The 288,358-nt window shown below is 39.0% G+C and overlaps 1 protein-coding gene and 1 pseudogene across 1 annotated transcript; both read left to right on the top strand.

Moving 5' to 3' along the window:
• Window positions 1-52,225: 52,225 nt before the first annotated feature.
• On the top strand, window positions 52,226-286,184 carry LOC149179837 (uncharacterized). The gene is made up of 9 exons (XM_089415813.1): window positions 52,226-53,343; window positions 87,804-87,941; window positions 123,941-124,360; window positions 131,322-131,426; window positions 170,233-170,373; window positions 241,942-242,145; window positions 242,318-242,413; window positions 242,727-242,838; window positions 285,674-286,184. Exons 1-9 carry the CDS (start codon window positions 52,798-52,800, stop codon window positions 285,739-285,741), a joined length of 1,830 nt encoding a protein of 609 aa, XP_089271939.1. The 5' UTR covers window positions 52,226-52,797; the 3' UTR covers window positions 285,742-286,184.
• LOC149179838 (uncharacterized) lies at window positions 174,147-193,846 on the top strand (annotated as a pseudogene).
• Window positions 286,185-288,358: the final 2,174 nt, after the last annotated feature.

Here is a 288,358-nt window from a genome sequence, read left to right as displayed (position 1 = left end):
CCTTTTATAGGGGATGTCCAGTTCCAAGCTTTTATATCATTCTCTAGAAATCAAATAAAGTGGGCTAAAGCCTATAATGTATTTCAAAGAAGAGAGCTTGGCCTCGACCTTTGGATTAGAGGAGAGCCCCAGAACCCTTTGCAAACACTTATCTATCATAAGAGGTTTATGGAATAATCAAGTGTTGTTAATGCTTTGGCACCGATTCATAATGAAGTTTTGTAATCAGGATTGGAATACTTGGAAGACATCAAGGTTGAAGCTCTCAGAGGAGCCAAGAAGAGATGGCAGGCATCATTCGGTGAAGTTAAAAACAGAGAATGTTTTAGCCTCCATAATTTTCAGGTTGCAATGAGCAGGGTACGAGATTATGCTCATCCGATGTTGGAAGAAGGTCCTAGCTAGATAGGGTGCAAATATAGGTGCCCCATGATCTGGTGCCCTCAAGAGGATTACAAATTTGAATATGAATTGAACGAGGCAAGTAAGTATGTTGCTTTTCAAGAAATCCGAAGTAGAAACAAATTTTGACATTATGGAGAAAACTCCTTGCCCAACCTATTCCTAACGGCTCTTCATGTCAATCACTTGTTTGCATGAGGTCATGCAAATAGGTAATTTGGGGGGTGATGTTGGGATTCAGAATTGATACATTTTATCACCTTATTTTCTTATTTTTATATTAATTTTCTAAGCCTTTTGTGTGTAGAATACGATAATTCCTATGATATAGATTCTAGATAGGAGTTAATGGCTTTTTATTACTTTATATCCTTAATGAATAGATTTAAATCATGAAAGACGTTGTTTATTGATGATTTGAACCGTTAATTGAATAGGGATATTTGATATCGGATGTTGTTCCCTGGAATAGTCATGGAAGAATGATTTTTGAAGAGTTGTTTGGGTAACCAATTGAACGAAATCAACTTCTATCATGCATTGATCAATTGAAGAAGAGATCTTGCACCTGCTATTCCGGGGAAACGTTGGAGTTTTTGTAATTTGAATAAAGCATCCTGAGAATATGAAGATTCTCAGGATTGCTTTTCTATTTGAAAATAAACTCGTTTGTTATATATATATATATATATATATATATATATATATATATATATATGAGGAATTGAACCTCAATAATAAGGTTAAGAACGTTGGATTTATAGTCATTTTTTATCCATGTTATACGTTTTTACAGACAATCCTTGTAATTCTCTCATTATAATTTGATGTAGACTTTTTCGGTTCGATCTTGACTTATTGTGCTAAATTATCCACAAGGCAGTTGAATTCCAATGATCTTGGTCCCAATCATGGAACTACTATTGTCCTTTCTTGTATTCTTAAATTCATATTTTGCTTTTTGTCTTTGTTTACAACTCTTCAATTGAGTTCTAGGTCTAATTATTGGTCATTGAATTTAATATTACAGTATGAGCTTTTGTAGTAGTTGCAGCAGAATATCACAGAGTTAGATTTATTACAATCGATTCCTCAAGCGTTATCGTTCATTGTTGTTTCTTGTGATTAATGTTGAATTTTTAATTCTAAAGGTTTGATATATTTTCAACAGATTCATTTCTAGTCATAGTGTTGTTCCTTTCTTACAGATGTCATTTCCTAGGAAACAACTTTGCATGCAGTTAAATTACTTCAATGTTTTTGATAGAAGATTTAATGTTTTGATTCCTTTGGTAATCTTGATTTTTTAAGCTTGAAGTCTAGAAATCGAGAATGAGTTGTTTCTTTCGATAAGTGTGAGTTGAATCCTTTACTTTTTATTAGGACCATTCAGGTTAGGAAATTAGCGTTATCTCTTGCACAAACTGCGTGGACAACCTTGAAATAAACAGACGAAACTCCGGGTTGATGATTTAATGTTTAGAGGTAAGTTGATCCTTTAGGAACAACTAAGCACCCCAACAAGGGTGAATGACGAAAACATTTGATTTCTAAGTCTTGGTTATTTCTTTTCTAGTTGGTTTATTTCCATAATGGATTTAAGTACCTTAGCTTTTATCTAAATATGCAAGACTAAGGCAAGAGAGATTGGGAATAGCTAGTGGAAAAGGTTGTGAAATAGCTAAAATTATGGTGTAATAAATGGATTTCTAGAGAGAGCAAATTTATATTGGCTAAGACAATAGTAAAGGCTATTATTATATATTAGATGTCAATAGCTTTCATTCTTAAAGGAGTCCTTAAGGGGACTAGGAAGATACTTCTAATTTTCTATGACTGGGGGACAAGGAAAAGCATCGTCTGCCATGGGTGAAGTGGAAGAAAATTGCAATTCCTACGAAATATGGTGGTCAGGGACTAAAAAAAAATCATTAGTTTGTCATGTTCTATGGTATTAAGTGGTTTAACAAACTATGTGGTTCTTGATAACTTAGAGGATTAGATTAAGGAGCTATATTTATCATTTGGAAGGTGGTGATTCTTACAATTCTAATGATGGGAAGTTAGCTCATCTAATGACGGGATAAAATAAATAAGGTAAAGTGCATCGATCCATGGGTTTGATGTGGACATACTTACAAACTCAATGGAAATTTGGTCCTCATTCTACATAGGAAAGGCCCTTTTACATCAAGTCAAATGATTAATCAAGTTGACACCACCATATGGAGTCAAGAATGGAAATCAATAGAAGCTATATGTTTAATTTGTGAAGATGTGAGAGAGTGGGGGGGATATATTACTACTCTTAAAGTTAGACATGTAAGGCTCAAAGACTTGAAAGATGATTTTTTATGGTTAAATAACCCAATAGTTGGACTCTACACTCCCTAGCTAACTTATAAAATTTGTAGAGAAGGAGTTGTTATTTCCCACAGTGCTATGTGAAATATGTCGACATTTTGAGACTTCAACATATTTCACATGCACTGTGGGAAATCTAAACTCTTTCTCTACAAAGGAGCACCACAAAAGTTTAAAATCTAATTTATAAAATGCTATGTGAAGTGTGGGAGTTGAGAAATCACTTATGGTGGTTTAAACCTATTTGGAGATTCAAATTCCCTCTTGGGTCTCAAACTTTTTATGTGTCTAGTGATTAGCGGTAAGGCTCTCACTTAGGATAATTTATAAAAGAGATTTAGGTTCAATCCTAGGATGATCCCTTTATTCAAGGAAAATGAGGAGAATATTTATCATTGCTTACTTCATGCCCCTGCTTTGCGCAAGTCTTGATGGAGGCGAAGGACTTATCTAGTTTAAAACATCTATGGGGTGGTATATTAGTGGATGAATTTATGAAGTGATGGTGTGAGAACGGTAATCTAAAGTCTTTCAAATTATTACCTCTGATTATTGCATGGTGCATTTCATTAGTGAAGAGTGTTATTCTTTTTTAAGACATGCATATCCTAGCCATTCAATGTGATTATCAAGGCATGGAGTTCTTCTCTTGCTTTAAGAAAATGAAAAACCTAGATCTATCTAGGAAAGTTAATTAATGTGGAAGGAGTGGATAATTTTTTTGCATGGGCTTTCTTTGATGGGGTTTCTTAGGGTGAAACTCAAGTTTGTGGAGCAAGTGGTGTTATTTTCTTAAGGGGCACCCATTTCCTAAAGATTAAGGTCGAGCAGGGAAGAGGAATTAATAATTTTATTGAGTTAATGGCCTTAACGTTGGCCCTAATGTTAGCAAAAAAAAAAAAGGTGTTCAAAAATTGTAAAATGTCAGTGATCTATGATAGTTATCAATAGGATGAGGGGGTTAAACACTCTAGAATTTTTTTTATGTTAATACCTATATTTGAGAAGATCAAAGCCACAACAACTTTTTCTAACCACATTTCTTTTCAACATGCATGCAAGAAAAAATGTGTTAGATTATGGACAACAAAAAGCTAACATTTTATTGTGTTTAGTTCACTGACATATTTGAGAGGTTGAGTATGGTTGATGCTTAAATTATGATCATCAACATTTTCTTTTATTTGTCACATTAGGTAATAGCCATTGTGAGTATGAAATGATTCATAGAGATGGGGGGTGGAGGAGCATGAAGTAGGGTAAGGTTTCCGCGACTTGTTTTCAATGAAGGTTTTGATCATGCACAAATTGCAACTACGATATGTCATGGAGGAAAAGGGAACAACAACAATGAAATTGGATACCAACAAGGACGAAGAGAAGGCAAGTCAGATGGGTGAGAACAATGATAGGCCAACGAAGGAAACAACACCCATGTCATTTAAGGACATGGTGGTAGGGGCTTCACATGATATTTCAACATATACAAAGCTAGAGGGCGCAAGAAAGCTCCAGGCTAACAAGGAAGGAAAAGGAGTAGAGGACTAATTAACTCAACCAACCCCGAGACGTCTAGCAAATGGATGCCTTGCCAAGGCACCCCAAAACCCCAAGTATGAGGTAACTATGATTCTAGTTGGGGAAAATATCTAATATATGAAGGATCATGCCCTTATAAGTAATTTTTTGGGTCTCTGGCCATCTAAGAAGGCTCTTGTCCACTAGATATAATCCAAGTGGGAGACCAAAGGCCAAATAAAAATGAAATTAGGTTCCAAGGGTTTCTTTACAAATATTGTTCATTGTATCTTTACAATCAATTTTCACCATATAGAGGAAATATAAAAGGATTTGAGGAAGGCCCACCATTCTTCAAATATAAAGGCCAACATTTGAGATATTAGATAGGAATATTATCTCCCAAGAAGCAAATTTTTACCTCATATCTAATTTAGATTCAACTATATTCGTTCCCTCAAAAATTCTAGGAGGTAGAGATGCTAAAGGGAATTGGCAACACTCTAGTTCGGTTCATTAAAATCCCAAACATTACCAAATTTGCAAGGTGTGCATCCTATGCTAGACTTTGTGCACACATGTATGTCACTAGGGCTCTTCTGGAATCCATTATTATCTTTTATCAAGATGTGGACTGTGTTCAAACCATCGGTTATGAGCATATTCTATTTTGTTGTAGAAAATGCCATGAACATGGCCATCCTTTTCCTCTAAATGCCTCAAAACATACAAAAATAAATAAAGAAACTTCGAATGAGGAAGGATTTAAGAAATTTGCAACCAAACGTAATACTAACCATAAGACCAACACGCAACGAATCTAAGAAGTGCAGACATCTAATAATAACTTTGCAACCCTTTCAGAGTTAGGAGGGCATATGACATCAGGTGAATATTATATAGGTAACCCATCAAATATTACCCAACAAAGCCACAAGGAAGCTAAAAATTAAAAGAAGTGAATGATTGATCTGAAAGAAGGTGGACCTATTTTACATGAGGTAGGAGAAAGAGGAGTGGAAGAAGACGTAGATCCAATTAATCTTACATCATAAAGAGAAGAAGAAATGATAACCCTAGATAACTTAGATATAGAGATACAAGCTTTATGTAGGAGCAAGGGGATCTCCAAGTCCAATATCTCTTAGAAAAACACTTTATTAAGTCATAACAAGAGATAGTTAAAGGCAAATCCAAAATCCTTATAGAAATGGCCTCACAATCACCCACAAGGAGCCTTGGTATCAAAACCAATTCCCTCAAACCTATAAAGAAGGGTGAGGGGATGAAAATAAAAGAGGGTGTTGCATAGCCAAATAGAAGGTGGAAGAAGTTGGAGCTCTCCTCATTCACTAAATACATATCCCAACCTTTACTCACATGCACTTTTCCACCCTAGCGAAAATTGATCCATGAAGATCATCACATGGAATATTAAAGGTCTTATTCTCCCCTTGAAATAGAGGGTATTAAGAATCATATAGCTCAACAACAATTAAGGATGGTTCTTCTTCAAGAAGAAAAATGTGACTCCTCCTCTATGACTAGCATAACAACTAAAATCTGGAAAGGGACAAAGGTAATAGCAAGTGGTCGAACTAGAGGTGCAGGAAGACTTGCCATTTTTTGGAATCTCAATGAGATTTGAGTTAATTTCTCAACCTTATTCCAATACATGTTAACCATCAAGTATGAAGGTATGGATTCTAACAAGAAAGCCTTTATGAGAAATGCGTATGCCCCACTGGTATCATCAGAACAATGGGGTTTCTTGGATCAATTCACGACATTAGGTCTCACTCATTAGGATCACCCATGGACAACAACAAGGGATTTTAACTTGTTCTCCTCCCTTCAAGAAAAATAAGGAGGAAGTCACAAATTAGATATGGATAGCTAAATATTCAAGGATTACATCAATCAACTCCGTATGATAGAAATCCCCACTATAAACTGTCTATTCAATTGGAAAAACTAGAGGGGAGGAACTCATTAGATTGCCATAAGGTTAGATCCCTTCCTAGTCTCTGAGCCCTGGTTTCAATTGTGCCAATGACGATGGTTGATATCCCTCCCTTTGCAGGTTCAAATCATGTGCTTGTTTCGTAGACATGGGAATACAAAGTCCAACAAATACCCCACCCTTTCAAATTTAAGAAGTTTTTCTTGGAGCACCTTGACTTCATGCCAAGCATAGCCCATTGGTGAAATAAAAAAACATTATTTGGAACCAAAACGTACCATATTCAGAAATGGATAAAATATGTCAAGGGGAGCATGAGAAAATTGAATAGAGAATAATGCTTCAGAAACATATCTAAAGAAAATAGAAAGTTGGAGCAAGGGATGCCAAATATTCAACATACACTAATCCAAAAAATACCAATGAGGCTCTTTTACATGGCTAAGAACATCTGAGGCAAGAATTACATAAGTGGGACCTCCAGGAAGAAGTCATATGGAGACATAAGTCAATATTTAGATGGTTGAAGGAAAGGGGGTGGAATACAAGCTTCTTCCATAACTCTCTCCTCCAATGCAAAAGTACCAAACCACAATTTAGCTCTAAAGATAGAGCGGGTACTTAAAGTTGAGAAGTGTGAGGGTCTACTCAAACACTTTTGACTCTCTAATTCAGGAACCAGATGTGGACTGCTTCAGTGCCGCTCAAAGGATCTTGAAGGCCATTCCATAAATAGTCACAAAATAATAGAATTGTAATATAATGCAACCAATATCTTTTGAAGAGGTTGAGAAGGTAATAAAAGATACGGCTACAGACAAATATGTTGGTTGTGGAGCCTGATTATCCTCCTAATTTAGATGTATTTTTTCTAGTTGCATTTGGACTCTAGTTCTAGGTGAGGGATGTAGGTGAGCTTGCTCATTTACTATTATCACCAAGGGGTCGAGGGGAGGCAATGCCCCCAAAGAGAACTTTTTGGAGAAATTTCCTTGTAAAATATTGTAATTTCATAGTCAATCTATAACATTCATCATTAGGTCATATATTTGATGGTAGAAGTTATGTTAGGGTCTTTTTCCCTATAAGGTGACCCTCCTTTTACAATGAAATCACATTTCAATTACGTATTATTGAGAGAGATTTGTAATTTAAATAGAGGAAATTGTGAGAGAGAGAAGACAAAGTTGCAACATATGTGTTACAGGTTGTAACCACTTCATTTTGTTGGACGTGTTAGTGTCAGTCTTTCCAGCCTTCCTCCAGTGATCAAATATGCTCTTTCAAAGTGATTTTAAAGTGTCAAGGTCAAATTTTGTCATTTCAAAGAGTTTTCAAGCAAAATTTGGTCACTAGGCATTAGGTCTAGGGTTTGCCCAAATGTCAGTCCATGTCATCATTCAGCTGAGCCTATCATCATTCAGAGGGTTGTCATTATCATGTCAGTGTCTAATGAGTCATTTCACACCTTTTTCATGCTTCAGTTGCACCTAGGCAAGGTCATTTCCCTCTCCTAGGGTTTTGAAGGCAATTTCACTTGGATGGTCAAATCACCGGCAAAACTTGTTTCCTGATGTTCATACACCTTTCCCTATCCTTAAAGTACCTTATCAAACACTTCCCATCCCTTAGATCCGCCAAATTCCTCATTTTTGCACAAACCCTAGTTTCTAGCTACAACATGGCAATTTTCTAGGTTTGGCCTGTGTTTTGTCCTTTTCGACCCCTTCCCCTCACTCAATCTCTGAGATTCCACTTTCCCCTGCTTCCTAACATCCCTCCCCACTCCCAAAAATTTCCCCAAGAATTTAGAAGCCCTCTATCCCCTTCATTTCGCTCCATTTCGACAAAATCCCTTGTTTCACACATCGGGACAAGTTTCACTCAAAAGCTGTTTCTGAGCAATCAAAGATGAATTTTGCAAAACTGAGAGAGGTTTTTGTCCACAACATGCCAAGGAAGAAAAACCTCTTTCACTTTTTACACAGGTGTCATGGTTTGAGAGAAATGTCAAAAATACCGGCGAGAACGAAGGTGCTCCAAGGACGGTTGGCCAAAGCACAAAAACGAAGGAAAACGCCCGATCCACCCCAAATTTTGGCCAAAGCCTCTTTGACTGAGCATGGTACTTGATTGGGGACTCCCAGCCCAAATTTCAAGAAATTTGGAGAAAATTTTGTCATTTGTGAATTTTTTGTGCCAATTACAGGTTTTTCCCAAGAACTGGTCTCACCCCGGGTGAGACCAGTTTGAAGGGCTGCTCGGAATTTTGCAAACTTGGCATTTTTGGAAAGGGCATTCAAAAAGAAAAATTACCAATACTTGGGAGAAGCCTGATTTTGAGTTTTGAGCCTCCAAAAGCTCAAAATACACCTAAAAAATGACTTTCTGCCCACTTTTTGAGTTGCAGAAAGTGACCTTGGAAGAAATGGTTTTTTAGGGGTCAAATCAACACCAAATTCAGAAATTCCACTTGGGATGGAAATTAGATAGGCCAAGATTTCCAATGAGCCATCTTGCACCTGATTTGGACCAGTGGAACCCACTCAAAAACAGCTGTGAAGGGGCGCGACCAGAACTTCCAGATTTGCCAGAATTCACATTTTTGGTCAAAAAACACTGTTTTGACTATGGTTGACTATTTTTACTTGTAGATGATGGATAAATGTAATATTTTCATGGCACTTTGGTAGATTTTATCTTTCTTTACCCTTCTAGAAGCTTCCATGATGTAAAAAGTGAAAAATTAATGCATGGATGAGTTAGCTAAGTAATAGAGGCAAGTTGTTTGGCTGCCTATTTTCTAGTTCTTAGTTTAGAATTTGTTCAAACTGCTCCTAGAAAGCTGAGCTCGACCCCTAGAGGTGGGGAAAGGAGTTAGATGGTCTAGATGGTCTATATTATGCTCTCTCCTTCTCATTTTGATGGTTGGACTCTTGTGTAAGGAAGCTTCATTGTATATTGTGCATCTATTTCTGCAATTGAAGGCAAGGAAAGCCAGGGTTTTACAGACATCTTTGAGGATTCTTGTGGATCTGATTGTTGATGGTGTGTTCTCTACATGTTCTTGTAAGTTTGTTTATGTGTTTCACATCTCTCTTATGCTTCTAAATTGGACAGATGAAGTGGTAAAGTTTGAACTCATGTTTTGACATGCTCAGCTTTTTAGTTTGTTCAATTTTAATGTTTTCTACTGTCTAGAGAGGATTCGAATTGTGTGTTTGCCCTCTTTAGCTTCTCCTCTATCATCTCTGATCATCCATCTCAGATTAAGACATCAGCACTCATTCCTACCTTGCCCCTTAGATCCCCCTGTGAAAACTGTGCTCAATCCCCGCACCTTGAATTGCACTTCCACCAATTGCCACCAAAACCCCCACAAATCATCAAATCAAACCCCCTATCAATTTACTAGCCTAAAATCTTTATTCTTAATTGGTCAGCCTAATCATATTGAAAGATCTACCGAATCTGACCCGAGAGAGCCTTCTCATACCTCGTAGGGCTAGCTACGAGGTGAAATGGTTTGATGTAGCCTTGAAGATTTACTTTTCTCAGCCTAGGGTGAAATCTCAAGCGCTAACATAGTGGCGACCATACAGGGGAGAACAAACTTGTTTGTGTGTTGATGTGTTTGTTTCATAAGTCTTAGACGGAGCCTGAAGTTACGCCAGAAGCCTTCGAAAACGCTCTTGTTTTACATCAGCGTTAGTAGATAAACGCTGCTTCAGTCAATCTCCGTGAGCTTGTGAATACAACACTTCATTTGCATTTTACCCCAGTACATATATCAAGTTCAGATCTGATTGTTGATAGTGGACAACGATCAGACACTTGAAAGGCTGAAATCATTCACTGGCGACTCCTTTCACTGAAGAATCCAGCAACCTGTGCTTCATGGTGACTTCACTGCAGAGAGATCAGTAGCTTTGAGATTTCTCAAGATGGATCAGATTGCAAGAAGATATGCTCCCTTGAGCCGAGATCACATTCCAGGTTTTCCGAATAAGATGCCCAAGGTAGATTGGTCAAGGAATCTGCCCACATTTAACGCTGATGGTAAGAAGGATGCTGCTTTACATTTGATTAGATTTCATATGCATGTTCGCAAGTTAAAGATCAATTTTCCTGAGGACTGTTTGATGAAAATGTTTATGGCTACTCTGGAAGATGAAGCCCGATTCTGGTATGAAAGTTTGCCATCTGCTTCAATTTATTGTTTAAGGGATTTTCATACCGTGTTCTTTGAAAAGTATAAAGAATCATATCCATCTTTGATTTTCGTTCAGAACTGTTGTAGCCATGTACATAATTTTATTGAAAGCCTTGAGAAGTATTATGAAGATGATAATTTTATGGATGTTGAGATCATGGAGGCTTTGTATGAGAATCCATTTCAGCAACATGAAGAGAACCTAGAGGATTCCCATAGAGACGATCATGAAAATTTGCAACAGGACCAAGATCTTAGTATGGTGGAAAATGAAAAAATTTCGCCTCTTGACAATCAACAGAAATTGCATGAAATGGATCAGCAGTATGAGGAAAATCTGTATACTCCTTCACTTGAAATCAATGAAGACAATCACTGTTTGAGCAGAAGAAAACAAAAGGCATTATCTCCTTTGTCCGAAGAGGAGATAGATCAGCTCTTGAGAGGTCTTGCTCCAGCTCAAGTTAATGCAGATTTGCAGTGCACACATGGTCAAGAAGATGATGGTGGACCTTCTTCCTCTTCTGAAAAGGATGACAGTCTTGTAAGCAGCTTTATAGATCAGCAGGTTGAAATTTGTTATATGGCTGAAGATGGTGAAAGAGAAGAGCTCATTTCAGATCTGCCCACAGAAGAAGACAGCATGCAAAGCCTGCATGAGGACGTAATTCAGCCAGTTCATGAAAAGCAAGATGAGATCTTCATTCAAGTAAGTGAAACAGTTCCTTTGGATGAATTTGTGGTAGATGATAGAAATGTCATTTGTGCACTTCAAGAATCAGCTGAAGTTTCTTTCCTTATGATTGAAGGATGTAATAAGGAACTAGATAATTTGGTTGTGATATCATATGAAGATGACCTACAACACATTCACACCATAGAAGATCATAGCATTCAGGATTTCCATTCAGATTCTTCATATGTCTCATGTGTTGAAATGTTATTCCAAGAAGAGATCTGCTCATCCATTTGTTCGGAGTTTTTTGAAGCCCATGAGCATACTTTCACCGTAGCACATGAGGAAAGCAGATCAGAATTTGAAACAAAAGACACCTTGTTCTTTCAGCAGGAGGTGGTAATGTCAAGTCTTCATGTTTTTCACGATCCTCTAGCAAGTTTGTTGCAGCCAGCAGTGATAGTGTTTATTGCAGTGTTCAGTGATGAAGGAGATCATGGTCAGCTATGTCTTTGGATGCCCAGTGATAGGTTTGTATTGTTGATCATGAGATCTCATAGAAAGAATCAGTCAAGAAGCCATCTTCTTGATTGGTTGCATTGGCATTATGATATAGTTTGATGTATATTGTCTTGTAAGAAACACAGGTGGTTGTCATCATGATTTCAAATCTTGATGGACTGCTGCCCTTCTCTTGTTTTAGTTAAGTCGGTCATGAGTCATTTGTGTTTGGTCTGTTGAGTGAGTTTTTTCAAGTTATTTCAGTTTGCCATCGAGTCGGTTTGAGTCAAGCTTCAGTTAAGTTTCAGTCAGTTTTCAGTCAAGTTCTCATTCAATAAATGTGTCAAAGGTGTGAATAAGTTGACTCCATTGCCCAATGAAAAAAGCACTGGTCTGCTCTCCCAAGAGGTCTGAGGTTCTTGGCACCTCCAAGGAGCTGCCATCCCCATTGGAGCCAATGTTAGTGTCAGTCTTTCCAGCCTTCCTCCAGTGATCAAATATGCTCTTTCAAAGTGATTTTAAAGTGTCAAGGTCAAATTTTGTCATTTCAAAGAGTTTTCAAGCAAAATTTGGTCACTAGGCATTAGGTCTAGGGTTTGCCCAAATGTCAGTCCATGTCATCATTCAGCTGAGCCTATCATCATTCAGAGGGTTGTCATTATCATGTCAGTGTCTAATGAGTCATTTCACACCTTTTTCATGCTTCAGTTGCACCTAGGCAAGGTCATTTCCCTCTCCTAGGGTTTTGAAGGCAATTTCACTTGGATGGTCAAATCACCAGCAAAACTTGTTTCCTGATGTTCATACACCTTTCCCTATCCTTAAAGTACCTTATCAAACACTTCCCATCCCTTAGATCCGCCAAATTCCTCATTTTTGCACAAACCCTAGTTTCTAGCTACAACATGGCAATTTTCTAGGTTTGGCCTGTGTTTTGTCCTTTTCGACCCCTTCCCCTCACTCAATCTCTGAGATTCCACTTTCCCCTGCTTCCTAACATCCCTCCCCACTCCCAAAAATTTCCCCAAGAATTTAGAAGCCCTCTATCCCCTTCATTTCGCTCCATTTCGACAAAATCCCTTGTTTCACACATCGGGACAAGTTTCACTCAAAAGCTGTTTCTGAGCAATCAAAGATGAATTTTGCAAAACTGAGAGAGGTTTTTGTCCACAACATGCCAAGGAAGAAAAACCTCTTTCACTTTTTACACAGGTGTCATGGTTTGAGAGAAATGTCAAAAATACCGGCGAGAACGAAGGTGCTCCAAGGACGGTTGGCCAAAGCACAAAAACGAAGGAAAACGCCCGATCCACCCCAAATTTTGGCCAAAGCCTCTTTGACTGAGCATGGTACTTGATTGGGGACTCCCAGCCCAAATTTCAAGAAATTTGGAGAAAATTTTGTCATTTGTGAATTTTTTGTGCCAATTACAGGTTTTTCCCAAGAACTGGTCTCACCCCGGGTGAGACCAGTTTGAAGGGCTGCTCGGAATTTTGCAAACTTGGCATTTTTGGAAAGGGCATTCAAAAAGAAAAATTACCAATACTTGGGAGAAGCCTGATTTTGAGTTTTGAGCCTCCAAAAGCTCAAAATACACCTAAAAAATGACTTTCTGCCCACTTTTTGAGTTGCAGAAAGTGACCTTGGGAGAAATGGTTTTTTAGGGGTCAAATCAACACCAAATTCAGAAATTCCACTTGGGATGGAAAGTAGACAGGCCAAGCTTTCCAATGAGCCATCTTGCACCTGATTTGGACCAGTGGAACCCACTCAAAAATAGCTGTGAAGGGGCGCGACCAGAACTTCCAGATTTGCCAGAATTCACATTTTTGGTCAAAAAACACTGTTTTGACTATGGTTGACTATTTTTACTTGTAGATGATGGATAAATGTAATATTTTCATGGCACTTTGGTAGATTTTATCTTTCTTTACCCTTCTAGAAGCTTCCATGATGTAAAAAGTGAAAAATTAATGCATGGATGAGTTAGCTAAGTAATAGAGGCAAGTTGTTTGGCTGCCTATTTTCTAGTTCTTAGTTTAGAATTTGTTCAAACTGCTCCTAGAAAGCTGAGCTCGGCCCCTAGAGGTGGGGAAAGGAGTTAGATGGTCTAGATGGTCTATATTATGCTCTCTCCTTCTCATTTTGATGGTTGGACTCTTGTGTAAGGAAGCTTCATTGTATATTGTGCATCTATTTCTGCAATTGAAGGCAAGGAAAGCCAGGGTTTTACAGACATCTTTGAGGATTCTTGTGGATCTGATTGTTGATGGTGTGTTCTCTACATGTTCTTGTAAGTTTGTTTATGTGTTTCACATCTCTCTTATGCTTCTAAATTGGACAGATGAAGTGGTAAAGTTTGAACTCATGTTTTGACATGCTCAGCTTTTTAGTTTGTTCAATTTTAATGTTTTCACTGTCTAGAGAGGATTCGAATTGTGTGTTTGCCCTCTTTAGCTTCTCCTCTATCATCTCTGATCATCCATCTCAGATTAAGACATCAGCACTCATTCCTACCTTGCCCCTTAGATCCCCCTGTGAAAACTGTGCTCAATCCCCGCACCTTGAATTGCACTTCCACCAATTGCCACCAAAACCCCCACAAATCATCAAATCAAACCCCCTATCAATTTACTAGCCTAAAATCTTTATTCTTAATTGGTCAGCCTAATCATATTAAAAGATCTACCGAATCTGACCCGAGAGAGCCTTCTCATACCTCGTAGGGCTAGCTACGAGGTGAAATGGTTTGATGTAGCCTTGAAGATTTACTTTTCTCAGCCTAGGGTGAAATCTCAAGCGCTAACAGACGAAATAAATAGAAGGACTGGCTATTTCTCTATGGATGTAGGCCAATGTACTTGAACCATATATCTTGGTGTCTCCTTCATATTGTTTCATTTTATGTTTTATTTTCACATTCATTCTGATTTTATTAATCCAATATTCTATTCATAACAAAATCTCATAGCCCTAATGGTTTCCCTACATATTTGTCAGCACATCATTGGAAAGGATATATGGGAAGCAGTTGAAGAGTCTAGAAAGTTAGGAACAATGCTCCAAACCTTTGAATTAACATTCCTATATCTCATCCTGAAGGATCAATAGGCTAACACTGCAGATAAGTTTTGTCATATATACATGTGCAATCTATTATATAAGATCATTACCAATATTATAGCTAATTGACTCAAACCTCTTCTCAGTTCCATCATCTCTTTCAAATAGGGAGGCTTTGTGGAATCTCATCAAATCCTAGATGGCACTATCTTTTCCCATGATTCCATCCACTCCTGAAAAGGGATAAGCACCTAGGGATGCTCATCAAATTATATATTTTTATTTCCTATGACCATTCATGTTGGAATTTTCTATTCCAAAATCTACAAGCTTTTGGATTTTGTAAGGAATGGATCTCATGCATTCTTAATTTGACCTCTTTTTCCTTTTTATCTATTTTGGTCAAAGGCTTTTCGTCCAAACCCTTTAATCCCTCTTAAGGTATTCGTCAAGGGGGCCCTATTTCTTCCTTCCTCTATATTATAATTATTGAAGGTTCAAGTAGCTATATCAAACAAGAAATATTTGATAATTGCATTCATGATATTTCTCTCACCCCTAGCATGAATCGTTTCTCCTTCCTTCAATTTGTGGATGATAACATCCTTTTCGGGAATACTACGTTAAAGGAATCCAAAGCTTTGCAAGTAACCTTGGACATTTTTTTAAATTCTTTAGGAGTAGTTATTAGTGAAGCTAAATCCCATATTTCCTTTTTCAATAGTCATGTGCCCATTCAGAGAAATATTGCTTCTCCTAGGTTTCCAATGAGATTCTCTCCCCCCAAAGTACCTAGGTACTCCTCTCTTGGACTAATCCTTAAGAAATGCATCAGGGGAAGATCTTATCCTCAAACTAGAAGATGAAATCTCTAGTTGGGCCTTCCACTTTTTCTCCCTTTCTAGAAGGATTTTACTTATTAAAACAATGTTTCATTATGCCTTCATATTTGTTCTTTATTTGGAAACTTTTAAGAATGCGATCAAAAGAGTTAGGAATTTGCAATGGGTGTTTCTATGAGGAGGCCCCAAAAAGAACAAAAATGGGTACGTTTGTCCTGGGATAAGGCGTGCTCCAAAGGGAGAAGGTGGCCTTCATATAAGATGCCCTATTCCAATGGGCATATATTTTGTGACTAAACTATAGTGCTGGTGGCTAAAGAGTGCAAGGGAGCTATGGGAAAATATGCAGTAACCAATTTATGCTCCTAACATACTAGAAAATTATTTGATTCACTTCGATGGGTATTACCTTGGATCAATCACATGGAACAATGCATCACAAAACAAATATGGTTTAGAATCATTATTTTTGGGAGGTCTATAATGGTCATTCAATATTTTTTGGGGAAAGATGCTTATCAACATGAGTTATCCAGGCCCTAAAAGAAGACTTAGTCCCTATCAGAGATGCAATCACGAACATGAGTTTGAAAAAAATTAACCAATATTGGGATCAGATAAGGGATGTAGAACAAACTGGAATGCATAAATGTCTCTCTAGTAAGCAATGGTTGATTCTGTGGGGGAATGGGGAACAAGAAAAAATTGATGGGATTCTTCGAGATTTCCTAATTGGAATAAGGGAGGATGATGATGTCCTAATATGGGGATGGAGGATATGGTTAATTCATGGTCGAAGAAGTCTATCTTTTTTGGCCCCTCACAAATCAATCTCGACAGTGTGACAAATTTTGGAATCCAGAGCTATGGTTGAAAATCGCATTCTTTCTATGGATGCTCAAGCTAAAGAAAACTTCAACATGGGGTAAGTTTTTTCGTCAGGGGTTTTCTAGTCCATCGAGGTGTTCCTTGTGTTTGGTAATGGAGGAAACCTAAAACATTTTCTTTATATTTTGTAAAGAAGCGATTCATCTATGGGACATAGGCATGATGCTCCTCTGTTAATTAGAATAACCTCATGCAGAGGTCCTTGTTACCATAGATCAGTGGAAGAAAGAGAACTTTAAGAATAACCTTCTCAGCCTAGCTTGGAATCCTTTCCTAGGCTTCTTTATTCGAAATGTGAGAGGAAAGGAATAGGTGAATTTTTAAATCCAAGGCCCTTATAGAGGCACGAGTTTGGGAGTTTATTCATAGAAACATTAAAGAAACAATTGGAGCTAGAACATGAGATCTCAAAGCCAAACAAACATCTAGATTATAAACACTAATTATGCGAGAGAATATTATTATAACCTCCCTTCACTGATCTACTCATCAACCATGGCCCAAAAATATCCCCTCTATAGATAAATGGAACACCCTCCCCCAAATTAGTCAAATGAAGTTGAATTTTGATACGGTCTCTAAAGGGAATCCAGAGCCTACCTATGTGGGAGGAATATTATGAAATTGTCAAGTTGAGGTTTTGTGTATATATTCTAAATGGTTGGGCTCCATATCTAATATGGGGCAGAGGTAGTAGGCTTCATCATGGGCTTGCACTTGACTATTGGTTGGGATTTTACCTATCTCATTGTTGAACGAGACTTGCAATTGGTAATCGAAGCAAATTGTAGGCTTCGAGAAGGACCCAACTAAGATCTCAAACAATTGGGGACTCATATAAGGATACACCAAAGTGGCTCAATTATTAAACACACCCCCTGTTGTTGTTCCCTAACACGTCAAATGATCAAGGAATGTATGGATAGACATGATGACAAATGAAGGGGTCTCTCGGACTACCACTTTACAAATATGGAGCTCATTAACAAGAAGTCTGCCCCACTCAAATTAGGTTATCTCTCCATTCTGAATAAAGATGTATATTTCTCCAATCGGGTGTCAAACCATGGGATAAACATGAGGCAGGTGAAGGATGGTGAGGTGGCATATGAGTGTTGATGGGTGGCAGTGGAGGTTAACGTGGATGAGGATTTTCATATGCCCAAGGGGCTCGCCTAGTACATGTTCCCTTTTCCATTAACTTCACAATACCTAAAATACAATTCCACCCTACAACATGGGAGTGAGGTTGATGACCATTAACATCTTGAACAAGGGAAGTCAACAAACTAGTTGGCATCATGGTCATGTGCATGATGAAATGATCTCCCACTAGATTTTAGTATGGATTTGGTTTGATGAGAGGACAATTTCCACTAATGAGTTATCATGTTCATAGGTAATAGAAGGGACCAATGGAGGGTGGGAACTCTATCTAATTCAAAGTGTGATTTGGTATTTTAGCCTATGCTGGGATTTATTGAATTCATTTTTTATAGGGTTGTTATGGCTTTGGTCTCTCTAGCTCTGGTATAAAATCTCTAGGGAATGAGACTTAGGCAATGTGAGCTTGATGACAAAGGAATTATAGTAATTGTACTATGCCATTGAAGGGAACTCCAGATTAATGTTGTCGATTCATTGTATAAAAAAAAAAGGTAAAATATTGGTCTTGGGATTTAAAGGCTCAACTAAAATTTGAGAGTCTAGGCAACGATATGTCACGTGAGTGGAATAAGACATGCAACATGTTGATAACTAGTTTCTATATGGGTGTCTAATGGAGGGTAAGGAAATAGTAGATGAGGTCAACATAGAAGCATTGCGGTTGTGGGAGAGTATGGATGTGGAATGGCTTATGTCGAAGACACAAGGCTCGGTCTATGATCTATGTAACTCCCAAACTAGGGAAAAACCATATTTTAGACTAGTTGAGATGTATTGGACAATGAAAGCCATGGTGGCCCAAACCATTACTCTGGAGAAGTCCAATATTATGAAGGTTAAGCAACAACTCATATTATTTGAAAAAAAATCCAAGGGCTTTGTTAAAGGGGTATTCAAGCCAAGCATTCTAGTTGAAGACACAATAGGAGGGGCTAATCATGTAGAGGATGTAAATGGATCAAGTGGTTCAAAGGGTTCCTAGGAAAGCCCATTTTGGTTCTATAGGATCCACTCTTTCCTTCGTTTAGCTTGGATAATACTTTCAGTTATAGGAAATCAGTTCATTGCGAGGAGGAGTTAACTCTAGGACCTCCTTAGTGTACGACCCCTCCTGTGATAAATTTTAGTTATTTTCTTGTTTATATATAATACATATGAGTTGTAGTGCTATAAGTAGTTATTGTGTTAGTTATATCTCATATCTATATTGGAGTTGTGTTCCGCATTCACATTGGTGTACATGGTGTGTACTTTTAGTATTTTCATTATTTGTTTCATAACAATAGGTGTTAGATCTATGATCCTATGGTTTTTCTCCTTCAATCAAGACTTTGTGGCATTATCGCTATAATTTTTTTCTAGGAAGATTAAAACAATAAAATTTTGAGGAGACTGAGGAGAAATATCAAAGTAGACATGGTCAAAATTTCAAGTTTTGATTCAATATAGCTTCAAATATATATCTTGTGGAAGTTAGGGTTTGTGATTGTTCTTGAATTTAGTTCCAAATGAGTCATCTTGGAATTTTTTCTATAACTTTGTTTTTAGGAAGTATGGTGAAATTTTGAAGATACTGAGGATAAGTATCTAGGTATAGGTGATCAAAATTTAGAAATTGGATGCTTTTGGAGATATACTTTGTGGAAGTTTGGGATTGTGACTAGTCTTAAAATTAGTTTTTAAACTAGTCATATTGGGAGGTTCATTGTAACTTTGTGGCGTAGGAATTTTCAATTATGAAATTTATAGGCATATAGGGGGAGATATTGAAGTATCTTGGATAAAAAAATTCATAATCAAATTAAAAAAATTAAACATGTATACAAGTTTAGTCTTGGGATGAGGACAAAAATCAACAAGTTTTGGTAAAGTCACCATAACTTTTACATAACATCTCAAATTGTGTTCATATCCATGGGATTGTAGATAATACATATTAGAGGACTGCAAACTACAATTTCATACTTATAAGGGTTGAAATTTCATAGATTTACCAACCAAAGTGTTGGTTAAAACGATCAAGAAAAGGGTTTTAAAAGGTATGTTAAATTCAAACAATCATAACTTTGATTGGGATGTCTAGTCAAAGTGATTCAAAAGCTACTGGAAAGATAAAATAGAGTATATTATATTAGAAAAATGGTAATATCTATAATAAATTATTATTGTTAATATATGGAGTTTTATGTTGAGTGTTTAGGTTTTTCCTCACTAAAGAGTCGATAACTGTACTTATATTTACAAGAAGGAAAGACAAAATGCTCTCAATATTTTGGAATGGTTGAGGGTGGCTAAAGAACATTGTTTGACTCCTTTTGAGTTAAGTTATTATTTTTTTGTTAAAGCTAGGAAGTGTAGTTGAGTATTGATAATATAAAAGATGTCACTTGGGAAGTAATTGAAAAACTCTCCTCACATCAATGTATCAAGGATACAAAAATGGAGGCAATGTACAAAATTCAACATGAGTTAAAAGAAGCTAAAGAATGTTGTTTTTTCAAAGGATCTTCTAAAATTGGTAATTACTTATTGTGATTTCATTAGTTACTCTTTACTTTCATTCATACTCATCATAAATCAATTACGCAAAAGATCTCAACAACAGAAACCAAATTCCAGTAGGATCATAAAAAGACAAATAAACAAGAACACAAACATTTACCTTGCAAAAACCCACATGGGAGAAAAACCCAACAAAGTTTTCCTTAAAGAAATTCTTCAATTCAATAAGGGACACACCTAGATCTTCTAGTCAATCAAAAGGTCAAAATGAGTATCAAAGTAGACTTGATCAAACCTTGTCCAACTGCCTTCTAGTCAAGTCAAACAACTATGCAAGAACCTCGGCCTCATCTAGTCGGTTAGGGCATAAATTATGTCTGCTTTTGTACCCAAGAATTTTGGTCCTACTTCCTTGGTATGCCTTAGAAAATTTTGCCCTTCTGTTACACGTGAAAGGTCGCCACAAAGAGATAGATCCACATGTGGAAGGTCAAATTTGAGAGAGAGAGAGAGAGAGAGAGAGATCTTCATACTTCTTCATCCTTCTTGCCTCCTTCTTCTTCTTTTTTTTGATACCCAAAATATATTTTTCCTTATGTTATCTAAATTGTGCTAAAGAGAGGAGGTCAACTACCTTATAAATACATTTTTGGCTACCCTAATGGCTTCCTCTTTGACTAGGGCTGAATTGGCTAGGAGGAGGGACGACTTGGCTTGTTTAGAGCCAAAAGTTCAAATATAAAAATTCAAATTTTTTTCTTTTGAAAGAGGACATGAAGAACATGCCTTATATTTTCTCTGTTGACAAGGACATGAAGAACATGCCTTATATTTAGCATTTACATATGCATCAAGGGCTAAAAATATTAATTATGAAGACCAACCATAGCTACAAAATTCAACACTTCCTGTTAGTAGGAAGGCATTCATAGTGACTATCTAGAGGTTATCATGTTGACAAATTTCTCTAATAAAATATTATAGCAATTCAACATCAACATCTATATCATTTAATTGCCATAGTCCTAGTCAACAAATTTGACCTATGGTAAAATCTACATCATCAACTAGGTACCATAATTCTGGTCAGTACCTCTAACTTATGGTGTATCCTGACCATAATCCTATTTCGTACTCCTGATACATGGTACATCATTAGCATCAACTAGTCACCATAATTTTGGTCCATCTGACACATGGTATACAAACTAGTCTTATTTCACCATCGTTTCGGTCAATATCTTTGACATATGGTGAATCTCCGAAGATGACACTCTACCCGAGTAATTTAGGGGTTGATGCTAAATGAGCTCACTCAACTTATCTGGAGATTTCTAACCTGATGTTGAAAGGCACCCACTCAACTGAGTGATCCTAGGCCTTTAGGACCATTCTTCCTAATTTTGGTCAACATACTTGACATAAGAAGAATGATTGTCCTTTGCTAGACCATTCTCCCTTATTTTGATCAACATACTTGACATAGGGAAAATGTTCGTCCCTTATGCTATCTCATCAATACTTTGGACCATTTTACTTGATCCTGGTCAACCTGAACTAAGGAGAATGATTGTCCTTGATGCTACAATTTCATCACTCTCTCTTGTCGAGAGAGACATGCTTAATCACTCTAAGCTTGTACTTGAAGTATACAGACTTCATCCTCGAACATAATTTTTTCTCAACAATTTGCTTGACTAAAGAATAGTACAGAAGTCACACTGCTTCCTTTTGTACCATGTCTCTATACTAGATCTCACTGTGCTTTGACCTGTCATCATGGTCGTTGCCTACACCTGATAAAACAATCCTACAAGTAGTTTCTGAAGCCATATTTCTTCCTAACTTGCTGACCAAGCTACAACATATTCAACCTCTACAATACTAAGAGTGACAAATGTCTGCTTCCTACTCATCCAAGAAATCACAATGAAGCCCAAACTGAAGTAATATCTTGATGAACTCTTTATGCCTTTTGCACTCTTTGCCCCATCTAAATATTTGAATCCCTACAGTTGTACTTTGTTGTTTGTGACATATCTCAAACAATTAATGTTTTTCCATAACCAATTGTACCATGCGGGTACTTCAACACATATTGAGATCTATGCCTTGGCTCACCATAATTGATCAGTTATTTTACAGTTACCCTAACTAGGTGCTCTTTCTAAAACAACTTCTTCTATGGTAATCCTGGATACTCCCTATGCCACCGCTACTTTCTAGCATATTAGCTATATAGTTGGTAAATGACAGTCCACCATATCAAACTCAAAGGTTAACTTCCTTTAAAGCTAAAGCAAGGTTTCTTGAGGAAGCCCTGACTGCTTCCTCTATTACATAAGCAAATATTTTTGCAAATGTTGCTCCTTCTGACACATGATTCCTTCTGCATTCATACGAAACAAATTATAACTTGATCCATCAATCCAAGTTTGAGGTACAATCTTTTATTTATAAGCAAGAGACTCTGTCATGACCCTTAAATCCTTGAGGTGGTACCATGTACACGTCTCCCTCAATTTATTCATTAAGGAAAATGGCCTTTACATCCATATGATGTAATCATGTAATAGAAGCAAAAATAATTCTAATATGAGTGTACTTGTCAACATGAGCAGGTGTCTTTTCGTGATCCTCTCCCTCTTTCTAGGAGAACCCTCTAGTTTCAAATATCGCTTTGTATGTGTCTATGCTGCCATTTTTTGCACACTAGATCTTCTAGATCCATTTAGAAGTCACCATTGACTTCCCTCAGGAACATTGAAGGTATACTTAAAACTTGTTAATCTACCTGCTCCCTTTGAGCTCAAATCTGATATAGTATAATATTTCTCAACACAAATCACTAATTCTGGGAGAGTCCTCATGTCACAAGATTTGCTTCATTCTTCCATTACCTCCACCTGCTACCAAATCCTTTGTAACATTTACTATGTACTTAAAATCCTCACTAGGAATCCATGGAAGAACAATTATAACCAAGCAAAACAAACAAAGACAAGAGGCTAACTAATAGTAAAACAATAACAATAATAATTAAAGAAGAGATATATATGTTAGATCTAAGACTTTTGTGATCCTGAGGATGAACCAAATTAGTTGGTTCGAAACGTCGACAAAATCCTAACAATATGATTATTCCGAAAGACTTTCTTCTATAAGAGATATATAAGTAACTTATGTTTTGAGAATTATAGCAAAATGTCAACTCCCTCTTGATCTCAGTCTCCTTACATCCATATTGTCCTTGTCATCAGCATGATGGCATTCCTTCCTTGCATAAGCTAGGTTTTTCTTCTTTCAGCGAAAATATGGATCTAGGTCTAGCTCTAGGGTTTTATCCACAACCTTAGGGATTTCTTATCAATTCTTCTAGATTACTAGGGTTCACAAACCCTAAACTCCCGTTATTATCTAAATATATGTCATATGCAAGTTTTATTTCCAAAATCCAAATGCCAAAAATCATAAAATCCCTTTATATATGTGATGAAGTCCATTATAAGTTTTGTAAGGTAGCATATCTCGACTAGCGGCATATGTAGGGAATCTTTCAAGGTTCATGGCATCAATACAACATCCTGCTTCTAAAAACATTTTGAAATGTGATGCAATGTTTTCAAGGGAAACATAGGTCCCCAAAACTTCAATTCAATACATATCACCAAATATTCTTCCTAAAGGTATAAGAATTTGATCACTCATATTAGAGACATCCTTGAATGTCTTCCTCTATAGTTACACATAATATATTTTTAGGGAGGCTTCCTTCAAGCCTTATCGAGCTATAGATTATCGATACTTCCAGAGACTTTAAATAATCATCTATCATCATATCTCATTCAATACAACCATACTCACAATAGTGCAATGCAAAACATATCACTGTAGTATAGGGTATATGGCGTTACATACTTTGCAGCTTTAGGGCATCATTTCATATCAAAGAAAATTTCCTACTCATGTTACCCATTATTTAGTAAACTGAATGTGCTTGATCCATGTCATTGCTAATACCAAGATGGCTTACATGTCATATATTAGTAGATGTATCTAACATTGCACAAGCATTGTTGAAGATCATATATCACTTGAGGATTTCATCACAATAATTGTTGTGTATAAGTAGGTGAAGGGACTCTTTATACATAACTGTCCTTAATGGTTTCTTCAATGAACCCTTCATAACTTCATATAATGCATATATTTCTAGAACATTGTCACAGTGCCTTGATGTTACATTTTTACACAAATGAATTTTTTTCATCCCTTAAGGAATATTGAGATAAACCTTAACAGCTTCAAAATAAATCTACTACAAGTCTTAATATAGACTTTTTCAACTAGGTCTATGCTTGGTCCTCATTTACGCTACAAGAGTATTGCCAAAAGAACTTTGATTTCAAACAAATTCTTTCGAGAGCAATAATACATACCTTTCAATATAATGCAAGCAACCTTCAGTATAATTTTCGAACTGAAGATACCTTTGCTGACTTTGTCACTGGTTGAGGCAATTCATACTACTTTGGATCATCTTCTGAGATTCTTCAGTTTTTGTATCTTTATTCTGAGTTATTTTGGCTTTCTTTCATAGTTTCGGACTAGAGCTTCTAGAGCAATGGTGTAACCACCCTCCTCCCATATCTACCCAAGTAACGGCCAATTGGGGTAAACATGCGACGAGAGGATACTATGATATGATTCAACCTCCTTGGTGACCTTAAGGAAATGGAATCGATGAAAACACATCAACCATACCTTATACATCAGCAACAACACCCCTAGGAGACATCCTAGCCACTTAGGCATCCTGCCCCTGGGTCCCTACCTTTCAATATAATGCATGCAACCTTCAGTAGAATTTTCGAACTGAAGATACGTTTGTTGACTTTGTCACTGATTGAGGCAATTCAAACTACTTTGGATCATATTTTGAGATTCTTCAGTTTTTATATCTTTATTCTGAGGTATTTTGGCCTTCTTTGATAGTTTCAGACTAGAACTTCTAGAGGAATGGTGTAACCACCCTCCTCCCACATCTACCCAAGTAACCAGTCAACAAGGGTAAACATGCAACGAGAGGCTACTATGATATGATTCAACCTCCTTGGTGACCTTAAGGAAATGGAATCGATGAAAACACATCAACCATACCTTCTACATCAGCAACAACACCCTTAGGAGACATCCTAGCCACTCAAGCATCCTGCCCCTGGGTCCCACTAACATTTTAGACTTCTTGACCTCTGGATGCTCTCATGCTATGGGCATGCCAGTGTCCAGGGATCTCTGGATGCTCTCACAGGCCTACATGCCTGCGTCCAGGGACTTTTCCTAGTAGACCTGTGCTAGCATCCACGAAATTAAACACTTTCCTAGCCAAGAATTCCAGCCACTACCCAAAACTTGTTGTAACTTTCAGAATCCATCAAACACGTGATGACAATACTAGTAAGCCAAAAGTAAACCTCAAGACTAGGCCTGACCATCCCCAACCGGGACTGACATTCTATCAAACGCTTGACATCAATGCAACTTACAAGTCTAGGATACAAGACAGAGCATGAAGGACTGAAAACTCTTTTGAAACATGACAAGAAGGATCACCACCTTCTCCCTTGAACTGTTATGACATTAATTAGGTCTTGCATCCATCATTTTAACCATTACAAGTAAATACATGAAGTAACCATGACATGAACCAGTCAATTAACCTTGCTTATAACCAACATAAAACCTTGGAAATAACAAAGATATAACAACCATTAAATTCACATATAAACAAGTACAAAAGAAAGATAACTTAGCTTTCATTAATCGTAGGCAAATCTGACTAGGTTCTGGACTTCCACGTACCACACGATCGTAGACATGGATGAACCAAATCTTTCTTTAAACCAGTCACCCTCATGCCATATTCCAAGCATGAATGTGGGATTTCATGGATAAACTAATCCAAAAACAACCAAGAGAATACTAAGGTTAAACCACCTCCACCCTCACCAAACCGTGATCACACCAAAACCGATGCTTTGATCATAAAACCGAACCGAACTTGGAATGCTTTTTGGAATCCATCACTATCCTTGATGAATTTTCCATCTCCTTATCTCTCAGTCTTTACTGCAATCCAATCCCAGATCACTATGCCCTAAACCGAGACTAGTCTCTCAGGCTTTACTACAATCTAAACTCGGATCACTAGGCCCTAAACTGAGACTCCTCCTTTAGGATTTACTGTGTATCCCACCAAATTGGTCAAGGGATTCTTAGGCCTTTCAAAATGAACCTTGAGACCACCTCTGCCCCGGATTCTGAAACCCATCTGGCAAATCCAAAGCTCAAAATCAAGATAAACATCCCAACATACCATGGAATTCAAAAAAGGCAAGGCTAGGCTGAAAACCACTGTCATTACCCGACAAAACCATGTTGCCGACAACAAGAGAACCATACACCAACATGCATGTCAAAACCAGCTAGGAAATCACACATGCAATATGTTACCTATAAGTATTCCTACTAAAGTTCCTTGATCCTACTCTTCCTTACTTGATCTTTGCTTTCCTTCCTTTCCCTTTGCTTTCTTTTCCTTCCTTGCTCCAAAACTAGAGTGCTCCAAAAAAACTCTAAGTCACCAAGAGTGAGAGAGAGACAGGATAAAGGGAGAGCTCCAAAACTGAACTGACAAAAGGTTACCAACTAATCCTCAGAAGCATTTTTATTAATGAGGCCTCTATTTTCTTCATTTTCCATTATTTTCCTTCATTTCCTACTCACATGCAACCTGTGACCTTTCACTTTACTTTTCTCATTTTCTTTATTTTCATAATTAAATGTGCCACAAATTCCTCTTTTCCTTTTAATGCCTTTGCCAATTTCCTTAGCCATAAACACATCTAGTGATGCCCACAAGGATATATTTTCCCAACATTTAGCTTGGAATACGTGTCCCTTAACCGTGGTCTTATCTTTGCCTTTATTAACTTTATTACATGGAATTTTCACCATGGTTGTTACATAACCCTCCCCTCAGGGAACATCATCCTCGGTATTAAACCACGCCAAGACCTCAGCAAAACCACTAAAAAGAAAACATACTTCCCATGGAGCTTTATAACTTAGCTCGTTGCATTATTTACAATGAAAGACTTGCTCAAAAGCAAAACATCATGACAACATGACGAGATAACAACCATACTGCTTATTGGAGCTTTATAACTTAGCTCGTGGCAGTATTTACATCCATATACATATAACAAAACATATACCAAACATCAAACCAAAATTGCTTTGCCTCAACTGGCAAACAATGAAGGATACATGGCCCGCATCTGCTCTGCGATCTCCCATGTAGCTTCTTCAGGCCCCAAGTGCTTCCATTTCACTTTAACTTTCTCTATGGCTTTGTTCCTAAGCATGAGATGCTTTTGCTGCAATATGCACTGAGACTTTGACTGGAACTCTCCTTCTTGCTCCACCTGCAATACAGACCAATCAATAACATGATTAACATCCTTTATATACCTCTGAAGCAATGAAATATGGAAAACATCATGGAATTTCAGTGTTGGAGGCAGTGCAAGTCAATAGGCCACTAGTCTAATCCTCTCAAGGATCTCGTAAGGCCCACAATACCGTGGTGCCAACTTGGCACATGATCCAGTCCTCAAAGATCTCTTATTGGGCTTGATGCGCAGATACACTTGCTCCCCAAACTGAAACTCCTTGAATACTCTGTGTTGGTCCACATAACTCTTATGTTTATCCTGTGTTGCCTTTAGATTCTTCTTTATACCCTACATTTCATGTTCCATGTCTACCAACACATCTAATCCAATAAGTCACATCTTCACTAGATCACTCCAGCTGATGGGAGTATTACAACTCCACCCATACAATGCCTCGAAAGGACTCATCCTCAATGACTCCTAATAACCATTGTTGTATGTGAACTCAACCAATGGAAGATACTCCTCCCATTTCCTCTGCTGGTGCATCACGTACATCCTCAACATATCCTCCAAGATCCTGTTGACCCTCTCTGTTTGTCCATCTATCTGTGGATGATAAGTTGTACTGAAGGCCAACTTTGTACCCAAACCTGCAAATAACTCCTTCCAGAACTTGGAAGTGAACTTTGCATCCCTGTCTGACACAATCTTCTTCAGAACACCATGTAATCTCACTATCTCTCTAATGAAAATTTGTGCCACCTCACTGGTTGAATATGTAGTCTTCATTGGAATGAAGTGAGCTACCTTGCTCAACCTGTCGACCACGACCATAATAGAATCATGTTGTCTCACTGTCCTTGGAAGACTTGTAATGAAATCCATGGAAATGACCTCCCATTTCCATTCTAGAATCGCAATAGGCTGTAGTAGACCACCTGGATGCTTACATTTTTCCTTTACCTGTTGACAATCTAAACATCTAGCCACGAACTCTGCCACTTCCTTCTTTAGATTCGGTCAATATTATAACTTATTCACCACCATCAACATCTTCTGATATCTTGGGTGACCTGAGTATGGCTTCACGTGAAACTCCCTCAAGATAAGCTTCTTGAGCTCACTACAATTCGACACATAGATCCTATCCCTAAATCTCACCAAACCATATGTCGTGAGACGATAGTATGCATCCTGATCACTTGTACCTGTACCTATACATGTACATGTACATGTACCTATGCCTGTACCTGTACTTTGTTGTAAGCTATGCATAATCTCCATGTACTTTTCATCCTGCTGCCTTGCCTATAGCAGGTTATTCTATAACTCTGTCCCATAAGAGCTCACAGTTGCTATATGATTTACTTGTACCTTCCTGCTAAGATCATTTGCAAATCGATTCTCCTTTCCTTTGATGTATTTGATCTCGAAGTCGAACTCACTAAGGGTGGCCAACCATCTAGCTTGCTTGGCATTTAGATTCGGTTGGTCAAACAAATACCTCAACCCACTGTGATCGTTCATCAATACAAACCTCCTACCAAGAAGATAGTGCCTCCACATCTTCAATGCATGTATGATCATGCGTCAGATAGTTTTGCTCGTGCTCATTCAGTTTTTGTGACTCATATCACACTACTTGTCCTTCTTGCATGAGAACTCCACCAAGTCCTCTCTTACAAGCATCTGTACACACTACAAACTCCTTGTCCGGATTTGCAATCTTTAGCACTAGTGCATGTGTCAACAATTGCTTGAGCTGCTCAAAACTAGCTGCACATTCTTCCATCCATTCGAACTTCTTACCTTTCCTTTGCAATGATGTGATAGGATATGTGATGTGTGAGAAGTTCTTAATGAACCTCCTATAGTAACTTGCCAATCCCATGAATGATCTCACCTCATCCACATTTAGGTGTTTCCCATTCCACGATGGCCGTTATCTTTTATGGTTCTACTATTATGCCTTCCTTGGAAATGACGCGTCCCAAGTAATGCACCTCTGTCTGAAAGAAGTTGTACTTGCTAAGCTTAGCATACAATTGATGCTCTCTTAGCAATCTCAACATTGATGCTATATTCTCAGCATGTTCTTCCTCATTTTTAGAATATACCAGTATGTCATCAATGAATATAATAACAAACTTGTCCAGATAAGGACGCAACACACTATTCATCAAATACATAAATGTAACTGGAGCATTAGTAAAACCAAATGGAACTACAACAAACTCATAATGCCCATACCTGGTCCTGAATGCAGTCTTGAAGATATCCTCTTCCTTGATTCGTACCTGATGGTATCTTGATATTAAGGCGATCTTAGAGAACATTGTTGCTCCCTTCAACTGATCAAACAAATCATCGATCCTCGGTAATGGGTACCTGTTCTTGACCGTTACCTTGTTCATTTTCCTATAACCAATGCATAATCTGAGAGTACCATCTTTATTCTTTACAAACAACATGGATTCACCCCAAGGCGATACACTTGGCCTAATGTATCCCTTGTCATGAATCTCCTTTAACTGCAATTTCAACTCTACTAGCTCCGGAGTGCTCATCTTGTAAGGTGCCTTCAATGTTGGTGTTGCCCCTGGCACTAACCCAATAGAGAAATCCACTTCCCTGTGAGGAGGTAACTCTGGAATCTCTGCTGGAAACACATCCTGATACTACCGTAATACAAGGTACCTCTTAAAGATTTATGCATCCTTAATATATTTTCCCTTGTCACTAGATATATGTACTGCAAACATCACACAACCTTTTCTGCAACTACGCTTAGCATGCATAGCGGTAACCATCCTCACTAATGTAGGCTTATTCTTCCCTTGCAAAGTTATCTTTTCCCCACTATCATCCACACACTCAATGACCTTGTCGAAGCAATCCACTTTGGTCCTATGAAGGTACAACCAATCCATACCCAAAAGCATATTATACGATCCCAATGGCAATACATTCAAATGCGCTTTTGTAGGCATACCATTTAACTCAAATGCACAAACTCTTACCCAATGGTGAACTCTCTTCTTTGTACTTGTACTAAACTATACCAACCAATATTCTACATGCACTTATTTTCTCAAACCACACTTATCCACTAGGTCATGATTAATATAACTATAGTTAGATCCAAGATCAATCAAAATAGAAACAACTTGATCACAAAGCTTACTGTCCATCTCAATGATAGATGCCTGATGATCCGCCTGCCTATTGTCCACAACTGCATAGATCCGAGGAATGTTATGACCAACATCACCAACTGTATGTGCCTCCTGAGCACTATAGATCTGGGGTCTACCACCACTCTGATACTACAGACAATCCCTCTTACAATGATCCTTACCACATATCCAACACTGCAATGGTTCTCTACCATCGCCTCTAACCTGTTGCTCTCCATATCCCTTCTTAGTTGTATTAAACTTCTTGTAAGGGACTACATTTTCTTTCTCACTTTCATCTTGAGGTCTTCCTTGCTTTGGTGTCCATTTTCCTTTAGCTTTCTCATTTCCTTTCAAGTCACGCTTAGGCTCAACTTTGTGCTTCGACTGCTCATAACAATGTTTCAACTTTCAGATGGCCTCCTCCAACGATCTAGGCTCATCGAACTCAATTCGGTCTCTATATGCTACTGACAATCCACTGATGAATCTTTGAACCTTAGCCTTCTCCTCCTTGAGGTAAGGAACATATCTCAACAGCTCCAAGAACCTGCTAGTATACTCATCATCTGTCATGGAACCCATCTGCAACTCATAAAACTCCTTAGCTCTGTCATCAAAGTATCTCTCTGACAAATACTTCTTCTTGAAGAGCCTCTCAAACTCATGCCAAGTCAAATCATCCTCATGTATACCTTTAACATTCTTCACATCTTCCCACCAAATATCTGCTTTACCTTTGAGACTGAAAGTGGTTATCTTTGCTTTCATGTTTTCTGAATACTCATGCAATATGAAGAACTTCCTCATACCAAGCAACCATGCCTCTGCATCCTGTGATTTCTTCATCTCTCCATCAAAGGTAGGTGGCTTTGCTTTCTTAAACTCATCTGACAAGTATCCTCCATCACTACTCCTGTAAGGATGATAATCATGATGCCTGTCCGAACTAGAACTAGAGTATTACCTGTGTCCATCGCCTCTCCTATCTAGAGTGTCCAACGACCTGCCATCTCTAATCGTGTTGTCTCTGTTCGACCTGTGACCACCATAAGACCTACTACCATATGCCCCATTAGTTTTTTCCTCCTACTCATGGTTGATCTGAAGTGGTCCCTGTCATTGCAATTCTGACAAACTCTAAAGTAGTATTGCATTAACCTCTGCTTGTTTCTCTTGTGCCTGCATGATTTTGTCATTGTCTGCCTTACAACTCCTTATTTCTTCCTTCAAGCTTCTCAATGTGTCTATCAAATCAGAAGAGTGCCCAACACCACGTTGCTCATCTGATTCATAGGGAGAGTCTTTGTAGTCTACCATCTTGCTAGCCATTTTGATCTCTTTCCTGCAAGGCATACTATGTCAGCTAAACCAAATCACAATAATTCAACGTACCTTAGTATACTTTAGGGAGGATACCTTGTCTGCAAGATCAACAAATCAGCGTGATACATGTACAATATAATCATGACAACATATAAAATATAACACATAGGCATGTAACCATATGTCCATTATTCTAGCTAGAGTCTAGTCATCAATGCATGAACATATCAACTACACATACCATGACCTCATGCATGAAAACATAACCATATCACTGTATTTTGATCGTATGCAAACATAAACAACATGTACCCAATCATACACCCATGAAAATGCATTTCACATAACGACATCCTTATTCCCATGGCGACATCACTATGACCATGACCAACACCATGCATATACAACAAGCATTCAAGGATGACTGACACATGTGCAACTGACATGAATGCATGTTGGCTTGATGGGGCCTGACCCGGGTTCAGCGTTATCTGCTCCAGCCAACAAAACCCTAAACTTCTAGCCCTTTCAGAAACAACCCATCTAACACAGGTTGCAGTCTCACCCATAGCAGTATTGGGGATGCTAGAACCAGGTTTCTACATCCAGAGGCTTGTGTGATGGTTTCTTGAAGTTCTTATGGCTTATATCTACCTTCGCGCAACTTTATCCCTTCCTAATATACAATTACTACAAATCTAACTAAATGGTGTCTAGGCCTTTGTGAAGGTACTTAGTTGAACTTATTATGCATAAAGATTATAGATCTACAAGGTTCGCACAATAATTAAGCATTCATTCATATAAAACACATTACAGAGCAAACATATATAAACTTAGCAAAAGTAAATAAAATAACACAGATGCATCATTTTCGGCCCAAAACGGTCTTTATTAAATATAAGCGTTCAGATACAGACTCTTTATCCTCGCGCACTCAGCTGCAGGGACCCGCGCACTCAGCTTGCAAACTTAACAAGGTCTCCGCACACTCAGCTGTAGGAGCCTTCCCCTTTCGCCTAAGTACATGAAACATACCTTTCTTGCCTTAGAACCTTGCTCTTACAATGACTCTTCCAATTCAGTTAGTTCTAAGACTTGCTATGACTCAACTTTATATAGCATTTGCTTTACAATATCATGCTCCGGGGACCATGGGCGGGTCTCAAAACAACTTTATCACCTACCCAACTAAGGGACTATAGTCCCTTTGACTTCTACTATCTTCGCGTCCCGCTTTCCACATTTCATGGAGACTTTACATTTGCTACAAAAGATAATACAAAATTGACTCAAAACTTAACAAATTTGACCCCAGGGACCCCACCCCAACAGGCCACCAAAACAAATTGGGTGACTCGCCCTCGAGTCACTCAGCTGGCACCTTTATCTTATTGCGGAGGTCTCTGAACTCCATCTTCAACACAATTATGTCAGTAGAACCCTGTACCATAGCCTGTTGCACTTCCTCTATCGACTTTTTTGTAGTCGGGCCTTCCATCGCTAGGTGCATTGTCTTTTGAGTCTGCTGGAGTGTCTTTAATTTTTCCTGGACTGACAGAGTAAGCTTACTTGCTTCCTCTGTCCAAGGTTGTATTATGGTCTTTAAGACAACCTCTTTCCTTTGCAGCTCCTCAATCTGCGTTTGAAGCTGTTTTCCTTCTGTTAAGCGAGCGAAGCTCTAGACTGGCTCCAAAGTGCATGCAGTCACCCTGAACTCTTCACACTGTTGCTGCAACTCCCTGATATATGTGCCAAGTTTCTGCAAGTTTAGGTTCTCCTGCAGATTCGTCCATAGTTCCATTACCTGCTCGAAGATCAGTGTGTAACTTGTGACGGTTGCATCCAAAGTGGCCATACTTTCTCTGATAGTTGCTCCATGTTGTTCCCTGACTTCTGGCAGAGTTGTTGGCTGCAATTTCAACTCAAGCTCTGAGATCTTCATTTGGAACTCAAAGGTTACTTGGCTGACCTCATCCTTTGATTCTCTGACTGCGACAACCAACTTCTGAATTTTCGTTGTTGTTGCCACATCGTCTGGAATGTGAAGTTATGACAGCGTCTGACATGACTACGTAATTGTTGCCTCCAAGCTCTGGCTTTGCATGGCCAATTCTTCCTTTTCCTTCAGTGCCTGAGCCTTTTTTGCAAAAATCTGCTCATTATTCATCTTGACTTCGTTGATAACTGACAGTGTGCACTGCTCCCTAATCCTGAGCTTGTCTGATGCCCTCGGATGATGCGCATGGAGGGTCTAAATAGGCAACGCGACTAACTTGACACCCACATCTTTTATCTATCCGAGTTGGGTGTTTGCTTCATCTGCTTCTGCGCGTAGTGAACCGTCTGGTAAAGGAATAACTCTGAGGTCCAAAGTTCTATTTGTGTCTAGCATCTACCTGCTCGCTTGAATCCCGCTCACCTGAATTTGAATTGTTTGAATCTACAACTCATGCAGATCCTTTTGCACGCTCCCCAATGTTTTCATGTACTATTGCTCAAACTGTGTCCACAGCTCCATCATTGTGTCATGGACCTTGTCTCCAATCTCGTCCAAGTCCTCCTCAGTGAGGACCATTGGATCCACAAGTGCATGCATGTCCGACTGTTGCTTCTTCCTAGGTCCAGAAGTCGTCTCCTTGGTCTGCTTCTGCAATTTAAAGGAGTGTTATGCTCCTTGCCATTACCTCCTTCCTCCTTGGACCCTTCCTTGTCCGCAGTATGTTGAGAAGCAGACTCCTCAACTTCCAGTGTGGCCTCCTTTCTGGCACGCTCCTTGTTAGTAGCAACTTCCTTCTTTTTCTGTGTTGCCTTTTCTCTAGTGATAGCCTGCTCAACTTCCTTTTTATTTTGCGTTGTTGTGGTCTGTGCGAAGGAACTTTCCTTGGTCATGCTGGTTCCTCCGCTAAGATATGATGGTTGTCGCCACTCACTTGGACATTTTCCCACGATTTCATGTACATCTGTGTCAATGACTAGGTATGGCAACTTGTACCATACTTTCTTAGGATCTCACCTCACGTGGATGGATACGTTGTGAAAATCTTCTTTAAACTCCGCGTAGGCCTCCAATTGCCCAAACAATGTTGGTGACAACCTTGGCCTCTGGTTGATCACGGTGTGAAGATCCATCTCGACCAATACCCAGAATACTTTTGTCTCCATGACCCTCTTTGGGTCCTTCGTTGCCCATAGCGAAGGGAACTTCACAGCCTTCGGTAAATCATTGTCTTATGGACGAAACTAATTGTCCTCTGGGAGCCTCCATGCGATAAGGGCAATCAACAATAGCAGCTAGGCATAGTGAAATGCCTTAGCATCGTCTTGTGCTTCGCAGCAGTTGATCAAGAATTCCTTGCAGAGGTATTGCGCCCAGTTGTACTGCACCCCCTTCGCGCACTGTGTAGCGAATGAAATAATGGGTGTCAGAACCTCGTTCGCAAGACACTTTCTCATGACCTTGCAGGCCAAAATCTGAGCGGCAAACTGCACTGCCTTGTCTATAATGGAGCAGATGGAGTATCCGCGTGACTTCTTTATCAAGCCAAACTCGTTCTTCATCCTATATGCGAGTTGCTTCTCCTTTCTTTTTCCTCCGAACTCCTCAGCTGGATCCACCCCTTGATAGGGAAACCTTGTAATGTGGTGGATCAGCATGTCTGTGATGGGGATGGGTTCTCCTAGCCAGAGACACCCATCATGAACTAATGTAAGTAGTTGGCGTACGCACACCGTGTTGATAGTGGTTCGGTTGAAGTGTGGTACCCATAGCATGTTCAATAACCCGACCTTTTCAATCCCCACGACCCACTTCATAGTCTCCAGTCACGTGACCCAGTCTCCTCATAGTAGATTTTTGTCATGTATTTGTCGAGATGGACCTTCGCACCATGATCAGCCAGAGGCCAAGGCTGTCACTGACATTGTTTAGGCAATTGGAGGCCTACGCAAAGTTTAAAGCAGATTTTTACAACATTTCCATCCGCGTGAGGCGAGGTCTTAAGAAAGTATGGTACAAGTTTCCATACATAGTCACTGACGCAGATGTACAGGATGTCATGGGAAAATGGCCAAGTGAGTGGTAGCAACCATTAGATCTCGACGCAGGAACCAGCACGGCTAGGGAAAGTTCCTCCACACAGGCCACAACAACACATAAGAAAAAGGAAGCTGAGCAGGCTACCGCTCGAGAAAAGGCAGCGGAGAAAAATAAGGAAGTTGCTGCTAAGGCAGCTGCTGACAAGGAGCGCACCGCATAAGAGGACACATTGGAATTTGAGGAGTCTGCTTCTCAATAATGCATGACAAACACATTCACCCAAGGAGAGTGCAACCATGCTCTGATACCAATATGTAACCACCCTCCTCCCACATCTACCCAAGTAACCGGCCAACTAGGGTAAACATGCGACGAGAGGCTACTATGATATGATTCAACCTCCTTGGTGACCTTAAGGAAATGGAATCGACAAAACACATCAATCATACCTTTTACATCAACAACAACACACCCAAGAGACATCCCAGCCACTCAGGCATCCTACCCCTGGGTCCCACTGACCTTTTAGACTTCTTAACCTTTGGACGTTCTTATGCTATGAGCATGCCAATGTCTAGGGACCTCTAGAAGCTCTCACAGGCCTGCATGCCCGCGTCCAGGGACTTTTCCCATAAGACTTTTGCCAACGTTCGCGAAATTTAAGACACTTTTCTAGCCTGGAATTTTGGCCACTGCTCAGAACTTGTTCTAACTTTCAGAATCCATTAAACACATGCTGAAAAGACTAATAAACCAACAATCAACTTCGGGACTAGGCCTTACCATCCCCAACCGAAACTGACATTATATCAAACACTTGGCATCAATGCAACCTACAGGTCTAGGATACAAGATAAAGCATGAATGACTGAAAACTCTTTTGAAACATGACAAGAAGGATCACCACCTTCTCCCTTGAACTGTTATGACATCAATTAGGTCTTGCATCCATCATTTTAACCATTACAAGTAAATACATGAAGTAACCATGACATGAACCAGTCAATTAACCATGCTTATAACTAGCATAAAACCATGGAAATAATAGAGATATAACAACCATTAAATCCACATATAAACAAGTACAAAAGCAAGAAAACTTAGCTTTCATTAATCATAGGCAAATCTGACCAGGTTCAGGACTTCCACGTACCACCCGACCGTAGACATGGCTGAACCAAATATTTCTTTCAGTCAGTCACCCCCGTGCCATATTCTAAGCATGAATGTGGGATCTCATGGATAAACCAATCCAAAAACAACCAAGGGAATCTAGAGGTTAAACCACCTCCACCCTCACCAAACCGTGATCACACCAAAATCGGTGCTTCAATCACAAAACCGAACCGAACTTGGAATGCCATCTGGAATCCATCACTATCCTTGAGGAATTTTCCATCTCCTTGTCTCTCAGGCTTTATTGCAATCCAATCCCGGATCACTAGGCCCTAAACCGAGACCAGTCTCTAGGGCTTTACCACAATCCAAAACTAGATCACTAGGCCCTAAACCAAGACTCCTCCCTTAGGATTTACCGTGTATCCCGCCAAAACCGATCAATGGATTCCTAGGCCTTTGGGAATGAACCTTGAGACTAGCTCTACCCTGGATTCAAAAATCCATCTCACAAATCCAAAGTTCAAAACCGAGATAAACTTTCCAACACACCATGGCATCTAGAAAAAGGAAATGATAGGCTGAAAACCACTATCATAACTCGACAAAACCATGCCACGGACAACAAGAGAACCATACACCAACATGCAAAGCCATGCATGTCAAAACCAGCTAGGAAATCACACATGCAATATGCTACCTGCAAGTATTCCTACTAAAGTTGTTTGATCCTGCTCTTCCTTGCTTGATCTTTGCTTTCCTTCCTTTCCCTTTTCTTTCTTTTCCTTCCTTGCTCCAAAACTAGTGTGCTCTAAGAAAACTCTAAGTGACCAAGAGTGAGAGAGAGAGAAAAAATAATGAGAGAGGTCCAAAACTGAACTGACAAAAGGTTACCAACTGATCCTCATAAGCCTTTTTATTAATGAGGCCTCTATTTTTTTCATTTTCCATTATTTTCCTTCATTTCCTCCTCACATGCAACATGTGACCTTCCACCTTTCTTTTCTCCTAATTTCCTTTAGTTTCCTTTAATTTCATAATTAAATGTGCCAAAAATGCATTTTCGCCTTTAAATGCCTTTGCCTTAGCCTTTGCCAATTTCCTTAGCCATAAACACATCCAGTGATGCCCACTAGGATATCTTTGCCCAACATTCAACTTGGAATACGTGTCCCTTAACCGTGGTCTTGTTTTTGCCTTTATTAACTTTTATTACATGTAATTTTCACCAAGGTTGTTACAAATGGACTGAGACATGTAACATAGAATTTGCTTACTAATAAACAATGAATCTTAATCTAAGAAGTAATATTTCTTTTGCAATGGACATTAGCAACTTCTATCTAGACTTTTGAGGCATCTTAGACTTGGTTTTAAAAAACAATAACAATAAGAACAATTCAGGCTTTCTAACTCTGAGATCCTCTTCAAAATAATTAATGTTTTGGTGTTCGATCTCCAAATCACAACAAAGTGAAAACACCAATTACCTCAAAGCCATAAAAATGCATCCAATTTTCATTTTTGTTGTAACACCCTCCTCCCACATTTACCCAAGTTAACCAGTCTGTTGGGGTAAACATGTGACGGGAGGCTACTATGACGTGATCCAACTCCCCATGTACAGTTAAGGAAGTGGAATCGACAAAACACAACCATTCTGACCTTCCACACATGATACAGAACCTTCAAGAGCTAACCAACCCTTCTAAGTGACCAACCCCTCAGAAAAATTGACATTTTACTAATCTGGACCCCAAGACACTCCCATGACAAGCCATGTATGTGAATGAGGCCTTCTAGTCGCTCCCACAACAAGGCATGCCAATGACTGTGGACTTTTTCAGCTAATTCTGAGTAAGCGACTCCAAATTTTGTGCCACTTTTTCAGTGCCAGGACTCAGGCCATTGCCCAAAACTTCATGAAACTTTCATAAATGATAAATAACAATGGAATAAGGCTACTAATGCAATCACAGGAACAAGTACGTGACCTTACCCCTACTAGCCATGACATGCATTTTGTCGAACATGTCACAAATATGTAATCTACAGGTCATAACAACATATCTAAGCATAAGGGTCTCATACTTATCTGAGATTCATAAAGAAGCATTTTTGCCCGATCACAATAGTTGCATTATCATCTATTAAGTCATATATTCATTGTACATTCATTTTCAAATCAAACATGACAAGAGCCATACATCAAGTATGTCATAAAACATACTCATAAAATCATTAACCAACATAAATAATAAGGATATAACAGCCATAAGAATCACATATGAACCAATATATTTACACATGAAATACCAAGGAAAAGAAGCTATTATTAGTGAATGCAAAAGCCAACTAGGTTTGGGACTTCCATGAACCAACTAACCATAGATTGGTTGAACCAAATCTTTCTTTTAGCCAATCACCCCCGTGCCATATTCCAAGCATGAATGTGGGACTAAAAACCAAACCAAACCAGGTTTCCTCAGACTTTACTACATTCCTCACCAAATCACTAGGCCCTAAACAAGCATGGATGCCACCATATTTCCCCACCTACACTGTGAGGAATTTCCTTACCTCCTAGTCTCTAGGCTTTACCATATATCCCGCCATTCACTGGTTGAGGATTCCTAGGTCTAATCGAGGCTTATTGTATATTCCGCCATTCACTGTTCCAGGATTCATAGGCCTGCTCAAGGGCACACACCTCTAGGCTTTACCATATCCCATCATTCACCGGTCAAGGAATCCTAGGCCCACCGAGGCACACAAAATCCAACTTTACCGCAATCCCACCGTCTAATGTCCAGGGATTGCTAGGCCTTGTGTTCTTTCCTTCAGAGACCATCTCACTCAATTTCGAAACCATCCGGCAATCCAGCTCATCTAAATAAAAGAGAACCCATCACACCATGGCTATCCAGAAATGGCAAGGCAAGGCTGAAGAACACTGTCACACATGGCAAAACCCATGCCAAAGACAACAAGAGAACTAAATACACACATGCATGTACCATGCATTCCAAATCTAGCAAGGAAATCACACATGCAAATTGGTACTTGCAAATAATCCCACTATAGTTGCTAGATGTTGCTCTTCCTTTCTTGATCTTTGCTTTCCTTTGCCTTTTTGGTCCTTCCTTTGCTTTCCTTGATCCAATTCTAGAGTGCTCCAAGAAAACTCTATGTGTCCAAGAGTGAGAGACAGAGAGAATAGAGAGAGCTCCAAAACTGAACTAACAAAAACGTACCAACTAATCCTCAAGAGCCTTTTTATTAATGAGGCCTCTAATTTCTTCATTTTCCCATTATTGTCCTTCAATTTCGTCCTCACATGTAAATTGTGACTTTTCACCTTCTCTCCTAATTTCCTATTTTCATAAATAAATGCCAATTATTGCCTCATGCCTTCCCAAAGCATCTGCCATTACCTTTTCCAATTTCCCTTAGCCATAATAAACCAAATGAACACCCACACTAAGATGTTTTTCCCAACACTAAGCTTGGAATACGTGTCTCATGACCTTGGTTATTATTTTGCCTTTATTAACTTTATTACATGAAATTTTGACTAAGGTTGTTACATTTGTTTTAGCAGGTGACTTAAATGATCTCCTTCAAAGTTAAACTGATATTATAGATAAGTTGAATGAATTAGGGTCTGATTTTCTAGGCCTCTCAACTTCCTCTTAATCACTCTCATACTTTCACTATCTGAAGCTCATTTTTCTAGTCTCCCATGGTTCGGACTGAGGCCTTTTAGCCCTCTAAGATTCAGACTGAGGCATTTCAACCCTCTGAAGTTCAGACTGAGACTTTACCATAGATATATTTGGCCTTGTCTAATCATGACTTGAGATCTCTTGGTTTTCTATCTTAGGACTTTCGGTCCTTCTTCAGGAAATAATGGAGGCTTGGATTTACTTTATCCAACAAACATGTAGCTCGATTACTTCTAGGGAAAACTTCCTTAGATGAATGTGGATTCTGATTAAGGATCTTGGTTTTTCTTCAAGACTTGACAAGGCCACTGTTTTTACCCAGTGCTCTGATAGCATATTGATTTTTTGTAGGAACTTCTAAAATTGATAATTACTTCTTATGATTCTTTCGTTACTCTTTTCTTGCACTCATATTCACCATAAAGCAATTATACAAAAGATCTCAACATTAGAAACTAAATGTCAGCAGGATCATAAAGATACAACCAAACAGAATATAAACATTTACCTTGGGAAAACCCACATGGGGGGGGGAATCCAACAACCTTTTCCTTAGATAAATTCTTCAATTCAACAAGAGACACACCTAGATCTTCTAGTCAATCACAAGGTCAAACTGACTAGCAAAGTAGACTTAATCAAACTTGGTCCATTTGCGTCCTAGCCAAGTGAAAAAATTGTCCAAGAAACTCGGCCTGATCTAGTTTACTAGGGCATAAATTATGCATGCTTCTGTACCTAAGAATTTTGGTCCTGTTGTCCTGGTATGCCTCAGAAATTTTAGCCCTTTTGTCACACATTGGAAGTCACAACAGAAGGATATATCCACACATGCGAGGTCAAATGTGAGAGAGAGAGAGAGATCTTCATACTTCTTCGCCCTTCTTGCCTCCTTTTCTTCTAATGCCGAAAATATATCTTTGCTTGTCTGATCCGAAGTGTGCCAAGGAGAGGAGGTTGAGTACCTTCTATATACATTTTTTTTTGGTTGAATGGGTGCCTCTTTGGCTGGGGCTAACTTGACTAGGAGGAGGGTCAACTTAGCTTGTTTGGAGCAAAAAATTCAAATATCAAAATTTAATATTTTTTCTTTTGAAAGAGGACATGAAGAACATGCCTTATATTTATCATTACATATGCATCAAAGGCTAAAAATATTAATTATGAAGATCGACCATAGTAACAAAACTCAACAAAGAAGAGATTAAGAAGAAGGGTGATGAGCTACCTAAGATGTGAGACCTTAATGAAGTATTCATTAAGGAGGTTCAAAAATTAAAATAGGGAAGTAATAGAGAAGGGGAGTGGGAAAAGGACGAGTAAAGGGAAGAACTGAAAATGAAAGTATGTAGATTACAAAACCATGATAAATAACTACTAGGTGAACTCAATAAATTGAAAGAAGAAAACAAGCATTGTCAAAGTCAAGAAAAAATCAAGGATATTAGATGAAGAGACTACAAAAAACCTCGAAGAGAAAATTCATAAGAAGATTGAACAAACCCTAGACACATACAAGGTAAAATTAGAAATGCATTCTGGAATTGAAGAAGGATGTTAGGATTTAATAGATGGGGTCATATTGTAGCTTTAAAAGGAGAAAGAAGACAATATTCAAGAAGGCCACTATAAGATACTAGAAGAAGTTTAACTTGATCTAGAGGATGTGCATGTCAAATATGATCATATGATCTCCAGACTATAGTAATCAAAGACCAAGCAAAGATGATAGAGGAAGCTATTGTCCCTTAAACTAATAACTGATATAGATGGAATGGGTATTAAGAGTGAAGGAAAACCATTAAATGTGCCAATTATATATATATATATATATATATATAGATATTTGTGATGGAATACAAGAAGATCAATATCAACATTATTGAGGAAGAAATTGGAATACTCATTAATATTCATTGAACATGGCATCACAAAATTGTTATTCGATGGGATTATTATCAAAGACCAATAACCACTACAAATTGGATAACACATAACAACACTACATAGAATCAAGAGAAAGAAAATAACGCAACAACCAACCATCAAGGTGATCCAGGAGGATACTGGTGGCCACCCCCTATTCCACTTGGACCCCCACTATTGTTTCTTTTCAATTTCCCTAATTGTAGCACAACTTACTATTTTTGGCAGTGTTTCGAGTCCTAAACCTTCGAAGTCGTTTTCAGGGACTATAAGACGTTTTTAGGGAAAATAGAGAGACTATAAAAGTTCTAAACCAAATTACTCATTTTTTTTTGGCCTCCTCTTTGAGATCTTCGAAACAAGGTATTATGATAGCCAAACAAAGATCGTATGCCAAATTTATGACCCCAGGAAGTTGATGTACCAATTTACCTAAACGGGGCCCATAGTTTTGGCGCTTCATCTCCTAGGGTTAGGTTTTTGGATGTTTAGGGTTTTCCATTATTTCTCAATAATAAATAGGCCTTTGAGCCTCATTGTAACACAGTTCAGAGGCATGTAGCTGCCACGTCGCTTCTCAAAGATAAACTACCATTGCCCGAGCTAGTTTACTTTTATTTCTGTATGTAAGCATATTTCAATTCTTTGATATTAATTAAATGAAGTTTTATTTTTGCTGCATCTTTGTGTATATGGGTATTTCTGTATTTTGTTGCATTCCTGCATAAGTCTGGATCAGTGGTACCAGAGCAGTATGCTCTTTCTCTGTTTTTCTTTGCATGTCCTCAACGAAGTCAGCGTATAAGGAGTTAGGGCTCGATCTGGTTGAATCTTTACAAGACCAGCCTCATAAAACCCGACGGCCTCCCATGGCGGAAGAAAAGAAAGACGAGGGGGCAGGAGATCCTTTCAAAATATTGCTCGAGGAAGCCCTCGAGCGACAGAGGAATGTGATAATGGATAACTTTGCCCAGATCCTTCGACGACTACCGACGAGCGACACATCTTCATCCAACAACCACTCTGGAGGCGCCACTCCTTTTTTTTTTTATCTATTAGACTAACCTAAGTACCCACGGGGGATTTGAACCGGTGACCTATCGCAAGGAGTGCCTTAACAACGCACCCATTCACCGTCAATCCAAATCCCCGTGGGCGAGGCGCCACTCCTTTTAAGGTACAAGTTAACTTTAATATTCCCATGTTTGAGAGCAAGATAGATGAATACACCATAAATAAATGGTTAAATCTGTTGGAAGGATATTTTTCAATTGATGACTTTTCCAATCGGGAAAAGATTATTTTTTCACTTCTCAAAGATGCCCTAAACGTCAAGGATTGGTGGGAAACCTACTGTGAATAAAAGGATGAGAGGGAATCCTCATCGTTTTCAGCTGCACCCACTTGGAATGACGAGAGGGAATCCTCATCGTTTTCAGTTGCACCCACTTGGAATTATTTCTGAGACGCCATCAAGGAACAATATTACCCTGTCGGGAGCTATGAAGATAAATACATAAAGTGGACCATGCTATGATAGGGAAGGGACTAAGATGTGTCAGAGTTTCCAAATGTTTTCCATACTCTTCACATGAAGCTGGGTATCAAGGAGTTTTAGCGACATTTTGTACTCAAGTACCGTGACTGTCTACACAAGTACATCTAAGACGAGATGGAGTTCCTAGACATCTCCTCGCTCGGCACAACGTACCGATACGCTATCAAGATTGAGCAGAAGTTTAAACAGAAGAAGTAAGGCTTTGGATTTGTGAATCTGAAGAAAGGAAAAGGCAACCCCAAACCACAGAGCAAAGGAAAAAGGTAAGGCGGGGTGACCCAGGACAACCCGCCAAAGCTGCAAGCAAAGAACAACACCATGAATACAAAGAAGGACACGAGAAAATGGTGTGAGTTCCATAAGAGCTCCACTCACAACACAAGTGAGTGTGATCTAAGCAGTCACTAGTGGCCGAGCTGAAGGCTTCTGAATCAGACACATGTTTCGATTCTAAGCCAGAGCTCGACAAGGGGAATGAAAAAGGGAAGCAGATCATTGGTGTAGATCCTAGTGCCACCGTGACTACCATTAAGATCCAAAAGAATGAGCCTAAAGATCCAGAGGAGGGGGAACGCCTCTTCCACTCACAAATGTGGGTGAAGGGTTCTCCGCTGCAATGTATTGTTGACAGCGGGAGCCAAAAGAACCTCATTTCAGTAGAGGTCATGAAGCGACTAGGCCTACCAACTACAACACATCTGCAGGTGTACATCATCGGGTGGCTTCACCAAGGACGAGATCTTCACGTCAGCTAATAGTGTCACCTTCCCTACATCATCAAGCCCTTCACAAATGAAGTACCATGTGATGTTGCTCCTCTTGAAGTTTGTGATGTATTATTAGGACAACCATACTTGTGGAAGTGACATGTTATATATGAGTTTAGACCTAGCTCTGTGATTATTACTTTGGGTGATAAATTGTACAGGATACCAGAGGTAGCCCTGCCGCCATTTATTTAATCGCTGCAAAGTAATGTAGTAAGATCATTTCCCAGACTAGGAAATTGTTTTCCTTATGATTCACCCTCAGGGAAAGAAGAAGGTTGTGGCCACAACTTCCAAACAAAGCTCCTCCGCACAGTAGCGGTAGATGGACAAGGTCATGGAGGAGTACAGGGACACTTGCGCCTCACCTACAGGGCTACATCTGCACTGTCAGGTCAAGCACTCCATCGATCTTACCCCAGGTGCGCCGCTACCTAATGGATTGATCTATCAACGCTCTATTATGGAGAACGATTAGATCAAGAGGCAGATTCAGGAGTTGTTGAAAAAAGGACACATTAGGCCAAGCTCATCACCTTGTGGGAGCTCGATTGTATTGGTACAAAAGAAGGATGGGACTTGGAGACTCTGTATTGACTATCGGGCGCTAAACAAGATCACTGTCTGGAATAGGTACCCAATCCCGTGGATTGATGACCTTCTGGACCAGTTTAAGGGGACCAAATATTTCAGCAAGATTTGACTTTAAGTCCGGTTATCACCAGGTGCCTATCGAACCCTTCTATGTGTGGAAGACTACATTCAAATCCAATGAGGGTCCTTTTGAATGGTTGGTCATGCCTTTCGGGTTGACGAATGCCGCCAAAACCTTCATGAGATTGATGGATGACATCTTGCGACCCTTCACCAGTGCATTCATGGTGGTGTATTTATATGACATCTTGATCTTCAACCAGAGTTGGGAAGAACACCTCCACCATATTCGACATGTCCTTCAAACCTTCGACAACACAAGTTGTGTGCCAATTTGGAGAAATGCACTTTTGGCATGACCCATGTTCAATGTCTAGGGCACATCATTGATGAGCGGGTGTGCATGTGGATCTAGCCAAGATATAAGTAATTTGGGATTGACCATCCCCAACCACTCTAATAGAGCTCCGCAACTTTCTGGGTCGTGCCAATTTTTATCGCAGGTTCGTGTTGGGGTTCTCTCATATCACTTGGCCTTTAAGTCAAGTCACCAAGGGCATAACAAAAGCAAAGTTCTTTTGGTCTTAATCCCAACAGAAGGCGTTTGTCAAGTTGAAGCATCGCCTCTGCTCTACACCAGTGCTCACATTACTTGACCTGCAACAACCATTTGATATCGAGATAGATGCCTTTGAGTATGCTATTGATGTAGTTCTTACTCAGCAGGGGTATCTAGTGGCATATCACAGTGAGACACTTTCATACACAATCCGAAAGTATCCCACCTATGAAAAAGAGATGTATTGCATTGTCCAGGTCTGTCAACAATGGAAGCATTACATTATGGGGAAGGAAACGGTCATCCACATAGACCACTGACCCTTGTAGTTCATATCGACACAAGGAAAGTTGCAGAATGATCGCCATCAGAAATGGTCCACATACCTGCAACAATTCCATTTGAACATTAAGTACAAGAAGGGCAACACCAACAATGTTGCAGACTGCCTTAGCCAACCCTCGGTCATGGCACTGCCCACTGTGCTCAAATCTTGTGGGAACGAGACTGTGGGGTGGCTGCATCTTTACAAGAGCGATCCAAAATTCGGCAGCACATACCAGACACTCCTAGAAGGTAAGCAAGTTCCAAAATTTCACCTCCAGGATGCACTTTTATGCCACCTGGGACACATATGTGTTCCTTCAAGCAAGCATGCTAAGATTATTTGGGAGGCGCACTACAGTCGGGTCGTTAAACATTTCGGGCTAGAGAAAACAGTGGCAGTGTTGCAGAAGTATTTTTTGGCCGAACCTTTGACAGGATGTTAGGAAGTACATAAGATCCTGCATTGCTTGCGTCATTGCCAAACCGACCATCAAGAAACAAGGCTTATATAATCCTCTACCTACTCCTAGTCGACCTTGGGAATCCATCTCCATGGATTACATGTCGAGCCTTCCTTCTACTAAGGCAACGACTGCGTTTTTGTGGTTGTTGACATATTCTCTAAGATGGCCATTCTGGCGGCCTGCAAGAAGAGTATCACAGTAGAAGTCACTGCTAAGCTCTTCTTTGAACAGGTGTGGGTACATTTTGGGATCCCACAGTCCATTATCTCAGATCGAGACAGCAGGTTCCTAAGTACATTTTGGTCAAGTCTCTGGTCGATGTTGGATACCAAGCTCACTAAGTCCACGATATTCCACCCCTAAAATGATGGTCAAACAGAGGTCATCAACAGGATGATCATATACATTCTGCATATGTACAACTCGAAGCATCCACACACATGGGATGAAAGCCTCCCCTATGTCTAACACAACTACAACAGAGCTCTCCATAGCTCAACTAGCCACAACCCCTTTTAGGTGGGGTTGAGATTCTAGCCACTATGTCCCATTGATGTGGCCATACCATTTGCAACTATTCAGGCAGATTCGACTCATGTCCAGTTCGAAACTGACAGGGCTAACGACTTCAGTGAGCGCATTCAACACATCTACCAACAGGTCCATGACATATTGGACAAAGCCAATGCTAAGTACAACAACATCATGATCATCATCGAGTGCCACACAAGTTCCAGGTGTGCGACAAAGTTTAGTTACATTTGTAGAAGGAGCGCCTCGCTAGGCCCCACCGCAAGCTTCGCCTACTCCGATATGGGCTTTACACCATCACTAAGCCTATAGGGGACAATGCTTTCGAGCTCAATATTCCACCATTCCTTGGCCTACACCTAATGTTCAATGTGGACCGCCTTCGACCATATTTTCCACCATCACTGGATACATCAGACATTGCAAAACAACTCACACCAACAGGGTTAACCCTAGACTACATGGAACATGCCACAACTAATCGGGTCATGGACACGCAGATCAAGAACACTCGCCAACAAAAGATCCAACTGTATCGGGTTATCAAAGCTGGCCAACTCCTGCACCAAGGCAAGTGGCTCACCAGGGACCAAGTTCAATAGAAGTTTCCCCATGTCGTGGAGGCACTCAACGTAATGGGGACCATTGCTTCCTAAGGGGGGAGGATTGATCTAGGAGGATATTGGTGGCCACCTACCTATTCCACTTGGACCCCCACCATTGTTTCTTTTCAGTTTCCTTAATTGTAGAACAACTTACTATTTTTTGCAGTTTTTTGAGTCCTAAACTTCTGGAGCTATTTTGAGGGAATAACAGACGTTTTTAGGGAAAACAGAGAGACTAGAAAAGTCCCAAAACCAATTTATTTGTATGTTTTTTGTTTCCTCTCCAAGATCTTCGAAACGAGGTATTATGATAGAAAAACGAAGATCGTATGCCAAAGTTACGACCCCGGGAAGTCGATGTACCAATTTACCCAAATGGGGCCCACAATTTTCATGCTTCATCTCCTAGGGTTAGGTTTTTGGATGTTTAGGGTTTTCCATTGTTTCTCAATAATAAATAGGTCTTTGAGCCTCATTGTAACACAATTCAGAAGGCATGTAAGCGCCACATCTCTTCTCAAAGATAAGCTACCATCGCCCGAGCTAGTTTACTTTTATTTCTGTATGTAAGCATATCTTAGTTCTTTGATATTAATGAAATGAATTTTTATTTTCGCTGCATCTCTGTGTATATGGGTATTTCTGTATTTTGTTGCATTCCTGCATAAGTCCGCATCATAAGGATCAATACCAAAATGAATTGAGTTTGGATGGATGGATCTCCATCAATGACAAATCCTAATATTTGGTTTCATCAAATGTAACACGCTTAACCACAAAGGTTTGAGGACAAAGCTTTTTAAAGGAGGGTACTATGTTATGACCCCGAGGGGGGCATATATTGGTTTAAATGTATATAGTATGATATCAGGGTGCAGGGGTGGGAGATGGGGGTGGGGTGCATATATAAGGGTAAATGTAAATGTCATTTGTAAATGTATATGTAATAGGGTTAACCTAGTAATGAAGGGGTCACATGTGCAATGTGCGAGTAGCTATATATAGAGATCATGTAGTCATTATCGAGGACATGTGATTTGGAGGTATGAATGTATTTGGGTATTTGGATGAGTTTATCCTATTCTTCAAGTAGTTATTGTGGAACTTATCTCTCTTTATCTCTCTTGGAGTTGTGCTCCACACTCACATTGGTGTACATGGTGTGCACTTCTAGATTTTTCAGTATTTGTTTCATAACAATCAATAACATGCACTTTGTAATTAACTTAGAGTTATATAGTGCTTTACATTAGTGCTCAAGTCCCAAAATCCTTAAGTGGTGTTGGAGTTGGTTTAAATTGGATGTGCTTATTAGACTGCATAGTACATTAGTAAACTTTTGCCCTTAAAATTTTAATGCACTAGTGTTGATTATTAGAGCGCCAAAATTTATGACTGTGTTTCATGCCAATTGCGACCTAGCTTAGTTAGTTAGCTAACCTAGGCAAACTTTTAGAGAGATGTGCATTCTCTTTATTATCTCTATATGTATTGAACCAATGCATTTTTTTTTAATTAAAGTGAAACTTTATAGATTAAGAGATTTGTCTTGTACTTTGACATGCTAACTCATTCATAAAATATTGACTCATATCATTTGTAAAGTAGGCTTGTACTCATGCTCTACTTGAACGCTCCAGTGCATTGCCAATGGTGTATATTGATCTAAAGAGCACTTAAGCTTTGATTAATGTCACCATCAATTGACAAGTGAGACTAACCAAGAAGATTAAGATTCAGGTGTCCAAAATCGTGAAGGTTGGATAACACTCACCTCAGGCTATGTGGCATGCCGCATATCATACAAAGATATAATTTCCATAACTATACTAAAACTCAATAACGGGATCTTACTTGACCATCTCAGGAGTAGGAGAAAAATCCTTCATACTCGCCATTGTATTTAGGAATGCATCTTATGTCCAATGTCAATGTATCTTGATCTAGGGCACCTCACTCTAACTTTGATCCATAACACCATTAATCGATGAGTGAAACATATTAGGAACACTGACAATGAAATGTTTAGAATCATGAAGACCATACAATGCTCACATTATGTTGAGCAACACAACACGTACTAGAAGAAAGTTGTGATGTCCTTGACTATAGCAAGAAGTAGGAATGAGACCATTATTCATAAAGAGGGGGTGGATTATTATTCCCTTTTACATTGGGATTTTGACCAAATCCAACTTGATTGATTCAACTTAGCTTGATATTACACATTTGACAAATCAACAAACAACATTTCATAACATGGGCAGTGACATATAGACACTAAACAATGCACCTAATTTGAATTTTGACATTTAACCAAGGGTAGATAGAACAATAATCATTACCACTAATTCTATGAGTGGCATCTAGAAGACAAAGGACATAATTAGTTGTAGTACTTAATTCGACGAATAATCAATCTCACCATGTACAATTTTTAGTCAACCTTACTAACTCTATTGCTTTATTTTACTTTGTCGCTCTAGGAGATTTGATTGGTTTAGAGATGCTTTATTGAGAAGATATATGATATTGTTATTGCATGATGACTTCATAGTTGACTACTTGTCTCTCCATGCATAATATCTTAACTTTTGCACTGACATCATAACTTACAATTGAGTATCTACTTCACTTTATTTTTTAATTGAATATTTTCAGTCAACTCTAGTAACCAATAATTACACTATTTTTTAATCTTCAATAGATAGAAATGTATTGCCATGCTATAAAAGTCAAATTTTCATTTAAAGGTCACAAGGGAGGCTATTTATTTTGCCAAAGTTGCGCAAAAATTGCCCCTAGCCCTACTTACTTTTTGTAAGCACATGCACACACAAGCATAAACATATCTTTGGAGAGACTTGAAACCTGGTAGGGATATTAACAATTCCATACTTTAACTAACCCAACAAGGCACCATTAATTGTACTTCATTATTTGGTTAACGTAGTAGTATAGTTCATGGTGAGACAAACATTGGTGTACTGTTGAATTATAGGTGATTGTTTGCCATTGTACTATATACATTTGCATTCACACTCCATAACTTGAAACATTTATTGATGTTTTCGTCTATCCATTTACCAAATTGAAACATTTATTGATGTTTTCATCTATCCATTTACCAAAGCATTTAGGGATAGACATGGATCAAAATTGTGGTAAAAAAGAAAAAAACCACTAATCCCCATCCTCTCAAGGTTGTACAATGTTGTGTGGCCAACTAAAAGAGGGGTGTTAATCAATTTTTTAATACAAGGTTAAGCAATAAGCTTACTTGTTATTATCACTGTGTTACTATAACAAGCAGATTGAACAAGAAAAAAGAAAAAAACCATCCTAAAAGTAAAATCATTAATCATCATTAACTCACCCATTTTTTAGAATATTGCAAACAATAACACAAAATAAAATCATATATAACTTAAAATCGAAAGAGTGTAAGCCAACCATTCTCTATAAATTTCACCAAATAACATAATGAAAAATATATTTAAAAAACATATATAATATTTAATATGAAGCCTAAAATTATCTATAATAAAACTTTTAATAAAGATAAAACTAGTGGAATCTTAAATATTAAGAGACTTTTACTTTATCATCCTTAACCAAAAAAACACAAAATTATCATGAAACAAAAGGCAAGAAATTGAATAAAATTTAAGCATATAAAATTTTGGAAATTATTTCTACAACCGTAAGTAATCATATTCCCTCCCGTTTAACCATAAGATAAGAATAACTCACGGGACAAAAAATCCTATTCCATCTAGTTAACCATAACAATAACCCAGGGAGAGAAAAAAAATCCTATTCCCTCTCGTTAACCATAACAATAACTCGGCAAAAAAACCCTTAGATGAACCCAACCCCTCAAGTTGTATGATGTAATAAATGTTAAAAAAACCTGAAGCCCAAAGAGGGCGAAAGAAACCATTTTGGGCCTCTTTTTCATTCATCTCTCATATCTGGGTGGTCTGTCTGTGCGCTTGTCACATTTTGTTCCATATTCAAAGCCATCCATTCGCCTTCTCCCTCCTTCACCTTCTACCTCCTTCGCTCCCTCCCTTCATACTCGCTATCGAAAGATTACAAATTTGTCCGACTTGCAATCTCATACATTTTCACTCAAATTCAAAGACGAGATGCTGGTAGATCCAAGGACAAGGCGGGCACAAGTTCAGCACGCATATGAAGTAAGGTCAGATTTAAGGTATTTTTCGTCCTAGGGTTTTAAATTTTTGGAGATCAGATCAGATGCATGGATCCGTTTGCAGAAGTCGAGCTTATGGTTATTCTTATAGATACTGCTATGATGGGGCATTTTATTTAACCTAAATCTCAATCATCGCTTCAATACGGGAGGGGGAATCTAAAAATTCCGTAAGGACCGAAGACAAAAAAAGAAGGGGAAAAAGAATTTGTGGGGTTTGAATGAAAAGAATTCATCCTTGAAAAGATGACGGAGAATGAGGTGCCATTATTTCTTCATCTGCGCAGAGAGCCATTCGAATATGGACTCCTACCCCTTCCCAACCTTATGTTCACAGACGGAACCTCCACATTGAAAGGCGTCAGAGAGAAACTTATCCAGAATTCTTTTACTTACACTGTAAATAATAATAATCATAGTAGCAATAATGATGATAATAATAATGATAATAATGGGGAGGTGTCCAGATCATTTAGCAGGCGCGTTAATGCCACTGGCATCGCAGAGAGCTTACAGCTTTCCGAAGACCATGCTCGTGTTGTCATAGATACGCTGGCTTCTGTGCTGCCCGAACATGGGCAAGGAGGAGGAGCAGCGGATCCCCTCATTCATGCTTCGTATGTTGATGTGGACTCCATCGGCGCCGACGTATATGATTTGATACTGTTCCTGTTCATCCAAACTTATAAGAAGCTCGTGCCCCGGACTCACAAGGATGCGGCGTCGGTTGCCGATGTTTGGCCTTCAACTTCTGCTTTCGATGGAATTTTTGCAACTCTTTCGCCACTCCAAGTAAGGCAAATTGTTGTTCACTGCCGTTCTCTATTTATATATCCATGTCCATTGCAAACATGTCTCTGGAATCACAACTGTATTTCCAGCACAGTCAACCATAATTCGACATTCTTTTGGAAATTGTGTATTTTTGTTAATTTGGTTACAAACATGTGTCTGCACATTGGTAATTGTAGCTGCAGTACACACATTCATAATTTTAAATTTCTCTTGAGATTTCTCGCGCTCTATTTAAATGCAATGTGTATGGAACTGAATAATTTTCATCACTTTGATATATATTGTTTCCATGTAGTCATTTATATGGTGCACTGTTTTAAAATTATTTGACAGTAATTTACATCCAGGTATAAAGATTATGTGACTGGTATACACGTGGCAAGTCTTTTTTCTTTTGAAATGTATTTCACATCTCGTCTATACTATTTATCAGTGTAACAAAACATAGGTGCAATTGTTCAACTCCTTAGCTATTTGCCATTTAGACATAATGTTTTTGGGAATTCTTATTCATGGACACGATGTTTAGAAAACAAAATGATTGTGGGGATATCTTCATCTGGTAATTGTGTTATTCATATCTGGAATATACCATTCCTTCCTTGTCATGCTAGGCATCAGATTTGTGGCCCTTATTAGTTTTGAACTGCTCTAGATAAATCAAGAAGCATCTTGAGTGATTTAATCTACATATAATTTTTTGTGAATGGTTCTTGACAACTGCTTGCTTTTGCAAACATTCTCAAGCCCTCGATGGACAAATCACAATGTTCAATATAGCCAGCCTACAATGGTGCAATCTCATATTCTCAAACAACACGAAACTCATGGGAAGTGTTTTAGAGCTAAACCATGTTTTTGTCCCCTGAAATACTCCAAAACTGACATAGGGCCATACTTCATATTAAATCCTCCATGTGAACCAGAGTTAGAGCTTTTGTTAGGTGTTCTACAAGGGTTGAAATGTTTGTGTCACTCATAATTAGTTTTTTTGATTTTCTTTCCTTTGAGGAGTTTGAAATAAGGGTTTATGGGTAACATGTGACTCATAATTAGAGTTTACCTCAGTGTTTTCGTTTAGGAGATTTAAATAAAGCTTGGAATTATGGTTGTCTTCATTTTTGTCTCGATTATTTTTGGTGTAATTTATGTACATGTGTAATTGCAATCTCAAATTTTGGTCCTAGTGGCCATTAAACTCGTTAATGATTCACCATAGGCAGATGACAATGGGCCATATTGGTAGTTAGTGGGTGGCTTAGTGGTTTCATGTTTTCAAGGGTCAAGGGTGGCTTGGTGGTTTCACATTTCAAGGGTTAAGTGTATCCAATCTATTACCATCTCCTACTTATATAAAGCTTTACCTCACTTGTAATGCAACATGTGAACTACTCTCTATACAATTCATTAACTATTTGGGCTGCATTGGTAGTTAGTGGGTGACTCAGTGGTTTCACATTTTAACGGTCAAGGGTGGCTTAGTGGTTTCACATTTCAAGGGTCAAGTGTAGCCAATTTATTACCATCTCCTACTTATATAAGGCTTTTTATCTCACTTGTAATGCATCATGTGAACTACTCTATATATAGTATATACAATTCATTAGCTATTTGGGCTACATTGGAAGTTAGTGGGTGGCTTAGTGGTTTCACGTTTTAACGGTTAAGAGTAGCTAATCTCTTACCATCTCCTACCTATACAAGGCTTTACCTGACTTGTAATATATTGTGTCATCTATTCTCTATAAAATTCATTAATTATTTGGGTAAACCTATGTAACTAGAAACACAAGACAGATACAATATGGGAAACAAAAATTCACATGAGTTATAATGTTTTTTACTTTTTAGATATACAGTATGGGAAACAAAAATTCGCATGAGTTATAATGTTTTTTACTTTTTAGATATATATTATTCTTTATAAAATTCATTAATTATTGGGGTAAACCTATGTAAGTAGAAACACAAGACAGATCCAATATGGGAAACAAAAATTCTCATGAGTTATAATGTTTTTTACTTTTTAGATATACAATATGGGAAACAAAAATTCTCATGAGTTATAATGTTTTTTACTTTTTAGATATATATGTGAAGATAATAACTCAATAGAAAGTCTTCCAACCTTGGTCCACAACTAATATCTCAACTGTTTTCATTCTCTTTATTGCTTAACCTGGCACCTCTTTTTGTTGCTCTATCATGGAAAGAAGAGTACCCTCCACAACTAATATCTCAACTGCTTTCATTCTCTTTATTGTTTAACATGGCACCTCTTTTTGTTGCTCTACCATGGAAAGAAGAGTACCCAAAAGGTTTTAAGCATTGTTACATTTATCAGGAATACATCACCAGTATCACAATATATTGCGAGTCATTCCTTGAGCCGTTAGCATTAGTGACAATTATTGCAATATTTTCATCTTTTGAAAGTATTGCAACGTATTCAAAACGTCATGATAATTTCTGTAAACACTGTGAGTTCATGGAATTTATCGCCTCGTTCATGTCAATCTCACGTTTAATTGGTTTTTTGGTCTTTTAACCCTCATTTTAAAAAAGGCAGTTGGGGGATTGAGCTTTGAGGATATTGTGACCATTTTCCATCAAATAAACAAGGGGAACTTGTTATTTTCATTGCTATTAGCTAAGCAAGTTATGGAGGGGAGAATTACTCCAATCTACCATGTCTATATTCCTAGGTATGTAAATTTTTTTATGCATGTAGTTTCTTTGTTTTTCAAGATTCATTGTAGGGTTTGTAATGTTCATTAAATATACCTCTTATTTCCATTTTTAATGGGAGATTTAACACTTACCTCATTGTGATATTTTAATTGTAGCATTCTTTTGTGGTGATTTCCCCATTTGTTTTGTGCCATGGGTTTAATAAGTGCCCTACAAAATGCTAAAGCCATTGGACCTAATGCGCGAGTATGGTGAACCATATGAGGGTCATAATTGATTGAGGTTGTATTGCAAGCTATGTAAAATGGAAATGTTTGGTGGTATCAATTGCTTGAAATGCTACCTTCCCAAAATCCTAGGGCAAGAAGTGGATATTTAATTTGCATCTACCCTGGAAGTTGTCCATATTGCAAATCAATCGATTCTTGATATTGCTAGGAAGAGAAATCAGAGGGAATAATTGAGGCTTGAGATTGCAAATAAAACAATGAGAAGCATGGGAACCATAAGCTTCTTAATGGTGGGGAAAGCCTAATCCTTGACCACACCTTCCCCAATGCCCTAGGCATCCTCACCTTTCTTTATGTTGATGTTAGTGCCTAGGGGACAACCTTCTATTCAATTGATAGTTAAAACAAGGGAGAAGGAGGTGGCTGACAAGTTTTTTGGTTTGATGTTTTCTATGGAGTGACATTCCTTTTTTTTATAAGCTCAAGATCTTATATTATACAACCAAATATGTGCAATGCATGCTATAGAATGACACCTTAAACAACTTTGGTTTCCCTGTGCGAAAATGAGACCAAGAACACTGATAAAGATTAAAGCCAAAGTGTTCCAAATAAACATACGAAGCTGGTTGTGGCCAAGCTCGTCATTGCAAAAGTTACAAAAATTGGCCGTGGAAGCCATGAATGCCATATAGACACAAAAAATAAAGGACACATATAATAGAAACCCTATAAACTAGTAAGCTTACTGCGGCGGCATCACGCCAAGGAAAGATCATGAGACTAAATAATCGGAGCAAGGCGTGTAGGTTGGCCAGGAGGTGGCGACTCTTTTTCATGAAGTAGGGCTTCTTCCTTTTTTTGCATTCTTTCATCCATGATCTAATAAAGCAAATGGAGCTCCTCCATGCGAAGGAGGATCTTGTCTCTGTTTTCATTGTGGTCAAATGATGCTTTACCCAACAGATTCTTAACATGATAGTATAAATCAACCATGTGTAGATATTGGTTGCTTTGTGCCCTTGGAGTGCCCAAGTTTGAAACCCAGTTCTCCACTTCCACCATAATCTCTGAATCAGATAGGTCATTTCTTTCCTCAACCAATTTCTGCTCAATGTTTGAAATCTCGTAAGAGACCACCAATGGAGTGTGTTCGATGTATCTGTTCGTGGGGCTTAGGCTCAAGCTCGACCTCGGGTGTTGCTGTTTGGGCCTCGACCTCCAGTGCCCCTTCTCGAGTGAGCCCTCTATCTAGGCATCGATATCGCTGAAGAGGGGGCATAACTGTATTTGAAGGAACAGGGGATGATCGCTGGTGCAAGGGAGAGAAGTAGAGGGAGGGCATTTGAAAGAGGTGACCACATGAAGAGTCTTGGGCGAGAGGGAGACGCTTTGGAAGAGAATAGATGACAAGAGATGGGCTAACGGTCCTACAATTGTTAGACACCAAGTGCCAAAAAGCCAACCATATACGAGAGAAGGAATAGAAATGCACAGAGTAGTATTGTACATGAATGTCTCTGTTGTTGAGTAGTGTAGGCTGGTTAAGGTTGTTTGGGAGCAGGTAAATGATGTATCCAGAGGAAAGGGACTAGGCTAGGACGGCCTGATCCTTCAACTTGCTCGAGAACGATTGTGCAACACCCAAACCTTTTTCTTTGTCTCACTTTGAAATTGATGAGCAATGCAACATAAATCCTCCTTGGCAAGTGAAACATTCCCGAATATGACTGGTAAATCTTGCGAGTTGTGTTGAAAACAACACTAAATTTATTAGTAGCCTCCTTTCCCTTTTGTGCTGTCATTGTAGAGTGAATGCACTGGGGTGGTTAATCGCTGGAGTGAGAGGTCACTTGAGGCCACTTCAATGCAATGGTTTGGCGCTCCTTGATCTCGCGAGTGTGATGACACAACTTGCAAGTTGATTTCTAGTTGTCCCTCTGTCCAAACCTCGTCGTTCATACCCGCCTTAATAACACATTGAGTGCATTTAGGTATCAGATGAGGTACCCCCATCAGGGGTGGAGTGACATTCCTTTTAACATTGCTTGGGACATATCATTCTACCATTCCATGCTTGAAGCAATGTTTTAAAACTTGGGCTTGGAATCGGTCAAGGGTCAACTTGGACTTGTGCTCGGACTCTACCATGACTTGGATTGATATGATTTTAATGACTTGTTTTTACTAAAAAACACAAACTATTTAAATTTTAATGAAAAATATATTTTAAAGATTTCAAACCATTGGAGACAAAATATGCAAATTTTGCCCATTTTTATACCTTGTAAGGGTGAATATATCAAAATGGCATTGATTGCAATACATATTAGCGACAAAATACATAAGCAATGAGGCTTTAAATGTCCTCCAAAGTCTAAAAAACAATTTACAAGCTATTAGCCTATTACATAGTACATTATACAATCATTGATCAATATGATCAATCATCAAACTAATCAACACTACTAGAAATGGGATCCTCAACTTGAGCTACAAAATCACCCTTTGGTTGAAAATCTTCGAACTCTTCAAACTCCTTGGACTTGTTAGGGACATCTACAACTACAACAGTAGTTTTAGCGTAAGCTTGAGCTTTACGACTAGTCCTCTTATGTGCCATGTCCGGTTAGATTTAGGTTGATAGGAATTAGTTTTAATTTTTTAGTTCTTTAATTTATTAAATTGATTTTTTCATGAACAATGCACTGCAGTCGGGTCCTTGACCAACTAGGCCAAGTAGGTGTTTTCTTGGTTGAGTTGGATTGGTTTGGTACCAAACCAGCTAGGCCATGCATTGACTTGGTCAATTTGGTACCAAACCATTCTCCCGAACTGAACATAGGGCCAAGTAGACTTCGTTGAGTTCAAGTTTGTACAGACTTATTTTTAAAACTATGGTTTGAAGCCGTTGCTACTGTTGGCCTGGGGTACCATGCCCCTTCCTATAGTGACTTGAGAGGACCTCTCTTCAAGGGGAAAAGGTTGATTGCACTCAAACATTAGCCGATCTTAGGGAATCACGGGAGATCATTATATGCACTGTTGCGTTAAATAGTTGCACAAATGGAAAGGATAGGTCCATTTTCAATTTCTTGGTTAATCGTTCTAGGGGGTTAATGTTTATCAAATGTGATGCATCTACATATGTTAACAATGCATAGTTACTATGCGAGATGTTTGATGGGTTCATTCATGAGACAAGTTCACAGTATGTTGCCCAAGTCTTTATAGACAATGCTACTAATTTTGTTGTTGTTGGTAGGTTGCTTATAGAGAGGTACTGAACCTTACATTGGACTCCTTGTGCTCTCTATTGCATTGATTTGATGCTAGAGGACATGGGAAAAATTTCTTGGATCAAGGACATAATGATACATATGTTCTTACACTCATGAGAGAGTTCATAGGGAACAAGGAGTTGGTTTGTCCCTATTGAGCATTGTAGCTTGGAAGATACTTCTAGTCTTGTGTCTTGACTAGAAGGACCTTGATTTGCCTCTTTAGGAGCTTGCATTTGACATGCATATCACTTGCACGCATTTTGATGTGATGTGCATGTAAGGCAAGCTAAATTTATGACTTGTACTTGAGTTAAAGTAGAGAAAGCTAAAGATAGGATAGTTAACTAAAGTAATGTCACTTATCTTTAGTTAACTTGATGAGCTAATTTTGGCCGTCAATCTTAGCTTAGGAAAGTTATAAATTGAGCCTAATGTGAGGTGCTAAGACACAATAACAACACAAGATTGAGAGAGGCTTCTAAGTGAGTGTGTGCTGGGTATGAGAGAGTACAATGAGGTTGGTGATCGATTTTGTAATCTGTATTTTCTCAGTTGGGCCGTTATCCCAAGACGGGAGCCCAAGTAGGTTCTATGATTAATTTATTAATGAAGAACTATCGATTGGGTAGAAATTTGTTTATGTGTGTGATTTCAATCGAGTAGTTGTTTTTGCTTTCGCTATATTTTTGTGTCGGGAATCTCGTTGTGTATTCATTTCATTAATAACTATTGGGAACCGAATACCGGGTGATCGGTTCAGAAAGAACATGCTATCAAAGCCGAAACTTTGAATCGATCTTGGAATGATAGGAAGTCAAGTTCGTATTGGATCGCCAAAGCCAGGTTGGCTCGGATCATACGGACGATTTTTTTTTAAAGCGGGGAGATTTTTTTTAAAGGGTCGAGAGTTTTTTTTTTTGACGTGCGATTTTTGAGTCGAACAAAATTTCGATTCAAAGAAAGGAAGAAGCAAAAAGAGCCCGCTTTATATATTAAAAAAATGTGTTGTCGACAGGCTGACCCAACCGCCAAACCAACTAGTAGCTGCTAGGGTGTACGGGCGACAAAACATGCCAACTGTAGAAGGTAGAGCGAGACAGGGAGACTGGGTTAGGGGCGACGGAGGTTGGAATGCCGCAAAGTCATGGAGTGTTGTTGGAGACGATTGGGCTTTGGAGGGTCGTGTGAGGAGTTGGCATTGACTGCCGAGAAGCAAAGTTGCGGAAGGTGTATCGGTTATCGAGGAAGTTGTTGGTGGAGAGCAATAATTGTCAACAACACAATACCGTTGAAACTAAGAAGGCGGACCTGTCAGCTTTAATAGTAAGGGACAAGGCTTAATAGGGTTGAGTGGCCAACATGCCAGTGGTTGGCCAGAGTGAATAGTCTAGAGATTAGATCAACCAGCGAGCAGTCACATGCGCGTCGAGCTGAGTAAGACTACAAAAGGGTCGAATGTGATCGAACATGGTGTCGAGACAACAAATTATACATGTGCAGAGACTTGATCGGGAGGTTGCAAGTTGGAGACTAGCAAAACAGTCGGGTACCAGAGGTGCTGCACGTAAGTTCATGACAGAAATAGTTGCACAAGGGACTGCTTTTTTTTAGGTTGAACGATCGATAGAGGGTGCAAGTGCAAACCAATGCCAACAAGGGCATCGTTAGGTGCCATCAACAAAGTAGCAAAGCCGCAAGCAGAGTGAACACAGTGGTGTGCTCGTTGGACTTGCTTGCTGGAAGACCATGTTGGAATAAAAAAAAATATAATTAAAATCGTTGCTAGATTGTACTTTTGAAGTGTCCGGGCGGAGGGCAACATGCCTGGGTAGCGTGTAGAAGGTGAAAAATTAATTGTTGGTCAGTTTGACAGAGATGGCTAATGGGCTACATTACGACGATAGGTTGGACGGGGTAAGAAATTTTAGCCTTTGGAAGGAGCAGATTTTCCTGTTATTTGAGGAGCAGGAGTTGTGGGACATCGTGGAGAAGGTTGTTCCAATTTTTGGAGATCCTACTTAGTTGGCTACATTCAATAAGATAAACGTGAAGGCCAAGAGGATAATCCTGGACTCCATTAGAGACGATGTTGTACCTCATGTGATGGGGAGGAAGTATGGTTATGAGATATATGAATCCTTAACCAAGTTGTACCAGAGCACAAACCAAAATAGGAAGATGATGTTGCAGGGGAAACTGAGAAACGCCAGGATGTCTGAAATTGACACAGTTGCATCATACCGAACTAGGATCACTCAGATTAGAGATTATTTGGCAACAGTGGGGGAAACTATTGATAATGAAGAGTTGTTTAGATCAATCTTTGGTGACTTTCCTCCGAAGTGGGATGCCCTTGTTGATGGGATTGTTGCACGAGAGAATATGTCCAGTTGGGATAGATTGTAGGATGACTTCGTACAGGAAGAGACAAGGAGACGTTCCAAAACTACAGGCCAACACAATGGTGAGGATGATGAGGAGAATTTTGCTCTTGCTGTAAAGGGCAAAGGTAAAGTAAAGGGAAGTGGGGGATCTGCTTTTGTGAAGGACATGAACAAAGTGAAGTGCTACTTATCTTCAATTAACTCGACGAGCAAATTTTGGACATTAATGTTAGCTTAGGAAAGTTATAAATTGAGCCTAATGTGAGGTGCTAAGACACAACAACAACACGAGATTGAGAGAGGCTTCTCAGGGAGCATGTGCTCGGTTTGAGAGAGTGCAGTGAGGCTAGTGATTAGTTTTCTTAGTTGGGCCATTATCCCAAGACGAGAGCCCAAGTAGGTTCTATGATTAAATTTATTATTGAATAACTATTGATTGGGCATAAATATGTTTATGTGTGTGATTTAGATCGAGTAATTATTTTTGCTTCTGCTATATCTTTGTGTTAGGAATTTCGCTGTGTATTCGTTTTGTTAATAACTACTGGGAACCAAATACTGGGTGCTGGGTTCGAAAAGTCTAATAGTCCCATAATCACACATTTCACCAGTTGCTTCATTTCTCTTCAGTCTTTCCACAATTCTATGTGATTTTGATCTAGTAATTATTTTTGCTTTCGCTATATCTTTGTGTTAGGAATCTGGTTGTGTATTCGTTCTGTTAATATCTACTAGGAACCGAATACGGGGTGCTGGGTTCGAAAAGTCTAACAATCCCATAATCACACGTTTCACTAGTTTCTTCATTTCTCTTTAGTCTATCCACAATTCTATGTGGAGTTGTGGAAGTTGTTTATTTTAGATGAGTAAAATGCTTGTGAATATAGTGCTAAAGTGAATGGAAATGATTGGGATTTGGAGGGTCGCGTGAGGAGTTGGCATTGATTGCCGATAAGCAAAGTTGCGGAAGGTGTATCGGTTATCAAGGAAGTTGTTGGTGGAGAGAAACAGCTGTCAACAACACAATACTGTTAAAACTAAGAAGGCGGACCTGCCAGATTTAGTAGTAAGGGACAAGGCCTAATAGGGTTGAGTGGCCAACAGGTCAGTGGTCGGCCAGAGTGAATAGTCTAGAGACTAGATCGACTAGATAACAGTCACATGCGCTTCGAGTTGAGTAAGACTACAAAAGGGTCGAATGTGATCAAATAGGGTGCCGAGACAACAAATTATACATGTGCAGAGACCTAAGTTGCACGAAACGGGGAAACGAGCACGGGTACGAAACGTGACCCCCCCCCCACCCCAAATTTTGGAAACGGGAAACGCAATATATATATATATATAGGACATTTAAGAAATATGTGCGATTATATTAGGACATTTAAGTAATATGTGCAATCATAAAGCATATATGATACATTTTAATTTATTACATTATGATTAAATTGTCAATTGTCAATGAATAAACTATAAGTCTCTAAATTTACATCACATTTACTCATGAATGATCACATAATGAAAATAGAAATATCCAAAATCAGCCACGAGAAATTTCTAATTTCTTGTCTCGTGCTTGATTGGGAGTCTCCTCCTACATAGTCGAACGACCTTAGTGCTCTTGATTAAATACAAGTTCCATACCCTAGTACCCTACATGCTCTTGATTCTTGGGAGTCTCCCCTGCGTAGAGGGCTTGGTTCTCTTGATTAAATACAAGTTCCATACCCTAGTACATGACAAAATCCAATGTAAACATTGCAATCCCCCCAATCCTGAAATTTTGAAAAACAAATAAGTCTGCTAGATTTTGAGTGAGATCTAAAATTCTACTTTCTCCATATGAAATCCAATGAGGGCGAAACCACTCTCAAACATCCTGAGTCATTTCATGGTAATGTTAAAAATTTAAGTAAAAGGATGAAAATGAAAATTAAAGGAGAATTTAACATTACCATGAACTGCATATCAACACTAGGGCCATAGGCTTGAACATTCGGCTGCCCCACTCAAAAAAATCCTTTTTTTTTTATAACTTGAGAGACATCTAGAACCATCTAGAGGGTATTTGAGTTGCCCAATAAAAAATTAGAAGCGAAAAAAATAAAAAAAATACAAGAGAAAGTCAAGTTACAAGAGGAAACTTCGATGTACGGCTCGGAAACTCATTTCCGGGCTGTATCGTACGGGTTTCCCCGTTTCAGTTTCGTTTCCGTACGGTAACGGACCTTGGACCCACGTTTCCTGCAACTTAGGCAGAGTCTTGATCAGGAGCCCGCAAGTTGGAGACTGACAAAACAGTTGGGTACCAGAGGTGTCGCATGTAAGTTCATGGTAGAAATAGTTGCACGAGGGACTGCTTTTTTTTAGGTTGAACGATTGATAGAGGGTGCAAGTGCAAACCAACGCGAACAAGGGCATCGTTAGGTGCCATCAACAAAGTAGCAAAGCCGCCAGCAGAGTGAACACAGTGGTGTGCTCGTTGGACTTGCTAGCTGGAAGACCATGTTGGAATAAAAAAATATAATTAAAATCATTGCTAGACTGTACTTTTGAAGTGTCTGGGTAGAGGGTAACAGCCTTGGGTAGTGTGCAGAAGGTGAAAAATTAATTGTTGGTCAGTTTGACAGAGATGGCTACTGGGCTACATTACGAGGACATGTTGGACGGGGTAAGAAAGTTTAGCCTTTGGAAGGAGCAGATTGTTTTGTTATTTGAGGAGCAGGAGTTGTGGGACATCGTGGAGAAGGCTGTTCCAATTTTTGGAGATCCTACTTAGTTGGCTACATTCAATAAGATAAACGTGAAGACCAAGAGGATAATCCTGGACTCCATTATCGACCATGTTGTACCTCATGTGATGGGGAGGAAGTATGCTTATGAGATGTGCGCATCCTTAACCAAGTTGTACCAGAGCACACACCAAAATAGGAAGATGGTGTTGCAGGAGAAACTGAGAAACGCCAAGATGTCTGAAACTGACACAGTTGCATCATACTGAACCAGGATCACTTAGATTAGAGATGATTTGGCAACAGTGGGGGAAAACTATTGATAATGAAGAGTTGTTTAGATCAACGTTGAGTGACTTTCCTCCGAAGTGGGATGCCCTTGTTGATGGGATTGTTGCACGGGAGAATCTATCCAGTTGGGATAGATTGTAGGATGACTTCGTACAGGAAGAGACAAGGAAACATTCCAAAACTATAGGCCAACACAATGGTAAGGATGATGAGGAGAATTTTGGTCTTGCTGCAAAGGGCAAAGGTAAGTAAAGGGAAGTGGGGGATTTGCTTTCGTGAAGGACATGAACAAAGTGAAGTGCTACTTATCTTCAATTAACTCGACGAGCTAATTTTGGACATTAATGTTAGCTTAAGAAAGTTATAAATTGAGCCTAATGTGAGGTGCTAAGACACAACAACAACACGAGATTGAGAGAGGCTTCTCAAGGAGGATGTGTTGGGTATGAGGGAGTGCAGTGAGGCTAGTGATTAATTTTCTCAGTTGGGCCATTATCCCAGGACGAGAGCCCAAGTAGGTTCTATGATTAATTTATTATTGAATAACTGTTGATTTGGCATAAATATGTTTATGTGTGCGATTTAGATCGAGTAATTATTTTTGCTTCCCCTATATCTTTGTGTTAGGAATCTGGTTGTGTATTCGTTCTGTTAATAACTACTGGGAACCAAATACCGAGTGCTGGGTTCGAAAAGTCTAATAGTCCTGTAATCACACGTTTCACCAGTTGCTTCATTTCTCTTTAGTCTCTCCACAATTCTATCTGATTTAGGTCTAGTAATTATTTTTGCCTTCGCTATATCTTTGTGTTAGGAATGTGGCTGTGTATTCGTTTTGTTAATATCTACTAGGAACCGAATACTGGGTGCTGGGTTCAAAATGTCTAACAGTCCCATAATCACATGTTTCACCGGTTTCTTCATTTCTCTTTAGTCTTTCCACAATTCTTTGTCGGAGTTGTGGAAGTTGTTTATTTTAGATGAGTGAAATGCTTGTGAATATAGTGCTAAAGTGAATGGAAAAACCATGGCCCAACTTGTGAGACATAATGAAAGTTTTTGGATGGGATTGTAGGAGTTGTGTGCCATTAGTGAACCTTTGGTAAAGGTTTTTTGCTTGGTTGATGGTGACAAACTTGTATTGGGCTACTTATATGAGGCTATGGGTGGAACTAAGGAAGCTATATATCAATACTATGAGGACAAGGGGAACGAGAGCTTCAATAGATGAGCACAAATATGGAGTGTGATTGACGAGCGATGGAACAATCCTCTTTCAATTAATGTAGCAGGGCTCTACGTCAACCTTGTGTACTTTTATGCTCATTGCTTTAGATTTGATGTTCCGGTTATGGATGAGTTTCTCCAATGTGTTCAGAGGATGGTGTTGACTCTTGTTGAACGCTTGGAGAATTTCAAACAATTGGAGATATACAGCTTGGCCATTGGGACATTTGGTTATGATATGGTTATCCAAGACAAGACCTCTTGGATGTTAGATAAGCTTCAAGTACAATTTGTTTCAAACTTTCAAATTTTAATGTATTTCCTTTCCATCCTATTTGTTACTTGATGGAAACATAATTCACTGTCTTCCCTTTTTGTTTATTTGCTGTAAATGTTTGGTGGACAAACTATGGTTAAAGGGTCCCAATGTTACAAAAACTTGCCATTCAGGGTCTTAATCATACTTGCAAATTCTTAGGGTGTGAGTGTAATTGGAATGTCTTCAAAAAATACATTCCAAGAAGCATAATAGCTTAGAAATGTTCAAATTAAATAATCTTTTAATGACTTAGTCATTTTGATTTATGCCCATGAGCCATCATTCTCTAATTACAAAATGGCCTTCATACATGTTAGATGCGCACTGCTTTAATGACATTGTCTATGTCTACCATAATCTTAGGCTTTGGGTGAAGTAGATTGACAAATCATTTGACGTGGATGCTCTATCAATAGGGATGTGATTGACACCACGAGTTACTGTAGGGTGGAGATCAAGGGGCTTGTCATGGAGGAGGCACTTGAGTAGTTGGAGCATGATGACAATGTATTGGAGGAAGAGGGGGGGTCATAGGAGGATGTTCCACTTCTACTAGAGACACATTTGGAGGAGGAGATTGAGAGCGTGTTGCAACCACCACTCCCATAGAGATAAGCAACTAGGGAAAGAGTTAGAAGACATCCCTCTTCAACTTCCACCTTTGCCCCAACACCTTCCACACATCCACCGATTGCTTCTAGAGGAAGAGCATTATTGCTTAGTGTATTATCCTTGATGATTCATCTCATGATATGCATTTACTTTTATTTCGATGAGATTTTGTTTCAAGTCGTCAAAACATAAGGACATATCATATCTCAGTACCATGTGTGATGTATCATTTGACATCTTATACATCTTATAAGTTTTCTTTTTCATATTTATGTAGCAATGTGTTTGCTTGATGTTGCTTTAGATGTTTAAAAAACTGAAAAAATGAATATGTTTGTATTTTTTTAAGTTTCCTGATATCTTTTGATATTTACCTTGACATTGGTGATAAGTAATATTGGGGACCCTTTGTGATATATTAATTGAAACAATAAATATAATTTTTCTTTTAAGACTTGTTTTCTTAATTCATAATCAAATCGAGAAGATTTATTGTAGAAGGTGACACTCATGGTGGTGGTAACAAAAGAAGAGAGAAAGGTTTCTATGTGCCTGTTTTGTGTAGACCAAATGTTGCTTGGATGAAATGCTACCCTTGTGATTATTCATGGAAGTTTGCAGTGAGGTGGATTATTGGAAACGGACTTTGGAGGCATGTGAACAAGCCAATTTCAGTTGTGGGTGACTATCCAACGAGGAGATAAGACAATTGCTATTAGTGAAGTTGTTGTTGGTAAAGCCATCAAGCAAAAATACTGCGTGAAAGGGATTTCGTTGGTGTAGTGAATGTTGTGTTGGAGTGATAGTGAAAAACCATTAGTTAGGGACTCTATGGAGAGAGAGAGAGAGAGAGGAATTCTTCTATGCCAACTCGTGGATGGATATGCTAGAGCAAATTGAAAAGCATGCATGAGTGCATAACTCGATGCTGAGGTTGTTGTTTATCCATGTTTTTGCTATAGACATATTGTTTTTGGAACTTTTTTCTCATTCCTTCACGTTGTGGATGTCTCCATTGGAAAATAAAATCTTGTATACCTAGCTATTGATTTGTGTGATTTATTTGAGAATAAAAACAATAGTGTTAGCACAATAATCCACATGCACCAAGGCTAAAGTTGCAATTTTAAAAGGCTTCATTTAATTTATTTACATTTTTGTCTTTTCAGAAATAAATTAAGGATCAAAGGTATTAAAGCACCAAGTTTTTGTTTAACTATGGTCAAAGCACTAGTGTTATTGACGTCTATGGATGACCCCAAACTTTTAGCATATTTGCAAGAGACATAGAACCACTGCAAGGTACTTTGGAAAGTCAAGAAGACTAAGCAAGCCTAACTTGGACACTACAAATGTTGAAAGGCCCATAAGGAGCAGGAATGGTAGTTTAGATCTCGCTTCATGGAAATCTCATTTTCAATTTTTTAGTTCAAAGGTTAGGGTTAAACCTTTACACATCAAATGCCATACACCATAAGATGGCTAAATAGGAATGATAAACTTTAGATCCACTAGAAGTGGAGATTTACGTTTGCGTTGCTTGAGGTTATGTTGATGAAGTAGAGTGCAATGTTGTTCCTCTAGACATTAGTGAAATTGTTTATGGAAGTCGATACTATTATGTTTAAGACATCACATTCTCGACGAGAGGAAACAAATACAAGTTGGTAAAGGATGAGAAGAAGTTCCTAGTAAAGTTGGAGGAAAGTAGAAGATCTATCTTGTGGTAGCATATAAGTGTAAGAGATTTTTCAATTCTTTTAAAAAGTTAGTATAATTTGTTGTAAAGTTGAAAGCAAATAATGGCTATGTTGAATTTTGTAGCTATGATCGGTCTTCATAATATTTTCATTTGTACTTGTAATATTGAAAAATGAATTATATTTGTAAAATACATTTTTGTGGCATGTTCTTCATGCTTGCAAGAAAAAGAGAAATATTTATTTTTGTATTCAAAAGAAAAATATTACAAGGCTCTTTAAGAACTGGAAAATGAAAATTTAAATTTGTATTTTGCCTCCACAAAGACCAAGTCAGCTTGCCCAAGAGACACATCTCTTCACTATAAATAGAGCCTATTCGCTCTTCTTTAAGGACATAATTCGGATGATCTGATTTGAGGCATATACAAAGAGTATGAGGTACACATCTTTTGAGGAATAAATGCGAGGTCTGAGGTATTATCTTCTAAGGAATGATGCGAAGATTTGAGGCTCATTTCCCGCAGTTTTGAGACACAATATTCTGTGAAATGGTCCAAACTTTAGGCTGTGACAATTTGCAAGTCTGAGGCACAAGGCCTTTGAAATGGTCCAAACTCTGAGGCTGTGACAGTGCAGAAGTTTGAGGCACAACGTCTATGGTATAGTACGAACTTTGAGGCTGTAACGGAGTTGAACTTCGACCCCCTTGAGACACTATTTTAATGTTATGTCTCTATGGTTGAGTGCGCATTTCTGAGGTAGAGTTATTGGATTTTTTGGATCTCTTGGAGAGACCTTGTTGCAAAGATACTTGTATATAGAATTGTGAGAGGGTTGACTTGGTCCTTGGTGGTTGGCATCTTCTTGGTTAGTTGACTTTGATGTATCTCTTGTTGCATTGATTCTCTTAAGGTAAAGGTTGGTTGGGTTTTTCTCCATGGATGGTTTTCTCAGGGTAAAACTTTGTGTTCTTTGTGTGGTTGTCCCTTTATGATTCTACTTGCCATATGGTTGATGTCTTCTATGTAATTATTGAATGATGTAACTAATAAATGAGAATGTGAAAAAGATCATAATTATCAGTTAAGAATACCGTGTAAAAATCAACATGGAATCAGAGCTATGGGTAAAAGAGCAGCCATGATCTTGAGGAAAAAAGAAACCCTAATCTGAGCAAGTTATGAAAGATGCCCTAGTTTCCTTACTGGAAAGTAAATCATGTTCTATTTGAAGATCGAAGTTCTCTTCTTGCAACAAAGACCTCAGGCTTTTGAATAGGCCAAGATGAATTCCATCTGGATTGTTTCAGACTTATATAATTCTATCCTAAAGAGTGTCTGAAAATATCAAGAAGCCGAGTTTCTGTGGAAAGTTTTGTGGTATAATCCCATGTCTTCTGTGGAAGCTCTTGAGAAAAAAGATCGAGGTTCCTGTGGCTCCTGAGGCACAAACTTGAGTGTATGATGTTCACAACCTGAGATGATGATTCGAGCTTGTGATCTGAGTTATGCTGATCTGAGCCTGTGGTGACAATCCGAGTCTAAGGTTTATAGCCTTGCTTTGATATAATGTCAATAAATATGACAAGGATGATTGTGAGCTTCCGTGGAAGGAGGAGGTCAAGACTTAGACCTAATTGCTGACCTTAACAAAGCTATTCAAGAAGGACTTGTTGTGAACAAAACGAAAGAGCAGGACTTGACATCTTTTTGGTTGGATTACAATCCTAAAACATATCTTGTTCAAGTCTTAGACATTTTGTGGTTGGAAGTATATTGACAAGAAGTTATAGAAAGCAAATCTTCTATGCCTTTGAAATTCATTCAGAAGTCAATATGATGTTAGATTTCTGGCCATAAATAAAAGAAGGCGACGAGACCTAGTCAAAATGCTATGTAGGAAGCCGGCCTGATGTCCTGAGAAATTTGAAGAGGATTGATCTGGTATGTATCCCTGTAGATTTGATATGCAATTATTGCCTTATCCAAATATCTTTGGAAGTATGATTAAGGACGAATATTAGATATAGTCTGAAGCTTGATGCTTGAGGTATGTATTATTTTTGTTCTTATATCTCAAAGAGATTTATCAGCAAAGACCTAGTGTTGGTCTAATCATAAGTTTGTTGTCTTTGCATCTAGTGACTTCTAGTCCCATGAAGCACGATGATTGTAGTATGATGTAAAGGTATGTGCAAAATATGGTGCTCTTTAATTAACAAGACCGAGTCAATTATTTGAAATCATTCCCTTGCAAAATACTTGGTACAAAGTCTGAAATATGTCTTTCGAAGGAATCTTATATCAGAATTGTCATTTTAACTAGATAACACCAGTACTGAAATAAAATGAAGTGTGAGTTAACAATCAGGGCATTGAAGTTACCATGGATCTTGTATTGTAAAAGGCCCTGAGAGGATGCATTGTATGTGATGGTGATAAGGCACACATTATCAATGACCAAGTCCTAGATAAGAAGAAGGGTCACTGTAAAAGAGGCCAAGCCCCTCTTTAAACTCTCCCTTGACAAGGTCAATTTATGTGCAGCAGGACAAAGACATAAACGATATAATAAAAGTTATTGAATAAATTGACAGATGCTACTTGCATGAGTACTTGGATCCATTCCTTGCACATTGAAAATATCATTATGAGAAAATAGAGTTTCTTGGATCATCGTTGGATTGATGGCAATGATGAGAGTATTCTAGGGTTTTGACAATTGATTTTATAAACCCTAGCAAGCACAAGAAGAAAACCGTAGGGTTTCTAGACAAACTATAGAATTGAATGTTTCCGCTAAAAGAAGAAACCCTAGCCTTTGCAAGGAAGAAATGGCATCAAGATGATGACGTGGATAAGGTGCAAGATGAATGCAAGGAGTGTAATGATCAAGAGGGAGATGATATCCTCTCAAAATATAAGTATCTTATATCTTTCTTTTGTGATTATTACTATCGTTGTTATTTGATTATATAGTCTCTTAAAATCTTTGCTTGCTTGTGATTGTTCTTCCTTGGCCTCCTAATGAGGATTACAAGTACATAATGAAGGTTACCAAGGCTCTGGCAGTAGATGGAAGAACAAAGAAAAGCGATGAGAAGGAGACTTGTGATGAGAGATATTGTACAAATGAGATTTGTACTCAGAGGAAGCATAATGCCTTGACAAAGTATGGCATGAAATTCAAAGTGAAAAGTTTACCTCAGTAAGAGGGAAGAAGGCTATGAAGGGATATCTTATTAGGTACACTTCCGTAGAGTTTGTATGTCTCAATAAAAGAAGTGTACAAAAGGGCTACCTCAAGATGGTGAGGTACGTGAAGTAGTTTTATACCTATGAGTAGAAGGAAGGCATTGTACAAAATCCTCTAGGATTGATGGATCAAGGTTGATTCTATATGATTTTTTTTTTTGTTATTTAATTTTTGGTTCTGTCGAATGCAGAAGAGCGCATGTGTTGGAAAGAAGTTGCATTAACAAGAAGATTTGCTCTAGAGGGAGTTGACCTCATATGAAGGATCTTGACTAGATATTTGACAACACCAATGATAAAGGAAGCAAATCAGAATTACTATGGCAGGATCTGTTTCAATATCCAAGTATGGCATGAAATTCAAAGTGAAAAGTTTACCTCAGTAAGAGGAAAAAGGCTATGAAGGGACATCTTGTCAGGTACACTTCCGTAGAGATCGTATATCTCAATAAAAGAAGGGTACATAAGGGCTACCTCAAGTTGGTGAGATACGTGAAGAAGTCTTATACCTATAAGCAGAAGGAAGGCATTGTACAGACTCCTATAAGATTGATGGATCAAGGTTGATCCTATATGGATTTTTCTCTCTCGAATGCAGAAGAGCGCATGTGCTGGAAAGAAGTTGCATTGACAAGAAGATTTGCTCTAGAGGGAGTTGATGTCATATGAAGGATCTTGACTAGATAGTTGACAACACCAATGATAAAGGAAGCAAATGAGAATTACTATGGCATGATCTGTTACAATATCCAATTAGGATGATGGTTCAAATGAAGCAAATCAAATTATGGTTGAGCCAAAGAATATAGCTCAACATGTGTTAAAGTACCAGGATGGTACGTTTGGTCATGGCACAATCAGTTATGGTTTGAGAAATGTACATCTGTAGGAATTAAAATTCGGCAAGGAGTGCGGAAAACACGAGGTTTGTATATCGCTTTTGATTGGGCTCCGATCTCATGGATGAGTAGGAAGCAAGACATCTGTTGTACTCAAAGGCCAAGTATGTTGCATGATTGGTTGACCAAGTGCAGGTGACAACATGATGACAAGTCAGGGTACCTTGAGATCTAGTACTACTACATTTGTGACATGGTAGAAAAGAGAGCGATAAGACTCAAGTACATCTTGACCGATGAGCATGCAACTAATGTTCTGATGAAGCTATTTCCTAGAGAGAAGTTTGTTCACTTCAAAGACAAGTTGGGGCTTGTGGAGACTACCCCTCTTGTTGAGAGGGAGTGCTGATTTCATACCAGCGTGGATAGACGTTATCTCAATGGGGAGAATGGTTTGAGAGGCCCAGAGTGCTCAACAGGTAGGGTTGAGTGAGTGCCTCTCAGAGGAGACCCGATTACTCACCTTGTGGGGATGAGTAAGGTCTTGAGCCAATCACACAACAGAGAAGGGTGTAGTGAGGCCTGTCAGTATTTGGAACCGATCACACACTGGAAGGGTATAGTGAGGTCCTGGACCCGATCACACACTAGGGAGGGTGTAGTGAGGTCCTTCAACATCTAGTCCTGATCACACACCAGAGTTGTAGTGATATCTTTCAGCTTCTAGACTCGATCTCCAACCAAGGAGGGATTGAGTGAGGTCTTGGCCCAAAGTGGTCACCAGGAAGGGTGAGTGAGTGCTTGCTAGTAGAGGGTCTCAACATTTTTCCCTAAGGAAAGGCCTTGGGATTTGAGGACTGATCACTCTAGAGGAATGAGTCTTGATATGCTGATGACAATGCCATGAGTTTGGTACCGCCTCAGATATGGCCACTAGCGAGTGTTGATGGTAGATGATGATGCTAATATGTAGAACCCCTTTATGAGTACGAGGGAGCATTGATGTGACAACAACAGGGGCATGGCTCAAACTGTTGGTGAGATAACATGAGGGATGGACATTCTAACGAGAATGGTCCCTGAGGCTTAGACACTCAATGGAGTGGGTGCCTCTTCAGTATCATGGCCTAGGATGAAGCTTAGACACTCAATGGAGTGGGTGCCTCTTCAGTATCATGGCCTAGGATGAGGCTCTGGATTTGAGACATGGGTTTCCCTAGGGTTTGACTGTTGGTGATGGCAACCCCGAACTAGTCGGAATACCATGAGGTGAGGCGCCCACTGGATCTAGTTGAGTGAGTACCATTGGTTAGGAGTGCTAATTTGAGTTGTGGTATCTATTGATGATGCTGATCTAGGTCAACGTGTTGACCTAGATGATGATCCTGTCAATGAGTTGAACCTTTCCTTAGAGAGATCATGTATACAAAGAACATCTAGATAGTCATTATGAATACCTCCCAAGCTAAGAGGGAGTGTTGAATTTGTAGCTATGGTTGGTCTTCATAATATTTCCATTTGTACTTGTAATATTGAAAAATGAATTATATTTGTAAAAGAAATTTTTGTGCCATGTTCTTCATGCTTGCAAGAAAAAAGAAAAATATTTGCTTTTGTATTCAAAAGAAAAATATTACAAGGCTCTTTAAGAGCAAGAAAATGAAAATTTAAATTTGTATTTTGCCTCCACAAAGACCAAGTCGGCTTGCCCAAGAGGCACGTCTCTTCACATGGAAGAATCACTATAAATAAAGCTTATTCGCTCTCTTTCAAGGGCATAATTGGGATGATCTGATCTGAGGCATATATGAAGTGTTTGAGGCACACATCTTTTGAAGAATAAACACGAGGTCTGAGGCATTATCATTTTGAGGAATGATGCTAAGATCTAAGGCTCATCTCTTGTAGTTTTGAGGCATAAAATTCTGTGAAATGGTCTGAATTTTGAGGTTGTGACAGTGTGCAAGTCTGAGGTACAAGGTCTGTGAAATGGTCTAAACTTTAAGGCTGTGACAATGCACAAGTTTGAGGCACAAACTCTGTGGTACAATCCGAACTCTGAGGTTGTAATAGAGTCTAACTTCGACCCTCTTGAGACATTGTTTTTATGTTATGTCTTTATAGTTGAGTGCGCATTTCTGAGGCAAAGTTGTTGGATTTTTTGGATCTTCTGCAGATCTTGTTGTAGAGATACTTGTAGACGAAATTGTGAGAGGGTTAACATGGTCCTTTGTGGTTGGCATCTTCCTGGTTAGTTGACTTTGATGTATCTTTTGTTATTTTGATTCTCTAAGGAAAAGGTTGGCTGGGTTTTTCCCTATGGAGGGTTTTCCTAGGGTAAAACTTTATGTTCTTTGTGTGGCTGTCTCTTTATGATTCTACTTGCTATATGGTTGATGTCTTCTGTATAATTATTGAATGATGTAATTAATAATGAGAATGTGAAAAATATCATAATCATCAAATATAATTATTAGTTAAGAAGACCATGTAAAAATCAACAGGCTAGACATATGAGAAGTCCGCAATTCTCCCTCAACAAAGTCTTGAAAGTTTTGAGGGAGTGAAAATTGCCAAAGGAGAAAGGTTTGACACGAAATCAAATCCAAAAGAAGTCAAATTAGAGAAGGTAGCACTAGTAGCGGCTACAACAAATGGAGAGAAATGACTTGCAATGTGGCTATTTCATCAATACCAAAGGTTGTCAGCGCTAAACGACACCTGTGTGAATGTTTGTAGAAGTTTGTGATGAGGTATTGAACCATTATAAATAGACTTTGGAGGCATGGGAACAAGCTAGTATTAGTTATAAGCCACCTTATGCATGGAGAAAAGCCAATCCATCTAGGAGAGAAAACAATTGTTGTACCTAATAAGTTGTTGGTAAAGCCAACAAAATATTGCTAGCAAACAAAAATACTATCAACAAATGAGTTTCAATGCTTTATTGAAGATTTTATTCGTAAGGCCAATATAAAACCACCAACAAGGGAGTTTGTAAATATATTGAGTAGAGAGAGAGAGCCTAAGAAAGGGAGGCTCCTATGCCATCTCATGGATGGATAGGCCAAAACAATTCGAAAACATGGATGAGTGAATAAATCATAGTTTAAAAATTGGTTTGTATGGACTCAAACTTGGTGGAGTTGATCAAATTGATCCCTGACTGAGTCAAACCGAGCCTCTGCTTGGTTTGGGGGATTTCTTTGGTATTGAATTGGTCCAACTCGGTTGGTGTGGTCAAGGACCATATCGTGGCACATTGTTCATGGAAAACTCAATTAAAAAAAATGCTAGCAACCTAAATCCTACAATGTTTGGCACATACAAGCACTAGTTGTGTAGTTCGTGCTTCTGCTAGTACTACTATTATAGTTGTAGATGTCCTCGAGGAGTTCAACGACTATGCTAGAGAATGATTTTGTAGCTCATGTTGAGGATCCCATTGCTGACAATGGTGAAGAGTTTGATGATTGTTCATGTTGATCAACGATTTGTACTAAGTACCATGTAGTAGGACAATACCTTGTAGCATGTTTTCCGGACTTTAGAGGCCATTTAGAGCCTCATTTGATTATGTATGTTGTTGCTAATATCTGATACACTCGATGACATTTTGATATTTTCCTCTTACATGGTATATACATGAGCAAAGTTTGCATATTTTGTCTCTAATGGTTTGTAATCTTTTACACACACATACATAATTTTATGTATTTTATAGTAAACCAAGTCATTAAAATCACACCAATTCGAGTTATGGAACCCATTTGTGCCTCCCCTCTGATCCCTGCATATACTCAACAGAGATACACCATGTATTGATAGTCAACCTGGTGCCTACTAAGTTGCCTTGCTCCTACCAGATCGCACAGATAAATATGCTAACGCACCCCAATACTTCTTGGTATCCAGACACCCTCTTGTAAGAGAGGTTTACCATTTGCTATATCTCATGCTCATAGACCGCTTGAGAATGTCTTGCCCAAAGTATGCCATGCACCTCCCTAAGTGTGAGCTCAAGGGCGAAACCTATGCTATTTCTATAGTACATCGAGCCATACCCAAGCCTGCCACTACCAACTCGCATCCCGACCATATGCCACAGCTGGGAAGTCTCTCTCCTAATGCACTGTGTCCCATCCAACTATCTCAAGTGAACCTCCCACGTCCTGCTACTTGTGACGAGAGCATCAAGGGACAACAACCAAATCCTCTGTGATTGTAAGCAATACGGAGGAGAGATAGGTGTGTGAGTCCCTAGGGGTATGATCAAGAGATGCTCATCCGTGCCCTCATCGATCCTGGGTAAGATAAACCAAACGGTATGCGCGACGTCCCTACTAGGAGATATCTCTGGAGGCCACGTTCCAAAATCCTGCTATGCAACATCATACACTACTGCATACAACCACGTATCACTGCACTCCTCTGCATAACACTGTACTATGCAGTATATCTCTTTGCAACATTGGATACCATTGCCTACTGCCGAACCACCCTATATCGTCAAGTATTTCGCATGTGCTAATGTATCTGCCACTCTGCTAGTGAACCCACCATGATGTGAGTCATATCTCCTCATCTGTCTTGGTAGACTTGAGTGGCATAACTCCTCACATGCTAATGGGAATGCCACTGTTGTGTCGATCCTCAGTAGCTCTTGCGCCTGATACATCAATGGAAGTGCGTCATCTCCATACAATGCCCTGCCTAGTGGCATACAAATGCCCTCCCATGCGTGTAACTCCTGCGCACAACCTCACACATAGATGATGTGCCAGGACGTATCACAAAGTCTTCTCTTAAATTGACTGGCCACTAGTGCTGACTAGAACTCCCCTAATGAATGTGTGCGCTCAGTCACTAGGTTAACCATCTCACCAACGTCGTAGTCATCCTGCACCTTTGGTATATGATGGAAAGCCTCGCCTGGATCCCAATGCTAACTTGGTCTTCCAGTATCCACTACACTCGTTTCAACTGAACCAAGATCCCAAATGGATGTATCCTTGTCTGAAATATATTTGTCTCCACATCCCAGGGGTGCATAATAAAAAACCCTTGGGACATACTTCTCCGCAAGTGCTAGTTCATCTGGGTGCTCCTCGTGCTTAACTATCATTGGAGGCACCTTTACCAAGTCATGAGTGCCCCTAACATCCTATTGTGTGATGGTTGCCATAGTTTGTGTTCATCTTCAATTGGTTTTCCAAGTTATAGGCATAAGTAGGCTTGTGAGCAACATCAACTCTATCAACTGATGGGTTTGGGTTTGCATTGTCGATTACTTGTGTTATCATCTTTGCACACCTCTTGGGAATCATCATCAACTGTCGTAGCCTCATGATTTTCTTTGTACTCATCATCTAACTCAATAATCTCACTAAGTGATGACAAGCATTATGTAGCAATTTCTGACCCTCCTTCATCCCAAACCCTTGTACCAACCATTTGGCATGGATCTGTTGTAGCTTCATCTTCAATGGTCATGGTCTTCACCTTCAACTATAGGCGCTTTCTTTTCTGTATGAGTTAAGACCTTTCTCTTAGCTTTATCTGAACTATTATTCTCATTTGGGCTCCCCTCAATCCTTACTTCCTGGTCTCTAGCTACCTTTTCATATTTGGATCTTCTATTCCTTTTTCTATTTGTTGCCTTTGATGACACCCATGCTTCCATGTGCTCTATCACCTTTGCAAAGGCTTTGTCATAATTTTCAATTTTTCTGGCAAACAATCCTTCTTGACTTGGAAGCATTTTTCCCTTGCTATAATATGCTCTTTAAACCCAACAACTGTCCAAGAACATGTTCTAATACCACTGTAAGATTCCTTTCTGGAAAATCCTCAAATTTTCAATAAATTTTTGAGTTTATATTGGAGTTTCGGTGATGCTTTTCGTCAAACAGTTCGTTGTCTGTTGCCTGTAGGTGCACTTTTCTTCAATATATTTCCAAATAAATTATCACAGAACTAGATGAATGAATTCAAGTAGCCATGTATCATTCACAAAATACACAACAAGAAATACGCCATGATATACACCGTATGACAAGATTGAATGTCTTTCATCAAAGGGAATAACCTAGAATTACAACAACCATAATTTCACTAACACACATGCATGTAAAAAATGCTATAAGGCACAAAACTCAGATTGGATTCCTACATTCTTGACCTGATCGATATGAGCTCTAGAGATCTCTCCTAATCTCCTCACTAGGCAATCCAAAAACTGGGGACATTACAACTGTTGATGAGAGAACAACATGGGCATGGCTTGGATTATTAGTGACAATAGGAGCATGGCCTACACTGTTGATGAGTTGACAACAGGGGTAGGAAAATTGTTTGGATTGTTGGTGTGATAGCATGAGGGATGAACGTTCTAGAGAGGAATGGTCCTTGAGGCCCAGATGTTGAGAAATGTAACTAGTATTGGTCTTCATAATTGTATTTGAGTCATTATATAATGAATTTGTCAAAAGGAAAGAAAAATAATTTTATTATAAAAATAAAATTATTTATTAGCATGGGTTTCACGCCTTATTATTATTTCTAGGTCATATCCTCCATTGGAGGCTTTTAGGGTTGAGTCACGAGTCTAGACTCTATATCATTGTCATTATGGTCTAGACCCTTGTTGGGCATTTTGTATCAAAAGGATAAAATCATTTTTATGTAATACTCCTCCACCATCAAGTCAGCCTACAAGTTGATCTGCCTACTGTTCTTGTCAGCCTCAAGAACAACTTGGAACTACTATATAAGCCAAGGATTCGACCCAGTTTGGAATGAAGACAAGCAGTTCGATCCGAAATTTTTCAGAGGATGCGAAGTAGCCTAAAAGGAAGAAGCCTATCCCATTGCAAGAAGAAATGGATGCCTAACGAAGCAAAGTTTATATTACTCTGTCACACATGCAAGGAAGTCTGTAATGGAACAACAAATTTACAGGGCCGAAGGTACAAAATCGCAGAGTAGACCAAGATTCTCGTTGACTTGATTTTGAAGAAGCAGACTTGTGTTGACTAAATAATGAATGGGCTAGTGTTTGACTAATCAACTTGAGAGGCTGATTTGATGGATGGAGGATAGTCTTGATCTTGGTCAAAGGGTGCTGGTTATCTCATTTGATTTGGTTCTAGAAGAAAAGGAGATTTTTGGGTTTTCCCCTCAAGGAGGGGTTTTGCACTGGCTGAGAGCCTACAGCTTGTGTCCTTCATCTTCATGCATTTATTGTATTGATAGTTGCTTGATGAATAGAAGTAAAAGAAGACCTAAAGAAGTAAATAAGAGTTAAAGAATATCACAAGTAATTATCAAAGATAGAAAATCTTTTTGCGTTTATGATTTTCCAACACCGGACACTCAATGGATTGGGTGCCTTTTCAGCATCATGGCCTAGAGTGAGGCCTTTTGGAGTTGGGACATGGGTGTCCCTAGGGTTTGACCATGGGTGATGGCAACCCTGAACTAGTTGGAGTACCATGAGGTGAGGTGCCCACTAGATCATGGTGACTAGTTGAGTGAGTACCATTGGTTAGGAGTGCTAACCTGGGTTGTGGTACCTATTGATGATGATGATGTTGATGTAGGTCAAGAGTGTTGACCTAGATGATGATGCTATCAATGAATTGTACCTTTCCTTAGAGAGATCATGTATACAGAGAACATCTGGATAGTCATTATGAATACCTCCCTAGCTAAGAGGGAGTGTTGAATTTTGTAGCTATGGTTGGTCTTCATAATGTATCATTTGTACTTGTAATGATGAAAATATAAATTATATTTGTAAAAGAAAATTTATATGAAGCATGTTCTTCATGCTTGCAAGAAAAAAAAATATTTATTTTTACATTCAAAAGAAAATTTAATAAGGCATGTTCTTCATGACTTTATTCAAAGTGAGAAAAATGAAAATTTGAAATTTGTATTTGCCTCCACAAGTGACCAAGTCGCCCTCCAAGAGACATGTCAGCCTGCCCATGAGAGACACCCATTTGCATGATTTGAAGGCTATAGATAGCCAATTCGACCTCCTCCCGAGTACACTTCAAATCAGCTCATCTATCTCTGTTCTAAGCGAAGAAAGACAAAGACTACAAGGCCAAAAAGAGAAGGAAAGATTTGTTTCTTTTGCCCTTGCTGTCACAATCAAAGGAGGCTGAGTTCTGAACAATTTTTCTGAAGCAAAATTTTCTGTGGCATAGTGCGAATTCTCCGTGACATAGTGCGAAGTTGTGAGGCACTAAACTCTGTGGCATCTTCCGAATTCTGAGGTTAAGTCAGAGAACTAAATTCGGCCCTCTTGGAGACCTTGTCTCTGTGGTATACTTCTGTGGCATAGTGCGAAGTCTGAGGCAGAGTTGTAGGACAAACTTCCTCCCTCTTGAAGACCTTGTTGCAGAGATTTTGTGGACAGAATTGTGAACGGTTGACTTGGTCCTTGGTGGATGGTCATCTTGCTGGTTAGTTCTCTTTGATGTATCTCTTGTTGCATTGATTCTCAAAGGAAAAGGTTGGCTGGGTTTTACCAGGGTAAAATCTTCTAGTCTCTTTGTGCATTTGTGATCTCTATTGTTCTATTGTCTATGGTGTTGAATTTCTTAAGTATAATTACTTAATGATCATACTGCTGTGGTAAATAATGTCAATATCATTGGAAGTAATTATCGTAGTTCAGAAATAAAGTACTTGCATCTATTGTACTGGAAAAATCAACAGTCCTAAGGCACCAATATAATATCGTCCATCACACATTTTTGTTTATAATCTTTAACACTGTTTTTCTAGGGTTTCCTCTGCAAAATCATCTAGTAATTCCTTGAATTTGTGTTCGGGGACCAATTTGGGACTCTATTGGTTGATATTAGCCTTTAGATTGACCCAGCTTTTGAGCCCTGATTTTGGAACTATTAGGCCATAGCAATCATATCCCAGGGGAGTTGGTTAAAAGTGAGAACAAGGTTGGCAAGGTGATAATATCTCCCTCTGAGGTGCTGTGGGTTTTGCACTTTATCTCAAGAAGTGCGAGATTATGCTGTAACTGTGTCCATTTCCATTAAAAATTACACTATTGTGATGATTCCAGATATAGGTAGCATTTTCATCCTTTGTAATTGCGAGATAGTAGGGAAGTTGATAGACCATGGCATGGTATATTCTAGAAGAGTTATCAACCGGTTTAACTTCATATAAAGAAGGGTTTTTTCAAGGGTAGAGACGTTTGACCAGGCACAGTTTGCTAGAGGTAGAACTACAAGAAGTGTAGGGTCATATCTTCATTTTACCATAGGGGATAATGAAACAATTTCAGTTTGCTTTTATAGTCTGTCCTTATTTGTGAGACCTTGAGATTTATGGATCAGGTAAAGAAGGTCTTTTTAGACTCTATAGGAGCATTCCATAAGGCTTTGAGTCAAGTGGACCACCTAGAAAGCAAAGCCCAACATTTCTGTGTATTGCTGAGCCTGTCAATGAGTCTAGATGGTGCATGTGTGTAACTTTAAATGCGAGTCATTGAGATGGATTTAATATGTTTGGATAATTTTGAAGTGTGGTATCAACCCCACGTCATAATTCCTTATTGTAACTTGGTTGAGAATGCTGGCTTTTTGTCTCAATTTCGGCATGAAGAGAAGTAAAGGATGCTTCTTTTACACAAGAAGAGAGATTTTGTTTTGTGTAAATAATTTCTGCTGTTTCAAGAGGTAAAGGGTGCTGGTTCTTGTAAGTTTCTTAGCACTGCCTTTGGTGCTAGTTTCAGCATGAATATAAGTGGAGATCAGTGCTGCTCGTTTGTGCTTAACCATGTAGGTAGGATCCAAATTTAGTCTAATTCCAGTGCTGTTCTTGCAGGCTTTTGGTACTTTCATCAGGGAAGAATTTGACAAAAGTCAATATTTAACTTCAGTCCTGCTTTTTGAGGAGTTATTCTAAGCAAGAAAGATCAAATTAGCACCACTTATCTTGGGAAAGGCATTCGGACCTCAAGTATAAGAAGAGGAGCAAGTGAAGGGAAAATGGAAAATGCCATCAATGTTCAAAGTCCTTCACCCTTCATCAAGCTTCTTCTCTTCTTTTTTCTTCATCTTCTGTCTGAGTGTATAAGCTGTAGTCAATTTCTGTCATAGCCTAAGTGTCTAGAAAGGCAATTAAGCTGTGATTTTATGTCAAGTCCCCTTAGGACCTTGGCAAGATTTGACCTGGATTTTTTTAGAATTTTGTCAATGTAACAACTTTGATTATTGTCAAAGTCCTGCTTTGGTTTATGAGAGTATCTGATGAATGAAAATTCCTTCTGTGTTGGTTGTTTTAGCTTATGATCCAGATCCTGAGATCCTTAATCAGAAAGATTAAATTTCAAATTGCCTTTTTGGTTTTCTTCTATTCCACCTTCTGTGTTGCCCATTGGACTTGGCACTAAACATACACACAATCTAAAGCCTATTTTATGAGTTTCAAATGCCAATCATAAAGATTAGTTAGTGGATTCAAGGTATTTGCTTGCTGATTGCAAACTTCTGTTGCATATCCACAACTTTATTTGCTGATTTGTGAAGATTATTAACATATTTCTACGGTTCAAACAATGAGAATTGTCCACACACCCCCACCACCGGATTAGCATGCACTAATCTGGAGGAAGTTAGAAGTTTGTTCTTGGTGATGGACATTGAACCTAAGATGGTCATTCAGAACCTTCCTGAGATTTCTCAAGGGACATGATAATAGTGTGCATCAATCTAACAAGATTGGAACAGTATCTATACATGTCTATGGTAATGATGGTGTAAACTATGTAACTTTTTATCACATGGGAGGTTAGTTGGTCATCATATTCTATTTTCTCAATCAATGTAGACAGTGACAGCTAATTCAGCGTGAGACTCTGAGTGGTTTTCATTTACATCGCATTCAATGGGAACAAATTATCTTTAGCACATACATGAAGTTATGTTTGTAGGTGGAAGGCAATTGGGCCTTAAGATTTGTAATAATCCTCCAGAAGATATATCTTCATCCCTTCACTCAAAAATTTGGGAATATTTTGTAAATAGCATTTTTTCTTTTCTTTTCCGGAGAAAAAAAAAAATACATTCTGTGAACACACCAAGTGTGAATGCAATATGATCACCAAAAGGCTGTCCAAGAACATATATCATCCAGAAGTCCAAAATAACAGTGCGAACTGATTGATCAGCACATAATGGTCAGAGAAAAAACTAGGAACAAAAACTGGAAACTGTAACAGGATTATATACATCAACGCTCACAACAAGGAGCCAGAAAAGAGAGCACTGAAATAAGCTCTTATGTCAACAGTACAGTAGTAAAAGAAAAGACAAAAATGAGGAGTTATGAAACTGCTTCCGCCTGTAAAGAAATAGGCACCGTCATTGGACCACTAACACAAGAGGAAGAGATACTGTCACGAACCTCCTGTACCTGCCGAAATCCCATATCCAGACCTGTAGCTGCTTTGGACAATCGATTTGCCTCCCTGTTCCGCTCCCTGAATATATGATGACACGAAAAGTAGTTAAAATAATTTTTTAGATTAAGAGCATGGTCCAAAATAGGAGACAGCAAAATATTTCTGCAAGCCTGAGTAAACCGCTGAATGACTGAAATCCCCTGTTCAATGGCAAAAGAGAGAAGATGGTAGCAAGATAATAATTCGGCATAATTGTTCGATCTTGTCCCAAAACCCATAGAAACATGAAAGTAATGAATTATGAGAGGCAGATATGAATAATTAAAAAACACCTCCGCAACGTTCCCCCGAGGCATTCTATGCCCCATTGAAATATGCCCAGGGAAGAGACACATTAATTTCAGTATCAATTACTCTGACTCGTATATTTTGTAAATAGCATTACATAAGTCAATGGTTCTTAAGTCTTTCAGTGCTTTTGTCGATTTCCTTTTGTCTACTTTGGAAAGAAAGGTTGAATTTTTTTTCCAAGGAAAAAGACCGTAACTTCATTTAATTATTTATCAAGAAAAACAAAATTACATTTTGTATATACACATCTAAGTGTGTATTCATGATCGATCTGCCCAGATCCATACAGTGGCTAAAAACGTGTCAATACATCCCAACAAAAATGTTTTCAGCCAGAACAAAAGTAATCCCAGCAGCAGGGGCAACAGAGAGTCCATCTGTACAAGATCACTGCCACCAAATACTGCCAACCAAAATAACAGAGTGGACAGCCAAAGCAGCTTATATCATAGCGTCCAGACTATATATCAAGTATACATACAAAAAACTGAAGATAAGTGAAAAGAAACATGTAATGCAGTCAGAGATATAAACCAGAACTGAGCCTCTGGAGTGTCCATAAAAGGACGGTGATAGTACTGATAATGAACATCATTTAGGCTTTCTTCAATTGACCATAGCCCTTCGGCCAGCTGAAGGCCTTCCTTAGAAAGCTGACCTGCCTCGTGGTTGCGTTCCCTATAAATATGAGAGCAAGAGAAAACAGCATATAAGCTTTTTATCCTCAATAATCTTCCAGAATGTGAATAAGATGTAAACAGCGGCACTGTTGGATCTCATTAACCTAATTGATGACCAACAATGAGTCACCAAAAACCTGTAATGGTTCACAGCCCTTTTCCCTTGCAAATGCCATAAGAGAGCGACAAGCAAGCAGCTCAGCCAAATTGTTTGAACCCCTCCCAATACCCATGGATACTTTGAAAAAGCTGTTGTGAATCATGATTGCAGTTAGACCAAAACCCGCAGGTGTTAATCAACGACCGCATTGCCAGAGATAGGGGTCCACGAGAGGTGGTTAGTCCATACCATGAAACACACGGGGAGCGTTGGTTTATCCAATGTCCAACAATCTCCCCCCCCCCCCCCCAACGCGAGCCGAGTTTGTATCAAACTCGTGACCTGCGCTCTGATACCACTTGTTGGGAATCACGATTGCTGTTAGACCAAAACCCGCAGTTGTTAGTCAACGATTGCATCACCAGAGATAAAGATCCAAGAGAGGAGGTTAGTCCATGTCGCGAAACACACGGGGAGCGTTGGTTTATCCAATGTCCAACAAAAGTGCTGATCAGATAAAAATAAGATAAAACCTCCACCACACGTGGAACCATCCCCTGTGCAGCCCCATCGAAATAGCCCCAGGGATGCAAAATATCAGGGCCTCCTCCGGAATAACAGATCTAAATCTGGGGATAGAGGTGGGCTGCGAAAAATGAGACAGAATGGCCATAACATCCGCTGCCACCGGAACTGGAGAAAAGACACATCTAAAAAGTGCCTTTGTTTCTTGCTAGCCACGTGCCCCAACAGATGAGCAGAGGCATGGCTCTGTACGATTTTGAGTTCCTGTTCTGAACCCAGCCCCTCCACCTCTCCTCAAAACATTGTGTAGTCCACGAGCAATCAGGATTCAAGACCAAAAAAAGCAATACAGATATTCCATATCTGGCAGATAAACTAACAGTCACCAAAAAGGTGTTCAATAGATTCTCCAGCAGCCTTACAAAGAATGCACCAACCCAGACCAATCTTATGATGCAGCTGCATCTTATCCCAGGTGGGAACATTTTTAGCAAGGATGCACCACATGAAGAGATGGGATTTAGCGGGACACTTCACATTCCAAACACCTTTCCACCACCATTCCTCTGCTGCATCAGCAGCAGCCATATCCAGATGATGGTACCGTGTAGATGCCAATCGGGGAGTGGGCCCAAACCAGCTCATCTTCAGAAAGTGACATTTTTATATGGGCTGCAATAAGAGCCTCCAAATACCTTTTCCAGACATTTTGAAATTCCAGACCATTCTGTAAAGCCCCTGCTGATAACCACCCTTGATGCCATATAGTAGTCCTAGCAGGATTGTTAATATGAGCAAGCTGAGAGTACCCTCTGTCTCTGAGGAAATCGATTAAGGCCTGAGGCAGTTGATGGGAGAGCCTGTTACCTGTCCAAGGATCTTGTCCCAAACGAGCCTCACTGCCATTACCAACCTTCCATGCAAGACCTGAAGCAATAATTTTGAAAGAGTTGAGTACAGCCTGCCAAATGATAGATATATTAACCCAAGGCTTATCCCTAAGCCCAATCCAATCTTCCAGAGAAAGGAAAGAAAGGTTGAATTGGTATTAATTTGGTTAACTTATTCTTTTTGAAATCTTTAGTATTTTCCATGTCTTCTATAACAAGTTATGATCTCTAGAGTTGAATGGGGAATTTCACTTTGTCAGGCATTTTTTAATTTCATTTCATATACAACTTTGTTTCTAATCTTAATTGTTTTGTAACAGTGTTGTTGCAGTTCATGGGAGTGATAGTTGGCTTATTATATCTTAGAAATTATCTTTCTGTTCGATCATGGTCAGCTTGACCTTATGTATAGGATCTTTATGTAATGGCTTGCATCTGTTATGTTTCCTTATTTGTCTGTTATGATATTCCGATACGCTGTTGGGATACATATAATTCTTTTTCTTTTCTTCCTTTTGTTTGACCATATTGAAGAAATATATAACGTTGGTATTTTTGTGTTTTAACTATTGAATCTTGGCTCATGCACTAAACTTGTCATCCCTAATCTATATATTTTTTTCTAGATGCATAATCCCTGTTCAATTTCCCGGAGGATCACAACATGGTTCGTGACTATCTTATTTATGCATTAAACCCAGTATTTTGCAAGATTGTGTAATTTGTATGCAACCTGAATGTTTTATCAATTTGTTTCATTTAATTTATGAATCAGTTATAACCGAGCTATGACTTATGCGACGTGATGATTATGTCAGAAATTGCAAAGGAAATATTACATTAGTCATGCTGTAGTAATCCTCTAACTAATGGTTCTTTTCATGTTTCATTGTGGATCTCAGCTCATGAGATCTGGTCGACGATTTATGCCATCCCAAGCAGATGAGGAGGCTCACCAGCTATCGTATGTGCAGAAACATTTGCCAAATATATTGGGTTTATTGGCAGAGTCATCAGACAATGAAAGTGCAGATATGCAGGTAGTATGAATGTCCTCGGTCTTTTATTTCCACATGCTCCATTTATCTAGGTGCCTAGAATTTTGTTTGGCATCTGGATTTGTTAAGAAATGATTTAGGTAATGGATGAACTTTGAAATCTGAACTTGCTGACAAGTGATTCTGCTGATGGTAGAAGATTCCTTTCAAAAATAGAAAAGTGTTGCTAAGAGTTCTCTGAGCTACGGTGTTCATTTGTTGGACATTAATATAATTATCTTATCTGCAAAGTTTTTCTCAAATTAATGTTTTTCTTTACTGTTCTGTCACAATGATATCTGTTTTAGTATTGATTCATGTAATAGTAAAACAGCTGATTATTAATCTGTTTTTAACTATTCCCATTATTGCTTCCTATTTTTATCATATTTAGAGTGTTTGCAGCAGGATAATGGAATTAAGCATCTTCCTTGCTGTTTGGAGCTGCTAGTTCACTGTTAGTGAGTTTTATGCTTCATCTTCATAATTTCTGTTCTTTATTGAGGTATTTTGAACATATTTTCCTTAAACAATCACCAAAGATGTGTTTCTTAGCTTTCTTGGAGATCAATTGTGCAATCCATTGTTACTCAATGGTGCTCCAAGCAACATATTCTAGCTTGTGAGGTTGTGGTAATGAGTAATATGGCTAAAATCAAATTTAGTAAATGGCAGCGCGCCGTGTTTCTTGTCAAATTGTAAATGTTCAAATACTTTCTTTCAATGCACATCTGATGAACAAAACGTGAAGATGAGGGTTACCACTGTTTCTTGTCAGATTGTAAATGTTCAAATCCTTTCTTTCAATGCACATCCGATGAACAAAACTGGTCAAGATGAAGATTACCCAGAAAAGGATATCTCAACTGGGATGAAGAGAAATTTGGTACAATAATCAAAATTTGTACACACAATAGCAGAAATCACAAAACAACAAATTGGACGAGAAGACCATTCAAATATATTGATTCATTTCTAAGTGTGTCTTTTAACTTTATAGTATTAGATTATTACATTATGATTTTATTACAACATTACATTATGATTTTATTACAACATAAAGTACTTGTAAATTAAAGCTTCCTAGGTACATGATATGACCATTATGACATCTATTTACACCAAGAGAAGTGAGGTGAACTACACGGCCCAATATGGGTGTGATGTGTACCATACATGTGTGTAACTCTCATAAATCAAAATCAAAGGAGAATTTGAGGTCTGTAATGCAGGAAAAAAATGATAGCATTAATTGCCATGAAATATATATACATTTTTTTCCATGGAAAACTTCCTTGGTGAAACTCTCAAGGTTCTTACCTCACATTCCATGAATGTCATCTAGGGTAAATGCCGCCATTGGACAATATGTACACTTTGTTGTGACTCAAACTCTCACCTAAAAGTAAAAGTCCTAATCCGAGTGGGGGAGCCAAGAAGCATCTATTGGCAAGCCACCCACTTTCACCATGGTGGCCTTGCCTCTTGCTTTAATGGTAAGGAAGGGGCTTCCTATTCTATGGAGGGTTTTCCTATAAGCCAAACTAGCTAGGTCGAGTAAGGGTGAGTTCATCTAGCTAAGTTTGACTAAGGTAACTTGGTATTTGATGCTAAAAGGAAGATTGCTGGTGTAAATACCAAATTGCCAGATTGATCACAGCTCACTTATTGCAATGCTTGGAAACTAAAAGTGTCTTTCTTATAGAATGACACTATCAAGAAATCACAAGTTGTTAACTTATTCCCCATCAGAAGATCATGCATAGGCTAGAATTGCTTTGTGAAACAAGAGTGAGTTACTTCATTCATCTGTATATACCATAATTATTCCAAATGTTGCCAATAGATCAGGAATGTGAACATTGTGTGTGGCAGCAATCATAGAGACATTAAGGTGGCTTGGTATTTGATGCTAAAAGGAAGATTGCTGGTGTAAATACTGAATTGCCAGATCGATCACAGCTCACTTATTGCACTGCTTCGAAACTAAAAGTGTGTCTTGCTTATAGAATGATACTATCAAGAAATCATAAGTTGTTAATTTACTCGCCGTCACAAGATCATGCAGAAGCTAGAAATGCTTTGTGAAACAAGAGTAAATGGATCTGTATATTCCATAATTATTCCAAATGTTGTCAATAGATCAGAAATTTGAACATTGTGTGTGTCAGCAATCACAGAGACGTTAAGAGTAGTATTTCATCAACATTAAGGTATATTTGATTCCATGCATCTTAGCACAATTATCATCAAAGATGCCTTAAAATATCAGACTTAATAGACACACCAGCAGTAAAGACGTACACAATGGTTCAGTCTATATCATTGCATAGTGTTAACATTTGGGTACTAGAGGACAAGTGGTTCCCTAAGGCTTTGATCTTTGACCTAGGGAAAAGTGTTCAAATTTATTTTTTACTTTTCTCCTAAAGTGACTTTATACGTGGTAAAGTCAATTTAATTTAAAAGTGACTTTATAAGTGGTAAAGTTACATTTTAATTTGAAGGTGACTTTATTAAAGTCAATGAAGAATTAGAAAGTGAAAAAGTGACTATGAAAATAAAAGGCTAAGTGGGTCTTTATTTAAGTGGGTGAGTTAAAAAATAGAAAGTGAGAATTAAATGCACATTAATTCTCATCCCTAGATCTAAATGAATTTCAGCCATTAGATCCCAGGGTAACCCAAAAGGTCATTTAGAGAATAAAAGAAGAGAAGAGGAAAACATTATTCATTCTTTCATGAGCATTTGAGAGAAAGAGAAGAGAGCAAGGAGAAAATTTCTGAGTAGTGAGGAAATGAAGGAGAGCAGCAAGAAGACATTTCAGCAAATCTGGGCAGCAACATTTATTGGCATGCATCCCAAGGCAAAACCATACAACAGGAAAAAGGCACATAAATCGAGGAAGAATGACAACACAAAAATCAAGGAAGACGGACAGCAGCAAGGGCATGAATTTTGAGGCAGTCGTATTGTTGAAATCTGTACGGTCCATACAATAAGTTTTAGGCACATTTTTCGAGGCAGGCCGTACAACATTTAATGCTGTAATTTTTTTTGTTTTGGCTGTTTGCTAATTGACACGATTTTTGAGGTGGAGTTCAAGCATGAAAATCGAGATAAGTTGTAATTTGTGGTTGCTGGAATTTTTACTGTGTATTTTAGTTTCTTTGTAAAAGCATTTTTATAAATAAAGAAGAGCTCTCAAACTGGTTTTCCCCAAGAGTTGTAAAGGGGTTTTTCCAGCGTCACATTGACCAAAAATCACTGTGTTATTTTCTGTGTGTGGCTGTCATAATTTCGCTGTGTTTTATTTATGCAATTTCAACAGTTGTGAAATCTCTGAATTTGTGTTTGTCAGGCCAGGAGGTAACTCCTCAAATGAGATTATTATTATTCATTTAGGCTGTTCATTATTATATACATGAGGGAGTGACTGTTGAGTTTCATCTCTCGATGAATCCATTTTCTCTTATGATTTATTTACACTATTTACAGTTGTTCACCCAATCCCTATGATTAAGTGTCAACATTCCCCCCCAATCTGAAGGGAAGTTGGTGAGTCTAAGCATCGTTCTGGATCTTTCAAGCTTTTCTCTTCCAAGCTCTTTGGTGAAGATGTCTGCAATCTGTTCATTAGTGGAACAATGGCGAAGATGGATTATTTTGGCTTCAACATGATGTCGAATCAGATGATATTTTGTATTGATGTGCTTTGTTTGATCATGGAACTTTGGGTTCTTGGCCGACTTTATTGCTGAGGTATTGTCAATCATGAGTGGAGTCGAATGTACTTGTTTTACCTGCAAATCTTCCAGAATTTTTCTGAGCCACACAATTTCTTTTGTTGTCTCAACTGCTGCCACATATTCTGCCTCTATTGTGGAATTTGCTGGAACTGATTGTTTGCATGATCTCCAGGAGACAACTCCTGATCCAAGACTCATAGCATAACCAGAAGTAGATACCCCAGTTTCTTTGTCTCCATCGAAGTCTAAATCAGAGTATCCAATCAAGCTGAAGTCGCCCACCTGTGTATACTTGAGTCCAAAGTCTTGAGTTCCCTTCAAGTACTTTAGAACTCTTTTTGCAGCAGACCAATGTCCCTCACAAGGCTTTTGCATAAACCTGGAGAGGATTCCAACAACAAATGAAATGCCTGGTCTAGTAGTAGTCATAGTTGAGACTTCCTACAAGCTGTCTATACTTTGTTGCATTCTCAAATTCTTTTCCTTCAATGGATGTGAGCTTTAAGTTTTGCTCCATTGGAGTAGTTAGAGGATTGCATTCAACCATGCCAAACCTGTTCGACAGATCTCCAATGTACTTCTTTTGAGAAAAAAAATATGGACTTCGGATGTTGAATTACTTCAATACCAAGATAGTAATGAACATAGCCCAAATTAGTCATTTCAAAACCTTTCCTCAATTGCTTCTTTATGGATGCAATGTAGCTCTCATTGTTCCCTGTCATCAAAAGATCATTTACATATACCACAAGATATACAACTGTTTTGCCAACTTTCTTTACAAACAAAGTTGCATCATCAAGATCATAATGTTTGAAATTGAGTTTTAGGATATGCTTAGTTAGTTTTTCATATTAGGCTCGCGCTGCTTGTTTGAGGCCATACAAGGATTTCACAAGTTTGCATACATTATTTTTATGTCCTTTCACAGCAAATCCTTCAGGCTGGGACATAAAAACATTCTCTTTAAGATATCCATTCAGGAAAGCAGTTTTTACATCCATTTGATGGACTTTCCAACTGTTCTGAGTTGCTAGGGCAAAGAGTGTCCAAATGGTAGCCCATTTTGCTGTGGGGGCAAAAGTCTCCTCATAATCGACCCCTTTCTTCTGTGCAAAACCTTTTGCCACAAGTCTGACTTTGTGCTTGTCAAGTGAGCCATCAACGTTATACTTGTTCTTGTAGACCCACTTGTAGCCAATTGGTTTGGTTCCCAATGGAGGATCAACCAGCTCCAAAGTGCCATTCTTTATCAAGGCATCATACTCCGTTTGCATCGCTTCTTTCCATTCATCATGAGAAGCAACTTCTTTGAAGGAAGTTGGTTCAAAATTTGTAGACAAATTCAATTCACAATCATAAGAAACATCCATATCAACAGGTGAATCCGAGTCATCTACATCACCTCCATTTTGTCGGGTTGAATTTCTAGTTCTTGTCTTTCCAACCTCATTAGGATGAACACTTTCAAGTGTCTTTGTCAGCCACTTTGGGGACCTTTCTGAGATGGTCCAGACTGCTCAGTTGATTGAGTTGGGGCTGAATCAAGATTGAGTCTCCCAATTCTGTCAATCACGTCACTCAAAGTATCATCCGTTGTTGGAGTTTCATGTGGGGGAGAGAGTGCTTCAGAAGAATATTCCACAGGTTGATCTAGTATAGGAATCCCCCCTTCAAGATGTGGAATTTGATTATCAAATTCTTGAAATGATTTTGCATTTGCGAATCTATCCAAGCGATCAAGTTGCCGCTCAACAACATTGTCAGCTTTGGATGATTCAAGAAAGATTACATCTCTAGATACAACAAACTTTTTATTGACTTCATCATATAGACGATATGCTTTGGAGGTGTTTGGATACCCCAGGAAGATACACTTACGACTCCTTGCACCAAGTTTGTTTCTATGTACCTTTGGTATCAAGGCATAACATGTGGAACCAAAGACCCTGAGATGCTTTACCGAAGGAATGTGCCCATACCACATTTCATAAGGAGTTTTGTTTCTAATAGCATTAGATGGACATCTATTCTTTACATATACAACACATAGAACTGCATCAACCCAAAACATCAATTTTACATTCTTGAAAAACATCATGGAGCGCACCATATTTAAGATTGTCCTATTCATTATTTCAGCTACTCCATTCTGTTGGTGATTATAAGGCACAGTTGTTTGATGTTTGATCCCATGTTGGCGAAGATAGTTTTTAAATTCATTTGAAGTGTATTCTTTTCCATTATCAATACGAATAGAGCCAATATGAGATTGTGCATCATTTTCAATCCATGTATGAAAGTTCTTGAATGTTTGAAAAGCATCAGCTTTGTTCTTCAGTAAATAAACCCAACACATTCTGGTGTAGTCATCATATATTTATTTCCATTTGCAGAAGGAATAGGCATTGGACCACATAAATTTGAATGAATGAGTTCAAGTTTCCTATGTGCTCTGGAATGTGAATCATGAAAAGACTGTTTGCTATGCTTTCCTAGAATGCAAGCATCAGATTGCTTAAGTTTCCTAGGAATTGTAGGCAAACTAGTAACACCATTTTATTTTCAACAAGTGGAGGATGTCATAGTTCAAGTGTCCAAATCTGGCATGCCATAATAAACTTGATGGAAATGTACCTTCATCATAATGAGAATTGTATGAGAAATTTTGTGCACGAGCAGAGGTACCCTGCAGCTTGAGAAGCCTTTCTTCTTATATCCCCGTCATGACAAGTGAGTGGTTTGATACTTTTCTCGCCTCAACCTTGCCATCAAACATGTGAATGGTGTCCTTGCTGGCGGATGTGGACCAAGGACAACAAGTTTCTCCTCAGTTGTGGGAGATATAAAACATGATGCAGAAGAAAGTTTGGAAGACCAGGCAATTTAACCCTGATTGTGCCAAGTCCTGATGGCTTGAGTTTTGATTTGTCTGCAAAGTATACTGCTCCATCAACATTGTTAGTAAATTCTTCAAAAAAATCTCTTCTAAAAGTCATGTGGCAAGTTGCTCATGAATCAAGCAACCAATCATTTTTCCAAGAAGCAAATGAAGCATTAAATAAGTCTTCATTTACTCCAATATTACAGTGTGCCAGATCATAGTGAGCAGATTCAGGGGCTTTACCTTTTTCTTTGTCATTAGTTTTACCTTTGGGTTGGTTTCTTTCCTGCTCAATTCTGTCCCAAGGCAACTTGCATGTGGATGCATCATGTGATCCGTCTCTTTTGCAATGTATGCAATGTAAATCTGACTTTTCTCCTCGAGAGTGTTTGCCCCCCTGCCTCTGAAATTTCTTCTCTCTTCCTCTTCCTCTTGGACGACCTCTTTCTTTGGAAGAATCTTGAGCAAGATTCTTCTCTCTATGTGCAAGACACACAATCTCTTCAGAAGATTGAGGAGCTGTCTTCTTCCCAAAAGCTTTTTCTCTTTCAACAAATTTTTTCACAAGGGAGTCGAAGGTAATTTCTTTGAGGTTTCCATTTGCTTGTAATGACTTGAGATAATTTGAGTAAGTGGGATAAAGTGCCTTGGCAAAAGCTATCAGAGGAATGTCCAGTTCAACATTAGTGACTTTGATATCATGCATAATAGATTTTACTTCTGATGCAAAAGCAAGAGGATCATCATTTTGTAATTCAAGGCTGAACAATTTAATCATGAGTTGAACAACTTCAAGTGTAGAGTGTGAGTCATAGAGTTCCTTCAGTTTTTGTAAGGCTTCGAAAGCATTTGAAAATGGCGAAATATGGCGATTCACCTCTTCATTTACTAATGCTGCAATCAAGGCATAAGCCTTGCTGTTCTTATTTTCCCAAATGGCGAATTCCTTGTCTGAGGTAGGCTGTTCTGGTTCTTTGTCTCCGTCTCCAACACACACTCCTTTCCACAACTCATTAAAAATGAGAGTGTGTTTGATTTTCCGTGACCATTTTGGATAGTTCTCCTTGCCGGTGAGAACCATTCCCACAATAGATATCAATGAATGCATTTTAAAAAGACTGAACTGTAAAAATATACTTCTGCTGCCAATATATAAAATATTTTCACTTCTGGTGTTAAAGAAAAATAACTGCACTGTAATAGCAATATTTTGAAGAAAAAAGTGCAATTTTGATCAAGAATGCAGTTCTGATAAAAAATGCATTGATAGTAAAAATCCAGTTTTGGTAAAAATGTAGTTATGGTAAAAAAAATTTTGGAAAAGAAATTTGATATGATAGCCCTTTAGCTTGTGGGGCACAACTTCCTAGTTTGCAAATGTTAATGCATCTGGAGACATTACATTAAACCACATAAGCCTGGTTAAAGACCTCAGGAGATGGAGGCGTGGGCACCGTCAAGCAGCTCAACTTCACCCGTGCTAACAAGGATTTCACCTTCGTAGGAGAAGTTCACGTACAAGTCTACTGCGATATTGGTTTGAAAACGCTGCGTATGGGAGGCAACCACAACTGGAACGTTGTGTGTGAGGCAACAGAGGCTGCGACAATTTGTGTAAGGTAAGATCGAATGAGAGCTGCGTAGGGTAAGATAGAATCCTTAGACTCAAAAGGGGGACGTCTGCGACTTATCAGAACAAACAATAACCAAGAAACGAGTCCAGTCTTGAACGCCCGAAGAATAGCGAAAGCAAGGAAAAAGGATGGCGCAGAGAGGGCTATTTTCGAAATAATTGGAGCAACATTAATATAAGTGCAGGCCAAGACCAATATCGTAGGTAACTGGAGACCATAGCACGCTATTCACCATCGATAATGAAAAAATTGAAAACAGTGTTGAAAACAGTGAGACTCAGAAACACACTAGCAGTGGAAGCGTTTTAAATGAATAGCATGTTATTACTCTGGAGATGTAGGGAGCCAACATTGCTGTTAACCTATGCAATATCACCAAATATGCACTCATCATACCACAGTACAGTCAGAGGTGTCAGTTCTGCAATATGGGCAGAACATAGGCAGAATAAGCAAATAGGCAGAAAGCGAGTTACAAGGGCAGGAATGCTAAAAATAGAGCTGGCTTTGATACCATGTCAGGCCAAGAGGTAACTCAAATGAGATTATTATTATTCATTTACGCTGTTCATTATTATATACATGAGGGAGTGACTGTTGAGTTTCATCTCCCGATGACTCTCCATTTTGTCAATTATTTATTTACACTATTTACAGTTGTTCACCCAATCCCTATGATTAGGTGTCAACAATGTTTTCAGAAAAATATTGTCATTTCCAGATTTTAGAATTTTTATCATGCTTGGATTTAAAACTAAATGCATGGAGTGATAAGGAAAACTGATAACCGGAGTGGGGGTTGAAATTTCTTCACATAGTATGCCATAATTGTATCTAAACTCTTGATAAGAATTATGCCATTGTTGAACATAAGTGTGAAAAGCATCTTAAAACACTTATGACAACAACCATTTCAAATTGTTATTCTAGTTGAAAGCCACTTGGAAATTAAACAAAATTACTTCTGAACGTGAAAATATATTGTATCTCTGTGCAAGAACAGTAATATGTCCTACATGAATACCTTGGTCCTTGATTGCATTTAGTAATCACAAGAGAAGTGGCAATGTAGAATCCTCAACGGTGATAGCAACAGATAACGATGAAATTCAGAAATTGTAACCAACAGGGACGAGATGGCATAACATTAGCTATGTATAAGTAGAACGTTTCAGAGTCTCAGCAATAATACACTCAACACTGTCATATGAATATGTGAATCTCTATATAAGCGCTAGGTTAACCCTAAACCACCTTATTAAGCCCTAGATATTGAGTGATCACAGAGGATACCTAGTCTTAGGATAATCAAATCTTGTCTTTTACAGTGTATCATTGTAAAAGGAGGCTTCCCCCTGGAAAAATACTGTAATTATTGGTTTCTTACACACACACATGCACACACACACTAAGGAGACCTAGTCTTAGGATAATCAAATCTTGTCTTGTACACTATATTCATTGTAAAAGGAGGCTTTCCCTTGGAAAAAGATTGTAATTATCAGTTTCTTATTATTTTTAAGGTGCAAATTCATAACATTTGGTATCAGAGCTCATGATCCTAGGGTTTTGCTGCTTCAATTTGGTCATCTTGGCATTTTCGCTGTAATTCTTTTTTTAATATTATCTGGGAGGTTTTTGATGATAAAACTTGGACCATATTGAGGGGAAATCATAGGGAACATCTGGTTCAAATTTCAAACCTTGGTTCACTATATTTTTGAAGATATGCTCTAAGGAAGTTAGGGTTCTTAAATGCTCTTGAAATTAGTTTCAAACATGTTAGTTTGAAACTTCCACTATAACCGTTTTTTGGGATGTCTCATATGGTGAAACTTTGACCATACTGAAGAGAAATTTTGGGGAACCTTTGGTTCAGATTTCGAATCTTGGCTCAGTATAATTTCAGATATATGCCCTAAGGAATTTAGGGTTTTCTAAATGTTCCTGAAATCAATTTCAAATAGGTTAGTCTGGCATTTTTGTTATAACTTTTTTCTAGGAGGTTTCAAATGGTGAAACTTAGATTATATTGAGGATAAATCTCGAGGAATGTCTGGGTCAAATGTTAGGGTTTGGTTCACTATACTTTCAAAGCTATACACTGTGGAAGTTAGGGTTTGTGAAGGATCCTGAAATCAATGTCAATTAGGTCAGCTTGGTATTTTTGTCAAAACAATTTTTTGTGACTTTTCAGACTGTAAAGTCTCCAAGAATCTCAAGATACATTTAGAAACACCTCAAATACAAATTTCAGAAGTATATATGAAGAATTGGACATGTGGCACATTATACAAGTTTGCTCGTGGGAAGAGGCCAAAATCAACAAGTTTGCCATAACTTCCACTTGGCACATCAAATTCTAGTCAAACTTGTGGAATTGCATAAAAGATATCAAAGTATTACAGATAGAAGTTTGAGATTCAAAAGGGCTCAAATCTTAAAGATATATCAAGAAAAAGCTCGACTATTCCGATATTTTCCAAATTACGGTTTTATAGGTACATAACTTACAAGTGACCTAACTTTTGATTAGAATATCCAAATTTTTTCTATGATTGAGAGTTGTTATTAAGGGGACTACTATTATTATTTTCCAACATGCCTCCAAATAAAGCTACTACAAAAATTAAACCTCCTCAAGGCTCATCTTGGACTCATGAAGAAAGTGAAGGTTTAGAATTTAGGTTATCCCAATCAGATAAGAAAGTTAATGAAATGGATGGTAATATGTTGGAAAGCATGGATTTATCAGGTTCTGAAGGAAAACTTACAAGAGGAATTGTGGATGAAATGGAAAATTAGATGAATTCCATGGAAAAGCCTCTCTTGGAAGGGCTTCCTAAAAGGGATATTGAGATCTAAGGAAATCATGAAAATGAGGAGAATCATTGTGTTGGAACTAACTCAATCACTTATGGGAAATATTTCATCACAATTAGAGATCATACATATTGAAACACAAAACCATAATCATGAATTTTTAAGCCAAAATTTGCGTCATTAAGGCTTCAAGTCAACACTAAGGAACTACTACATTCCAAATATCAATATGAGGAATTTTTATGCTAATGATCCAATAATATTGATATTTTAGATGGAGCAATACTTTGATATATACCAAGTGCCAACCTTACAAAGGGTAACCATGTTTTTAGAACAAGACCAACATGTATGGTATCAATGGCTTTGTGAAAGGAAAAATGATTATGTTATATGATGACCATTTTTATAGAGGAATTAATAGCACATTATGGAGATATTAAGATCAATACATTCTTTAGTAAATTGGTAAATCTTCGACATAAAGGTCCAGTTATAGAGCACATTCAACAATTCCAAAAGTTGAGTCTTAAGGTAAAGAATATTTGAGAGGATAATTTGTTAGACCTTTTTTATAGGAACTTTAGAGGAAAACATCCAACATGAAGTGCATATCTTTGTACCTAATCTTTATGGCTTGCTTTCAATCTAGCAAGGAAAGTTGAAAGTAAAAATATGGCCACTAAAAAGTTGGTCACTAATAACTATAGAGAAAATCATGCTTCCTCTGCTAAACTGTCAAGGATGACTCCTCAGCAAATGGTTGAAAGAAGTGCAAAGGGACTATGTTTCGATTGTGACAACAAGGACTATGTTTCAATTGTGACAAGTAGTATAGTAAGGGGCATAAATGCAGTGAGAAGAAATTATTCTACATAGACTGTGAAGATGAAGAAGATCAAGAACCGTCACAAGATCTAGAGCTAGAAGAGACTTCTCCAACAAATTACAATTTCTTGTCATGCATTGGTCAGCATCAATACTCCATGTTAGTGTTTATATCTTAGACAGGTATTTCCATGAGGGTGTCTACTTATGGAAATCGCTGTTAAAAGTATCCTATGCTTTTTAAGAAGTTCACTCTATTAATCAATTAATAAAGTGAACGTTTTTATTATTATTAAAGTGACTTTTAATTAATAGAGTGACTAAAGTGGGTTGCTTAATAATTTAATTAAAAGAGAGCCATTGATTTCACAGTTAGATCTCAACCATTGAAGATTAGGTTTTTGGCTCATGTAAAAGTTATAAAAGAAAGTGAGGGCAAAGGACAAAAACACACAAAGCATTCATTTTACAAGTCACTTGAGTGAAGGAGAAAATCAGAGATATGATTTTTAGCCATTGGTGATTAGTGAGGATTTCAACAGTAGTTCAGCAAAGGGAAGGCAACTGGTCTTTTGCAAAGACAAACAACCAGTTAGCAACAAAGAAAATAATAGCCATACATCCTAACAGAGTAGGCCGTACAACTGTTCGTTGGATTTTGTACCGCCGTACACATTCCGCATGGCCATGCAGATTAGAGGGAAAGCTATCTCGATTTCTGTGTAATCTGAAATTTTCAGGTTTGCTGTTTGTTTGATTAATTTCTTAGAGCCATTTTCTCTGTAAGGTAGCTCTTGTAAGCTTTGAAGATAATTTTAAATGATGAACTGATCTAGAAGAGCATAAATAATTGTGCACTGTATGATTTCTTTTCTCGTTTTCTGCTGCATGAACGAGTTAATAATTTGAACAAGTAACTAGATCTGATCTTTTTGCTTAGGTAGTTGGTTTTAGCATAATTTAAGTAGTCCACAAACTCTCAAGATAGAAGGATATATCAAAAATAAAAAGGTAATAGTTTTTATTGATTCAGGTAGTACCCATAACTTCATCAATTACAAATTGGCAAAACTTCAAAATTGCTTTGTATATCCAACACCAAAATTTTAAGTAATGGTTGTAGATGGAGGCACCATAAATTGTTCAGGGAAGTCCCAAAGTATTAAGATGAATATTTGGGAGTAGTTGTTGGATAATCTAATGATTGCAATCCAAATGGGTGGTGTTGATGTTGTATTAGTGTTAAAATTGGCAACTAGGGCCAAACTCCATGTGGATCACCTTATTTGTGACTACTGATATTTTTCTTAGATTCTTCTCATCGAGAGGTGTAGGATTGATCTAAAGATCATCCGATTTTGATAAGTATTTATGGAGATATGAATTTATTTTGATTATGGAAAAATTGTCAAAGTCGGCCAACAACTTATGTAGGCTCAGAAGCCCAACAGTCATGTCTATTCAACCTCAACGTGTTACATATAAATACAAGGAGCATTCTCCTCATTTGGACACTTCATCTTCACACACATCTCTCTCTCGCTCTCCTGTGTAGAAAGAGTCTCTCTCTCTTTCTCACACGTGTGGCTAAAAGGAAGACGTCCTAGGGCAAAGAGGACGCAGAAACATGACAGCAAGTCATCTTTGACCAGCGTTGACCAATGTTGACCTTCCAAGAAGTGCGGATTGGGTGTGGTTGCCTCTCCTAGGCAGGGCACAATTTTTGGCACAAAAATCGAGGTGATCTGACCTCAGGTTTGACCGGTATTGACTGCCCTAGTTTAGGGTTGCAGTCAACTTTAGAAATCTGCACTTTGACTGAATTTTTGGGGCTGTTCTAGGGCTGCTTCTTCAGGCTGTTCAAGGGCAAGTTGACTGGAAATTGACCAATCATATTGGAAGTCAATTTCCACTCATTTGACTAAGTTTGACTTTGCTGATCTAGGGTTTGTTGCTGCTGATATAAAATTTCAGAAATCAGATTTTGTACTATTTCTCTTTGCCGAACTATTGAAGATAAAAGAAGATTTGATCAAAGGGTTTCCCCATATTGGGGTTTGTCCCTGGCTAGCTGCCACATCTTGTGTCTCTTGTCTTGGCTTGTTTTCTGTTGATCGTTTAATGTTCTATCTGCACTTTACTTTATGCACATGTGATTGCTAATCTGTGGATAATATTAAAGAAAATAAGTAAACTGCTCTAAGCATAGAACATACCATAATTTAACATGGTATCAGAGTTGAGGTGAAGACAAAGCCCAAGCAAGAGCAAGAGCAATCACTGAAGAGAAGGTTGGCAAGGCTATCTAAAACAAACCATGGGGTCCTCAACACACTTCCCTGCTGAAGACAAACTCTGTGAGAAGTCTGACTACCATGGATGGAAGATGTCTCTCGATCTAACATTAGAAGAACAGGAAGTGTTGGACCATGTGAGAGGCAGAATTGTTGAGCCTCCATCAAATGCATCCGCTGCTGCTAGGAACAAATGGACCAAGGGAGAAGTCAAAGCAAGGAAGATCATCCGTGACTCTATCGACAAAGGTTTGGTGGCCTACGTTTTTGACCTAAACACCTCCAAGGAAATCTACGATAGACTGGTGAGTTTATTTAAAGTTAATGATGCAAATCAAATCTTGTTTCTTAGAAATACGCTGAAGGAAATTAGGAAGGGCAAAGATGAGAGTATGCAAGCATACTTCTTAAGGATCACCGAGATCAAGAACGATCTCCTATCTATTGGGGAAGTAATTCTTGACAGGGAAATGACACTCACAACTCTTGGAGGATTACCATCCGAATGGTATGTATTCAGGACTACTCTTCTCAACAATAACGTAATTCCTAGATTCGAGGAATTAATGGCCAGATGCATTCAAGAATAAACAAGGATGGAAGAACAAGAAATGCCCATACTTAAGGGTCATCCCTCTGCTTTTTCTTCTCATGCTAAAAGAAGAAACAATTCTGCGCTAAATTCAAAGGAACGACTGGACCAAAGGGTGGAAGAAAAGGACGATGTTATAATTGCAATAAAATAGGTCACTATTTAAGAGAGTGCCCTCATAAAAGGGACTCTCACTGGGACGATGATCAAAATCCCTCTCAAGGCAATCAAAGGAATGACAGGACAAAAGGAAGAGGTAAAAGAAGCGTCGAAAATCAAGGAAGAGGACAACCATTCAAGAAGGCAAGAAATTCCAGGTATGAATCTAACACCGTGAACAATAAGCAAGATGAATATTATCTACCAAAAACTCTATCTACTACTGCTCCCCGGACTCGCTGGGAAATTGGCTTATTGATAGTGGTGCCTCAAGGCACTTCACTGGTTACAAAGAAGCTCTCTATGATCTGATAGAGAAGGAAACCAACCTGGAAATTGTTCTTGGAGATAATACAAAATATCCCGTGAAAGGCGTTGGAAATGTCACTCTTCAATTGAATCAGGGAAATACAATTCATCTACAAGATGTGTTATATGTACCTGATCTCAAAAAGAACCTAGTGTCCATTTCAGCAATGGAAGACAAAGGTTACAAGGTGAGCTTCAGTAATGGTAAGGTACGTGTATGGAAAAAGAATATTAAAGATACTTTCACTCTTGGGTTTCGAGTTGATTCATTATATCAGGTCGGAGGAAGTCCGCTAGGTGTCATGTCTTGTGACACAACTCTTCAGTCCGAACTATGGCATCGGAGGTTTGCTCACCTTCATTATAAAGCTCTACCTGATGTAAGAAAGATGGTGACAGGGATGCCCGAATTCCGAGTAGAGCAAGAAGGTGTATGTCTGGGATGTGCCGAAGGAAAGCTCAAAAGGGGACCATTCCCCTCAAGCCAAAGCAAGACCTCCGATATATTGCAGTTGATTCACTCAGACATATCAGGTATGATGCCTGTGAACTCCTTGGGAGGATATTCATATTATCTCACTTTTATAGATGATTATTCTCGCAAGTCTTGGATATACTTCTTGAAAAAGAAGGATGAAGTGTTCTCCTGGTTTCGACACTTCAAAGCCTTGATCGAAAATCAAACCGAGAAGAAGATCAAGATCTTAAGAACTGATAATGGGACTGAATATGAATCCAATGAGTTTCATGACTTTTGTAAAGAGGCTGGCATTAAGAGGGAGACTACTACACCATATACTCTTGAGCAAAATGGTGTGGCGGAAAGGAAGAATCGCACAATTGTGGAAGCTATTCGTGCTATGCTCCATGATCAAAGACTTCCGAAGTTTCTATGGGTTGAAGCTGCAAACACCGCCGTATATGTACAAAACCGATATCCTCATCAAGCATTGGGTTCCAAGACTCCTGAAGAAATGTTCACTGGTAAGAAACCTGACGTATCTCATTTTAGAATTTTTGGAAGCCCTGTATATTTTCATGTACCGAAGGAGAAAAGAAATAAATTGGGTGCATCTGGAAAGAAAGGAATCTTCGTGGGCTATAGCGAAAATACTAAGGGCTACAGAATCTATGTGGCTGGTCAAAAGGAAGTCGAAATTAGCCATGATGTCACCTTTGATGAAGATATGGCTCTTAGCAAAGTAGACAATCTTCCTACTCAAGGAGGATCTAAAGAAGCTGACACCAGGGAACCAAAGGAAAAAGAAGAAGAAACGATGCCCGATGTGGAAGAACCTATGGATTCTATTGATCCCCCTCCACCTGAGCCTTCCTCTTCCAGGAAGAGGCCTTCATGGCTTAGGGGGACACTTGATGATGCTGAAGGACACATTGCACCCTGAGGAACCTTCCGTGAAAGTAAGAAGCTGAACAGGTATCAGGGATACCTGACCATCATGAGCACGATCATCCAAAATGAGCCTTCATCATTCACAAATGCCGTCAAGCATCAAGTATGGAAGGATGCTATGACTGAGGAATATGAGTCCATCATGAAAAACGATGTTTGGGATGTGGTTCCCTGACCTCTGGACAAAGTTGTTGTCACCTCAAAATGGCTTTACAAGATAAAGCATGTAGTTGATGGAAGTGCAGAAAAATATAAGGCTTGTTTTGTCGCTTGTGGCTTCTCTCAGAAGGAAGGTATAGACTATGACGAGATATTTGCACCTGTTGCCCGATACACCACCATCCGCTCGATCATAGCCCTTGCTGCTTCACAAGGATGGAACCTACATCAGATGGATGTCAAGATTGCGTTCTTACATGGTTCGATCCAAGAGGAGGTCTACGTGGAACAACTCGAAGGATTTGAGATTTATGATCGAAAATCTCATGTGTGCAGGTTAAAGAAGGCCCTCTATGGGCTGAAGCAAGCACCCCGAGCATGGTATGAAAGGATCGATAGCTACTTGATAAAGCTTGGATTCACTAGGAGTGAAGCCGACCCTAACCTTTACTTTAAGGTTGAAGACGACAAACCTCTCATACTAGTGCTGTATGTTGATGACCTCTTTCTAACAGGTGCAGACCCTCTCATTCACAAATGTAAGAGGGAGCTGGCTTTTGAGTTCGAGATGAAAGACCTAGGACTTATGCACTACTTCCTAGGACTGGAAGTCTGGCAGAAGCCAAGGGAGATTTTCCTATCTCAAGGAAAATATGTGGTGAAGATATTGGAAAGATTTGGTATGGTGGACTGCAAGCCCGTAACTACCCCGATGGAACTTGACTTCAAGAAGTTAAGCGGTAGTGCTGCTGGACCTGTGTTACGAAATGCTACCGAGTATCGTCAACTCGTCGGAGCATTGATGTTCTTGGTGAACTCCCGTCCAGATATATGCTTTGCAGTCAACACATTGAGTCAACATATGGTTGAACCTCACCACACACATTGGATTGGTGCCAAGAATCTGTTGAGATATCTTCATGGCACAATTACTCATGGGTTAAGATACACTGCCGGAGATGTGAGACTACTTGGATATACTGATGTTGATTGGGCAGGCAGTGTGGTGGACCGTAAGAGCACCTCCGGGTGCTGTTTCTCTTTGGGATCTACCTCGATATCCTAGATGAGCAGGAAGCAGAAGTCGGTAGCTTTGAGCACCGCCGAGGCAGAGTACATTGCTGCCAGTATGGCCTCCTACGAGGCAGTCTGGTTGCGAAAGCTCTTCAGTGAGCTGTTTGGATTTACATTGGATACCACTGTGATCCTATGTGAAAACCAGAGCGGGATTCGTTTATCAGATAATCCCGTATCCCATGATCGCTCCAAGCATATTGATATCGGGTACCACTATATTCGAGATATGGTGTAGCGGGGAGCTATAAGGCTCCAACATATTGGTACAGATGAATAGATCGCTGACATTTTAACAAAGCCCCTGGGAAAGGTCAAATTCTTGACTTTCTGAGAATGACTTGGTGTCGTTTAGAGACCCTCTTATGAGAGTCAAGTATGATGTATTGAGCTCTGGGAGATCCAGGGGGGCATGGTTTACTTCTTGGAGCGTCATGTGACCACAGGGCGACTCACCATCCCCTGATGGTACACTATGTACAGGGTAAAGAGGTTCAACCTTTTCTTTGCGATACCCCGTGGCGACTCTGGAACAGGATGATTCGTTCTCCTGTGGGTCAGGATGATTCGTTCTCCGTGGCGATTGTGGACAGGATGATTTGTTCTCCTGTGGGCCAGGATGATTCGTTCTCTGTGGCGACTGTGGACAGGATGATTCGTTCTCCTGTGGGCCAGGATGATTCGTTCTCTGTGGCGACTATGGAACAGGATGATTCGTTCTCCTGTGGGCCAGGATGATTCGTTCTCCATGGCATCCACTGACAGGATGATTCGTTTTCTTGTGGACAGGATGATTCGTTCTCATGTCGAGGCATCCTACCTATGCAGTCTGGGACTCATGGGAAGTACCTCTTCATTTGATCAATGAGCAGGGAAATGAGGATAGGGACCATAGTAGTACTATCGATGGACGCATCGCTGTATCTACTGTACTCCCTATGCTAGGATGACCTCCATTGATCTGGGATCAATGATACTGATTTGGGATCAGTGAGAGTGGTACACACTCTGAGACTGACTTTGGGTCAGTGGAGGATGGTATGATACATCCTCGGTCATTTCTTCTTCTTCATAGTTCGAGCAAGAGCCGAGCAGAGCAGAGCAAAGTAGAACAGAGCAGAGTAGGGGACAAGCTGTACAAGGCAGTGCATTTGATGGATGAATAGTAGCGACAATCAGATGGATTGCTAATGGAGTTCTCCCTAGTTGAGAGGGAATGCTAAAATTGGAAACTAAGGCCAAACTCCATGCGGATCACCTTATTTGTGACTATTGATATTTTTCCTAGATTCCTCTCATAAGGAGTGTAGGATTGATCTAAAGATCATCTGATTCCGATAAGTATTTATGGAGATATGAATTTATTTTGATTATGGAAAAATTGTCAAAGTTGGCCAGCGACTTATGTAGGCTCAGAAGCCCCACAGTCATGTCTATTCAACCTCAACGTTTTGCATATAAATACAAGAAGCATTATCGTCATTTGGACACTTCCTTCTTCACACACATCTCTTTCTCTCTCCTGCGCAGAAAGAGTCTCTCTCGCTTTCTCGCACGTGTGGCTGAAATGAAGATGTCCTAGGGCAAAGAGGACGCAGAAACAGGGCAGCAAGTCATCTTTGACCAACGTTGACCAGCGTTGGCCTTCCAAGAAGTGTGGATTGGGTGTTGTTGCCTCTCCTAGGCAGGTCGCAATTTTTGGCATAAAAATCGAGGTGATTTGACCTCAGGTTTGATTGATATTGACTGCCCTAGTTTAGGGCTGCAGTCAACTTCAGAAATCTGCACTTTGACTGAATTTTTGGGGCTGTTCTAGGGCTGCTTCTTCAGGCTGTTCAAGGGCAAGTTGACTGGAAATTGACCAAGCATATTGGAGGTCAATTTCCACTCATTTGACTAAGTTTGACTTTGCTGATCTAGGGTTTGCTGCTGCTGATATAAAATTTCAGAAATCAGATTTTGTACTATTTCTCTCTGCTGAACTATTGAAGATAAAAGAAGATTTGATCAAAGGGTTTCCCCATATTGGGGTTTGTCCCTGGCTAGCCGCCACATCTTGTGTCTCTTGTCTTGGCTTGTTTTCTGTTGATCGTTTAATGTTCTATCTGCACTTTACTTTATGCACATGTGATTGCTAATCTGTGGATAATATTAAAGAAAATAAGTAAACTGCTCTAAGCATAGAACATACCATAATTTAACAATTAGGGGTCCAATGGTTACAATCATTGGGAACAATGGCTCTTAATTTTCAAGATCTTTTTCATAATATTTTCCTCAAAAGGTAAGGGAATTGAGCTTAGATGTATCCAAGGAAAACTTAGCAAAGTGATAACCTCTAATAACATGACAAAATTGCTAAAAAGGCGACAAAAGATGAAATGAAGTAACAAACAGATGGATCTATTCCATTTAGTTTAAGTTCTATTTTGCATGGGGACCTGCCACGCCACCCCCACCCTCAAAATTCCACATTTTGTTGATCCTTAGAAAATGTCCCCAAATTGCTGGGGACTTGCTGACCATTCCCAAATGTTCAATTTAGATTCCAGGTTCTGACAAATTTCAAGGATGTTTGAGCCAAATTTCAGGGATATTGCAATCATATATCTTCAATTTGGACAATGATGGACATTGTGATCATTTTTCCTACCATATTTTTGTATTGCATTGAATCCAAACCCATTGTACAAGTTGTAGCGCAAAACATGGGTTTTTTGTGATGGGTTTCATTTGGATTTCTGGTGATTTAGATATTGTATTTTCAACAACAACATTATATAGATATAAGTCTTTTGGATTAATCACATTGTTAGGATTAGTCTTAATAATGGGATTAATCCTAAAGACTTGTAGACCAAATCCTAACAATGTGTTTAATTTGAAAGACTTATAGACCAAATCATAACAATGTGATTAATCTGAAAGACTTATAGACCAAATCCTAACAATGTGATTAATCTGAAAGACTTAGACCAAATCTTAACAATGTGATTAATCCAAAAGACATGCAAGGCCTCCATGTTAGGAAAACAAGAAATATAACATTTCAAAGGGATGATCTTCGTGGTTATTGCTATTTTTGTTTTCATTTTGCAAGTCATCTCAGGTTATACATATTGTACATGGGGTTCTTGGAGTTATTCAAGTCCAATGCTTCCACCTTCCCAACCTCAAGCATTTTGAAAACAATAAGTTAATAGTGACTTGGATTGGTTACCAAATATTTTGTTAAATTCCTGTTCAATCACCTTTTTAATTTGAAATATGAAGATAACCTCTTTACAGAATGAAAGTGTTTTATAGTGGTTTTCAACACAAGTATAAAAAGTGTGCAAGATGTATTGAGAAGGGAATACCTTTTATTTTTTAACATAATCATCATTAACAAGAAATATGTGGAATACAAACTGCTATAGAGACGATTATTTGCCTCATAGGCTCTTCCCATACCTTGTGGAAAATTGAAAATAGTTGCATTTTGAGTTTCTTCTAGCTAAACTGCATTTCACTCATGTCTAGTGCCCAATAATGGAATGCCACTTAGTCATTTTTTAAATTGTTCGAGCTTTTTTAGAATTGGTAAGTGTAAGGGTTGTGCATAATACAATATAGTATAGCTTGTTATGCTAAGAAGCTTGGATAAACTACAAATGTTTATGGCAACAATGAATTTTTAATATTCTTTACACACACACACATACACACACATACATTATTGCCATCCCCATATTTTTGTCTCGTGAAAAATTTCAGGGTGCACTCTAGTCGTCTCAAGGACATGTTTCCCTATCCTTGCCATTCCCTCATTTGGAAAACTAATGCAACATAGTTGAAGATCTAGAACTTAAACCCTAGATCGTGAAAACATAACAATAAAGGAAAACAATGAAGTAAAATTTTTGGTTTTTTGGTTGGAGAAAAGCGAGAGACCAATGCCTTAGGGGCTATGGAGTCTCTAAGCAAAGATATAAGTGAGATAGAGGGCTTTAAGGTGAGATAGTGTTGATGGTACTAAGAGGAATGCCCCTCAAGTGCTATCTTGACTAGGCCTTATACAAGGATGGATAGGGAATTGGTCCATGAAGAATCCTTTCCAAACATATCTAGATGATCTTAAAGGATGGTCAAGGAAAAAGGTGTGAGCTTTGAGATGTCGTACCTCAATGGCAAGGGTGAAAACCTTTAATGGGCAAAGGATAAGGGTAAGAGATATATATAATTGTAACTTCCTTCCAAGTGGAGCATGGTGCCCTTCTTTGGCCTAAGTGTAGCATTTGTCCTCAAGAAACATATAAAATATCCTAGTTAATCCCTCGAAAAATGTCCCTAAGAGCATTAATTTTTTACAGATGCTCAATAGCTCTTCGAGCTAGTTTTCTCATTGATTTCCAACAAATAAAAATGAGTGAGGACTTCTTCTTATATAGAGGAAATGTCTTCTTCCATACAAGTGTAATACAATGTGCTTTGCTCAAACTATGGGAAATACAAATGGCCCAAGTCAAAATAATAAGAAAAATAAGAGTTTTGCAAACATTGCGATTTTATTGCGAAAAAAATTGGAAATTGTGATTTGTTGGCTTGGTTGATTTTTTTTACTCTAAAAAAATTGATGTTTTTTTCAGAGGTGAAAAATTACGCTTTTATTGTAAAGTGTAGAAAAATCGGGAGTTGGTGGAAAAAATTGTAGGGTCGTGTATCGGGGGTGATTTAAGCAATGTTATAAGAACCAATTTGAACTAAACCCTTGGAATGTAATTCCTTTTTAAAAAGCAATAATTTTTGAGCAGGGCAGCATATTGTTCAACCACATGGCCATACAATAGCTATGTAATTAATGGTAATGTTAAATTTTTAAATTAAAAGGATGAAAATAAAAGATAAAGGAGAATGTCATTGGCATTCTCCTCTATCTTTCATTTCCATGCTTTTACCATTATTGTTTTAGGATGTTTGTGAGTGGTTCCAACCCCATTGGATTTCATATGGAGTAAGTAGAATTTTATATCCCACTTAAAATCTAGTAGGCTTGACAATTTTCAAGATTTTAGGATTGGGTAGGTTGTAACGTTTTAGTTGGAGTCTATCATGTATGAGGGCATGGTATTAGCATTTAATCAAGAGCACCAAGCTCTCTATGTACCTCAATGTTGGTGGCATTGATTGTTGTCCTCCTCTTCATGACCCTAGTAAAAATGTACCTAGCACTCAAACAAAATCTCGATTTGACATGTTAAGCTTTTTTTATATCTTATTTAATGCTCAGAAGGTGATATTGGTGCTGGGATCCCAATATAGGCAATGATTTTGATGATATGTAGGTATTTGTTGTAAAAGACCCTTTGTTGATGTCTTTTTGGTTTAGAGATGGATTGCACTCAGTGCTATTTGATTATATGCACCCTTGCTACATATAGGAGAAACTTTGCATATTTATCTATGGTTTGGAGTCATATGGATGCACTTGAATAAATATATTATTTTTTTTCAAAATTTGTTTATTTATGTATTTTTTTGGTTGATTGATTTTTTGGTCTGCTTTTTTTAAGGTTCTAGTATGATTCAAATTTTTGGGCTCTATTGATTCGTTGAATGGTATGGCTTTGATAACATTGGATTTAAGTGATTTTTTTGACTTGTTTATGGCATTTTGCAAACAATGAGAAGCGTTTGGAGAGCAAAGGAGGTCATCAGATCCCAATGCCATCCCCAGGGCTCTCTTCTTGTAGAGGAAAACAATGTCATAAAACTCGGACTCGGACTTGGGTTCGGCCGAGGGTCAACTCTAACTTAGAATCAACTTAGACTAGTTGATTCCAATGACTCTGTCTTTGTAAAAAGTACATTAAGTATTTAATTTTTAATGAAAAAAGTTAAAACATATATATATATATATATATTTTTTTTTTATGATTTTCATTCATGTTTCCAAATCAAAGCATTAGAGTAATAGAGAGAAGACAACATATGATCAAAGTATGCTCATGAATATATCTATTATATCAAAATGGCACCCAGTGCACTTTCCAATACAATGATACATGTAATATATGGAGATCAAAACAAAAACACATAACCAAGGAGGCTTTAAATGGCCTCTACAACAAAAAATACATATGCAGGACTGCAAGTCACTAATACAGAATACTATCTAGTGATCACTACTGCTAGACATCGCAACATCATCTGGCTTGGACACTGAATTAGAGTTAGACAGGGAAACCCATGGCTCCTTCTCTTCATTAAGATCTCCAACTGCAACTATAGAAGTAGTAGCACTAGCACTAGCTGCCTGTTGAGATAGACAAGCTATGCGCTTGCATCACAATGGAGTAGAGGAAGTGCCTGTAGCTGGAGGGCTTGGGGTTGGTACTAGTGGATGTGCATCTAAATGAACAATCCCTAATGTATCCAACTCCATATTGACATCAAGATCGATATCCTCGTTATGGTCAAACTCTACTGGTTGAGTATGCATTAACCAATCTGAGGTTGGATCAATATCTTCCAACACAATGAATATACATTAGGGCTATTGTTTAGCTATTGGTTGTGTCTTAGCCTAAGGTTATATTGGATGAAGACTGGATCATTTAACCATTTTTGTTCTAAACAGTTTCTCTTCTTCGTGTGAATCCTCTCAAAGACAAACCAATTGCGCTCACACCCAGAAGCATTGAAGTTTGACTCAAAATTCAGATTGCAAACTTTTGCAATTGAGGACACTGGCTACCAAATGCCTTCGACCAGTGTGTTGCAAAAAACATAGTTGTGTAATCAGTTAGTTCAACAAATTATATCCAATTTTCAAATTATAAACAATTTAATGAAATAAGAATTTGAAAATTGAAATTGTTGATCCAGGTGGATGCTGTGGCCACCCACCTATCCCACTTGGACCCCCACAACTGTCTCTTTCAGTTTTTCAGTTCCCCTAATTGTAGCACATGTTACTATTTTTGGTGGTTTTTTAGTCCCTGAACTTACAGAGCCGTTTTGAGTCCCTAAATGATGTTTTTTGGGAAAACTGGGAGCAACATGGGTCCATGGATTCATGTTGCTCACTCAAAAGTTGTAGTCCTCAGATAGATCTTTCCAACGAGGTATTGTGCGCGTCAAACGAAGATCGTATGCCAAAGTTACGACTCCGGGAAGTTGATGTACCAATTTACCCAAACGGGGCCCATAGTTTGGCGCTTCATCTCCTAGGGTTAGGTTTTTGGATATTTAGGGTTTTCCATTGTTTCTCAACAATAAATAAGCCTTCAAGCCTCATTGTAACACAGTTGAGAGGCATGTAACTGCCACATCTCTCCTCAGAGATAAGCTACCATCGCCCGAGCTAGTTTATTTCGATTTCTGTTTGTAAGCATATTTCAGTATTTTACATTAATGAAATGAAGTATTATTTCTGCTGCATCTTTGTATTTATAGTTATCTCTGTAATTTGTTGCGTACCGGTTTAAATCCGGATCAGTGGTATCAGAGCGTCTGCTCTTTCTCTGTTTTTCTTTGCATGTTCCCAACGAGGTCGGGATATAAGGAGTTAGGGTTTGAAATGGTCAAGCCTTTGCAAGACCAGCCTTGCAAATCCCGATGGCCTCCCATTGCGGATGGAAAGAAAGACGAGGGGGCAGGAGATCCTATCAAAATCTTGCTCGAAGAAGCCCTCGAGCGACAAAGGAACACGATGATGAAAAACTTTGTCGAGATCCTACAGTGGCTGCCCAGGGGCGACACATTTGCTTCTAACAGCTACTTTGGAAATGCCACACCCTTTAAGGTACAAGTTAAATCCTAACGACCTCCCATGGTAGATGAAAATAAAGACGAGGGGGCAGGAGATCCTATCAAAATCTTGCTCGAAGAAGTCCTCGAGCGACAAAGGAACGCAATGATGGAAAACTTTGTTTAGATCCTTCAGCGGTTACCCAGGGGCGACGCATCTGCTTCCAACAGCTACTCTGGAAACGCCACACCCTTTAAGGTACAAGTTAACTTTCAAATCCCCATATTTGAGGGTCAGATAGATGTAGATGCCGTAGATAAATGGTTAAATCTGCTAGAAGGATATTTTTCCATCCATTATTTTTCCAGTCGGGAAAAGATTACTTTCGCTCTTCTCAAAGCAGCCCCCCACGTCAAGGATTGGTGGGAAACCTACTGCGAGTAGAAGGATGAAAGTATGAACTCACTGTTTTCAGCCGCACCCACTTGGAATTCGTTCCAGGATGCCATTAAGGAGCAGTACTACCCTGTCAAAAGCTATGAGGATAAATACATAAAGTGGACCATGCTGTGGCAGGGAAGGGACCAAGATGTGCCGGAGTTCACAAATATTTTTCATACCCTTCGCACAAAGTTGGGTATCAAGGATTCTGAGCTGCATTTGGTACTCAAATACTGTGGCTACCTACACAGGTACATCTAGGATGAGATGGAGTTCTTGGACATCTCCTCGCTTGGCACGACATACCGATATGTTGTCAAGATCGAGAAAAAGTTTAAACAAAAGAAGCGAGACTTTGGATTTGCGAATTCGAAAAACAAAGGACAAAGCCAAGGTGGGGTGACCCAAGACAACCCGTCGAAGCTGCAAGAAAAGAACAACACCACGAAGTCAAAGAAGGACACGGGAAAGTGGCGTGAGTTCCATAAGAGCCCCACTCATAGCACAAGTGAGTGTCGGACCAAGCAGTTGCTGGTGGCCGAGTTGAAGGCTTCAGAATCAGATGCATGTTCTGACTCTCAGTCAGAGCCCGACAAGAGGAATGACAAAGGGAAGCAGATCATTGATGCGGAGCCTAGCGCCACTGTTGCCACTGCCAAGATTCGAAAGAATGAGTCCGAAGATCCAGAGGAGGGGGGGTGTCTTTTCCACTCACAGATGTGGGTGAAGGGTTCGCCGTTGCAATTCATTGTTGATAGTGGGAGCCAAAAGAACCTCATTTCAGCAGAGTTCGTGAAGTGGCTGGGCCTACCGACCACACCACACCCGTAGTCGTACAACATCGGGTGGCTTCATCAAGGGCGAGATCTTCGAGTCCGCCAGTAGTGCTGCCTTCCCTACAGCATCAAGCCCTTCACAGATGAGGTATTGTGTGATGTTGCACCTCTTGATGTTTGTGATGTATTATTAGGCCAACCATACTTGTGGAAGTGACATGTTGTGTATGAGTCAAGGCCTCGCGTTGTTATTATTTCTTTCGGTAATTCATTATACAGGATACCGGAGGTAGCCCCACTTACCGCCGCCTCTTTGATCTCTGCTAAGAAATGTAGCAAGATTATCTCCCAGACTAGGAAAGTCATTTTCTATTTGGTTCGCTCCCAAAATAACGGGAAGATTGTCGTCGCATCCATGACTCCTGCGAAGGGTTCCTCCACATAGCAGCAGCAGCAGATGGATATGGTCATGAAAGAATACAGGAACATCTTGTCCTCATCCACAGGGGTACCTTTGCATTATCAGGTCAAGCATTCATTCGATCTGACTCCTAGAGCACCTTTACCCAATGGGTCGATATATCGCCGCTCCATTTTGGAAAATGCCAAGTACAAGCAGCGACATGATCAGCATTAGGTACCACACAAGTTTCAAGTGGGCGACAAAGTTTGGTTGCATCTGCAGAAAGAACGCCTTACAAGAGCCCATTAGAAGCTTAGACCACTCCGATATGGTCCTTACACCATTACCAAGGCTGTGGGAAACAATGCTTTGGAGCATAACATTCCCCCATTCCTTCGCTTGCACCGAGTGTTCAATGTGGACTGCCCTCGACCATGCTTCCCACCATTACTGGACACATCAGAGGTTGCAGAACAACTCACCAACGACCAAGCTCAGTAGAAGTTTCCTCATCTCATGGAGGAACTCAACGCAATGGGGACCATTGCTTCCTTAAGGGGGGAGGAATGATCCAGGTGGATGTTGGTGGTCACCCACCTATCCCACTTAGACCCCCACAATTGTCTCTTTCAGTTTTTCATTTTCCTTAATTATAGCACAATTTACTATTTTTGGCAGTTATTCGGGTCCTGAACTTCCGGAGCCGTTTTGAGGCCCTAAACGACATTTTTTGGGAAAACTGGGAGCAACATGGGTCCATGGATCGATGTTGCTCACTCAAAAGTTGTAGTCCTTGGATAGATCTTTTTAATGAGGTATTGTACGCATCAAACGAAGATGGTATGCCAAAGTTATGACCCTGGGAAGTTGATGTACCAATTTACCTAAACGGGGCCCATAGTTTGGTGCTTCATCTCCTAGGGTTAGGTTTTTGGATGTTTAGGGTTTTCCATTGTTTCTCAACAATAAATAGGCCTTCGAGCCTCATTGTAACACAGTTGAGAGGCATGTAGCCGCCACATCTCTCCTTAGAGATAAGCTACCATCGCCCGAGCTAGTTTATTTCGATTTCTGTTTGTAAGCATATTTCAGTGTTTTACATTAATGAAATAAAGTATTATTTCTGCCGCATCTCTGTATTTATGGTTATCTCTGTAATTTGTTGCGTTCCTATTTAAATCTGGATCAATTGTTTACCTAGCTCATCTACTTGCCTTGCAATCATTTTTGCCAAAGGTACCTATGGCTCTACTGAGACAAGTGATCTGTTGGTGTATCTCTAGTTGCTCACTCTCATTAGGGTCCATGCGCTCAAGTCACTTATACAATCCATCTTTCACTTTCCAGTCAAATCTTCTCCCAGTTGAGCTTTATAAAGATACCTTGGGTTCAGGAAATACCAAGTTGCATTTATAGGGCGATGGAGTTGATTGTTCCATCTTTGATCATTGATCTCCCAAATAGGCCCATACTTAGCCACTCTATCCTTATATGCTGCCCTTATTTGCTCCTTTGTCTAATCCATAGCCTCATAAATGAAACCCATAGCCAATGTTTTACCATCCACCAACCGCAACACCTTAACTAGTTTCTCAACAATTTTCACAAGCTCTGTTGCTCTTTTCCAAAATGTGTCAGCATTTACTTTCTTTCTTACGTCTTTGCCATCCTGTTTGTGGGTCAATTGACATCCATTCCATTCATCACTGGAAAACATCTTTTGCAAGTTTTTATGTTGGGAAAGCATAGATTGCAATGTCAAAAAGTGAGTTGCAAATCTAGTGATGGCAAACCTAACAAGATCCTTACCCCCTATGTTTTTTCTCATTAGGTTCAAAACCCATGAGTGATTGTAGATATACTTTGTTATTCTTTTGGCATGCTCTACAGTGTTCTTTATCGAATCAATTTTACCAATATCCTCAATCATGAGGTCTATGCAATGTGCAACACATGGGGTCCACAAGATGGTTTTGTGTTTTTCCAACATTTTACCAGCAAGAACATAGATAGAAGCATTCTCTGTGATGATTTGAACAGCATTAGCCACTCCCCTGTTCAACAACCTCATCCAAAAGCCAAAACAACAAGTGTGCATCTTTAACCTTATCAGATGCATCAATTGATTTTAGAAACATGGTTCCCAGTAGGCAAAAGATAAGAAAATTTATGATGGTACGGTTCCTTTGATTAGTCCATCCATCTGTTTTCACCCATGAGCTTTTGAAATCTTTCAAATATTCATTAATGGACACATAACCTCCTTATGCAGAAGAGATCCGCTTAATTCATGCTTACTAGGGCCTTTGAAGCCCTTACCAACAACAATGATGGCATCAAACATAGGTTCATAATATAGTGAACATGCAACATTGAAGGGGATGTCAGCATCATACCACCATCTTGCTATGTTTTCACAGGTAGCTTCTCTCAATTCCTTTTTCCAATGGTCATCTAAAGTAGGCTGGGTTTGACTTCGATGAGCTTGAGGACCATGTGCACTATCAGAGGGAGAGGAGGGTGAGAAATAACATTTGATACCACCCTTCTTTTTAACCTTACCCTTATCTTGAATAGACTCCAGAGAGGGAGGAACAAAGTGAAAGGGGTTGGATGCATCGGTACAAGGGATAGATGAAGTGCCCTTATCACCAAAATTGGGGTTGGCTGCCATCATTTTTTAGACTCCTCTTCCTCCCTATTTCAACCTCTATTGCTTTTTTCCTAGCTTTGTCTTCCTCAAACTTCTCAATTTTTCTAGCAACTCCTTTCTAATTTCCCCACTTTGCTTTGATGGTGTTTCCCATGGGACAATTTGGCCTATAATACCGGCCAAGTGTTGTTTCATCCTGTGAATGCCCCCTCTGCCTACCTTAATTTTTTATGACAAAATTTGCAATACATTTGATTGTCGATCATCTTAGCATGTTCCCAAGCAATGTCTTTCGTTCTAGGAGCCATTTTCTGATAATTGGAATTGGAAATGAAAGGGAAAACGTTTGAAAATGAAAATAAAAGAAAACAACTCTTATTTTTTCTAGAAAATTTACTCATTTCAATTTACGTATTTGGAAAAGAAAAGAAAAACAAGGGCAGATTGGAGAAGTAAAAAATACATATATGTAGCCTCCTTAATGCTGCTCCAAAAACCAACTCCTCAATGGAAAATGCTGCTCCAAAAACCAACTCCTCAATGGAAAATGCTGCTCCAAAAACCAACTCCTCAATGCTGCTCCAGAAACAAACTCCTTAATGCTGCTCCAAAGATAGCCCAATAACGTCCTCAATGTTGCTCCAAAAACCAACTCCAATTGCTCACAAACTCCTCACAAGTGCTCACACAAATGCAATCAGATAGTTGTGAGGAAATATGATGGAGTTGGGTTACTTTTATAGGCTTGGGAGAGGGTTAAGAAAGGCTAGGATTTATAAAAAAAATTAAAATCTGAAGTTCGCAACTCGCTTTTTTTTTGCCCACCGCCAAGTTGGACCAGTTCATATCAGGCTCGGTTGGTCCGACCAGTTCATTATCGAACTGCACTTGGCCGGTTCGGTAACGGACTGGTCCCCGAACCAAATCAAGGGCTGAGTAGGACCAGTGGGGGGTTTCAACTGGTCGACCAGGCCGAGTTCGAGTAAGACCAACTTGTTTTAAAAACCATGGTTGAAAAGCCACTTGCAGAGGAAATCACTAGTTTATTGTATCTAGTTTCTTTGTAGATGACTCATGATACACATTATTTTTTATGTTAATATTGTGAGGTTGACTCAGGTCTCAGGATTTAAGACATGATTCACTATTAATGTCTAATGTAGCACTAGACATCTTATACATCTTATATATTTGTTTTCTTTTCATGTTTATGTGCCAACACATTTATTTAATGTTGTGGATTCTATAGATGCTATAAAAGGGGAAAAATGAATATTTTTGTATTTTTAAATTTTGCTGATTTTTACCGATATCTTTTCGATTTTTATGATTTTTTCATTTTCTAGACCCTTGCCAATTTTATCTTGATGTCGATTTCAGGAACATGAAAAGTACAATATGCGGGCACAAATGACCTTACACCATTTCCAATACAAGAATTCTCACATGTCTGCGTCTAGGGCAACTAGATCAAGTGCACCCTCCATGAAAGTGGTCAAAGACCCTCAAAATATGTGAATACTTGGTCAAAAGGGCCTAAGGCAGACTGCCCCTCCAATCAACTCCTAACAGTGAGGAAGTGGATACAACAAGAAACAAACACCTCTAGAAGTGTGACATCATCCTCACATGTGGGGTACATCATTTAGAGAATCCAATACTATGTTGGACATGTGGCCCCTCGCATAGGGCACTCCTCAGTGAAATGAAGGTGGTCAACTTCCATGTCATCCATACCTGCCACAACAACCTGGGACATTGTTTAACAACCTACTAGGAGTCCTTAGCTGCATCAACAAAGCCCCATGTGTGGATTATGGGGGGGTAGTCATGCAAACATGTGAGCACTTTGTTCAGCTGGGCAAGGACTCCCTCTCTAAGTGGTCCATGTGGCATCCTTGAGGGACCTAGGTAGATTTGACCTGGTGACCCTCCTTGGCCAATATAGTGTTAGCATGGCAAGCAGACCACTTGAGCTAGCCCTTGTAAGTCAGCATAAATCCATCTTATTCCTAATTCCTTTAGGCATTTTGACTTTTGCTACATAGTGTTTTTTGGCCTCTTTCATTGCTTGATAGATTTGGGGTTAAGATGGATGTGTGCTAGCTTAATACAATCTCTTAATGGACCAAAGAAGTTATAGGGGATGATTGCAGCATGCCTTTGGGTAGCACAACCAATCAACATAGAGTGACATTACAACTCCATATCACATTGTTTTATGAACGCACCATGCACTCACCCTGAGTGCAAGACCTGAATGTGTCATGGTTGATACCGTGTCATTGAGCATTTGATCAGCCATTGATTCACTAGCTGGATTGGAGTCAGTGATTGCTGAGAAGTTCAATGCATCTATAATTGATGTAAAATCGGGTTTCTCCTTCAATAAACAAACCTTTTCTACATCTTCGTAGCCTAACAAACTTATGCTGAAACACTAAGCCTTTCGAGATTGCAATGACTTGTGAAGAGTCCTATCTGTCTATTATGCCTCTTGTAGTTAGATTTTACCACTATTTATATTCATTGTACTACTCCACTAGCCAAATCTGAATTCCCTTGTAGTTCAGGATATTTATTTGCTTCATTGTCGAAGCAATTTGTCTTTCACCCTTCCTGAAGGCTTCCTTCCACAGCTAATCATGATGCTTTGAAGGATTTCCTGCAAAAAATAAATAAATTACAACAAACTTGCTAATTATCTCATGTTTTGGTCTTCCACTTGGCCATTCTTCTCTCAGCAAAGGAAGCATCTTTGCTTTCACCCTTCATGAGGGCGTTCTTCCCCTCATCCTTTTTGTCAATACAATGGTCCAAGGAGTTTACTATAACATGAAACAAGGCAGAATAAAATTGCTGGCTACCTCCCCTTTTTGGTCTTTCACTGGGCCATTCATCTCCTGATTGCAGAAGCTCTTCCAGGTTCCGACAACATGTCATTCAGAGTGCTGTAATACCACTCATGCCTTATGTTATGAGCTCAGTCCTCCAAAATCTGTGCTTCCTTTTGTCTTATTGTAACATTTTCAACCTTGTCATCTCAGTACTCTTCATGCACAGTAACTCTTAATGACTCTTCTTCAACTTCAACTTCTTACCTCACAACTTGACTGAATTTCCAGCTTCAAAACAAACCACCATCAGCAGATATCAGGTCTGACTTAGACTGAAAAATCCCTTCACATACATCCACAATGATGCCACAACTGATGGTTGTCATTAATAGCTGCATCTGACAATTGGTAAGCCTTATGTTGGTTACTATAAGTTATAACCAACAAACATCAGTTTTCTACACTTGGCAACCATATTTGCTCTTTTCTCTTCCAATACTAGAAAATGCAATAGGTCCAAATTTTTTAAGGTAACTAACCTTTATCTTTCTTATTGATCAGCAACTTTTGGGGTTACCTCTTGCACTGCTTTTGTGGGGCAACATTCACTAAATATACATATGTATAAACTCTGTCCATGCAATATTTATTTGGCACTACCCTTTACAAGTTATTTCCACCACTGTTTGGTTTTGACTCTCTACAGCCTCATTCTGTCGTTGCGTTTATGGTGAAGATAATTTCCTATGGATGCCTTGTTTATTACAAAAAATCATAGATCGAGTAGAGCATAATTCACCTACATCGTTAGTGTCAAGAATTCTAATATTCTTACTGGGTTATTTTTCTACAGTTGCTTTAAATTTTTTAAACTCAACAAATGCATCTGACTTCGGCTTAAGAAAAAAAGACCCTCACATTACTGGAAAAGTCATCAAGAAGCAGCAAAAAATACGTTGCACTTTAGATTAAAACTGTCATCATAGACCATGTGCAAAACTCCCTTGGCTCTCGAAGTTTTCTCCTCTTCAAAGGGCAATGTGTGGTATTTGCTTGACAAACATGCTCCATAGATTTCTTCCTTCTCATGAACCTCTGGCATTCCAATCAGTGTCTGCCCTTTGTTAGTAAACAAAGACACTGAAAATTTAATTCTCATACTTTTGATTCTGCCACTTCATCATCAAGTCTATGGAGACCTTTTTCCTGCACGCTTCATGTAATCTTCTTGTTACTCCTTTTCTTTATCACAGTAGATCTTTTATCCCTGAAAATCATGTCCAAATATTAGCCATTTCACTTATTGCAGCATTTTTTTTTCAAACCAAAAATGAAAAATGTATAATACATCCTTTAACATAATTCTCTTTCCTCTCATCTTGATTAAGCATATTTTCTCAGCCTTATACAATGTACTCTCTACTTCCAGCCATAATCATGATTTATGACTTGGTTTTTCCCTCCATGAACTCAACAAACCAGTCACTCCTATTACTTATATGCTTATATGCTAAAAAATTGAAAACCAATTCTCTGACTTACCTCCCATCTTGGAAGGTAAAAAAGCATAGAATTCTTCTTGATATCTGCAACACTAGCCTATTTGTTTTTAGACTATAAATGTTTGTGTTGTTCCTCCCACGATCTCTTCCTACCGCCATTCTTCATGTAACCATATTTTTCACAACAAATCCCTTTAATTCCTACCTGAACATACAGGTTTTTCACCATAGTTTTTGCTTTGTCCCTGTTTATGCCTTCGTCTGACTTTAATCTTTTTTGCAAAGGTGCTCTTGGATGCTCTGCTTCTACATTTGAACTGCTTGCCCCGTTTGTTAGATGCCCCTTTTTCCTAAGTGATTAAGTTTGATTTAGTCTTTTGAGGTATTGATATAAATATGATCTTTAGTCGTCTAAGGGATAAATGGTTAAACAGTTAAGTCATTCGTCGAGTGATTTATGGGCATTAGTTTTAAGGGTTGTGCCAGGTTTGTTGACTGGTGATTACGTTGGGTCTTATTTATAAGAGCCAGTTAGAGGAAGAAGGGGTTCCATGTGATGGTAGTGTTGTGTGTTGTCTTATTGAACTGTCTAAGAATGTCTTGTGGGAATTGTATGTACTACCATACTGAAATTAGGCTCATAACTAGAAGCAGAGCAGGTTTGGTTAAATACTTGGTTATCTTAATCTAGCCTTTGGAGGTCAAGAGTATAGCTTCTGAAGTACTCCCACAAGTACCCCTAGCATATGCCATAATAATAATAAGAATATATATGAAGATTGAAATTACTATGAAAACTCAACTCAACGGAAATCAAGACAGGAAAGAATATTTTCATAAATCAAGATTGAAAATAAATCAAGGTACTTGGTAAGTTGGCCTTCCTATGTTTTTTGAATTTTATTTTATTTCACATGCAACACCTCACTCCACCCTCCAGCCTGTAAGCAAGAGTGAGATTTTCCTCATGGCTGGTGAAGAGCCTCAATTAACAATTGTCCCATGAAGATTAAACATGTTATTAGTGGGATTTTAACCCTGGTTGGGAGGATACAAATAACTGTAATAGGTTAATGTGAATGGACAATTGCAAATAGTATAAAAGACAATGGACTTCACTAATATTTCTATATCTCTGTAGAAAACATTTGTACGAGAAACAAGAAATCAATTTGACAGATCACGAGCTTCCACATAAAATGCAAACTCTCAAGTATTTTCTTTCTGCTTTGTTCCACTTTATGATGCTTTTAGGTCATTTCTTTTGCATGTTTACGCATCGATTAATATATAAATATGGCATACTAGTTTTCTCAAGGGAAAATTATTTTAACTTGCAATTGCTATCTGAATATTCACATTCCTACTAAACTTGCTTATGGTTGTACATATGGTATCCCTTAATTATAACATAGCATCCTTTATTTGTGAATATAATGAGCCTAATTTGAGATTTTTGAAGAGAAATCAACTTCTCATACTTCAAATTGTTTCTGAATGTTGAGTTGCACTACGATCTTGTATTGTTGGATGATTGGTTATTGCATGCATTTTTAACTATGGGACATACTGGTAGGATTTCTGATTTGTTCTCTTGAAAGAAACTTCCGATGATGTTTTCATTTCCAACAATAAGGCATAGGATAATGATTTAAACATTTCTACATGTCAACAGTTTTATGCAGAACCCTGTTGCGAATTTTGCCTTGTTCAATTCTAATTAAAAGGATTTTGTTGTATAGGTTTTAAGCTCAGAGAGTTTTGAGCATCTTGGATTACTTTTTCATGTTAGGGAAAGAGGCACAGAAGACAGGTCTCTTAGCCAAGTAGCTCCTTTTTTCGCAAACTCAGATCCCGATATGCCTGCTGTTCCAGTACCTGTTCCACAGGCTCTTGATTGGATACTTGAACATATTTGTGCTGCATCAGATAATCCTCTGGAAAAAGTGCTTGGTGGAGAAAATGGGTCCTCCATTGTTGGTGATTTGGATATTACAAAGGATGATTCATGTGGTAGCAGTTCTGGATGTCAATCTGGTGCATTCCCTAATGGTTACAATCAGCAGCAGAAAGATGCTCATTTAAAGCTGACTTTTGTGGAGGGCGTTAATAAAGCATCAGTAATGAAGCAAGCTAGCGATATTGAAGGATCTTCAGTCAAGGTTAGTAGGAGTTTGTTGCAGACTAAATTAATGCAAATATATGCCTCTTTTTGCTGTCCTTTAAATGATGTGAGCAGTTCTGTATTATGTATTTTTGATGTTAATATAAGAAACACATTTCCAGGAAAAACTTCAAATATATTGTTTTCTTGTCCAACAAGGGTGCACAATTTCTGTAATATTTTTTTTGTGGAAGCATGCCTATGAAAAATTTGTGATACGGATTAAAGCATGTGGAAGCTGAATGCTTCTGATTTTACTGCCAAATTTTTGAAAAGTGAAGGAGAAATTAACCCTTGTCAATTCTCTAACTTAGCATTACTATGAAATATAGCCTAAGTTGCACTGAAACGGATACGGGAACAGATACAGATACAGGGTTTGAAACGGGTATGGCAAATTTTCAAAAAATTGGATATGAAATGGCAAGGAAATGACACACACACACACACACATATCTGTGTGTGTGTATGTGTGTGTGAAAGGAACTGCAGTACATATGGCTTCATCCATTCGGTGAAGCGAAACATTTTGGGCTCTAGGAAGGCTGAGAAGCTAGTGTATGTTCATTCAAACCTTCGCCTTCTGTCACACAAGAGTGACAAATACAAATTTGGGCCTACCAAACCATGGGATGTGGAACCGGAGTTGTCTGACTTGGATATGATGTGGAATGCCATGTCTCATATGGCTTTAGTTGATGAGGAGGCACCAATAGTTGGATCTTCAAGTGGACATGGCAGCAATGCTCCCACTCCTAGAGAGGATATGGATCTTAATTACATGGATGAAGACATAGTTGATGATATGCAAATGTAATTTATGATGATGTTTTAAACTTTTGAACAATGAAGAGAATTGACGATGATGATTTGTTTATGTTGACAATTGAATTCATGATGATGATTATCTATTTTTAGATATAGAATCTAGATGCTAAAAGATGAATGGGAATATGAAATTCTGATTTTGTTAGTTATATATACAGTTGAATTCATGATGATGATTATGTATTTTTAGATATAGAATCTAGATTCTAAAGGATGAATGGTAATATGAAATTCTGATTTTTGTTAGTTATATATTATATATGAAAGATGAATGATAATATGAAATTGTATTTTTAGATATAGAATCTAGATTCTAAAAGATGAATGGTAATAAGAAATTCTGATTTTGTTAGTTATATATTATATATACCATTCATATTACCATTCATCTTTTAGCATCTAGATTCTATGTCTAAAAATACATAATCATTATCACGAATTCAACTATCAACATAAACAAATCATCATCATCGATTCTGTTCATTGTTCAAAAGTTTAAAACATCATCATAAATTACATTTAAATATCATCAACTATGTCTTCATCCATGTAATTAAGATCCACATTCTCTCCAGGAGTGGAAGCATTGCTTCCATGTCCACTTGAAGATGTTACTATTGGTGCCTCCTCATCAAACAAAGTCATATGAGACATGGCATTCAACGTCATATCCAAGTCAGGTAACTATGGTTCCACGTCCCATAATTTGGTGGATCCAAATTTGTATTCGTCACGCTTGTGTGACAGAAGATGGAGGTTCGAATTAACATACACTAGTTTCTCAGCCTTCTTGGATCCCAATCTGTTTCGCTTCACCGAATGGATGAAGCCATATGTACTCCAGTTCCTTTCTATTGAAGAGGAACTAGTAACCTATGACAAGATCTTGATGGCCAATTTTTAAATATGTTGAAGCTTCCCACCATAGTAGCTAAACCAATCAATTGGACTTAATCTAGTCTTGTCCCGCATATAATCAATATCTGCACCCAAACCCTCTAATCCCACAAAATGAGCAAACTATGGACGAATCCGAATCCCAATTTTAGGATCTACAAATAGCTTTCTAAAAGCTTTCTTAAATCCTTGACTTTTGGGTATTCGTTTGGTGCGGTTCTTTCTGGATCACTTAACAACTCTGCAGAAAATATTTTGGATTCACGACATAGGCCAAAAGGCACAATGGGGTTTTCATCTTGTTCCACCTTTTGGTCAGTATATCTTTTAATTTTTTGTAAAAGATTTCATTTGGGTTCTTCTCCTTGGCATTTATAACCACCTTTATCGTCTCTATCATGGAGTCAATGCTCTCGTACACCTCTCCCAAATTAGGCAAATCTGTGTCAAACATGTGGAGCAAATCCACAATTGGCTTGGTAAATGCCAAGAGTTACTACACTCTATCCCACCATTCATTATCAATAACCAACCTTTTCATTGCTTGTGCTCTTTTAGATTAGGATTGCCTCTATTGATAACAAAGAAAATTGCATACCATTGATTGTAATGCTTCTTTCACTTGCGTAAGCCTTGTTAGGACTATGATGTGAGAAACAAAACGAGTCTCGACAACTTGCAAGTGCCAATCTTTCAATAAATTAGAAATCATAATTGATTGAATACTATTATGATTCACGAATCATGACATTTGAGAATTCAATTTACATATTTGAATTTAGAGTCATAGAAATTAGAATTTATGAAATAAACTTAAAAGTTTAGGTACTTTAAGGAGCTCCAACTTTACAAATTCCCTGTAGATGCCTTGGGACATGTGGTGGTTTGTGATGAAGACTTGAATTTCTTTTGCCTCTTCAAAAATAATTCGAATCCACTCAATTTGCTTCGCCATCTTCCTCAACATGAGGTTCAATGACTGTACACCATAAGGGGTCCAAAAGATGTGCTGATATTTGCCTTCAATAATTAGGCCTGCTGCTCTACACACCGTTGCATTGTCAGTGATTACCTGGACAACATTTTTGGCCCCACCAATTCAATTGCTTCAATCAAGATGACAACAATGAATTGGGAATCTTTCAGTTGCCCCTCACAAACCATTGCCTTCAGAAACGTTTCCCCCTTTGGGCTCTGAGCAATCACATTGATCAAAGGCCTATTCTTTTGATCTTTCCATCCACTAGAAATGATGGACACCCCTGAAATGTGCCATGAGTTATGAATGGGGCTTAATTTAACCTCCAAATCTAACTTCTCAGCACTCAAGAATGTAGTGCAGACCTTCTCATAACCAAGGCTCTTGTATCCTTTTGGGGCTTCATTCATTGCTTTGATCATCTTTGCGCAGTAAGGAGATCACACAAGGTTAAAGGGAAGGCCATTTGCATAAATGCATTGACCCATAGATGCATCTGCTTTCTCTCGAGCATCATTATTAAAACTCTTTCAAGCGGTCCCAAATTAGACTGCGTTGAACCAGGGTTTCCAATTCCATAAGGGGGAAGTGGAGGATTTGATGAAGATGCTCGCAACCTTGTTGGTTGTTTGAATTGAGAGGCAAGATTTGCCTCATTTACTTGCATCTGCCTCATCTTGTTCTTTTTGATATTTTGCAAGTTTTTCCTTGCTCAAACCTTTTCCTTCTATCCCATTCTCTTTAGGTGGGCCAGTGCATATTCAAATCCCATTGCCTCTTAACCCAAGTAAATGTGCTTTAACCTTGATGTATGATCCCTTAAACTCCTTTTGACACTCACTGTAAACCTAAGTTGCACGAAACGGGGAAACGGGAAGCGATACGAAACGCGACCTCCCCAAATTTTGGAAACGGGGAAACGTGATATATATATATATATATTGATATATATATATATATATATATATATATATATGTGCAATCATAAAGCATAAATGATACATTATAATTTATTACACTTAAACATTAAGATTTAATTTACATCACATTTACTCATGAATGATCACATAATGAAAATAAAAATATCGGAATATCCAAAAGCAACCTTTATTATATCCAAATCTCAAAATCAGCCTTTATTTATATTAATATATGAGGCTGCAAGTACAATAAAGACTATAAGGCTGCAAGAGAGAGATCCAAATCAGGATTTTCTGCATCCACATCCCATTCTTTAGAAGGACCACTGTTGTATTGGGAGTCTCCTCCTACATAGTCGAACGACCTTAGTGCTCTTGATTAAATACACGTTTCATACACTAGTACCCTACATGATCTTGATTATTGGGAGTTTCCCCTGCATAGAGGGCTTGGTTCTCTTGATTAAATATAAGTTCCATACCCTAGTACATGATAAAATCCAATGGAAACATTGCAATCCCTCCAATCCTGAAATCCTGAAAAACAAATAAGTCTGCTGGATTTTGAGTGAGATCTAAAATTCTACTTTCTCCATATGAAATCCAATGAGGGCGAAACCACTCTCAAACATCCTGAGTCATTTCATGGTAATGTTAAAAATTTAAGTAAAAGGATGAAAATGAAAAATAAAGGAGAATATCCCTTTTACTTTAAGAATTTAACATTACCATGAACTGCATATCCCTCAAACTTCCTGATGAACTGCATATCAACACTAGGGCAAAAATTCACTTTTATAACTTTAGACACGCATCTAGAAGCAACAAGAAGTCACTAACATACCCTAAAAGTAAATTAAAAAACAAATTAAAAAAATAAAAAATAAAACGCATCTAGAAGCAACAAGAAGTCACTAACATACCCTAAAAGTAAATTAAAAAAATAAAAAATAAAAAATAAAAAAAAACACAAGTTAATGAGGAAACGTGGGTCGTACGACCCTGAAAAGCGTTTCCGGCTGTACTGGCCACGTTTCCGTTTTGGGAAATGTGGCAGTACGGCCGGAAACGCGTTTCACGGCCGTACCAAATGCGTTTCCACGTTTCGTACCCATTTCCGTACGGAAACGGACCTCTATACCACATTTCCTGCAACATAGCTGTAAACCCATGCCAATGATCCCCCTCCTTGGATCTTCTCTACAACAGTTACATATTTCAAAAGTGGTGACTTTGGTTCAACTTTAGCGGTAGTTTCTTGTTCCTCTTTACGAATGGATGAACTTGAAGTTGCCATGATGATGATGTAAATGGAAACTGCAAAACAAAATTGACAAATTCAAACTCAACGAATTTTATAAATTGACAAATTCAAATTTAAAAAAGCGAATTAAACAAAATTGAACAGAAAAGCATTGAACACTTTAACAACTAATTAAACAAGTTTTTAACCAAGCATAAGAAATTGTTATAGTTGGTTGGTACTATGACATATCCTGTAATAAAAGCAAATGGAATTACAGAGAGCTGGTCAAATTAAAACTCGTGGTATTAGAAAGTTGAGTAAAGAGTTCATTGAAATGCTCATACATCTCTTCTCTCTGCAAAGCAAGCACTTGTTTTATGAGTTGCTAAATCTCATTATAAGCGTTCATGTTTTCTCTTTCAAATACCAGCCTAGCTCCAGGGTTTCAACTTTCAAGCAAATAGTTACTTAGAAGTAGAAGGCAAAGACAAGCTAAACAACTATCTTCGAACATGTTTGAACAGGTATAGGCTTGCTAAGTGTGTAGTTAGTGTTTAGCAAGGCTTAGAGGTTACAGTGTAATGAGTAAGCCATTATCAAAAACTACTCTGTTAGCAATGATCCATGTCACCCAAGTGAGGGAAGGGAACATCAGAGTGGGCTAAATTAATGGTGAAGCATGTAAAGAACCTAATGGCTGCGAATGCATGTCTAAACTAATGGCCGCTAAGTCATATGAGACATGGCTAAACTAATGGTTGCTAAAGAAATCGAGCTCTGTTATGCTGAAGCATGTAAATGCTAGCCTATATATGAAAACCAAATCCACAAACAACCAAGTAGAATCAAATTAAACAATAAAAATACCAATCACATGAAGATGTAAGCCAAGCCTTGATAACAAATAAACCCAATGCGTAAAAACTCCAAAGTATTGATTAGTGGCCTTTGGAAGTTGATCATCAAAATTTGCAAGTAGAAACCTTGAAGAGATGTGTACCAAGTTGATGGACTAGTAGTGGTCTCCAGCTTCCAACGACTCCAAGCAACCGCAGGCTAGCATTGACTCCTCCAATAGCGAATGCAGTCTCAAGCAGTGACTCATCGAAGGCTCAAGCTTGAAGCAGTGACTCCAATGACTGCAATAGCGACTCCTCCAAGCTCCAGTAGCGACCGCCGACTCCTCCTGGCTCCAAGCTCCAATAGTGAAATGAAATGATTCAATGAACTAATAGAAAGGGGGCAACATGAGCAAAAACCTAAAACGTGGTGATTTTTAACCAAGGGAAAACCATTAAAAGTTAAATCTGTTCCCGACAGGGATCTTCTTGCATGGATCTGTTTCCAGAAATCTGGATATGGATCACGATTTTCTCGGATCCGTATCCGGATTTTCGGAAACAGATCCAAAACCGTTTAATTTCCTTGATATGGCAACGAAAACTGATTCGTCATTTCTGGAAAACCTGAAACGGTTTGCTTATGTTTCAATGCCGTTTCAAATGCGTTTCGTACCTGGATCCATGTCTGATTCGGCGAACGATGTTTCTGGAGTTTTTTCTAGGTGTTTCGGTAACTTAGAATATAGCACTGGATTGGGAATTTAGAGATGGTTCGTTTTGGTCCACAATTTTGACTCACTTTAATACTTGTTCTGTATGTAAGTTGAAAATCATATTGCTATTTACATTGATAATTCTATAGTGGTATAAATTTTAAACATTTACTTTGTTGATGGTATCTATATACATGTTTGAATGTTTCTGACCACTCAAGATATGTAGATGGATATCAAGTAACTATCTTTTCAGCTAAATCTGACTTTTCAGTTATAAGATTCTAGAGTTGCATGTTTTAAGAATTTATCATTCATGTTTTAATGCTTTGTGGTTGATATGATATGCTTAATTACAATAGGATATACGTTTATATTTTTTTAATGGTGTGATAATTTAATAATCTTAATGAATAATATCCTGTAGAATCTTAAACATGTCATGCCAACAAGATTTCTGTTACTTCAGTGAAGATTTTGATTTTACATTTACATTGCACTACAATCTAATTTCATATAATGGATGCTTTTCAGGTCTTGAACTGCCATGATTCAGTGATATACATATTAGCACCCTTGAATTATGCAACCGTCAATGGGTGTTCAGATGCTACTATTCTTCTTGGACCTGTTGGGAAGGTGTGAGTTCTGCAGTTTACCGAGTAGTTGCTTCTTTATGGTTCCTTGTTAAAATGAGAAGTTAGTGTATTGTTTTGGTGAAAATCAGAGTCAGAAATTTAAGAATGCAAGATATGGAAACAGTTATAGTTATGTATGTGAGTCAGAAATATCACAAAAGAATGTGGACAAAGAATGCAAACAAAAATAAATGAAAGATGATAAGTATATGCTTGCTTCATGTACAATGTGGTATAGATGTCAATACATACAAGGGAGACAATATCCTGTACCAAAATCCCATACAGCCTTTTTATTAGTTAAGCTATAACGTAATCTAACTCAACTCTAGAGTCTATTTATGACATGATATAAATCACTTAACACTAACTGAAAGTACGCTAGAACTTTATTATTCGAGTATTAATGCATGCTAACTCTAACACTGTCCCTTAATAGTCATATGGGGAGCAGACATTTCTGCTAGAGTATGAACTTGTATATGTCAAACATGTCGGCAGTGGAACTCTGAAATTCACTCCAAAAAGCAGATTTCTGAGGTTGTCACCAAATGAACCAAAATGTTGACTGCATGATATATAGCTGGCATGGATGATGCGGCACGTGATTCCTCACCAACCACATGATTATTCACTAACTCTTCAGCTGGAGAATTGTCAATGTTGGCTGAAAATTACGCCCAATTTACCACAGATGTAGAAGCTCATTTCCACTTCAAGAAACCATAATCTTCCACACCTGGGCACCAGCGTGTTATAAAAGTAACAAACTATGCCTTTGATCCCTACCATAATTTTGAACAAGTGTCATCCACACCTACAACCATTGCCTCCTATAGTTGACCACAACCACCTTGCTTGCTCATGTTGCCTCTTCACATGCATCCCCAGTCATATTGTTTTGGCATGGCTGGGACTAATTTAAATAGATCTAGTGCATTTGAGCTTCCAACTTTCTTCATGTGTTGATTGGAGTGTGGGAGGACTGCTCTCTTTACATCTTCAAGCCATTCACCTTCTCCTACGTCATTGGACTAGGGGTGCTCTACTTTTGTTACATCTTCAAGTCTTCCACCTCCTTCATCACTAGATTGTGGGAGCTTTATTGCTAGTTCTACTACCTGATCAACATCACATCATCACTACCCAAGCTTCTGCACTTTACTTCATTGTAGGTTTGATGATTTGTCAGCCTAAAACTAGTCATCATCAATTTGACTGAGATCAGAATTTTCATTGATTCTAACATCCACAATTTCAACCTCATTTTTGCAAGGATCCACCAGTACATATGATTTCCTTTTGTTAACATATCTAACGAACAACAATTTTCTACATGTTTTGTCATCATAAACAAGTGAACTGAAGACTTTTAATTGGTTTACCTTTGGCTTCACACGTGTCCTAGCCTCGTTGGGTGTGGCTTCTATGATAGCTTTTTGGGACTCCTATTCAACAAATATATTGATGTATTCATTGCTTCAGCACAATATTCATCTTGAACTGTTTTACCTTGCAACTACTTCATCATGCCTATTACTTTATTACTCGACTATAAAATTGAAGGACAACTGATCTCCACCATAGAACGTAAGCACACTTATCTTCCTACCACATTGTTCCTCTACTTTTGTCTTAAACTTTGCAAAAGCATTTAAAGCATCTGTCTCTTGCTTAACGCTAATTTTTCTTATACCAAATCTGATTTATTTTACTTCAACAATTTATTAAAACTCCAGAAAATATTTATCTCAAATATTTTTGAATTTGATACAAAATAAATAGCTAATATTTTAATTTAAAAACGCAGCAGAAATAAAATGAAGAGATCAATCACCCCACACTAGCAAATTTACACCCAACACAATCTTCCTTGGTTAAATTTTTCGGGAAAATTCTGGGTCAGACCCACAAGGAATATATAGAAAAATACAATTGCTTGGCACCTGGAAACACAACTCCTCTAGGAAAATTGGCCTCTGGAAACCAAACTACCTGAAGCAAATTGGCCTTGTAGAATTAACCTGCCTCACCAGTAAATTGACCTCCCTCTTTGCTTGTCTCGTACAACCCCTGCGCACTAGAGAGATTTACCTCTTTGTATAATTCAATCTCCTCCACAATTCAACCCTCTTCTTCAGCAACTCGACCCCCTCTTTTTTGAACTCGTCCTCTTGAATTTCTCTCGAAATTCCCTGCTGCACTTCTCCTGAATTCTATTCAGTCTAGTTGAGCCTCTCACTCGAGAAAATCACTTCCTCCATAATTGAGCATGTCTTCACCTCTCTCTTAGTCTTATTTCATAATTTTATTAAACCAAAATCCTTAACCCTAATCTTCTAAGTGATCAATGGCTAGGATTAAATCCTAAGCCTCACTTGAGATCAATGGTTGAGATTATATTTAAGTCACTTAAATAATTATATTATTTATCCTTAGAACTTTGGCCTAATAGTCCACAATAATTAATTAAATTAATTGTTGTACTTTCCCTAAGATAACATTAAGAAAGAAATCATAATATCAATTACTCCACCAAGCAAGCACCTAAAGATGCAATCAAATATCTTCTACATGCTAAAACACCAAGTCAATGTAGAAGACCTTTCGAAGCTACAAAAACTTCAACACTCCCTCCTAGCGAGGAAGGGATTCTCCACCAACCCCATCTTGTCTTTGTAAAACACAAACTTCACCTTCATAGTTCATTAGAGGCTTGGTGAGAATATTTTCTACTTGCTCCTCTATGGAGATGTATTGCAATCTCACAACGCCCCTTTGGACCCTATCTTTGATGAAGTGCTTGGACCTAACATGAAACATCAGATTCTCAGAGAGCTTACTGCAACTCTGATTGTCATAGTGAATCACAACAAGCCCCACCTCAAGATCAAATAATCTTGCGAGCATCTTGCAAAGCCATATGGCCTCACAACTCACAAGACTTGCTGCCATGTACTCTCCCTCTGCTGAGCAAGTACCACTGAGTGCTGCTTCTGCTATACAATGAGGTCATTACAAATCCCAAGCTAAAACAACATCCGAAAGTAAATATCCTATGCACTACACTACTTTTCCAATCAAAATTTGTGTAGCCTTGCAACTGCACTCCACCAACTCTGACATACCTCATTCCAAAGTTCGTTTTACCTCAAATGTACTTAAACACATGCTGCATTGCCACCCAATGAGCCTTATTCGGCTCCACCATGAATTGGCCAAGTGTGTTCACTGCAAAGCAAATTTCTGGCCTAGTGATGACCAGATATATCAAGGACCTGATCAATTTTCTGTACAAGGTGGGATCCACCAACTCACCCTCAAAACCACTTACCTTCATCATGTTGGTGATCATAGGTGTAGACATTGAATTGCAATCCTCCATCTTGAATCTCCTCAGAATCTCAAGTACATACTTGCCCATATCTAAGAGAATCTCTCTTGGCTGCTGCCACACATCCAATCCCAAAAAGTAGTGCATCAATCCGATGTCCTTCATCTTGAACTCCGAAGCAAGGTCCCCTCCTTGCACATCCCAATGAGCATTTTTGATCTCGTCGAGAAGAGATCAACATAGAGGAACAAAACTACAAGTTTGAGTTTTCCACACTCATGGTGAAGCTCAATCCAAGTAGGTACCCATCAAACTTGGAGCACCATGCGTGAGGTGCTTGCTTAAGTCTGTATAGGGCCTTCTTCAATCTGCATACATGGGACTCCCTCCCATGCACCTCAAAGCCTTGAGGTTGCTCAATATACACCTCTTCCTTAATCGCCTTATTAAGGAAGGCAGTCTTCGCATCCATCTGATGTATCTTCCATCCCATCTCTGAAGCAATAGATATGACCACCCCGATAGATGCATATCTGGGGACATGTGCAAATGTCTCCTTGTAGTTCACTCCCTTCTTTTGGGAGAACCTTCCCGCCATGAACTTTGCTTTGTACTCCTTGACATTGCCATCTGTTGCATGCTTGATCATATAGATCCATGGAGAAGTGACCATTGACTTCCCTTCAAGCCTCAGTACTATCTCCCACACATTGTTGCTCATGATGGAACTATACTCTTTCACCGCGGTCTTTGTTTAGACCTGCTGAGCTACTTCCTCCTCAAAAGTAGAAGGACCAGACTCACCGATGTTGTTGATCAATGCCAAATAACTGGAAAATCTAGTTGGTGGTCTACTCTTCCTAAAGGTCCCCTCCACATACTCCTCTGCACCCATCAAGGTCTGCTTTTCCCCATCTTGGCTTTGTCCTGGTAGAGCTCAAAAGAACATCTCGCTCAACCTCTTGATTTGAAGACTGTGTCCTTGCTGTTGGTCCCTCCTCAGCCTTTGGAGCCTCTCACTCCCGATCCTTTGCCACTGTTGGATTTGCATCGTGTGACCTCCTAAAGGTCCTACCCTCCCCTCCTGACCACTATCTTCCTCTGTCCTAGAATGTAGATCTTGTAGGCCTTTGAAGTCTCATTGTATCCAACAAAAATGCCCCTCTCTGATGAGGGCTCTAGTTTAGTCCTCTTTTCTGAAGGAATGTGGACATATATTGGACTACCAAATATATGAAGGTGGTTCACCTCTCGTCTCACTCTTGTAAAAGCCTCTTCAGGAGTCATGTCCTCCACTGCCCTGTGAGGACTCCTATTCTATAGGTACACCATTGTGTGGCAAGCCTCTGCCCACAAGAACATCATGGATTATTGGCTTTGCTACTTTGACTATACTATTGTTCTTCCTCTTTGCCACTCCATTCTGATGCAGATTGTAGGGCACTGTCAACTCTTTCTTGATTCTCGCTTCCTTGTAGAAATCCCTAAAACTTGTTGGAGGTATACTTTACTCCATTGTCTGATTTGAGGACATTGATGTTCTTCCCATTGTGGGTCTCCACAGGAGCCTTGAACTGTTTAAACCGACTTAAGACTTCATCCTCTTCATGAAGTAAATCCATGTCCTCTTGAAATAGTCATCTATGAATGTCACAAAATAAATACTCCCCACAGATGCTGGAATGCACCAAGTCCAACACACCTTTGGACATGGTTTTGTTACCCACCACTTCGTGGTTGATATCCCTAGGGGAAATTTTTCTCCATGATGAGCCTCAGTTGGCAGCCAACAGCTCCTTGTAGCCACCTACTAGCTCCTTGTGTCATTTCTTTGCCACCTGAGCCAATCATGTGGTCACTCACCCACTTGTATTGATCGTATGTTTTAAGATGGGCCTCCTGAAACTAAAAGTATGTCTTGTCATTTGGTAATTGAGTATTGGGTTTACTTATCATGGATGCTTCTGGGTATGGATTGATGGGGGGGGGGTTGGCGGAAAGGGTGGGCTTAGTTTGTGCTCTTGTCCCCTTGATCTCTTTTGGGTGTTATCCTTGGATCTCCTTTATTGACCATTTGGTTCTAGGGTGGTACTACTTGGGAAACCCTGAATTTGGGTGTGTGGTCCCTCCCCTTTATCCGCATATATTACTCCCTTTCCACTCGCTATACCCCATTCATCATTTCTCCCACCTGGGTCCACATTCCCATGCCGGGTCCACATAGGGCTAGCCTCCCTATCCCCTTGCCCCCACCTTGGGTCAGGCCTAGAATGATGCCTCAGAAGTTGATGCAGTTAAAAGAAAGGAAAAAAGCATAATTAGCCACATTTAACAAGAAATTGTACCACAAAATGCAAAAGATGGTCGGGACAAAATAATTAGGACGTGTGCAAAAGCCAATACATGAGCTCTACCCCAATCTATGGTCATCACCCTGGGTCCATAGGCCCTAAATGAGCCTCCTATATCAATTGGGAACCCATGATTGTCCCAACCCCTAGAGGGCAATGAACTGCCCAACCTCAAAGGGGGTAATCACTGATATATCTTACACATCATGCAATAGCCCTTTGAGCCCCAAGCAGTTAATTAAAGAAAATTCATAAAAGGAAAAAGGCATATAAAGAAGGGTGGAAAAATCAAGACCACGGCACTTAATGTACCACGATTGCTCCCTCCTACACATTACATACCCAAGGGTGGGCTTCTCCTTGTCTAGCTACGCTTATGCCCCAATATGTGGCCCAACATTGCCTTCTCATTCCCTACTTCATTCCAATTTTTTATCACTTGCCATTGCCATTAGAGGGATATACCTTGGACATACTATCCCCTTTAAGGGTTGAAACTGCCTGATAGGGTACTTGGTTAACCCCCTTTAGAGCTTGGAGACACCAGCACATGCCAAAGCCCACCACGAAAGGGCATGCCATTATGAAGTGCCTACTTTGTTATCCATGATTTGTAAACTCTTTTACCCGATTTTTTTAATGACTAGTTGTACCGGAAGCCTAGGGGATGCATTGGATCTTATGTAGGATTACAGGTGGTTTCCATTTGGGTTTGGTCTCCATATACGGGATCCTAACCCCAGAGGTCTACATTGGCACATATAGGATGTGCATTGAGAGCCATTGGCCTCCACAACAACGGACAACACTCCACAGATCTTTATCGATGCTTAGAGACTACTTGCGATCCACTTTTGGGATGATGGTGATATGCTTGGTACATTAGGCCCAGCAGGCCCCCATAGGAGCCCCAAACTCTTGGCAGGTGTCCTAGGACTTGTTTGATGTCATGGCAACATTCATTCCACCACTTGGACCCTTGCGGAGGATCTACATGTATCTCCGATTCATATGGAGACCAATGTGGTCATTTATGTGCCCTCAGACCAACTGGGAGCACCACAAGTCTACTATTTGGAGAATAAGGGGCCGTCCCCTTGTCCATCATATTTCGAGGAATTTTTTCCTTAGTATGGCACTTCAGGGCATTATTAGGCCTTCTGAGGGCCCCACGACATGTACATATTATTGTTTGGCCCCTTGTGAGGCTTATTTCTCCACTTGTCAGCTAGTTTGGTGGGCTTGTCACTAATAGGGGTTCTATTTTCACATTATTTTATCATTAGGGGCTAATGTAGGCCAATAGGCTAATTCAAACTCCTTAGGAGGCTATATATTGATGTTAGATACATTCATTTGGATCATCACTTGATTTGGGATCTCTCTATTCATAGAGAACTATGCTTTTTTCCTTGGAGGATATTTTTGGAGATGGATGAATTTTGACGTGTGGATTTGGGCTATTTTTTGTCGTGGCGCTTTGTCTTGTAAATGAAATGCTGGTTGGAAATACTCTATAATGTTGTAAGTAAATTTTGATGTTATTATTCTTGTTGCTGCATACTGCTAAAATTAGGGGTTGTTGTTGCATGATTGAAATGTGGAATTGAGCTTGTTTTAGCTAATTTAAAGTATGGGCCAATGTTATATGAATGAAATGTCCTAGAGATTATTTGTCTCGATAAGTTTGCATCGTCTGCTTTGAAGTATAAATGCTTGAAGGTCACTTTTCTTTTCTCTGTCAATATTGGATGAAGCTGACTTTCTGGGCCTCCTTGATCAAGAAACCAAGTTCTCACTCATCATCATCCTTGAATCCATATTCCCAAGTGAATAAGGCACTGATCACTTAAAAAGGGTGGTCATCCCCTTCGACTTTTTCACCTTTTATCACTTTTTTCCAGGTCTAGCCCTCAAAGGTCACCTAGGGCATCAATTACTTGGGAATTTACCCAAGGAAAAACTTTGATCTCCTACAGGCTACTGCGCTAGTGGGTCCCCTCCCTCTCCTCCAAATTTGAGGCAATTCTGATGGTGGAATCTCCGGAAATTCCAAGCCCTAGCTCTAGGATCGAATTTTGCCTAGGCATCCCCAAGGTTAGACCTCAATAGGATCAATTCACAGTTTTGAAGTAAATATTCTTGTTTGGTCCTTTCCCTTCACCTTGTCCAGGATATGAACATCATTGGTTGTCACATTCCATCCCCGAACTTGGGCTAGGTCCACTTGGCCCCGTGTGGTCCCACTTCTCAATAAAGATTATTTGTCAAGGACCATTTGGGACTCCAAGTTTCTGAAGGATTATAGGGATTGAGAACCTCGTCTATAAGCCTATTCCTTCTCCCTCAACCCTCCAATCCTCACGCCTTACCCCTGGAGGACCAAGTCCCTTGCTTAAAGAGAAAGCAAGTTCCATTCTTCACTCCATCCTTGGGAAAGGGTTTCCAGGGTCACTTTCCACCTATCCATTGACATATACTTTACAAGTGATCCCTACACTACTGGGACTCCTCCCATCGGTGAAAGTTCGTAAAGAGCAGGGAGACTTAGCTGTGGTGACAGTGGGCTAAGCCTCCACCGTTGCCCTTAACCTAGTAGTTGCCCTCTTAGGAACCCCTTTTAGGTCCCTTGCTAGTTTGAGTGGTAACAAGTCTCATTGTTAGGAAATGCTACCTTGGCCTGCGTTCCAAGTGCACATCCCTTACACACATCGTTGTGCTTTGTACTGAAGTCCAAAAAATTAGTGACCATCTCATGTAACAGTGGTAGATCCCTATAGTGTAGATGTCCCATCCTCCTATGCCAAATCTCACTTTGGCTGTCACTGCTATGTACTAGGGATTTCACTGTTTGTCTTCTCAATAGATACAAATTATTTTTCTTGTTGTTTATGACTTGCTTCACGCTAGGACCAACCCCTTTCAGATTGAAAGCTACGTCTTCTCCAGTGAAACTGACCTCAAGTCTTCTGTTCTTCATGGCTGAAACTGAGACTAAATTTCTCTCTAGCCTAGATATGTACAATACCTCCTTTATCTCCATAATACTCCTTGAGTCTAGATGGAACTGTATGTTGTTAATGCCCTCCACTTCATACTTGGTGTTGTACTTGTCACCAAGCTCCACATGTGGATCTTTGTTCTCCTTTTCCATACTGGTGAAAATATCACAAGATACCGTCATGTGATGAAATGCTCCACTCTCCACATACCACACTCCTCTTGTAATGGTACCAAAAAGACAATATACTAGAGCAAATTCCTTCTAATTTGTTAACCAACTCATCCATTTGTGTAGATGCAACTATTGCTTTCTCCCCCTTGCCTTTCTTCTTGTTTGGAATTGTTTGGCATAATGACCGAACTTATGACATGCAAAGCACTTGACTTTACTCGTGTCTTTCTTCCCTTGTGAAGATGCTCCAACATTTGGGTTTTGTTTGAATTTACCCTTGCCCTTCTTTGCTTGCCCAACAAGAGCAAGGTTCTCGTCATCTCCACCCTTGCACTATCCACCAATTATAGATTCTTCCCAGATCTCCTTATCGGTGAAATCATCCCGTAATCTGGCCCAATCAAGAAGTTTATCTCTGGGTAGGATACTTGTCACAAATGTAGCTCGCTGCTTGGTACACCCTTTCATTGCTTCTTTTGACAAGATGCACCTCAACCATGCCTTCCCCAACTGTTGAAAGTTCATTATGAATCTATTGAATCCTTGTGAAGTATGAGGCCATAGTCTTATATTTGTTCATCTTGATGCTATTGAACTTCTCCTTTAGCACATCATTTTATTCTGGTTGTCACTTTGGTATAACTTAGTCAAGGCTGACCACATCTGATAGACAAAATCTTTCTTCGTCATGTGAGGGATTATGTGATCCTTCAAACCATCCTAAATGATGCTTCTGGATCTTATATATTTCAACTCATGTTTAGCTGCCCCGGTAACATCTTAAGGAGTCTGAATCACTTGGCTTGCAATTTCCCACAAACCATTTTTCATTAAAGCATTGTTGATTCACTCCTTCCATGGATAGAAGTTTACAACCCCCTCCAACCTGTCTTCATATCTTAGACTTGAAGATACCATATTAGCAAATCGGTTTTAACCACAAAATCCTTGTTGCATAATTAAATTTCTGCTGCCGTAAAATAATTCGCTGCCATAAAACCCTTGTGCTCTAATCTCCCCTATAGAGTCCCTATAATGCTGATTCCATGTTAATTTCTCTTATACCAGATTTGATTTATTTTACTTAAAGAAATTAAAACCCCACAAAATATTATCTCAAATATTTCTGAATTTGCTGAAAAAAGAAGTACACTAGTATTTTAACTTAAAATGTAGCATAAATAAAAGGAATATGTCAATCACACCACGACAACAAATTTACGCCCAACACAATCTTCTTTTCTTACATTTCTTTGGAAATTCTGGGTTAAACCCATAGGGAATGCATAGAAAAACACAATTGTTAGGCACTTGGAAACTCAACTCCACAAGGAAAATTTGTCTCTGGAACTCTATAACAAACATAATAATAGATACTAAAAATTAATAAAAATGTGTGTTATTAAAGAGACATGTCACTTGATATGAAAAGGCACACCACCTAGTATTTATAACAGGGGTGTTAGTTTTTGTAGCTCGGATAGGTGTTCTAGTCTTAAGAGGTGTCATTGAGGCTAGAAACACAGAGGACTTAATTGTCTCCAAGCCCATGTAATTTTTCCTAAGGGAAATATCTTAATTAAGTCAATTAGTAATTTTTTAATTATTTCCTAAGTCTAACTTAGAGAAAGTGAATAATTAATTGATATTAATTGGGATAAGATCGATTCTCCTCTAGGACATTGTAGAAAGTTTCTAAGACTATCTTAGCCACCGATTGGATCAAGTGAACTTCTAATCATGGCGATCCATTTGTGAATGAGATATTATAAAGGGAGATCAATAGGCAACTTTGTAGATACATCGAGTGGGTGATTTTTAGAGAGACATTGGGAGGGTTTCAACAATATTGACTGAGAAAATATTATACATAGATTTTTTCTATCAATATTTTCTGCAGGAGGCCGAGTTTTTCCTAGTGAGGTTGTGAGCTACAGAAGGAGGCTGAATTGTTCAGTAAATTCGCAGGAGGAGGTAGAGATTATTTTTTCTAGAAGGTAGTGCAAGTCTTCAAGAGGCTAGATCAAATTTCGCAGAGGAGGTGCGGGTTCAACAGAGACCAATGCGAGTTTCCTGAAGCTTGTTTTAATTTTCCATGAGGCAGATCGAGTTTCCAGAAGGCAATGCGAGTTTGCAAGGAGATAGTGCAAATTGCCAGAGGCCAGTGCATGTTGTGGGAGATCATTCCATAGGGATCGAACAGAGAATTGTGATATAAAAGTATAATCGCCAATGTTTAATTGTAATTCTGTTATGTCATATTGTTTTCTACCCAAGTAGTCTAATTTTTCAATTATATTTGACTCTGGAATCACCAATTTGTTAGCAAGGTTAGAGTTTATATAATTTTTCCCTTCAGTGGGAGAGATATAAATAATAACATCTTTTCCTGCAAGAGTCCCTTTAATTTTGAATAGCACTGGAGCACAACATGACGCTCCTAAAAATCTCCCTTCCTTCAACTCTAAATTAGATGTCATTTTTCTTTGTCAAGATAAACTTCAAATTACTCCAATAGCGAACTGCCTTCCTCAAATATCTCTCTTCAATATTCCAAAATATCCCTTTTAATAATTTTTTTCATATATATATATATTGATAGTAATAATATTATAATAAATGTGATTATCTCCAATAATTATATTTAGGTATATTTTCTTTCTGATATATATATATATATATTATTTTTTTTTTCTATTTTTTTTAATTGTAAGTTTGGCATGACTACATCTTCATCATGTCCAATATATTACTTCGATCGGGGTAGGGAATTGAACCGGTGACTTCATATCAAGGAGTATCTTAACAGAGCACTCGATCACCATCTATCCCAGATCTCGTGAACATTTTTTTCTTTATTTTTTTTAATTATTTTGACTTTTTATTTTTATTTTTCAATATATATCGACCTTTGACTCTTTTTTTAGTCTATTAATTTTTTTTTTTCAATTCTTTAAATATATATTGAAAAATATATAAATATAAGTGATCTATTTACTAATTTATATTGTCTAATCCCAACTTATTAATAACTGAGACCTTAGCAAATTCCACACAAACGTGACTTACCATAGAGACCAAATTAATTGGTTGTGTATGGTATGGAATCTACGAAACAGGATGGTGGTTTTCTTGATCTAGATAGGCTGACAAAGATGGTGATGGATACAGAGGGACGTGATATGTGAGGCAAGGAATGATGTGCTTAGGGAACGATTCGGTGGTTGTTGACGACGCAGGGTTAGTCGGTGGAAACTGTGGCTACAGGCGCCTAACAGCGGTAGGGTTGGTTACAATGGAGGTGGACAATTACTTTGTTAACAACAACGGTGTGCAAAATCAAACAATGGATGAATGACAATAAACAACAAATGGGCAACTGATTGAAGGCAATGACGCTGAGAATGGCATGATGATTGTAGTGTTTTGGTGGTGGCGTACGACAGTTGGGTAGATAGATGCAACAACTTGATGTTGCGGGCAGCGATAGCGGATCGAGTGGTCGGCCAAGTATGTCGAAGTCGCTTTGATTTTTTTTTATTCCTTTTGATTTTTTGTAAATGCCATTAGGTAGATCACATTAAGCATCATCTTCTAACTTCACAATAACTCATTAAGTTCATACAATTTGCCAAGGCTAGGTATGGTGGGGGCATCATTAACCCTATTACATGTGTCAACATCCTAGAAGAGAGAAGTAGTTCCCTAGAAAACCCATCAAGGAGTAGATGTAATGATAGATGGTATGGTTTGGGGTGTTACTTCATGAGTTGTATTGTATAGTCATGTGAGGTTGTTTAAGATGTTTGTCCATGCGAGTGTGTTGTTGAGAGCATGGTTTTAAAAGATGGAACCAATTATTGACCTAGTCCACCTATCAAACTGATTTTTGAATCGGAATTGGAAAAACCGGACTAGTTAGATCTCAATGAACCCATCTTCAAAAAATATATATGAAATAATTAATTCTCATTGAAAAAAATATTTTAAAGATTTAAAACCATGATACCAAACCATTATACACAAAAGAAGCAAAGTTTGCTCATCTGTATACCATGTAAGGGTGAATATATAAAAAAGGCATTGATGCAATACATATCAACAACAAAATACATAATCCATGAAGCTCTAAATGGCCTCTATAGTCTAAAAGCAATGCTACAAGCTATTGGGCCATTGGCCTACTACAAGTCTACATATCAATGATCATTATGATCATTCCTCATCAAACTCAACACTACTACTAGACATGGGATCATCAATAGGAGCTACATAAACATCATTCGGCTTGGAATCTGAGGACTCATACTCCTATGCAACCTCAGTAGTAGTAGTAGTAGTAATAGCGAAACTAGACACAATAGAAGCACGAGTTGTTTGAGCTCGACGACTAGTGTTTCCCATTGGTTGTTCGCGTTTGCTTGGTAAAACTATTGGTTCTAGTTCAACTTGCACTACTGAATCTACATTGGTATCAATCCTTTCGAACTCCAAGTGAAATGAGTGAGGCAAATGAGAGGGGAGGTGTGATTTTATAGGCATGGAGGGACCTTTCATGGAGGGAAACAACCCCTAGTTTCCTAGGAAATCACTCATAGCCACCCTAAAATGCTCTGTGTGGGTCTGCGATTTTGAACATGCTGTTAAATTTCCAATACTAGTCCAGATTTATTTATACCTCAACAATTTTTACTCCTAGAAAATTATTAAATAAACTATGAATTGTTGTGAAAATAAAAACACTAGTATTTAACTTCTAAAATAAAATATTTGTAGCGAAAAAATAATATCAGAGAGATCAATCACATCACAACAATAAGTATACACCCATAACAATTTTCCCTCATTAAAATCCCTGGGAAAATATGGGCCTAGGACCACAGAGAAAAAATCACAGAAAAATACATTGGTGGAACCTGTAACTCGACCTTTATTACAAAACATGGCCCAAGGAGTTTGGCCCACTGGAAAATCAACCTCCCGAAGAATTTGGCCCTGGAGAACCTTCACTACCAACAAATTGGCCCACTCCTTTTTTCTCGTACAACATCTACGCACTCATGAAAAATTGGCCCATTGGATAAATTGGTCTCTCCACAAGTTGGCCTCCTTTGCGTTTTAGCAACTCAGTCTTTTGATTTCCTGAACTCAACCTGTGGAAATACTCTCAAAATTTCCCTGCACTCTTCCCCTCTTCTCTTCATTCTAGTTGAGCCTCTCACTGTAGAGAAAATCACTTTCTCCACTTGTGTGTCCTCACCTCTCCCTTAGGCTTATTTTATAACTTCATTAAGCCAAATCCCTAACCCTAATCTCCTAAGTGATTGGCGATCAAGATTAGATTGCGCCTCACTTGAGATCAATGATTGAGATCATATCTAAGTCACTTAAATAATTTTATTATTTATCCATAGTACTTTGGCTTAATAGTCCACAATAACTAATTGACTTTAATTATTGTATTTTTCTTAAGTTAGACTTAGGAAATAAGTCATAAATCACTTACTCCACCAAGCAAGCACCTAAAAAGGCAATCAACCATCTCCTACATGCTAAGACACCAAACTCAGACATTTTGAAGCTACAAAGAACTTCAACACTCCCTCCTAGCAAGGAAGGGATTCTTCACCACCCTAACTTGTCCCTGTAAAACACAAACTTCCCTTTCATTAGAGGCATGGTGAGAATATTTGCTACTTGCTCCTCTTTGCAAATGTACTGCAATCTCATAAACACCTCTTTGAACCTTATTTTGATGAACTGATATCTGATCTCTATATGTTTGGATCTGTAATGACACATAGGATTTTGAGAGAGCTTAATGCAACTATGGTTATCACAGTGAATCACTGTGGGATCCAACTCAAGGCCAAATAACCTTGTGAGCATATTACAAAGCCATGTGGATTCACAACTCGCTAGACTCGCTACCATATACTTTGGCTCTGTTGAGCTAAGTGCCACTGTTTATTGCTTCCTGCTACACCACGAGATCATGGTTGATCCCAAGCTGAAACAACATCCAAACGTGGATTTTCTGTTCGAAGCACTCCTAGACCAATCAAAATCTATGTAACCGTACAACTCTACTTCACCATGTTCAACATATCTCAATCCAAAGTCCACTGTACCTCGTAGGTATCTCAGCACTTGCTTCGCTACCACCCAATGAACTTGTCTCAATTGATATCAAGGAGTTGATATCATGGAGTGTTGACTAGATACATCAAGGACTTGCTCAACTGCCTATACAATGTGGGATCCATCAACTCTCCCTCAGAAACACTTAACTTCTTCAAGTTGGTGGTCATAGCTGTAGACATCGACTTGCATTCCTCCATCCAAAATCTCTTTAAGATCTCAACTGCATATGTGCCCTCCCCTAGGAAAATCTTTCGTGGCTGTTGTCACACCTCGAATCCCAAAAAGTAATGCATCAAGCCAATGTCCTTCATCTCAAACTTTGAAGCAAGGTCCTCCTTGCACATTCGTATGAGCTTCTTTGATCCTTTCAAGAAGAGATAGCCCATATAGAGGACCAAGATAAGTAGTTCACCCACTACAAGTACATAATACAAGTTGGAGTTTGCTTCACTCTTGGTGAAACCTAAACCAAGAAGATATCCATCAATCTTGGGCCTTGGCGTACCATGTGCGTGGAGCTTGGTTCAACCCATAAAGGGCCTTATTCAACCTGCATACATGAGACTTTCTCCCATGCACCTCAAAGCCTTGAGGCTGCTCAATATATACCTCTTCCTCAATCACCCGATTAGGGAAGACAGTCTTCACACTCGTTTGATGTATCCTCCACTTCATCTGTGAAGCAATAGATATGACTGTCCTAAAAGATGCATATCTAGTGACATGAGTAAATGTCTCCTCATAGTACACTCTCTCCCTTTGGGAGAACCTTCTCACCATGAACCTTGCTTTGTACTTCTCGACATTGCCATCAACTAGATGCTTGATCTTGAAGATCCATAGAGAAGTGACCACTAACTTCCTCTATTGCCTCGACACGATATCCCACACATCATTTATCATAATGGAGCTATACTCCACCATGACATCCCTCCATACTTGATGATGCTCGACAAGGCCAAATAATAGGAAAATCTTTCTAGTGGTCTACTTTGACTGAAAGTGCTACTAGGTGCCTCCACATGCTCCTCAGCCTCTCTGAAGGTCTACTCAACCCATCTTGGCCTCCCCCTAGTTGAGTTCAAAGGAACATCTTGCTCCTCTTCTAGAACTATAGGCTATGTTCTTGTTGCTGGTGCTGTTGGTCCTTGCTCAACCTTAGGAGCCCCTTGCTCTTGATCCTTTATCCTTGTTGGCTCCGTATCATGAGACCTCTTAAAGGCCCTGCCCTCCTAAAATCAAACATCCCGACTGAAGATGACTCTCCTTTGTCTTGTAATGTGGACCTTGTAGGCTTTTGAGACCTCATTGTAGCCAACAAAAATGCCCTTCTCTGATGAGGGCTCCAACTTAGTCCTCTTCTCTGTAGGAATGTGCACTTAAACAAGACTGTCGAAGATGCACAAATGACTCACTTCCAGTCTCACTCCTGTAAACATCTACCTAGGAGTCTTGTCCTCCAATACTCTATGAGGGTTCCTATTTTGCAAATAAACAACTATATTGCTGACCTTCGCCCATAAGAACATGGGAAAGTCTTGATCATAGGTCATTTTCCTTCGCTGCTCCCACTGTGGTCTTGTTCTTCCTTTCGACAATCCCATTCTATTGAGGGTTGTAAGGTGCTGTGAGTTCCTTCTTAATACCCGCCTCCTTGCAAAATTCTTGAAACTCATTGGAGGTATACCCACCCCCATTATTAGATCTTAGTAACTTAATCTTCTTCCCGGTCTAGTTGTCCACAGGAGGTTTAAACTCTTGAAACTGATTGAAAACCTTGCCCTTGGTCTCTAGGAAGTAAATCCAAGTCTTCCTAGAATAGTCATCTATGAATGTTGCAAAGTAGCTAGGCCCCATGATTGATTCCATTGACCTAGGACCACATATATCTGAATGCACCAAGTCTAATATCCCCTTGGACCTAGTCTCACTGCGAGGAAACACTGCCTTGGCATGCTTGCCAAGGGCACATGCTTTGCGCACTCCCTCTTGCTCCACCCTAATCTTCAGAAAACTAAGTTGCATGAAACACCAAAATGTTTAGAAGTTTCTGAAATGGTTACGACTCGAAACACGACCCCCCAAAAATGGAAACTTCGGTCGAAACGTCAATATATATATATAATAAATGAGTTAATAACACACATCTTGCAAGAAAAGAAAGAATGAGACATATAAATGACACTTTTGAAGGAAAACCATACATGACGCAAAAATCCATAATTAGCCTTTATAGATGAGGCTTTAAAATTTAAATTGAAGACTCCAAACTCATCCTTTATACATGAGGATATATGTGTTAAAACTAAAATAAAACATGAGCTAAAGACAGTCATTGGCTACAACAACATATCATTAATCATAAAAATCTTTATCCTCATCGACAAAGATAGAACAAGACGCTTATTTGACAAAAGAGGCAACCCTACTAGTACTTGCACTTCCACTTTCATCATCACTGGTACTAATATAAAGAGCAAAAAGAGAGAGCTCTAAGTCAGGACATTCTGCTTCCACATCCTAATTATTATGAGTTCCACTTGTATATTCTTCACCCCTACATGACACAAGGTGTAGGTTTGAATGAACATATGCTAGATCCTTAGCCTTCTGCGATCCCAACCTATTGTGCTTCATAGAGTGAATGAAACTATAAGTGCTCCAATTACGTTCTGTTGATGAAGAGCTTGCCACTTGTGATAGAATACAAGTGGCAAGACTTTGCAAATAAACACCATTTGCTCCATGACAAGTCCACTACTTAACCGGGTTCATGGCCCTCCTCTCATCCAAAGCTGATATGTTTTCAAGGTCCTCTAATCCAGCAAGAAAACGAGCAAATTCCTCCATTACATCAGTTTGTAAAGAAGCTGGAAACAACCTCTGAAAGACATTCTTCACTCCATTGGCCACCTCCTTTCTTTACTAAGATATAGAAACCATCAATTGCCTTTTTCGTTAGTTACCGGGAGCCTTCTGTGTCGCTTGACAAAATCTATCTATCCGACATATTCACAATTTGGTAGTTGACCCTTTGCATCGGCCTTACCCATTGTTTGACAAAATCCGAGTTTGGAAGTTTGGAAATTTGAAACACCGTGAAAATGCATCTTTTGGAAAAACCCAGATCCAGATGCCAGCATAGTAGGCAATGTGGTGGCTAACGTCTCACATGATGTGGCACAATTACACAAAACAAGTTGTTGTGGCAATCAAGGTGGCATGTGCCATGGTGCCTAACATGGGGATTGGAAGTTCGGAAGTCCATAAATTTGGAGAAAATCCCTTTTTAGGTTTTTTTGTTTAATTTTTCCAGATATCAGTTTTTGTCTGAAAATCCAGATATAGACCTCCAGATATTCGAAAATCTAGATATGGACCCATGTTGATGAAGATTGTTGAAATTTGGTACCGGAAGACAGGTGGTTCCTTAAGGCTTTGATCTTTGGCCTAGGGAAAAGTGTCAAAAAGAATTTAATTTTTCTCCTAAAGTAACTTTATAATTTTTATAAAGTTAAATCTAATTTAAAAGTGACTTTAAGTGATAAAGTTACTAAGTCTAATTTTAAAGTGACTTTTATAAAGTCAATGAAAAATTAGAAAGGAAAAGTGACTTTGGAAATAAATAACTAAGTGGGTCTTTATTAAAGTGGGGTGAATTAAAAAATAGAAAGTGAGATTTAAATGAGCATTTAATCTCAGCCATTAATCTAAATCTATTTCAGCCATTGGATTTAGGGATCACCCAAAAGTCACTTAGGGTTGGATTAAGGGAGGAAAATGAGGAAAAGATCATTCATTCTTTCATGAGCAGATTGGGAGAAGGAGAGCAAGGGAGATTTCTGGACAGGAAGGAGAAGGACGCAGCAGCTTGGCACACATACCAAGGCAACACTTCAGCAAATCCGTAGAGCTGAAAGAACAAGCAGAAAAAAGGCAGATTTTTGTTGAGCAAACAGAGAAAAAATGATTTTTGGGCACAAATTTCGAGGAGGCGATTTTCTGCATGGAAACCGAGGTCTGTCCGTACAGTCTGTACGGCCGTACATCCGTATGGTCCATACAGCTCGTACAGAAGTTTCCAGATTGTCTGTTAGGCTGAAAAACATATAAGTTTGCTCGCTGGAAAAATTTGTTTTGCTGAAATTTTTGCTGAAAATTTTCTCACTATAAAAGGCATTTTCCAAAAATAAAGAAGAGCTCTCAAACTGGCTTTCCCCAAGAGTTGTAGGGGGGTTTTCCAGGGTCACATTGACCAAAAATCTCTGTGTTAAAATGTGATTTAATGGCTGTTGATTACTGCTGATTTTTATTTCTGCAATTTCCAGCATTCTGTAAAAATTTCCAGAATTTGTGTTTTCAGCAAATTTATTTTTTCTAGCTTGTTGAATGTATGGTTATGGGAAAGGGCATTTAACTACATGAGAGAAATAAGGTGAAACTGAAAACCGGGGTGGGAAAACAAAAATTTCTATATGGTATCAGAGCTTTGAGTGTTGAAGGGCAGTTTGGGACAGCAAAAGGGAAAATTACAGTTGCTGATTTTTCACTCAGAAAATTCCACCAAGCTGATTTTTTCATAAACAACAGTTTTACCTTTACTACAACAGTGCTATTTTTCAGTTTTAGGATAGCAGGATGTCATTGGGATTGAGGGTGGAGGATAGGTTGGATGGGCATACAAATTACAACGTTTGGAAGGAGAGAATGCAGAGTATCTTTGAGGAGGCAGAAGTCTGGGATATCATGGTGCATACCACACAGAACCCTGTTGTTGTGCCTACTGATGCTACTCAGTTGACAGCTTATAACAAAAAGAACAACAAGGGTAAGAGGCTGATTCTAGACGGAATCAAAGACCATTGCATTCCTCATGTGAGAGGAAAGAGCAATGCCCATGAGATGTGGACAGCATTGTCCAATCTCTACCAGAGTACCAATGAGAACCGGAAAATGGTTCTGAAGGAGAAACTGAAAAACATTAAGATGGGTAATGATAGTGCAGCTGGATATCTCACAAAGATTACTAATGTGAGAGATGAGTTGGCAACGATTGGAGAGGCCATTCCACCCACTGAGTTGGTGCGGATTGCAGTGAATGGCCTCCCTTGTTCATGGTTGAACTTTGTTGATGGGGGTGAGACCCTTCCCACATGGGGGAGGTTTTGGGATGATTGCATTCAGACAGAGGTCAGGAAAGGTCAGCTTGGGGCAGCCAAGTCAGTTGAGCAGGATGAGGATGTAGCACTGGTGGCAGGAGGCAAGAAAGGCAAAGGGAAGAAGCAGGCTTCCATAAGCAGTGGTGGGGGCAAAGGCAAAGGCAAAGGTAAACAGGGGAACACACAGAAGGACTATTCCAAGGTGAAGTGTTGGAATTGTCAAAAGATGGGACACTATGCAGTTGTGTGTCCGGAGAAGAAGAAGAAGAAGGGGAAGAACCAGGACGTGGCAGCTTCAGCAGAGATTGAGGACTTTGCAGGTCGTTTTGACCGGGAGTTTGCGTTCACTACGTGTGAGTCCTCTAGTGCAAGATCACCTGCCACACAGGTTCAGAGGGAGCATGCTTTTCCCTCGATTAGCGTAGCATCTTCAGGTATCTGGTATGTGGACAGTGGGGCTTCACGTCATATGACAGGAGTCCGTGAGTACTTCTCAGAGCTTTCAGAGAGTGGCACTGATATAGAGGTAGTACTCGGTGATGACAGAGTTGTTAGAGCAGTCGGGGTGGGGACACTGACATTTCAGAGGGAGTCCAAACCTCCCTTGAAAGTGTCAGATGTTCTTTATGTGCCAGGGATGAGGAAGAACCTCATATCCATCTCAGCGTTGGAGGACAGAGGATATGAGGTACTGTTCAGGGGAGGACAGGTGTTGATGTATCCCAGGGGCACTCCAGCTGATTCAGCTAGAGTGATAGGTGTACGCCATGCAAAGGTGTACAAGTTTGCATTCCAGCCCCTTTTGGCATTGAGCAGTAGTACCAACAGCAGAGCTAGCAGTTCTGAGCTATGTGAGATTTGGCACCGCAGGATGGGACATATGTATCATGGAGCCTTGAGGACATTGCGGGAGATCACTACAGGTGTGCCAGATTTCAGTACTGATCACTTTGATACTTGCAGAGGTTGTGCGATGGGCAAGTTTGCCAAATCCCCTTTTTCCAGCAGTGACAGCAGAGCGACTGGGATACTTGATTTGATTCATTCTGATGTGAGCGGTCGGATGTCTCATGTTTCCTTGAGTGGATATGAGTACTATGTTTTATTCATTGATGATCACTCCAAGAGGACCTGGATTTATTTCTTGAAGACCAAGAGTGAGGTCTTCAAGCGGTTTCAGGAGTTCAGAGCTCTTGTGGAGACACAGACAGGTCGGAAGATCAAGTCCCTGAGGTCGGACAATGGAGGAGAGTACACCCTTGGAGAGTTTGTTGACTATTGTGCGGAGGTAGGCATTAGGAGGGAGTTCACTGTTCCTTACAACCCCCAGCAGAACGGGGTTGCGGAGAGGAAGAACAGATTTATCATAGGGGCTGCCAAAGCCATGTTGCATGATCAGGGGTTGCCATTGTTCTTGTGGGTAGAGGCCTGCAACACAGCTGTTTACTTGCAGAACAGGAGTCCGCATCGTGCCTTGGGGCGCATGACTCAGGAGGAGGCTTTTTCTGGGAAGAAGCCTGATATTGGTCATCTTCATATCTTTGGATGCATTACATACTCCTATATACCCAAGGAGAAGATGACCAAACTAGAGTCCACCGCAGAGAAGGGTATCTTTGTGGGCTACAGTGAGACCTCAAAGGCCTTTCGGATTTACATTCCTGCACAGAGGAGAGTTGTTGTCAGACGGGATGTGAAGTTCGAGGAGGACAGGGCCTTTAGGAGGTCACGGGAGTTAGAGTATCTGGATCAGCCAGACCCTCAGCAGCAGTTGAGTCAGTCGTAGGGATCCAGTGGGCAGGGATCAGGAGGATCCGGAGGTACATCTATGAGGATGTCTGGTCCGTCAGTGAGCAGTGGCTCGCCGAGCCAGAGGGGTGGTGCTTCGGGAAGCATGCAGAGCAATTCACAGAGCAGTTCACTAGGGAGTCCACTGATGGAAAATTCACATGGTACCTCAGCTTCTACAGGTTCAGGTGCAGGCAGGAGGACAATAGACAGACAGTCAGGAGTTCAGGCTACTGATGGTGATGAGGAGGAGGAGTTTCATTCTCCTATGGGAGAAGCATGCTTAGGGAAGAGAAAGCCCAAGTGGCTTCAGGACACCTTGAGAGATGCCATATCTATTGCTGAGCCGAAGAGGCCGGTCAGAGAGAGTAGACCACCTGAGAGGTTTTGTAGCTATATGGCGATGGTTACCAGCATCCTTGACTCTGAACCTTCTAGCTATGAGGAGGCAGCTAGCCAGCAGGTCTGGAGAGAGGCCATGTAGGAGGAGTATTCTTCTATCATGAAGAATGATGTTTGGGAGGTGGTGCCGAGGCCTGAGGGCAAATATGTGGTTACTTCCAGATGGCTTTACAAGGTAAAGCATGCTGCAGATGGCAGCATTGAGAAATTCAAAGCGAGGTTTGTGGCTAGAGGGTTCTCCCAGGTAGAGGGAGTTGATTATGAGGAGACCTTCACTCCCGTGGCTCGATATACTTCGATCCGCTCCATTATATCGATAGTAGCAGAGATGGGTTGGAAGATCCACCAGATGGATGTGAAGACGACATTTCTCAATGGCTTCATACAGGAGGAGGTGTACATTGAACAACCACATGGCTTTGAGGTGCATGGGAAGGAGTCCCATGTGTGCAGACTGAAGAAGGCCCTTTATGGCCTGAAGCAAGCTCCCAGAGCTTGGTACTCCAGGATAGATACATACTTGTAGGGGATGGGTTTCACAAAGAGTGAGGCAGATCCGAACCTTTACTTTATTGTGATAGGTGAGGAGCCTCTCATTCTGGTGCTGTATGTGGATGACTTGGTCATTACAGGTGCAGAGAGACTCATAGAGCACTGCAAGAGAGATCTTGTGACGGAGTTTGAAATGAAGGACATCGGCTTGATGCATTACTTTTTGGGTTTGGAGGTGTGGCAGGAGGAGGGGCATTTCTTCCTGGGGCAGGGGAAGTATATTGTGGACATCCTTAGCAGATTCCACATGGAGGATTGTAGACCCATGTCGACACCGATGATCACCAACTGGAAGAAGCTTCATGCTTCCGATTCCGAGTTGGTGGATCCCACATTGTACAGGCAACTGATTGGTTCCTTGATGTATTTGGTCAACACTAGACCAGATCTCTGTTTTGCAGTCAACACGATGAGTCAGTTTATGTGTGAGCCTAGGAAGGTTCACTGGGTGGCTGCAAAACACATTTTGCGGTACTTGCAGGGGACAATGGATTATGGTCTGGACTACAGGCAGGGGGATGGAGTGAGATTGGCAGGATACACTGATTCTGATTGGGCAGGTTGTGCTTCTGATAGGAAGAGCACTTCAGGGTGCTGTTTTGGGTTGGGTTCAGCAGTAGTGTCATGGTTCAGCCAGAAGCAGCAGTCAGTAGCACTGAGTTCAGCGGAAGCAGAGTATATGGCAGCCAGTCTAGCTAGTTGTGAGGCCATCTGGCTTCGCAAGATGTTGTTTGGCTTATTTGGTCAACCGTTGAGACCTTCAGTGATTTACTGTGATAATCAGAGTTGCATTAAACTCACGGAGAATCCAGTATCGGGATCAGATATCATTTCATCAGAGACTATGTTCAGAAGGGAGCTGTGAAGCTTGAGTATATTTCCACTGATGAGCAGGTTGCAGATATTCTTACCAAAGCCTTACCACGGGGCAAGCATGTCTACTTCAGAGACAAGATGGGTGTGGTGAGGAACACCTTCCTCGGTAAGAGGGAGTGTTGAAATTTGGTACCGAAGGACAGGTGGTTCCTTAAGGCTTCGATCTTTGGCCTAGGGAAAAATGTCCAAAAGAATTTAATTTTTCTCCTAAAGTAACTTTATAATTTTGATAAAGTTAAATCTAATTTAAAAGTGACTTTAAGTGATAAAGTTACTAAGTCTAATTTTAAAGTGATTTTTATAAAGTCAATGAAAAATTAGAAAGGAAAAGTGACTTTGGAAATAAATGACTAAGTGGGTCTTTATTAAAGTGGGGTGAATTAAAAAATAGAAAGTGAGATTTAAATGAGCATTTAATGTCAGCTATTGATCTAAATCTATTTCAGCCATTGGATTTAGGGATCACCCAAAAGTCACTTAGGGTTGGATTAAGGGAGGAAGAGGAGGAAAAGATCATTCATTCTTTCATGAGCAGATTGGGAGAAGGAGAGCAAGAGAGCAAGGGCGATTTCTGGACAGGAAGGAGAAGGAGGCAGCAGCTTGGCCCACATACCAAGACAACACTTAAGCAAATCCGTACAGCTGAAAGAACAAGCAGAAAAAAGGCAGATTTTTGCTGAGCAAACAGAGAAAAACTGATTTTTGAAAGAGAGAGCTCTAAGTCAGGACATTCTGCTTCCACATCCTAATTGTTATGAGTTCCACTTGTATATTCTTCACCCCTACAAGACACAAGGTGTAGGTTTGGATGAACATATGCTAGATCCTTAGCCTTCTGCGATCCCAACCTATTGTGCTTCATTGAGTGAATGAAACTATAAGTGCTCCAATTACGTTCTGTTGATGAAGAGCTTGCCACTTGTGATAGAATACAAGTGGCAAGACTTTGCAAATAAACACCATTTGCTCCATGACAAGTCCACTACTTAACCGGGTTCATGGCCCTCCTCTCATCCAAAGCTGATATGTTTTCAAGGTCCTCTAATCCTGCAAGAAAACGAGCAAATTCCTCCATTACATCAGTTTGTAAAGAAGCTGGAAACAACCTTTGAAAGACATTCTTCACTCCATTGGCCACCTCCTTTCTTTACTAAGATATAGAAACCATCAATTGCCTTTTTCGTTAGTTACCGGGAGCCTTCTGTGTCGCTTGACAAAATCTATCTATACGACAGATTCACAATTTGGTAGTTGACCCTTTGCATCGGTCTTATCCATTGTTTGACAAAATCCGAGTTTGGAAGTTTGGAAATTTGAAACATCGTGAAAATGCATCTTTTGGAAAAACCCAGATCCAGATGCCAGCATAGTAGGCAATGTGGTGGCTAACGTCTCACATGATGTGGCACAATTATACAAAACAAGTTGTTGTGGCAATCAAGGTGGCATGTGCCATGGTGCCTAACATGGGGATTGGAAGTTCGGAAGTCCACAAATTTGGAGAAAATCCCTTTTTAGGTTTTTTTTGTTTAATTTTTCCAGATATCAGTTTTTTGTTTATCTGAAAATCCAGATATAGACCTCCAGATATTCGAAAATCTAGATATGGACCCATGTTGATGAAGATCATGACGTGGTATGAGATGAACATTTATGTGGTGGACTCAAACAAGTAATATGATAATTGAGTAGTTAGATCCACCCTTAATTTTAACCATGTCAAATAGTATGTGGACACTAGTCTCTCTAAGACAGCTTTTCCGATCTAAAATAGGATGTAGTGTGCTAAATACCCTCCAATAGAGATGGCGCACCACTAAAATAAGTCTTACCGATGTTAAAATGCTAAGTTGGACCACATACGATGCACACTCCTTGAAGAGCTCATCATGAAGAGCTCACGAAACGCACTGTCCAAGAATCAGAAGTGAGAAAACAATCAAATATAATTCTCCTTGAAGAATGATCCACAATCAACTCCATGGGATAAATTAAAGATCAATAAAATAATGAAGTGGTTATAGCCTCCAAAAATATAAGCTCAAGATGAGAGGGATGATTTAACCTCCGTATGTGTTCGATCCAAGAAAGAAATAAAATAGTCAAAGCGTTGCACTACTCGAAGATAAACCCGCCAAAAATAGTAAGAAGAAAGCTTCCACATGTGCACTGTTTAAGGAAATGTTCCAAATATAGAAGTAAGACCAAGTAAGTAAATGCAAAGAAATATGTGTGGCACTCCAAATGCAAGACACCCTTCAAGGAAACTCTTACATAACTTTCAAATAAAATAGTATAAATGCCATGTCAAAGAGGCAAGGGTTGTGTCGATTATAGCTGAAATAATGCTAAGTGAGTTGAAATAACCATGCAATAATGATGAAAAAATGTCCAAGAGACTGTGCAATGAAGCCACCTCAACCCTCCCTCAAGTAGATTTATCCTCCATGTGAAGTGTGCCTTAGGAGTTGTGTCGATGTAGTTATATTCCATTCATACATGTGCCAAAACCATGTGATGTTTCTCAAAACTATCAATTGATTTCCCAAACCATATGCACAAGAGGATGGCACCCTAGAGAAGTGTTCAAAGGTAGTTACACTACTCATCAATGAACAAATGAAATATTTCCCCGTAATGATGCTCAACCAACCCATGTATGTGTGCCGTAGGAAAGGGTGCCACCCTCTCCACAATAATAAAATAATGTATACATGTCTTGGAATCTACTACAAAGAGGTGTGCTCTCCCCATAAAAAGCATAAATCTCCTTCGAATAGACTCGTCCAAGTTTGAAAAATGCCAAATAATGTAGGGAATTTCATCAACAAACCTCCAAGTGTGAAAATTAGGGTCAACAAGGCACTTGAATGGTTAAATCATCCTTAACATGGTTGCATAAAGGTTAATAATCAAAGTCCACCTCTAATAATCCCTGAATGATTAAATCATTATGAATGTGTGCCAATGAAGGGGTGCGCTTGATCCAAGTGTTGTACCTTGTAAATAAAAGATGCCCTCCCTAGCAAAACTCAACTGTGATAACAACAAAATAAAGCTCCATCTAGACTTGAGCCTAGGGTGCACCACCATCAATGGACCTATATATCATATATATCATCCAACCTCAGGAAAAGGCTAGATCATTAATGAAACATATAATAGCCCCACTCCCCCCTTCTAACTCATTTGCAAGAAAAAATATACCAATAAGAATACTACACCATCAAACACATTCCGCCTAGGTGATGTCTAGTATCTCAATGTTATAACACCTAAGAAATTTACACCAATGCAACGTACATCAGCCACCTACATAAACATCATAACAGAAGGGGGCATAGGATTGCTAACCACATTCGATAATGAACTATGCCCCCAATCACACATCCAACACAAGAGGACCTTGTAGAACACCCCCTCACAGTGACATACCGATTTTATAACATGATTTATGCTAGACATTTTGTGGTCTAATAAATTTATATTTTTAATCTGTGTATTTTTTGGTGTTTTCATGTTTACCACCTCTATTTTGTCACACACCATGCCTTGTCACCCATTACCATCCCAAACTTGCAATGATTCTACCCATTCTTCCCCATGTCACTAGTACCTTATTCTCGGATTCAGTTGTTGTATGAATCCTCATACCAAAAACAAATGCTGATGGTCTGAAGGATCTAGTTTTTTGTCTGTGTTTGATCAGTTTAAGATCCAAATGATAAAATTTGACATTTTATTTACTTGCATAAAACTTAAAACTTGAAAATGTTGTGCCTAGGCACTTGTTTAGATACCTAAGAGATTTCATTATTTGCTTGAATTTTGGTAATTACTTTTGGTCGTTTACTATATTTTAGTTTTATATTGTCTCTTAAGGCTTTGAACACTTGAGTTTAAAAGTTTTAAAATTTAGTTGTATCTTGTCTATTGAAAGACTCTCGATTTGAATTTGTATTTTTATTTCTTTTTGCATTTAGGAATTGCCTTTGGCACTCTCACGTTGCTATGAGTTGGTGTTCTCTTTAGTCACATGCACCTATTTTGGTTGTTTGTGGGCATTAATAAAATTATCTCATCTTATCTATGTGATGGATTGGTTTGAGTATGGTAATAATATGAATCAAAGGAAATGCAGGAAATATTAAAACTGTGCATCTTTTTATGATATTATGTTTAACATTATGAAAAATTTGCAATATATGTATAAAGTTATAATATATGTAATGAACAAAGTTTGTTTACACTCTGATATCAATGGAACGAACAAAGTTTGTTTATGCTAAGATACCATTGCAACGAACAAATTTCGTACTTCACAATAATCTTCAAAATACTTGGAATACAAAGACATCCATTGAGGATATATATATATATATATATATTGAATAGTATATAAGAGAATTGATATGAGATTGATTACAAATGAGGGCCCGCTTATATACCTAGGCAAGTGCCCCTTCATGAATGGTCGTGTCCTTAGAGACATGCCTCTTCTGTATTAATCACTAATTAATCATTATTATGATTGATATTATTATTTATATATATATATATATACATATATAACATTGCCTTCTTCTTCAAAGAGCTTTGTCCTCAATGCTTATTGCTAATAAGACGTGTCATCTGTTTTTTTGTCTTGTAATCTATTCATATTTTTCGGATTTATTCGTGTTGTCAACTTCATTGACACAAGATGATAGGATCCTTTTAGTGATAAACAAAATTGTCGAACTGGGAAGGGATCTAACTATCCTTAATCGATCCTCTGTGGAACTTTGCAATTACTTGATGGCATGGATAATTTGTTATCATAAGACTAGATTGTGCTGACATCAATATTCTTTGGAACATAACTCTGTTGATTCGGTTTTGAGTGATACAGATATGCAAACTAATTGAGATGTCTCCTCTTGTGGTTTAAATGTTGATAAGGAGTTCATGTGATTTGATTTTCCCTTATTATGCGTGTGACAATTTCCTAGTTTACTTCAGGTATTGATGTTGTTGAATTGGTTAGATAATCTTCACTTGAATTTTCATCGCCTAAACTGCAACATCTGAATATGTTTATATTTCAACTCGCTTGTCATCTTTTTGAGTTGTGATATTGACTGGATATCTTCTTCTTGGATTGTTATGTCTGAAGATTTTGATACTTATTTTGTGATAAGCTTTTCTAATTTGTTATTCAATAATTACTTAACACTTTTAAGTTTCTTAATTTGAGTGAGTGGACTTTGATTATGATTTTTGAGACGTAAGAGTTCTTTAGTTTCTAATTCATCAACCTTATTTTCAGTTTTTTGATGTTGAAACTTTTCATCTTTTAAATCTTTGATTTGTTCTAATAACTTTTGATTAAGGTTTTTCAAGTGCAAATTTTCCTCTTCTTAAGTTTCTTCTTGGAACTCTCCTTTTCTTGGTTCAACTTTTGCTTCTTAGCCTTGTACTTCTTGATCTGTGCAGGTAACTTTTCATTGTTGTCCTTAAGTCGAGAAATTTCTTCATTTTTTTTTCAGCAATAATTTTGTCAACTTCCTTTTTCATATTTTGCACCGATTTCTGACTTTCTTGAAGGATTAATTTTGAGCTATCTATTATGTCTTCTGGTGTTACTGAATATGGTTTCACTATAATGTCCTATAGTGTTATATTTTTCCTCTTGTAGGAAAATTTCAGGAATTTCTTCTTGGTATTTAATATAAAACAACCCTAGTGATTCTACCTAGGGTGAACCCAAAATTATCTCACCTCGATCGCCCCATAGGATTGAACAAAGAATTGTGATAAAAATGTGTAGTCTTCGATGTTTAATTGTAAATCGATCATGTCATATTGTTTTGTGTTCCATAGATCTAATTTTTCGATTATATTTGACTTGGGAATCACCAATTGGTTAGCGAGTTTAGGGTTTATATAATTTTTATCTTCAGCTGATGAGATAGAAATAGTAATATCTTTTCTTGGAAGAGTCCCTTTAATTTTAAATAGCAATGAAGCATAGTTATGTGAAGTGTCTAAAAACTTTCCTTTCTTCATTTCCAACTTAAACTCCATTCCTTTCTCGTCAATGATTGATATCATTTTGCTTTTGTTGAGATGAGCTTAGGGTTTTAAAAGTAACCCTTTCAAACTTATAATTATCTTTTAAAAGTAACCTTAAGTACCTTCTTTACTTTTAAAAATGCTTACATATTTTGGATTACTCTTTCTATTTTTACACTCAATATATATATAAGGAAGTTCTTTTACTATCAATGAGAATATTCTTCAAATTCACTTTGTTTTTTTCACTCTATCAGTACTTCTAATATTTTATTAAAACCTTTATACTTCATTAAAATATAATTTCTATTTTCCTCTATTTTGCATGTCGAGAAATCTAGGGGCAGTAATTGATGGTGATTTCTCTTACTTAATATCTGTTTGTGATGAGTTTTTACTTCTTTAGATTAACTTCTACTTTTCACTTGATTATTATTAGTGTTTTCTTCATCAAACAACTACCAAACCATAAATAAAATGAGACAAAGGACACAAGATATAAGCGATTAACCAGGGCCAAAATCTCTCCAAACTTGAGAGGAAAACTCACGAGAATTCTTCTTCTTATAAATTCTCCAATTGACGAATTCCAATACCTAGACCCTTGACCAACAACCCCTCAAGACCAAGTCAATCCTTGCTTCAAGTCAAAGTCAATTTCTTCTTGATCTTGCTACAATCTCCTCTTCATCCTTGACCCTCGACCCTGCAATCCTGAAAATTTCTGTCCTCCTTCCTGCAATTCTCGACCCCTTGCAGTTGATTGTACTTTTTGCACGTGTGACAAGATTAGGGCAACTTTAGCCCTTATTCTCCTTTTCTTGGCTTGAGCTAACCTCCTTGTGACTTCGACCTTCAATATAGACTATTTCCTTGTCTCGTTTTGGCCTCCTTGAGATTACTTCAGATTTGCAGTAGAGAGATAAACCCTAGACTCCTCGCACGTGTGAAAATAAAATAGCCCAAAAGAGATCCAAACATCTCGGTCTACTCTCTCCTCTTCTTTGCTTATCCAAGAGGCTTCCTATTCGCACTCCTTTCTTTGATTGTAAGCTTGAATATTGATAGCTTGAGTGAGGTCGAGTCCTCCTATATATAGACTTCTCTCCCATGCTTTTAGGTCAACTTCATCTCTAGGCCGACATGATTGTTGCAAATTGCCAAGGTCTTCAAGGGCCGTTTTGACTCTTTCTTTGACTCAATTAATTTTCTTACAATATGTAACATGCCCAAAATGGGTCATTTATACATTACAATGACTTTCTTGACTTGTACTCAATGACAAACCCTAGGAGCTCACAATGGGAGCTAGACCTAAAATAAATTTCCTTGAGCTTGAAACCCATGCTTCAAGAACAATAATAATAAATTTATTTTCCTTATTTACATCAAATACATAAATTCATGATTACATATGTCATTATGAAGACCGAACCTAGTTACATATTTTAATACTCCCTCTTAACTAGGGAGGTATTCCTAAACCATACACAATACTTGGACATTCTCAATCTGAAGAATTCTCATAAGAAGTGTCGGATTGGTAACCCATCTGTATAGTATCATATCATTCAACATTGTCACATAGCAAGACCTTGACTAATAACTCTATCTCTCCACAAGATCAGAGCACAATGTTGGGGAGACAAATGATTTATGGACACCTTCATCATTGTCTCTCAAGGAACATACCCCACCCGGGTGTTCACAGGGTATGTCCTTCCTGGACTATTCTTATCTTGGATTCTTAGTCCTCAAGGAATATCGATCCTCTACGACTACTCTTATTTTGGATTCCCTACCACATCTTGAAAGAGTATCGGATGTCAGATGCTTACCCAATACTCCATTCTTTCTTCCAAAGTGAAGACAAGAATGATGTGTCTATCTTCCGTCTCAACTAGGGAGGGTATACCCATTCCTATGAAGGATGTACCCATTCCCATAAAAGGAATTTACCCAAGCTCCCTCTTAAGCAGGGACTTGTCCAAGCTCCCTCTTAGCTAGGGACTTGCTTCCAAGTTTCTTCTTAATCATAAACTTTCTTCTAGGCTCCCTCTTACCTAGGGACTTGCTTCCAAGTTTTCTTATTAATTATAAACTTGCTTCCAGGCTCCCTCTTACCTAGGGACCTATTTCCAACAACAACTATCTCTTCTTAGGTGGAGATCATGGGACCTTCCATTGCTTGTATAGCTCCTCCATTCGATGTCATGAATTTCATCTTCATCTTTTCGGACTTCTTAGTAGACCGTCGACCATCCATCACTTTCCTTCACGAGTGATGTCAATGATGTCGTCCTTCCTTTCATCGGAAAGTGATCTTGATAGTCCATATCTGGTTTTCCTTCATACAACTACCTTTTTCATATCATGTATCCTTCAGGATATTCCATCCTTCCACATGAGTACTAGTTGTAGACGACGTCCACAACTCTCTTTTGGCAGCCCTGTGTTAGCCCATCCAAACATGTTCAAAAATAAAAATGAACATCGAATCAAAATTGCCTTTTGTGATGGCCCTTCATCATGACATCTGCTTGTAGAAACATCAACATCCTACATACACATTGACACATCTCCAAAATATTCAATGTCAAGTGTCTTCTTTCTTTACCAAGGTCGTCATATCGTTCTCATGGAGATATCATGGCCAATTCTTCTAGTTATCAGATGCTGATTTTTCTTTTCTAAGTGACCATAATTGCATCTTCTCTTCTTTCTTTCTTCACATATTGCTCTTAAAGAATTTCTATCCATAGTTCCTTTATCCTTGTCAACCACCTCATATTCCATGCGAGGACATATTATGTTGATTTCATCTAGACAATATGTGACCCATGCCTTCGTGCATTCTTCCAATGAAAGAGATCCCTTTCTTTTCATCATACTCATGAGGTAGAGTATCTACCCTTGTTATCTGCAACTATATGATGTCATGACCAATCTTATTAAACATATGCATACATACCTCTTTCCTTCTTCTGGTTATCATGACATGCTGCATTCCTCTATTATCATACCACCATTCTTTCAAACAATGCATCCCATCCAAGGTGGAATTCTTTAGTGAGACACTTGCTTCTCCCAAGAGATGAATCTTCTAATGAAGATTCCAACAGAGGATCTTGATTATCCTCATCTGCAAATGCTCCTTTTCAATGATGTATGATGAGTTTGATACTAGATGACTTCCTTCTACTAATAAGTACTACTTATGCTTTCACTGAGTTTTGTAAGAGCTCTACTTCCTTCTAATGATGACTGTCATAGAATTTTATTTCAGTTCTCTTTCAAGCTTTTTATGTTGATGTCATGAGCTCTTGCTTCAATGGTTTGTAACAATGATGCCATTTCCTAAACGATGCATCCCGTCATGATGCTTTTCTTCTTAACTATCATGGTGTAGCCCTTTTTCACCCTTCTCTCCATTTTGCCAAGATCCGAACATCCTTTTTTATACAAATTCCTTCTTTCATCATGTTTCTAAGAGCAAGGGTTTAGCCCATCCATCTTTACTTCTTGTACCTGCAATATTTATTGACAAGCACCCCAAGCAAAGTATACGGTACCAAGACATGATGCCAAGATTTCTAGGGCTTTCATGCAATTAAGAGGTCATCCTAGGGGCTCTAAAATTCAAACCCTAGATCATATTCTATTCCCTCTTCATGTCATGTTAGGGTTTATCCCTTCGTTGGATTTCTATCAAACCCTGGAATCATATTTTCAACCCTAAAACATAAAATATATACCATACATACCTTATGGTTCCTTACCTTTGATTTGATGACTTGCAATTCTGGATGCCATCTTCGTTGATTTGATTTAGGGTGTGAGATATTCTTCTTTGAAGTATATGATTTCCACAGAGACTTTGTTCATTGATCTTGGATCTATGTCTCTATAGCTTCACAGGTCTTCACACAAGTGATATCCATAAGCATACCAATGTTTTCTCTCTAGTGATGATACAATTTCGACATTTGCTTGATGATCAGATTGCTTGAGGTCTGCTTCCTGAGATCTTTCAAACTTTATTATAGTGATCAAATGAGATTGGTGATTGCCACATGTACTCGGTCACCACAAGATTTGAACTTGTAAGTAGAGTAGAGTAGTGATGTCACAAGGACACATCTTGAAGATGAGATCTATGCTATCACAAAGATAGAGAGATCTGTGCTTCAAACTTTTAGCAAGCTTGAATTTTGACAGAGAGCAACTTTATGTATGTCTAGAGGGTGATATGATCTCAAAATCCAAATTTTGCTGATATCAGGTCTACGTATGCTCAAAAGAGGATTAGATTTTGGGATACTTTTTGACACAATGAATTTTGAATTGTTGCTTCCTTTTGGAGTTTCCTTTAATCAACTTTTTGCAATGAGATATTAGCTCTTGAATGGAGGCTTTTTTAAAATAATTATATTTACCTCAGAATCTCAGATCTGTGGTTGTTACTGTTGGTTTGACTTCATGGAATGGTGCAAACAATCCAAACTTCCACTCCTTGCAATGAAAAAGATCTTGATCAATGTTGCACGAAGCGGAAGCATTTTTTGGAAGCAGGGACGCGTAAGCGTCATTTTCCAAAAATCTAGGAAGCGAAGCGTCCGCGGAAGCGTCTGCTATATATATATATTTTTATATTTTTTTCATTTATACCCAAAACAAACATCCCAAATAGGAAATTAATTGTAGAAGACATGAAAACATGCATATTTTTGCATAAATCAAGATAGATATAACATCCATTGTACATTAATGATTAATTATTCGAGCATCAACCATTTAGATGCATCAACCATCTAGAATCTAGATTCTTCTCCTCTTGTCTAGCCTTTGCCTTTACCTCGATTGTCTAGGGATATTAGTCAACATTGCCCAATTTTGATTAAACTACCTAATTCAAGACTTAAAATATGGTAGAAAAAGCTTAACATGCTTGATCGATGATTTTGACTTGATTGAAAGGTAATTTTTTGCTAAGGGCGTGCCGCGTGACAAAGGAGTTCAACAATTAACACCACCAACACTAGGGTACATATAGGGTTTGGTGCTCTTGATTAAATGCTAATCGCATACCTTCATACTTGATATAATCTTATGAAATGCCACAATCCCATTGATCCTGAATTCCTGAAAACTGTTAAGTCTGCTGAATTTTGAATAGGATATGAAATTCTATTTTCTCCATATGAAGTCCAATGAGGTTGGAACCACTCTCAAACATCCCGAGTCATTTCATGGTAATGTTAAAAATTTCAGTAAAAGGATGAAAATGAAAAATAAAGGAGAATGTCACTTTTACTTTAAGAATTTAACATTACCATGAGGGAGCATCTGCTTTATTTATATTTTTTTTTGCCTTCATTCGTCACCCTAACCCAACGTGGACCCACCCCAACAAGCAAACTCACCTAAAATTAAAAAAAGATTGAAAAAAAAAAGATTTTCTAAACGCTTTTCCGGAAGCTTTTCGGGAAGCGTACGGAAAAGCGCCACACTTCCGACGCCCGAAGCGCGCTTCGGCTCTTCCATACCACGCTTTCGATTTTCCAGGAAGCGGCTAAAAATTGGGAAGCAGCGCTTCCGGCCAAGCTTCCTAGGCGCTTCCGTACGGGACGTGCTTCGAGGCTTGGAACCGTGGGGGGGGGGGCGCTTCGTGCAACATTGATCTTGATTGTAGACTTCTTTTCTTCAAGATTTCAGCCTGCAACTTAACTTATTATGATTCCAAATTTTGGCTTTAGAGCTTTACTGTAGTTTGGTGCTACTTCTGTGGAGGATGCCCTAGATTCTCCATGATTGAAGATGAGACATTGAGATCTATGCTATCACAAAGATAGAGAGATCTGTGCTTCAAACTTTTAGCAAGCTTGAATTTTGACAGAGAGCAACTTTATGTATGTCTAGAGGGTGATATGATCTCAAAATCCAAATTTTGCTGATGTCAGGTCTATGTATGCTCAAAAGAGGATTAGATTTTGGGATACTTTTTGACACAATGAATTTTGAATTGTTGCTTCCTTTCGAAGTTTCCTTTAATCAACTTTTTGAAATGAGATCTCAGCTCTTGAATGGAGGCTTTTTTAAAATAATTATATTTACTCCAGAATCTCGGATCTGTGGTTGTTATTATAGGTTTGAATTCATGGAATGGTGCAAACAATCTAGACTTTCACTCCTTGCAGTGAAAAAGATCTTGATTGTAGACTTCTTTTCTTCAAGATTTCGGCCTGCAACTTAACTTATTATGATTCCAAATTTTGGCTTTAGATCTGTACTGTAGTTTGGTGCTACTTCTGTGGAAGATGCCCTAGATTCTCCATGAATGAGAGGAGTCATAGCTCAAAAAATCAATCCCGATCCTTCTTTTCTTCTTGATGATTGATTGATGATCTTCTTGTGCATCGTTTTTTGAGTGTCCTTTTTTAAGCTGCCCTTTCCTTGACTTGTTACCATAGATCTGATACCATGTTGAAAAATCTAGGGGCAACAATTGAAGGTGATTTCTCTTAATAACTGTTTGGGTGAGTTTTTACTTCTTTAGATTAGCTTCTTCTTTTCACTTGATTATTATTAGTGTTTTCTTCATCAAACAACTACCAAACCATAAAGAACAATGAGACAAAGGACACAAAATATAAGCGATCAGCCTGTGCCAAAACCTCTCCGAACTTGAGAGGAAAACCCACGAGAATTCTTCTTCTTATAGAATTTTCAATTGACGATTTCCAATACCTAGACCCTTGACCAACAACCCCTCCAAGACCAAGTCTTGCTTGAAGTCAAATTCAACTTCTTGATTTTTCTGCAATCTCCTCTTCGTCCTTGACCTGCGATCCTGCAACCCTGAAACTTTCGGTCCTCCTTCCTGCAATTCTTGACCCCTGCAGTTGACTGTACTTTTTGCACGTGTGACAAGATTAGGGCAACTTTAGCCCTTATTCTCCTTCTCTTGGCTTGAGCTAGCCTCCTTGTGACTTCGGCCTTCAAGATAGACTCTTTCCTTGTCTTGTTTTGGCCTCCTTGAGATGAATGTACTTCAGATTTGCAGCAGAGAGATAAACCCTAGACTCCTCGCACGTGTGAACAAAAAATAGCCCAAAACAGATACAAACTTCTCGGTCTTCTCTCTCCTCTTCTATGCTTATCCAAGAGGCTTCCTATTCACACTTCTTATCTTGATTGTAAGCTTGATGATTGATAGCTTGAGTGAGGCCGAGTCTTCCTATATATAGGCTTCTCTCCCATGCTTTTAGGCCGACTCTACTTCATCTCTAGGCCAATATGTCGTTTTGATAGGCCGATTTGATTGTTGCATATTGACAAGGTCTTGGAGGGTCCTTATGACTCTTTCTTTTACTCAAATAATTTTCTAACAATATGTAACATGTCCAAAATGAGTCCTTCATACATGACAATGACTTTCTTGACTTGTAGACTCAATGACAAGTCCTAGGAGCTCACAATGGGAGCTAGACCTAAAATAAATTTCCTTGAGCATGAAACCCATGCCTCAAGAACAACAATAAAAAAGTTATTTTCCTTATTTACATCAAATACATAAAATCATGATTACACATGTCATTATGAAGACCGAACTGAGTTACATATTTCAACATTGAAAATACGATGACACCATTAATCAATAGTCACAACCTGCAGTGCACGACTATGTACGGAAACCCAGTACAATAATTAATTTATTGGACAGTTTAATAAAATCATACGGATGTGGCTCTGAACGATGTTACGATATAGGTGGCAGTTGTGATGGTTGGAAAATAGGAATGAGAATTAATCTCTTCACAACTTGGTGGCCAGACAAGACAGAATTCATTGGATTCACACGGACCATTTCAATGAATTTGTTGTGGCTTCGACGATGGCTGTACGGTTTGAATGTGCAGTACTTGTGATGTTTCGTGTGGCAGCTGAAGTGTATGATGGTGGCATGGAATTACAACTGCAAACTGGCAGCCTTGTGGATCGCGCGACGGTGTAAACAACGCAGTTGTGTGGACGACTTGTCAATTTAATTTTTCCAAGGCCTATCAATTTAAATGGCTCACAGGAGTTTTAGTTGTTGAATGGTGGGCGAATGTGGCTTTTCGTACGGACTATACGTGACGGTGGACTATTTTTTGTTTTTTCTTATATATATATATATATAAATATATGTTTCTTTCTCTTTTTATTTTTTTTAAATTATATATATATAACCCCCTTTTTTATTCCTATATATATAATACTTTTTTAAAAAAATTATATATATATATATATATATATTTTTTTTTTTAATGGCCAAAGGCCTAACGACAGAATAGAGAACCTCCAAAACTTGTGTGGCTAAAAGCCTCAATCAAACGATAAGGAACTTGACGAAGAGTTGATGGCCAAACGCCAGATTAGGGGGCGGAATCGGAACCTCCAATATCTTAGTTATCTTTTCCACACTGGTTTAAAGCAAATGATATTATATACAAAAGTCATTGTAACGTTTTAAGCATTTATTTGCTGTTTGTCAGCTTATTACCAAAAACATTCATTGTATCTACCAGGTCAAGCGTTTGATGTGGGAGGTCTGACTCGATGATGTAATTTTGTTGTGAGTTTAACTTGTATTTTGAGATGCTTAGGTCATATCAAAGTTGAAACTAATATCGGAGCTGTAACAGACCAAGGTATGTTTAAAAGCAACAGTCTAACCATGTTATCAGTACCACTGAACTGGAAATGGTTAATTCCAATTATTCAGAATAATATGCAATCATTATAGTTATATTCATCACAGCAATCTAAATTTCAGGGCTGTTTGAGTAAAGCTTAAGATGCTGTGTTTGTCAAGATTTGAATTGGGTGCTAAGAATTTCATGGTAGTTTCTTTGCTTCTTAAACAAGGAATTTCTGGTCTTATAGTTTTTTTCTTATATTGCTTAAAAGGATCCTTTTCTCTGTTGCAGGCCGTAAGAATAGAGCATTGTGAACGTGTAAATGTGATAGTTGCAACGATGCATATTTGCATAGCAAATTGTCGTGAATGCATTTTCTACTTAGGTGTGAATAAGCAGCCAATAATTTCCGGCAACAATCACAACCTACAGGTGACAAACAATTCTAATTCATTAAAAAGATGCATGCACATGCAAATGGTTTTTTTTTTGGAAATGGGATAATGTGCGTTGCTTTTCTCTCCCAATAATTTGATTAGAAACTAATTCTCTTCTGGAAAGCTTAGGTCATGTAGACATGATAACTATGATGTTTGTGCATATATTTCTAATTATTAGACATCTGTCTTTTTTTGAAAGCTTCTCAGAATGACACTGTGTGCACTTACGAGGATTTATGTATCGAAGAGTTGTATTCATGGGTAGAAATTGAGTTGCATGTTACTGGCCAAATTATTTACTTGGTCATTGGGTTAGTCTTTAGTAAGAGTTTGGACAAAATGTGAACTTCTATGCATGTCAGCTAAACCCATTACCTGCAGTTATGGAAATGCAAATTTCTGAAGTTCTAGTAATCTAAAGTGCTGTTTCTTTTCTCTGTATTCTCTGTAGAAAAAATCCCTATTTAATTTTAGGGCATTTCATTCTTCAATGCAATACTTATTTATTGCTTTGAGAGAGTTTGAGTAGGATTTTATAGGGGTATATACAGAACTTGATTCATTCAAATATATTTGGAGAGAATAATAAGCACCCAATATATTAATGCTGCAACCATTACATCTACAAGAGCCCAGGTTAGGTTACCCAACATCCAAATAACACTAAAATTAATCATCCCTCGTTACATTTATATAGAATCCTAAGTTGGTAATGTTGACTTAATCACCTTGCCAGGAACTGTATCACTTGAAAGCTACATCGGTGACATATCCAACTTATAAAGTGCCACAAGTATAAATGGTTTATAATATTATTGGACTGCTAATTCTCCAACAGTATTAATTATTCAGATTCCTAATGTTGTTTGAGTGCTAATATTCCAACACTGCCTCTTAACATGAAGATAATAAGTTTATGAGAGATTTTTCGGCGTAAATCACATGATATTTCATTTGTTGACGCGTTTCGAACCAACCAGTGTGGTTCATCGTCAGGACAAGTTGAAGAAACAGATCAAGCTATGCATGTTAAATAGTCAGAGCAGACCTCTAACGGCTATAATTCTTGACCAGGCAACGGCTATATTGACTAACAGCTAAATTTGACTGGGGAAACAGTTAGATGGACTGGACCAGGGGCATAAAAATAAGATAATTTACTTTATTAAATTGGAAGTTAGTTATATTATTATTAAATTAAAAGTCAAAGAGACATATGAATTTATATATATATATATATATATAAATGTTACCAGACTCGGAATCGGCAATAAATCGGCGAGGCAAAAGAGCGAAGAGTTTTAATCGGATCGGGAAAAAATCGGGAAAAAATCGTTGAATTCATTAAATAAAAATATACACATATATTGAATTAAAAAAACCATTTTTCGTTAATATTGGGTAAAGGTATGTCCAAACAATGCATAATATCAATAGATGTCCAAAATATCATGAATAAATAAGTATCTCATATGTGTTATGAGTCCACACATGATCCGATTCCGAGTCTGGTAACATTGGATTGAAAAAGGAAAAACTTAGGCAAGTAACATCATAGTTATTAAAATATATATATATTTTAATAACTATGATGTTACCTGCCTAAGTTTTTCCTTTTTCAAAATTCAATCAAGTTTTTGATCAATGGTGACCTGACACCATGGTTGAAATTTGATGTTGTACGTTGGATTAAAAATAATTCAGCAGCTGTTGAAAATGTTCAATAGACATTAATTTGTTCATGTTTTGACACCAAATTTTTCTACTTGCATATCAAAAAATGTCTCTAACAAAATTTGTGTTTTTTCAAATGACAATTGCAAAAATATTCAGCTATGATTTAAGTTGGGCTGAAATTGCATCAATTGCATCGATAACTAAAGTATTTACAATATTGTTATTGAAGCAAATGGCATAGTTTCCTCAAGTGTTGTGCAAAGTTGTGGCCCTTTTTTTTTTGTTACCTTTGATTCTTTTCTCGGAGTTCAAAAGTCCCAGATAGTATGCCCCTACTTACTTTCCTCGAGACTGTAATTTGCACAACTGGGTGTCTTTTCCCCAAGTTTTGACAGAGTATAGACGTTGGTGCCCCCTTACTTATACGCACCTCTGTGCGTGCAGCGACACAAATGGTTTAGGCATTAGTTTTATTAAGCAAAATAAGTTGAATCCCGGAAAGTTCAACTTTATTATCCGCATCATTATGCTCGTTATCTATATCGTTTTACTTTTATTAAATTATGATTCTTAGCGCTACTTTATTGGCATTTAAACCGTAAACTGATAAACCGTAAACCGATAAACCGTAAAAGTGATAAACCGTAAACCGATAAACCGTAAAAGTGATAAACCGTAAACCGATAAACCGTAAACGCGATTTGACTCCGGAAGATTCGGATCTGATCGTTTCCATACCGAGCCGAGCGGGAATCGCGATTAATCGGCTAAATCGCCGATTCCTGTTTCACTGATATATATATATATATATACATAAAGTAATTTTAAATGATTATTAAGTTATTAGTTAGTTATAAAAGGTATTAAATAAATATTTAAAATATAAATGTCAAGTGTTAGAAGGAATAAGATTATAATATTTCAAATATTCAGATTAAAATAATTGTTTATCTAATTGTTAAATTAACCTAGAGGTTTGAACTATTTAATAAATTATCCAGATTTAATTAATTGTTTATATGAATAACATTTTATAGATTTTACCCCCCATTAAAAGTTCAAAATTTACAACTTGGGAATTTTACACAAGTAATACAAGATGGCCACAAAATTTGATGGCTGCATATGGGTCTACCACCATCCATACAGGCACTGGTATAACTAGTGTTGTGAAAATCATGATTTTTTTTGGCGTGGTGATTTAATCGACAGATGTTATCAACGATTTTTTTGTTTTGAAAAAATCGTGATTTAATTGCAATCCGATGCGAAAAAATCACGAGGCCACGGAACAACAAATTTTTAAAGGTTTTATTGGGTTTTTTTTGTTTCATTTTGTAATCAGAGGGCAAGGGTGAGAGCTAAGGAGGAGGAGAACAAATCTACAAGGGCGAGAGAGGAGAAAACCGTCGGAATTTAGGATCCCAAGCGAAGAAATTATGAATTTGGACCGAGTTTCTTCAACAGGGCATGGATTTCAGGTATGGGCATCATATTCGGTCCTATTTTTTTGTTTTCTCCTTCTTTTCCCTTGGGTTTTTGTCACCCATATATTTTCCATGATTTTTGTTTGGGTTTGAGTGTGTTTTTTTTTGCCATTATTGTTGCATTTAGTGGAGAGGGTTTTTTTAGACAAAAATTCAAAACGCTGATTTTTAATTTTATTTGTATAAATTCTTCTTGTGCCCCAGGTTTTTTCCATGAATTTTGATTGGGTTTGAGTGTATTTTGTTTGCCATTATTGTTGCATTGAGTGGAGGTTTGTTTTTTGGTCAAAAATTCAAAATGTTGATTGTTAATTTGATTTGTTTGAGTTTAAATTCTTCTTGTGCCCTAGGTTCAATCTTACATTAAGAGTTCAACAAACACGCCAAGAAAATTGGACCCCTTGTGAGAATATGGTGAACCCAATGGGGGGTTTGATAGATCAAATTTGACTTGACAGGGAGAGTATATTGATTGAAATTTCACCTTGCTCAAATTTTAGGACATGAAGTAGGACTTTGCACAAATACATCTCTAGAAATCATCCGTAGAGCCCTCAAATCATTGGAAATTATAGAGACAGTCAAATTGAACAAGGAAGCTATGGAGAATCAAATGGTAGGGGGTGGAGTGGTGGGAGTTGACCGTGAGAGTGGTTCTTATTCAAAATCAGTTTCTACAGTCAACTCCACAACTGCCTTATCATTTTTTGTTCCCAGAACCACACTTGGTGCACAACCATCTATCAGGTCAACTCTTAAAAAAGGGAGAAGGAAGAAGCTGACAAGCTTGTAAGCATGTGTTTTCTATGGAGTGACATTCCCTTCAGCATTGCCAGGAACAATATATTTTACCAGGCCATGGTTGATGCTATTGCTATTGTTGGCTCGGGGTACAAAGCCTCTTCTTATGATGAATTGAGAGAGCATATTCTTCAAAATGAAAATGGCGATTTCAGTGCAATATTGGAGTTATTTAGGGCATCATGGGCATAAACAAGATGCACTGTGATGTTAGATGGTTGGATTGATAAAATAGCTAGAACCCTTATTAACTTCTTGGTTAATTGTCCCAAGGGGACAATGTTTATGAAATCTGTTGATGCATCTACAGATATCAAAGATGCATGATTATTATGTGATTTGTTGGACGTGTTCATTCAGGAGGTGGGTCCACAACATGTTGTCTAGGTTGTTGTGTGTGGAGCATGATTGTTCAGAGGTCTTTGTTTTGGCCGGATGTATACCCCAGGAAGTTTGTACACCCCTCCACGCGGGGGGGACTTGTCCCCCCCGCGGGGGTCCCGGGGGGGGGGGGGTGGGGGTGATCCCCCCTAGCTGGGGGGTCCGGGGGGGGGGGGGGGGGGGCGATCCCCCCTGGCTGGGGGGTCCAGGGGGGGGGGGGGGGCGATCCCCCCCTGGCTGGGGGTCCGGTCCAGGGGGGGGGGGGGGCGATCCCCCCCTGGCTGGGGGTCCGGGGGACAGCGGTCCCCCGGCGAGGGCTCGGGGGCAGCGCCCCCGAAGCTAAAAACAGATGTAAAGTTGCCTTGTAAAAGTATAGTAATTTCTAGAATCTAGTCAATCTGGGCCGTTCATTAGGCGGATGATCTGACGGTAGAACTTATGTTTAGTTTAGGGTTTTTTGCCCTAGAAGGCAACCCCTTTCTTTGTATGAGGGCATTGTATTTGAGGTTGTGTAATATGTGTATTTGGAGTGCGAGAAATAGAGAGGTGAGACTGTGAGAGAAAACAGAGGATATTACAGCGGATCTGCTGTAGGTTGTGTCACTTCATTTTGCTGGATAATAGAAAGGAAGGACTGGCTGTTCGAGGTGGATGTAGCCCAAACTGGGTGAACCACTTATATCTGTGTCTCTCTTGTTTTATGCGTTTTCTGTGTTTATATTTCTGCAATATTTTATGTGTTCCATTGCTCCGTAATATATATTTTCTAACAACTGGTATCAGAGCCGAAGGTCTATTTGGCTGATAAACTCGCAGGAAAGAAGGGTTCCTTGTTCAAGTGGGAGCAATGGCGAAAGATGGTAAGTTTAGGGTTGAGAAATTTAACGGCCAAAACTTCTCACTGTGGAAGATGCTGATGGAAGATTATCTGTATTAGAAAGATCTATACCTACCATTGGGTGGAAAAGCAAAGATGCCGACGGGTATGAAAGATGAAGAATGGAACCTTCTCGATAGAAAGGCACTCGGAACAATACGGTTGTGCCTCGCAGCGTCGGTCGCCTTCAACATTTCGAAGGAAACAACGACAGAGGGTTTGATTAAGACGTTGGAGAAATTATATGAAAAACCCTCGGCCTCAAACAAGGTATTTCTTATGAAACGGTTATTTAATATGAAGATGTCGGAAGGTGGATCTGTTACAGACCATTTAAATGATTTTAATACTGTTACAAGTCAGTTATGTTTTGTAGGGGTAAATTTTGATGATGAAGTTAGAGCTCTGTTATTCTTGTGCTCCTTACCAGAAAGTTGGAATGGTTTGGTAATGGCCATTAGTAACTCTGTTTCTGGATCTAGTACTTTAAAGTTTGATGATGTTGTTGGCGCTATCCTTAGCGAGGAAATGCGACGGAAAAGCTCCGGTGAGACATCGGGAAATGCTTTGAGTGCAGAGTCTAGGGGAAGAAAAATGGAAAGAGGAAAGAGCTCAGGATATCGCAGTAAATCAAGGAAAGGCAGATCCAAGTCTAGATCAGGGATGGTGTGCTGGAAATGCGGAAAGAAAGGACACCTAAAGAAAGACTGTAGATCTCGGAAGTGAAAAGAAGGAGATGCACAACAAGAAAACAATCATGAAGCAAATGTGACAGGTGAGGTGTTACAAGATGCTTTGATTCTTTCTTTTGAAAATATTATTGATTCCTGGGTGGTAGATTCAGGGGCCTCATTCCATGCCACACCTGATAAGAAATACTTTCATGACTATGTTCAAGGAGATTTTGGACAAGTTCGTTTGGGTAATGATAAAACCTGTAAAATTGTTGGAATAGGTAAGGTTCTTGTAAAACAGCAGAATGGAAACCAATGGCTACTAAAGGAGGTAAGGCATGATCCAGATCTAAAGAAAAATCTGATTTCAACAGGGCAGTTAGGCGGTGAAGGTTGTGTGACAAATTTCACGGATAAAGCTTGGAAGGTCACCAAAGGAGCCCTGGTAATAGCAAAAGGCGAAAAGGTTGGTACATTGTATTTATGCAATGGTATTTCTAACTCTGTTAATGCTTTAACTTCCAAAGGAGCAGATGCAGCATTATGGCATCATAGGGCTCGGACACATGAGTGAAAAGGGGATGAAGATTCTTCATTCAAGGAATTTGTTGCCGGGTTTGAAGAATGTTGATTTGGACTTCTGTGAGAATTGCATTTATGGAAAACAGAAGAGAGTCAGATTTCTCAGAGTTGGGAAGGAAAAGAAGAATGATGAAAAATTAGAGCTTGTGCATACAGATGTATGGGGAGCTGCTCAGGTATCATCTCTTGGTGGCTCTCGTTATTATGTTACTTTTATTGATGATGCAACTAGAAAAACTTGGATTTATTGTATTAAGAATAAATCTGATGTATTTGATACTTTCAAGAAATGGAAAGCTTTGGTTGAGATTGAGACAGGAAAGAAATTGAAGTGTTTTAGATCAGACAATGGAGGTGAATATTGCAGCAAAGAGTTTGATAGGTACTGTTTAGAGCATGGAATTCGCAGAGAGAAGACAGTTCCAAGAACACCACAAGAAAATGGTGTGTCAGAAAGGATGAACAGAACAATCATGGAGCGTGCAAGGTGCATGAGATTGCATGCAGGATTGCCTTTACAATTTTGGGCAGATGCTGTAGATACTGCTGTTTATCTAATAAACAGAGGGCCTTCAAGTTCCTTGGATGGTGGTGTTCCGGAGGAAGCATAGACAGGTAAAAAGGTAAACTACTCTTTTTTAAAGCCTTTTGGTTGTGAGGCCTTTGTCCATATTGATAAAGAAAATAGAACAAAGCTTGAAGCAAAGTCAAAGAAATGTACCTTTATCGGATATGGTGTTAATGATTTTGGTTATCGTTTATATGATTATGAAAATCACAAAATCATTAGGAGCAGAGATGTAATATTCAATGAAAAGGTCTTGTATAAGAATCAGTTGCAGGAAAAGAAACAGGAAAAAGAAAACAAGGAATATGCAAACGTTGATGAAATCATTGAAAAAGTAAAGGTGCCTGAAAATAATAATAATCAACAACCACAACAACATCAACCACCACAACAACAACACGCACCCCAAACACCTGAAAGTGGTGTTAGAAGATCTACCAGGATAAGTAGACCCCCTAAACGATACTCTCCTTCATTATATTATTTATTGTTGACTGATTCGGGGCCCCATGGCTCCTCCTCATCATCATCGTCTCCAACTGCAACTGTAGAAGTGGTGCCAGTACCACTAGCAGGCTGTGCAGTAGATGCAAGCTGAGATAGAGTAGATATGCGGCTGCGCTTCTGTCGTGGCTGAGCAGAGGAAGCACCTACAACTGGAGTCCTACTCCTTGCTGGCTGTGAGACTGAGGCTGGTGGATTGGGATCTGCATTCAACTGAACAGGCTGAAGTGGATGTTCAAGTTCATCAAGATCCTCATCAGGATCAAACTCTGGTGGACGACTCTCCACTACCCAATCTGATGTTGGATCAATGTCTTCCAACACAATGGGATCTGAATCAGATCTTTTGTTCAACAATTGGTTCCGTCTGAGCCGAAGGTTGTATTGGACAAAAACTAGATCATTCAACCGTTTTTGCTCCAAACGGTTTCTCTTCTTTGTGTGAATCCTCTCAAAGACAGACCAATTGCGCTCACACCCAGATGCACTGCAAGTTTGACTCAAAATACGAATTGCAAACCTTTGCAATTGAGGGCACTGGCCACCAAAGGCCTCCCACCATTGTGCTGCAAAAAACATAGGAGTGTAATGAATTATGAGTTAGATGAAGGCTGAAGCTCAACAAAATTACAAATTATATCTAACTTTCAAATTATAAATGATTTAACAAAATTTAGTCTTTAATAAAAAAAGTAAAACTGTAAAACCATTAAGAAATTGAAAATTGAAATTTTTGTTTACCTGGCTCATCTGCTTCTCTTGCAATCTTTGCTAGGTTCTTCCCAAAGGTACCTGTTGCATTGTTGAAGGATGTGACCTGTTGATGTATCTCCAGCTGATCAGACTCCGATGGGATCATGCGTTCAATGCAATCAACCAGTCCATCTCTGACCTCCCCCCTCAAAGCTCCTGACTCGTTAGCTTTATAATGATACCGTGGGTTCAAAAAATACCCAGCTGCATGTATAGGGCGATGGAGTTGATTGTTCCATCTTTCATCAATGATTGCCCAAATGGGCCCATACTTTGCCACTCTATCCTTTTATGCTGTCTTTATTTGCTCCTTTGCTTGATCCATAGCCTCATAAATGAAGCCCATAGCCAACCTTTCCCCATCCACCAACCGCAACACTTTAACTAGTGGCTCAACAAGCTTCACAATCTCTGCTGCCTTTCTCCAAAAAGTTTCATCATGGACTTTCCTTTTCAATTCTTTGCCTTCTGGTTTGTTAGACCAATTGCTTTGATTCCATTCATCACTGGAAAACATCTTTTGCAAGTTTCTATGTTGGGAAAGCATAGATTGCAATGACAAAAAATGTGTAGCAAATCTAGTGATGGCAGGCCTAATAATATCCTTGCCTCCAGTGTGTTTCCTCATGAGACTCAAAACCAGTGTATGATTGTAGATAAATTTTGTTATGCTTTTGGCATTATCTACAGTGTTTCTGACCCAATCTAATTTTCCAATATCCTCAAGCATGAGGTCTATGCAATGTGCAGCGCATGGGGTCCAAAAGATGGTCTTGTGTTTTTCCTCTAACAGTTTACCAGCAAGAACATAGTTAGGGGCGTTGTCTGTGATGATTTGAACAACATTAGCCACCCCCACATCCTCAATAACCTCATCCAATAGCTGAAACAACAAGTGGCCATCTTTTACCTTATCAGATGCATCAACTGATTTTAAAAACATGGTTCCCTGTGGGCAGAAGACAAGAAAGTTTATGATGGTACGGTTTCTTTGATCAGTCCATCCATCTGACATGATGGTACACCCTGTTCTTGCCCATGAGTCCCTGAACTCTTGCAAATACTCATTAATGGATTGAATTTCTTTCTGCAAACGAAACCCCCTTAGCTCTTGCATAGTAGGGCCTTTGAAGCCTTTTCCAGCAGCATGTATGGCATCAAACATAGGCTCATAATATGGTGAACGAGCAGCATTAAAGGGGATATCGGCATCATACCACCATCTAGCTATGTAGTCACAAGCAGTGTCCCTCAATTCTTTCTTCCAATGGTCATCTAAAGTGGGCTGAATTTGACCTTTACTAACTTCAGGACCATGTGCATCTGATGGAGAGGAGGGATTGAAATAACTTTTGATAGTCACATCACCCTTTGTCAAATTCATTCTACCCTTTCCCTTATCTTGAACAGAACCAAAAGAGGGAGGAACATAACGGAAAGGGTTGGATGCCTCAGTTTGAGGGATAGAGGAAGAACCCTCAAAATCATAGTGGGGGTTGGTAGCCATCATTCTTTGTATCTCCCTCTTCCTCCCAATTTCAGCCTGTATCTCTTTTTGCCTAGCCTTATCTTCTTTAAATTTCTCAAAGCTGGCCAACAAATTCTTTCTAATCTCCTCAATTTCTGATGAGGGACATGCGGTAATTTGGCCTTTAATCCCTGCCAAGTGTTGTTTCAGCCTATTAATCCCCCCAGGACCTTCCTTAATTTTCCGATGGCAAAATTTGCAATGCATCTGACTATCAACCATTTCAACATATGCCCAAGCAGGATCTTTTGCTCTAGGTGCCATTTTTTGACTAGGAAAACAATCTGAAAATGAAAAAAAAAAATTTGATTCAATGTTCATTTATTTGACAAAAAACACTCTCTAAGCTTTCTTGATATGCACCTAAAATTTACTAAGCAAAAACAGATTTATAGAGGTGGAAAAAAATACCTCCAGGCACAAACTGCCTCCTCAAGCTTGCTCCAAGAATCAGCTCCTCAATGCTGCTCCAAATGGCTGCCCAAGAAGCTCCTCACTCCAGCTACAATGCTCCTCCAAGACTCCTCACTGCTGCTCCAAAACAAGATCAAGAACTGCTCACTAATTCTCAAAGAAGACTCTCACTCAAATGCATAAGCCTGCTGTGAGTGAATGAGAGCATTTGGCTGTCTTAAATAGGGTTTGGGAGGGGGAAATGGACCCCAAAAGCATTTAACAAATTACAATTACCCTTTAGAATCCATTAACTGCATTTAACTTTTGCAAAAATCACATAAAAAGTGAAATTTTATTAGCTGTTACGCTGCCCAGCCGTCCCTACTTTGACTCGGCCGAGTCATAACGGACCCGGCCGGGTTGACCGAGTCACATATGACTCGGCCGAGTCATTGGATGACTCGGCCGAGTCATATGTGACTCGGTCAACCGAGCCGGGTTTCCAACCGTTTCATTGCCCAGGCCATCGACTCGGTTCGACTCGGCCGAGTCGGAGTCGATTCGGCCGTTTTGTAAAACAGTCACAGCATGTCGCCTTGAAAGCCTTGATCACTTGACAAATGACAGTCATTGAGTCTCTGAAAACCATTAGATTAGTCATTTTCTTTGCAGTGGCTATTTCCAACCCTTTCCACAGTGCGAGAAACTCCGTTTGATTGTTGGTCACTAGACCAAGACCCCAAGCATATTGTGACACAATTTCTCCCTCGGGGCTGAATAGATCCCCTCCCGCTCCTGCCTCCCCCTTGGATTGGATAATTTCTCTAAGAAAAGGTTGCTGGGTTTTTCCCTAGCTAGGGTTTTCCCAGGGTAAAATTTGTGTCTTGTGTTTGCTTTCTCTTCATGATCCTACTGTCATTATTGTTTTACTGTTGAAGATTGTCTATGTATTGGTTAATGATGTATGTGACATAATATGCATTAATGAAGAAATCATTGGAAGTAATTATCAGTTTAAGAAAGTCTTGAAAAATCAACAATAAATACCTTTCAATTGTAGTTCAAGAGCAAAAAACTACATCCCTTAGGGCATGCTTTTCTAAGCTTATAATGGCAGATTATAACAGCAGCAAATCACTTAACAGATACAGCTCAACGTAATGTCAAATCAGCATGCACAAGCAGGGCTAGAATCTACCCAATTATAAAGATAACATAAGCTGAAATTCAAATTTGCAGGTACACAAAATTTGCACCACTGAAACACTTCACATATATATAGAGGATGAAGTACATGTATCTACCAAACCCTAGCTAGTAAAACCATAAGAAAACCTTAGCCATCAATTTCTCTTGGCTAGGAATCACTCCTAACCAAAGCTGGTAACTGAACCAAAGATCTTACAACATGCTAGCATCAACATCAGCAAGTCCTCCTTGGCACATACGCTTGCATCCCCCAAGTGTACAAGGATGTCTCCTGTCTCATCCACAACACGCACACCAAGTAGCATTGAGGTTTTTAAACACCAAAACCTTTGCTGTCTTCTGTCATAAGAGCTACGGAATAAAGTGCTTTCTTTTCTGCCCAAGTGTTTATTCCAAATACAAGTTGTCTTTTTTCTCCTTAGGGTAAATTCCTAACCCTTTCTTCCCTTGAAATTGCTGCAAGACCCGCAGTCAAGACAGAGAGATCAAATTCACATGAAGTAGAGCACAAGAAGACACATTTTCCCTAGTTCTCACATCTTTAACTCAAGCATGTGGGTATATGAATGAAGAAGTATAAGTGATTTGATAGACTGTCTCCTCCCTTTATTTATATGAAAAGTGAGGGAGGCCAACCATACAAAGTGAACTTAGTGCAGTACAAGCAGCCTAACTCTACACCAAATAGGCCCATATGTGGACTGCTCTAAGCATAGGTGATACACGTGAAATGCCAAGGCATGCATGTCCATCAAGAAAGGTTCCAGGTGATCTGAAATGGATCCAAACAAGTGAATGGTTGTAGGACTCAATTCTTTCAAGTGAAATTCGAAAATTAAGGAAGGTTAGAAAAAGCATTAAAGACAGTGCAAATGTAAAATAAAATGGACAAAAGAAGGAAAAAGAAGAGAAATAAATGAAAAAGAAAAATAATAATAGGAGAGAAAAGAATGAGGAATGACAAATGAAAGGTCATACATGCTGGCCTTCCCATTACCCCATGTCTCCCTATTTCTTATTGTACTTTTACTCTGAAATGGTATTTTGGCTCTGGAGGTGAGAGTGCTCAAAGAGCCATTAGCTGGATTGCAGCCTTGTATTGCTAAAATAAGAGGATTGAGCAATTAGTGAATGCTGGTTTTCCCATTTGGATTTCCAAGGTAAGGTCTGTGTTTATGTTATGTTTGATTTTGCTGCAATGCAAACTGTGTGGGAAATATGATACACATATATATGTTTAATGTGTGGTTCTGTGTATGTTAATGGCTGCATTGGCACTCTCACATTGTATTCACACTGGTTGTACTCTGCAGTCCCATTGACCTACTTTTGTGGTCATTCATTGGACATTAATATAATTATCGTATGTTATCTTATCTAAGGAGGAATTCTCAGAGGCAGGTTTATTATTCCACTTAGAATTTCGTTCTCCATTAGTATTTAATTTGTACGAGTTGTGTTTGCACTCCCACATTGTACTTGTATTGGATGTATCCTTTAGTCCCATTGACCTCCTCTTGTGGTCATTCGTTGGACATTAACAAAATTATCTTATCTTATCTGTCCAGTTTACCCAGAGTTTGAAGATCAGTGGCTGTCATCCCAGAGCTGTTGCAAGTCTATAAAAGGTTTCTAGATTGATTGATTTGAGCTTAGTGGACTTTTGAGCATTTTTAAACATTGCTAGGCATTTTTCTCTTTGCAGGTGTCATTCCCCTTTTGTTTGAGAAATGCTCCTAAACGGGGGTGAATTCAAGGGTAGACCTGGTTATCCAAGAGGCCATATGCATCCCTTAAGCCATTTATAATTGCCTAAAGTGTCACCAAGAGTGTACATGGTTGTAAGGGTCATACATATCAATATTGGGTGTGTGCAACATTGGTAGGTGATGGCTCTTCTCTTGTGGATTGTTTACTGAGTGTATTTCTATATCGAGTAATTGAATTGTTAAATTAAACATCAAGTGGCATAAATTCTCATTCCAACAATTGTTGGGCATTCTCCAAAGGCAAGGTGACATACCGCTTTAACAATTTGTTGGTCCTTAGCTTATTTTTTCTCATACTCTTATTTATTATTGTAGCTATTAACATATAAAATCTATCTTGTTGCCGGATTATTTTACATACATTTGACTGCTATTGGAAGTGAGATCGTTCTAAGAGAAAGAGATTGGTTACTAAGCAAAGGGCTATCACTATTTTCTAGTAGATATCCATTCCTTTGATTAAATAGCTCACTGTCTTGCCATGCCTTTCATGCAACACTTGGATACCCTGTATGCTTTATCTAAGTTTGGGTATATTTGATGCATAGGACAAGCACCCAAATCAAATATATTCATAAATTGATATTTTATAACAATTGGATGTTGCACCTTTGGGCATGAATTTTATTTACATATTTTTGAGTACATGTTTTAGCTCTTTGATTAGCAGCCTCCGTATACATTGTTTCAATTGGAGAATTGTTTTACAGAATACTTGAGCATAGGAAGGGATATCAGTTGTTGGACTAATTAATTATCTTTAGCATTGGCAGAGTGTCCTCCACTGTTGGCATTGGCTGGGTATTGCCAGACCTTGAAGACAACAAATAGAGACAACAATTAACATGGTGGTTAACAGCACCATGAACAACAGAGTTCTGTCTCATGGAATTTGCCATTGGCACTGTCCATTAACACATCTTGTATTAGACTACAAATGCATCTGAAGTGTGCAGCGATATATTTATTGCTTTGGGACATTGGTTTTTGGATAGTTAAAACAATACTGATACATGATATTTTGCACAATTAATGACTGTTGTGTATACACAGTACAACAATTGTAATTAATGAAGATTACTGGGCACATTGTGAACTTAGCATTAAAGAGCGAGAGGACTTGATGCTAATTGGTAGTGAAATTGCAGTGAAACATTTCTTATTTTAGCATAGAATCCATGGTGGTGAAGTCAGTTGGTTATAAGTCCTTCATTTAGGGCTTATGATAGTATCAAAGCAATTGGATCCTTGATAATGATGCAGCTGCGGGAACATTGAAGAGAGTGGAGTCTCAAGTTTCAACATTGGTAAAGTAAATGGAGAATGGTAGGAAGACTCAAGGGCCATTGATGTAGCTTAAAAGGAGAACAAATGCTTGAAAGAAAAGGTCCAAAGGTTTGACTCGAGGTTAGCAAATATGGAAATGAACCTTGAGGTCACAACAAGGTTGTTTGCATCACTAAAGAACTAATTTGATGAATGCCAAGATTCCCTTACTACTTTTATAGCAGATTGGGACAAGAGCAGAGTTCAACTTATGCAATTGGGATAGAAGGTCATATAGATGGATAGCTAACAGGAGGTTAGACTCTCCCAAATGATGCCTTGGCTACACGGAGAGTTGGCAGACAAGGAAGAAGCATTGGCAAAGCTACAGGCCACTGTCCTAGAGCGACAAGAAGAAAGGCCACCTTCCATTTCCGTTTCTAAGGGTAATGACATGACCATGACAACTTTGTTAGAGTTACCTTCCTTAGACTTTTTTCAAGAGCTTTTCTAGGGGCATTGGTTTGGGATTGTTAAAGGAGATAGGCTAGGATGGACAAGGGTTGGGTAAAAGAACACAAGGCATTGTTAAAATTGGTAACTAGGGCCAAATTCCACCTTAGGACAGCTCACATGATGGAGATGATTATTGCATTGGATTCCTCTTTTCGAGAGGTCCAATTTTGATATAAAGATCTCATTCTGACCAGCATAAATGAAATTTTGAATTTATTCTCTCTTATGCACAAATTGTCAAGGTCGGCCTCAGTAAAATGTAGGCTCATAAACCCAATAGACATGTCTCCTCACCCTCAACGAAGTGTATAAATAGGAGTGACCTCTCTCCTCATTTGGACATCACTCATCTCATCACACGTCTCTCTCTCTCCTCTCTTGATTGGTTCGTACAACTTGGAGGCAACCTTCTCTACTTTGCACATGTGAAAGGAGGATGAATTTCTGGAATGTTTTGGTGGCCGAAAATTTCAGGAAACAGGACAGCATTGACCAACGTTGACTAGGGTGATTTTGACCAATGTTGACTTCATTCTTGTGGGCAAACTTTCGATTTTTAGAGGCTGCATTGATTGGCACAGTTTTCAAGGTGATTGGGAGAGGTTGACCAAGTTGACTTCAGATTTGACTGCAAAATTTACAACAGGGTTTTCTCTCAACTTTGACTGGTTTGAACGATCTGTTTTGGGTTGACTTTTACCCTCTTGGATGGCTGAATTTATCTGCCTTTGATCAGGCTGCTTGGAGGACATTTTGGAGCTGCTTCCACCCCCATTGACTTTCTTGTTACAGCTGCAGTTGATTGCATTTGACTGATGATTTGACAAGACTCTTTTGGGCAAGTTAATTTGATATTTGTACTCTCCCTCTGCTGAACTATTTAATAATAACAAGAAGATTTGATCAAAGGGTTTCCCCACATTGGGGTTTTTCCCTTGCATCCACCACATCTTGTGTTCTTTGTCTTGGCTTGTCCTCTGCACATGTTTTATGTTCTATCTGCATTTACTGTCAATGTGTTTAAGTTAATGTGATTGCTATTGCATATAATTGGAAATTGTGATTGGGCTAATAAGGAACATTGAAGTAATTTGTACTAAAGCATAGAACATACGATTGTTATCTAACATTAACATGGTATCAGAGCTCATGTGAAGACAAATCCTAAGCAAGAGTGAGGAAAAGCAATCACTAAGGGACGTTGTTGGAGGCAACCATCTCTACTTTGCACATGTGAAAGGAGGACGAATTTCTGGATTGTTTTGGTGGCCAAAAATTTCAGGAAACAAGACAGTGTTGACCAATGTTGACTAGGGTGTTTTTGACCATCGTTGACTTCATTCTTGTGGGCAAATTTTGATTTTTAGAGGCCGCATTGATTGGCACAGTTTTCGAGGTGATTGGGAGAGGTTGACCAAGTTGACTTCAGATTTGACTGCAAAATTTACAACAGGGTTTTCTCTCAACTTTGACTGGTTTGACCGATCTGTTTTGGGTTGAGGATTACCGAGATCAAGAATGATATCCTATCTATTGGAGAAGTCATTGGTGATAGGAAGCTCACTCTTATTGCACTTGGAAGCCTTACAAGAGAATGGGATGTGTTCAACACTACCATCCTCAACAATGACAGGATTCCGGGATTTGATGAATTATTGGCTGGATGCACTCAAGAAGAAATAAGGATGATGGAAAGAGACAAGCTCTCAAATGGAAACAATCCTATCGCCTTCTCCACTCATTCTAAGAGGAAGAACAATGTTGGTCCAAGAAATCAAGGACAAGGGTTCAAGCCAGGATTCAAAGAAGGAAGAAAAGGAAGATGCTTCAATTGTAACAGGTTTGGCCACTTCGCTAGAGAGTGTCCTCACAAGAAGGATACTCGAAGAGATGATGACAACAATAACAACAACTACAAGGGCAATGGAAATCAAAGGAACAATAGGTTCAACAATGAAGGAAAGAGGAATGCTCTTGCTGATCGAATTGGAAATGGTCATCCTCCCAAGAAGTCGAGAAACTCCAGGTATGAAGAAGTTAATGTTGTAAAGCTAAAAGAACTTTATCTTATTTCTGCCCTCACCATTGCCTCTCCTCTGGATACATTGGATCATTGGATGATTGATAGTGGTGCCTCAAGGCACTTCACTGGGTACAAAGAAGCTCTCTCTAACTTGATTGAAAAGAAGATGAATACAAAGATTATACTTGGGGATAATTCCACTTATCCGTTGAAAGGAATTGGGACTGTTACTCTTCACTTAAATCGAGGCCAAACCCTCCACTTACAAGAAGTGTTGTATGTACTTGATCTGAAAAAGAACTTGGTTTCTATTTATGTGATGGAAGACAAAGGTTTCAAGATGACATTCATTGATGGGAAAGTTCGTGCTTGGCAAAGGAACCCAAGAGATGCATTCACTCTTAGATTTAGGGTTGAAGGTCTCTATTAGGTTGGAGGAAGTCCGTTGGGAGCAATGACTTGTGATACTTATCTTCAATCCGAATTATGGCACTGAAGATTTGCTCAAATTCATTTCAAAGCCTTACTTGATGTAAGGAAGATGGTCACAGGTATGTCCGAATTCAACTTAAATCATGAAAGTGCTTGTCAGGGATGTGAAGCTGGAAAGCATACAAGGGGACCATTCCCCTCAAGTGAAACTCAAACCACCAATATTCTTCAATTGGTCCATTCTGATCTATCAGGTATGTTGCTCGTGACATCTTTGGGTGGATATTTGTACTATGCTATTTTTGTGGATGACTTCTCTTGCAAAACATGGATCTATTTCTTAAAGAAGAAGGATGAAGTGTTCAAATGGTTCCGCTCTTTCAAAGCCTTGGTCAAGAATCAAACAGGGAAGAAGATCAAAATATTGAGGACCAATAATGGAACCGAATATGAGTCAAATGAATTCAAAGACTATTGTAGAGAAACTCACATTAAGAGGGAGACCACTACTACATATACTCCTGAACAAAATGGTGTTGCCGAGAGGAAGAATCATACTATCATAGAAGCCATTTGTGCCATGCTTCATGACCAAGGTCTACCGAAGTTTTTATGGGGAGAAGCTGCCAACATAGCTGTGTATGTTCAAAATAGATGGCCACATCAAGCATTGTACTTCAAGACACCCGAAGAAGTTTCACCAGTAAGAAATTTGATGTTTCTCATTTTAGAATTTTTGTTTGTCCTATATATTTTCACGTGCCGAAAGAGAAAAGTAACAAACAAGATGCATTTGGGAAGAAAGGAACGCTCGTGGGCTACAATGAAACTTCAAAGACATATAGAATCTATGTGCCTCGTCAAAGGGAAGAGGAATTAAGTTATGATGTCACTTTCGGTGAAGATTTTTTTCTTAGGAAAATTTGAGAACTTCCTATCCCTAGGAAGGACAATAATAATGTTAATGCAGGAAAGTAGGATGAACCTCCATTTGATGAACCGATGCCCAATGTTGAAGGTCCGATGGATCCCATTGATCCACCTCCTAGTGAGTCCACTACGTCAAGAAAAAGACCTTTGTGGCTCAAAGATACTCTTGAAGATGCTGAGAAAAATATTGCACCAAGGGGGACATTTCGTGAAAGCAAGAAGCCAAATAGGTACCAAGGGTACTTAGCTGCCGTGAGTACCATTGTACAATCTGAGCCTTGCACCTTCGAAGAAGTCGTGAAACACCAAGTTTGGAAGGATGCAATGAACGAGGAGCATGAGTCGATCATGAAGAATGATGTTTGGGATGTAGTTCCTAGACCTAAGGATAATTCAATGGTCACTTCAAAATGGCTCTACAAGATCAAACATGGAGTTGATGGGAGTGCTGAGTAGTTCAAGGCCAGATTTGTTGCTCGAGGCTTCTCTCAAAAGGAAGGAGTAGACTATGATGACATATTTGCACCAGTTGCCTAATATACCACCATCTGTTCGATCATAACCCTTGCTACTTCGCAAGGATGGAGCCTACACCAGATGGATGTCAAATCTTCCTTCCTGCATGGTTCGCTTAAAGAGGAAGTCTATGTGGAACAACTTCAGGGGTTCGAAATTCAAGATCGTGAGACACATGTATGCAGGTTGAAAAAAGCCGTCTATGGGTTGAAGCAAGCCCCTAGGGCTTGGTGTGAGAGGATTGATAACTATCTTATGAAGCTGGGTTTTTCAAGGAGTGATGCTGACCCAAACTTATACTTCAAGGTTGAAAAGGACAAGCCTCTCATTCTAGTCCTTTATGTGGACGATCTCTTTCTAACAGGTGATGAATTCATCAATGCAAGAGGGAGTTGGCTTCCGAATTCGAGATGAAGGACCTAGGACTGATGCACTACTTCCTAGGGCTAGAGGTCTAGCAAAAGGCAGGTGAGATTTTCCTTTCTCAAGGAAAATACATTGTGAAGCTACTTGAGAGATGTGGGATGGTGGACTGTAAGTCCATATCTACTCCGTTGGAACTCAACTTTAAGAAGTCATGTGGAAGTGCCGCTGGGTCCGAATTAGCGAAACCTTCTGAGTATCGTCAACTTGGGGGGGCCCTGATGTCCTTGGTCAACTCCCGCCCTGACATATGCTTTGCTGTGAACACGTTGATTCAATTTATGGTCAAGCCTCATCACTTTCATTGGATTGTTGCTAAGAATCTCTCTAGATATCTCTGGGGTGCAATCCACTATGGACTGAGTTACATTGCCGAGAATTTGAGACTTCATGGATATTCAGATGCTGACTGGGCTGGCAATGTGGTTGATTGTAAGAGCATGTCTGGATGCTGCTTCTCTTTGGGGTCTACTTTTATATCATGGATCAGCAGGAAGCAGAAATCGATTGCATAAAAACCATCGAGGTTGAATACATTGCTGCGAGTATGGAGTGTTGTGAAGTATTTGGTTGAGGAAGCTCATCAATGAGCTATTTGAGCACGTGCTGGATACTACCGTGATCTTCTGCGACAACCAAAGCGATATTCGCTTATCAGAGAATCCCGTGTTCCACGACTGCTCCAAGCACATTGATATCTGGTACCACTTTATCTGGGATATGGTACAACGGGGAGCGATAAGACTCCAACACATCAGGACGAATGAGCAGGTCGCAACCATTCTCACGAAGGCTTTGGGGAAGGTCAAATTCTTAACCTTTAGAGAGAGACTTGGAGTCGTGGAACGACCCTCCTATGAGGGTCTCGTATGAGTTGGACACAGAGCTCTGGGAGCTCCTAGGGTCTTGGGGTACTTCTTGGAGCTATGAGCGACCATAGCGTGAATACAAAGAGCAAGAGGTATGCAACATGCAAGATATCCCTTATTTGTCACTATTGCAAGAGGAAAGGCCACAACACTGCTAGTTCTTGGTGTGCCAAAATGTGCCTGTTTTGTGGGAAGAAAGGGCATTTGGAGGCATTCGTTAGGAGAAGAAAGCTACATGCCACAAGCCAAATTGTTTTCAAAGGAGGAATGGCAAGAAGGATTCTCCAAACTAATAAAAAACTCAGACATCTATAGAAAATAATTTCAAGTAATCCACACAGTAGTGTTAAGAATTTCTGTCACTAAAGGAAGTTGAGTTGCCATTGGGAAACAAAGTGTTGGTGACTTCATTCAAGACTTATCCCTAGAGACTAGACAACTAAGAGAAGAGTGTGGAGAGTGAAGAGTCCCTGCATCTCCAACCCAAGAAGAATCTATCCAAGGAGGTGCAGTTTCGTAGGAGGTAAGCCTCACCAACGAAGCAAGCAGTTGTTTGGTGTAAGTAGGAGAGAGCAGAGAAGGATCTCAATCATGAACTAACATCTCTTTTGTTGCAAGCTAGTGGAAGAATGACATGCTAGTAGATGAACCAATTTAACAATAATCAAGTGTCTTACAACTAACATGTAGGGGTATGTAAGATTGTTATTTAGTGGACATGGCCAAAGAGAATTGTTTCCATATTAGGAGACAATTTGGCTTAGCAGATGGAGGTAGTGCACACATCCTCTTGTGGAATTACTATGTGATGACATAGGTTGCGAGGATAACACTGAATAAGAAAACCATAAATCGATGTGCCTTTATTGACTATCGAGATAGACCATCTCTAAGCTTGTCTGCAAGAGAGTTACATGGCTAAGTCAAAGGACACTCCCTTAAGAGGCTACATGTCCCATATCCCCTGTATTAGATGAGTTAGGCACGTGTCCTATTCATAGGACATGTGCCAAACTCGTCTTTGTCATGTGCCCTAGATTTGCCTTGATTTTAGGATATGTGTCATCTCAGAAAAATTGACCTATACCTCTTTTTCTCACATTTTGTTTAGCACGTTGGAGCTTTGAGGTGTCTTGGTATGCAATTGAGGTTAATATTGAAGGTTTGAAGGGATTTCAAGTGTTGGGAATTTGGATTTCTCAAGTAGACTTAAATTTTTTCCTATTGCAGTTCGTTTTCTTCCTCATTTGATAGGAACCATGGTTCAATCATGAATGACAAGTGGAAAAGGTCAAAGGAAAGGAAGGAATTCCCTTATTGATTTTATTCCCATCCTTTAATTTCATTAGCCTCTGCTAGGGTTCCATCTACTAGTGGTGCTTATTTTGATGATTTAGACAGGGAGGAGGATCACTGATGGTTACGAGTATGCAATTCTTCCATCTTAGTATAGTAGTGGTGACTCTATATCAATTTAATACATTTTGAGTGTGATGACTTAATGAGAAAATTGTAGTTTACAGTTCTAATTTCTTGCGTGTTTGTTTTTTGATCATCATTGGTGTAGCAGTAGTAAGTACTTAGTAGTAAGTAGTTGTATGATTGAATTTGTATCATGTAAATATTCTAGTTTCTAAATTGTTAACAAGATTTTAATATTTATATCAATATTTCATTTGTGTGTGTGTAATTTCACTATGTTGTTGATACACACACACCCACACAGTGTCCTTTGTCTCCTGTTTATGGGGTTGCCATGTCTTGTGTTGGACAATTGTGTCATCGTGTCTTGTAACTTAGCTACATGTTGAAAATAGGAATGGGTTGTGATCAAAGAGTTCAGATCTAAAGATTGCATAGAGTTGAGAATTAGTAGTAGACTTCTATATTGTATGAACAAGTGAGGCAGAAACTGTTGGACACTTAATCCTCTAAGGGTTGGTGTGGAAGCTGAACAACCAAACGGAGTCCAAGAGACCACTTGGAATATGAATCCAAGGGTCACACCATGTACTATAAATGTATATCATTGTCAATAATAGACATACTCTCATGCTTATCATTCATCCTTTGTGTCTGCCATGTATGTGTTTAACATGGTATCAGAGCAGGCGATTTCTTGTCCTGCTCATATTTGAGCCACAGGTTTTGTGGCCTCTCTGTGCATGTCAGTTTTGCCATTTCTGCTCCATGTCGGAAGCGTTTCCTTTATAGAAACTTTGTAGTTTGCAGTTAATTCCCTGAAATTCTGCTCCTGAGCTCTGCTTTGAAGCAGCCATGCCACTTTAATAGAGGCGCTTTCTAATATAACCCAGGTTTGACAATCCTTTCCATAACGCAGGTCTGAGAATCCTTTCCATAATGTCTTTGGTGAATGAAGCAGTTGGCCTGACATGCAAAAGTTGCACTGAATATGTGTTGAAGTTTCTTCTGATGCCTACGCGAGGAGTTGATATGAGTCACCGAGTTTTTTAAAACCATAAGATAAAGTTGGGTCGTTAGTGTTGGTTGATCTTTCACATATCACCATTCATATATTATTCTCTGTGCGTGGTAAATTTATCTATGTGCATATAATATCAGTTTACAATGGAAGCATGAACCTTGAATTCATGATCCTAATGACTGCAATGTCGAAAGAAATGATGCTTGGATCCTAATGATCTGCATTGCCAAATGAGTGTCCCCTTTGCTCTTCGGGAGTGATCACATACCAAGTCTGCAGTATTAACTTGGGAATCCATATATATCTATCCACAGTTCCTCCCATAAAAAACATTTCCTTGGTAGAAGCTACCGGGACTGGATTCCTGAGTCTGTTTGATTACATTCAAGGGTAAAATGCGGAATAGGCCAAGGTGCCGATGATGGCTCCAGTGTTGACATAAATCTTTTCGTCAAGAGGCCCCTTCTGCGAGTCTTCCTTTGTCGTGAGCTTCTATGTGCCAAAAAAATTCCAGAAAAAACCACCGGAAGCAACAAAAAGCTTGGCATTGCAGGCCAGTAAATGGGATGCTGTGTATGTTGCCGTGAGAAGGTTCAGAGGATTTATGACTAATTCCAACATCGAAGAAGAGGCGACAAAGCTGCAAGTGAGCCTCATAGGGACCCCTTGGGAGGATGCCATTTCCAGATCCCAACAAAGAATTGCAGAACGGGAAGGGAAGGAGCTGTCCCTGTTCAGCGTGGCACAGTACAATTCTCCATTCGAATTCAAGAACATAGTAAATGAAATTTGGATGCTGTTCCACAAGCTCTCTAAGATGTCGTCTGACTATCAATAGTTCAGGGTTTGATTGTGATTTCTCAGAACTAACGATTTGCATTAAGAGAAGCATATAAGAAAAAGAAGTACTTGCCTCTTGATCTTCGTCCCAAGAAGACTCGTGCTATTAGGTGACGCCTTACCAAGTGTCAGAAGCGTCCAAACACCATCGCTGAAGTTGGTAACAGAATTGAGCGCTAGATAGGAGCTGAAGGAGCCATCAAAAGCCCTCGTTGGAGAAGAACAATGAATGCATTCTTGAAGGTATTTGGCAACAGAACTACAGGGACTTGAAATCTGGGCTTGAGGCAACAAAATCCCTGTTCGAGGTTTATTGAAGGCTACGTGGAGTTTAGTGTTGCCATTGCATAGAACAAAGGGTTCAGAATCCCAGAGTTTGAGGAAATTACGTCACAGCTATGGGTGACACAAAAAGGATAGTGGAGGTTTATGAAGTTGATGATGATTTAAGCTTTGAAGATATGGTATGAAGAAAGTCGTGTTCTGTGAGGTAGTTGTGAATCCATACAATCAAATTATTCTTAGCCAGGATTGTGGGCTTGTGATATGATCTTAACTGTATTCTTAGCTGTATGCAAATTTGTCCACTATGAGTATTACTGGAGGTGAATGTGTTACAACAATGTATCTGAATGCAGGGTTGTTGAATATAAGTTACCATTCAAGATGAGGAGGAAAATTTGTCAAAGACCTGATATTTTACTTTGTACTATTTGTTTCCTTACCATATTGAAACAAATACAGTGCAGTTTTATATATTTTGTCCAGATTATTTGCTGATGTAAGATATGGGATTGGACCCAAGTTGATTCGACCCTTGGCTAAGAAGGATATTACAAAGCCGACTGCCATCCAGTTGAACAAAGGTAGAGGTAAGAGCACAAAAGCAGTCAGAACTATTATGCGACTTTCTAGAACAGAGGATATCATAGTAACATTGAATTGTGAGTGACTGTTGCTTCTTCCTCATTGGTTAATAGTTGTGATCGGTCTCTTAAAAGTGTAAATTTGATAATGAAGAAAATGACCAAACTTGATAATGCATTAGAGTTGTTAAATACTCTGATACATTCCGCTGTTGATGAGATGGTTAAGATCAACATAACCTCTCTTTCCAATATTAAAATGTGTTTGCAAAATGCACAAGAGAATATTGAGTTTTTGCTACTTGAGACAAAGCTACAACAAGAGGAGTTACAACAGAAAAGACATCGTTCTGAACTTGTTCAGAACAATCCCTTATTTGACTTTGAAACAAGATCCTATCAACAACCAGCAAGTCATCAAGTCAGTAATGTTGAGTTTGATCCCCATCAAGTACCAATTTCAAGAGCAGTTTCGCATAAAGATGCAGAAATTTAGGTTTCACGTACCAAGTCGGTCATCAAACCTTGGGAAGAGCTTGTCCACAACAATAACAGAACTGGTCTTGGATATGACAAGGATGTGTCCTTTCATATTCCAGATTACTCAAAGCCCATCCAATTTCAAAGTGCCGGATTCCTTCATGACAATTCACCTTTAGTTTTTCCAGATTCTGTTCCTCTTCCACACCAACAACAATAGATTGTGAAATGCCAACACTGTGACCGAGTTGGCCATATGGAAGATCACTGTTTTGATCTTCATCCATGTAAGCAATGTCATAAAACTAGTCATTCTTCAAACAGATGCTTCAAAAACAAACCTCCTGCAAGAATAAAGATTCATCTTGGATGGATCGCTTCTTGGCAATGGGCTTCAACAACCAAGAAGATATTTCAGTCATATGTCAGAACTTGTTCTAGTGTATTGAATAGTCTTGCAGTTGAGTTTTCTCCATCATCTCACCTTGTATCTGACAGAGGGGAAGTGATGGTCCTCTACAAGCTTCAAAGCCACATCAAGAGAACCTGAGCCATAACTTGCCATACCAGATTCAGAGTTGTAACCAGAGACAAAGATGCCCTTGAGCATGCCTTCAGTTGATGATGCCTCTTCAAAGAATTGGAGACACTTCCTCTAGCAGAAGACTTTAGCTTCTTGCTAGTTTTGGAAGAGTTCTAAGAATTTGCATTGAGTATTCCAGAGTTGGTGGTGATCCTCAAACCATCATAGGTTGAGACCTCCCTTTCTAGGTTGAGGTTCTCCCTTTTATGCGGGGTGAGACCTCCCTTTCATGGTTGAAGGTTTCCCTCTTCAAAACATCAGGAGCACTTCCTCTAGCAGAAGACCTCAGCTTCATGCCAGACTTGGAAGAGTTTTGGGAATTGCACTAAGCATTCTAGTGTTGGTGGTCATCCTTAAACCACCTCCCTTATACCAACATTTCAGAGAGCACATTTAGCCTAGTGTTGCCATGCATATTTTTGCACATTTTGTATTACAACTCTCTTCTTGGACTCATACATAACCCTTCAGATTAAGGGGGGGAATGTTGGACACCTAATCCTCTAAGGGCTGGTGTGGAAGCTAAACAGCCAAACAGATTCCAAGAGACCACTTGGAATATGAATCCACGGGTCACACCATGTACTATAAATGTATATCACTGTCAATAATAGACATACTCTCATGCTTATCATTCATCCTTTGTGTCTGCCATGTATGTGTTTAACAGAAACTTCAGCCGAGCCTTAGCTAGAATTTGAGCTAGTAGCCAAAGCCATGAGTTAGAGAAAGAGAAAGAGCAAGAGTTAGAGTTGGAGTTAGGAGCCAAAGTCAGAGCCATGTTCTAGAGAAGCAAATTTAAGGCACATTGATCCATATTAGTTCCCACTAAGTAAGCTATTGGAGACCCTAAAGCCTCTCAATGGGGAGGTGTGATCCAAAATGGATTTGAACAAGCAAATGGTTGTAAGACTTAAGTATTTTCAAGTGAAATCCAACAATTAAGGAAGGTTAGATAAACTATCAAGCACAATGCAAATTTAAAAGTAAATAAGACAAAAAGAGGAAAAATAGAAATAAATATGTATTTACGCATGTATCTATTTGTATGTATGTATGTATAAACATCAAATAAAGAAATATATAATAATAATAATAAAATTAAGTGACACAACCTAATTAAAGGACGTAACCCAATGAAGGTACATGACCTTTCAACCATTGCACTAGTCAATGCTATAAGTGCATTGTCACATACACTTTATCATCATCTCTCATATTTAGACATCTAGTATGTTATTTTAATCCATATGGGTTCTTTTGTGTTATCCAATTTATTTTGGATTTAGTATGTATTAATTGCATTTTAATTTGATGGTCACAATATGTTTTAGACATAGAGTGATACGATGACTCATTTTCTCCTTGATATTAATGCTTACTGATATATGGCATAGCACCTGATTGGTCCATTATCTCTATTTAAAGAGCATGGAGAGTCATTGGTAGTGATCGATTGCAAAAACTCTTATAAAATTGCATCAAGTGGCCACAGTGGTTAGGGTTGTGGATTGTTTTGTCGTAGAAGGTTTTAACGACGTAAAATATTGGCTTTGTGATCTTTGATATAATTGTCTAAGTGGTTATCGTTCGTCCTGTATTGGATACTTTGTTTTCTTAAACATGGTATCAAAGACCATTTAAAGAGATGCTTTTGTTGTGGTTTAAGACCTTGAGCTAGTGTTGTTACATTTTTGAGATTTGCTATTTCCATATATTTTTGGCTTGAACAAATTATGTTGTTGTGTCTAGAATATTTCTTTTTGTTAAGAACACTTTTCATTTCATCTGAAAAAGTGTTTGTTTACTTGACTTTTTTTGTTAGGCCTAGTGGTATATAGTCTGAATGTGCTCCTTTTCTTGTTTATAAAGTTATTTTTTGGTTTTTTGTTTATATTAAGGGTTTGCCACATTTTACAATCTATTTATGCTCTTTGCCCTATGCTTTGTGCCGTCTCAACAAATAAAAGACAAATTGATATGTGTTTTCCTAATCACATATGCTCTTTTCTATGCGCTCTATGCGATCTTGGAAAATTAGAAATAGAGAGAAAGCTTGGATTTTTTGTGTAGGATAGTTGAGATCTAACCCCATTGTTGTTGATTTGTGGATTTTTTTTGCCCCCAAATTGTGCTTCAACAACACCACCAAACCTATACTCCTTCAATACTATTGTTATACGTTTTGCACTAACTCACTTGGTCAAAAGTTACTTTATTTAATAAGAGGTCTTGAGTTCAAATCTCATTTTTTTAAATACTTTTTAAAAAATTTCATGCAAACTTAAGTTATTCCACTACTTTATTGTGAAGTGTATTTAACTTATATTATAAAAGTGAATCACTAAATTTTTTTTAATATTCTTGTTAGTTATTTTTGCATGCAATTCTCATTTATAAAATAACTTCATTGTAAAAGTGATTCTCACTTGTTTTATATAAGTGGGTCACTTCATAAAGTAACTTATTTGTAGATGTGAGCTTATAGGAAAAGCTAGTGAGGGAATCTTGTAGGAATTTACAGGGTAAGTTCCTCAAAAAGAATACCAAAAGGACACCGCTCACAACCAGATCACAGATCAATACACCAGTATTTTTGACGTGGTTAAAACCCTCAAAGAGGGAAACAGTCCACGACCTGTCCCAACGTGGGTACTACAAGCAATTTATTAATCAAAGAATGAAAATTTACATAAGCTTCTCTCATGCACGGATTACCCGAACAATGACCCTCCATGCGCTTTAAATAGAACTCATGGACCAATCGGGTGTCAAGCCACGGATCAAGTGTCGGTAATACCGAGGAGAGAATGAACCGTCGGATCACTACATATTGTGACCGTCGGATTGTAAGTTACAAAATGTACAACGGTAAAGAAACACACTTTACCTAACTCTATACCTAACTCTATACTAGACCAAGTTGAACTTAACTATTTCCTATGTGTTGGAATATCCTAACATCCCCCCTTAAGAACAACTTGGGATAGGATTGAAGGATTTACAAATATGACACAATAGGAGAAGGAAGGAGGCACTAGAGCCTATCCCCCCTTAGTGACAACTTCCTGAACTCCAAGCATATATCGAAGTTTAGTGAACTTCGCCTCTGTGAGAGCCTTTGTGAAGATGTCTGCAACCTGATCATCTGTGGAACAATATTGCACTTCAAGAACATGGTCATGAATGAGCTTTCTGATGAAGTGCATGTGTAGTTCAATGTGTTTGCTGCGCTGATGCTGGACTGGATCTTTGCATAGCTGAATGGCACTTTGATTATCACACCAAAGTGTGGTTGGATGCTGCTGCTCAAAGCCAAACTCTGATAGGATCTGACGAAGCCACAAGGCTTCCTTACTAGCTTCCACGGCACCACGATACTCTGCTTCTGCTGACGAAAGAGAAATGGCAGCCTGTTTCTTACAAGCCCATGTAATAGGTCCTGAACCAAGAGTGAAGACATAACCGGCAGTAGACTTCCGATCATCAGGGTCACCAGCCCAATCAGAATCAGTGAAACCAACTAACAGAGGAGCTGCTTTGGCACTGTAATGAATCCCAAACTGTACTGTACCTCGAACATAACGAAGTATTCTTTTAGCTGCTTTCCAATGAATTTCACGGGGGTTTTGCATAAAACGAGCAACAAGGCCAACAACAAAGGAAAGATCAGGACGAGTATGGGTTAAATACAAGAGTTTTCCTATAAGTTGACGGTATAAGGTAGCATCAACTTCAGGAGAAGTACAAGAGACTGAAAGTTTGACTCCAGACTGAAAGGGAGAAGGGGCTGGCTTACAGTCTTCCATGTGAAAATGACGAAGAATATCACAAGCATACTTGGACTGGGAAAGGAAAATACCCTCCTTGGATTGCAAGACTTGAAGACCGAGAAAATAGTGTAAGTGTCCTAAGTCTGTCATTTCAAATTTCTTTTTAAGGCTGGACTTCACATGGTTTATAAGGTTGGGATCACTACCAGTAAGAATAAGATCATCAACATAAAGAACAAGGATGATAAGAGAGTTGCCCACTTTCTTGGTGTAGACAGTATTGTCAGAATGACACCTAGAAAAGCCAGATTCTAAAAGAAAGCTATCCATTTTGGCATACCAAGCCCGAGGAGCTTGCTTGAGGCCATAAAGGGATTTCTTAAGTCGACAAACAAGGCTGGAGTCTGTTTGTATGAAGCCAATGGGTTGTTCCATATAGATTTCTTCCTGCAAGTCCCCATGCAAGAAGGCAGATTTAACATCCATCTGATGGACTTCCCATTTTAAAGAGGCAGCAAGGGAAAGAACAAGGCGGATAGAGTTCATTTTGGCAACAGGGGAGAAGGTTTCAGTGTAGTCAATGCCTTCAACCTGTGAAAAGCCCTTAGCAACGAGACGAGCTTTATGTTTATCAACTTTCCCATCTGGTCCATACTTGGTTCTGTAAACCCATTTACATCTAACAAGTTTGCGTCCCTTTGGTAGAGGAACAAGATCCCATGTATCATTTGTCATCAATGAATGATATTCTTCATTCATAGCTGCTTCCCAATGTGGATGGCCTGAAGCTTCTGCAAAAGTGTCAGGATCATGATTTACTGGAGCTTGAGCCAGTAAAGAAGAGGCTCTTTCAAACTGAGAACGTGTATGTCGCTGATCTGTAGGATCACCGGCAAGATCACCTGCTGCATCCCGAGTAGCACGGACCCATCTTGGAAGTTGAGGATCCTGAGAAGGTGGGGGAGGATTATCATCCTCGCTTTCATCATCTGAAGAAGAAATGTTTTCAAAAGTAGAAGAGATAGGAAGAGGTGGCACATCCGCCGGACTAGGCTCGGAGGCCGATTTATTTTCATCAAATTTTACATCTCTTCTAATGATAACATTTTTGGACTTAAATGGAATAAGTCTATAACCTTTTACATCTTCAGAATATCCAACAAAAGTACATTTCTCACTCTTAGGTTCTAAAGCTTTATGCTTTTCATCTGGAATATGGGCCCATGCTTCACTTCCAAACACACGAAAGTGACTTACATCTGGTTTAATGGAACTCCAAGCTTCTTCTGGAGTGATATTCTCTAGAACCTTAGTAGGAGTGCGATTGATTATATAATTTGCACAATTAGTTGCTTCGGCCCAAAAACTAAGACTGAGTCCTTTAGATTGCAGCATACAATTAGCCATTTCCTTTAAGGTGCGATTTTTCCTTTCAGCTACACCATTTTGTTGTGGAGTGTATGGAACAGTATTTTGCATTTGAATTCCATTTTCGGTGCAAAAGTTGATGAATGTGTTTTTAACATATTCTCCACCATTATCAGTTCTTAACTTAAGAATTTGATGTCCAGATTGTTTTTCAACAAAGGCTTTGAAGGCCAAAAAGGTGTTAAATACTTCGCTCTTGAGTTTTAAGAAGTATACCCAAGTGCGTCTGGAGAAATCATCAATGAAAGTTAAGAAGTACTTGCAGCCAGAGAATGAAGCAACAGGAAGAGGACCACATAAATCACTGTGCACAAGCTGTAAAGGGGCTGAGGCGTGCCAAGAGGCACGTTTGTCAAAACTGTCCCGATGATGTTTTCCGAGTACACATCCGGAACAAACACCATCTCTGCAAGATACCATAGGAAGACCTGTCACCATATTTTCTTTACATAGATGCTGAAGGGAGCGATAGTTTAAGTGACCAAATCGCTCATGCCAAAGTTTGCTCACTTCATCATTATGAGCAACATATACTGAGGGAAGATTTGATGACCCAAAGTTGTGAAACTTATACAACCTTGTGGAATCATCAGCAAGACCAGTAGCTAGAATCTGTTTAGGATCTTTTAGATCCTTGATTACAACATCATGAGGTGAAAATTCAACAATTTTACCTTCACCTGAATGAGTTATCTGATAGACAGATAGAAGGTTGCAGGATAAGGTTGGAACACATAATACATCATTAAACTGACCATTGTCTAGATGAACAGTTCCAGTCCCTACAACATTAAGAGATCTATCATCACCAACATATATATTTTTGGTGTTACAATCATTTAAAGAAGAAAACATGGCTTGGTTTTTGGCCATGTGATAAGAGGCTCCAGAATCAATGAGCCACTCATGAGAATGAGAAGAAGAAGAAGATACATTTAATGCATAACCAGACTGAGATGATTGACAACGACATGCAGAAAGTGCCATTCCGGAAGTTGAAGTTGAAGTAGGCTCCACATGGATGTTATGTTTCTTCATTGCGGCTTCCAAGGCTTCCATCTTCTTAAAGCATTTAGATTCTAAGTGGCCATCTCGATTACAAAAGTTACAATGCCTATCAGTCTTCTTCCATTTGTTTTTATTGGTCTTATCATTTTGCTGAAATGATCTTTCATTTTGAGGCTGAGTTGGTTTAGGACCATTCTTTTGAGGATATGACTTCTTAGGATTCTTTGAATTTGGTTGCTGCTGGGCGGCTAACGCTTTCGTGGAAGAGTTTCCAAGATTAAGAAGACCAAGGTGTAAGAGTTTTTCTTGTTCTCTTATTAAGGAATCACAAAAGGAGTCAAAGGAAGGGGCCTTGTAGTCTTTTCCTTGACAAATGAAAGCTTCCCTTGTAGAATGGAAAGTGGAAACAAATACAGAGTAGGCTGGTCCCAACTTAGTAAGGATGGAATAAATAAGGTTATCATCTTCTTTCTTAACTTTAACACCTTCCAAGAGATATCTAAGGGTCTTGAATTTGGACAAGAAATCTTCAATGCAAGAAAAATTATTAGGATCCAAAGTAAGCAACTCATTTTCAAGTTGATGGGCTCTAATTTCATTTTTAATCCCAAAAACTTTAGCGAGTTTTTCTAATGCTTCATGAGGAGTTTCAAGTTCTGCAATGTGGAATCTAAGATCAGGAGAAATAGACATCCCTATCAAACCACGTGCTTGATCTTGTCTATTTTCCCATTTTGCAGCCTTGTCTTCATCTTTTGGTTTCTTCTCTTGGTCTGTGGCTATTCTGAAGAGACCTTTACTTCTAAGTAAATCTTCCATGTAGGCTACCCATTGGAAGTAGTTAGTGCTGTCAAGAATGACTTGGCATGGACTTTCCATTTTTTTTAAAAAAACTGAAGCTGAAGATGCTGAAAGTAAGTGTTTCAATGGATAGATCTCGAAAAAATAGGCGGTTTTAAAAAAAACGGCTTTGAAAAAGGCTTCCGGATGAAGAAGTTATGGCTTTTTGAAAAAAAAATTGTTGACGTTGCCGGCAAAGTGCGCGAATGTGCGGGAATGAAAAAAAATCCGCCCCCACAAAATGGAGACTTGAACCCAAGACCTCTACTCTCTTAAAATAGCTTTGAACCAATTGATCTATACAAAAAATTTGAGAGAGAGAGAGAGAGAGAGAGAGAGAGAGGGGGGGCCTTGGTTTGCGTGCTTGCCTTGAGAAAGCTCTTTTTCCCTACAAAACACAAAACACAAAACCCAACACGAATATGCAAAGAAAAACGAACCTTGCGGCTCGAAGTTAACTTTAGCCAAAAAACTAGAAATTTTTAAAAAAAATCTCAAAGTTAGCTTTAGCCGAAAAACTAAATATTTTTCTCAATGTTTCTGATTTTCCGAGATCACACTAAGGTGCAGGGAAAAGAGCATACGCATGAGAAAAATCCTTCCTTTCTGTTTCTGATTTGCCCAGATCGCACAGAGTCGCAGGGCAAAGAGCATACGCAGAAATGAAAGGTATAGATCCGGTTTAAAAAAAGGCTAAATAAACCGAAACCGAAATAAGCAGAGAGAAAATAACAGTAAACTGCAAAAAACACTGTATACCTCCCGATCTGAAAAATGACGCAGCTAGGGCTACCGGAAACCTTTTCGCGTGAAACGAAAGGGGTTCCTCACTGGAACAGATGCTCCGAACGCAACAGAGCAGTCCTCTCGGCCCGAAAGCAGTCAGAAACAGCAGATCTAGGAAACGACAGCCGCATGCAGTTCTACCCGCTTCAGATTTGGATCACCAACGGACGCGGCCCTCAAATAGCTCTGATACCATGTAGGAATTTACAGGGTAAGTTCCTCAGAAAGAATACCAAAAGGACACCGCTCACAACCAGATCACAGATCAATACATCAGTATTTTTGACGTGGTTAAAACCCTCAAAGAGGGAAACAGTCCACGGCCTGTCCCAACGTGGGTACTACAGGCAATTTATTAATCAAAGAATGAAAATTTACATAAGCTTCTCTCATGCACGGATTACCCGAACAATGACCCTCCATGCGCTTTAAATAGAACTCATGGACCAATCGGGTGTCAAGCCACGGATCAAGTGTCGGTAATACCGAGGAGAGAATGAACCGTCGGATCACTACATATCGTGACCGTCGGATTGTAAGTTACAAAATGTACAACGGTAAAGAAACACACTTTACCTAACTCTATACCTAACTCTATACTAGACCAAGTTGAACTTAACTATTTCCTATGTGTCGGAATATCCTAACAAATCTCACAATGTAGTTTTCTCAGTCATTCTAGACTACATTGTGGGAAAAACTTATGAATTCTCAGTGCATTTTGGACTACATTGTGTCCATCTTTGTGTCTATCTTCTCCCACAATGTAGTCCAAAATGCACTGATATAACTTGTCCTTGTTTAAAATGATGCTCCTTGGTATCCCAAAGTGCACCCAAACCTATCCAAAGAACAAGTTCACAACTTCTTGCCCACTTATGGTCTTTTTACATGGCCTTAGAACACATATCTTGTTGAGCCTGTCAACTACCGTGAATAGAGATAGTCGCATTCTTCGTTGTTGGTAAACCTCCCCCAAAGTCCATGGAAATGCTTTTCCAAAGATGAGTGGGTATAGGCAAGAGATGATATAGACCCTTCATGTTGTTACAAGGCTTGCCGATGCGACAAAGAATGAATCCTCTTATGAACCTCGTTACTTGTTTTTGCATATTAGACCAATACACATACCTCTACAAGTTGGCCACAATCTTTCGTACTCCAAAGTGCCCCCTACAACCTAGAGGCGTGAGCCTCTCTAATCAGTTGCATTCAGTCATCTTTAGGAACAGATAACCTTTTCAACTTGTAGAATAACCCATCCTGGTGATGGTAGTCAATTGTATTTTCGCCATTGTGCACATGACTTGGCTCTGCAACTTTTGAAACACGGCCTTGAAGTCATCATCCTCTGAATATTTGTCTTTGTATGCATCATGGGTGAATATGGCTCCATGTGCATTAGAGTTTCTAAAGCTGTGGGCTTTGATATGGGTGGCCTTGAAAGTATGTTGACCAACATATTTGTGCTGCCCTTCTTATACTTGATCGCTAAGTGAAATTGTTGTAAAATCCCCATCCACTTGTAATTCCTAGTTTGTGTAGAGCTCCTTATCGTAGGTAGGTTGTTAAGAATTGCCCCATGAAATACTTTTGAATGGTAATATATGGACCTTCTTGCATACATCAAGACCACTCACATAACATACCCGCTCACATCTGTCTCAACTTCGAAGGGTTGTTGCAAGTTTGGTAATGCCAAAAATGGTGCTTGAATGATCTTCTTCTTGAACTCCTCAAAGGTTCTCTACTTACCCTTTCTTCATTGGAAACTCTTGCCACTCGTTATGGTATGGAGTGGTGCTGCTACTACTAAAAACGAGGCTATGAATTTCCTCAGGTACTATGATGCCCTAACAAAACCCCTGATCTCAGAAACATAAGTAGGCATTGACCTCTTCATGATGGTCTCTATCATGGCATGATCTATCTTCAACCCTCCTCCATCTATCACATACCCTAGATACACCAAAGTCTATTGTGCAAATTCACACTTCTTGAGATTTGCTAGTAGCTGGTGCTTCTTTAATGTCCTTAGCACCTGCATCAAATTTGATATGTGCTCCTCTCAGATAGCATTGTATACCAGTGTATTATCCGAATAGACAATAACAAATGAATCTATAAAAGGGTATAGTATATCATTCATTAACCTCATAAACATAGCTGGTACATTGCATACATGAAATGTCATGACTAACCACTCATACAAGCCCTACTTGGTTTTGAAGGCAAACTTTTAGGTATCTTCTTCTTTGACAAGAACTTGGTGATATTGAAACTTTAAGTCCAACTTGGTGAAGTATTAGGATTGTTGCAACTAGTCCATCGAATTATCTATTCTGGGTTGGGGGTACCTGTTCTTAAGTATTATTTTGTTTTATTCCCTATATCGATACACATCCACCAAGTCCCTTCCTTCTTTGACATAATGATGATCTGTGACCCACATGGTGAGGTACTTGGTCGAATGACACCCTGTTCTAGTAACTGCTTCAACTTCTTCTTTGCCTCACTCGCTTCTTAATAGATTGCCTGCATAACCCAATGTTTAACACTGAGGAGTCTGGCAACAACTAAATCTCGTGCTTCACTTTCCTCTTGGGTGGTAGGCCTTTAGGCTACTAGAACACACCCCTGTATGTCTGTATCAACTCTTCCAGTTGTTTCTTTTGTCAAACATACATGGAATATGAACAATGAATGTGAAAGATAAGCATTAGATACATCTCTTATTCACATGATATGCATTTATAGTACACTCTTGAGACTCTTGGATTCATCTTCTAAGGTCTCTTGGACTTCCTTTGACTGTTCGACTTTCACACTGTAACCCTTAGCAAATTAGGTGTCCAACACCCCCCCATTAGTCGGAAGGGGTATGTGTGAGTCCAAGATGAGAGATGTAATACAAAATGTGCAAAAATGCGTGGCAACACTAGGCTGAATGAGCTCTTTGAAATGTTGGCATAAGGTGGTGGTTTAAGGATGACCACGAACACTGGAACACTTAGTGCAGTTCCCGAAACTCTTCCAAGTTTGGCAAGAAGCTGAAATATTCTGCTAGAGGAAATGTCCCTAATGCTTTGGAGAGGGAGACCTTCAATTTGGAAAAGGGAGGTCTACAATTTGCAGTGGTTTAAGGATGACCACCAACTCTAGAATGCTTAATGCAATTCCTAGAACTCTTCCAGAACTGGCAAGAAGCTGAAGTCTTCTGCTAGAGGAAGTGTCCCCAATTCTTTGAAGAGGGAGAAGCTCAACCTGAAAAGGGAGGTCTCAACCCCGCATAGATGGTTTAAGGCTGATCACTAACCAAAGGCATGCTCAGGGGCATCTCTGTCTCTGGCTACAACTCTTAATTTGGTATGGCAGGTTGTGGCTCAGGCTCACTTGATGTGGCTTTTATAGATGACCATCACTTCCCCCTTATCAGATATAAGGTGAGAAGATGGAGAAAACTCAACTGCAAGGCTTTTCAATATTCGAGAACAAATCTTGTTGTATGAGCGAAATATCTTCTTGGCTGTTGAAGCCCATTTCTAAGAAACGATCCATCCAAGATGAATCTTCGTTCTTGCAGGGGACTTGTTTTTGAAGCATGTGTGGGAAGAATGAGTACGCTGACCACAATGCTTGCACGAATGAAGATCAAAACAATGATCTTTCATATGGCCAACTCAGTCACAATGTTGGCATTTAACAATCTGTTGTTGCTGCTGTGGAAGAGGAGCAGAATCTGGAACAACTAAGGATGAACTGTCATAAGGAAATCTGACACTCTGAAATTGGATGGGCTTTGAGTAATATGGAATATGAAAGGACACATCATTTTCATATCCAAGATCGGTTTTGTGCTTATTGTTGATAAGCTCTTCCCAAGGTCTGATGATTGGCTTGGGAAGTGCAGGCTGAATTTCTGCTTCGGGATGCAAATTTGCTCTCGAACTAGGCACTGAATGTGAATCAACCTTAACTTTATATTCTTGCTTCTGATGGGAGCCTATCTCAATGTTCTGAACAAAAACAGGTTTAGTATGATGACTCCGCTGTTGTAATTCTACTTGCTAAAGTTGAGATTCAAGCTCCAAGAAATTATTTTTTCCTGTGTATTTTGCAGACAGGTTTTAATAATACAGAGAGTGTTCTTGCTGATTTTGATTGTGTCTACAACAGTGGACAGGATTAGAGTGCTTAATAACACTACACGATCATTAAGTCTCGCCATTGTCTCAGCAAAAAATAAAGATTTAGTGGAAGCTATCAAATGCATGTCATTACATGGGTCATCATATGAACAAGAGCCATCAAAGCATTAGCTTTTTTATTTTATTTTACAGAAAATACACCATTGATTTTTTATTTTATTTTCTCTGAGACAATGATTTTAAACGCTGGGTCAACTTCAAGAATAGGCGAGGGAAGGACAATAGTGAGCTAGGAATTATGGGTGTTAAGCTTGAAACTTTAGGGATTCAATAATAGTCATTGAAAGCCAATAACTCAGCTGCTTCTTTGCAACAAGTCAGGCCGAGAGGCTCCTCCTTACAAGTTTACGACTTCTGCTTCAGAGTTCATCAAATGCTGTGGGAAAAATGGTGTCTCAGAAGATTGTAGCAGTTGCTACCATTGCCGCGGTTTTCTTCAGCATATGGGCACAATTTACATATAATGTTCATTCCTCTTCAAACGATCGCACAACAGTTCCGAGGTTCTTCGAATCGTGTTATATTTATTTACAATGTGGATTTTTTTTTTGAACACTGAGAACTTGTGTTGCAAGAGGCTCAACAATCTGGAAAAGGGACTCGAGAACGTGAGCTTACCAGATATTTCGTTTGTGAATGCTTCAAGGCTTTTGATAATGATAAACATGTTTTTGTCAATGAAAATCCATTGGAAGTTCAGACTTTGTATGCCGCCACAAGTCAAGCCCGACACACAACGCCAAACCACAATCTTTCAATAATATGAATCTGACAGGACGAACCAGGATATAAAACAAACATGAACTAGTGCCAACACATCTATAGGGACTAACATGCATCATATAACATCTTAAATGGTCTCCAATGCATAGCAAAACAACTAGTGCAAAGGTACCGAACACAATTCCAATATTCAACACAACACAGTCTTCAAAAACTCTACTTACAAAGTAGTTAAATGGGACCAATGACCTGAGACACCAACCGCACGCAACTATACCAGCTTTTGAGCAATGCAGCAATCCAGAAACTCACAAATTCAACGCACTCTTCTTTCATTCCAAGAAGGTCACAAAAATGACATTCGTGGGAATTCCAAAGCTCTTCGTAGGTTGGGCAAAACGAACATTGCCTTCTACTACATAGACAACGATTGAGATTGTTTCTCTACATAAAAGAATTGGTTTTCATATCAATGGGTCATCAACATCAATACGTATGTGGTGGGAAACTTCTGAAAATTATAGTTGTTCTACGAAGATCAATTATGATCACGGGAAAATAGAGAATTGTAGGGCAAGCCAAAAGACAAGTTGAAGAACTGCAATATGTTTTGGGCAGCGACATGTTCATCACCACTACACCAGATTACAAGGCTTTACATATACTTTGAGTAAAAATGATTAGAAATGGTGCAAGTGCACAATGGAAATATGAAACGTTGAACAGGAAGGCATAACTTCTTGAGACTACACGCTCGATGGGAAATCGTAAAATGTTGGGATGTTACGCTTAGAACTCATGCCAAATGACCATTGGAGCTTCTTGAGCTTGAACTCAAAAGTCAACCTTCCGCGAAGGATCAATAATTATACCCATTTAATTTGCGTCCATGCTTTGCCAACAAGTAGCATTAATGGCGGGGAATCCAAATAGGAATTTAATGAAGTTTATTCTGGGATTTCTCACCATATGCACATGGACATCACTGTTGGAAAGCAGAAGTCTGTCCTCACCAGATTCAGGTTTCATTCAATCAGAAAGTTTTCAGAAATCAGTGGAAGGCATTGCCCTTTTTCCACTGTGGTCACAAAAGGTTGTGCTGAAAGAAGTTGGTGAAATAAATGTAAAACATAATGCAACAGAATGCAATGTATTCAGTGGTTCAGAGACCTGTTTGGCTGCACCATATTACTCTAATTACATAAAGTCCTGCAATTCTAAAAACCAACCTGTTGACTGTGCTTTCAAATCCTTCATTACAAAAGGTTCTTTTGAAGGTCTATCATTAGTACTGCAACGATATTTTGGAGCTACAAGAAAAGTGTTAGACTCGTAGGTAATGAGGGACAGGTGCACCTATCAGTGAAACAGACATTTGCAGAGTGAAACATACGCTTGGATTTAGGGAATCCATGAGAGAAATGGTACTGCAGAGAACTCAACAAGATTCATGCTGAGGGGTCAATTCGACAAGCGCGTGGCAAGGGAAATGGACTGGTGATAAATATGCAGAAAAAATTGCTAAAATAGGGACCTGTAGCTCAAAAAGGGGACCCGTTGAGAGAAAAAGGTGCTGAGTTGGAGCAGACTGGGCATGTAAAAGAGGCATTCTCAAACGATCAAATGATAAATTGCAATGCACCACAACAAATCTAACAAATGGCATAAATGGCCACAAAACCAGCCGCTCATATTTGAGCATGACAGGAATACACATGCAACTCTGATACCATGTCAAACATACATAGAATATGAACAACGAATGTGCATTTGATACATCTCGTATTCACATGATATACATTTATAGTACACTCGTGACTCTTGGAATCATCTTCCAAGGTCTCTTGGACTACTTTTGACTGTTTGACTTCCACATGTAACCCTTAGCGGATTAGGTGTCCAACAATTTTTGTTTCTTAGTACAACCCTCTAAGGATGCCTTTGCTCTCATTGACTCTTCTATAGACTAATTTTCTGTTAAAAATAGTAAAACATACTTCTTGCTAGAACTGATCAGTTTCTTGGCTTGGTTGACACTTACCAATGAAATTTTTGACTTGCCCTTGCTCATGTTGATGATGAAGAATTTTCGATCCTTGATGAGGTGGTACTGGTTGGCTCTCCGCATGAAGATTGCATCCCACTTGTACATATAGGGACTTGCAAACACCACTCCACATACATGAAGGGGAACTATATCTAGTTCTACTTCATCAATAAAATCAGCGCTGGTAGCAAATCTGATTTTACACTGTTTGGTTACCTTTATTTCTGCATCCTTATTTACCCATCCCAATGGATATGGGCTTGGATGATCCCAAACTTCCAATCCCAAATTCTTGACAGACTTTGTTGCAATGATAGTCACCTGTGATCCTGAGTCAAATAGATTATCAATCTTTGTCTACTTGACTTGTATCTTTATACGAAAGAGTCTAGTCTTTTCATTTTCTTTCTTTTGCTGAAGGCTACTCAGATTCACCTCTTTGTGCACTAATGTATATACAATCTTCTCATCCACGTTCGAGTTGATTTCCACCTGATTACTTGAATATGCGGATGTGAGATTTTTCTTCTTAGTATCTTTCTTTTTGTTCTTTGGGTTGAGCTATGGCTGCAACTTCCAATGCTTATAACATGTATGACCATTAATGTTACAATGGTTGCAATGATTGTTGGAATATTTGTAGTGGTGTGATGTTGCTGCTGTCTTTCTGTCCTGTCCTCCTTTCTGCTTCTTCTTCCCCTCCTTGGAAGCTTCGTGGTGCTCTTTCTACTTTGACCCACTTGATTTTCCTTTCTTCTTGCCCATGTTCACCATGTCCTTTGCCTATACGCAATCCTTGTCCACCGATCTGGGCTTGAACAACATTACTTGCTTCCATAGATGGCTGTGTAGACTCCCTAGATACTTGAGGAATTTGTTTGGGTTCTTTGGGGAAATACCCAACATTATGGCCGTCTTTCTAAATTCACTAGTGTACTCCTATCATAGTTTTAAAAACCGTTCCGGTCTGACCGGTTACCGGCCTAACCGGCCGGTTGGGAGGCTCACCGGTCAGAACCGGTGAAAAAACCCGGTTAGAAGCCTCACTTGCCCAGAAATTAGACCTAACCGGTAAAAACCGGCCGGTTTAGGTCAAAACCGGCCGGTTTATTGCTAACCGGCCGGTTCCGTCCTAAACCGGCCGGTTTAGGGACAGGCCGCCGGTCAAGGTAAAAAGCGCATGGTTTTTTGCAGCTGAGGGCGGTTTAGGGTTTTTGGGGGTGAGGGAAAGGGATTTTCCCTCCAAAAACACCCTCACACTTGCTATAAGACACCCCTCTCACTCTCATTTGTCTCACACAACTGATTTGGAGTGTTTGTGAGTGTTTGTGAGTTTGTTTGTGAGCTTGGAGAGTGTGGAGTTTTTGCTGAAGTAGTCATCTTGGAGTTGGAGTTGGAGCTATTTTGGAGATAGTGTGTAGCTGTCAGTGGAGTTGCCATCATCAAGAGGAGGCTAAGGGAGCTACTTTGCATTTCCAGGTAAGGATTTGCACTTGATAATTCCTCATTTGGGTCTGCTGTCCATGAATTAATTTTTTTGTGCTATAAACTTCTCATTTCAATGATCTATCATCTATGCTAAGCCTATGAACTCTCTAGCTCTATGCTATCAAATTTTGTAGCTTGCATGTGCATTTTTTTTCCTACATTTATCATTGGTTTTCCATGTTCCTTAGCTGCAATTTTTTTTTAAAATGGCAGATTTATTTGCAAATTGTTATTATTTCAAGCAAACATGGCTCCAAAAGGAAAGGACAGTGCATGGGCTCATTGTGATGTAGTTGAGGGAAAAATGATATGCAAATTATGCCATAAATCTATTGGAGGTGGGGGTATTCTTAGGTTGAAACAACACTTGGCTGGGGTAAGAGGCCAAGTAAAGCCATGTGATGCACCAAATGCACTGTTAGGTCCTATTAGGGCAGAATACATTGCCAAGCTTGAAAATTTTTATGAGGATAAGGCTAGGGAGAAGGCCATCCAAGATGAAATTGCAAGGAAGAGGGAATTATTAGAAGCCATGAAAGAGAGTGGGTATGATGATTATGAGATTCAAGACTCCACTTCTATCCCTTCCACCAATGACCCCTTTCACTATGTTCATCCTTCTGTTGGAGTTGGCCAACCATCAAAAGGACCAAAGAGACAAAACATCCAAAGTTATTTCTCATCTTCTGCCACCATTGCTTCTTCTAAATCTAATCCCACTTCCTCCCAGCCAAGTTCTCAACCCACTTTGGATCAGCATTGGAAAAAACAATGCAAAGAAACTTCTCACCAATACATTGCTAGATGGTGGTATGATTCAGATATCCCATTTAATGCTGCTCGCTCACCTTATTACCAAGCTATGTGGGACTCTGTTATAGCTGCAGGAAAGGGCTTCAAAGGCCCTAGTATGCATGACTTGAGGGGAGCTCTTTTGCAAAAAGAGATATCTTCCATTGATGAGTATTTGACTGAGTTTAGAGAGTCATGGGTCAAAACAGGTTGTTCCATTATGTCAGATGGATGGACCGATGGAAAGAACCGCACTATCATTAATTTCCTTGTTTCTTGCCCTCAAGGAACCATGTTTTTGAAATCAGTTGATGCATCTGATAGGGTAAAGGATGCAAGCCTTCTATTTGAGCTTTTGGATAACATTATTCAGGAAGTTGGGGAGCAGCATGTTGTGCAGGTCATCACTGATAATGCCTCAAACTATGTTCTTGCTGGAAAGATGCTTGAGGCCAAATATAAGACCATATTTTGGACTCCATGTGCTGCACATTGCATAGACCTCATGCTTGAGGATATAGGCAAGGTGGAGTGGGTAAAAAACACTGTAGAGCATGCCAAGTGCATTACAAAATACATTTACAACCACTCATGGGTATTGAGCCTAATGAGGAAACACACTGGAGGCAAAGAGCTTGTTAGGCCTGCAATTACGAGATTTGCAACTCACTTCCTCACGTTGCAATGTCTCAATGGTCAACATAGAAACTTGCAGAAAATGTTTTCCTCTGATGAATGGTCTGAATCTCGGTGGGCTCGTAGACCAGATGGAAAAGACACCAAAAAGAAAGTGTTAGACACTTACTTTTGGAAAAGGTCTGTAGAGCTTGTGAAAATTACCGAGCCCCTTGTTAAGGTGCTAAGGTTGGTGGATGGGGAAAGATTGGCCATGGGCTACATTTATGAAGCTATGGATCAGGCAAAGGAGCAGATACGGGCAACTTACAATGACAGGTTAGCTAAATATGGCCGTATATGGGAGATCATTGATAACAGATGGAACAATCAACTCCATCGTCCTATACATGCAGCCGGGTATTTTTTGAACCCAAGGTATCACTATAAAAAACGGCTAGGAGATCAACATGATGGGGAGGTCAGAGCTGGATTGATTGATTGCTTGGAGCGCATGGTCCCTAACCATGTAGACCAGTTGGATATACATAGACAGCTTACTATTTTCAATCAAGCAAGTGGTACTTTTGGCAAAAACTTGGCAAAGATGGCAAGAGATGTGGACCAACCAGGTAAGCAATTCCAATTTCCATTTTGTTTTTCATTTCAAGTTAAAATTGTTTACGTTCTTTACAATTCAAATTATAAACTAAGTTACTAATTATTGTCTTTTTCTTTGCAGCACATTGGTGGGAGTCATTTGGTGGCCAGTGTCCTCAATTGCAAAGGTTTGCAATTAGAGTCCTCAGTCAAACTTGCAGTGCTTCAGGTTGTGAGCGCAATTGGTCTGTTTTTGAGCGCATACACACGAAGAAGAGAAACCGTTTGGAACAAAAACGGTTAAATGATCTTGTTTTTGTGCAATACAACCTTCGACTGAGGAGGAACCAAATGATGAGCAAATCACCTGATCTAGATCCCATTGTGTTGGACGATATTGATCCAACATCAGAATGGGTGGAGGAGACTGAAGATCCTGTGTTTGAGGCTGATTTTGATATCGACATGGCTTTAGCGGAGGATGAGGCAGATTATGTGGCGGCATCAGAACCAGGATCAGTAGCGGCATCAAGGAAAGGCAAGGAACCAATGGAAGGCACTAGTCGTGCAGGTCGACGAACTCGTGCTTCCACTAGGTCCACTTCTATTGTCATTGGTGGCATTGATACTGATGTTGCAGATGAGGCAGAGGCATCCTCAGACTCTGAACCAGATGATGTCTATGTAGCTCCTGATGATGATCCTGTGTCTAGTAGTGGTGATGATCTTGATGATTGATCATGTGTACACTGTAGACTTGTAGTAGGCCAATGGCCTCATAGCTTGCAGCATTGTTTTTGGACTTTATAGGCCATTTAGAGCCTCATTTCTTATGTATTTTGCTATTTTGTCGATGATATGTATTGCACTCGGTGCCATTTTGATATATTCACCTTTGCATGGTATATAAATGAGCAAACTTTGCATATTTTGTCTCTATTGGCTTGGAATCATGGTTTTACATCTTAAAAATAGTTTTTTTTCATTAAAAATTAATTATTTAATGTATTTTTTAAAAACCGGTTCGTTTAGACCAAACCAGTCCCGGTTAGACCGGTTCCGGTCGGTAAACCGGTTAGCTAGGTGGACCGGTTCGGTCACCGGTTCCGGTTTTAAAAACACTGACTCCTATACACTTTGCCCTTGCTTCTGCCTAAAAAAATGCATGGATCCACTAATCGTATACATACCCGATAGGGTAAAATTGTGAATTTATGAGGTTTTTGAAATTCTCCCACTTAGTCACTGGAGCATCTCCCTCCAACCTCAGGGTCTCTGTGTGGCTTTCCCATTAGGTTAGGGCATGGTCCTCTATTTTAGCTGAGCAAACAAAATTTTCTATTCTTCCTCTATACGATGAACATTAAAATAAGCTTTTAATTGTTGCATCCAATGATTTAGCTTCAGAGCATTAATCTCATCTTGATATAACTTGATATTGACCTTCTCTTCCATTTTGAATATGAATTGTGAATGCTCGATGACATTCGAATTGGGTTGATCCTCTAAGGGTTATTTCTTAGACTCCCCCTCAGATTCTTCTCGATCTATCGGTTTCCCCTCCGATTTGACTTCTACATTAGAACCTCCATCTTCTCTGAATAGCCCGAGCTTATTGGTCAAGGTTGCCATGAGGATGCTCACATTACAATTTGTATTTGCAACTTGTGCTTCCAACTGCACAAACTTCTCCTCTATATGATCATGAGGGTTATTCACAAATTCGTCATCCATGATTGAGGTTTTGTGACTTTTGGCTCAATCGATCTAGATCCCCTGCAACTTCCCACAATATACCCAACTTTTTTAGATACCAATATGGTCGGTAAATTGCCATGGATATTCCACTGGACAATTCGTCACAACAAATCTACTAAAATATATTAGAAAATATGAAATCTACACTATGAGGGTTTATTTCTCCTTAGATCGTTGGATTTGTTAATCACTTTTCACTGATTATGCATGCAAATTATAATTATGCAGAATATAGATAGCATTAAAATAAAATTCACAAACCATAAATTAGCATAAGATATAACTGGGGAAACCCGTAAGGGAGAAAACACAACTAGAAGGTGAGGCTACTTTGCTCTCTTCTTTGTGTTGGACACCTAATCCTCAATGGGTTAGTGTGGAAGCCTAATAGACAAAAGGAGTCAAAGAGACCTTGGGATGTGGAATCCAATGGTCAAACCATGTTCTATAAATGTATATCATTTGTTAATGAAAATGTATTCTCATGTTTTATCCTTCAGATTATGTTGCTGCCCATGTGTGTTTAACATGGTATCAGAGCAGGTGTATTCCTGCCCTGCATAATTACTTTGAGCCATTTGTTTTATGGCCTTTATGTGCAGATCATTTCTGCCATCAATTCTGCATTTCATGAATATTTTCTCAGCTAAATTTTAGCTGCAACCTGTCATTTCTCCAGTGCCATTTTTGGCCTCTATCTGTCATTGTAACTCCCCTCTGCCATATTCTTCTCATTCTTCTCTGTGTGATAATCTGGGTCTACTCTCTGCATGATAATATGGGTAATGCTTGGTATTCCCATCGAATACCTGCTCCTACAGTGCTGTTAGCGCTCCATTGCTAGCATTCCTACAGTGCTGCCAACATTTCTGTGCAACGTGAGGTTTGACAACGGAAGTCTGGTATTACACTGCCCTTGGCCTGTCTATCAGTTTGAATAATTAAATTCCGTCTCTGCCTCAGAATCACCCGTTGGGTACTTGATTGTGTTGTAAGGATTCTTCTCTGACTGCAATGTATTCCTGACTACGACCTTTGCGCATTCCTGATCTCTTTTATTTCAGAGAACTCGCCGGGATTTATAAAACGCTCCACCATTCCACCATTATTCCAAAGCAAATTCACAGTGTTCATGTGCATTGTGCGCGAGGAATTGAATTGGGTATATATGTTTATTCGTGGTGTATCGTGACCTGCCCGATCTAGCTATCCAGACAATCTTGTTCACCTTGCGTTTCCCACAGCTCCAGAGTTCTGTCCTGCATTTATGATTTGGGTCTTTCAGTTAGCTTAATTTGGGTACAGCTGGGTCTATTTGTGGGTGTAGTGGGCGTCATTTTATGATCAAAGCTTCTGAATCGCTGGGTACTTTTCCTTTTGGGCTTCAGTCTGATTCTGCTATCTGGTCGAGTTCTGGCTGGGTATTTTCGATCTGCAATCCGGTCGGATATTTTTAACTATTTGCCAATTTCCCACAAATTTGTTTTGGATCTAATAACTGACTATGCCGAGGAAAGGAGAATGACAAGGCGTTGTTGCTGAAGAAGACCTCCACGCAGCGTAACCGTGGTGCCTCAACTATTGGGAAGCCAAGCCAAGTGAAGGGAGCCCGAAGCCCGTGCGTTGATTAAATATTGGAATCTGTGAGCTGATATAGCCCTGTGGATTGAAGTCAAATGCTGCAATGAAGATCGATTGTTTAGACTGTGTGTTGAGTTTTTCTATGTGCCTGACTGTGCGTTGAAATGTCCATGGAGACCATGCTAGTTGTGCATTAAAATTCTCTGCAATTTACCATTTCTGCCATTTCTCTGTGTATTATTTTTAATTTCGCTACCTCCCTGACACCGAGAGTTCTGGACTGCACGGGTTAAAGAAATAAGTGATAACATTTTTGGCTTTCCCGGCCAGACAACCAGAGCAAGGGCTTGCGGATGGTGATCAACGTTGCATTGAAGATTTGATATTTGCTGCGATGAAGAGTTGACTAGCATATGCGTTGGTCGTTCTGGTCAATTTGTGCGTTAATCTTTGCGTTTTCTGGAAGTCGAAACCTCTGCCACTGTGAAAGCTGCCTGCCTAACATTGAGGTATGTGTTCTGTTGGGTGAAGTTTTTGATGGTCAATAAACAATTATCTTAAAAAAATTTGAGAAGGCCGATATATATTGCATGGTGAAGCTGCTTCTTGGAAGACCGATATACCTGTATGTTGAAGTATTCATGTGTGCGTTCAATTTTTTATGAAGACCCTGTATGGTGCAAGATTATGAGTCGAATTTATTTTTGAAGGATGTGTTAGCATGGTTCATAACCCCTTCCTCTTGAAATCCATGGTGCCGACTGTTGAATCAAGTGCACGTTGACTGGTGCGTGTACCCTGAATGCTTGATGGTTAAACCATATTTTATGAATCTGTGACTTGATGTGCGTAGTTCTCTCGATCCCCATTGAGACCGTCATTTGGAGGAGCCTCACCTGTGCATTTAACTAATTAAAGTCTGTTGACTGTGCGTTGAAAATTATGGGCTTGGTCGTTTATGGGAACACGTTGAAATAATTCATTATGTAGAATGTGTTCACAGTCTTCAAGAACTGTGCCAGATGGTCCATCGGAATGCTGCCCCTATTTGTTGTCTTGGTGATTTGTAAATTCAAACCCTATGTTGATTTGAGCACTGGTAGTTCTTGCTCGAGGTATCAGAGGAAGGCTATGGTATCTCTTCATTGAATAATGGTATGTTGGAAACTCATTTAGGAATATCGTTATATGTTGACTGATGTACGTTGGAAATCGTGTGTGAAAATTGGGTGTGTTGTCACGAAAACATATTCCTAAAAGGCCGATATATGCAAACTCTATTGAAGCTGTGAAAAAAATTTGCATTATATACAGATCGTTTGAAGCATTGAAAAGTTTGAATTGTGCATTGGACTATGCATATGCCTGAATGGTATGTTAAAGTCGAGTTTTGTATGCCTCTGCACAGAAAATAATATACGTTGTAGGTCAATATATTATGAAAATCGAATGTTTTGAAAAAAAATATGGTGTTGGCTACCATCGAATGCACATAAACAATTTCCACTGGATTGTGGTACTGGAAGGTGTATGCTCTGTGTTTGGTAGAAGACCGTTTGGTATACTATGATGAGATGAGTTTTGATACACAAACTGTTTGTTAAAATACTACAGTGGACCCAACCATACAAACTCAAGACTCTTTGTGGTTTTCTCTTAGTGATTCTGGTTGGGTTTCTTACAGTAGACTATTGTTTTCTTTGAAGAAAGTGGCAAGATCAGAGAATATTGATTTGTACCCTAGTCAAAGTATTTATATAGGAGCATTCAAGTCCTGTCCATGACATGGTGCTATAGTTGTTGAAGTTTTGATAGCCATCATTTCTTCTTTGAAAGTGAAGGAGTATTTGAAGGATCCAAGCAAGTTTGCAGTTGTTGCTGCCCCAGTGTGGCATTGTATTTAAAACTCAGTATAGTTTTTTTCTACATATATATGCATTGATTCCTTGATTCGACTGCTGCATAAAGAGTTTGGTGGGCTGTAAAAAGGCTATGATTGTTTTGACAAATAAAAGTAGTCTTTTGTGGAGAAAAGTTTAGTCGACTGTATTGTCAGAACATAGTGTTGGTCATTTTTTTGTAATTGGTTCTTGCTGGTTGCACACTGATCATTTGCTGCACATTTATAAAGGATATTGCTGTGTACTGTGAGTGGGTTTTACTTTTCTGCATTGAGTAGTAGTTGTGATCATTTTTTAAGGTGTAAATCTGACATTGAAGAAAAAATGGCTAGAATCAATGAAGTATTAGAGTTCCTCAAAACTCTGATATTGTCTAGTACTCATGATACGTTAAAAATCAGCAAAGTTTCTCTCACAGACATTCAGGTCTGTCTACAAAATGCACAAGAGAAAATTGATCTTTTGCAGCTCGAATCTCAGCTACAACAAGAAGAATTAAAACAGAGGAGTCATTCTGAACATGTTTTTGTTCAGAACATTGAGACTGCAACCCATCAGAAGCAAGTCAATAATGTTACAGTTCATTCAGATCCAGTGCCCAATAAAGCAGCAGTTGAACATGCAGATGCAGAAACTCAGTCTGCACCTCCCAAGCCCATCATCAGACCTTGGGAACAACTTGTCCACAACAAGCATAGAACTGGTCTTGGATATGAGAAGGACTTGTCCTTTCATATTCCAGACTACTCAAAGCCCATTCAGTCTCAGAGTGTTGGATTCCTTCATGACAGTTCATCTCCAGCTGTTGCAGATTCTGCCCCTCTTCCATAGCAACAACAACAACAGATTGCGAAATGCCAACACTGTGATCGAGTTGGCCATCTAAAAGATCACTGTTTTGATCTTCATCCATGTAAGCACTGTCATAAAACCAATCATTCTTCAAACAGATGCTTCAGAAACAAGTCTCCTGCAAGAACAAAGATTCATCTAGGATGGATCGCTTCTTGGCAATGGGCATCAACAACCAAGAAGATATTTCAGTCACATGTTAGAACTTGTTCCAGAGTATTGAACAGTCTTGTAGTTGAGTTTTCTCCATCATCTTACCTTGTATCTGACAGGGGGGGAAATGATGGTCATCTACAAGCTTCAAAGCCACATCAAGCGAGCCTGAGCCACAACCCGCCATACCAGATTCAGAGTTGTAGCCAGAAACAAAGATGCCCCTGAGCATGCCTTAAGTTGGTGATCTGGGACACTTCCTCTAGCAGAAGACTTAAGCGTCTTGCTAGCTTTGGAAGAATTCCAGGAACAAAATTGGGGACACTTCCTCTAGTAGAAGACTTCAGCTTCTTGCCAGTTTTGGAAGAGTTCCACGAATTGCATTAAGCATTCCAGAGTTGTTGGTCATCCTTAAACCATCACAGGTTGAGACTTCCCTTTTCAGGTTGAAGTTCTCCCTTTATGCGGGGTGAGACCTCCCTTTCATGGTTGAAGGTTTCCCTCTTCAAAACAATAGGAGCACTTCCTCTAGCAGAAGACTTCAGCTTCTTGCTAGTTTTGGAAGAGTTCCGGGAACTGCACTAAGCATTCCAGTGTTGGTGGTCATCCTTAAACCACCACCTTTTATACCATCATCTTAGAGAGCACATTCAGCCTAGTGCTGCCATGCATGGTTGCACATTTTGTATTACAGCTCTCTTCTTGGACTCATACATAACCCTTCGGATTAAGGGGGGGGAATGTTGGATACCTAATCCTCAATGGGTTAGTGTGAAAGCCTAATAGACAAAAGGAGTCCAAGAGACCTTGGGATGTGGAACCCAACGGTCAAACCATGTACTATAAATGTATATCATTTGTTAATAAAAATGTATTCTCATGTTTTATCCTTTAGATTATGTTGCTGCCCATGTGTGTTTAACATTTTGAATGGAAAATGGATATAGTTACAAAGAAGTGAGGTTTGTGGCTGGTGGGATGCTAGTGCAAACCTCTCAATTTGCTCTCTCCCTATCCAGTCATTGCTACTCTGCTTATCTATGGAATGAAATGTGCTCAAATAGTATCAAAATCCTTTTCCTTCTAGTGGCCTGGTTATATCAGAACTTGATAGTCTACTAGTGGTTAGGTTTGACTCATTCAACTCTTAACTAGAGCTACAATATTGACTCTTATGGATTCTTCTTCATCATGATCAAATGGCTAGTCCCTTTTCCATGAATAATAGGGGATGTCGTGGCATCCTCTTGAATTATGGTGGGAAAAGCAGGAAGGTCAAATTCCGTGTGGCATAACTTTTGCATATGGACTCCGATTGAGGCGATTCTTGCACCGTTGGAAAGGTATCTGTTGTAGAATAGTGCCAAAAGGTGCGATGCTTAAGCAACATTTTTTTACCCCCCAAAAATGCCATTTGATGCCACAAACTGCTTCGAGAAGGTTTCAAATGGCATTTTGCCATACTAGGTCCTGCTGGTAGAAATGGTCTTGTGAGCTGATTCCTCCATTTTTTCTACTTTGAAAGCATCAAGATGGATGAAAAACAATATAATGATCCAATCTGGATGAATTCATCGGATTATTAGCTATAGGAAGTGTGAGTGAGGATCTCTATAGGTTATCATGAAGTCTGTGTGCTTGGTTTTTAGAATTTGCTATACGTTGGTATAGAGTGTAGAAATGAGCAATTTTTTGATTCAGATCAACGTCTACATCTGTAGCATGTAGTCTTAAGACTTGAAATTTTAGCCAACATTGACTCTTATCTTGCAAAAGAGTTGATAGTTGATGATGGGGTTGGTCAAGTGTATTGATCTGTATTATTAATATTGATTACATGTCATGTAGTTTGCATTACTTCTCATTTGGTGATTACCTGGCATCTATGTTTTTGAGTGCATTTGAGAGGTGTACTGCAAACCTATTTGACACTGTTTGTCCAGATGAGTTTGTAGTTTTCAACTGTTTGGTTTGCATATGACATTAACGTAGAGTGTTGGAATTATTTTATTATAATGGTCATTTGTTACTATATTGATTTATACTTTAATGTTAGTTGATAAAGTCAAGTGATTTAAGTTAATACTCACATGTCATAAATTGTATCATGTACAAGACTGGTGGTCTCGGGCTTTTTCTCCCTTTATGTATTGACATTGACCATATTCAATAATATTGGTGATAGGATTTTCTTGATGCTCAATAGAAGGATCGAGTTTAGGTTTTTTATTCTTGAAGTCATTACATGTCCCTTAGTGGAATCTTGCAAAAGGGTCTTCATGTGACAACCTTTGGAAAAGTTTGCTGATTTTGCATTAAAAGAGTATGTGTTGAAGCTTGGGTAGATGCAGCTTTCTTTGAAGATGTTCCCTGCCTTGGTCTACTTCTCAGTGTCTATATGCTGTAATGAAACTCTTGGAGAGTGAAAGGATTTCGTAGCTTGGAAATTTAGGTTTTTACATGCTTTGTGGTTATGGAGTCGGGCAGAATCCATAAGCAGTATAGAGTAGAGAAGTATCAAGGCCATTGAAACAAACAAGACGCCCTGTTGGAGGATCAATCGTAGGATTGTGTGGCTGGAAGGCTAGTAAATTTATGAAGTTTCTTTATTGTCATTTTTTGGTTCTTTCTGCTTGTTGTTTCTTTGGTGGCTGCCTGAAAACTCCCATTGTTTCTTCAAGCAATGGCCAGGATTCATGATAAGTGCAGGCATCTACTGGAAAATGCATCACATGTCAAGAAACATGAAAGATGTTCCTGATGTGTTTATCCCCACAATACTGCCTAACCATGCCGTTTTTGGTAACTAGAGGAATAGGTTTTACTACAGTTTCTCATCACTAATTGTATTTATATGTTCAATCCCATTGACCTACCATTTTAGTCATTCATTGGACTTCAATATCATTATCTTCTCTTGTCTTTTCTCTTTCGTTAGGAAAAATATCCTAATTTCTCATTCAATTAAAGAAATGAGGTTACATTCTTCATATGCTTCAAGAGCTTTCAAAAATCCATATGGAATATCGGTAGCGTCATATATGAGCTAAATAAAAGCACCCAAGAAAAGGTGTTACAACCTAACTAGGAATACTGTCTAGAGACCTTTTCTTCTCTTTCTTCCTTTTTAACTAATTGCAACTAGGCAGTCTGAATCAGGGATGGCTCCTTATTAGAACCAGAGGATACAGATTCACAAATCCTTTTCATTCCTCTCGATTGAGCTTCATTGACAGCTATCTCTTGCATGGGGGAAATCTCCTAATTTGAAATTTTTCTCGGTCCTTTGAGGATGTATCTAAACCAGTGAAACATGAATCTTCGATCACTGGCGATTAATCACGAGTCAAACTCTGCTCTTTCCTCAAACGATCCGATTCAACTCTGGGCGAGTCAAACTCATGTTGACCAAGTTTGACTCGTGTTCAACATGAGTTTGACTTGCGACTCGCCGATTAATTGTGATTTAGGCGATTGAGGGGATTTTCAACCCTCAACTCTGTGAGCAAAGGTTTTCACTTTAGAGGTTTTTGCATTTTTCATTGCATGGTTTAGTTAGGTTAAAAATTAAACGTTGGTCCGTAACTCACTTCTCACTGGTTAGGCCCACAACTCATACACTGAGAAGGTAATAGAGGCATGATTTCAGTTTCAGTTTACTTCACGTAATAGAGTCGTAGTGTAATAGAGGTGTAGAGTGCAGTGTGCTCCAATGCTAGCTTCAGCGTGTGCTCTGTCAGAGATTTCAATACCAAACCATTATCGTATCATTTCAGTAGCAATCAAGAGATTTCAGTTACTGATTATTTACTGATTAGTATGCAGTATTTTATAAACTTTTAGAAGAAGATGCTTCTGGTTCTATGTAGTCACTGGTTAGGAGTCAGGACTTAGTACTTTGGATCATGTTTGGACTCATAATTTTGGACATCTATTGATATTATGCATTGTTTGAACATGGCTTTATTGAATATCAATGAAAAATGTTTTTTTAATTCAATATATATGTATATCTTTATTTATTGAATTCACCGATTTTTCCCCGATTTTTTCCCGACCCGATTAGAACTCTTCACTCTTTTGCCTCGCCGATTTATTGCCGATTCCGAGTCTGGTAACATTGATCTAAACCTTTATTCTGCTCTTCTGATTCTCTATTGATATTATTCTCTTCCTCTGTTGAGGACAAATCTTCTACTAATTGATCATCTTCATCATCTGTAAGCGAGACTCATATGGCTGCTGGCTTTTAGATTTGGGTGGATGGCCTTTTCTTCTGTTTTGGAAGAGCTTTTTGTAGGGGACAAGAGTACTGAAGATGGCAAATCCAAGATCGAAGCACTGTTTGTTCATAATCCAGGACCTGAGTCCTTTATCCTGTTTTAAAATCATTTTGTTTGGAAGACCTCTTATTAATATCAATCTCCACATAGTCATTTGTAAATGAAAATCCTCAGTTCTGCCTACTCAATGTCTGTTTTTAAAAGTTGTACAAAGAATCTGCTATATTTTTAAAGACTGAAAACTGCCAAAAATAGATTAGCAAATTTGGTAACCAGCTGCCAAATTCAGATTAGCATTTTGGTAACAACCTTAGTGGATGGTCAAATTCGGGAAACTATGGGGTCATAAAGAAACCTGCTCTTCTCGAGAACTAGGGTCCCATTTCAAGTACTATTTGATAATCATTCCGATTTTTAAACAGAGCATTGAATGACAATGAAGCCTTTGGAATGGAAATGTACTAAAAGAGATCTGCTGTGGGGGACCAAAATGAGTTGAAACAGTTTATTATTGAAGAAATTTGATAACTTGAAATTGAAGGGCGTGGGGATGGACTTTGATTGACATATGTTTGCATGGGTCTCTTATATTATGTTATCTGATCTTGTATTATTTGTAAAGGCTTCTCATTGTTTTGTAAAAGAACCTTATTTTAGACTGAGTTGTGATTATTTTCTACCATAATATCAAAGGTTGGTCTCTCTTTTTTTTTCATACCAATGTTTTATGTTTTTTCTAAGAACTTTTATACTTTTGATCATGATCCAAGAATGCCCATCTCCATCTTATTGATTCAAATTCGAGCTATCACTAACGACTAATCTATGGTTGTCTAAGCAAAAAATTGCTAGTATTAACAATAACATATATTCAATCACAAGATCAGACATTAAGTACATGGGAATGCATTCTCAAGAGCAGGGTACATTCACCCCATGCTCTCAGGATTTGGGTACTCCTGGGGTGGGGGGGTTGCGGGGGAAAGTGGGGAGGTGGGGCATATGCCCCCCTAAAAAATTCTGATGTTCGCATGCCTTCTTATGAGTCTGTCAACCAAAACTATCCGTTAGAGGAAGAAAAAAAATGAATGTATATCTAATGCCCTCGGAGATGAGAATGGTCTGGATGAGGTACATCTCATTTGGATTTGTTGTTGCACTATCGAGTATTCTTGAGAATGCAAATGGTTCTGATTCAGATAGAGACATTCCCATGGTTTGTCCTTATTCGTTCTTGCACTATTGAGTATTCTTGAGAATGCAAATGGTTCTGATTCAGATAGAGACATTCCCAAGGTTTGTCCTTATTCGTTCTTGCAGTAGATGGATGCAGTGGTTAGTGGGGCATTGCCTTGAGCAGTAGCTCATTTGTCATTTAACCTATTCTTACGTTGGTGATCTTAGGACCTAGATCTATATACTCAGATTTTTTTTTTTTTTTTTTTTAGAAATATAATGAGAACTATGATGATGATAGATGATTTGTGAATTATGATTATTATGTTATGTTACATCATTATATGCATCATTTATGATTTATTATGTGTACATGTAATGATATATGTTATTGGCAAATTGTTATGTATAATATTTCATTGATTTATGTTTCAGTTTTCGTATATTTCTATTTCAGGGTTTTGTAATTTTGTTGGGGTCCCCTGGGTTGGAAACCCCAATCTCTCCCCATGATGTTCCCTAGAATTTCTGGGTGGAGGTGTTTCCAGAATCCACACATCCCGCTGATGTATTTCCCATATCATGCATTCCCACATCCCAGAAACATGGTGGGACATTGGTTGTATTAATAAATAAATATGTGTATACATGGGTATGACTATCAGTTGTTATTGATTATGGAAGTAGTTGTTACTTAATTGACTAGGCTAAGGAGATCAGGCTTTTAGGTCAACTGAAATGTCTTATATAGTCAATTACAGGTGGACCAGATAGGCTAGGTTGACAGCGATCGACTTTGATGACTTAGTATCCCTTCCAAAACTGAACTAACTAGCCATCTAATAATAGCTTCTTAACTTGTGAAACAACTTCCGTCAAACACCCCGTGATTATTTACTTCGAGTTGCATTCCATTCCCTAAGGGGAATACAGTTGTTTTTTATTGATCGATCGATTAGAAATAATGATCTTTTAATTTGTGTTTGCAAATCCATGAAAAATATGTACCAAATTCCCATGAAATGTAACATTCTTGTTGGGGATGGTGATTGTGCTAGAAAATGGCCTTGGTAACCTGAATGATCTTATATAAATGTGTTGCAGGGTGCCTTGTGGATGGTATTGGGTGATAGACAATAAAGATTGTTTCATTGGCAACTTTTTTGGGCCTAGGGGATTAGTGAGTAGTGTTCCCAATACCTGTCTTGCTTTTATTGTGCCAGGATTTCTGTAAGCTGTGGAATTGTTTTTTTTTATTATCAATGGACTTACACTTTTCATCACAGTTAACTGGAATTATACAGTTCTGGTTTTCATTTATAGTTATCTTTAACAAATATTCAAGCAACAAGAGGCATAGCAGTTAGCATCTTATTTTCAAGGACATTATGCTACATCATAAACATGATTGGTATAATGACACTAAACAAAATAAATATTACAAAATATGGTTTACAACACATAATCCCGTGATTCTAATATTGGAATGATTGGAGAAAAGTAGGAGGTAAGATCGTATCCCTTCCTGAAGGGAGCAAAAATGTTATACTTAAAAACTGTGCCTTTTGAAATAGGGTATTTGATTGGATGTTTCTTATTTTTATTTCACAAATGTGTTTACTGTTTGTGCGGCTTTGCAGTTTTTTGTTTTTAAAATTGTTTTTGTTAAAATTGGCAACTAGGGCCAACCTCCATGTGGGTCATCTTATTAATGTAAGCAGAGATGTTTCTTGGATCCCTCTCATCGAGAGGTGTAGGATTGATCTAAAGATCATCCGATTCCAATAAGTACTCATGGAGATATGAATTTATTTATGTTATGGGACAATTCGTCAAGGTCGGCTAGCAACCAAATGAACCCCACTTGTGCTCAGCGTTTTAGTATAAATAGAGGTGGCCTTCAAGTCATTTCAACACACTTGGGATCTCTTCCTCTCTACTTGTCTTTGGGTTTTAGTAGGAGGAGAGATACTAAGCGATAATGCTGCCCTAATCCAGAGGGCAAAAGCCAGAACTGTCGGGAACTACCGGAAAAGATGACGCAGAGGGTAGAAGCCAGAACTACCGGGAAAGATGACGCAGAGGGCAGAAGCCGGAACTACCGGGAAATGTCGGAAACTGCCGAGAAATGGTGAAAATGCTGGGAAATCCCTGAAATGCCGAAAATGTCGGAAATGTTGGGAAATGTCGGGAATGCCGGAACTGTCGGGAAATGTCGGAAATACGGGAACTGCCAGAAACTGCCGGGAACTGCAGGAACAGCTGGAACCGCCTGGAACTGCGGGAATTGCGGGAACAACCGGGAACTACTGGGACAGCCGAGATTACCGGGAACAACCGAAACTGCTGGGAACAGCCGGAACTGTCGGGAATTGTGGGAATAGTCGGAATTGCCGGAACTGTCGGGAACTTTCGGAGCATCTGTCTCCGAAGGAGAGCGGCATGCAAGGGGCAACTAACTAACATTGGGGCAGTTGTATGGTACTTAGCAGCAAATACATCAAGCATGCAATGTTACAGCTAGCATGCAAGGGACAACTAGCATGCAACAGCAAGCATGCTAAGGACAATAAGCAAGCAAGGGACAACAAGCATGCTAGGGACAACAAGCAAGCAAGGGACAACAAGCAAACGAGGTGCAACCAGAGCATAGGTCAGTACGACAACATGGCGTAGCAATGGCACATAATGCAGTATGATGATGGGTACAGTCATGATTAATGAAGCGTGATGAGATGCATCATAGTGATGATGGGTGTAGCATGGTGCAACTCGGTGAGGTGCAGCATGATGACGAAATGCAACACAATGATAGGTGAAGGAGTCACCTTGGAGAATCGGTTGAAGCAACATGTCTTCAACTGATCTCATGTATCATCTTCTTAGAGATGATCTATGCTCTTATCTAGATAGGTCAAAGTGTTGACTTCTGTTGTAAACGTACCATATCTCTCTCTTTGTTGAATTATTGAAGAACATATAAGAAGAATTGATCAAGGGTTTCCCCACACCTTAGGACGACCTATTTCAAATAGGTGTAGACCCGCTCACTTGCAGAAGTAAGAGGGAGTTGGATTCCGGATGTGGAATGGTAAACTGCAAGCCCTTGACTACCTCGAGGATCTTAATTTTCAGAAGATATATGGTGATGATTGTGGACCAGATTTGGGAAATGCCTCTGAGTTTCATAAACTCATTTGCATTGATGTTCTTGGTGAACTTCCGTCTGGACATATGTTTTGCAGTTAGCATGGTGAGCTCATATTTGGTTGAGCCTCACTGGATTCGTGCCAAGAATCTTCTAAGATATCTTCGAGGCACAAACTCTCATGGATTGAGATACACTGCTGGAAATATGAAGCTGCATGATTATTCAAATGCTGACTGGGCAAGAAGTGTGGAGGATCACTAGAGCACTTCTCAGCGCTGGTTCTCTTTGGGTTCTGCTTCGATATCATGGATGAGCAGGAAGCAGAAGTCGGTTGCTATAAGCACTGCCTAGATCGAATACATAGCTACGAGTATGATCTCGTATGAAGTTGACTAGTTGTGGAATCTCTTAAGTGAGCTGTTTGTACACATGATGAATACCACTGTGATTCTCCGTGACAACCAGAGGGGGGATTCAATTATTGAGGAATCCCATATTCGATGATTGCTCCAGCAGATAGACATCAAATACTGCCTTATCTGGGAAATGGTAAGTCGATGAGCGAGGAGTCTCCATCGCATTGAGACTAATGTACAGGTCGTAGATGTTTTGTCAAAGCCTCAGGAAAGGTCAAATCTGTGACTTTGTCGAACAACTTGGAGTCGTTGAGAGACCTTCTTATAAGGGTCCTGCATGTTGCATGCATTGAGCTCTGGGAGCTCTGGGGGTCTTGGGGTACTTATTGGAGCAACATACAACCTTCCCCCTCCCCTGGTGGTGCGCTATGTATAGGATGATAAGTTCAACCTTCCCCTGTGATACCTCATGGCGACTGTGGAACAAGATGATTAGTTCTCCTGTGGGCTGGGATGATTAGTTCTCTCGTGGCAACTGTGGAACAGGATGATTAGTTCTCTTGTGGGTCGGGATGATTAGTTCTCCCGTGGCAACTGTGAAACAAGATAATTAGTTCTCCTGTGGGCCGGGATGATTAGTTCTCCCATGGCAATTGTGGAACAGGATGATTAGTTCTCTTGTGGGCCGGGATGATTAGTTCTCTCGTGGCAACTGTGAAACAAGATGATTAGTTCTCCTGTTGGTCGGGATGATTAGTTTTCCCGTGGCGACTGTGCGGCAGGATGATTTGTTCTCCTGTGGACAAGATGATTAGTTCTTCTGTCGAGGCATCCTACCCATGCAGTCTAGGACTCATGGGAAGTACCTCTCATCTGATCAATGAGCAGGGAAATGGGGTTAGGGTCCATAGTAGTACTATCGATGGACGCATCGTTGTATCTACCGTACTCCCTATGCTAGGATGACCTCCATTAATCTGGGATCAATGAAACTGATTTGGGATCAATATGAGTGGTTTGAGACAATCTCTTGTGATATTGATCTCGGATCAATACAACTGACTTCGGGTCAGTAAGAGTGATGTGACACATTCTCTTCAGACGAAACTGACTTTGGGTCAGTAGAGAATGGTATGAGACATTCTCGATCAATTCTTCTTCTTCATGGTTCAGTAGAGCAGAGCAGAGCTCAGCAGAGCAGTGTAGGGCACTGATGGCAGAGATAGTACAGTCGGACATATGGATCAGCAGATGGAGTTCTCCCTAGTTGAGAGGGAGTGTTAAAATTGGCAACTAGGGCCAAACTCCATGTGGGTCATCTTATTAATGGAAGCTGATATTTTTCTTGGATCCCTCTCATCGAGAGGTGTAGGATTGATCAAAAGATCATCTGATTCCGATAAGTATTCATGGAGATATGAATTTATTTATGTTATCGGACAATTCGTCAAGGCCGGCCAACAACCAAATAAACCCCACTTGTGCTCAGTGCTTTAGTATAAATAGAGGTGGCCTTCATGTCATTTCAACACACTTGGGATCTCTTCCTCTCTACTTGTCTTTGGGTTTTAGTAGGAGGAGAGATCCTAAGCGATAACGCTGCATTAATCCAGAGGGCAGAAGCTGGAACAGCTGGGAACGCTGACGCAGAGGGCAGAAGCCGGAACTGCTGGAATTGTCAGGAACTGCTGGAACTGCCGGGAACTGCTGGAACTGCCCAAAACCCGGGAACTGCCGGGACTGTTGGGATAGTCGAAACTGTCGGAACAGCCGGAACTGTCGGAACAGCCAGAACTGTCGGGAACTACCGGAACTGCCGGGAACTGCCGGAACTATCGGAGCATCTGTCTCCGAAGGAGAGCAACATGCAAGGGACAACTAACTAACATTGGGACAATTGATTGCCGGGAATTGCTGGAACAGCCGGAACTGTCGGAGCATCTGTCTCCGAAGGAGAGCAACATGCAAGGGACAACTAACTAACATTGGGACAATTGTATGGTACTTAGCATCAAATACACCAAGCCGGAACTGCCGGGAACTGCCAGAACTATCGGAGCATCTGTCTCCGAAGGAGAGCAACATGCAAGGGACAACTAACTAACATTGGGACAATTGATTGCCGGGAATTGCTGGAACAACCGGAACTGCCGGAACTGTCGGAGCATCTGTCTCCGAAGGAGAGCAACATGCAAGGGACAACTAACTAACATTGGGACAATTGTATGGTACTTAGCATCAAATACACCAAGCATGCAATGTTACAGCGAGCATGCAAGGGACAACGAGCATGCAACAAGAAGCATGCTAAGGACAACAAGCATGCTAGGGACAAGAACCAAGCAAGGGACAACAAGCAAGCAAGGTGCAACCAGAGCATAGGTCAGTACGACAACATGGTGTAGCAATGGCACATAATGCAATACAATGATGGGTACAATCATGATTAATGAAGCATGATGAGATGCAACATAGTGATGATGGGTGCAACATGGTGCATCGCGGTGAGGTGCAGCATGATGACGAAATGCAACACAACGATAGGTGAAGGAGTCACCTTGGAGAGTCAGTTGAAGCAACATGTCTTCAAGTGATCTCATGTATCATCTTCTTAGAGATGATCTATGCTCTTATCTAGATAAGTCAAAGTGTTGACTTTTGTTGTAAGCGTACTATCTCTCTCTCTCTCTCTCTCTTTGCTGAACTATTGAAGAACATATAAGAAGAATTGATCAAGGGTTTCTCCACATTGGGGTTTGTCCCTGGCTAGCGCCACATCTTGTGTCCTCTTGTCTTGGCTTGTCTTTTGCGGTTTATGTTTATGTTCTATCTGCAGTTTACTTTAATGTTGATGTGATTGCTAATCTAGAAAAGATATTGAGCTAACTGTGAAAATTGAAATAAATTGCTCTAAGCATAGAACATACCTAAAATTAACAGTTTTAGTTGCAAACAATGAGCTTTAGGGGCTTGAAGGTAGAAAACATATATAATTGGAACTGCTAGGGAAAGTTATGGAATTATTGCTTTAATCTTTAGTTTAGTAAATGTAGACAATGCCTTTAGATAGGGGAATTATATGTTTGTTGAGAAACAACTTTTTTCACGGTAGATTCGTTGAACATAAGTATAACATATTAGACTAAGCTGCTTACTTGGAAGTTCTTGTAACTTGCAAACCTTGTCTAAATATGGTTTATCAAGAAGGCATAAAAGTACCTTCTAATAGCTATGTGATAGCTATGATGGAATGCCCAATATGCTAAAGACATACACTAGAGGTGCTCTTTTGGTTACATTGTTGATGGAAAATAACGCTCAAATTTGTGTGGAGAATTGTTTGTTAAATAGTAAAATGTTAAACTTCCAATCTACAAGTAAAATAAAAGTCTGTTTCAAGTAAAATCCTATAATCCAACTACTATGTGGTTGTTGAACACGTTTTCATACTAGGCACTTTTGGAATGCTTTTGACCTTGCCTCAACTCCTAAGGGCATCCTTGTTCCAAAGATTACACGACACTGGTCTCCCAAAATTTCTCATTGTGGTTGACTTGAGGTTCTATGAGATAGTGGTAGGATGGCTCCACACACAATAAGGATATTTTTAGACTCGTCAAAATCACTGTTGTGGTTAGATAGGGTTGCCCCCTATTTGCCACTTTGTTTGGGATCTACATTGACAAGATGAAGAAGCATCATATGGAAAACTCTAATGCAGATGATGGTTGCATCCTTCATCACATTGTGTTGCGAATATTTGCAAATGACGTGTTCCTTAATAAGAAATTAGACATTCATGAACTTTTGTGATTTTAAGCAAATGGCAATAAACATTAGCAAAAGTAAGGTCACGATTTTCAACAGCTACAAGGAATATTTGGAGGATTTAGCTTATCTTTTCCGGGGGCATGGAGATTACAACAACCTACACATATTTGGAGGTCCAAATCATAAGCCTTAATTTCACCTTGAGGCACACTTTCCAATGTAGTCTTTATAAGGGCTATGCATCTTTGGTCCCGCTTGAGAACCAATGGTTTCATTTCCAATTTCAAGACATTTGTATGAAGATAAACCCTTTTGACACCATAAATAAACCCACAACTCTTAATGACTTGAGATCTAGGGTCTGTTTTCATCCTTTGCAAATTTTGTAAGGGTTGAGAGGGTGCAATTCATCATGGTCTGGTGCTTAGTTTGTTACAAACAGATAGTCCTATAGGCCAGTGTTCAAGCTTAGTTTGGGGCCGATCCTCTCTACCTAGAGGACATTTTTAGATTTGTTACCATTCTCCATTGTTTTAAAATCTTGGGACCCTACTTTTAGACAGGATAATTACCCATATTTCATAGTTTGCTTTTCCAGGGAGGTTTCCTCCCTTGCCTTTTTGGGGGTAGAAGGGTTGCTTCTCTAAGGCCACTTGATGTCTCCAATTCATTGGTATTTTCTGATAGTGTTTCCCTCATTTGATATATTCTTTGGATACCCTTGGGTAGCTCCTACCGACCAAAGGAGAAATTAACAAGGCAAAGATGGATGATGTTGATTGCATGTCCATTTAGGGCACTTTTAGAGTACATTTAAATTTTGGAGTATATGTAGATAGCCTTATTATGAACACTTCATGTAGTTGTAGGAATGTCTTATTATCAATCATGAATCATGATTGCATTAGGCACCATTGGGTGCACGGCATAAGGATCCCACTTGGACAAATGTGGGTTGCCCAAACCATCTAAAAATCGAAGCAAACCACCACATCCTTTTTTAGGAGAGGCCTTGCCATGTGTGCCATTTCCAAGAGATTGAGTTTGAGAAGCTCTTTGTTTTTGGTTGTTCCATCTACCAAAATGTTTAGGGGAGTTTCCACTGCTTGTTATGAGAATGGGGGAGTCCCTTGCAATTTCACCATTGGGTGCACGCCATACGGATCCCACTTGGCCAAATGTGGGTTGCTCAAACCATCTAAAAATCAAAGCAAATCAGCACATCCTTTGGTAGGAGGGGCCTTGCCATGTGTGCCGTTTTTAAGAGATTGAGTTTGAGAAGCACTTTGTTTTTGGTTGTAACGTCTACCAAAAAGTTTAGGGGAATTTCCACTGCTTGTTCTGAGAATGGTGGAATCCATTGCAATTTTCTTTTCGTTCCTGATCAAAGATGCCTAGCTTTATAAATTCGAGAGCTAGAGATCCATATACATGATACTTCGTGTTTCTTTTCCATACTCCGTACTAACTAGGCTCATTACTACTTTCTTTGAACCTATCTCATTTGTTGGAGGTGTTAAGTACTAGGTTGGATCATTAGTTTTGGAGCATGTGGGTGGTTAATTAGTGACAATGGACTTCCTCCCTCGTGATTGTTTGTGTTAAAATTGGAAACTAGGGGAAAACTCCATATGGGTCATCTTATCTATGGCAACTGATATTTTTGTTGGATTCCTCTCGTCGAGAGGTTAGGATTGATCTAAAGATCATCCGATTCTGACACGTATTCATGAAGATATGAATTTATTTGTGTTATGGGACAATTTGTCAAGGTCGGCCAACAACCAAATTGCCCCCACATGTGCTCAACGTTTTAGTATAAAAAGAGGTGGCTTGCTAGTCATTTGGACACACTCTTCTTGTGATCTCTTCCTCTCCACTTTTCTTTGGGTTTTGGTGGGAGGAGAGATCCTAAGAGACAACGTTGCCCTAATGGAGAAGCCTAATGCAGCCATCATGGAGAAGTCTCTACGCTATCATGAAGAAGCCCTAACTGCTGGCCTATTGATGCCCTAATGCTGCCCTAAGGAAGATCATATTACATCCATGGAAGGAGATGCGCTATAACGCTGTCAAGAAGTTGAATACGCAACAAGGAGGCCTATATGCTAAATTGAAATCAATGTTGTCCAAAAGAATTCTATCTGGCCATTGCCCTAACCCTAACCGTAGTCTCCTAGCCGCAACACAGAAGAAAGAAACAGTGAGGAGATAAACAAGGGTTTGAGTTGTTGTCATGGAGGCCGAGGGTGCTGGCTGTTAGGCCGAGACTCGAGTTCTTGAGGACTAAACGGTGTTGATTTTGACAATTCTTTGGGCATGTTTTAAGGGACTGAAAGCTACTAGTTGTTGTTGTGCTAGGCCGTAGGCCATAGCACCACAGCTGGGCTTGCGTAGGGTATCAAGGGCTGGCATATGCCCTTATGTAGCAGCGTAGCAAGGGAGGAGCTCTCTTAGATTGGTCTGCGACTCTAAGGCAGTCAATGAGGAAGATTCCTGGGCAGATTTGAGACAAATTGCCTTACAGACCATGCCGCAGATCAGAGGAAACGTAAGAGGGCTTTTGTGCATATTTTATGTGTGTATTTTGTCTTTGTTTGGGCCGCAAAGATAGGAAGCTACAACAGCGAGTTCTGGAGACTGTTTGTGAGAGCCAAGAGGGCTAGTGAGACGCTCTCTCCTAGTTGCAGACATGTAAAGGAGACCACAACCCAAACAGTGGTGGTTACCTTTGTTAGAAGGTTGGTTTGTATTGTTGGAACATGACTGTGTGTTGTTGGGTGGCTTGTGGAGGTTCCAAGGCCAACAAAAATGTATAGTGATGCCTAGAAGGACAACAAGGACAAGCAACCTAGTTGGGAAAGGGAGCCACAATGAATTGTAGCAGTTTTGGAGGGCTATCACATTGTGTTATGTGCCCTAACTAGTAATAGGAAGCTACAACAGTAAACCACAGAAATCAAGGCAAAAGAGTAGTAGCAGTGAATGGTGGAGCATAGTGCACAATGATGGGTACAACAGTGAATGGTGCAACATAGTGTATAGTGACAGTGGTGCAGCACAGTGATGCACAAGGCAACATGATGAATAATGCAACATGTTGGGTACAACATGATGAGGTACAACTCAGTGATGGTGCAGCATGGTGCAACATAGTGATGATGGACATGGTATGATGGTGCAACATGGTGCAACACAATGATAGATATGACAAGGTGATGGAATCACCTGTGTTCAGATCAACTGCCTTATGTGCCATCTTCTTAGAGAAGATCTCTGCTCTTATTTAGATAAGTCAAAATGTTGACTTCTGATGTATATGTACTATCTCTCTCTTTCCTGAACTATTGAAGAACATATAAGAAGAATTGATCAAGGGTTTCCCCACATTGGGGTTTGTCCTTGGCTGGCACCACATCTTGTGTCCTCTTGTCTTGGCTTGTCTTCTGCGATTTATGTTTATGTTCTATCTGCATCTTACTATCATGCTAAATGTGATTGCTATTCTGGAATTGATATTGAGCTAATATGGAAAATTGAAGTAAATTTGCTATCAGCATAGAACATACCTAAAATTAACAGTTTGACACCACACCTATATGAGACCTTAGAGCTAGACCAAAGTCGAACATGGTAAGGCAAAAATGGATGACATCTATCAAATTGACATATAAAGCACTTATGTCTTTACTCTAGACTCTTGGCCCCAAGATGTCCTTTTATTATGAGCACTTCATGCAACCGTAGGAAGGTCTCACTACCTATCTTGGCTACATTTGACATCGTTGGGTTGCATAGCTTAAGGAAACTAATTGACCAGTTCTGGGTTTACTCCCACCATCTCCCAATTGGGACATATCATGACATCCTTTGATTGAAGAGACCCTACCATGTGTGCCATTTCTAAGAGATTGAGTCTGAGAAGTACTTTGTTTTCTTTTGTCCCATCTACCACAAGTTATTTGGGAGGTTCCATTGCTTGTTTCCAAAATCAGGGAATTCCTGGCAATTTTCTTCTTCCCCTCAACTAGAGATGCCTAGCTTTATATAGAGAGTAGACTTTAGGCATCTTCTTAGATTGAATACTGCCAAGATTATTACTTCTTTCTTTCAACCTATCTCAATCAATAGAGGCGTTAAGCACTTGGCTAGCTCCCTATTTTTGGAGCATGTTGTTGATTGATTAGTGCAACAGACTTCCTTTCCCCTAATTGATAGGCAACTCAACTATATGAGACCTATTACCCTCTTCTAGTAGGGGTACTTTAGAATTTTTGACCATGCCATTTGTAAGCCCAAATGTGTGCAAGTAATAGCCTTATAAGGCCATGTGGCTTTTTTATGTGAAAGTGACCCTTAGATCCCCAATGCTGGATAATGATGGCTGTTCTTTTTAGCTTCATTTTGCCTTGTAAAGGTGATCGTCTATTGTACTTTTCCCTTCCATTATCCCTTGATCCTAGTCTGCCTACTTTGTTCCCCACATAGACCATATCTTTGTGTATGCACACCTCTTTGGCCATGGTCATCATCCTTTTGGGTAGTCTCACAATTCACGATGTATATTCCCTCTGCAGGGCAATGCTTGACATCCTCCAAGTCAATAAAGGAGCCCGTTATAATCTCTATGTCAAGTGAAAGCAACTCCAAGTTGAAACACTCAAAATGACCTCCTAGAAGTGCCTTAACCAAATTTGGGGTACCTCCTAGAGGGGTTATTTTCTCCTATGGGGTGGATGTGTAGTGAAAAGAGGCAACATGGTGCATGAGTTGAGCAAGAAAGGTGTCAAAGCAAGTCAAAGATACTCACGTGGACCAAGGACAACTCATAAGCAAGCAAAGTGGAGCCTTAAATCACACAACAAGCAAGTTATGGACCAAATCAAGGACATTGTCTACCTTCTACTAGTTGTTGTAGGGATCCAAGGTCACAAAAGAAGAATGTTGAGCAAGTTAAGCAAGTCATTTGGCCGTCCAAGCACTCCAAGAAATGTTTTAATCAACTTCAAGCCATTTCTAAAGGGAACATTAGACTTCTAGGCCAAATCAACCCTTCTTCCAAATAGAGCGAGCCTTTTCTAGTGGATTGGCATCTCTAATTTAGGGTTTTAAGCAATGTAAAAATAACTTGGTAACTTGATTTAGTCTCTAAGCATTTTGTGGATGACAAGTCACTTAAATTTTGGAGCAAAAGGAGGATTAATGTTGAGAGGCTCATTTATAAGTAGTGAGCTCTCACTCCTTTGCAAATCATTGTAAATTGTTGAGACAATTTGCCAAAATGTGAATTGTTTTCAGGAAAGACTACTACAAGGCTAATTGAACTGATCCATTTGAAGGGCAACTTTGTTGCTTGGAGAGGGATGTCTAGCGTTTGTTTGCTCACACTTCTGTCTTGTTGGTGTAAGTTAAGGATTGTCTTTCCTTGTTGGGCTATGCCCTAGGATCCTCATCAAGGGTTTCAATTTATTTTTTGTATTAACATATCAATTGTTGAAGGCTTTCCCAAAGTGGAATCCCTTCTAGGAGGGATTGGTTACATATCTCTTGTGTTCCATCTCAAGCCATAAATCATAAGCATTGACCAATCGACTTAAGAGGGGCATCAATTTGAACCCATAGCTGTAGTGGAAATAAGGCATAATCCTTATTGCAACATCCAATCATCTCTTTTTTGAAAAAAATTACAATTGTTTTTTATTTTACTTCATATGAAAAGCCCGAAAAATAGAAAAAATTTAAAAAATATAGAAATAACCATAAAAAATAAAACAAAACTGGTGAATCTCTTCACCATCTTGCCCAAAATATTTTTGACAGATTACTTTTTTAAATCTAGACTTTTCTCTTGGGATTTGTGCCTCCTAGGGCACCTAAAGGGCTAGTGGCCCTGTCTTACTGAGCATTTAGTGTATCTAACATCTTATTGAGGGTTTTGAAGGTGAATTTATAAATCTGATTTTTGTTTTCTGTATTTACAGCCCAGAGATTGGTAAATTTCCCTGCCTTGGGATATGTGAGTGGTTGTTTCTAACCCTTATAGCCCCAGTTTCCTTGTTTAAAGTATTTCAATTGATTATTAATAATCTTTAGAAGTGTTTTCAGCTGTCCTAACAATTGCAGCAGGTTTCATCTCAATTGGGGCACCGCCAATCTTCAGCCTTTGGGGATTGGACCTGAATACTGAGTCATAGATTCTAGATATGAATATCTCTTTGAATGCGTAGTCATTTGAAGCATTAGTGGGTTCATTTTTTTGACAATTCATTGTACTAACACTTCCAGTAAGCAGCACCAAGTTTCATGAATATTTTTGGGCTTGTTTGAGTCCTCCAAGCAGCCCTTTGCTTGCTGGTTTTGCATATTTTTGTATAATTTCAGATTTTGCATCCCCAAGCCAAAGGTATTTATCAAGGATATCATCTCTAATATTGGCAAGGGCCTTCACACTCAAATTTGGTGTATTTCTCACAGTTAAATCTTCATGTATTGGAGTATTTTCCCTGTTGGTCTGCATTTTCTGTAGTGGAATATCTTATATCAGATCAGACTAATTGTTTCCTTTAGCTCCTAACCTTCATCATGTGAGTGTTTATAGGCGCTGGTATTTCCTAGGGTCTTGGTGAAGTTGTGTTGTGTTGAGATACCCCTCATCCCATTCTAGGAGTTAGCCAAAAGTGAGAGAAGAGTGTGCTGAGGTGACAGTGGGTATGTCTTCTATTTGCTTACTGTTTAGCATCTTGGCCAGACCTTGCTAGGCTTGCTAAACAAGAACTTATCGCTATACCTGCCACATAGAGAGTATTTCCCATTGAGGGCAGTCAAGCATCGAGACTACCATCATGAGGTTCTTATTCTCAGTCTCAGATGCCAGAAGAGACAAGTCATTCCACTCTAGAGCTCCTCCTAAGATTGTACATCTAGAGACCTTAGCTCGATATACTCTCTAAAGGATGCCATCTTGCTTTCATTGGCTCCTTCATAGTGACAGCCAAAGACAAGAATGCCAAGTCTACTATTATTTCTAGTTTGGATGTTGAAGTTGATGTTGAGGTAGGGGCCCTCCCTCTTTTTATTGTTATTGTATCTCTTCTATTTTTATTGCATTTTCGCCTTCCAAGAGTGTTCTAAAAATTCCATGGTCTAGTGGTCACTATTTGTTCTAGTGTTATCGGAAGCGAACCAGTTTCGGAAACTGGCCGGTCCGACAGGTTTGGGGGCAAAACCGATCCGAACCGGCCCTTTGAACTGGAAAAGACCAGTTCGGTACCGAACCGGCTGGTTTTGTCACTAAACCGGTCTGGACCAGTTCGGAGACTGGTTCCACCGGTTCACAAGGCTCGCGGCCGCGTGAACTGGGCATAAAAAAATGTTTTTATTTTTTATTTTTATTATTTCTCCTAGTTTCTAACGCTACTCTAGCCCCCCCTAAAGCTATTTAAACACCCCCACCTCCTCTATTTCACTCACACTATTCATTCGAGTCTCTTGCAATTCTTGAGCTGAGTTCGGTGAGGAGCATTCGGAGGGTTTTTGCAAGGTTGTTTTGAGAGAGATTTTTTGCAGATTTGAAGAGCTGATTGGAGTCTTGGAGGGCTGTTCGAGAGTGTGTTTGAGCGTATACACACTAAGAAGAGGAAATGTGTGGAGCAAAAGTGGTTAAATGACATGGTTTTTGTTCAGTACAACCTTAGGTTGAGGCGCAAAGAATCGCTGCAAAAAACCCCTGATTCAAGCAACATTGTCTTGGGCGACTTTGCTCCAACATCAGAATGGGTTGTGGAGAGTCAAGCACCAATATTTGACAATGAAGACCTTTCTTGGTTGGACTTGGACCCAAATTCTCCAAATCTGGTCTTGAGATGTGATTTACAGGCTTTGTTTTGTTCCATGGCTACAGACAGGGAGGCCTGCATGGCCATCAATTCCCCTGAACAAGTGTTCATGCAGCAGTGCACTTCCCTTGCATTTCCATGTGGTAGGGCAGCAGATAAGTTGGAAACTCTGCAGACTTTATGTTATATTCCACTTCTGAGTAAATTATAAACTGTTTCAGTTAAAATGTCTTCTAATAGATTCCTTTACAAAAGACTTTTGAAAGAGGTTTTCATAGGTTTTGAGCATTTTTGCAAGCAAGAAGCTTAAAGTGCTCCACAAGGTGGCATCAGTTCTTAACTCATCTATGGAAGTTTCTTATGTTCAACTAGCATGAGGTGGACCTACAGTATGTTGGTCCATAACTGATTTGTTGAATTTTCTCTATTGACCATTTATTTTTGTTGTCTTTTAGAGGACAATGCCTTCGGTATTCTTTGTTTGCTTTTAATACTTCTGTAATTTTAACTTTTAAGTCCTATTGACATATCTTTGGCTACTTCTTGATATTTATATTATTTTTTCTTTGTTTTGTTCTACTGGTGTTTTGTTCTGTTTACTTGCTGTCTAGAAAATAACAGTTATGATTTTATCTTTATTTCAAAATATTGGCCATAAATATCACACACGGGTTCTTAGTGTGAGGTATACATGCATTTCAATTTGACTTCATAGCCAGTACAGAACTATTGTCTACTGATGGTTATTGACATAGCAGGTATTACCTTCTTTATCCAGATTTAAAGAATGCGGCTTTCTGTTTTACATTGTTGTATATTTATATCATCTTCTTGCCCATTGTTGGATTCATGTTCTTTATCATGCTATGATCAGTATTTGGAAAATAGCAGAGAAGTGTATGGGATTCCAATTAAAATTAAGAGTCCAAGTTTAATAACTTAGAGAATCCAAGACTACTCTAATTTTGGACAATTTTGAAAGGCATTTTGGTATTGGTACACTTGAAGTTGATGATAACTTGTCATTAGTAAATTTTAGGTGGCGCCATATAATACATTTTATCCGGATCTAGAGATGCATTTGGCACAAGTCGGTGTAGATCCAACAGTCAATTTGTGGGACAAGCCTTTGGCACTAGGAATGGTAGACCCACATGATTCTCTATCTCATCCGGTGGGTGTTTCTGATGTACAAGCTGAGTCGGCTAATGCTCTTCATCCAGACCAGTTCTTGAACTTTGTGGTATGGAATCACCATTCTCTTTTAAGTTTTCTGTTTTCTCTAATATGTTTTCTGATTTTTCCAGATCTTTTCTTATCATTCATATAGTTTGTACCTGTTCAAGATACAACTGTTTCTATGCTCAAAAAATTCTTAATGTTGATTATAACTCTGAAACCTTTCTTCGCTGCAGATTCCAAAATGGTTTGAAGTGGAATCCAAATTTCAACAAACAAAAGACAATCCATTTATATTACCAAATCCATACATGGCAGCACAACAGCAAAAGGTAAGCATCTGTTTTTCCTGTTTCATATTCTGCCTTTGTTTAATGTCTTCTGTCAGAAATAATGTAAATATACTGCTGTCTCCCCTTATTGTTAGTTTATCAAAATTAAGAAATATTTCAACTCCAAATATACTTCACTGATCCTCAAAAAAGAAATGAATCTCATCTGAGGATTTGTGACAAAGGTTTTCAGATCATCACCAGGTTTCTGTGCATAATTATTTGTTGTATAGAGGTTTTAATTTATTGGGGGTTTATATGTATGGGAAGTAACTCATTTTGAACTTTCTATCCCTTTTACTTTCATTTGCAGTATAACTCACTCGAGGATACGAGAGGATCTTTGAGAAACACTCAACTGGATGATAGTAAAAAGCGTGAACTAGTGAGTGCAATCCATGGCCATTTCAAGGACTGGCTATATGGTAAGTGCATTTTAGACCTATTCTACACTTTTTTGTATAGTAAGGAGGTGAATTCAAGTAATAAGTACAAATTTGGGGAACGTTGATAGAGAGAAATCCAAATGCAAAAATGCTTTCCTAGTTTGACACTGAACTTGAAGGTGCTCATTTCATACAGGAATGTTTCCAGGATTGTAACTGCCCAAAATCCCTCGGAAAATTTTTGAGGGATTGTTCCTAGAAGTTTGTTGTATTGAAAAAGTGTAGGAAATTTATTATTTTCATAGATATTTCCTGTCAGATTTGGTTGTGTAAATGTCATTTTGAACTGTAAAAGTAATTTTTTTTTTAAATTCATTTTAACTTAGGCGTGAGTGGGCACAGTGACTTAGAAAATAAATGATTAACAAAACAATAAAGTACATTTGAAAAGATGAAAAATCTGAATGTTCTTTCCCATATATCTATATGAATATGCTATATAGAAATCTTCCTTCTTACTAATATGCCTGTATATATATATATATATATATATATATATATATTCTGTTCTTCAATTCCTGAAATTTTGAATATGTTGTTGCTTTTGCAAATTGCTCTCTGTTGGGCCCCTGAATTAGTATTTTGTGTCTGTGTATAGATTGATCGATAGATACTAGAATGCAATGCAAATACATACTACTTAAAGTCTAAGGATAGTTTGTGGATTATCATTTCCACTTAATATATTGAATGACAAGATAGAGCATGACTATCATCGAATCTCCTTGCAGCCATCACATGACCATATCAGTTGTTTGTTTATTGCCATTCTTAATGCAACTGAAACTTCCATGATCCTTGCTCACTAATTTGTGGCTTAACCACCTCATCATATCTATCTTCAGTCACGAAGTCCCTAGATGACCATGAAGGCCTTATGTGGCCTCCTATTCTCTGAGGGTTGCTAGGTTAGCTCACCTCGTTTAGAAAATAAAATAATTAGTGGAGGCAAATCTAGTGTTGATTGAAATAGAATATCCAACTTCCACCTGTTCCCCCACTCACTAAGTTTCAGGTTCTCGAATATCTAGATATCTGGGTCATCTAATTTTTGCTGAAATTTTGTCCCTTAGCCCCTTTCAGCTAGGCCCATGTGGAAGCCTTGGAAGCCGCAATGAAGAAACATAACATCCCTCTGATACCATGTAGGAATTTACAGGGTAAGTTCCTCAGAAAGAATACCAAAAGGACACCGCTCACAACCAGATCTCAAATCAATACACCAGTATTTTTGACGTGGTTAAAACCCTCAGAGTGCAAGGAGGGAAACAGTCCACGGCCTGTCCCAACGTGGGTACAGACAATTTATTAATCAAAGAATGAAAATTTACATAAGCTTCTCTCATGCACGGATTACCCGAACAATGACCCTCCATGCGCTTTAAATAGAACTCATGGACCAATCGGGTGTCAAGCCACGGATCAAGTGTCGATAATACCGAGGTGAGAGTGAACCGTCGGATCACTACATATCGTGACCGTCGGATTGTAAGTTACAATATGTACAACGGTAAAGAAACACACTTTACCTAACTCTAACCTAACTCTATGCTAGACCAAGTTGAACTTAACTATATCCTATGTGTCGGAATATCCTAACATATGGTCTCCACTGGCCCATGTGACCAGGGTCTGGGGCTAAAAAATTCCATCCCCAAGATTCCAAAGTTACAAACTTCCTATAGACGTTTCAGGCCTGCTTCCAAGGACTGAAATAGTCTCCAACAGGGCAGACAGATGCCCAGAAGGCTTTTGAAGATATAGAAACCCTCATCTGTCTATAAGGCATCCAAATCCTTTAATCCACAACCATTAGCCAGGACTTTCCTCTGAGAAGTCAAAATGAGTCCACTGTTCACAGACTGCTCCTAAGTGAAACGTTCCACTCATTTTTAAACCAAGTAACGTCCAGCATCAAGGACTACTTTCACAAGGAGCATAATTCTTCTAAGGCAGGAACACCAAAAGGCCTCCAAGTCTTCTTGTCCCAAATCAGGGATACCTTTTAGCTGTTCATCCACACAGCTGTCGCAACAGGTATTTTTAGCATATACAATCACTCTAAAGGCCATACCAACTCAATGAAGTCTATCAACAGATTCCCTTGATTCAAGAGTTCACCGAAATCTTTAATCTTTATATCAAATGTTCTTTGAAGACTTTTTCCTCTGAGTCTCCACATTAAGATCAAGGTATTTGCTCTTAGGATCAAGGTATTTGCTCTTACATCTAGGTCCACATCCTCAATGGGACTTGGAAGCAGTAGATTCAAGGCTTCTCTTGTCTATCTGTAGGAAACCAAGCTCCCATGGTTGTGACTCACTAAAATTTTTTCACAACCAACCAGCCATCCTGGCTGTCCAAGAGTCTGAGGGGTTGACACCCCTTCTTCTCAGCCATAACATCTTACTTGCAAAAGGACTATTATATCAATAAACATTAAAGATAACCAATACTAAGAGTCTATCAGCCCCATGCTCAAGTGAGCCATTCCATGCCTTTCCATAATCACGAAAAACACATTGTAAGAACATATTAAGGATCAACAGGCTGGAATATGAATACTACAGAGTCATCATCACGAAATTTACCAATTGATGCCATGATCATGTATCATATTATCCAATTTGTCCATTCAATAGGAAAGCACATAAATATACACAATTCATCAATGCCATTTTTATTTCATTGAACATGATTTGCATTATAAATTGAAGTCCACAAGAGAACTTATCTGATCAAGATCAATAGCTGCTTGCAACTGATGAAGGGTGAGCCACTTTCCACCCAACCAAAGGATAAATCGTTTGTTTTGTTCTTTGCAGCTAGCCACTCCCGAGCTAGACTATGAAGCCATGAGGGAAGTCTCTCACTATTGCATTAAAGGTGGAATCATGAAGGCCATGTTGAAAGATGTAACTAGTTTCGGTCTTTGTAATTATACATCTATGATTTTATGTAAAAAACAAAATGAAGAAAAATAAAGAGAAAAAGAAAAATTATTTTCAAGCATGGGTTTCATGCTCAAAAGAATTTTTATTATTATTAAATAAGCATGTTCTTCATGCTTCTAGGTCTTGTTGATTCAAAGAGTCAAAGTCCTATTTGGACCTCTTGAAAAGAAAAAGGAATTTTATTTTTATTTTTATTTTTAATATGTAATTTTGGGTCAAAAACCCCTCTAGATGCTCTAGAATTTTTATTATTACTTAATAAGCATGTTCTTCATGCTTCTAGGTCTTGTTGAGTCAAAGAGTCATTGTCCTATTTGGACATCTTGAAAAGAAAAAAGGAAAAAGTTTCTTTTTGTTGTTGTTCTAATACGTACTTTTGGGTCAAAAACCCCTCGAGATGCCAAGTCAGCCTACTTGACAAGTTGGCCTTGCCCCAATGGACATGTCTGTTCGCACCCCTTTGGACAATATAAATAGAAGATGATATGAGCTCATTTGCACACACACTTGAAGGAGTTTTGGATCTGAAATTTCGCAGAAGAAGAAAGATGAAGTGGAGGGACGAAGATTGAAATGGAAGAAGAGTTGCTTCTTGGTACTTCTCTTGTTGCTAATATCTTGATGATGATTTTATTGAGCATAATGGAAGGTTTGACTTGGCATCTAGGGGTGGAAGTTCTTCTGTAGCCATGGGTCTTGGATGTCTCACTTTGATCTGATTTATAAGAAGAGATTTTGACAGGGTGTTCCCCAAAGAGAGGGTTTTTGCCCTGGCTGAGAGCCTATATTCTTTGTTCTTTTGTGTTTGTGATCTTCGTGTTTATGCTATAGTAATTGTTTGATGAAATAAAGTAGAATAAATATTAATAAGAAGCCAACTAATTCACAAGCAGTTACTATGAAAGAGAAATCTAATGTAAAGTTGATAAGCGTCCCGATTTTTCAACGTTGTGTTAGAGCTAAGGCTTGAAAGAGGAGGCCGAAAGATCACTTTGTTGGCTTGTGGACAAAAGTTTTGAAGATTTGCAGAGGATTGATCTAAATTCTGGGCATATGAATGTAAAACTTCGGTCTCAGTTATGAAACAAAAGTTAACTTCTGAGGATTCAGATCCTTCATCAATGATTTTTCTCATATTTTTCTATACACCAGTTGTTTTGGAGATTCAAATCTACGTCCCTGTAACTTGGAGGTCACACAAACAGATGAAGAAATTGAGGAAATGAAACTATACATAATAGAAGAAAACTTCACCATAGATCTTGCTGGAAATTGTTGAAATTTGTAACTAGGTTTTGTCTTCATAATATCTTATGTATTCTTGATTTTATGTATTTGATGTAAAAGAGAAAGGAAATTTATTATTATTATTTAATAGCATGGGTTTTATGCTTCAGGTCAATTTATTTGTAGGTCAAATCACCCATTGCGTGCTTCTAGGGTTTTGTCAGAGAGCCAAGGAGTCAAAAGAGTCATTGTTGTATGTAATAGACCCCATTGGGCATCTTGTATCAAATCAAAAGAATTTATTTGAGTAAAAAATTGTGTCAAAAGTCCCTCCAAGACCAAGTCGCCCTGCAAGAGAACAAGTCGGCCTTATGAAGGTTAATTCAACCTCCTTAGAAGCCTATATATAAGAAGCACTCCTCTGCATTTGAAGGATATCATCCAAGAAAGTTCGATCATTAGAGGAAGTAGTAGAAGTGTAAGAAAGAAGAGCGAAGGACACGACAAGGACTAAAAGACAACAAAATTTGAAGCTTTTGGATTAATATTTCTCACATGTGAAAAGAGGAAGCTAGGGTTTATGCAACTACATAGGATGCAATTTCAGATCTCCAAGGAAGGTCAAAAATCTGTGATCAAAAGACAAGACATATCATCTATGTGTTCAAGAGAGAAGAAGCAAGCCAAGTGGAGTAAAGAGGCCTAAAATAGGCTATCTATCCCACACGTGCGAAGTTGTAGTCGCTACAGAGGGGCCAAAAAGTTGGAGACGTGTAGTAAAGGCCGAAATTGTTGCTGGGGGTTGAATTTACAAAAGGTTGTTGGGGTTAAAGTTGTTGGAAGGACAAAATTTGTTGCAGATCTACAAGGAAGGTTGACTTGGTCTTGGAGGGGTCTTTGTCTTGGGTCTAAAGGTCTTGGAATTCATCATTTGAAGATTCTATAAGAAGAGAATAATTATTGAGAGGTTTTGGTCCTGACTAGCAGCCTATATCTTGTGTCCACTTGCTCTATTGATTTTCATGTTTTTGGTAGTTGTTTGATGATAAGAACACCATAATAATCAAGAGAAGAAGAAGCTAAATGTAAATTCTACAAGTTGAAGTAAAAGAACATCACAAGCAATTATAAAAGTAAGAGAAATCACCCTAATCTAGTTGTTGTAGATTTCTCAACAAAAATGTTATCCTGTCATGATTCAATATTGTATCGTTGGTATTGAATGATTCCTCTGCGATGGTATTGGCATGATCCTTTGCAACCTCGAATGACTTTGAACTGTGGTTCGCCAAGAGGCAACGCAAATGTATCAATGACATTGTTGGCAGTATAACTCAATTTATGGTGTTGCACATGTTATTATAGTGATATATGTATGATGTCTCTCGCGCATTCCATGGATCACATCAATCACACACTTCTCCATTACAATCGTGGTAATGTTATCAAAACTGAAAGACCTTGTGGATTGGGAACCGGTGAAAAACCGGTTTAGCAAAAACACATAAAATATTCATATTTTAAAGAAAAACACACACACACACACACATATATTCATGTGAATTCAAACCATTTATATACAAAAATAGAAAAGTTCTCATTTACATAGCATGTAAGGGTGCACATAACCAAAATAATTGGGTGCAATCGATCTTTGAACCGAAAATACATCAATATATAGGCTCTATATGGCCTATGGCATCTAAGAAAAATCATGCTACAACAAATGCTTACATATCATCAAAATCATTGCCTATATTGGGGTCTTCGTCATCAATATAACCATTTAGGCATTAAAATAAGATTAAAAAAACGTAGCATGTCATGTCAAGATTTTGTTCGAGTGATGGGTACATTTTTACTAGAGTCATGGTTGGGGAGTTCGACAACCAAAGCCACTAACATCAAAGTACATAGAGGGCTTGATGCTCTTTATTAAATACTAGTATCATTAGCTCGTACATGACAAAATCCAATGGAAACGTTGCAATGCCCCCATTCCTGAAAAATTGTTAAGTTCGCTGTATTTTGAGTGAATTATAAAATTCTACTCTCTCCATATGAAATCCAATGAGGTTGGAACCACTCTCAAACATCCTGAGTCATTTCATGGTAATGTTAAAAATTTAAGTAAAAGGAGTGGCATTCTCTTTTATTTTTCATTTTCATCCTTTTACTTCAAGAATTTAACATTACCATGAATTGCATAGCAATACTAGGGCCTTCAGATCGATTATTACGCTGAGGGCGATAGGCTTGAATATTATTAGGCTAGCTTAGGGGAGATTTAGAAGAACCAACTAAAAAGATAAAAAAAATATAAAAAAAGGCAAAATTTTTATGTTGGCTTGAATATGTTCAAAATCATAGAACCGGTCTTGAACTGGCTAGTTCGGTACCGAACCAACCTATTCTGGTTTAGAGGCACGATTCAGACCGGTTTTGGGCCAAAAATGTCAGACCTATCGGTTCTGATAACACTGAATCATGGCTCATGATATAATAACTATAGTTGTTCGATATACTATAACGACACATGACCCGGTAGACTTGAATTCAATACCTCGTAGCTCTTTGAAAATGGCTGACCGTAAGACTTCATTGACAACAACATTGTCTTGGTAATAATAGACATGTATAAACATTAGTATAAAAGCAGTCTTGGAAGAAGATATATATGGTTTACATGTAAAGCAGCATGACCGTGATGAAAATAATGCCTTGGTAGTAATCTTGATCTGATATCTAAGGCAAGAAAGTTGACAACCCAAAGTCTCTACTAGTGAATCAGGGAGTTCAAAGTAAAATAAATCAAGGCACTTGGGTTGAAGTTAAACACCAGTTGAAGAAGTGTTGATACGTGAAGAATGATTGGATCCTTGCAAAGAAAAAGGTATGGTAAGAGGTATGCACAAATTTTTTTATATGCATTTTATGTTGTAAATCAAGATCATGATTAGGGTTTTTGCAACATACTTTGAATAATAAAAATCTATGGTTTGTTGATCTTACATTAATTGAAGATTTTTTTTGGTATATAGGGTTTGTAAACCCTAGATGGGACTTGAATTAAAAAAAACCTAGAAAAGTGAAAACCCTCACCCTAATTGGTTGTTCCCTTCTAAAGGAAACCCTAGATCTTGACATCTAGGGTTTGCAGATTTAAAAGATAATCTAGCGTATGTGGTAAAACCCTATAAAGGGTTGAGTTGGGTTATTCCTAGGATTTGAAATGAAGGTTACTTGGGGAGTGGGAGCAGAAGCGAGAGCGGGGAGTGGCATTTTCAAAGACTCCCGGTTTGGGAGCGAATTAGGAGCGAATTTTTTATATAATATATATTTTTATATATGTTGATGCATATATGTCAACAAAAGCATGTAGAATGATGAAATAGATATAAAAAACATAAAAACATGGATTGAACCATATAATAACATCAATCATCTAGAAGTTATAATCCTCATCAACAACGTCCACAAGTTAGTAACAGACAACATATTGAGTCTCATGATTCATCAATCTTAAAGTTTCAAGCTTTCTGTTGACACCTAATCCGAAAGGATTATTGCAAATATTGTAAATATTGTTAGTTATGCATTTGAGCAAACCATAAGACCTTGGAATTGGAATCCCAAGAGTCCCTCAACTCATGTATAAATTCATGATATGGCTAATGTAATAAACAAATCAATTTGTGGAGTTACCTCCTGGCCTGGCATGGTACCAAAGCCAACCCCTATTTTTAGTTTTTTGCTCCTTGTAACTCCTCTCTCCCTTGACAAAAAAACTATCTTTGATTCCCTGCGTTGTGCATTAATTGCTTTGTCGATTATTTGCCTCAAACCTTCACATTTTCTCTGCGCTTTGCATTAACGCTGCATTGAAACATCATATCCGATCATTACACTCGTATTCTGCATTAAAGAATGTGCGAAGATCAGTTAATGTGTTGAAGTGCTGGACCATTTTGATGCTGCATGCGAAGCCTTACAAACCATGACTCTTAGTGTTGTGTTTGATCGAATGCTGATTTGCATTATCGTGGAATGGGACACTGTTGCTTGAGTTGGAGCGAGTCTATGCATTTGCCGGACTGTGGATTTGATTGAAATTTTTGCGTTGGTGAATGAAAGCTGTGAATACTGCGTTGGAGCTCTGATATATATTGGGAAGTGAATGTGTTGTGATGGATCGTACAACCAAATGGTGTAATTGTCTATGCAATGGAGCGCTGAATTTGGTATGATATCTTATGCTGAATGCTTTTGTCGTTGGTCGGTTTGGTCGTACGTATAGTGTTTTGTTAAAAAAAAAGAGTTAAGTTCTATGTTGCATTGAATAAGTTAGAGTCCATACATGCGTTGAAGTTTCTTTCATGGCATGTGTTGAATAAACTTTTTATGAAGGTCGTGAGGTTCATATGGTTATCCACACTGATAAGTGCATGAGATGACATATTATAAGTTTTGAAAAGGCATGATTTATGATACATGATACGTTGAATTCTTATGGTGGGTAAATGTAACATTAGAGTGCATATGAGGGTTTATTTTAAAAGGCATGTAAAGGCATATATGGTGATATTTATATTATGAACTGCATTATATGATATGGACTAATATATGGTATAGTGGCATATTATGTATGGTGGAGAATTTTGATATGCACAGTGAAGAGTGAAGTTGGTAGAAGGAAAAAAGTACATTAGAATTATTTTGGAAATAGAAAACACAATCTTTTTTTGGTGATGCATTCACTTATCTCCATTGTGGGAATAGTTCTCTCTAGCAAAGAGAACTACCATGAGTGGTCCCGGAAGATAAAACACACCCTCATTTTCAATGAGTTGTGGAAAGGGGTTTGTGAAGGAGAAGGAGACAATGCACCAGAAAAGCCTACTTCAGATAAGGAGCTTGCCATTTGGGAAAACAAGAACAACAAGGCCTATGCCTTGATTGCAACGTCAGTAAATGAAGAGGTGAGTCGACATATTTCTCCATTTTCAAATGCCTTTGAAGCTTTAAAGAAGTTGAAGGAATTGTATGACTCACACTTTGAACTTGAAGTTGTTCAATTGATGATTAAGTTGTTCAATATTGAGTTGAAAAATGATGACCCTCTTGCCTTAGCATCAGAAGTAAGATCCATTATGCATGACATAAAATCCATTGGTGTTGAAATAGATATTCCTCTCATAACTTATGTCAAGGCACTATATCCCACCTATTCACATTATCTTGAGTCATTACAAGCAAGTGGTAACCTTAAAGAGATTACCTTTGACTCCCTTGAGAAGAAGTTTGTTGAAAGAGAGAAGGCTTTTGGGAAGAAGACAACTCCTCAGTCTACTGAAGAAGCTATGTGCCTTGCATAGAAGGAGAAGAATCATGCACAAGATTCTTCTAGAGGAAGATGTGGCCGAATGGGAAGAGGAAGGAAGAATTTTAGAGGCAGGGGGGCAGACAGTTCCAAGGAGAAACGTCTCATCTTCATTGCATATGATGCAATAGAGATGGACATGATGCTTCCACTTGTAACTTGCCTTGGGAGCGAATTGAGCAGGAAAGAAATGAAGGAAGAGGTAAACCACATGACAAAGGGAAAGGTAAAGCACCTGAGTCCGTTCATTATGTTGTGGCACATTGCAACATTGGAGTAACTGAAGACTTATTCAATGCTTCACTTGCTTCATGGAAAGATGATTGGTTGCTTGATTTATAAGCAGTGTTACTTGGGAGCGGGAGCGAGAGCGACCATTTTCAAAAGCTCCAGGTTTGGGAGCGAATCTGGGAGCAATTTTTTAAATATATATATATATATATATTATATTTTTTAATTTTTGATACATATATGTCAACAAAAACATGTAGAATGATGAATTAGATATAAAAAACATAGATTGATCATTGAACCATATCACATCAATCATCTAGATTCTAGAAATTATAATCTTCATCAACCATGTCCACAAGTTAGTAAAGTACATATTACAACTGCAACATATTGAGTCTCGTGAATCGTGATTCATCAAATTCAATCTTAAAGTTTCAACTTCAAGCTTTCAAAATTGAAAATTCAATATATAACATTTATCATCATTGATCACCAAAGTTGTACTTGTAAGCTAAGTTTAACCATTACAAGAAGTAATATCTTAGATATTTCTAAGTCCTAACTTCTAACTGTTAACATGAAATGAAATGTTATAAAATGAAACATGAATAATGAAATGAAATGAAACAACTTTAGTCCTTCACGAAGCATCATATTCATAATTCACAATCATTACCAATGAGTTATAATTGCCAACTCCAAACTTCAAACTTCATTGTCACAGTCATATATTGTTTACAAAAAATATCATTATGATATGAAAGAGTCAAGGGTCAAGGAATCAAGACTCAACAATTATGAAAACTAATAGAAACTAGAAAAGACAAGTAAACTGTAAATCTACATGTGGCCCTTGCCACGAGAGTCTCCAGGAGTATAAGCAGGTCGTGGTGGTCTTCTAGGAGTCTCCCGCACAAACCGACTACTAGAACTAGAAGGCACATGCCCTCCATGTGAGGGTGTAGATGGAGGTGGCGACAGCAAAGGAACAAGACTCGGACCTCGAGCACTGCTACTAGATGGTGGAGGTGGAGGTGGCATGGCTGCTGCAGCTGCAACTGCTTCATCTTCATCCCTTATAAGTTCCTCTTCCAGTTCTTCAAGTTGCACTATACCATCCTTCAAATTGTCATCCTCTGGGTGATTGTCCCAAATTTTATATGTGGGATCCTCATAAGCCTGATCACAGTAATGACTCAACAACCTCAAGTTGTAGTGCACATAAACCAAGCTTTTTGCTCGGTTTTCATTGAGTCTGTTTCTTTTCACATTGTGTATGAAGTTGTAGGTGCTCCAACACCTCTCTGCAGAAGAAGTATTCACAACCTGTGATAGAACTTTTTTTGCCAATTTTGGCAAAAGTCCATGGCCACCATATGTTTCCCACCATGTGAGAGCATCAAATCTGTCTCTGTCTTCCATTGCATGGAAGGTACCAAACAAACTAGTGCCACTGAAGTATTTGCCTATTTCAAGGCGCACAGCTGCACATTCCTCCCTGTCAGGTATCAACTTTTCTAATGCTTGCAAATATCCACTAGTTACCTCTGCATCTAAATAGGGTTTGGTCCTAATCCCACCCCCTGGTGCAGGTTGGCCCAACCAAGATGTAGAGTAGTATTTTGGCGTAAGGATATACGCCAAGCAATGTAGTGGAAGATTAAGTCTATTCCACCGTTCACACACACAATCATGAATCAGTTTGTACAAGTTGGGATCTCTGTTATGAACAATATTTTTTATTTGCCCCAACATGGTATCCATTTGCTCATACACCTCGCCAATCACTAGTTTGTCTGTATCTGCAAACCGAATCATGTGATAAATGGGCTTGGTGAAATCCAATACTTGCCTCACACTTGTCCAAAACTGACCATCAAGAGCGGCCTCCTCCACCAGTTCAAAACCTTGCCTGTTAGCTGCATTTGTAGCCCTTTCCTTTAATACCTGCCAATGTGGACTTGATACCATGGTAGCCAATGACTCGCTTACCTTCAAAAGGCGCCTGAAGGTGAGGTAATAGCTACCAAATCTGGTCTTCGCAATCTTCAACAACTCCAATCTCGAGTGATTGCGGAAAAGGCCATGGGTATTGCTATGATTTGTAATAAATTTTATCATTTGTTTGCCTTTCTTGTACAAATCACCAATCCATTGGTATCGTGCATTTTTGTTCTTAACAACATCATGCATCAGAAGGTTCAATGTGTGAACCAAACATCCAGACCAAAATATGTTGGGGTATTTATCCTCAATAATTGCTCCCGTTGCCTTACAGTTAGGAGCATTATCAGTGATGACTTGGATGACATTGTATGGCCCAATACGGTCAATTGTTTCAAGTAATGCTTCTGCAATGTTGATGCCGGTCTTGAACTTGTCTGAGTAATCATGTGCAGTTAGAAAGATGGCACCACTAACAGACATAGCAAGAACACTTATCAATGGCTTGCCTTTTACATTTTTCCATCCATCAGATACAATGGACACCCCATGGTCAGTCCAAGAACTTGTCATTTTATTCAAAGAATGTGATATTTTTGATTTTTCATGATCAAGTCCAACGGTTCTTGCCTTGTCATACCCAGGGCTCTTGTATCCTTTAGGGGCATCATTTATGGCAGAAACCATTTCATGCCAATAAGGTGAGCGAAGAACATTGAATGGTATCCCACATGCATAGAGAAACTTGTAAACCTTTGAATCCACATCATTCCTACACCCCTCATCAAGGAAATATGATATGGTTCTACGCCTTAAACTTGATGACCTTGTGCCTCCATATCCACTGCCTTGGGAGGATGTTGAAGGAGTTCTTTGTGCTTGTGATTGTGAGCTTGGTTCAAAGAAACCCCTTGATTTTTTTGATTTGTATTGGGCTTCATCCTCTTCCCTTATGTATTTGGCTCTATCCGCTGCTGACACCGCTGGACAAGTTTTGATTCCTATTTGTTTGTCTCCATCCCATGGCCTTTTCTCGCAGAGGTGTTTTTTTGGCATGGGTGTATGAACCTGTGTAATCATTGTTGCAATGGGGGCAAAGAAATTTAGTGGTTCCACCCCCTTTCCCACAATGGGGTTTGGTCTTGTTTAGTTTTTTGAGAGTCATGTTCACCCTCCTCTAGCTCCTCCTCACCGGGGTTTTCATCAAATCCACTTTCTCCAGCTTCTTCATCCCCCTCTTCATTTTGGCCCCTCCGTTTCCTACTCTCCAGCACCATAATAACCATAAAAGGGACAAAGAAGAGGAAAATCCCAAGAAATATAGCCAGGTCCATGATGTTTGATATTTGTAGGCTTTTGAATCTGCAAATTAATTTAATTTATTTAGATTAATTAATTTAATAATTTTAATCTATTAATTTAATTTAGATTCATGATTTTTTTACTAAATATAGTTAATAAACTAAATTAAACTACCTAAATTACTACCTAACTAAATTAAACTAACTAAAATAACTCGCTCCTCGCTTCTCCTCGCTCCTTTGCTCTTGCTCTCATTCAAGTGATAATGAAGTGTTTGTTTGCCCCATTGGGTTTTTAAAACTTTTTTTTTTTTTTTTTTTTTTTTTTAATTGGATTTTTTTTCGTGTCCGCGGCTTTTTTTTCCGCCCGGATCACTCCCGACGTCGGTTGATTCGCTCCGGGAGCGACGCTCCTGATGTCACTTCTGAAATTGGCAGGGAGCGCAATTTTTTTATCGGGAGCGCGCTCCCGAGCCGTTCCCGCTCGGAGCCCGGATTGGGAGCGGGAGCAACCTGCCACATGACTTTCAGAAGAGATTTCTTTGAGTAATTCACTGACAATATTATAGAGCAGTATACTTTGCAGGCAAGTCAAAACTCAAGCCATTAGGGCTTGGCACCATCAGGCTCAAATTGCCTGGAGTTCTAGACTTTCTTCTACATGATGTTTTATACCTCCCGCAGTTGAGGAGAAACTTGTTGTCTTTGGTGTAGATTCACCAGTAAGGACACTCCATTTCCATATTTGATGGCAAGGTCGAGGTTAGAAAAGCATCAGATCACTCACTTGTCATGACTGGGATAGAAGAAGAAAGACTTCTAAAGCTGCAAGGAACCTCTGTTCGTGCACATAACTTTTCATACAATTCTCACTATGATGAAGGTACATTTCCATCAAGTCTTTTATGGCATGCTAGATTTGGACACTTGAATTATGACGACCTTCATTTGTTGAAGAAAAATGGTGTTACTGGTTTGCCTACTATGCCTAGGAAACTTAAGCAATGTGATGCTTGTATCTTAGGAAAGCACAACAAACAGTCTTTTCATGATTCTCATTTCGAAGCACATAGAAAACTTGAACTCATTCATTCTGATTTATGTGGCTCAATGCCTGTTACTTCTGCAAATGGTAATAAATATATGATAACATTTATTGATGACTACACCATAATGTGTTAGGTTTATCTATTGAAGAACAAATCTGAAGCTTTTGAAACATTCAAGAACTTTTATGCATGGATTGAAAATGATGCACAATCTCATATTGGATCTATTCGTACTGATAATGGAAAAAAATACACTTCAAATGAATTTTAAAACTATCTTCGCTAACATGGGATCAAACATAAAAAAATGTGCCTTATAATCCCCAATAGAATAGAGTAGCTGAAAGAATGAAGAGGACAATCTTAAATATGGTACGTTCCATGATGTTTTTCAAGAATGTTAAACTGATGTTTTGGGTTGATGTAGTTCTATGCGCTGTGTATATAAAGAATAGGTGCCCATTTAATGTTATAAAAAAAAGACTCCCTATGAAATGTGGTATGGCCACATTCCTTCAGTAAGACATCTTAGGGTTTTTGGTTCCACTTGTTATGCCCTGATACCTAAGGAACAAGGAAACAAACTTGGTGCAATGAGTCACAAGTGTATCTTCTTGGGGTCCTCAAATACCTCCAAAGCATACCGTCTCTATGATGAAGTGAACAAGAAGTTTATAATATCTAGGGATGCGATATTTCTTGAATCTTCCAAGATTGACAATGTTGTTGAGCGACAACTTGATCACTTGGATAGATTCAGAGATGCAAATTCTTTTCAAGAATCTGATAATGAGATTCCACATCTTGAAGGGGGGATTCCTATACTGGATCAATCTGTGGAATCTTCTTCTGAAATACTCTCCCCCTTGCATGAAGCTCCAAGCACTGATGACACTTTGAGTGATATGATTCACAGAATTGGGAGACTAAATCTTGATTCAACCCCAACTTAATCAACCGAGCAACCTGGGCCATCTCAGAAAGGTCCTCCAAAATGGTTGACAAAGACACTTGAAAGTGTTCGCCTTGATGAGGTTGGAAAGACAGGAACAAGAAGCTCAACCAGACAAAATGGAGGTGATGTAGACAATCCTGATTCATCTGCTGATATGGATGTTTCTTATGATTGTGAACTGGATTTGTCTACAGATTTCGAACCACATACCTTCAAAGAAGTCGCTTCTCATGTTGAATGGAAATAAACGATGCATAAAGAATATGATGCTTTGATAAAGAATGGCACCTGGAAGTTGGTTGATCCTCCATTGGGAACCAAACCAATAGGCTGCAAGTGGGTCTTCAAGAACAAGTATAAAGCAGATGGCTCACTTGACAAGCACAAAGCCATGCTTGTGGCAAAAGGTTTTGCATAGAAGGAAGGGGTCGACTATGAGGAGACTTTTGCCCCCACAATAAAATGGGCTACCATCCAGACACTCTTTGCCTAGGCGGCACAACATGGTTGGAAAGTCCATCAAATGGATGTAAAAACTGCTTTCTTGAATGGAGATCTAAGAGAGAGTGTTTTTATGCCGTAACCAGAAGGATTTGTTGTGAAGGGTCAGGAACATAAAGTATGCAAGCTTGTAAAATCCTTGTATGACCTCAAGCAAGCACCGCGAGCTTGGTATGAGAAGTTAACTGAGCATCTTCTGAAACTCAACTTCAAACATTATGATCTTGATGATGCAACTTTGTTTGTGAAGAAATTTGGCAAAACCGTTGTATATTTTGTGGTGTTTGTAGATGATCTTCTAATGATAGGGAGCAATGAGAGCTGCATTGCATCCATAAAGAAGGAACTGAGGAAAGGTTTTGAAATGAGAGATTTGGGCTATGTTCACTAATATCTTGGTATTAAAGTAACTTAACATTCAAAGTTTATATTCCTCTCTCAGAAGAAGTACATTGGATATCTGTTGAACATGCTTGGCATGGATGAGTGCAATCCTTTGACTACTCCAATGGAATAAAACTAAAGCTCACATCCACGAAAGGAAAATAATTTGAGGATGTAACGAAGTATACACAACTCATAGGAAGTCTCAACTACTTGACTACTACTAGACCAGACATTTCATTTATTGTTGGAATCCTCTCCAGGTTTATGTAAAAGCTATGTTGCACGAAACTTCTACGAACCTGACGTTTTGGGACATACCCGTACCCAAAACTCCGAAACTCAGCGGAAACTTGACCGAAACTCGACCATTATGTAATCATCTATGAGAGTTAATATAGGCTTGTTTTTCCTTCTAAATTGTCATCTATGGGTCTTATTACCTTTTTTCTTGCAAGATAATGTGTTATTCACTTATTTATAAATTTATTTTTATATATATAAACATATATTGCGTTTCAGCTAATGTTTTGGCTGACTTTTCCATTTTTGGGAGGTGACGTTTCTAAATGTACCTGTTTCGGAAACTCTGAAACTTTTCAGCATTTTGTGCAACTTAGTGTAAAAGCCTTGTGAGGGTCATTGGTATGTTGCAAAAAGAGTTCTAAAGTACTTGAAGGGAACTCAAGACTTTGGACTTAAGCATACACAGGTGGGTGACTTCAGCTTGATTGAATACTCTAATTTAGACTTCGATGGAGATAAAGAAATTGGGGTATCTACTTTAGGTTATGTTATGAGTCTTGGATCATGAGTGGTCTCTTGGAGGTTACACAAACAATGAGTTCAAACAGATTCGACAACTAAGGCATAATATGTGGTGACAGTTGAAGCAACGAAGGAAATTGTGTGGCTCAGGAAAATTCCGAAAGATTTGTAGGAGAAATAGGTGCATTCAACTCCTCTTTTGATTGACAACACTTTTGCAATAAAGTTGGCCAAGAACCCAAAGTTCCATGATCAAATGAAGCACATCAATACAAAATACCATCTGATTCGACATCATGTTGAGGCCAAGACAAATCCACTTACGCCATTGTTCCACAAATGATCAGATTGCAGACATCTTCACCAAAGTGCTTGGAAGAGAAAAGTTTGAAAGATTTAGAATGATGCTTGGACTCACCAACGTCTCTTCAAATTTGCGGGGGGGGAATGTTGACGCCTAATCCGAAAGGATTATTGTAAATATTGTTAGTTATGCATTTGAGCAAACCAAGAGACCTTGGAATTGGAATATGAAGAGTCTCTCCACTCATGTATAAATTCATGATATGGCTAATGCAACAAACAATTCAATTCGTGGAATCACCTGCTGGCCTTACACTTTCAAAATTCGATTTATAACATTTATCATCATTGATGACTAAAGTTGTGACTTGTACTTGTAACCATTACCATTACCAAGTAACCAAATGATAACAAAGAACATCTAACATGAAATGAAATGTTTCAGCTTTCAACTTTCATAAGGCATCATATTCATAATTCATTAGCAATAAGTTATAATTGCCAACTTCAAACTTCAAACTTAAATTGTCATATATTGTTTACAAAAAATATCATAATAAATATGAAAGAGTCAACAATTATAAAAACTACTAGAAACTACAAAAGACAAGTAAATATATTATCTATTGCTAATGCTTGGGCCTCTTGCCGCCACGAGGTTTGGCTAATTTCTGAGAAAGCATGTAGAATGATGAATTAGTTATAAAAAGCATAAAAACATGGATTAAACCATATCACATCAATCATCTAGTAGCTGCAATATTTGTCAACCATAGGTCCAAGTTTTGATTTATATATCACGTAAGGGTGCACATAACCAAAATAACATAGAGTGCAATCCATCTCTGAACCGAAAATACATCAACAAACAGACTCTAGATTGCCTCTATCATCCAAAAAAATCATGCTACAACAAATACCTACATATCATCAAAATCATTGCTTATCTTGGGATCTTTGTCATTAGTTTCACCCTCTAAGCATTAACATAAGATAGAAAAAACGTAGCATGTCAAGTCAAGATTTTGTTTGAGTGATGGGTATATTTTTAGTAGGGTCTTCATAGAGGATTTCGACAACCAATGTCACTAACATCAAGGTACATAGAAGGATTGGTGCTCTTGACAAGTTCCATATCCTAGTACATGACAAAATCCAATGGAAACATTGCAATCCCCCCAATCTTGGAATCCTAAAAAACAGATAAGTCTATTGGATTTTGAGTGAGATCGAAAATTCTAGTTTTCCATATGAAATCCAATGACGTCAGAATCACTCTCAAACATCCCGAGTCATTTCATGGTAATGTTCAAAATTTAAGTAAAAGGATGAAAATGAAAGATAAAGGAGAATGTCACTTGTACTTTAAGAATTTAAGATTACCATGAATTGCATATCAATATTAGGGCCATAGGCTTGATCATTAGGTTGCCCCACTCAAAAATTCATGTTTCTTTGAAAAACATTTGCGTTTGGAATGTGTTTGCATAATTTTTTTTGCCAAAAAAAGCAAGGGAGCGAAGTTTTTTTCAAGGAGCGCGCTTCTGGGGTTGCTCCTGAAGTTCGGGAGCGCGCTTAGGGATCGAGTTTGAGAAAGGGGGGGGGGGGCACTCCCCCGCAACCATGTTTAAAATTGAATCCTTAACGCTGATGTTTCCGCTGGAAGTAACAACCCTATCAAGGGTTAGATCAAGAAATACATGGTTTTGTAACAAAGACCATTGAAGTACAGCTTCTAAGAAATCATGGAAACCTTAGATTAACAAAATTGACATCATACTCTTGTCTTATTTTTGCTTGGTTGTACTTGTCGGTGAAATTGCAGGGACATAACAAAGGAAGCAAGATGAGAAAGATAGAAGAACAAGACAAAGCAAAACACGTGCTTGATAATAACGATGAGCATGATGGAAAGAGGGAGCTGCAGAAACCCTGATTATGTTGAAGTTTTCGCCTAATGAGCATATTGATAATTGAAAGTTGAAGTCGAACCTTATTGTATTATGAATATAGAACGTACAAAGGAATGATGATTTCAAAGGGAGCCTTGAATAGGGTCGTAGATTTTGAGAAAGCAGTCTAACTCTCAAGTTTTTAAGGGATGTCTTTAAGTTTTAAGGTCCCAAGTGTTAGAGGATGGATCCATGATGTTTAGGAAGGTCAAAGTTCTCTGATGACATGATATTGCAAAAGGAGGAGTCTATACTATTATGATCTCCACTGGAAAAGCAAAGTAGCTGATGTTGGACACATCTCCCTAGTTGAAGGGGAGCTTGGATATATTCCCTTTGTGTATATCCACCTTGGTTGAGAGGGAGTGATGATGGACATACTTCATGGGTCATGTACTATGCCAGGAGTACATGCCAGGATTAATAGCCATACGCCTAATGAAGGCCATGAGAGAATTGGGTAAGCATCTGAGATTGGTAGTCCTTAATGATGGGTGTTCCTAGAGGTGTTGGCAAGATCATGTTGACAAGAGTTGTAATTTAGGTTGAATAGCCCATATGATGGTATTGTTAGGGTTGGTATCATGGTAAGACGATACCTAGGTCCCTATTAGGTTTGGTGTCTTGGTAGATAGCCTAGTTGACACCTAGATCCTTGTTGGGTTGGTGTCTTAACAAAGATAGCCTAGATGACACCTAGATCCCTGTTGGTATCCTGGCAGGTAGCCTAGATGATACCTAGATGTTTGTTGGGTTGGTACCTTAGCAGGTGCCCTAGATGGTATCTAGTTCCCTGTTGGTATCTTGGCAGGTATCCTAGATGATACCTAGATGTTTATTGTGTTGGTACCTTGGCAGGTGGCGTAGATGGTGCCTAGATTCTTGTTGGTATCTCCGCAGGTATCCTAGATGATACCTGGATCCCTATTGAGTTAGTGTCTTAGTAGTTAGCCTAGATGACACCTAGATCCTTGTTGAGTTGGTGTCTTGGCAGGTAGCCTAGATGACACTTGGATCCTTGTTGCGTTGGTGTCTTCATAGGTAGTCTAGATGACACTTGGATCCTTGTTGCGTTGGTGTCTTAGCAAGTAGCCTAGATGACACCTAGATCCTTGTTGGGTCGGTACCTTGGCAGGTAGCCTAGATGGTACCTAGATCCCTTGATGGCTTGATACCTTGGTAGTTAGCCTAGATGGTATCAAGGTCTCTAGCATTGTATATGCTGATTGTGATACTCTTCTTAGAACATTTCCACTTGAGGTCATTCTTTTACCGTTTGTACAATTATCAATACCTCCTTAGTTAAGAGGGAGTGTTGAAAGATGTAACAAGTTTATGTCTTCATAATTGCGTATATATGTATTTTAGGTAAAACGCAAAAAAAAGAAAAAGAAAGAGAAAAAGAAAAATCATTTTCAAGCATGGGTTTCATGCTCAAAATAATTCATAATATTATTAAATAAGCATGTTCTTCATGCTTCTAGGTCTTGTTGAGTCAAAGATTTAAATTCCTATTTGGACCTCTTGAAAAGAAAAAGGATTTTTTTGTAATATGTAATTTTGGGTCAAAAACCTCTCTAGATGCTAAGTCAACCTACATGACAAGTAGGCCCTGCCTCAATGTACATGTTTGTTCGCACCCCTTTGGACAATATAAATAGAAGATGATATGAGCTCATTTGCACACACACTTGGAGGAGTTTTGGATCTGAAATTTTGCAGAAGAAGAAAGATGAAGTGGAGGGACGAAGTCTGAAATGGAATAAGAGTTGCTTGTTGCAATGAAATATGTGGAAGTTCTATCTTGGTACTTCTCTTGTTGTTGATATCTTGATGATGATCTTGTTGAGCAGAATGGAAGGTTTGACTTGGCATCTAGAGGTGGAAGTTCTTTTCGGGTCATGGGTCTTGGATGTCTCACTTTGATCTGATTTATAAGAAGAAATTTTGATTGGGTTTTCCCCTAGGAGGGGTTTTTCCATGACTGGGAGCTTATATTTTATGTTCTTTTGTTTCTGTGATCTTCATGTTTATGCTATAGTAATTGTTTGATGAAATAAAACAGAATAAAAGCCAGCTAACTCACAAGCAATTACTACGAAAGAGAAATCTAATGTAAAATTGATAAGCCTCCTGGTTTCTCAATAGGCGACTCTCCTTCAATAATTCAAACTCAATTGTTCTCTTAAAATCCCACTAAGCGTAGAGCTTGCCCAAATGTTTGTTGTGGTTTTCAGTTGTCCTTGAAGTTCATTTGTTGATACACAATACATATATCTGTTCTCTCATGAGAAGGTGATAAATCAAGTCATTATCTAATGCAAAGATCTGTGATTGAAGCTACAAAAACAAGAAATACTAATCTTTCTCAAGTACGTTTCAACTTGCCATCCGAAGTCAACAAAGGAATCAAAGTCTAGTCTTTCTCAAGTACAATTCTGCCTGCCATATGAAGTCAACTAAAGGAATCAAAGTTTGCACTTGGTTATCTAATCTAAAAGGGTCGAAGTCTGTATTATTTTTGCTTTCATATAGAAGAACAGAGGATGGTGTCTGTATCATTTTCAAGAAAGGAGTTTGAATCCTGAACCATTGCAGAGGATTAAAGTTTGTCCAAGATAGGAATCTGTCACAAAAACGGAGGTCCAAATTCTGTGACATTACAGAGAGCCGAGATTTGTAGTAAGGAAGGAAAGGTTTGTTTTAACATCAGAAATCTGCAATAGATCCCTGTGGAAGAACTCTGTAGCATCTAAAGGATTTGAGTTCTGTTTTGTTCCTGTGGAAGAAAAAGACCATATTTACTAAAATAGAATTTTGTTCAGTCTAAAGAGCAGGTTCGAGGTCTACTACAGTTCCACAATTAAGTCGAAATTCAAGTCAAGTTTTGGGAAAAAGATTCGAACTCTAGAAGCATAATAATCCTAACATTGTTCTGTGTGGCATTGTAAGAAATTCTGCCTTTCTCTTGTGATCTTGTGGAAGATAGTTGGAAGGAGGCTTAGCACTTGTGGAGGGCTACATTGACTTTGATATCTCTTGTTGATTTAAGGAATTTTATCATCTCTATTGAAATTTCAACATGGTATCAGAGCTTATGGTTGAAAGGCCTTGGTGAAGGAATGGACCGCAAGATTAAGATCTTTCTTGGAGACTAAATCTTTGTAGAAGAGAGCTGATATTCTATTATGATTTATACTAATGGCATCCTCAATGAAGTTAGAAAACAAATTACAAGGAGCTTCAAATTTTAGAGCTTGGAAGACAAGGATGGATCTTATCCTTGCGAGAAACAAAGTTTTGGACATTGTGAAAGGTAAAATCATGGAACCATTAGATGATGCAGGGAAAGAAAAATTCAAGAAAAATTCATATAATTGCTATGAGCCTCATTGTGGATTCAATGAAAGTGTTAATTTTAGGCAACAATGGTATGTTCTATGCTTTAGAGCAATTTTACTTCAATTTCTTTATTAGCCCAATATCAATATCCAGTTTAGCAATCACATCAACATGATAGTAAAATGTAGATAGAACATAAACATAAATAGTAGAAGAGAAGCCAAGACAAGAGGAGACAAGATGTGGCACCAGCCAGGGACAAACCCCAATGTGGGAAGACCCTTGATCAATTATTCTTATATTCTTCCATAGTTCAGCATAGAGAGAGATAGTACAATTTACAAATCTGATAATTTATGACAGCAGCAAAAGAGCCCTAACCAGAAAAGTCAATGCTGGTCAGCATGGCATAATTCTTCCTCAATTCAGCATGGTCAAACCCAGTCAACTTCGGCTTCCAACAACAAGTCTATTCAACCCAAAAGTCCAAAAAAGTCCAGTCAAAACTAGTCAACGAAAGTCAACCCTGCGGCCAGCCCTAGTACAGTCAATGCTGGTCAAATTAGAGGTTAGATTGCCTCGGTTTTGTGCCCAGATCTGTGGCTTGCTAGGATAGAAATTCCTCACCCAAATTCACGGTCAAGGAAGGTCAATGTTGGTCAACGCAGCCCAATAAAACAACCTCTGAAATTCAGTGAAACTGGTCAACGCCTAAAACCAAAAATCGTCCTCCTTTCCTTCGCACGTGTGAGAGAGAAAGCTGCCTAGAAAATGTGTACCCAATCAAATGAGGAGATAGAGAGATTTGAGTGAATGAGTGATGTCCAAATGAGGCTCAGGCATCATGAATTTATAGCAAACGTTGAGGAAGAAAGGACGTGACTGTTGGGCTTTTGAGCCTACATAACTCTGTTGGCTGACCCTGACAATTTGTCCATAATCAAAATAAATTCATAACTTCATTTGTACATGTTGGAATCAGATGATCTTTAGATCAATCCTACACCTCTCGGAGAGAGGAATCCAAGAAAGATATCGGCTGTCATAAATAAGATGACCCATGTGGAGTTTGGCCCTAGTTGCTAATTTTAACACTCCCTCTCAACTAGGGAAAACTCCATCTGCTAATCTCTCTGCCAATCTGTACTATCTATGCCATCAATGCATTGCTCTGCTCTGCTGAACTATGAAGAAGAAGTGATCGAGAATGTATCATAACATTCTCTATTGACTCGAAGTCAATCCCAAATAAAAGAGAGTGTCTCATACCACCCTTCCTGACCCGAAGTCAGTTCCAATCAAAAGAGAGTGTCGCATACCACTCTTACTGACCCGAAGTCAGTTCCAATTGATCCCAGATCAATATCTGTCATCCTAGCATAGGGAGTACGGTAGTCAACGATGCGTCCATCAATAGTACTATGGTCCCTATCCTCATTTCACTACTCATTGGCTAGATGAGAGGTACTTCCCATGAGTCCTAGACTCATGGGTAGGATGTCTCAGCAGGAGAAGGATGAACCACTCATCCTCCCTACATGTCACCATGAGGTATCACAGGGGAAGGCTGAACCACTCACCCTGTACACAGCAAACCACCAGGGGAAGGTTGAACCACTCACCCTTGTTCATTTGTGGTAGCATCAAATGTGCTCTAGCCACAAAAATTGGTGGAGAGGCTAAGGCACATAAGATCTCCAAGACCCAAAAATGGTTTGGGGAAATTCCACCTGGTTGAAGAGATATTAAAATAATTAATATTTTTAATGGGGTTCCTAAGTCTAAACTTAGGAAAATTAAAATATTAATCTTTATTAATATACAACTAGGTGAGAATGTTCTAAATGACGTGGATCAAGCCAAATCTAATCTTAGCCATTGATTAGGGACTTAATTTTGGCTGTTGAAGACTCAACAAGAAAAGTATAATAGGAGGATTGAGGGTTAGTTGGAGATACGCCAAATTGATTAGTCAGTTCGATTTTTTGGAGTGGGGTTTTGCTGAGAGAATCAAGTTAGTGATCTATTGCAGCGAGGGGCAGTTCGGCACGAGGCAGAGGCTAGGGAGGATGACGCAGAGTCAGCTGGGACTTACGCAGAGGCTGAGGAGGCCAGCGTGGGTGATGCAGAGGGCTAGAGGGCTGACACAAAGAGCCAAGAGGCTAATGCGGAGGCATCAGTGGCTGCGCAGAGGCTAGAAGAGCTGACACAGGGCCAAGAGGCAGCGTTGGGTGATTTTCATGGGGTAGATGGAGTGCTGGTGAGCTGAGAGGGTGACACAATACCTATCAGAGTGACATAGAGTAGTGGAGAAGCTTGGAGCAACTTTTGTTGTCTAGCTAAGGAGCTGCTGTAGTTGCTGTGGGATCGTTCATCCGGAATATCTGTCTCTGAGGAGAGGTATTACTGCCGAGGACATTCTTTGTTGGGTGAGCTTTTTCTGGCACCCTAGTTGTATTAGAAAACTGCATAATAATAAAACCCTCACATATGTTGCATCGGTTTTCCCGCATTGGGTTTTTCTGGGGACGATTGTCCAAAAATAACGATGTCCCTTGTGTGTTTGTCTCAGTTATTTCAGTTGTCGATATGTATACGAGTTAAGGCTGCATTTGTGTTTATTTCAGTATTAATATTTATAAATAACTTGTTAATGGAATGAACAAGTAGGAGAAATTAAACCAGCTAATGCAGTAGGGATTTCTGACGTGTTAGATTCAGAAATTTCAACAACCCTGTGGTTGCTCATCGCTCCAAGAAGTACCCGAAGCCCCCTGGAGCTCCCAAAGCTCAATGTCCATATCATACAAGACCCTCATAAGAGCGTCTCTCCATGACTCCAAGTCATTCTTGGAAGGCCAAAAGCTTGACCTTTCGTAGGGGCTTTGTCAGAATATTGTCAACCTGCTCATTAGTCCCAATGTGATGGAGCCTTATTGCTCCTCGTTGTACCATATCCCGGATAAAGTGGTACCTGATATCTATATGCTTGGAGCGATCATGAAACACAAGATTCTCTGATAATCGAATCCCACTTTGGTTGTCACATAGGATCACGGTGGTATCCAACACATGTCCAAATAGCTCATTGAAGAGCTTCCTCAACTAGACAACTTCAGAGGAGGCCATACTAGCAGCTATGTATTCGGCCTTAGCGGTGCTCAAGGCAACCGATTTCTACTTCCTGCTCATCTAGGATATCGAAGCAAAACCCAAAGAAAAACAACATCCAAAAGTGCTCTTGTGATACACCACATTGCCAGCCCAATCAACATCAGAATAACCATGCAGCCTCACATCTTTGGTAGTGTATCTCAATCCATGAGTGATTGTGCCCTGAAGATATCTCAGAAGATTCTTGGCACCAATCCAATGTATATGATGAGGCTCAACCATATATTGGCTCAATGTGTTAACTACAAAACATATGTCCGAATGGGAGTTCACCAAGAACATCAGTGCTCCTATGAGTTGACGATACTCAGAAGCATTTCCCAATTCAGGTCTGGTAGCACTACCACATAACTTCTTAAAGTTAAGTTCCATCGGGGTAGTCACAGGCTTGTAGTCTACCATCCCAAATCTTTCTAATACTTCACAATATATTTTCCTTGAGATAGGAAAATTTCACCTGGCTTTTGCCAGGCCTCCAACCCTAAGAAGTAGTGTATCAGTCCTAGGTCCTTCATCTCAAATTTAGAATCCAACTCCCTGTTACATTTCTGAATGAGAGGGTCTGCACCTGTCAGAAAGAGGTCGCCCACATAAAGTACTAGAATGAGAGGTTTATCATTTTCAACCTTAAAGTAAAGGTTTGGATCGGCTTCACTTCTAGTGAATCTCAGCTTCATCAGATAGCTATCAATCCTCTCATACCAAGCCCAGTGTGCTTGCGTCAAACCATAGAGAGATTTTTTGAACCTACATGCATGAGATTCTCTGTCATGAACCTCAAACCCCTCAGGTTGTTCCACATAGACTTCTTCTTTGATCGAACCATGTAAGAAAGCGGTCTTGAAATCTATCTGATGTTGGTTCCATTGTTGAGATGCAGCAAGAGCTATGATTGAGCGGATGGTGGTGTATCGGGCAACAGGTGCAAATATCTCATCATAATCAACTCCTTCCTTTTGAGACAAGTCTCGAGCAACAAAGCGAGCCTTGAACTTTTCTGCCCTTCCATTAGCTCCATGCTTGATTTTGTAGAGCCACTTAGAGGTGACAACTGATTTGTCCTGGGGTCTAGGGACCACATCCCAGACATCATTCTTCATAATTGACTTGTATTCTTCATTCATAGCACCCTTCCATACTTGTTGCTTCACGACTTCTTCAAATAATGAAGGCTCATTTTGAATGATAATGTTCATGACGGTTAAGTATCCCTAATACTTGTTTGACTGCTTGCTTTCACGGAAAGTCCCCCTTGGTGCAATATGTCTCTCGGCATCTTCAAGAGTCTCCCTAAGCCATGAGGGTCTCCTCTTGGAGGAGGAGGGCTCTTTAGGAGGAGGATCAATAGGATCCATAGGTTCATCAATATCCGACATTGTTTCATCTTCTTTTGCACCCTATTTTCTAGTGTCAACTTCTTTGTCCTTCCTTGGGTTAGGAAGGTTGTTGATCTTGCTGAGGGCTATATCTTCGTCGAAGGTAACATCATGACTTATCTCAACTTCCCTTTGTCCAACCACATAAATTCTATATCCCTTGGAATTTTCACTATAGCCCACAAAGACTCTTTTCTTCCCAGATGCACCCAATTTGTTTCTTTTCTCATTTGGTACAAGAAAATATACGGGGCTTCCGAAAATTCTAAAATGAGAGACATCGGGTTTCTTACCAGTGAACATTTCTTCTGGAGTCTTGGAGTCCAATGCTTGATGAGGGCATTGGTTTTGAACATACACGACGGTATTTGCAGCTTTAGCCCATAGGAACTTCGGAAGCCCTTGATCGTGAAGCATGGCATGAACCACTTCTACAATAGTGCGATTCTTCCTTTCAACCACACCATTTTGCTCGGGAGTGTATGGTTTTGTAGTCTCCCTCTTAATGCCAGCTTCTCTGCAATAATTTTGGAATTCATTGGATTCGTACTCGGTCCCATTATCAGTCCTCAATATCTTGATTTTATTCTCGGATTGGTTTTCGATCAAGGCTTTGAAGGGTCGAAACCAGGTGAACACTTCATCCTTCTTTTTCAAGAAGTAGATCTAGGTGTTGCAAGAGTAATCATTTGGAGAGGTGAGATAATATAAGTATCCTCCCAAAGAGTTTACAGGCATCATACCAGACATGTCGGAGTGGATCAATTTCAATATATCTGTGGTCTTGCTATTACTTTAGGGGAATGGTCCCCTTGTAAGTTTTACTTCGGCACATCTCGGACATACACCTTCATGCTCTACTTTGAACTCAAGCATACATGTCACCATCTATCTCACATTAGGTAGGGCCTTATAATGAAGATGGGAAAACCTCAGATGCCATAGTTCAAATTGTAGAGATGTGTCACAAGACATGGCTCCCAATGGACTTCCTCCAACTTGATACAAAGTGTCAACCCTGAACCCAAGAGTAAAAGCATCTTTAAAATTTATTTTCCAAAGACATACCTTTCTATCGATGAATGCCATCTTGAATCCTTTGTCTTCCATTGTCGAAATGGACACCAGGTACTTCTTGAGATCAGGTACATATAGTACTTCTTGTAAATGAATAGTGTTACCTTGATTCAATTGAAGGGTAACATTCCCTACTCCCTTCATGGGATAGGTGGTATCGTCTCCAAGGATGATCTTCAAGTTTGTCTCCTTTTCTATCAGATTAGAGAGAGCTTCCTTATATCTGGTGAAGTGCCTTGAGACACCACTATCAATCAGCCAATTCCCCAAAGTGTTCGTTGGAGAGGCAGTGGAGAGGGCCGATATAAGATAATACTCCTTTTGCTTATTGTTAACAACATTTGATTCTTCATACCCGGAGTTCCTTGCTTTCTTGGAGGGTCAACCATTTCCTTGATGTCCCACATTCCTTTTTCTCTTGCCATTGGACCTTCCATTGCTTTGATCGTTGTTGTTGAAGTTTCCCTTGAAATGATTGTGAACATCATCATGCGATGTGTCCGTTCTATTTGGACACTCCCTTGCATAGTGGCCAAACTTATTGCAAACAAAGCACTTGCCCTTCCTTCCTCCCTTAGATCCAGGCTTTCCATTGAAATGACCTTTAGACCCTACATTATTTCTCCTTTTGGCATGAGCGGAGAATGCAATAGGGTTGCTTCTATTAGAAGGCATTTCTTGGTCCACCATTCTTGTTTCTTCTTGAATGCATCTCAACATCAATTCTTCAAATCCTGGAATTCGATCATTGTTGAGTATAGTGGTTCTAAATACATACCACTCAGGTGGGAGTCCTCCAATGGTGGTGAGAATAAGTTCCTTGTCAGGAATGACCTCTCCAATCGAAAGTAGATCATTCTTGATCTCAGTGATCCTTAAAAAGTAGGATTGAATATCCTCATTCTTGCCCTTCTTAACATCCTTCAGCTTATTTTTGAGAAATAAAATTTGATTAGCATTACTAACCTTGAACATGCTGATCAACCTATTGTAGATCTCCTTGGAGGTCTTCAATTCGGAGATGTAGGCCACCAGATGCTTGTAAATGGAATCTCAGATAATCTTCTTTGCTTTGACTTCAGCCCTATTATACTTGGTCTTCGCAGCAACCGACGCATTTGAAAGAGACTCAGCGATTTTATCCTTCACATAATCCATCACTTCTTGTTCTTCCAAGGTCAAATCAAGAGACATCTTCATTCCATGATAGTTAGATTTTTCACGGAGCTTGTCTTCAATCGGGAAGTGGGATGAGGAACCCATTGAGCCTTTTGTCCTTTTCCAACTGTCTTTGGTGATTGCTCTTTCACTCTTGCTTGGGCTTTGTTTTCACCTTAGCTTTGAAACCATGTTAATTTTAGGAAACAATAGTATGTTCTATGCTTTAGAGAAATTGTACTTCCATTTCGTTATTAGCCCAATATCAATATCTAGTTTAGCAATCACATCAACATGATAGTAAAATGTAGATAGAACATAAACATAAACAATAGAAGACAAGCCAAGACAAGAGGGCACAAGATGTGGTACCAGCCAGGGACACACCCCAATGCGGGGAAACCCTTGATCAATGCTTATTATATTCTTCAATAGTTCAACAGAGAGAGAGAGATAGTACAATTTACAAATTTGATAATTTATGATAGCAACAAAAGTGACCTAACCAGAAAAGTCAACGCTGGTCAACAGGGCAAAATTCTTCCTCAATTCAGCTTGGTCAAACCCAGTCAAATTTGGCCTCCAACAACAAGTATAATGAGCCCAACACAGTCCAAAAAAGTCCAGTCAAAATTGATCAACGAAACTCAACCCTGTGGCTAGCCCTAGTACAATCAACACTGGTCAAAATAGAGGTCAAATTGCCTCTGTTTTTGTGCTCAGATCTGTGGCCTGCTAGGACAAAAATTCCTCACCCAAATCCACAATCAAGGGAGGTCAACGCTGGTCAACACAGCCCAAGAAAACAACTTCTGAAATTCGGTCAAACTGGTCAACGCCTAAAACAAAAAATCGTCCTCCTTTCGTTTGCACATGTGAGAGAGAAAGCTGCACAGAAAATGCGTACCTAATCAGATGAGGAGAGAGAGACGTGAGTGATGAGTGATGTCCAAATGAGGCTCAGGCATCATGAATTTATAGCAAACGTTGAGGATGAAAGGACATGACTGTTGGGCTTCTAAGCCTACATAAGTTTGCTGGCCAACCTTGACAATTTGTCCATAATCAAAATAAATTCATAACTTCATTTGTACATGTCAGAATCAGATGATATTTAGATCAATCCTACACCTCTCGGAGAGAGGAATCCAAGAAAGATATCCGCTGTCATAAATAAGATGACCCATGTGGAGTTTGGCCCTAGTTGCCAATTTTAACACAAAGACACTCAAATTCCCTAGATATCCAATCTAGATACTTCAAAGATGATGTATGATGCTCTTTCTAAACTGTTTACAATAAAAAATATTGGTCAAGTAACAAGCTTGAAGAATGAGCTTTGAACTATCAATATGACAAAAGATGACACCGTGTCTTCAGATTTTGTGAGGATCTTTTGTTTAAGAGATGAACTTCAAGCAATTGATGAGATCATCCTTGATAAAGAACTTGTAATTTTAACACACTTAGGATTACGTTGATCCTGGAATGCTTTCGCAACCGGTATAAATATCTAGATAGAGGCTCCATCTTTTGAAGAGTTGTGGACAAATTCCTCTCAAGAAGAAGCTAGACTTACACTAGTGGAAGGAAAACCAGAGGAAGAAAATTCCATCTCTAATGCTTATGCAAATCGTTTCAAAAAGAAAGGGGAAAGTAAGAAATTTGGTTCTCAAAACAAAGGCTCAAGTAAAAATCAGTCTCAACAAAGGTAGATAGATTTGTCAAAGATTCAATGTTTCCATTGTCACAATTTTGGTTATTATAGAAACCAATGTCCTAAGAGAATGGATGACGATAGGAAAAGAGAAAGAGATCAGGTTGCTATTGCTGACACTATCGTACCAACAAAGAAGGCCAAAACAAAAGATTCTGATGTCGAAGATTTATATTATTAAACAAGAGAAGGTTTAGGGTTTCAAGGGTTTTTGACAAAACCCTAGTGTAATATATCCTTCATGTAAAAATATATTTAGGAATTTGAATGATATGCATAATTGACTTTAGGGTTTTTGGACAATCTTAGATAGATTCATTATTTGCAAAAAAAACAATTAGGGTTTTACAACTTTTTTATTTCTATGGTTTGTAAATCTAGAAAGGCTTGATAAGAGAATGCCTAGGGTTTGGAAAAAACCCTAGGATGAGTTGTTGAAACGAAGAAAAACTCTTATGATATCTAGATCGATCACGTCAAGAAATACAAGATCAAGAGGGAGATGTTGTTGTTCATAAAAGACAAGTGCTCTATCTCTCTTCTTGTACTATTTTTGCTAGAATGTGTTGAAGACTGTATGGGCTAGAAAAAGTTATAACATCAAAACTAAGTCTGTGACAAGTCGTGGATTCAAAGTGAGCTTTGAATCTTGAAAGGGTTGTGGATTTACAGAGAGCTTTGGATCTAGAAAGAACTATGAATTTAAAAGAAGCTTTGATTCAAAGGGAGCAATTTAACTCTCAAGTTTTGAGTACTTGCACTTTAGGGACAAGCTTCCAGTCACTCTATAGGAGTGGGTGCTTTTGTCAGGCTTGGTTACTTGTTGAGTGAGACTTCTGGCCTAGAGTGAAGCCTGTGATGTTAGGGTTTCAACAAGATAATGGCAACCTTGTGATATAAGGATCCTTTAGGGTTTTGACACTGTGGTGTGAGGAGTTGAATGTCCTCTAGTGTTTGGCCAACCTTGTATAGTTGGAAGTTAGAATTTCCTTGAGGTTTTACCTTAGTGATGACAAACATGTACTAGTCTGTATACCATGAGGTTGAGGCACCGTTTGGATCATGGTGACTAGTTGTTTTAACTTACGCTAGGTAGCTTGTATGATGGTACATAGTGTTGTTTTACCTTAGGTTGGGTAGCATGTATGATGGTACATAGGGTTGGTACTATGGCAATAAATTAGATGGTACCTAGATCCTTGGAAGATATAGGGTTGGTACCTTGGCAATAGCCTAGATGGTACCTAGATCCTTGAAAGATGTAGGGTAAGTACCTTGGCAGTAGCCTAGATGGTACCTAGCAATGTTGTGAAAAGCGCGAGCGGGATTAAATCGGCGCGCGGAACGAATCGGAAAAAATCAGAAAAATCGGGAAAAAAGCGGGAAAAAATCGTTTGGTACAAAAATATTCATTTTTTTTCATTTTTTTTCAATTTTTTTAATATCTAAACCATCTACAACATAAAATAAATACATTGACACATAAATATGATAAAAAAACTAATATATAAGATGTTTAATATCATTTCTAGCGCTAAAATCACACATAACATTGAATCATGTCCTGAATAGTAAGTCCTGACTCCTGAGTCCCAACTCAGCCTCAAAATATCAACAAAAAATATGATAATGTATCTCATCATGTCATAATGTCATATACAATAAAATGAAGTCTAATCCTATTGATTTCCTCTGCCCCTCTTGCGAGAAAATGCCACAGCTTTCCCTTTCCCTCTAGATGTAGATGTTGGTGCCTGTGCTGGTGGAGATGGCAGTGGAGTCTGATGTGCTCTAGAAGCTGAAGAACTAGAAGTAGGAGCTATAGGAGGTAGACCACGTCCTCTACTGGTGGCAGGGGTAGCCCGAGCAGGTGGTGTCACCTGGAAACATTACAATCTCCCAATCCTGAAATCCTGAAAAACTGATAAGTCTGCTGGATTTTAAATGAAATCTAAAATTCTACTTTCTCCATATGAAATCCAATGAGGCTGGAACCACTCTCAAACATCCTGAGTCATTTCATGGTAATGTTAAAAATTTAAGTAAAAGGATGAAAATGAAGATTAAGGAGAATGTCACTTTTACTTTAAGAATTTAACATTACCATGAATAGCATATCCATACTAGGGCCTAGACTTTATCATTAAGCTGCCCCACTCAAAAATTATTTGTTTCTTTCAAAAAAAATTGCATGAAAAAACCCAAATGACCAAATGAAAAACCAAAAAAAAAATTATAAAATCGCGCTGTCCCAAGCCCCCGCGATTTTTTCGTTAAAAATCGCAATTTTTTTCGAAAAAATCGCGATTTTTTGAAAAAAGCGCGTTTTTTTCAATAAAAATCAGCAAAAACAAATAGGCGATTTTTTCGTATAAAAATCGCGATTAAATCGGCAAGCTGAAAAAATCGCGATTTAATCGCGCTTTTCACAACACTGGTACCTAGATCCCTGGAAGATGTTGGGATGATACCTTAGCAATAGCCTAGATGGCTAGATCCCTGGAACTACTTGCGTGTTGGAAGAAGTGTTAATATCATTGTGACCTTGATCAAAGAGTAATCATAGAGGCAACTTAGATAAGCAGGTTCCTCCCATTATCTTGCTCATAACTCTTTAGAGTGAGCTTGTTTAGTATTGGGCTTAGGATAAGGCCTTTGAAGTTTCACATAGACTATGTATGGAGACTAGTTGTTTGATGGTGAACCATTATTATGTATCAACATGTATTGATTATGTTGTAGTACCATTGTTTAGGGTTACTAACCTGGATAATGGTACTATGAAATGCGTAACCTTGTTTTTAAAGAAATATCACAACAAAGAATATCTAGATAGTCGTTATGAATACCTCCATCACTAAGGGAGTGTTGGAGAATGTAGTTATGGTCGATCTTCATAATGCCATTGTTATCATTGTATTTGGATAAACAACTTATTATGTTTGTTTTCATCATGTTTATCATGCTTACATTAATCAAAATTTGTATTTGTTAAGTCATGTTTCTCATGCCATTAAAAGGAGAAAAAAAATATTATGTAATTTCAAATAGCCTCCACAAGTGTTGGTCGTCCTCCAAACTGTTCAAGTCGGCTTGCCATATTGGGACACCCATTTAGACCCCATGTTAACTATGTAAAATAGGTTATCTCGCTCTCCTTGAAGTTCGTTCGTTGATACACAATACATATATTTGTTCTCTCAAGCGAAGGTGATAAATCAAGTCATTATCTAGTGCGAAGTTCTGCAATTGAAGCTACAACAACAAGAAATACTAATCTTTCTCAAGTATGTTTTAACCTGCCATCGGAAGTCAACAAAAGGAATAGAAGTCTGCACTTGGTAATCTAATCTAAAACGATCAAAATTTGTATTATTTTTGCTTTTATATAGAAGAATGAAGGGCGAGGTCTTTATGACTGTCAAGAAAGGAGTTCGAATCCTGAACTATTGCAAACAATAAAAGGTTGTCCAAGATAGAAATATGTCACAAGAATAGAGGTTCGAATTATGTGACATCACAGAGGTGAGATTTGTAGTAAGGAATGAAAGGCTTGTCTTAATAATAGAAGTCTGAAATAGATCCCTGTGGAAGAATTCTGTAACATCTAAAGGATCTGAGTTTTGTTTTGTTCTTGTGGAAGAAGATCGATGTGTTACTAAAATAGAATTTTGTTTAGTCTAAAGAGCAGGTGGGAGGTCTGCTACAGATTTGCAATTAAGTCAAAATTCAAGTCAAGTTTTGGGAAAAAGGTCCAAACTCTAGAAGCATAGTAATCATAACATTGTTCTGTGTGACATTGTGAGAAATTCTGCCTTTCTCTTGTGATCTTTTGGAAGACAGTTGGAAGGAGGGGCTTAGCACTTGTGGAGGGCTACAATGACTTTAATTTCTCTTGTTATTTAAAGATTTATTTAAGAAGAAGGTTGTTGGGTTTTTCCCCACATGGGGTTTTCCCAGGATAAATTTTTGTCTCTTTTCTTGCGTACTATGATCTTGTTTTGATCTGATAATTACTTGATAAAGAAAGATTAAAAGAAGAACATAATATTCACAAGTAATTATCAAGTTAAGGAATTTTATGATCTCTATTGAAATTCCAACACCACGAGCCAAGGGAGCTTGGTTGTGTAATCCTAGGGAGAGTCCTAGATTGAGGAGGTTCCTTACTCCTAAAAACTATGGTAGGGGCATAAAATCTTTGAATGAAACACTGCCTACATACCGAAACCTAGAAGGATGTAATCTGTGTGGAGAGAATCTATCTCAAGGACCTCCTAGTGCTGATTTCTTTGTTGGTCTAGTAATGTGTATCATGGGCTCTATCCTTAGATCTTCGTTCATCATGGTTATGGGTCAACCACATAAAACCATTATCATTGAAGTCCACTTGCTAGACGCACACTGTCAGAATCACAGTTGGCTCACAAGCATTACAGGGCATCTCTATCCTCAGATCTTTGTGCATCATGGTTATGAGTCATTCACAAACTATCGGTTATGGGTCAACCATGCAAAACCCTTGTCTTTAACAACACTTGGATTTGAGTCGTCCACAAAGCCACAACTCATCTCCAACACAAGTTTCTCTAGAGGGAACTTCACGTAATGGGGACCATTGCTTCCTGAGGGGGGAGGAATGATCTGAAAAAAATAAAATAAAATAAAATGACATCCACCAAGATATCTACCCATGGCATCCAACCATGATAACTTCCCATGGTATTGTGATTGTAGAAGGCTATAAATGAGGAGCCTCACTTTGTAAAAGGGTAGATTACTCTAGCAAAATTGGAGATGTAACTTTTTCTTGCTATGTTAATGAAGAATTTATTGGTGTGCTGTCTTTCTTCTCTAACTCTTTAGTTTCTCAGATCTTGCCCCCCCAAGATCTGGATCATAACATGATCTCACTCCCTTGACTTGGCTGACACAAACCCTAGAAGTCAACTCTAGCTGTGGAACAAGGGAATTGAAAAATGGGGACATTATAGTCCTTTCCCAAATATTGTGTGCTCTCAACCAGTGCCATCACAACCTGGTACTCCATAAACTCGACCCAACTGAATCCAAAAATGATGCTAGGGTCCCAAACCAACCTGAAAGATGTGGAGCATCCTTGCTCAACTCACTATTTTGCAAGGTACTGACATAAGAGGCCTTTTGAATACTGTCAATGAGTAGAGCAACTTGATACTGTAATATATCGATCAATCGCTCAAAGAACTATGTAACTAGGGAACCAATACCATGCACCCTGGGAGTAAACTTTTGAAAATAACAATTGGCCCTTGCAGAAAAAGATCCTAGCCTCCATGAGATCCCCAAGTCAAGCACAACCTCCTTTGATTGAACATACCATCACCGAGGTGAAGCACTGCAAAACCCCAACGAATCACTGAAAAAGTGGAACACTTCCCTCAAAATTGAAGCCTAATGGAAAATATAAGTGATTGAGCCTTGTAAATATCCATTCATGCTCATCAGTTGCTGAATTGCCAAGCCTTGTAATTCCAGGGTCCCATGCTAATCACAGAAAGAAACTATGTTGTGCAACTCTAGTCCTAACTGCCTGCCCATCGTGTTCACGTTAGGTTCTCCTCTCTTGGAACCCGAGGCCAAAATATCTGTGTTGAACCCACAATCATGATACATATCCTGCCAAGGCATCTTAGCAAAGTGAGAGTCTACCAGTCCACAACTAGACTTGATCCTGAATAATGGAGCAGAAAACCTATCTCGCCATATAGAGAAAATCTCAACAATCTCTCTGATAACAATCTGTTAATGAAGTAGACCAATCACTGTCATGAAGAAGTGAAGCAATCTAACAACTAGGTGAATCCCTGGATCCCATAGGCAAATTAAAAGTCCAAAGCTTTCAATTCCTATTGACTGCTGTTGTGACATATTGATAACCATTAGAATTCATTTAAGCCTCATCTCTAATCCTTGTATACTACTAGTTGATGGGAACCAGATACTAGGAATCAACTATGTGCATGCTAATATGTCCTGCACTTGGAAAACCACACAAAAAATTCTACTATCCCTACTCTTGACAATTCACTTAGACAACAATTAGAATCCAGACACCCTCTTGTAAAATAGCTCTGTCTTCTACTAAACGTCATGCTCATACAAGCCCCCGAGATGTCTTGCCAACAGTGTATCATGTATCGCCCACCTGATTATCTCCCTTAGTGTGGGTTCAAGGATGGATTATATGCAACCTTTGCATTAGATCATGCCATTCCCCGATTTGTATCCATCAACCTGCGCACTGATCACATCCCCAAAATGAAAAATCTTTGTCATGTCCATAACGTGCCATGTCTCATCCACCTACCTCGGGTGATAGTCCAATCGAAGATCAGTCTTCAAGGAATACATTGCTCCAAGATGCTCATCCTTCCACTCATTGATCTTGGGTAAGCCAATTTTTTTTATATCCTCGGAGTTCCTGTCAAGAGGCTACCCTTGACAGAATGCCCCAAAAACCCATTGTGCAACATTGTGCACCTCTACATACCATTGCATACCCTTGTACAATAGTGGATACCACTGCATGCTATTGTATCATCATGTATGATCATGTACCATGTATGTACAATTGCCACCAAATCTAACCGGCCTTGGAGAGGGAAACCTTACAAGGTGTGAACTAGACCAAGAAGCAATAATATGGTGGCAGCCAACTATTACCACAACCAAAACCCCCTGCTCTTTATGAACTTTCATCGATGGGAGGAGTCCTAGTGGGAAATAGATCACTTATAATAGGTAATCTAGGTTTGAGGTATGAAATGATCTCATTTGGTGGCCTTCAAGAAAGACACAATTTTGGTCCAAGGCTTCATAAGGAAGCAATTCACTTTCTATGAAGATACCTAGAAATGGAGGCATAATACCTAGGGTTTGATTGTTTGGAAAAGTGTTGGAGTAACTCAAGGTTAAGGCGAGGAGAAAAGGTTTCTTACAATGTATATTAGCCAAGCCAAGGCTCTTGAAACCATCAAGAAAGTCCTTAAGTTGAGGGAAGAAAAACTAGGGTTTCCCTCCTAGGGCAAGAAAATTTATGGATAAAATTGAAGTAGATGCCCACCAAATTTATAGGTTTTGTGGAAAACCTTATCTATTTGATGCTTAGGCTCTACAACCACCGAAATATCTCTTCCATAGAATTTTGCCCTAAGCCCTAGGCTTGAAAGGACCAAATTTAAGAGAGAGAAAAGATGGATAAGATATGAGATTGATCACCAACAAATTGGACTAGTGCCTTGTTCTTTGGGCACATGGAGTCAAGGATGATTTAGGTTAGCTAAACTTGTTTTCAAGGATGTTGAAATTTGATGCCCTACCATGAGTTCACCACTAGGAGTCTAGGACTATTCAATACATGTCATGCGTGAGTAATGCATGCAATATTAATCTAAATATCAATTCAATTAATTATCAACAAATTAGGGCACACTTTTTCCATGACCTATAATCAATAATTCCATACATTAGACATAGAAAAATAGATATTCAACAATAATGAGCACTTACAAGAAAACATGCAAGAATTCCTTCCATTGTTCAAAGAATAGCTCCAAGAAATATCCAAGAATAAGCTCCAAATGTCAAATTGTATCCAAGATCCAATATAGTCCACAAAAGAGCAAGTGTGAGTTCCTCAATGAGGCTGAAATTCCATGTGTGATGATGATTGATCACAATGGAGTGATCTCTAATATATGTAAGTCCTAATAAATCGAATTATGCCCAAAAGCCCCTCTAAGTCGTAAAGTAATGTGAAAAAAACACTCTAGGTCACAGGTTGACCTAGTAACCAATGTGCAAACATAATAATTAACCCACAAGAGGGCTGAAATGCTAACGTCATGCATGTGTAGGCCTCTTGAAGGCATGTATTGAGCTCCTCATGTGCCAAAGTGAGTGTAGAGGGCTCCTAAAATCAAGCCTTAGGGGTTGGCCCCTAGACTTCCATGCAAATTGTCCCGTAAACCACAATTATGGGTCTCCAAGTGGTGAAATATCTGTCTATGCTCCAATGTTGAGGGCACTGAAGATGGTGCTATCCCTCTCATGTCTCAAGGTATGAGACAAACCTCCTCTAGGCCTTGGATCAATTGCCTAACCTCCATGAAGTGCTAAGCCGACTGGGTGCATGCTGGTCTAGATGCATCATCCCATGAATAATATAGGGCAAAGTGCAGAAGTTGTGGGTGCTGAAGGTGCCCATGGCTATGAATGATGCTTTGAAATGCTTTGGGTCCCATGGCTCTCAACACATCACCTGTGGGTGTCAATATGTCCCTCTAGAGGACCTAAACCCCAATTAAGTTGCCCAAACCTATAGATGGAATTCCCCACCAATCTCACATAACATCCAGTGCTACAACTTTCATCATTAGGTACTTCATATGTGGCTTCTCTTTCAAAATTGGGGACTTGAGATGAGAACCTAATCACGTATCTTATCTTATCTTAAGAGAACCGTAATCACTCTTGCAGCCGTCTCTTGCAGCATCACTGTAAACATTGAGGGATTTGGGTGTCGATAGACCTAATTTTCGTGAACCTCGCCTCGTCCGAGGGTATGTGGAACTTCTTTTCTCGGCCATTGCTGGGGGACTTTTCCTTCGGAGAGGATATTCACCCTTTTACCTACCCTTCCCTTATTTATTATTAATGGTGTTTCCTCCCTAGGTAGGAGTGGTTAATAGACAAGCTTATTAGGTGTTTCCAACCCACAAAGGGAAGTGACATGTCCTCAGTCCTCCCTTAATCAATAGGTGCCAAGTGAATAATGATGGAACAAAGAGTGGGGAGAAAGGGAATCCAAGGCCAAATGCCATGGTCAAAGGTAACAACTATGATGTGATACCTCATCATCAGTGTATAGATGCAAGGAGGGAGCAATTGTGGATACATGAGTTACATCAACCTTTGTTTTTCCACCCCTCTATTTTTCCTTTTGCTTTTTCTTGATTTTTCCTTGTATTGTTGCTCATAGCTCAAGGAATGTGAGCTTTGTTTGTATGATGTATAACAATTGTTACTCCCTTTAGGATAGGGCAGTTCATTGCCCATTAGGGTTTGGGACATGCAAGAATTCCTTGTCTTCTATGAGATATGGCAACTTTGGCCCAGGAATCGGGTGATGACCATATGATAAAGGTAGATTTCATGCTTGACTTTAGCCCACGTGCTAACTTATAAGTCTCAACCATCTTTTGGATTTTCATTTTCTTTGCTATTCTTATAGCAATCATTTGCTCTTTCCTTCTTCTTTTTTTACGTTGCATCAACCTCCCAGGGTGCATAGAAGAAGTGATAGATCAACGACTTCAAATTAGCCTCTTCGAGGGAACCTCCTTTACATTACACAAGTGAACAATTCTTGGACGTTCCCCAGGAGAAAAGACTTTTCTGCATGGTAACAGCCCACAGTCCATGGGCGCAATGGAATATACCATTGTGGTAGCGGAAACTGCGGATTCTCCTGCTACATTACAATATCTCGCCCCTTATACAGGAGCAGCTTTGGCTGAATACTTCATGTATAAAAAACCACAATCGATTCTTAACTTCAAGCTCATTCAGGCTTCTACGATGGGTATAGGTGGATGTCAGACCCTGGTCCCTTTCCTTCAGTGATCCTCGGAAACCTTCCTTTCGAGCAAGGGGCCATTCCAGGTATGCATCCTAGCTCCTTGACTAGGATCCTCGTATGAGAGAGCTGGTAACTCCTTATATATGTCATTACGGTAATGATCGATTGAATGACAATATCCCTCATGATTCGAGAAGGAATGACAGATTGTCCTATCATTTCAAGTGCTATATCTAACATGTGCTAGATATAGATGTTCGTACCGAAAAAAGATGTTCAACTTTGATCCTAAAGAATCCGCAAGTACGTTCAGAATTAGGTCTGCTGGATAGATACCCTTCGCAGCTAATCTTCTCGATAGTACGGTAGTAGCATCTAAATGTGCAAATGTCGTAGCAGGAGCAGGGTCGGCCAAGTCGTCAGCAGGTACATAAATTGCTTGAATCAAGGTTATGGATCCCTTTACATTCTTTCTCTCATACTTGATTCATGTCAAATATTATCAATAGACATTCAAATAACAAACAAATACTGCCCAAATTGAAAATGCCCCCTTAGTAAGGAGTACCCAAAGAGCCCCCCTTTGGAAGGAAACAAGACTGCCACTCTGTAGGTCCCAAAGTCCATCTCAAAAAAGACTCATTAATCCAGCTTCCTCAATAAATCAAGGCAGTTTATCTATTAGCAGAATGAATAATTCCAAAGCAAGCAAAGATCATTGAAGAGTATTTGTCAAATATAGATTCTTCTTTTGGTAAACTGATCTATCCAAAATATACAGATATATATATTTATCCATCTAGAAACGGTGTAATAATCACCGTTGCTTTTTCCAGTGTTTCGATGGTCAACAGAAAGGCTCACATGCACAAATTTTATTATGTCTTCCCATAAATGTGGCATCGCTTGATCAATGGCTTGTGAAACAGATCTTAACATCTGATCTGTGCTATTGTGTTGGACATGTCGCTGAATCAAAACTGGAAATGCCCATGGATGTGGATGTTGCAACTGCACATTTCCATTTGCTAATGGAATTTCTCCTCGGGATAATTTATGAAATAAAGAATCCTTGTTTTGTGAAGTCTAGAATTTAAGAGAACAGCTTCTTTTTCTGGGATATGAGTAAGGACTGCAGACTGAAAATCTGCTAAGGTTGAAGCATTAACATCTGCCAATTGCTTCAACAAGTTGCTGATAAAAGCAAAACCATATACTAGTTCCGCCACATCTTTTATAATTATAATAATAATAATAATAATCTAATTTACGTCACGGCCAAGCTAGACACCAAATTGGTGTATGAAACCCCTTGTTTGTGGGACAAGGGACCTCCCTCCATGCAGTGATTTGACTGCCAAATATATTGTGATATACTGCCCCTTCCCTCACCAGTCTTGTCAATCTTAGACATTACATTTTTATATCTTGCCTTGCTTCATCCTTGAGGTCTTACAAATTATCATCAGGTCCTACAACATGCAAGTGGGGTCCTGCTATAGTATGCTCAAGCCCTTGTGAAAATAATCTTAATTCCCTGTGTAGCCTTTGGGACCCCTTAAAATGTTTAGGCAGAATGGTGGATATCAGGAACCAAGAACTCTCCATTGGCCAAGACCAAACTCAGAGGCTGTGATGTGTAAACCTGGAAAGAAAGAAAGCACAGTAAGCTTCCAAAGGCACTTGAAAATTGAGATAAATTCCTGGCAGGGACAGCGGCCCATGCTAATTAATAGAGAGGGTTTAACTGCCTTGGAGGTCCACCATGGAATCTCTGTATACCTAGCAACTGCTCCAAACACTTTTCTTTTGAATGAAAAAGAGAAGTGTAAATGGGTCAGCGTACCAGTGCTGCAGAGCAGAAAAAGTACCAATCATACTAACCAATTCAAGAAACTCTACCCCGAATAATCATTAATCCCCTGCATTATATCTGCAGCACTGGTAAGCTGACCCATTAAAATAATAACACGTGCAAATGTATCTCTGTTCTGTTTTAACTGCTACCTTGGGTTTCCATTGCTTGTGTGCCTGTGCTATGCTGTCCGTGCATTTATTGCATCATACTCTAATTTACTTATGCTTTTGGCATACCAAAATTCCTGTCACATTTCCCTGTGATTATGTGCCTCACGCGCACACACTGCACACAATAATTAGTTCATTTAGTTCAATCATACTTTTGGATTGTGATCATAGATATAAAAATTTGGCCAATCTTGAATTTTTGCTCATCTGTAGTTTGTTATTAATATCTCAAATGTGCTTGGTACTTTCAGGATTTAGAGTTGTGTTCTGTAGATTAATTCTAGATACGTTTTGGGCATTGTCAAATATTTATTGAGTACAGATTTTATTATTTCATATTTTTAATGTTTTGACTCTTTTTTTCACAGCATCTGGTAATATTCGTCAGCTCTATTGTCTACAAAGTTCTGAACTGGATTCGAGGGAGATTGACTGATTGGGGAATTCTGCCCAATGGACTGACCTTATGTCATAGGGTTGTAGAGGATGCTTTTGTAGAGCTTGTTGTATATGGACTTTATTTTACTTTCAGATTATTTCATCATGCCAGTCCTGCATTTACAGATTTACATCGATTTGGAGGTTCTCATTTGGCTTATGGCAGGCTATCCAAAAAGGTGCCCTTTTTGAACCAGATTGCAGGATTGCAACATCAAAGATTTGATTTTCTTCATGGGATCCTGAGAGAATCTTGTATTAAGTCAGCCTGTAGTTGCGTCATATGTTTCTCACTAAACATTAATTCGAAGTGTATCATTGAATGAGCTCATTTGTCATGTGTACTTTAGGAAAATGGCTGTATTCTAGACACGTGAACATGTATTTTAAGGGTAAGCACCACCCTCATTTATTAAGACCTGAGGAAGATATTTGCGGATATTCACTTTTATTTTGATTGCATGTGCCTCTCTATTAATTATCATGAAGCATCTTGTATGACTTTCAGCAAGTCATGCTGTTGAATAAACAAATTTACTGGTTACTTGACAAGGCCCCAAGTGTCAATGCATTTATTAGATTTGATTGACAATGTATTCATTATGCCATGTGAAGCTTAGGCAATTTTCATCTGAGTGTCATACATTGGCTTTACAATGACCATGTCTTCACTCTAGAGGCATCAGGTAAGAACTCTCTTGCACAAGATGGGGTATTGGTAGCAGAAGTTACTGGGTTGCTGTCGTCGTCATTGATATGGTTGGCAATCTATTTTCTTAAAAGCCTGACAATTATTTACATCTAAAAAATGAGTTCAGAAGAGAAATGTGCTCCTTTTTATTTTTAGTTTGGGTGCTGCTCTCCTCTTGAGATGCTGCAAAAGCATTCCCTATTCTGATCACTGCAAACATTGGCTTCTTCCATTTTGGAAAGGAATTATCCCTCACAGGATGGAGATGAAACTACACCATATCCATATAGTGTTGAAATCTTGTTAAATTCTGTCGTAACCATGAAGAACAGTCAATTAAAAACTCAATAATCTGCACTTTGTGCCCATGCATGCTCTTCGTTCTGTACGTGATTTGAAGAGGTTGGAGTGTTGCTCTTTTATCGTCTTTTGGCACTGAATCAAGTCTCAAGTTACTAACGAAGTCTTTGTATTATTTATAATTCTCGGCTTTTAACCAAGACTTGATCAATTAAGGCTTTGTTGTAATAGTCTGCTAACTTTTATGCAACGTTTTTGGTAATCATTTGAATTTTTGTTTGTTATGGAGCAAGTAATTTGAGCGTGAGAAGTTTTAGTTTAAAGTATTTTTTTATTAAGGGGTTATCTGTTGGGAAATAGACTCTTGTTGATTTTGCAGTAAGTGTAAATTGAAAATTCCCTACTTCTTCAACATCACACAAGGTTTACACATCTGAAATAAGCAGCGTTCCTGTTGCATAAAATATGGTAATCTTCTTATTAGCAATAGTTATCTACTGTTCTATCTATGGGCGTACACGATATTGGTTAATTTTTTTGGATCATGGTATATTATCACTCAGAAAACCTAAGGCCAACGCAACTAGGAAATAAACTTGGAAGTACTTGCAAAACAAGATCTGGACTCTAAATCTGCATACACAAAAACCCTGATAATATGAGCAGTAAGTACATAACCAAACTGTCAATTATGTCACTGTTTTATTAATTGCAAAAGACACAATATATGGCAACTAGCTAAACTCCTAACACAGACATTGAATGAATATCCACCTCTACCCTTCTTTTCTTCTATACAATAAGAAACACTAGGGGTATACAATAATACCCCATCCCTGTGATCTAAATCTGTTCCGAAGGAGTGCGTCCTAATTTGCATGAAATAACTATTCCCAGGAAGGTGCACCCTCAAGAAGAGAGTGCTAGTATGTATGTACGTATATCTTTTCTACGGATCTTTGCCTCACTTATTCTTGGAACCTTTCCACATGCAAAACTGCACCTAATTGAAACAAATGTAGTCTGCTTAATGATAAAATTAGAACCTATTCTTAAAAAAGAAAGGGATATGCTGGGGCATGCATGTACCCTCTAACACTGCTTACATATCCACTAATGCAGCGCATAAACAGTACAACACAAACCTGCCACGAATGGTTTTTTAGAGCCCAAGTTGAAGTCATCACTGCTTTTCCATGTTGATGCTGTCCTTAACTGCCTCGTCAACCCCTGCACACAGACCAAGGCTGCTGCTGAGTACACTTCCGATTGAAGGAAAAACCCCTTTAGAGCAACATGGATAATGAAATGAAATGGAATGAAATGATATTTTAACGTCCACGAGACTAAAACTATCTATGGGACTATTAATTCCCTGCTTTTTGTCTTTTGCAATTCAATCATTTTCTTGTTCAAATTGATGATGAGCGGGCCCAACTTTTCAACAATCCCCTCACTGAAAAGACAATGCCAAGAAACCGATGCTAACCTATTCCCATAACTTTCTCTGTTGTCTTTCAATGCATCACATTCCAAAATGAAATGTTTTTTCGATTCCACTGCCCCAGACGTGCAAAATGTACACACCCGTTCTTCCCAAGCTTCTTTAGGCCTTTTCCACCGT

This window comes from Pinus tabuliformis, chromosome 3_2, assembly GCF_031772625.1.
Source record: "Pinus tabuliformis cultivar Carrire ecotype Pingquan chromosome 3_2, CPIR1, whole genome shotgun sequence".
NCBI classification, from domain to species: domain Eukaryota; kingdom Viridiplantae; phylum Streptophyta; class Pinopsida; order Pinales; family Pinaceae; genus Pinus; species Pinus tabuliformis.
Note: the sequence above shows the minus strand (reverse complement) of the source record. Positions and strands in the feature narration are given on the sequence as shown.

Excerpts from the sequence above, each read along its gene's own strand:
- LOC149179837 (XM_089415813.1), top strand. The coding sequence starts at position 52,798 with ATGACGGAGAATGAGGTGCCATTATTTCTTCATCTGCGCAGAGAGCCA. Across the intron at positions 131,427-170,232 it reads TTCTTGGACCTGTTGGGAAG|GCCGTAAGAATAGAGCATTG; the intron begins GTGTGAGTTCTG and ends TCTCTGTTGCAG. Across the intron at positions 242,146-242,317 it reads ACCAGTTCTTGAACTTTGTG|ATTCCAAAATGGTTTGAAGT; the intron begins GTATGGAATCAC and ends TCTTCGCTGCAG.